This window comes from Ornithorhynchus anatinus, chromosome 9 (assembly GCF_004115215.2).
Source record: "Ornithorhynchus anatinus isolate Pmale09 chromosome 9, mOrnAna1.pri.v4, whole genome shotgun sequence".
Taxonomy (NCBI): domain Eukaryota; kingdom Metazoa; phylum Chordata; class Mammalia; order Monotremata; family Ornithorhynchidae; genus Ornithorhynchus; species Ornithorhynchus anatinus.
The window spans coordinates 46,168,390-46,456,747 of NC_041736.1; the positions used below are offsets into that span (position 1 = coordinate 46,168,390).

Here is a 288,358-nt window from a genome sequence, read left to right on the forward strand (position 1 = left end):
AGGATCAATTGCAACACGCATCCATGGAATGCAATATTACTCCTTGTAGGGAGTGGATCCCAGTAGACAAACTGGCAGCCCTGGTGCTCTGCCCGGGCCTCCGTCTGAGGGAGATTTATCACTGCCGACTACTGCGGCCCAGGCTGTTCCTGTTTCTCAAATAAAATAGAGGGCATTTGAAAAATTACTTTTTTGTGGCAATCCTGATTAGAATCTGCAATCTTCTTTAAAATGGCCGCTTTTTAAAGGAGAAAATAATTTGTAGCCACGTTTGGGTCATGTAAAATGGTGTCCTCTTAAAACACTAAGTGCCTCTGAATTAGGATTGTTGGACAGCAGCCTCAGACGTTCCACAGTTCTTTCAATCAATGGCACTTATTGACTTCAAGAACCGCATAGTCACAGGAGCTAACTGTGAGCTAAAGAAAAGAAAAGATCTGTTTCTTGTGACTGTAGAAGACGCTCTCTAACCTTACATCAGCACCATCATCTGCCCGAGCCCTTGGGCTCTCTTTCTCTAGGCTCCTCATAAATCACAAACAAGGTTAAGATCTTGAGGGATAATGTAGATTAGGCACAGTTTTAGGACCAGAGGTCATTGCAAGATCCACTAGCAAACCACTCAAGGAAAATTGTTCCTCAAAACAATGCCCTGTTTCCAGAATCAAATCAGTGCTATTTGCTGGGTGCTTACTATGTGTCAAGCACTGCAGTAACTGTTTAGGAGAGTACGGGAGAGGTAGAAGACATGCTCTCTGCCTTCGAGAAATTTACAATCTAGGCAGTAGGGCAGCCTGGTCTAGTGAAAGAGCATGGGGCTGGGAGTCAGGAGATCTGGGGTTCTAGTCCTTCTGTGTGACTTTGGGCAAGTCACTTTAACTTCTCAGGGCTTCAATTTCCTGCTCTGTAAAGTGAGGATAAAATACTGGTTCTCCCTGCCCCCCCAGACAGTGAGCCTCATGGGGGACAGGGACTGTGTCTAATCTAATTTCTTGCATCTATCCCACCACTTAGCACAATGTTTGACACCTAACATTTGCCTATTCCAAATATTCCCAAACTATCGATTTAGGTCTCCGACAAGACCTGAGAGACTCCAGGGGTGAGAAAAATTTGAGAGAGGAGAAATTTATAAATACAAGAGGTGGATGAATACATAAATGAAAGTTAGAAAATGGATTTTAATAATGATAGTGAAAGCGTCCCAGTAAGAGCAGATGAGCCCCCCAGTTCTGAGGATACAATGATTGTTCTTTCCAGCTGGAGAGGGATATATTCTTCTAAATACAGCCAGAATGTTGCTTTGGAAGGACATAAAACCTTGATTCAATTTACAAATTGCAAGCATAAATGTGAATTAATGCTCTAAGAATTCATGTGACAAAAAATTGGATTTGAAAGCCAAAGGAAGTTAGATAATTGTCTTTCCTGAATGCTCTGAGTTCTGGAGGTTAGATTTAGAGACAAAGTGTTTTGTGGGTATATGGCTGTGAATTTCTAAAGCCATGGCAGCGACTGCCCTTCACAAACACTTAGACCCTGGAAGTTTGTTTCTATTATTTTCAGTTTTCAACTTTTGAGCTCACATCCCCCTTCAATTTACAGCTTCTCCTCCATAAACAAAAGCCAACTGTTCTATGTATACTGGAGTTGTTCCTGTTGCTTTCACCATAGACCAAGTTCTCTTGAAATGAGCCATTCACGATGACTATCATTTAGTGCCAGCAGAAAGACATCATAAAATAAGATCAGGGAAAAGTATCCTAAAAATGCATCCGCAATTAAAACACACCAACAGCCTAGAATCCTTTGGGCAGTGTTACAATTTTTAGGCATTTTTTTCCTCTCCAGAAAACCACCCAAGCAGTATTTCAGCCTGAAGTGTCACCATAGATTTACCTACCACAGCTCTGCCCACTACACCCCTGCGACTTCTGTGTAGCACAAAATAATTTGAAGTACACTTTAAAATGCTTAATATTCACCACACTCTCAGCCCACAGTACTTAGGCACATATCCATAATTTGTTTAAATATCTGTCTCCCCCTTTAGACACAATCTCTCCACGGACAGGGATTACGTCTGCCAACTTTGTTGTGTTCAACTTTCCCAAGTGCTTAGCAGAGTACTTGGCACATGGCTAGTGCTCAATAAATACCATTGATTGGTTGATGTCTAAAATTCTGCTACAATTTAAATAGCTAACTCTTATGGTACTTTGTTAAGTGCTTACTATGTGCCAGGCACTGTGGTAAACTGAGGTAGAGACAAGTTAATCAGGTAGAAGACAGTCCATGTCCCACTTGGGGCTCACAGTTTTAATCCCCATTTGACAGATGAGGTAAAGGAGGTTCAGAGAAGTGAAGTGATCTGCCCAAGGTCACGCAGCAGACTGGTGGCAGAGCCAGGATTAGAAGCAAAAATAGGCAGCAATGGCGAGAACAATAACTAAAAACCAAGCACCCAAGAATGCCTCAGATCTGGGAGTTAGAACCACATGGGTGAGTCTCAAAGTCCCTCTAGTCAGGCATTCCCCACTGAAACCGGCTGGTAAGAATAACAGCCTGGTCAGCTCCACCCAACTCCACAGTGGACTCCGGGCCTCTCCTTTCCGTGTCACTTTAAGGCAGTTCTGGCCCAGTAGTCAATCTCACCTTTCCTTTCGCAGAGAAATGTTTCTCACATTCAGTGCAGCTACATCCTTCGAACTAGTGAAGGACACCCCATTACTCTAATTTGCTTACACTGTTGAAATACTTTCTAAAGCAACCACAATACTTAAAATTGAGGACCACCGCAATTTTCACAATTCCTTCCATTCCTCCCTTCAAATCCTGGAGGAGGATTCTTCCGTGATGAAATTCCAAAGACTCTTCTGAACCGTTGTATGGTTTTACAGTGTTTGCAAGGGGAATTTTTTTGGCATAATAAAGAAAAGTCCATATCAGCATATACGAGCAGATTTTGTGGTATATCAAAACTTTTTGAAATAGTTGAAATAAAAAATACAGTGAAAAATACATGCAGTACAGAGGAATCTATCTCACTGGAGTCTACAGCAGAGGAAAATCAGGCTCCTTTGGAAAAAGCAAACTTCAGACATGGCTTTCCCCTTCAGAAACAGGCAGCATCTCTGCATGGACAGTCATAGATAGTAAGAACTGGAGTAGTAAAAAAAAAAAAGTTGTTCCTCATAGATTCTCAGTCCTTGTCAGAATTTCTAGATACACCAATTGGTCATTTAGGATTTCCTTTATTTAGTCTTTGTTTGAGTCACCCTTCATTTATTTCCCTACCTCCTATTTCCAATGGAAATGTGCTTGAATTTCTATTCAACTGTCAGTGAGGGGCAGGTCAACCTTGACAGCTGAATTATAGAGTCGGGGGGCACTGGAGTCCCAGTGTTCCCTGTGCTCTGGACTGCTTAATGATTCCCAGTAAACCACTCTCTCAATTGGTCATGTTTCTTAATTTTTAAAACACAACTTACCATAGTGACCTTATTCCAAAGGTTTGGGGGTGGCCCTCTAAATCAATAGGATTATTGAGTACTTACTATGTGCAGAGCACTGTACTAAGCACTTGGGAAAATATGATACAACAGAGTTGGTAGATGCGATCCCTGTCCACAAGACACTTATAATCTTTGACTTCTACCACCAACGATTGCCAGGCACTTAGCAAATGTTAAGTATGCCCATTATTTCATGACTAATAAAGATAAAGCTACAAGACTTGGTGGTAGTCATTTTTCTATTTTACTTTCACTGGGATAGGATGAAAATATGCTCAGGGTAAATTTGTGACTGAACATTCAAAATGGAGTCTCTCTTTCTAAAGCATCAATGACCCATGTTTTTTGGATTATCGCTTGGCACCAAAACCTTGTATGGCTCACCAAACAGTATCTTCAAACTTTCAAAATCCCAAGAGCTCAGGTAAGCACAAGTCCTTGGGAATCAGCATGGCCTAGTGGAAAGAGCACAGGCCTGAGGGTCAGAAGGACCTGAGTTCTAATCCCGGCTCTGCCACATGTCTGCTGTGTGCCCTCAGGCAAGTCAATTACTTCTCCGGGCCTCAATTACCTCATCTGTAAAATGGGGGTTAAGACTGTGAGCCTCATGTAGGACATGGACTGTGTCCAACCTCATACCTCCGCAGGGCTTAGTACAGTGCCCGGCACAAAGTAAGGGCTTAACAAATACCACTTTAAAAAAGACCTAAATGAACTATTATGCTTAGGAATCAAATTAATCACATTAGAGGAGAACGATCAACACTTTAGTGTATCATTTCCTTTAATAAAATAAACTACCTTTTTTTACTGATGGTGTTTGTTGGCGCTATTATTTTGAAAAAATTCTTATGGTTGTAACAGAATAAACATACATTCTGCTGCAGACTGACCTTTGTCTAGAAATCTGATATACAGAACCCCCTACTTGGTCTCCTGCTTTCATTGAAGTGAGTTCTTTCAGTTAGGCAGTTAGAAATCTTTCATTGGATCTTAACCAGTGATAAATAGCAGCTAATCATTTCCAAAGAGAAGACAGGAGGAAAATCAACCTCTTCTCTAATATAGAAACCATTACAAACTAGACCAAAATGGTTCAAGAGAAGCAGAATAGCCTAGGGGAAGGATCCCAGGCCTGGGAGTCAGAGGAACCAGGTTCTAATCCCAGCTCCATCACTTACCTGCTTTGTGACTTTGGGCAAGTCAGTTAACTGCTCTGTGCCTCAGTTACCTAATCTGTAAACTGGGGATTGAGACTGTGAGCCCCTCATGGGACAGGGACTGTGTCCAACCCGATTTTCTTGTAGCCACCGGAGTGCTTAACACAGTGCCTGGCACATAGTAAGTGCTTAAATGCCACTATTATTATTAACTGCAAGGGTCAGGGCAGTCTAGTCCAAAGAACTGGGTGGGTTGGGGGCAGTGGGGAGCTAATGGCATCTCTCCACAGTTCCAAATATTCCCAAACTAGCTCGACTTAGGTCCCCAACAAGGCCTGAGAGTCTCCAATCAGGGATGAGAAAAATCAAAATAGTCATTTTCTAGCCTATTAGCCCTTTTAAGCCTACCCATCTCCGGTGAAAAATCCCCACCCCTCCTTTCACCACCATCTCAAAATGAAAAGTCGGCACCTGTTTACATGAGCTGGAGGACTCTTAGGTAAATGAGCAGCTTTTCACAAGTGCAGAAGAAACACTCTTTCCTCATTCTCGTTTCAGTAAATGCAGGAGAAAGCCTAACAAAGAGAATTCAGGTAATTCATTCTTCCCAGGGGTAGTTGCTGTATTACAAACAGTGAAGGTGAAAAGAACACACACTTTGTGTCTCCAAAGCTAGGTAAGAATACAGCCATTCAGGGTCCAACAATACTGCTTCCTTTGTTATGAAATAGAGCTTTGCCTCTTGGTGGGCGACAACATCGTTAAATTATGATTCCAAAACCTGGATTTAACAAATTTCATTAACGCTTGTAGCAAAACTGTAGCTCAATAAGTTAGAGCAAAGGATTCAGAAAATTGTTTGGGTTTTTTTGTTTTTTTGCCTGGTTTCAGTTTTCACGGATTTTTGTCCCCCTGAGTTTTGAGTTGGAAGAAACCCAAATACTTAAAGCCAGGGAACTTGGTCCCCTATGACCCACCTGGCATCATTTCAGGGAAGCGATAACAAGCCCGATCCCACCTGCCCTTCTTCTACCACCACCAAAATCAAGAGTGTGAGGGGGAGTCTCCTTCAGAATATTGCCACTTCCACTGATAGCCTTTATCCCTTGTCTCCATCTAAGGACTCTCCCCACGGAGGCCAAAGTCACAGAGTTTGGGTTTAATCAATTCCTGTGACCCAGGGGCCATTGCCATTCCAGTCATTAATTCTAGTGCCCCCTCAAGCCTCTGTTGGCAGCAGTGATTCGGAAGAACCAAATGAAGCTAACAGATGACTTCTGAGGAAGTCACTGTAGTTTGTCGTTGGGTCAAAAATAGCCACAATACTACTAGTTAGCAAATTATAATATCTAAACAATATCCCTGACTCATCTCTCTTGTTTTTAGGGAATTTTTAATTCCATAATTGGAGAAAAGAATCAGAAATTAACTCTTGGGAGTTGTTGTGCCATTTGAAAGCATAAACAATAGTAATCATGGTATTTGTTAAGGACTTATAGGTGCCAAGCATTGTGCTATGCACCTAGGTGGATATGACTCAATCAGATCCAAACATTCCTTGGCCCACTGGGGGGGCTCACCATTTAAGGGAAAAGGAGAACAGGAATTTAATCCCATTTTACAGATGAGGAAACCGAGGCACAGAGACGTCAAGTGGCTTGCCTAAAAGCCACACAGTGGACAAGTGACGGAACTGAGATTAGAACCCAGGTTTTCAACTCCCAGGCTGGTGTTTTTTCTACTAGATCATGCTGCTTCACCATGCAACGAAGGATTAGTTCTTCAGCAGAGCACCTGCAGCCTGTTCTTCCTCTGCCACCACGGACGGCTTAGTTCATCCAGGACAGGAGGAGGTGAATCCCCTCTTCTGTGTGCCATGTGCTCATCTTGGTTCTACAGCAGAGTGTGGCACACAAAGTGATACATTCTGGTGGCCTGAGCAATAATCCCCATTCACTGCAGCCCCCTGGATAGCCAGCAGGCCTGAGGGGGTACAGCACACAACTTGCAGACTATCTCCAGCAGATATGAAGTTCTCTACCAGCATTTCCAACCTCAATTTCTGCCTCTTAAACCCTGCCTCGATGCCCCTCAAAGCTTCCCACCACTTGGCACTAAACCAATGCCCAGTAGGATTTCCAAAGTCCAGGAAATTGTCTTCCCAAAAAAAGCCAGCCCCGGACGAGACCATCCACAGAGTAACCACTGGCCAGGCAATCAGTGAGTCAATAGCATTTAGCGTCTATTAAGCACCTACTGGGTGCAGGTACTGGGAACCACCTGTCCAAAATGTGTGGCAGGGTACAGTAGAGGGAAAGGCACCATCTCTGCCCTCAGTGAGCTTACAGTCTTACAGAAGAATCAGGCATGACGTCACTTACAGTTAGGAGGAAAAAGTCCTTTAATCATCGAGTTGACGTGTATGAGAACTTTACAGGAGGCTGTGAACATCTTCACAAGGAGGTGTTGCAAAAGTGCAGAGAATGAGACATGGGGAGAAGGAAAATTACTTGGGAAAAGCCTCTGGAAGAGGTGGGTTTCCCCAGGGGCTTTGAAGCAAGGGAGAGCTGAGGTCTGAAACTGTTGGGTTCAAACAATTGTGGCATTCTGGGCGTTGATCCCAGCTGTGCTATTTACTCAAATGACAATTCTTTCATCCTCCCTCAGCTTCCCCCCGATTCCACTTCGTCGTGCAATGTTGGCAACGATTCTTTCCACCAGATTCAGCAATCTTCAATTCAGGAAATCTCGCAGTGTGGCAGTCGGATGTATTAAGTCAGGAGAAATTATAAATATATTTACTCAGAGCCAGTGGGAGGGGAGGTGATTCCTTTGGGCTGTACCTGGCTCCCGGCCACTGCGCCTACCAGATTAATTGTATTAATTTCTCCTGGGAATGCAGGCCAAATAATACCCGAGTGGAAAGAGTTAACGTTCCTCCGAAGGGTCAAACGTCCTCTCAGGAACAATGTACATGTGACCAGTGTCTATAACACTAAAATCACTCAATGTTTGGACTGCTACGTGCAGAGCACTGTACTAAATGCTCGGGAGACTACAATACAACAGAATTTGCAGGCATGTTAAGGGCCTTAAAAAAGGCTTTTCCAACACAGAGAATTATTTCTAGTGTTGTCTGGCAAGATGTTTAAAGAATCAGGGTATTATCTTGTTTGGAAGGAGTCAGCAGCATTAAGGCAGGTTTGACATCTACAGTGGCCATTTAGCTCTTTTCCTATTACTCTTTATGTATCTTGTGATTTTAATGGGTTTAATACTTAATGATAAAAATCAGTGCAGTCACATTTAATATGGGCAAGAGTCAGCCTGTGTCATGCAAACTATGATCTAATTTGACAGTTTTAGCCCAAATAAATTTTAAAACAAGAAAAAGGGCACTTCGAATGAACCTGTCATTGAGCCAATAACTGTAAATCTACACCAAGCTTAAGAATACTTTTAATAGCTAAATTGCCAAAAAAAGTGAAAAAAGACTAGCCTTCAACACGAACCTTCAAAGACAAATGTAATTCAGAGTCAATTTTACTGCCAAAACATTAATTATTTTCCCTACAAAAGCGTTTTCCTCAGAAAGTCATTTGCAAAAGGCAAAACTGGGTGAGTTTTCCAGCAAGGAGAGAATCCTTTGCCTATTAACCTTATTTTAGTTACCTACTGACCTATTAAAAGGTATACCCCAAAAAAAGGAAGAAAGAAGAAACTGTAGCATTGTATTCTTAACTCATGTATCTTTTCTTGCCATCTTGCATTCAATTTCAGTGTAATATGAACAGACCTATCCTTTTACAAAAGCTGCCCTCTTCCCACCAGACTTGTTTGTTATTTTATGTGTTTCTGCATCATTTGCAGAGTTTGCTTTGATCTACATTCCTCCTGGATGTGTGGTTTCCTTTACAGCTACCAAAAGGAAAACTGTTTTGTTTGAAAATTTGCTTATTTTGAAACTCTGTTGCTTAAAGCACCTATTTTTATCAAGATGAGCCGAACCCAGTGTTTGCAACCCTTTAACATCCCTACCTCTTCCTTACGGAGGGGCAACTTTGAAATGATACAAGTTGCCTTCATGAATTCCGAATATTTCTTTGACGGAGCTTAATGGAAACTCAAGATAGAGTGTACACCTTACCAAAATCGATGCTTTATGCGTTTTAGGTTGTTCGGAGATTTTATCTTAAAAGCAGTAGGGAGAGGGAGCTACAATGTCCACTAAACATTCAAAATTTTGCTCTTATTTTTCACATCTGAAAAATACCATCTGGATTGTGATTCCAGATCAGAATTCATATTTGAGAGGTGAGTTGGAGTCATGTTCTCTTCTCAGTTCAGTCAGAGCACCAACACCAAAATTGAATGTGCAATTCTGGCCCATAAATTCTAGACCAGACCAATGGTCTGCACCATGTTTTTCTGATACCGGAGATTCACAAGTTAAAAAAAAACAACAAAAAAACCTCACGTCTCATCCAGAATATTAAAAACATGAGCCATTTTGATACTCTTTGTATCGATAGGCAACACAAATGTACACAAACCAAGATATACTGATAGACAAAACATAGCTCATAAATAGATGAACAAAGACCCCCTGACTCGTGGGGTGGAATGGAGAGAGGAAAGAGACAGGATATATTCTACAGCAACCTTGGAACAACTCTGACTGGGAAACAGGATGCTTATACGAGGACATTACAGGACTCAGCCCCCCAAGACGGCAGGGGACAGGACCTGCTCTTTGATGGGCAGCCGGAGTAAACCTGGGAAACCACTTAGGCAAACAATAAGCAGGACTGGAAAAGAATAGTAGTGATGTGTCTGTTTTTAATAGACTCCCGCTTTCAAATCGTACCTTTGTGTTACATCCTTCCAAGGTGCACTAAATAAGCCATGGCAGAGTCAAAGCCCAAGATGATCTGTTTGCAAGTATTTTTGATTCAGTAACCATCTAGCACAGCTCCAACTTCCAGAAAGATGCTGACATGAAACCCAGAAGTATCTACTGTGGTTCTATAATCTGACAAAAGTTATTTTTCCATGTTGAGCAAAGAAAACAAGTATTTTTTCTTCCAAGTTACAAATGGAAGAGTGTTTCCATTGTAAAATACATAGAACAACCAAAGAGATTGTTCCTATATTAGAAAAAGAATAAATTGAACGTGAGTAAGATTTTATCTCAAGCAAATTTCCCTATGGAAGGTTTGGATTTTCAGAGCTAGTCATCCCTAAAGATGACAACATAAAAAAAGTCAAGATTTCAATAGTTGATTGAAAGAACAAGTCTTAATCAAAGTCCCAGTTTCAAACAAAATCTTATGATCCTTTGAGAGTAGCACAATGTAAACCTGAACAATTTGTGCTATTTTGAATTACAGCCCACTTCATACCACCTGGATTCAGGATACACCAGTAGGCACCCTTTTGATATGTCCCACGGTAAGTGTTCAGTAAGTATCATTGAATGATATAAGATATAAAGAAGTGACTATAAGCTGGGATGGGCTGGGATGATGACTACCAGCTCTGTTGCATTATACTCTCCCAAGTGCTTAGTTCAGTGCTCTGCACACAGTAAGCTCTCTAAAACGATTGATTTCCTTTAGTAGAGTTGTAGTACTCTCAAGCAATTGTATTTACTGAGCACTTACTGTGTGCCGAGCACTGTACTAAGAACTTAGGAGAGTACAATATGTCAGCTTTGTCACTGTGGGCAAGTCATTTCACTTCCTCTGTGCTTCAGTTCCCTCATCTGTAAAATGGGCATGAAGACTGTGAGCCTCACGTGGGACCTCATTCCCCTGTATCTACCCCGGCGCTTAGAACAGTGCTCTGCACGAAGTAAGCGCTTAACAAATACCAACATTATTATTACAATACTCTAAATACTCAATGCTTTGCTTTTAAATGAGTTCTTAAATAGAGTCTATTGTTCATCACTATAACTTTTGTCTACTTTAATATGGTTCCTTCTGCCTCGCTAACAATAAAATAATTTCACACAGTCTATTTTAGGGCATCCTCACTTTAGACGGTCCTCACTTTAAAAGTGTAACTACATTGATCATCAACAAAGGTATTAAGTCTTGTAGTAAAGGGAAAGAGGTATTGGGTAACTCCAGCTAAAACGAGACAGCAAATTCTTAGAAATGCATTTCCCCACAAATATATGGAGCTGTCCTTCATTTGCAGAAGTGAGTTTCCATGAGGGTATCCTGTCCAGGTATGTAACTGTGACTGAAAAGACTGCTGCTTTAGCTACAGTCCTTTCCTAGCTCTGTCGCCCATACCGATAGTTCCCTGTTATATTGATGCATTTGCAATTTACTATGTCAACTTCACCATCACCAGCCTGAATTAGCACAGATCTGATCCTCAAGAATAACCTAAATGAAACAGAAAAAAAGAACACGGTCTTTCTAGTTTAGGAAAAGAAAATTCACTCTCCAGAAACATCAGGAGGTACTGGCAAGTACAGCTCACAGATTCATCCAAAAAGGATGTGAGATATTTAGGGCAGAAAAACAAGTCTGGATCACCATCACCAGAGAGATGTCACCTTATAAGTAAAAGAAGTTGCGTGGGCCTACCTTATTTTGCTTGGCAGCACTTCTTTTCCCATAGAACATGAAGAAGTGGGAAGGGTGTGGAAAGTTGGAAGCTGCAGAGCTGAGGTCACTTAACCATCAAGACTAATGATTAAAAAAAAACACTGGTGAAAGGGAGATCAGCTGGAGAGGCAAAGAATCATTGTGATTATTAATGTAACTCAGTAGGTACTCAATAAATGCCAATCAATATCAATCAATAGAATGTACTGAGGATTTATTGCGAGCACAGCACTGTTGTAACTTCTTGAGAGAATGTAAAAGAAATTAGTGTGCATGAACCTTATCCTTCAGGAGCTTACAATCTTGATTAATTACCATAATGAATATTTATTAAAATCAAATATAGTTTATATAATAATCAACTGAAAGATTCAAAACTAAAATCCACACCCCCAAGCTGTATACAGCTTCCACAACTAGCCAGAGTAGCCTTGCATAAGTGACCTCAGCAACACAGAGTTCTGTTTGCTAGACTTATCCCAGAAACAGCTTCCTCTGTAGTACCACCTCTTTATCTAAGTTCATGGTTAGAAGACAGCTGGAACACCTGCTAAGGATTTGAATGAGCTCATTTGAACAAACTTGTTGCACTAACCTCAAAACCATGATTTTAACCATTTAACTGTTCCCCCTTGAGTTGTGGATAGTTAGTATTTACGCTAGGAAAGAAATAGGGTGTGGCCACATAGAACCATCGTGGGATGCCAGAATTCTGGGTCCCTGATCCACATTTCTAGACCGTTTTGTAAGCCCTCCTCCGTAGTACTCCTTGCCCCTACACTTATATCCATATCTTTCATTTACCTGTAATTTATTTTAGTGTCTGTCTCCCCCACTAGTTTGTAAGCTCCTCGAGGTAGGGATGGCGTCTGTTCATTATTGTAGCTATAATTGCAGTATTTGCTCAGCAGAGAGTGTAGTGAAGAGGAATCGATATAAGGACACTGGGCACAATCCTTGTTCCAACACGGGGCTCAGTCTAAGGAGGAGGAAGAACATGTACTTATCCTCATTTTACAGATGAAGGAACTGAGGCACAGAGAAGGTAAGTGACTTGTCCAAGGTCTCACAGCAGACAAGTGACAGGACCAGAATTAGAATCTAGGTCTTGTGATTCCCAGGTCCATGCTCTTTCCACTTGGTCACATTTTGTACTCTCCCAAGTGCTTAGTACAATGGTCTGTACAAAGTAAGCACTTAGATATTATTGAAGTCATTTAGTTACTTGTTTACAAACAAGGTAAACTTGTTTGCAGATCAGGATGTCTTTTGAGTCTCAGTTAAAGTATATTCTTATATTAGTAATAATGACCATTCTACCCCCTCTACTGATCTTCCCGATCAGCTAATCAATGCTGCCGTTGTTTTTTAACTACTAGTCTATGATGGTTAACTGGTCTTCAGTTGTGCAGTTTCTAATTACCTCTTTCCTATTATGCTCCCACTTCTTCATGCCCTACTAGAATGCTCCCAAGTAGATGTAAGTGGACTAGCTAGTACCAAAGAGCTTCTTTAGTTTTCCTATATATTCCCCAACATATCTCTCCTATACCCCTTGCTCTATCCTCCTCCTCATTTGTCATGGTTCTCACCACCTCCTCCTGTACATCCTTACTGGTCTTTGTCACTGTCTCCTCTCCATTAGACAGTAAATTCCTTGAAGACGAGAAAGGTGCCCTACTTCTTCTGATGTCCCCGGAGCAGCTAGCTCAGGATATACTGCCATTACTGGTGATCATGATGCTTCTCCTTCTAGCTCTGATTGATCTTTTTTCTAGTTCTTTCCAGAGTTCCTTAGTCTTCACCCTCTAATCCCACTTCCTCAGATAGACGATCCACTCCCCTGGCTTCATGCACCAACTATCATCTTGTCAGTAGAGGCTGTCTCCAAAGAAGCTGAGATGACAGAGTAGCTGCTTTGAAGGAACCGAGACTCATCTGTCATTTTTTGACAGGAAACTCCCTAATGAAGCTTAAGAAAGAATTTTATGTTAAGACAGATGGCAAAATTGAGGCTCAAACTAGGTGAAATACACAGGGTGTCAAATCTGGTTTTTGTTTTTTTATCGAGACTGAAAAACATAATTTGGCAAAGTGGGAGAAAGATATGGAATCTTTTTTTCTGGTGTTTAAAGATTTAGATAAAACTACACAAAAAAGTATGTAACCCTTAACAAAATAGGCCAAAGTTGAAGGCTAGTTGATTTTTCTATCTGCAGTACTATCACAGATTGGATGATAGGTTATTAGAAACCCCTGAATGTGAAAATTCTTGGGTAGAAAGGTCCAGGTAAAATCTTTGTGATTCTGCAGCTGATCCCATATCTCCCTTTCCCCAAAGGCTCTCACATCTTCCCCTGCTCCTACTATAACTTCCTGTCATTGCTCCCTCCTCCCACTACCCCATCATTTAATGAAGTTTTTCACCTACTTTTCTACACATTACACCTTAATAAATGATACCCAGTTATGATAAAGTTTGCAAAGTAGTGTGAGGGGAGGAGACAGAGATTTTTCAACTGGATTAAATGATTTGAAAAAGCTTGCAGGTTTTTGATGGGGGCTGTGCTTGGAAGGCTGCAGCAGCTGCTCAGAGTTGAGAATAAAGGATTTGCTGGAGCTTTGTGACTGGGTATCTGTTGTGGATTGATCTGAGAGACTTTTTTTTATCCTGTTTGGGGGAGGCGAGGGAAAGAGTTTCTTTTCAAAGTCATATTATCTGGTAACAAAGACTGACCCAGGACAAGTAGCGTCTTGGGGATTGTGCACTTGCTGGGGGAATTGGGCTCAAAGCTGCTGCCTGTTGCAAGAAGCAGGCACAGAGCGCTCAACAGATGGGTCTAGAGACCAGGAGGGAGTGGGTGGGTGAACACCACCCCCTCCACCCTGCCCAACCCTGCCCCTAGCCTCACCCACCCTCTCTGCCCCAAATCTTCTCCCTTGTGGTTTGTGCTCCCTAGCATAGATGCTTCGGGTAGATCTTCACAGCAAAGAAACAGTAGGGGAGAAGGGAGATGTCTGTAAATTAGTTCATCCACTGGTAGCAAGAAAAGAACAAAAAAAATTCATCTACAATGTGTTTGGGAGCACTTTTCCAGACAGAAGAAACCTGTGAAGAAGGGGTTTACTACATGCTAAAGCCTTCTTGATGGCCCCTGCGCCCCCAATATTTCTTTCCATTAAAGGGAAGGAGGTTGGAAGGGGTAATTTCTCTTTCCCCTGAAGGGTAGGAGGTTGGAGTGGATGGCTTCCCACCCCATCCTCCTGCCTCCTAACTTTGGCAGAGAGGGTCTGCTTCTTCTCTGCCTCTTGCTATTCATGTGTTCTTGCGGGGAAAGGGTACTGAGCTCTCAGATCTTGAAAAGCCACAGTTGGCCCTGAGAGAGCCATCATCTACTATGACTGATCACATCTTCACTGGAAGCCTCTCAGAATGGGAAAATTGGGAGGAAAGACTCATAGATTTGGGAGTGGTAGGCTCAGTGTGCTTCTGGATCTCACGTGCTTTAAGCAGGCTACGCTTTGACCTCAAGGGCAACTGGGGAGAAGAATCTTCAATCATTTCGTCCGTGTTCCCTGTCCAGTTTTGTTGCTATTGGACAGTAGGAGACAATCAGTCTAAGTTTATTTGTGTCCCTGATTCCCTCCTTCTCCCCCCATACATACCCCTGGCATTAGTATCCCTCTCCTTTTTTTTCTACAGTTTTTTCCTCCCTCCTTCCTGGGCCTCTTTGTTCACCAGGGGCAAAGTCTCAACACTGCCTTGCAATAAGTTCACCAGCCCATAAAAGAGTTTTTATCAGCTTGCTCCCTCAAACAAGATGTGCAGAAGGGGTCCTTTTTAATACCAGATAGAGCTGTCCCTTTGAGTTCAAAGATGATACCACTGGCTCTTGAATTAATGTATGCAAATGTGACTGATAAAAACAATGCAAATCCAAACTATCCCTTTCATGCATTGCATATGTAAGGATTGACCCTTGCTGTCCTGCTATAAATGCTACATACCATGTCTAGCACCTTTTTTAGTCCTACGGAGGTCCGCATCCTACACTGGGGGAAACAATCTAAGAAGAAAGGAAACTAGGTATTTTAGCCCCATTTAAAAGATGATGAAACTGAGGCACAGAGAAGTTAAGTGACTTGCCCAAGATCACACAGCAGGATGGAACCAGATCTCAGAACTGGAACTCCCGATTCCTAGTTCTGGGTTCTTTGCACTAAACCAGCTCTTCTCCTCTTGCTCCACACACTCCTTGAGCTTCACCTTTCATTACCTTCATATTCATATTGCTCAAACATGGGCAAGAGTCTTCACTGTAATTTCTACTATAGGGAATGGTTTCCCTGCCTCTCACTGCCTTCTTTCACTTTTCAAAAAATGCTGAATATTTTCATGAATTTACTTATCCCTATTAAATTCTTTGAAAGGTGTTCTTAAAATATCTAATTCTTCTATGTATAATTTTTTTTTTACTTTGCAATCCTCATTCCTCATACATGTGTCCTTTTTGGTTTTCAAATAGCATAACTTGTTAATATTGTCCTTTCTTAATATGCCATATAGTTCAGACCCCGTAGATTCCACCTATAGCATCTGGTATTTTAAGTAAAGCCTCAATCTTGTCCATTACCTTAAAAAAAAATCTGGCAAATCTAACTGGAACAAGCCAGAGACCGCAGAAGAAGCCTTATCCTGATCGCTCTGGAGTAGGTAGAAGTTTGAATAGGCTTAAAGGAGAAGATAGAGGAAGTGGAGGAGAATGTTCATTTTTCAGTCTCACTGGAGTAGAGAGGTAGTGGGAGGTGGGGAAGTAGGAGATTTCCAGACCTGAACTGAGGAGTCTAACGCAACCCACAAAAACAAACATGAACCCCTAGAAACTCTGAACCTGCCTGAAAAGGCAAAGGGAAGAATCTGGAAGCAGTGAAGCCAAGAGTCGGTGCTCCAGTTTACATTTAAACTTCTTCAGTTTTAGCACACTGAATTTCTCAGCCCCTTCAGTGGCATGGAACTGTATTTTTTATCCATCTGGGCTTTCCTTCCCCTATCCCTTCACCAAAGGGCCCTCTCTTTCTAGATATGGCAGACTTGTTCATTTTATTTTTTTTTAAGAATCACAGGAAGGTAGTGGAGCTTCAATGCTGAACTGGTAGTTTTGTATTTACTGCAAAATGCTGAATGGCCCTGGAAGTGTCATTTCCATTTAGGCGATGAAAAGTCTTGCGGGAGTTCAGTCACACTTGGCAATTACAGAAATTAGCTGGCGAAGTTTAGATCAGTCAGCTGTGCAAACGGGCTCATCTAGTGGAACGTGTGGAGGCAGAACGTATATCAGCCCGTCATGGAATCAAACAGGCACCATCAGCTTTTCAGAATTGGCATCTGACCCCGTCACACTTGCCCATCTGGAAGGGGTCAACGCCGAGATAATAAGAGTGAAACAAAATATTGCTGAGGCTCTTTTTTAGATGTTAATTTGAGCAAAACACGCCCACAGTTAAGGGATGTTGTACATTGCTCACAAAGACTAGACTAGGAAAAGGAGCGCTCAATCCTAAGGAGAGAGAGCTGAGTTTCGATAAAGAGCTGCATTGTTATCCACTAGTTTTCTGAAGCATTGGGAAATCACAGATGATATTTCCTGATTTAAATCAAAGGAGCAAAAAAAACAAAAACAGCAAAGGTGATTTAAGCCCAAATCAAGTGGATAAACTGGATCTGTACCTTCTCTCCTTTTTTTTTCATCAGACTGTCTTTTCTAGGTTATTGAAAAATGTGAGTTCATTTCCCCTAGTATAGAATTCAGCTCTAATCTTCATATTGTCTAATTCTATCAGGATAGCAAAAACAAAAAGAAAGAAAATGTGAACTTCAAAACAACAGGTCAAAGAAATTTAAACAAATGCCAAATTATGGCTGAGAATTCAGGAAATTCAGTGTTCTAGTTTTCAAGGAAAATTAATTCAGTCCCCTTGTGCCTATGAAGGGAAGCTTTTTTTTTTTATTACTAGATCAACTGAATTTATGCTTCGGTATATAAATTTGTGGCCTAGTTATGGTTGCTGTGGGAGCCATAACTTAGAATGTCCCGACTTTTTATGTCTAATATCTTGGCCATCTATATTTTCTATTGAATGTGGGGGGGATGGTGGAGGAAAAAAGAAAGCAAGGTGCCATTCCAACTGCTCTTCTGCACATCCTGGGCTGTCCGGCTGGGGCTGTGCCTCTGTGGTTCTCTGATGAGACGCGGGCCAGCAACAGATGGGCTCTCAAATCATTTAAACGTCTCCTGGCCTAATTTAAACGAGAGAGAGGGAAGAGGTCATTATTGCATCAGTTTGCTCAATGGTGCTGCCAAGGTGCAACAAGTCCAAGCAGTCTCTTTTTCTCTTTTAAAATTCAGAAGTCCTCCTAGCCTGTCAGCTCCATGGTCTGCACTTCCCCAAAGCTGGCAATAGTTCAGAAAAGAAGAAATGGTGGCCCAAGGCATGACATTAATGTTATTGTTATTATAAATAATATTAAGTTATGACTGTGGGCCAAACTCTCTACTAAGTGCTAGGGTAGATGCAAGATGATTGGGTCAGGCACAGTCCCTGTACCACACGGGGCTCACGGACTAAACTGGAGAGCAAGTATTGAATCCCCATTTTACAGATGAGGAAACTGAGGCACAGTTAAGCGACTTGTCCAAGGTCACATAGCAGACTTTCCAACTGGCCTTTCTGCTTAACCTATCCCCTCTCGATCAATCCCTGCCCACAGTGAACTTAGGGTTTAGACACTCTCTATCACTCTTCCCTTCATTCCTCATTTCTAGAACAAGAGATCAAAACTGGAGGGATAAAGGGAGAGAGCTACTATCGCTCTATAATATCCACAGATTTTCGCTCCGTAAGCACATCTCTCATATAGCTATAAATGTCCTTGGCCTATATCACTGTGTCTTGCCCAACCAAGGCTGTTGACCCAGCAAGGTTCCCTGGACTTTAAGGGAGTTGTGCCGGGATGGTGGAGTCCGACTCATTTTCCCCATGCCAAGAGGGAGACCACGGTGGGTGGGCGTTGAGAACAACTAAATGAATGGTCAAGCATGGTTTTCGACAACCGAAAGAATCTGTGTGCAATCCAGGGATGGGCAAGGGAACCAGTTAGGTAGTACAATGGAGGTCCAGGGGGCTCCACATTCTGGATCTGGGAGGGGTGTGGAATCTGGATTTATCCAGAGTCATAATGAATATAAGTGAGAGAGGATTCCATTCCCTCCAAAAATCTGTCCTTCTGGAATGAAATGTACTTTTTCTTTCCTAGCAGAGGCAACTCTGTAGACTGGCAATAGAGCCCCGCAGAGCATTTATCACCTAAATAGCTCCATGCCTAGGGCACCTCTGGACTGGATTGAAAATCGTTAAATACGTGAAGGCACCTGTGAGCCCCAATCGAAAGCATTTAAAATACCGTTACTGGGCCCGGCTTCGCATCAAGTGCTCCAGTGTCAGCTGGGGTTTGAGAGTGATGGTAGTTTTTGTCTACCTCGCCGAGGGGAGGACGGCCGAGAAGTTAGGAAGGAGGGTGTGTGAGGGGACTAAGGGATACGCTCCGGCCACCGGCCTAGGAGTAGTTAGCTCAGCGTTGGCCAAAAAGGAGCAAATTTCCCTCATTAAAACTACTTGGGAAACTTGGATGGTAATAGAGTACATTTAAAGAGAGGATAGAATTGCGACTGGGATAAAAGCAATTCCTAGCCACTCACCACATGAAGCAGCTAAGCATTTGCTCCCAGACATGTTAAAAAGAGACTTTCCAGAATACTAATGACGAGTTAATTGCCAAATGCCAAACTACCAGGATCAGAGGGGCAACTGGGCATATACTTAAGTGATCTTAAACATCAGATTTAGTAGCGAGCCTCTCCGGTTACAGATCACTAATTACCTCTCCAAACACACAACATAATAAGGATAATAATGATAATATCTACTATTAATGTAGCATATTTCTTCTGAGGAACTCAATCTCATACATGTTATAACCTGCTTAGAAGTCTTAACCACACAGGAATCTCATAACACCTTAATGGGTCTTCGAGTGGCAAATACGTATGCATTTTAGTAGCGTAGGTGGCAGATACCTTAGCTAGTGTGTTTCCCCCACCACAAAAGTCCCCCCCCAGATAACCCTCCCAGCTATACCGTGAGCACAGAAGTTATTTTTACATTTCCGATACCTCGGAAGACTGTTGCTTCCTCCTGCTCTCGCCCATTCGAGTCTCATTTCCCTTCACCTACCTCGACAGAACCCACGCAAGGTTTTCAAAGATAGGCAGTGTCTATTCGGACTGGATAAGGTATCTCTCAAACGTCAGACACCACCAGGGAAGGGCGATGATGCCTTTAAATGCTAACTCTCAGGAGGGAGATATGAAAGATCAAGGGGGAGGGAAGAAGGAATCGAGCTGCTCTTGAAGAAGTCTTGCCCTGAAATACACGTCTTTAGTGGGAATGGATTTGCTCAGAAACAACCCCAAGTATTGAACCCTACAGTCTTGGGGGGCAGGGAATGAGCATTCCTCCTTTTCCCCATCGATGAAATTTGGCTTTACTGCATATAGAAAAAAACACTAAGCACTGGGGAGCATACAAGAGTTATTAGACATAACCCCCGCCCTGAGGGAGCTTCCTGTCTTGGGGAGAAGCTGTAGGGGGTGGTGAGAGACATTAAAATAAGACAAAAGAAAACCCGCAACTGACATATTTATTGTGAGAAACGTTACAAAAAGCCTTATTGAAAGTGAGAGATGAGCACCTAAAGGCTACAGAATCAGCGCATCCTAGAGGATGGAGCAAAAGCCTGGGAGTCGGAAGGACCTGGATTCTCATCCCGCTACGCCACTTGTCTGCTCTGTGACCTCGGGCAAGTTACCTCATGTCTCTGTGCCTCGGTTACCTCTTCTGTAAAATGGGGTAAGACCGTGAGCCCCATGTGGAACAGGGACCGTGTCCAACCTGATTAGTTTGGAGCTGCCTCGGTGCTTAGCACAGCCCCTGGCCCATAGTAAGCGCTCAATAATAATAATAATGGTATATGTTAAGCACTTACTATGTGCCGGGCACTCTACTAAGCGCTGGAGTAGATACAAGTAAAGCAGGTTAGACTTAGTCTAATCTGTAGAAGCAGCATGGTATAGTGGATAGAGCACGGGCCTGGGAGTCAGAAGGTCACGGGTTCTAATCCCGCCTCTGGCAATTGCCTGCTGTGGGACCTGGGGCAACTCCCTTCACTTGTCCCTGCCTCAGTTACCTAATCTGCAAAACGGGGATTGAGACTGTGAGACCATGTGGGGCAGGGACTGTGTCCAAGTCCAACACTGACAGCGTTTAGTACAGTGCCTGACAGTAATAGCTTAACAAATACCACAAACTATAATGGGAAACAGCGTGGCTCGGGGGAAAGAGCCTGGGCTTCGGAGTCAGAGGTCATGAGTTCGACTCCCGGCCTGCCGCTTGTCAGCTGTGTGACGGTGGGCAAGTCACTTCATTTCTCTGTGCCTCAGTTACCTCATCTGTAAAATGGGGATTAACTGTGCGCCTCACGTGGGACAACCTGATTCCCCTGTATCTACCCCAGCGCTTAGAACAGTGCTCTGCACATAGTAAGCGCTTAACAAATACCAACATTCTTCTTCTTATTATTATTGTTGTAATGATCATAGTCCCTGGCCCCGCATAGGGCTCACAGTCTTAATCCCCATTTGACAGAAGAGGTCACTTGGATTCAGAGAAGTGAAGTGACTTGCCCAAGGTCACACAAGTACCAATACGAGGGAGAGAAACAGACGATCCTCAAGGTCCAGGGAGCCTTTAAGGTGGCCAAGAGCTCGAACTGCGGAATGAGCTCTGATTCTCATCCCGGCTCCCGGTTCTAGTCCCGGCTCGGCCGCCCGTCTGCTGGGTGACCTTGGGCGAGTCGCTTAACTTCTCTGTGCCGCGGTTACCTCTTCTGTAAAAAAAATGGGGACAGTGAACGCCCCAGGTGGGACAACCTGATTAGGTTGTACCTATCCCAGCGCTTAGGAAAGTGCTGGGCACCTAGTAAGCGCTCAACAGCGGTGTGGCTCAGTGGAAAGATCCCGGGTTTGGGAGGCAGAGGTCACGGGTTCTAATCGCGGCTCCGCCACCTGTCAGCCGTGTGACCGTGGGCAAGTCACTTCACTTCTCTGGGACTCAGTGACCTCATCTGTAAAATGGGGATGAAGACTGTGAGCCCCACGTGGCACAACCTGATCACCTTGTATCCCCCCAACAGCGCTCAGAACGGTGCTTCGCACACGGTAAGCGCTTAACAAACACCATCGTTATTATCATTATTAACGAATACCATCATTATCGAGCGGCGGTTTGGGGCGTCGGGGGAGGCCACCTGCAGGTGCAGTGGGGTGGACCGGGGGCGGCCTCCCAGCCCGACATTCATTCGGTCATTCGATAGTACTTACTGAGCGCTTACTATGTTCAGAACACTGTACTAAGCGCTTGGAATGTACAATTCCGCAACAGAGAGAGACAATCCCTGCCCAACGACGGGTCCCCGGTCTAAACCGGGGAGGCGGCGTGGCTCAGTGGAAAGAGCCCGGGCTTGGGAGTCAGAGGTCACGGGTTCGAATCCCCGCTCTGCCGCTTGTCAGCCGTGTGGCTGTGGGCGAGGCACTTCACTTCTCTGGGCCTCAGTTCCTTCATCCGGAGAATGGGGATGAAGACCGGGAGCCTCGCGTGGGACAATCTCCAGCGCTTACAACGGTTTACTCAGGAAGCGCTTAACAAATACCCACGTTATTATTATTAAAGACAAAATAACATCATCGAGATGAATCGAGCGGAGGCTCCACCGCCCCGGCCTGGCTCGTCCCGCCACGGGCCGGGGAGAGGCGACTGGCGGAGCCCGGGACGAGGAGGAGGAGGAGGAGGAGGAGGAGGAAGAAGAAGAGGAGGAGGAGGAAAAGGAGGAGGAGAATGAGGAGGAGGAGGAGGAGCAGGCCTGCGACCCGCCCGCCTCCCCTGCGGGGGCCGAAGGGAGCGCCACGCCGTTGAGACTGTGAGCCCGTCGTTGTGCAGGGATGGTCTCCTTCTGTGGCCGAATTGTCCATCCCAAGCGCTTAGTACAGTGCCCTGCACACAGTAACCGCTCTCTTCCCCTCTTCCAAGCCCTCCTGAGAGCTCGCCTCCTCCAGGAGGCCTTCCCGGACTGAGCCCCCCCCACCCCACCCTCCGCTCTTCCCCCTTCCCCTCCCCTCCGCGCTGTGCTCCTCTGTATATATTATCGGTCACCCTATTTATTTTCTTAATGAGGTGTACATCTCCTTCATTCTATTTATCTTGATGATGTTGTCTTGTTTTTGTTCTGTTTGGCTTTGCTGTCCGTCTCCCCGGTCGAGGCTGTGAGCCCGTCGTGGGGCAGGGACGGTCTCTATCTGTTGCCGAATTGTACACTCCAAGCGCTTAGTCCAGTGCTCTGCACACGGTAAGCGCTCTCTTCCAAGCCCTCCTGAGAGCTCACCTCCTCCAGGAGGCCTTCCCGGACTGAACCCTCCCTTTCCCTCTGCTCCCCCTCCCCTTCGCCCCCCCCCCCAACCTCTGCTCTTCCCCCTTCCCCTCATCTCTACAGGTTATTGATTACCCTGTTTATTTTGTTAATGAGGTGTACATCACCTTGATCCTATTTATCTTGATGTTGTCTTGGTTTGGTTTTGTTCTGTTTTGCCGTCCGTCTCCCCCGTGGAGACCGCGGGCCCGTCAGTGGGCAGGGATGGTCTCTCTCTGTTGCCGAACTGTCCACTGCCAGCGCTTAGCACAGTGCTGTGCACATAGTAAGCGCTCGAGAATGAATGAATGACCACGTGGTGGATTTCACATCGGCATGTGTGTGTGTGTGTGTGTTGGGTCTTTGCCGAACACAGCAGGGCATTTTTAACTCGCGTGGTCCCGCTCAGCTCTCCCTTTAGCGTGGCTCAGTGGAAAGAGCCCGGTCTTAGGAGTCAGAGGTCGTGGGTTCGAATCCCGCCCCCGGCAGCGGGGTGACCTGGGGCCAGTCACGTCACTTCTCGCTGCCTCAGTGACCTCATCTGGAAAACGGGGGTGAAGACCGTGAGCCTCTCGTGGGACAACTCCCCCCGGCGCTCAGAACAGTGCTGGGCATATAGTAAGCGCTTAACAAGTACCTTCGTGCAGCCGCGGCAGGCCGGTCCTGGGCAGGGTCGGTTAGACTGTGAGCCCCTCATCGGGCAGGGACGGTCTCTATCTGTTGCCGCATTGTCCATTCCAAGCGCTTAGTACAGTGCTCTGCACATAGGAAGCGCTCCGTAAATACTATTGAATGAATGAACATAGGAAGCGCTTAACGAAAACCTTCGTGCGGCCGCGGCAGGCCGGTCCTGGGGAGTGTCAGACTGCGAGCCCGTCACTGGGCAGGGGTGGTCTCTATCTGTTGCTGCATGATCCAAGCGCTTAGTACAGTGCTCTGCACAGAGTGAGCGCTCCGTAGGTACTACCGAATGAATGCTGTCTTGTTCAGTTTGGCTCTGCTGTCTCCCCCATTGAGACTAAGAGCCCGTCACTGGGCAGGAATGGTCTCATCGGTTGCCGCATGATCCAAGCGCTTAGTACAGTGCTCTGCGCCGCGTGGCTCAGTGGAAAAGAGCCTGGGCTTCGGAGTCAGAGGTCATGAGTTCGACTCCCGGCTCTGCCCCTTGTCAGCTGTGTGACTGGGGGCGAGTCACTTCACTTCTCTGGGCCTCAGTTCTACTCATCTGGAAAATGGGGAATAAACGGCGAGCCTCACGTGGGGCGACCTGATGACCCTGCATTCCTTCATTCAGTAGTATTTATTGAGCGCTTACTATGTGCAGAGCGCTTGAAGCAGCGTGGCTCAGTGGAAAGAGCATGGGCCTTGGAGTCAGAGGTCATGAGTTCGAATTCCGGCTCCGCCACTTGTCAGCTGTGTGACTGTGGGCAAGTCACTTCACTGTGCCTCAGTTCCCTCATCTGTAAAATGGGGATGAAGACTGTGAGCCCCACGTGGGACAACCTGATTCCCCTGTGTCTACCCCAGTGCTTAGCGAACAGTGCTCTGCACATAGTAAGCGCTTAACAAAGACCAACATTATTATTATTATTATTAACGAGTCGGCAACAGATAGAGACGGTCCCTGCGTGGCTCAGTGGAAAGAGCTTGGGCTTGGGAGCCAGAGATCATGGGTTCGAATCCCGGTTCTGCCCCTTGTCAGCTGGGTGACCATGGGCAAGTCACTTCTCTGGGCCTCAGTTCCCTCATCTGTAAAATGGGGATTCACTGTGCCCCTCAAGTGGGACGACCTGATCCCCCTGTATCTACCCCAGCGCTTAGAACAGTGCTCTGCACCTAGGAAGCGCTTAACAAAGACCAACATTATTATTATTACGGTCTAATCGGGGGGAGACGGACGAGAACGACGGCAATAACTAGAGTCGAGGGGAAGAGCATCTCGCGAAAACAATGCATCTCCCCCAGCGCTTAGAACATTCGGAAGCATTTATTGAGCGCTGACTAGGTGCAGAGCACTGTACTAAGCGCTTGGAATGAACAAGTCGGCCACTCTGCACTTAAGAAGCGCTTAACCAATATCAACATTAGCATGAGTAAGCGTTGCACAGACAGGACGGAGCGAATGAGTGACTGTCCGGTCCTTGAGGGACGGGTCTCCTACCTGGGCCCGGCCCGCGGCGCAGGCAGGAGGGAAGGGGCGGGGCCGGGGCCGGGGCCCCGCCCCCCTCATGAATATTAATAAGGGCGCATGCGCCGCTCGCCGTCTCCCTCCTGTTGCGGCGGGCAAGAGGTAGCCGCTCGCTCACTCGGCTCCCAGACGGGCTGTCGGGGTCCTTCTCCGTGGGAGCGGGCGGGCGGGCGGGCCGCGGGCTTTTGTGCTACCTGCCACCGCTGCTTTTTCTCTCCTTCCTTTCCCTCCTCCCCCCCCCCCCCCTTTTCCCCGCAGCCGACCTGAAAGGGAAGAAAAGGCTGCGGATCATCATCATCATAAAAAAAAAAAAAAAAGAAAGAGGAGAAAGGCGGGGGGGGGGGAGCAGCAGAAGAAATCAGAATAATAAAAGGAGGCTGGGCTCTTTTGCATTCAGGACCCGGGCGCTCTTGAAAAGGCTTTTGAAAAGTGGTGTTGTTTTCCAGTCGTGCATGCTCCAATCGGCGGAGTATATCAGAGCCGGGACGCGGCCACCGCAGCAGCAGCCTTCAGTGTCTCCCCGACCGGCAGGACAGGCTACGGGAAGGCGATGCTTTTACCGAGGACGCGCACCCGGATTGAGTCCTCTCTGAGCCTGATCATTGCTTTATTATGCTTGCGGGTCAAGGTACGTTCCTCTCTTCTGGCCTTCGGGGCTCCGGACCGGGTTTCCTTTCCCATCCGAACCCCCCCCCCCCCAAGTCTCCCTCTCTTTTGAAAGGAGTGGTTTCCCCGGGGGTTGGGGGGGGGGGGAATAACTCCCTGCACCTTGGACTTCTCCCATCGTGGCCTCTGCCTTTTCGCTTCGCCCCTCTGAGGAACCTCGTGTTTGTGACTGCTGCATCTCTTCCCTCTGGGTGCCCTTCCCTCCTTTGCCTCCTTCCCCGGATCCGCTTCCCCGGTTCTGCATGGCCCTTTGACTCGAGCGAGGAAAACCGGCCTGGTGTCTCCGCGGTGCGTCCTTTGATTGCTTCGATTTTTTCCTTTCCCGGTGGCCTGCCGGCCGATGAAGTCTAGGTTTGATAAGGGACCCCCGGCCTCTCTGATCTTTTCCGCCTCTAGCTCGGTGAAAGCTGTTGCTTCGATCGCGTTTCCTTCGGCCCCTGCCGGTTGTCGCATTTCTCGGGCACTCTGAGGACTTGGGGTTCTTCGGATCTCGGGAAGTCAGTGTGACCAAAGTGTAGTGTGAACTCTTTCGCCTTGGGTGTCTTATCCCTCCGGGAGTGGCGCCGCTTTTATTTGTGTCTTTCTCTCGAGAAAAGCAGGGGATAACTTTTGTTCCGGTACTTTCTCTCTTTCTGGGGACTTAACAGGTGTATTTAGCCGCCGGACAGTTCGAATTGGAGATCTTATCCATGCAAAACCTGAACGGGGAATTGCAGAACGGGAATTGCTGCGATGGCTCCCGCAATCCAGGGGATAGGAAATGCACCAGAGACGAATGTGACACCTACTTTAAAGTTTGCTTGAAGGAGTATCAGTCCCGGGTTACCGCCGGGGGTTCTTGCAGTTTCGGATCCGGATCTACGCCTGTCATCGGAGGGAATACATTTAATTTGAAATTGAGCCGGAGTAGCGAAAGATACCGGATTGTGCTCCCTTTCAGTTTCGCCTGGCCGGTGAGTTCCAGCTCTGCTCTAACTTGGCTTTTTCTAAAGCGGGGTGTTTAAAGGACTGGCCCCGTGAGTGTCTGCTCTCGTGTGTGTATATGTGCGTGTGTGCAGGCGTGTGGGCATGGGTGTACACGCACCTTTGGGGAATTTGAGGGCGTGGAGAAGCCCCCGGGAGGATAGCGAGACCCCCCCCCCCAGCTCCCTGCAAAATGGGGCGGCGGATTGAGGGGTGGGGGGGGGGGATGATGCGGGTTTGTGAGTCCGGTCCTGGCCATGCAGAGTCGGCGAGCATATGTGGTTTGCGGAAAATCTCCCGCATCAATTATGCAGGAGGGACGTACCGGACCGATTTTCAAGTGTCAGGCACATTAGAGTCTGGAATAAGGGCCCTCCCTTGGGAAGGAGAAGGTCAGGAGTTCAGTTTTAGATGTGGAAGGGGTTTTTTTTTTGGTGTGTTTTTTTTTTTAACCAATTAAATCGGGTGCACGAGCGAAGGGAAAGTGCAGTTCTCGCATGTGAACTCAATCCAAATTGGCATCCTCCCGCTTCCCGTGAGCGGGTGGGGTGTGTCCTCTCCCAAGGGCGGGCCGGGCTGTGAGTGTGGGTGTGGGATGCAAAAGGAGGCAGTCCACGGTTTCCTTCGAAGAGAGTCGTGCGGGGCCGAGATTTGTGTCCGTGACCCCGGGAATCTTGCCGTGTTTTTCGGCCGTCCTCCCCCGAGCTCAGCAGCCCGAGCGTTCCCTGCCTTTCCCCCCCCCTCGGCCCCTGCCCCTCTCCTCCCTCTCCGCGGTGGCCCTCCGGCTGCATTTCCAGCGGTTCCCGGGCTCCTCGGAACAGCTGTGTTTGCAAACTCCCCGCCCGCCGAGGACAGACCGTGGGGCAGGAGGTGGAGCCCGGGACCATGTGCTCCCGGCCCCGCCGCCGCCGCCGGGCCCGGGGAAGTGGCCCGGCCCCGAGGGAGTAGGAGGGGTCAGCAGAGGAAAGGAGATACAGCCTGCCCGGCTGCTCCCTCCCTTCCTCCTCCCCCCGCTTTTCCTTTTCCTTTTTCTTTCAAGTGAAGGCACTTGCATTAACGGGAGTAGGGGGAGGCTTCCACCCACGACCTCTGCCCCCTCTCCTCGGTACAGGTTGTCCATGCATCCCGTTCCTTAGCGTTAAAAAAAAAAAATCCCTTCTCTGCAAGGTTGGGGAAGTGGGTGGCTGGCTTTTTTTATTATTATCAATAGGGATGATCATCGGGACCTCAACCTCTTGGGGAACGAGGGGGAGGCTGGGGTTGTAGGCCCGCCCTTCCGAGTTTCCTCTACCCCTTTTCCTTTCCCTTCCCAGAGTGGGAGATGGGATTGAGGGCCGGTGTGGAGATTGGCCTCTGCTGCCTCCTACCCGCCGTCTTCGGGCTGTCACAGCCAGTCATCGCCCCAAAACCAGGAGCCGGGGTGGAGGGGAAGAAGAGGAAGGTGGGGCCTGGCGCGCCTGGAAAGGGATTGGATAGGAAATCAAGTCCCTAGTTTCAGGAGACGACATTGCAGAATGTAGCCAACAAGTGGAACGGGTGGCTGGAAGTATAAATTCCCGTGTGTGTCCCCTTCACTGTTACCGAGTACACCGTCAGAGGGATAATGTTGGCATCTGTTAAGCGCTTACTACGTGCAGAGCACAGTTCTGAGCGCTGGGGTGGACACAAGGGTGAGCAGGTTGTCCCACGTGAGGCTCACAGTCTTCCTCCCCATTTTACAGATGAGGGGACGGAGGCACGGGGAAGTGAAGTGACTGGCCCACAGTCACACAGCTGGCAAGTGGCAGAGCCGGGATAGAGGTTTACAAAAATCTGCCTCCTATTAGGCTCTGCCGGGGTAGTCCGGCTACCGTTGTGGGATTTGACGTTTTCCGAAAGGGTAGATTCCCCCGACGTGCCTTTAGGTTTTGAACGCGTTACTCAGACGAGCCATTAAGTTACGTTAAACGGGAACGTAGCCCTTTGGCGACTTCCGTAGAAGAATGCCTTGTCGAGGACACCGTTTTGAGGAGGGTGGAAGGACTCGTTAGCTGAGAGGATTGGCTTTAAAAGTCCTGTTGCAAAACTGATTAGTTGTCTCCTACGAGGCGAGACTAGCGATGTCTGTTGTACCGAAAATTTAGAGACGCCAACCTTGGCGGAATGCATCGGAAATCGAGAACGGTGGACTGAAGTGTCTTCTCCCGACCCTTCCGTGGCATCTCGTCTGAACTGTCCGTCTGTCGTCAGAGGAGAAAATTTGATTTTTCAAGGCGTAGAGTGAATGACAGAATTCTGTACTTTAACTTATTCTCCCTGATGTGGTCCATATGTCAGGAATATCTACCAGCCCTCGGTCCATTAATTGGCCGGATGGACCAGAATTTTTTTGCTAAATTGTAAATCCATTTTCATTTGTCTAATTTTTGAAACTTGCTCTTCTCAAGTTGACTCACTTTAAACCTTAATAGGTCAGAAACTAAATGTGATACATACTGCAACTTGGTAATATCGAACGGTACTATCTCTGTGCATCTGTGCTTAGCCCTCTGTTTGAGTGAAGGCTTTGCTTCGACATTCCTGCCTTAGAATTAGGAGCAGGAAAAAGCCCTGTTGCCTTGACTACTTTTTTGACATCTTTTTTTCCCATGCCAAACTATTTCCATATGCCTCTTGTTACAGATGGCTCTAAGGCATTACCATTTTGTCTAAATCTTCCAGGCACTGGGTTACACTTGAGAGCACCTAAGTAGTGTCTGGTCATTTGGTGGTTTAACCATTTAAGTAGATGTCATAAGTTGCGGCATTTAATTATTTTTTTTTCCAGCAAGTCACACAATTCACCATTTTGTAGATTTTTGATGTCCCTGGTGAGTAATGGGTGTGGAGATGGTGGGTTGTAAATTCATTTAAGTGATTTGGAGGTTTGAATAAGTTGCTAGGAAACAGGGCAGCAGACCAACACAAGGAAAGGAGTGCACCCAGAAACCTGCACCTGCAAAAGCAGCAGAAGGAAATAGAATAAACTAATTGCATTTCTAACAAGTGACATAGTGAGTCAGATATTTGGATACTTCTCCTCCATATCCTCTAAGTCTCAATGCAGGTTATACTTGCAGCATAAAAATACTCTTAAATTTAAATAAGCTAACAAAAAACCTAGCCAAATGCAATCTGCCAAAAACACCTTGCCTGGACTTGGCATGTATATATACCTTTAGGAGTACGGACTGACAGCAGGCACGCTGACGTACTTTATTTAATACAGTACATGTCCACTAAAATCTAATGGGAATGATTTAGCAAAGTTATTTATATGCGTGATAGAGAATCCTCTTTCATTTTATTGGCGTAAGGGGAAAAGATAGAGACAAGATTGAAGAAAATGACTTATTCAGGGTAAAATTTGGCTGTATCTCTGTTTATGTAGACATCTCTTGAGAGCGATGTTTGGGTCATTCGGCCCAGGAGCATGGAGCAGGTCAAAGTTGGCAGTCTCTCGTATGCATAGATCCCATTTCAAATGGCTTGTTCTGAGCAATTAAATCGTGGCCCCTGCAGTCATTTTTAATGTAGCCCTAATCGCAGACAGACCTCAACTGCTTTTAGGTTGAATCTTAAAGAAAATTTTCTTGTCCTTCCCTTATTCCCCTTTCCCACCCACCTTGGGGCTAAGAAGGCTCCAACTAACTGGCTGTCTTCATCAGCTTACTGGTGCTTCTGGAGATCTAAAAGAAGCTTTTAAGGCTGGCATTGGTGGTGGTAATTATCCTAATACATTTTTAATAAGCATCCACTAGCTAGGGTTCAAAGCTGCTTTTGGAGGTGTGGTTTCATTTTAGTGATTTATTTCCAAATGACAATTCCTAAATTGCTAATCTTTTTGCCTGATTGCATGTATGGACTCTAACCTCCTGAAAAATACCACCTAGGCACTACAGTCCCCAATATGTTGATTATGGTTTTCAGAGTAGCAAATTTAACATCACTTCCTTAAACAGTTGTTTCACTGAAACTGACAGCACTTTTGAAAATCTGTGAAAATTATGAATCCGAGGAGAAATTAGAGAAAGCCTGTGAATGTGTCAAAATCCTGTTAGGCGGGTACAACTTTAACTGGATTCAGTATACGAACATTGGAATGTGTTACGTTATTTCTCATCTTGCTAAATCACTTCCTCTTCTCCCTCCTCTGTCCGGAGCGCAGTTGCTTGATATAAGCCATTATTCAAAGTGAAGTGCCTGTGCTAAAGGATCTTCTGGAATGTATTAGTAACTAAGTCAAACTTTTTACAGGAATTAAGAGTAATGTCTCAATTTGATACCCCAATCAGTTCTACCTTATCCTTCCAGCCATTAAGAACTGGATCATTCTTCAAATCTAAACCCATTTTATTACCACTTAATTGGCATACTATGTATGTGCAGTAATATCACTGTTTCCCATAACACTTGTTCAGATGCCTTTCCGCTTTCCCAACGGATTAAAAAGGGGCTTCCATTCGAAAGCTGATGGATGTGCTGCATTGTTTTAAATCCTTTTCTTGAAACACAGGGAAGTTTGGCTTATTTTTTTTCTTAAAAAAAAACAAAACACCTCACTGGAGCGGGATCTCTCGGATCGTACCCTTCCCAACTTCATCCAAGGGAATAAGCGATGACATTGTGATAGCAAAACTTCCCAGGTTCTTTAGAAGGGCCCGTTTTAAGAAACGCTGTCAAACCAAAGGGTACTAATACCTTTAGAGGCAGCCAAAGCTTCTAATAAAGGGGTTTTCCTCAAACTACTTTATGAATGGGTTTTAGAAAAATCATCTACAGATGATGGCAGGTTGACGTTACCGCCATTTCAAATGGTGGATCTGGAATAAGAAAATATACGGGTAAATAGAATGTGCTACCCATGTCTGTCTTAACCCCAAGTTTCTCATCGCTTCGACTGTTGGGAAGACTGTGAGGATGCATCTGAATTTGAAGTTGTGCAATTTCTGTCCTTGCCCCTTCTTCTTGTCTTAAGTAGAGAATGATAAGAAAGCCATGTAGTCAGAAGTAATGTTCCTTGGCCTTCTAGTTGAAGGCAAAGATGCTTTGGGACAAAAAATGTAGTCATGTTGCTTATTTCCATTTTAACAGCAAGGAACTCATGGTCCTTGTTTTTATAGGATAAATTACAGCCATTACTAGTGTAGGGTATTTAGATGAAATACAAAAATGTAGCTAGAAGTGGTTGAAGAGGTTTGTAAATAGTCAAACATTCAGAGCCTTTTACCAGCTCAACCCAGTTCTCATGCACTTTAAGGCCTCTTGTTCAGGCTTGCTCCGTGTGAACCTGACTGTTGTGCTTGGCTGGCTACTAGGTATTCTCTCTATTAACCTTGCCACCCTTTTGTAACTGGCGCATTTAATTATCAGTGGGATGGCTTTACACAGGTAGGAGTAATGACAGAAGCAGTGGGTAATCATCTTTTTGCGAGGATTCTAAGACTGGGCATTTGGGCCTCTTAGCCCCTCTCTGGTGAGAAATGGGAGTTTCTGTGAGAAAAATCACCTTGTAACCAGGTATAGCATTATTGAACTGTCATGCACCCCACGGCTGAAATCACTTCCAGAAACTAAGTTCTGATAAAATTGGGATGTTAAGATTATTTTTTTCTCTCTTTCACCGCCACCCCCCCTCCCCTGACACACACACACATGCATCACACACATAGACCCCCAAAAGCATTGTTAAATTAATGCATGCTAGTTTGGCGATAGAAAACATTGTAGTCTGGCCACCCAGACAGAAACGGTGACGGCTAATATTAACCAAGAACAATAGTGTGGCCATACTGACTGCAGTGAGGATTATAGAACATAATGGGGCCTATCCAAAAATAATGCCAATACAGGACAAGCAACAGGAAGCAGCAGTAGACTCAGCAGAGCTCGGCTCCCAGACAAACCGAGGACTTACTGCACACAATGGTAACTCCAGCACATTATGTATTCACAGGATGCTCGTTATTCCAACAGGCTTGCCAGATCAGAGTTCTGCCTAGTTTATCGGATGCTGCTTGTACATAGTTTGAGGAATAGCGGAACTTTTGTGTCCTTCATCACTGGTAGGAGAGGGACAGCTGTAGCACAGAAGAGTTCTTGACTTTAGTTTCTGGTTTGGCCACTGCTCTTGAGAGGAAAATGTTCCTGACAGCTGCTAATACAATTACATTTGTTTTTACATCCCCTTCTTAATGTGGCAGTGAAGTGATTGCCACTCAGAGGTGCCAAAGAAAGTGTAACTTTGCACGTTGACATGCAAAAGAGCATTAGCTCTCACAGTGCCAAATAGTGGCACATAGTGGAGAAAAATTGGGATGTGTGCTGCAGGAAGTGATTACATAACCGTGAAGGCATGGCATTGGATATTATGGAAGGGCTTTGGAGAACCAAGTGCAGTTTTACGTGGTGAAACTTTTAGTTTTCCTTGGGAGGATTACGGTAGAAATCAGCCACTTCCCCTCTAGCAAAGTGGTGGATTCCCATTCTTGGAAACTCCTCTTCTGTTCCACCTTGGAATTCTACACTGGAGTGTCAAAATTTGGCACTTAGCAGCTTCATGGTCACTTGTCACCAATTCCCTTCAGCTGGTTGTCCACTAGTGTTATATAATAATGTTAATAGCGGTGTTTAAGGCTTACCGTGTTCTAAACATGATACTAAGCGCTGAGTGGTGTACAGGATAATCAGATCAGATAGTCCCTGGCCTCCTTGGAGTTCAGAGCCTAAGGGGGAGGTAGAAAAGGAATTTAGTCCCCCTTTTACAGATGAGGAAACAGGTACAGGAAAGTGACTTGCCCAAGGTCACTCAGGCAGGTGGTGGAACTGGGGATTAGAACTCAGGTCCATGTACTTTCCACTAGGCCACGCTGCATGCTCACCTCTGTACTCCTTGAATTTAAGCTTTTTCTCACGATAATCACTCGTATTAGCTTGGTGGATTTGTTCTCACAGCTAACCACCCTAGCTCTGCCTTTAGGGTGCTGTTACTGGATAATCTAAAAAAGGTCATACAGCACCATTATCCTTTTATTGATTTTTTTTTTCAGATGAAGAGGGAAATAAGCTTGAGAGCAGAGGGGATGGTGGCTATTAAGCACCAACAACACGCTTGAGGAAGGTCAGAGCAGGCTTTGAGGACTTTCTCTTGTTAGTCTTGGCATTGATTACATTAGCTGTCCCACTTTTTTTTTTAAAGTAGTCTCATTAAGAAATTCTTTACTCTGTATGCTTTTCAAAACTCTTAGTGGCTAATGTGTTGTAGCGGTGTATTGCTTACACTGCTGCCCAAGTTGTGTCCCTATTGTCATGGCTCAGTTAGGAAATTTTGTGTGGATAGAGTAGTAGGTTTCATGATTAGGGCTGGAGTATTTATTAAACAGTTAAGGTTTGATGTCCCCTTTCAAGTCAGCTTTTTTCTCCCTCAAATCTGACTCCTGGTCAAGATTGGATTTACAGTGTCTAATTGGGTGTGACTTTATCATAGTTGACTGCTGATTTGTGTCCAGGGCCTTGCTCTGATGGAATAAGGTGCGTGATTTGGAATTTCTGTGTCTGGATGTGTATTCAGAGATGTGCAGAGGTCAGCGGTGGGCCTGGGAAAAATTAAACTTACTCAGCGTTAGCATTCATTCCTAAGGTATCTTAATTGGTGATCTATAGTGTGAGGTTGAAGGGGGAGGGTGAGAACACTTAGGGAGAGCATAGGTTATTCAGAGATTAATTTATGCCAGGGTAGCCAGTGGACTTTGGAAGAGATTTATTTTTTTTCAACTTTATCCTCTAACCATAATCCCAAGTGGCATTGTTGGGGCAAATACCGAGGTTCACTGGGATAGATACAAGTTATTCAGGTTGGACCCAGTCCCTGCCCCACATGGGGCTCACAGTCTAAATACGTGGGAGTAGTCGAGTATGAGGTTTAATAGAATTATTGGATATCCTCCTGATGAAGAAGAACCTTGCTTGGGTGAAGTTTTTTTCTTTTTTAAATCATTATTTACGACTAAGTTACTTAGTGAAAGAAAATGTGAAGAGTTGCCAGCTGTTGAAAATTGATCAGAAGGGTCTGTAAAGAGATGCTAATGCTCTAAGGGTTTTGGCGTTCACTTTCCCTCAGGGAGGGGCTGTGTTAGTAAACAACCGAAGAACTGACCAGGGTTTTTGTTTTGTTTTGCTCTGACGCATTTAGTAGACAACTTGGTCTTCCAAACGGTTAGACAAGAGTGAAAGGAAGCATCTTTGAGCATTAATAGAAGCACAGTGATCTTGCCTGATTCCTCTTGGTGCTGTTCCTAGGTATTATGTTTTTAGGGCTTGCACAAGTCTGTCAAAACTCTCGGTATCAGTGTATTTAATCGAAGGATTAATTACAACATTATTGTTGAAGTGAAGGTAAAGGACACAACCGTATACACTGCCAGCAAACGACATGCCTAATTATAGTCAAAGTGATTTGTGCTTGCTGCCTTTTACGTAGAAGACTTCTCCTCAATTCAACAGTAGAAGCATTGAAATCTAGTTGATACTATCCAAGGGAAGAGTCCTATAATTTATAGGAAATCCCAGGAAATTTAAGAGGCTTTAAATAAGGTGTAACTTTCTCTAATAAAATATTAACAACAACAACAATGAGTCGTGACTGATAGCCGCTGCAAAGGAGGCTGGGCCTCTGCCTGAACTTGCCCAGCTTTGCTTACTTTCCTAAGCATTTTCCCACAGTTATCAGTGAACGAAATGGAATCCGACTCTGCTTTGAATATGAAACATATTTAGGCCATTTTCCAAGACTGGGTCGATCATAAAATAGATCTTCATTCAGAGACTACATGCTGTGTCAAGTCGTGAGAAATAAGTTTTGCGTTGACTTTTGGAGCAAGCTTTATGCCTACACCTTGCAGGTGTTTACTTTTCTTTCTAACCACTGTTTGTTTCTGGTAACATAATATTTAATCTCTGTATGCCACTCTTACAAATGGATTGATATCTAACAGTGGCAAAACAAGTATGTGTAAAACAAATAAGCTAGATGAACTTGTAAATTTCTTGCCTTTCTCCCCTCCCCGCCCCCAACTTCCACCATACCAAGACAGAAGAGAAGTTTGTTTAAGCCTGGAGTTTGGGGACTCTGACCTCATCCTCGAATTACAGGCAGAAGTTTGACCAGACCCAAAACAGTGGAAATTTGCTAATGGTTGGGGGGATTTAGCGGGAGGTCGAGACTGAAAATGAAAGGTGATTTCAATATAATAGCTGGCACTTCTCCAGTTTGAGGGAGTGTGTTTAATTGGTGGATGCTTATGATTATTACTGGAATGTTAGATCTCCGTGGCAGATAACCTGGTCTCTGAATGTTGCCGATAGGTGTTTAATTGCTTTTCCCTCCTTGACCCTCTCCTTTCCCCTCCCCGCCAGCTCTCCCCCTTACCCATGGCCAGATCTCAAACGTTATTTTACAAAGTCTCTCTTTTCCTCCATCCCCTCCCTCCACTGCTCTGAGATTCATCAGTCCTTTCCTCTAGTTACCTGATACTTGTGGGAGCAGTGATGGTCTAGAACAGACAAAGCTTTCAAAGGGGTGCTGAAAGGGACCGAGGGGGGATGGGGGGGGACTCTCTAGAGATTTCCCCGGTCCAGGTTCAGCGAGCAGTGTAATCTTAGTCATGCCCCTTACTTTTTGCAGTATTTTGGGGAGTGTTTTGTCTTTGTTTTGTGTTTGTGTTTTGTTTTGTATTTTGCTTATGTGGAATAAATGATGTGTGTGCTGTCTTCTACACTGGTGTTCAGCATGTTTGCAAAAATATTTCAAGTGTCAGGGGTGACATTTCCTGGTTTAAGCCCATGAGATGCATTAGCGATGACAGCGATGAGCCCGTGAAGGTGAAAGGTCCCCGTTAAATCAGCCTGGATAAGGTAGCTTAAGGGGTTATAAGAGTTTGTCCTGAGTAAAATCTGTAGTGTAGTTTAAACTTAGACACAATACAAACCATTGAATGCTCTTTTCAGGTTTGATTTATGCTTATAAGGGACCTTTGGTTGTTTAAGAAGGTTTAGGGAGCTGGGCCCAATTGAATTACTAAACTATTCCTTGTCTGTTTTACAGAGATCCTACACTTTGCTTGTGGAGGCTTGGGATTACAGTAATGACACCAGCAGTAAGTATTTTATCACTGAACATCCTGCTGTAAACACCTTAGGAATTTTTCCTATAAACCTGATGGCTTGTCTGACGCTGCCTCTAAGAAGATGCAAATTGTCCTAAATCCAGAGCAGAAGTCTCCCAAACCTAGGGCAGGAAGGATTCTTTCCTTGTGATAACTGCACCCTCTGCTCACAAATTGCCCAGAAGTGCATCGTCTTCTCATCCTCCCCCCACTCCCCCTTCCTCTCCCATATGTGATCATCTTTTCCTATACTTTCCTTCCCTCTGCCACCCCCTCAGTTGGTTTATAGGAGGTGATCCACTTTCTCTCAGCGGGTTGAATTTTATTTTGGTACAAGCTGTGTTTTTTCATTGATAAAAGTGATTTGCTGGCTTTGCCCTGAGATGATTTGTTCCTCTAAGGGAGTGTAACTTTGAACAGATCCTACCTTTTTATGGTTTCAAAATATTGGATCTGGCTCTTATGGTACGTCCTGCTTTTTGAATACGTCCGCATCAATTTAAATGGACATTGGCATCTCTCGTCAACCCTGCCACATGGGCCAGGGCTCTTCTGGCAGTGGCAAATGATATTCATTCAGGCGTATTTATTGAGTACTTACTATGTGCAGAGCACTGTACTAAGCGCTTGGAATGTACAGTTCCGCAACAGATAGAGACAATCCCTGCCCAGTGCTCACAAGGTGATCCTCAACTCTCATTCTCTTAGACTTTCTGCCCCGTGTTGGGGTGGACTGTGTCCAGTCCGGCTATCTGGTGGGTGGCACGGTACTTGACCACAAAGTAACTGCTTAACAGATACCATAATTAATAATGTTGGTATTTGTTAAGCGCTTACTATGTGCAGAGCACTGTTTTAAGCGCTGGGGTAGATACAGGGTAATCAGGTTATCCCACGTGGGGCTCACAGTCTTAATCCCCATTTTACAGTTGAGGGAACTGAGGCACAGAGAAGTTAAGTGACTTGCCCACAGTCACACAGCTGACAAGCGGCGGAACCGGGATTCGAACCCATGACCTCGGACTTCCCAAGCCCGTGCTCTTTTCACTGAGCCAATAATAGTAATATTCAATCCATCGACCAGTGATAATTATTGAGCAATTGTGTGCGGAGCACTGTACTAAGTGCTTGAGAGAGTACAGTACAACAGGGTTGGTAGTCACGTTCCTTCCATGTACTGAGCTTCCAGTCTAGAGGGGGAGATTCATGTTAATATAAATAAATGATTTATAATGCATACTTTGAAGGTATGTCCAGAAGTGCTGAGAAGCTGAGGGTGGGGTGAATATTCATTTGGGATATTGGAAAAGAAAGCCTACACCTTTTCACAGAAACTGAGTTTCACAGTGAAACACTTCTTTATTTTCACTGGAAGATTTAGTCTAGAGCTGGACCAGAAATTATTATTTTGTCTCGTGTGCCTTCAAATGGGTAAAAGGCTGGTTTTCGATTGTCACATCATCCTTTTAGATCAATATTGTTGTCCATTTCAGAGAGGAGAGAAACTATTCCTAAATTAGTCCCTTTCTTGATGATAGTATAGTGAAAAGTTTCTTAATAGACCTGTGGTGTTAACCAGAATAATTGTACACAGTCATCCTCGAGGCACTCCTGTCCCCAAACGGCATGTGGTCTCGCAGTTTTCTTTTCTGAATGCCCTCCATTTCTCTCTTCATTACTTACGTCATTCTCCTTTCAATATCCCTGCTGGTAATCGGGCACTTTAAAGCCATTTTTTCAGTTTTGGCTTAGATTTCAGCATATTGTATTCAGTACAGGGCTCTGTACATAGTAAGCGCTCAAATACCATTGATGGCTGCTTTGTTCAGTTCCAGATTAATTGCTAATCCAGAAATGAGTGCTATTCCAAAGCTAGTCATAATCATGATTCTGCAATTATCATTATTATCTGTCTGTTATACTCTGCACATAATAAGCACTCAAGTACCACGTATTGAGCACTTACTGTGTGCAGAGCACAGAACTATGCTCTTGGGAGAGTACAGTATAACAGAGTTGATAGACACATTCCATGCCCACAACAAACTTACAGTCTAGAGGGCGAGCTTATTTAAGTGCTTATTTTAGTACCAAGCATTGTACTAAAAACTGGGGTAGATTTTAGACAGTCAGGGCAGAGAGAGATTCTGTCCCATGTGAGGCTCACAGTGAAGATAGAAGGGAGTAGGATTTAATCTCCATTTTACAGCTGAGGAAACTAAGGTACTGAGAAGTTAAATGACATGACATGCAGACAAGTGACAGAGCTAGGATTGGAATCAAAGTCTTCTGACTCCCAGGCCTGTTCTCTTTCCATTAAGCCACTCTGCTGCTTAGTCCATGTTAACTTTCGTTTTTTTCAGATCCTACTTAGATAGCCTCTGTTTAGTACAAGGTAATGTAAACCTGGAAAATGACAGGCTTGAACTTTTTGTTTTAGTATAAAGAAAGTCTCCGGTCAGATGTTGAGGTTTTCCCTTCACAGAGGCACTTTTGGGCTCTTTCCCCATTAACTAGTTTGAAGATGGGTGTAAATGGGAGAGGGTTGAGAGAAGGTCGGGGTAACAAGCCTGCCTTAGTTATGAAAATGTTTTCCTGTGGCTAATGGCCAGCCCTGATTAGGGTCACTTGTAGGGTCCCCACTAGGAGTTGCGTGCGGAACTACAGTATTGTGACTAGATGTGAAAGTATCTAAAAATCTAAAAATGAATCACTTCAAAGCACAGCCTGCCTTGAGAATGGGGTTCAGGCCAACATACTAGAATTTTGGGCCGCTGACAAAAGACTCTCTTTTAGGACATTTACAATGAAGTGAAAGATGTGGGGACTAATCACATGCTCTGCAAGATTTTGCCATTTGATAGCGTATCTTCTTTGAAAAGAACTTAATGCGTCATCTCCATTAGGCCAAGTAGTTGTGTCCCATTATGGGGTATACTGGTGGAGAGTAATACTTTCTGAGTAATCAGAGGAATCCGTTCAACTTCTGCCCTTACGGAGCTGAGAAGATACCCTGTTATGTGCAGGTCTTGAAGTTAATTACACCTGTGAAAACTTTGTGGTATGCACTGGGGAAATGTATATAGCATAGTCCTGGACTCGAGGGGGGCAGTCAACGCAAAAGGGGGACGGACACACACAGTTGGAAGGCAGTAGTCATGGGCAAACACAGCAGAAGTAGTAAATCAACGAGGTTGGCACAGCCATCCATAGTTAAGCAGTCACAGATATTTCACTGATTTGACAATTGATCAGGCAGCTCCTTCCCCCTTCTGGTGGCCTGGCTTCCCCCTTGCTCGAGGGAGATGTCTGTCATTACTGAACTGCCCCCAAACTGATCCCCAAAATTGAAAATGGGGAATGTGATGGTAAGAGAACCCTGCTCTCTAATAAACCTCTTGTTAATAACCGAGAAGTTGATAGCATTGTCTCTTTTTTTTTTTCTTGTTTTTCTTGCCTTTTCTACCATGTTGTGTTGGTAATTGAAACTGTACTCTAAAGCTCAGGGCATGGAGTGGCCTTTTTTCCTCCTTTTTTAAACAAATATACTTCTTTGTCAGAGTGCAGTCAACTTGGTTTGGTTAACTGCCTTTAGTGCTATAGTAAGGCAGACATACACCCAATCTGGGTATAAATGTGAATTGGGGCTGTAACTCTTGAGTAATTGCTCTTCAGAACAGGTTAGCGCTCTGATCTAAGGGATCCTGCGGGTCTTGGTGGATTGAGTACTATCCTTATCCTGTGAGTAGAGGCTAAACCAACCCCTCCCCATCCCTCCACCCCCGAAGATTCGTAGGAATGCATTTAGAAAAGATGTTTGAGCAGATGGCCTATGGGTTTTAACGAGAAGCAGCATGGCTTAGTTGAAAGGGCCCAGGCCTGGGTTTCAGGGGACCTGGGTTCTAATGCCGCTTCTGTTACTTGCCAGCTGTATGACCCTGGGTAAGTTAGCCAACCTCTCTAGGCCTCAGTTTCTTCATCTGCAAAATGGAGATTCAGTTCCTTTTCTCCCTCCAGAACTGTATATGACCTAATTATCTTGGATCTACCCCAGACCTTAGTGCAGTGCTTGGCACAAAATAAGCATTTGACAAATGTTGTTATTATTGTCCAAAGACCTGTTTCAATGAAGGTTCCAAAGGAGTTTTATTTCATATGCAAATGTATGAGGATATATAAGACTGTTTTAAAGCTTAAACCTGTTGGCATATTTCCTCCCTGCCTTCCCCGCCATACCCCCCCTTTCTTTTTTTTCCAGGGTTAGGGTTTAGTATATGGAACAGTCCAGTCTCTTACTTTTTTTTCCCCCTGGGCCCAGTCTGCAAGGCTATTTTGGATGTTTTACGATAAATCTTCCATTTGCAGTCAAGGACTGCTAGCAGCAGGTCGTAAGGCAGTGTCAAATTGTTTTCAGTCACAAGGCCTAGACTACGAAGCAAAATACCACAGGATATATACAACGTCCAAGCCTGATGGGAGATATTATTTCAGGCCATAACTTACACAGATGTAGGTTTCCAAACTTTACTCGCATAATAGTTCAGATATGAGAATGTCTAATCTAAACTGAGTGCTTTTTGTTACAGAAGAGAGGGGGATCTAGAATGAGGGTATAAAATCCCTTGAGCTATTTGCATAGACCTGTTCGCTGACATTAAAGTCCCATTAAGGCTTCAGGCCTTACATCTAAAGTGAGAAATTTGCGCAGTATTTACAGGTTTAAATAGAGTAAGATCATGTGTCTGAACCGAATGCCAAATGTCACTGGCTTCCTCCTGAAGCCTGTTAGTTTTGTTTATACCTGCCTATCAAAAGCTGTAGTCTTTTGGCAGTGTCTACCGAGCTTATATGTTCCCTTATTAGGATATTGAATGGCCCGAGGCCCGTAACGTAATGTAATAGACCACTGCACTTACTAATTGAACCTGCAGAGTAAAAACACAGTTTTAATAAACTGACATTTTTGTCATTCTTTGAGTTGTTTATTTGCACACTTAGGATTTGAGGTAGTAAAAAGTTGTCCGCAGGCTGTTTTGTTTTCTGGCCCTTTAGGGAGGGTGAGTCGCTAGGTTGGTAGGCGTGCAGCATCTTCTGGCCGCATTCTTGTTAATGAAGCCCAGAATGGGAAGCAGACATGCAGCGTAGTAGGTAGGGACAACCAAGAAGGGGGAGACCTGAATCCACATCAACCAGCTGCATGACCACAGTCAGCTGGCACGATGCCTGTGGAACTATGCAAATGAACACTGGCCCAGGCCTGGATAGCATTAGGCTGAAGGGCTGCAAACTTTTGCAACCAAAGCGTCGTGTTTTACTTATTTGCCGTTATTTGCACCATTGCTGTGATTTGGGATACATGGGATATGTGGGTGACCAACTGATGGAGTCTTGCAAGATTTTGGCCAGGGGGCAGGGGTGTATGTAAGTGTATTAAAAAAAATCACATTTTCCACCAGGATTTTCTTATCCCAGTCATGCCAGCTCTACAGTCACTAGTCACCCTGTCTATTTGGTTTTGAATTATTTATCCACCCGAATGCATTCTCTAACATTGTACTGTATTGGAACAGATAAAGGATTATCATAATAATAATGGTATTTAAGTGCTTATTATGTGCCAGGCACTGTACTAAGCACTGGGGTGGATGCAAACAGATCGGGTTGAGCACAGTCACTGTCCTGCATGGTGCTCACAGTCTTAATCCCCATTTTCCAGTTGAGGTAACTGAGGCACAGGCAAGTTAAGCGACTTGGCCAAGGCCACACTGCATTCAAGTGGTGGATCTGGGACTGGAACCCGTGACCTTCTGGCTCCCAGGGCCGTTCTCTATCCACTACTCCATGCTGCTTCCCAGATTGGACAGTCCCTAAGCCAACTATGACTTTGGGTTTTTTTTTGCTTTTTAGCCACTGTATATTTTTTAGGTCTTGTTTGGGTCAGTTTGTTTTTGCTGTAGACTATAACTCCTCGAGAGCAGAGCCTTGAGTCTTAAACTACCTGGGTGTGTTCCCAACTCGTGTAGTTCAGTCACACACAGTAAATAGTCTTTGATTGTACATTGATGGCCCTTAAACATCTTGAGTAAATTATGCCCTCTTCTCTTCTGCATTCTCTTCAACTGAGAACTAATGAAAGAATAGCAGAAAAGGGCTTAGAGTACCCTAAGAAGAAATACTAGTATTTTGTTGTTGTTCCTTTAGTGGTATTAAGCACTTATTATGTGCCAGGCACTGTACTAAGTGCTGAGGTAGGTAGATGCAAGATAATCAGGTTAGGCAGAGTCCATGTCCCACTTGGGGCTCACAGTCTTAATCCTCATGTGATAGATGAGATAGCTGAGGCTGAGTAGCTCAATGACTCGCCTAAGGTGACACAGCAGACGAGTCGCGGAGGTGGTTTTTAGAACCCAGGTCCTCTGACACCCAGGCCTGTGGTCTTTCTACTAAACCACACTGCTTCTCCGTAATGCAGAGTTGGCAGTGTTGTGAAACTTGGGTTTGAGGGAGATTCATGTTGTAGCGCCCACCTAGTCCCCTATATACCCGCAAACCATTTCTTCCAACATAGGCACTGTATGCAAACAGCTTTGTTGGACGATCAGCCCTTCCTTCCCTAACTGAGTTCCAGCCAAAACACATAATGAAAGCACGTGTTATTTTAAAGGAGTCTTCCTCTGCCTCAGTGAAGCTGGCTCCCAGATTTGCCAGTTGGAATGATTTTGCCTGTAATTAGTGCAAAGATGAATAACACTTTAACTTGTTTTTCAGATCCAGACAGCATCATTGAGAAAGCATCTCACTCTGGCATGATCAATCCCAGCCGTCAGTGGCAGACGCTGAAGCAGAACACGGGCATTGCCCACTTTGAGTACCAGATTCGAGTGACTTGCGACGAACACTACTATGGCTTCGGTTGTAACAAATTTTGTCGTCCAAGAGATGACTTCTTTGGACACTATGCCTGTGATCAAAATGGCAACAAAACATGCATGGAAGGCTGGATGGGGCCTGAATGCAATAAAGGTATGTGACGTTCTAGCTCGGTCTGTTGAGGTGTTCATGCATTTAAATTGTAAAGTGGAGTCTGTAAAAATGTCCTTTTCCTTGGTGAGGTGACTGTTTAATTCTGCTCTGGCTTGCAGTTCCATCCTTGCTCCAGTTGGTATCTAGTGGTTGTGTCATAGCCTGTGTTTGAATGGATTGATTGACTATCCGTCATCATTGAATTACTCTCCCCTGGCTTGAGCTAGTTAGCCTCCAAAGTGTAGATTTTTCCCTCTGCCATTAAGTACAGAAACTTTTGGTTCATACTCTTTTTGTCCTGGTATATTTCATGATTTATAAGTTGCTAGAGGGAGAAGCCTGTCATTTGCGTTATCCAGTCTGGACTGACGATATTATAAGTTTATGGATCTGCACTTTAATTCTGGCGTACTTTAGTGAGTAATTCAGATTACTCATCCATAGAAAAACTACACATAAACCTTAATGAAGCCTGAGTGTTTAGCATAGTAATTAGATGCATTGTGAGTGGAGAAAAATGCGAAGGAAACCGATTCATTTTTCTAAAAGATGAATGGAGGGGAAAAAAGAAGTCTTTACTGGTTCTACTCTGTTCAGAACACCAAGCTTCCCCAGACACAGAGCACAGAAGTTGGCCTGCTGCACGTCGATATACATGTGTGTGTGTGTATATATGTACATATATATATATATATATATATATATATATATATATGTATGTATATATATTTTTAACACCAGTAAACTGGATTGTGCGGAGTTTTGAATTTGAGTCTTTAGTCTTGGGGCAGTTGCACGCTTACTTACGTGGTGGTAAAAACAGGGAAAAGAAGGGCCCAAATAACCAATTCTAAAGAACATGGAAAAAGCCTTCTTAAACTTTTCCTGTTTTCAAATATTAAAACGTGGGCCTGTTATTGATTTCTACTTTTAGAATTACAATGTTGAAAGAGAAATTGTTTTCTTCTAAGATTCCAAAAATACATAATAGTGCTATCTTCAGAAATAGCCATTCTTAGGAGTTTGAGTTGTAGCAAAGATTTACTATGCCTAGATCCCACTTTAGAAGGTGTCCCCTCGGTGAATTGGGGACAGGTAAATATAACCAAGAATCCGGTGTGTACCTGGTAGGTTCTTGGGGAAATGGGGAGGAGGCAGAGAGAGAGTTGACAAGTGACCAGATGGCTGTTGGATTTTGGGGTGGGGCTGTTGAGCTGCTGTCTGGTTGCCAGGATTTTTGAAGCCTAAACCTTATTTATCCTCCCCTCCCCTCTGCCTGTCTCATGCTGTCACCTCCCATGATCGGTTTGGCGAGAATTCCATATCCCATCTTAACTTCTTGAAATTTGAAGGGGAAAAAATCATCCCTATTTTTATGGTTACTGTAAATTGGGCTTGAGGTTCAAGATTTTAGCTGAACTAATAGACATACTGTTTTGAGGGACCTTTTACCATACTTCCTTTCTGGTAGACTTGATAGGAGACTTTTTAAATCTTGGATTTTGGAGGATTACTGTGCCAGTGGGAGATTAAAGACATTCCCACGACTGTGTTGGTGCAAGATCAGACAGCATGCTGATATTTTCTTTCCTCTCTTTATTTCTACAGCTATTTGTCGGCAGGGCTGTAGTCCCAAGCATGGTTCCTGCAAAAGCCCAGGAGAGTGCAGGTAATGACAAAACTATTTTAATTCTCTTTAGCAGAGTATCTTCATCTCTGTTGCCCTGTGGAAAAACTGGATACATTTTCAAAAATGGGCATCTTAAAGTGCTTATTAAATCATACCGGTTGTCTGACGAAACTCAAATACTCCCTTACGCTCTTGAAAAACTGGAAAAACTGTTGATTGACTATTGACCAATTTCATCTGGGAAACTTGGGAACTGTTTTTTGTTTTTGTTTTGTTGTTGTTATTTAAAAAGATTGTGGTTCCTTGGAGTGTTTCAGAAATTGTCTCCCATCCAGTGTGCTCTATCTCCTGCCCTCCCCTCCCCCTATTTTTCCCATCAATAGGCAAAAGTCAAGCATTCTTTAGAATGGGATTAGTAAAATCTCTTAGTTCCCTTGCTGTTGTGAGCCAAGCTGAGTGCTGAGAGGTTAATAGCTGGGATGGAATCTTGTCAGAAGAGGCTGATGAATGCAGAATTTTGCTGCTGTGCTTTGAAGTTTAGTCCATCCTGGCCAAGAAACAATGAAAAGCAGAACTTAGACATACCTAAACAATTTAACGATTACATTTTTGGACCTCCTTGAATTATACATTACATTGGTCTGCATCTTTGGGGGCAGTAGTCCCTCCTTTCCCCCAAGCTAGTGGTGTCTTAGAGCATATTTTGGCCTCTTTAAAATCCATAAAAACATACAGGAATGTGTAGCCTTATTGGGTCTGGAACTCATACAACTGGAGCTAGGCTGGAATGACTCGTTGACCGCTGGTGGTACCTAGTTTCTATGGCCGTAAAGGGGTGCAAGTGCCCTAAAAATTGGGCAGGGTGAAGGAAGGTGACGGAATGGGGAGAGACGTACGTGAATGGCAGTTTGGCCTCGTAGCTCTCTTGTCTGGAATTAAATGTAGCCAGATGACAACCATGCTTTTTGTCATCACCCCAGTCTAGAGGCCAGTCAGGTTTTAGACCATGTTGGGTCTAGGAGGCTCAGACTGACTCGGGGGTATCTCTGGACTCTAGACGGTAGACTAGACTATGAGCTCCTTGTGGAACAGGGACCGTATCTACCATCTCTGTTGTATCATAGTGTCCCGAGCGCTTAGTACTGAGCTCAGTAAGTGCGATCGATCGACCAAGGCTGCAGTTGGAGGAGGAGATCACACTTGGTTCTAGAACACCGGTGACCCCCAGGTTAGACCTGCAAGTGACCGGTCTCTGGAGAGGATGAGGGAGGGGCCCGTTTTGGTTGAGGACTGAGATGGGATGGACCATCCTCCAGTTAAACAGCCATTTTTCTTGCTGCGGTCACGTCTGTTCTCATTTTGTCCCAAATGCCTCTGTTTAGAGGAAGGAGCTGGGGCATATTTAATGGCATAGTGCACTTGGGAATTATGCAGTCAAAGCCAAATGAGAAGAAAGAATGTGTGTACTCTTTAGAAAGGCTTGTGCACACGTAGTAAAAGAAAACCCTTATCAACCAGCAGGCAAATTTTTATTTTGCTGGGAGACTGAAGGAGTGGCGCTTCTAATGTTTAACTGCATTGGTGCCAGGCAGTTCTAATGTTTAACTGCACTGCTGTCAGCTGTTTAGCTGAAATACACCTACATTAAGTTTTCTAATTAATAGCCTCCTAGAGTAAATCGGACCTGAAGTATCATTAATGGATCTGAACTGGGCCAGATGCTGAGATGTGTATCGGTGGAGGCGAACAATGATTTGTGCCTCTGTCATCAGAATAAACATGCCTTGTAGGGGTTGCTGTCTCCCAGCCAGAACAACAGGCTTTGTTTCCAGATTTTAGGCCTTTCTCTTTCTAAGTCTCACCTCCCACTCACTGCCCAGACATGCACTGGTGCTCTTATTTACTTAAGGTGCAACTTTCCCACACTTCATTTGCATAGTTTTAGAATCTAAGCCTGCTTTAGCCCCCGAGTTCAAAAGAAAAAAATTCTGGGTAAATAAGTCTCTTTCTCTGTCCACTCTAGAAATACTTTAATGGCAATTTACTTTAAATTGTCACTTGGCTTCTGTATTATAAACTCCTTTCACATGAGCTTTCCTTGTTGTTCCCAAACAGGCTCAAAATATCCTCTCTTCCTTGGTGAAAGTGATTACTTTCTTGAAAGCAAGTCTGCCAATAATATCAACTTTGCTTGTGAATCACCATATAAGCAGAGTAACTTCAATTTCTCATGAGAAACTTGAGCATATGTATTATTAAACCGGGATGACTTTGTGGACTCCTGTTTTGGGTTTTGTATTTTTATTTGTTTTCTTTTGAAGTCAGCCAGCCGCTTCTGGCTCCTTTTGTTGTACTTCAGGATGGATTCTTATTAATTAAGGAATGAAGTCAGGTCGTCAACTGCCTTTTTTAATTGTGTTTTATTAGCCACAGTGAAGATGTGCAATGATTGGTTCTTTTACTTGGCAGAAGAATGTTGGTGTTTCAAAGTTAGTTTGATCTTGCTTTCTCTTTAAACAGGTCGGTCTAAAAGCAGAAGCATTATTCGAACAGATTTTTTTCCAGCTCTGGTGTCCTCAGACTCCTTTACCTCCCCCCAGTGACTTGTGTTTTTCTAGCTTTGTTCCTTTAAAAGATAAATGAATATTCAGAGTGGCATTCTTCTTCACATAGACTAGACCAGAACAGAATTGGTTCTCATGGGCTCTGAACAGTACACTGCTGGTGGTGGTTTGTTTTTTAAAATTAATTAGGAAGTGGTTGGTCAACCAAGATTCTCAGATGGAGGGTTAAATTTATCATAGCTCTGGGTGATTAGCTATTAGCTAGATCCCTATAGTTTCCCATGACAGGGATTTGCTGGTCCAAGAACAGCTTTTTGAAAACTGAAAGCCTAACTGACTTCTACCCAAGGGTTTATTTTCATAACTTAGTGACAGCTTAAAGGGTAATTGCTGCTGATCACTTACTCCCAGGCCATTAATGAAATATTTTAGAAGAGCCTCTGTTGCCCACTCTACCTTCTCCCCCCGTAGTATGTACTGCTCCCCCTCCCGTAGTCCTTTGCTTTTTCCATTACACATTCTTGCTGACTTTTTCCACTTGATTTCCTTTTTCTTTTTCCCCCTCGCTCTTTCCCCCTCACTTCTCTCTCTCTCTCTCGCTCACTCTCGCTCCCTTTCTCCCCTCCTCTCTCACTCTCGCTCCCTTTCTCCCCTCCTCTTCCCCCCCACCCTCGTCCTCCACTTACTGGTCCTCCCCTCCACTTCTTTGGAAAAGGTTAAGATTTCAAGTGCAGTGAAACATGAGGGGGGAGAAGAGTTTCATATCCCTTTCCCTCCCCAGGTGCGGGCTTGTTTTTTTGTGTTTTTGTTTAGGATCAAAGAAGCCATTTGGCCTAGATAGATTCAGATTAACAATGCATTTATAAAGGAAACTGAATTCCTTCTCTAACACCAGATAAACCTAACTGACCTTTCTTTGGCAAAGTGAGAAACTCTTCTTAAAAAAAAAAAAAATCAATATGAATAGCAACAGGTCGAGTCTATATTTCTCTTTTTCATAGATAAAGTTAGGATTCTTTAAAAATGCTGATCACGTCATCCTTTGCAAAAGTGTTTGGGAGAGGGTCCCCGGGGAGAAGTGGCAAACAGAATATCAAAATCAGCAAAATCTCCTCTTCTTAACTTGTACTGGGACAGCTACGTGCTTTTGTATTTTTTGGTGCTGTTTCCTTTTTTTGTATATAGACTTAGTGCTTTAGGCTTAAATGCTGTAAATCTCATGCTCATGAGTGTATTTTTCACAGAACAGTTGTTTTCTCAATCTCCCCCCACCCCTGCCACCACCACCACCACTGCCTTCAATTTATAGTCCATTCTGACAGAGTGCAGAGATTGAGTTATACTGCACACCCACCCTCTGTCTCGTTTGTGTGAGCCTAAGAATAGAGTAGTATTGTGCTCACAGGCTCCATGCTGGGTTCTCCTTGAACAGTTATTCTTTTGTGAGAAGTCTGGCTTTCAGAGGGGCCATGGCAAAAACTGTTTGTTTATAAGGAATCACCAAACAAATCCCCAATATCACCTTCTTTAAAACCCTGGGTTTCTGAACATCCAAATGACTACAGTAATTTTGAGGTCTCTCTCTCCCCTTCTCTCTCCCTCCATTCATCACTCCCCTTCCATGTCTCTTTCTCACTCATTCTCTCATTCAACCCCATTTTGGTCTATTTTCCAGGTGTCAGTATGGATGGCAAGGCCAATACTGCGATAAGTGCATTCCGCACCCAGGATGTGTCCATGGCACTTGCAATGAACCATGGCAATGCCTCTGTGAAACCAACTGGGGTGGTCAACTCTGTGACAAAGGTATGCTAATCTGACAGATAGCCAAGGGTAAAATTTGAATGTTAATGTTGGTGGCCTTGATTGTAGAAGAAGCAGCCAGCCATGTGGCAGGAGTTATGTTTATTTAGTTTTAGCACTAGCACTGCTGCTCTCCACCCAGTTAAAATGCTCCCAACTGAGGTTTAACGTGGTTTTAACTCTGTTGTGCCCTTAGTTTAATTATTTTTAAAAAGGGAGCTGCAAACCAGGTGAAGACTCATGAGAGTCTCCTGAATCCTGTTTTGTTATTGTTGTTGTTCCTTTTGGTAGATCTCAACTACTGTGGGACTCATCAGCCTTGTCTGAATGGGGGAACCTGCAGCAACACTGGTCCTGACAAATACCAGTGTTCCTGCCCCGAGGGATACTCAGGATCCAAGTGTGAAATTGGTAAGTGCTTTGAACCTCACCCAGAAGCCATTTAACTTTTTAAATTACATCTCCCATTACTTGAAGGACTCCCTTGAATAGGACTGTGCAGGGCACAGAACACCTATGTCCTAAACGAGGCAGATTTGCCCCTCGTGTTTGGTAGACAAGCAGAGGCCATTGGGACTGTTCACCGTAGCCTAAGCCCTGCCAGCACTCCAGAATGAAGTTTCGATATGTGCTTTTTCCATGTTGTTCATAGGTTGAGGCGATTGACTCTGTCTGAACTTTAAGCTCCCTGTGGGCAGGGAACGTGTCTACCATCTCTGTGTTGCTATACTCTCCCTAGTGCTTAGAGTGCTGGGCACACAGTAGCTCGATAAATGTGATTGAATGTGGGTCAGACCACTTGCCCGGCAACTGGAACTCTCACTCTTCTATCATGATACGTCAGACAAACCAGCTTAAGGAGAAAGATGATTTCCCAGGAGCCAAAAGTATGAAACTAAGCTGCTGAGAGAAGCAGTGGTGGTGGTTCGGTGGTGACCGAGGCCTGTTTTGAGCGGGAAGCATTCATTAGGTAGTCCCAGGGACTCTCTCAAAGTTCTGCAAATTTGATATTTCCCCGTTTTGGTTCCGTTCAGCGGAACACGCTTGTCTTTCTGATCCCTGTCACAATGGAGGAAGCTGCCTCGAGACATCCATGGGATTTGAATGTGGCTGCCCTCCGGGATGGAGTGGACCAACCTGCACCTTGAGTAAGATGTTTTTTGTATTTTGTTTTTCCATTCTTTGGGGAGAATGATCACTTCTTGAAATGAAATGGGGAGAGGGTGCAGGCGGGAGTAGTTAAGAGTAGGCCAGGAGGATTCTTACGCTCACAGTAGGCTCACCTCCCTTCCAACTTGATTAGATTTATAAAAATGAGAGTAATGAATAGAGGCGTTCCCAGAAAGGTAAGTTTTTATGGGCAGGAAACATGTCTACCAACTCTGTTGTATTCCCCTAAGCACTCTGTACACAGTAAGCGCTCAATAAATGATTGATTGCACACAGTGCATGCTCAGATACCATTGATAAAGAGCAAATACAGTGAGAGTTACCTTGAATATTTTTGGCAGAGGGAACTGAACCACAGGGAAGTTAAGTGACTTGCCCGAGCTCACACGGCAGTCAGGTAGCAGATCTGGGATTAGAACCCAGGTCCCCTGGCTCCCAGACCCATGCTCTTTCCACTAGGCCACACCAGGGACTAGGTCTTGCTGGGTACCACCCAAGTAGCAGGAGAGAACGAATGAGATGTAGACTGCTTTAAGAGGGTTGAAGAGGCCTTGTTTGAACTAAATTAGTTGTTGGGGCAAGGAGCTACAGCCCCTGGGAAGCAAGTCCCTAAGAATCCAGTTAATTCATGCTAAGATTCTTACACCCTGAGCTGGTGGCAGTTCTCAAAACTAAAGCAAATTCCCTGTCTGGACTAATGATATTAATCTGTTTTAACTTTTGAGAGTTGAATAGTTGGTTGTAAATAGCATGGCTAGTCTTTTTAAGTGTACTCTTATTTTGTGCTAGTTATATTGGCCACCGTCTTCCCAATCTTATTTTACATTTTTAAGTATTTTATTTTTTCCATTTTGGCAGACATTGACGATTGCTCCCCAAATCACTGTGGGCATGGAGGAACCTGCCAGGATCTGGTGAATGGATTTAAATGTATTTGTCCCCCTCAGTGGACTGGCAAAACATGCCAGCTAGGTAAGGAGATTCTTTTCAACTAATTCTTTGAAAATATTTGCTTAGGTGATTTCAAAGCAGTTCAGAACAGAGTGGGGTTTTATATAGCTTAGGCCAGTGTTTTATTTTACTGTTATTAGTAGTAATTTATAATCAAGCCTGTAGCAGGCCTGGTTTAGGTACTTAAATTGAAAATAACTTTGCCCTGTGGGAAAATCCTCTGCTCTCTTCAGCCACGTCAACTCCCCCAGACCAAGGCGTTTTTTTTTCTGCTGAGTTCCAAAATGTGGGTGATCCTTATGAAGAATGAGCTGTCTGCATTCTTCCCGCCACTCTTAAATCCCAGCAACTAGGCTGCCGTGCGACTCAGAAATGCCTGATGGCTTCTTTTACTCTTCCGTTCATTTCCTTGGAGTTCTTAATGAGTGGCTGGACAGTTATCAATGAATTAGTGACCACAGTGCATTGTTAATTAGAGAATGGGGTGCAGGGGGAAAGCACTTTGGTGACTAAAGTTCAAGGTGGAATAAAAGGTAATTGGTCTCTTAATCCACTCTGCCAAGATTCACTCATTTTTTTTCCCCTGTCATTTTTAATGAACAACCACATTTGGGGGAAAAATGAGGCAGCTATTTTTTTTGTAACTTAGAAATCCCTACGTCTAAACTTAGCTATTCAATTTTCTTTCAGATGCGAATGAATGTGAGGCTAAGCCTTGCGTAAATGCCAACTCCTGTAGGAACTTGATTGGAAGCTACTATTGTGACTGCGTTCCTGGCTGGATGGGCCAGAATTGTGATATAAGTAAGAAACTTTATCATTATCATTCTCTTGACTTGGTAGACTGTTGTTAAAACCACTTTTTGGTCACGGCTTGAAAACCTCAAGTGGCGAAGGAAAATCCTTAGCAGCTGATGTTTTTAGAAAGGGAGTAGTCATTCTAGAATGAAAATATACAATTTTATCAAACTCATTAGTTTGTAACATGGTCATATTCTGATAAGATGACTAAAACAATGATGTGAAGTTTCGCTAAGTCTACTGGAAGAATTGCCTAGGGTTCCCACCCATTATAATAGCCTTATCTAAAGGAAAGCATGCAGGAAATCTCGACAAAAGCTTTATCTATCTTGAGCTGTTGAGACATTTGAACTCTTTGCCATCTAATTAAAAGGGAATGCATATGTGGATTAATAAAATACTGATTTATAAATTGTTGGGTTTTTTGGTTTTCTTCGTAGATATAAATGACTGTCTTGGGCAGTGTCAGAATGGTGCTTCCTGTCGGGTAAGTGGTTTTAAATGTCCAAACGGAAACAATTGCATGTAATGGTGTTGTCTTAGTCTAAACAATGGTTGTTAAGTATTTATTTCTGAAGCTCAAAGTACCTGAAATCAAGGAAACCTTGCCTCTGCTCCAAAATTCATGAAGAGTGAATTTTGTTGATGGTTTCACATTTCTCTGACCCATGTTGACAGAATGCAAATATAAAAACGTCTGCAAATATTGATACACCTAGTGTAAAGTAGAACTGAATTTCAGGGATTTAGTGACTTGGTGCAATAGTAAAAATTGTCCACAGAACAGATGGGGTACTTGAAAAATGTCTTTTCTTTCTCTCTCACAGGATTTGGTTAATGGTTATCGCTGTATCTGTCCACCTGGCTATGCAGGAGATCACTGTGAGAAAGACATCAATGAATGCGCGAGCAACCCTTGCTTGAATGAGGGTCACTGCCATGATGAAATCAATGGATTCCAATGTCTGTGTCCTGCTGGTTTCTCGGGAAACCTCTGTCAGGTGAGCAATGGTGAAATACAAACCCTAGATATCTGGGTTCTTACCAGCAAAGCCTTTTCTTCCCCCTTTCACCCTTGAGATTTTTACACCAAATACCTCAGCCTCACTGAAGCATACTAAAGTCTTATCCGCCAGGGGAGTGCTTGGTGGCGGAGTCCGTGGGTGTTGGAAGATGATTTTAGTTAACATGCTTTCGATCTGTTTAAACTGGCTGTGTGTTTACTGCTCACCTTCAGTGACTGTTTTATATCTTGACCCCGTCTGCCTAAGACATTGGAAACACAACTGTACAGTATGCGTTATGTACAGTTAATAGAGGCAGCTAGATAAAAAGGTCAGATTCCACAGCGTCTGCTGTCTGCAGCAGCGCAAAGAGAAATAATAAAACCTTTGTTTCACTTGGACACTTTTTTTCTCCCCCTCTTTCCTGATTCTCTCCCTTCCCCCTCTTCCTTTCCATCCCCAACAGTTGGACATAGATTATTGTCAACCCAATCCCTGTCAGAATGGAGCCCGGTGCTTTAATCACGCTAGCGATTACTTCTGCAAGTGCCCTGATGACTACGAAGGAAAGAACTGTTCGCACTTGAAAGATCATTGTCGGACGACACCTTGTGAGGGTAGGTGTGGGAAGGGGCGTCCCGAAGTCCAGCTCTCTTTTGGGGGGACCCACAGCCCTTTACTCCTCTGATACGTGTAGATGTCCTTGATCAAATGTCCAGACCTTGGGACACGCTTCCTACACAATACAGCTTGCCTTGAGAAACATTTGGGGAAGTTAGCTTTTGAGAACAGGCTCCTTGGCCTAGTAACTATAGACTTTCTGCATAAGGTATTTTTGCAAATAGTTGCTCTTCTATGATGTGGAGTAAAAAGCTGTTATCCCTTTTTCGTCACCTGGATATCTCCTCGGGGAAGGGGTGGGGCTTACTTCAAATGTAAACTCAAACTATTTTTTAATCAGTTGTAAGGCTGTCTTAGCCGAATGTGTGTTTCTTGGAAGAGTTAAGGAATAAGCACCTCCAAAGTAAAGGGAATCATATTTGGTAGTGGTGAAAGGAAAAAAGAGCCTGAAACACAAATATCAGTGGAGGCCTTAGGTAAGCGGCTCCACCTCCTCCCTCTGAGAGAGAGAGAGAGAGAGACATTCTCTCTGTTTCGCTGTTTCCTTGGTGGCTATAAACACTATTTAAAAAAAAAATCAAGCAACTTAGGGTTGTCATAAATTCATTTCAGCCAGGTTTGGTGGAGGAGCATATGGTTGAAGCTTAGAAGGATTCCACAGATGTGCAGAAGCATAGTTTTTGCCACCATGTAAAGTATGTGTGGGTCTGGAATTGTGGTCATTCCTAATTGCTCTAACTTTGAAGTAATATAAGCCCATCTGAGAAAGAGAAGGCAAACTAAAATGGTGGGGGATGGAATAATTGCCATATATAAAGCAGCTGAAAAAAATTAGGACTCTTCGGTTTAGGAACACAGGACTCTTTCCTAAATCCCATCATTCCAGAACTTTGGAAGGTTGAGGGTGGGAGATCCAAAGTGACAAAACAAGGCCCTGCTTCCCCCAGCAGGTAGTACATGAATACAATTCAGTTGTGGCTGTTGAAAAATGTCAACAGGTACGGGAAGGTTGGGTTTATTCCTGCTTGGTAACAAGCTCCTTAGGGCAAAAACCCTAGCTGGGAGGATGGATATTAAGGAGGAGTACTTTTAACTCTTCTTTCACATCTCTCTTAATGCCAAATTTGAGATAGACTAAACGATTGGACTGTTGGTGGAACCCTGGGCGGCAGTTCTTGTAATGTCAAATTGGCAAGTTAGCAGTGCACGAAGAAGAGAGTTGAATTCATTTGGTACCTCACTGTTGTCGCTGGCTCAATTTAGAGCCCATTGAATATATTTTAAGCCAGCATCATTCCCCTTGAATGTCCTTTATCTAATGGAATGCCTTTACCCTGGTGATCTAAGAACAGAAATAGGGGCAAGTGAAAAATACAATATTTTTGTCCAGTTGTAGTCCTTATTCAGTGGTCTCAAAGAAATTAACCCTAGTGCTAGATTTATCTTTTTGGAGAAATAGATCTTGAGTTTTTGATTTGTGTCTCCTGTAGTAATTGACAGTTGTACAGTTGCTATGGCATCTAATGACACGCCAGAAGGGGTGCGATATATTTCTTCAAATGTTTGCGGTCCCCATGGAAAGTGTAAAAGTCAAACGGGAGGCAAATTCACCTGTGAATGTAACAAAGGCTTCACTGGAACCTACTGCCATGAAAGTAAGAAAAAAAATTTTTGTGTTTTTTTTTTTGTTTTGTTTTTTCCTTTCCCCCGGGGCACAAAATTTAGCAGGTGGGTTTTTTTAAGTGGTCTCAGAAGATCAGGTGTTTCTAGGAGTTTTCTAAAATCTCATCTAACATGGCTATATTAGCTATGTTAGATGAATCTTCAGTTTGTGACTAGAAATAGAGTGGAAGAACTGTTTCTGTTTTTAAACAACCTTTTAATGCTGTCTAGAAGAACAAAATACTTTTGACTCTCGGGATGTTAGTGCAGTGGCTAAGGGAAGGTGCACTGTGCTTTAGTCAGTCACTGTGGTATTTGAGTTCCTCATGTGTGCAGAGCACTGTGCTCAGCACTTAGGAGAGTACAATAGATTCCAGCTTTCAAGGAGCATCACTGGCAAGAGTGGAAAGGAAATACACTGGATTAAAATTGAAGGTTATTTCTTCATTTTTCTGCAGATATTAATGATTGTGAAAGCAATCCCTGTAAAAATGGTGGCACTTGCATCGATGGAGTCAATTCTTATACATGTATCTGCAGTGATGGATGGGAGGGGTCATACTGTGAAACCAGTAAGTAAACTTCTTTGTAATCCCTCCTAATTCCTTCCACACTTTTTCTCCCCTCTTATTCCTTGCCTCTGCGCACGCGCACACACATATACACAACCCAACCCCCGCCCCCTGTAATCTCGCTTACATTCATTCCTGCTGACCACAGCAAGAGAAAAACGGTTGCTTCTTGCAGAATTTTAAACTCTACAATTAGGAAGATAAATAGCCTCTCTTCCAAAGTAGCGGACACTTTCCTCTGTTTCAATTTCATTTTAGCTTGAGGTCCCAAAGAATATTACTGACTTGTTGAATTAAAGAGAGTTGAGGGATATTTATTTTAAAACACCCAAACATCAGTAGTAGTATTAATATATCAGGGATGCCAGTCCATTGTTGGGACTTTGAAGCAGCGTGGCTTAGTGGAAAGAGCACGGGTCTGGGAGTCAGAGGACCTGGGTTCTAACCCTGGCTCTGCCACTTGTCTGCTGTATGACCATGGGCAAGTCACTTTTGTGCCTCAGTTACCTCATCTGTAAAATGGGGTTTGAGACGGTGAACCCCATGCGGGGCGTGGACTATGTCCAACTTGATTCATTTGCATCTAACCCAGGAATTAGTACAGTGACTGGTACATATTGAGTGTTTAACAAATATCTTATTAAAAAAAGAAATAAAGAAAGAACTTTGGGTTGAAAACAGGACTATAATGTGCATGGATAAAGCCAGCTTGGCTCTTAAACTGTCTTTTAAAGTTTTGGAAAACATTTTCAGGTCAATTTCTCCTCTCTAATTGTAGATATTAATGACTGCAGTAAAAACCCTTGCCACAATGGAGGTACGTGCCGAGACTTGGTCAACGACTTTTACTGTGAATGTAAGAATGGGTGGAAAGGAAAGACCTGCCACTCCCGTAAGTTGCAGCTTTTTCCAAATGAGTCTGACCTCTGTTATAAACTGCTTCGACTTGCCAAACCCCACGAGGTCGGAACTAATGCTAGCTTGCTTCTCCCTAGGAGATAGCCAGTGCGACGAGGCGACCTGCAATAACGGAGGAACTTGCTATGACGAAGTGGATTCCTTCAGATGCATGTGTTCGGCTGGCTGGGAGGGAACCACTTGCAACATAGGTAAACTCTGCTCCCCCTGACCAAGGTACCTCTGAAGCAGTAGGTACCCAGCGTGCCAGAGTGTCCAATTACCCCTTTCCCCGTCAGTCAACATCTCTCGCCGTCAACCTCTTCCCTCCTACGTGGAACTCCCTCTCTCTTCCCATCCGTTAGGCTGCCACTCTCCCCATCATCAAAGCCCTGCTAAAAATCACATCTCCTCCGGGAAGCCTTCCCCGAGTCCCTGTCATCTCCCCACTCTATTTCCCCCATGATTGCATCACGTATGCACTCAATCCCCGCACCTCACCAGCATTATTTTACGTATCTTTTACTCAGTTGCTCTCTCTACCTGAAATTTATTTTAGTGTCGGTGTTTCTCTTTCTCCACTCTTGCAGTGTAAGTTCCTTGATGGCTGAAATCATTCCTACTTTCTTTACTGTAATCTCTCAAGTGCTGAGTACAGTTTCCTGCACCGAGTAAAGGTTGAATAAGTACTCTTGGTGGGTGGATTTAAAATTCAGTTCCTGTTTTTTTCCTCTTGCAGCAAGGAACAGTAGCTGCTTGCCTAACCCCTGTCACAACGGGGGCACCTGTGTGGTCAATGGCGATTCTTTTACTTGTGTCTGCAAAGAAGGCTGGGAAGGACCGACCTGCACTCAGAGTGAGTATCTTTTTTGATTTGCACTTTTCCAGAATGCTGCCTGATGAGAATATTAGCTCATCCTGCCGCCTTCAGTGGCTCCAAATTGGAACCAGAAGGGAATACTGTTTGATGTCCGCTTTAACATCACCTGGATCCTTGTGTTAATGACTTTATATGATACAGTCTTGACCTGGGCATGAGAAAGTTACAAATGAGATAAATGGAGACAGATGTAGTTTGGGGTTTTCCGACATTCTTTTAGACCCACAGCCTGTCTGCTTCCATTCCCTCCGTCCCATTTGTTTCTGTACCAGAATCCCTTGCTGTGTACATGTGTCCCACGGCGGACTTAACAACGGGTGGGGGCAGAAATCTGGTTTCAATTTAGGAGAGGACTTAAGTGTATTTCGCTAATGTTAACTAACTACTACTTATCGCTTGGGCATTGTGGAAATTAGTGATGTTTTTTTTTTCCCCCCAACTCATATGAATACTCCTCTGTCAGAGGCATCCCTGAACTAAATTGTTGTGATTTTGTTCTTTGCAGATACTAATGACTGCAGTCCTCATCCTTGGTAAGCATGTGAACTTTTGTGTGTGTGTGTGTGTGTGTGCACGTATGACCGTAGTAGACTGCTTGGTGGGTCACTTTCATGTACCACTATTAGCCAGATATTGGTTGTTAAGGAGCCTCTTTCCTTGCCTTTAGTTACAATAGTGGCACTTGTGTGGATGGAGACAACTGGTATCGATGTGAATGTGCCCCTGGCTTTGCTGGCCCGGACTGCAGGATAAGTAAGTATTACAACTTAATGCCAGTTGACTTAATTTGCACCAAGCGAGAAAGCTCACCGCCACAGCTTCTTCCCAGCAAATCAGATCTGTAAATTGGAGGGGGGGGGGGGGTGTAAATTGGAGGCGGGGGTGGGGAGAGAGATTTTGGGGGGAGGGAGAGGCGGGGGTTCCCCTCAGTTGAGATTATCCATCTCTATAAAACATACAATTTAAGTTCAGAGCCACCTCCAACATGATACTGACCTATGAAAACTTGTGGGTAATGATCTAATGCCTGCAGCCGGATTAAGAGGCCTCAGAGCCTGCTCCTCCCAGTTAGCATTTGTTTCATGTGCTACACAATAGTCTTTGAGGGGGAAGAGTGCCAGCTGAAGGTCGTGTCGATTAATCCACACACACAGACCCTGCGGTGTTGTGTGTACTTCCCTGTAATTACTATTAAATTATAGGTAAGAGGACACTAACTTTAATAACGTCCATGAAAACCAATTTCGGTTCTTCGCAGCACTGAGAAAACTAGAGGGGGTTAATTGTCAGATCAAAGTGCACTGCATTGTGTTTTCTGTTACTTTAAACATAGTTAAATTGCACCGCTCGCCTTGCAACAGGGATAACTTTACCACCTGACCAAACACAGTGAATTTCTCCATTTTGTGAAATAGTTCTGTGTGTTAATTGATTTCCTTTCTCGTAGATATCAATGAATGTCAGTCTTCACCGTGTGCTTTTGGAGCAACTTGTGTGGACGAAATCAACGGCTATCGGTGTATCTGCCCTCCTGGTCACAGCGGTCCGAAATGCCAAGAAGGTACGTCGCTGGCTACTTTTCAAGTGGTCAGATATGCCGGTTCCATTTTGCGTGCTGAAAGCGGTGTCCATTTGTAAATGGTTGGCATTCTGTGGGGTGGGTTGTAGACATACCACAAGCTCAAGTGGTTTGAGTAACCCACACTGTAAATGTTTACATAAATGTTTCTCACCTTTTAGTAACAGGGAGACCATGCTTAACCGCTGGAAAAGTGATGCCAGATGGGGCAAAATGGGATGAGGATTGCAATGCCTGTCAGTGTTTGAATGGAAAAGTTGCCTGCTCCAAGGTATAACGCGCGAGCACTGGGAAAATATTTCTGCCTGGTTTAGGAAAAGGCCTATTTTTAAATGTCTTTTTCTTTTCTTTTTCTTTTTTCTTTTTCTTTTCTTTCCTTTTTTCTTCCTTTCTTCCTTCCTTCCTTAGGTCTGGTGTGGCCCAAGGCCTTGTCTGGTCCGTAGCATAGGTCAGAGCGAGTGCCCTGTTGGATCAAGCTGTATTCCCATCAAGGATGCCCAGTGCTTTGTCCGGCCCTGCACCGGCGTGGGTGAATGTCGATCTTCCAATCCTCAACCAGTGAAGACCAAATGTAATTCCGACTCATATTACCAGGACAACTGTGCTAACATCACATTCACCTTCAACAAAGAGATGATGTCACCAGTAAGTATATAGACTTTGCTTCAAATTAAATGATTTAAAACTGATTAACTAGACATTACAAGGACTGGAATTAACATAGAGCTGTGCGGCTTTATTTCATCGTGGGGAGAACTAGTATGCCTGGGCTTGTTTTAAGAAGGAGAGTTTAAGTGGTATTTCTGATCGGAACATCATGAAGGCAGTGTAAAGCCTTTACTTTTTGCTTCCAGGGCCTTTCCACAGAGCACATTTGCAGTGAACTGAGGAATTTGAATATTTTAAAGAATGTTTCTGCTGAATATTCCATATACATCTCCTGCGAGCCTTCACGTTCAGCAAACAATGAAATCCACGTGGCCATTGTAAGTACAATCCGTAGGCATTTCCTCTGATGCAGTTAATAGGATTATGTGTGTACAGCTGATTTTTTTGACGATGGTGCCACCAAGATTTTTATCCACACGTACATTTAAACACTGTCTTGCCACACTAATGTACTCGATCTCTTACTGTCTCCGGGGCCACGGTCCTGATCACAACCGTATCTGTAGAAAGTATCAATCGCAGTGGTATTTTGAGAGCCTGTACTGAGCGCTTGTGGGAGTTCAGTGTAGTAGAGTTGGTAGGCAGGATTCCTGCCCTCAAAAACCTTACGTTTAGTGAGACTAACTGGATTTTTTTTTTAGGGTATTTGTTCAGCATTTGACACATACCTAGTATGCACTTTTCTAAACTCTGGGGTAGAAACAAGTGAATTAGGTTGGACACGGTCACTGTCCTATATGAAGCTCACAGTTTAAGTAGGAGGGAGGAAAGAGCTGAGGCACTGAGAAGTTCAGTGACTTGCCCGAGGTCACACAGCAAGCCTTTGACAAAGCCAGGATTAGAATCCAGGTCCTGTAACTCCCAGGCCTGTGCTCTTTCCACTAGGCCATGGGGCTTCAAACCGATGCACTCTTGAAGCCTCATCCGGTTAAAATAAAACCCGGGTGCTCTTCAGATGTCAAAACCTGAAAGATTGTTGCCTAAACCGAATCCTGTGTGAATGTTCTCACGGTGTCTGGGTCTTACGGTTCTCCTCCTCCTTCCAGTCTGCCGAAGACACCGGGGAAGATGGGAACCCAGTCAAAGACATCACAGATAAAATTATCGACCTCGTAAGCAAAAGGGATGGAAACAACACTCTCATTGCTGCAGTGGCAGAAGTCCGAGTGCAGAGACGACCGATGAAGAGTAAAACCGGTAGGTCCGGTGAGCGCAGGGCTGAAGGCTGCCTCTCCAATTGGAGGCGAATGAACTTAAGATCCCCTGTGGAATTCGTTGCGCCACATGTTCCGCCCTTACGGCACACCCTGCCTCCTGAGGCAATGTGGGATTGTCCCGAACGAGGCCTTTTGGAGGCCTCACGTAAGGGAAATGAAATTGAGTAGTCGGTCGTGGTGGTGCCCACACCGTAGCTCAGTGCCCTGTGGCAACATTTGGGGCGGTCGTTGGGAAGAAGAAAACGGGGGCTTGCAAAGGCCCAGATTGAGCCCTTTAACCCTGTGACTCGGCAGGGGGATGGGGTTCTGGAGGAGCAGGGTGAGGAAACAGCTGAGCCCTTGGTTCTGACCCACTGTCGGTTCCGACCCGTTGTCCTCTAACCCACCCCGGTTCAGTAAATTTAAGTTTGGGGTTTTGCTGCGGTGGGCGGGGCCCGAGGGAAGGCCGCTTGGGAGCCGGACCCCTCCGCCCCCCTCTCGAGAGGCCGTTCTTCCGGCCGGAGGTGGGGCACAGAGCCGTGGGGGGTAGAGGGGGCGGCCTGCCCTGTAGCTGCCCACCCTGACCCTCTCCTGTGGACGGCGGTTGAGCCGAACCCGGCCCCCGGTTGCCGAGCGCCAGATAGCCTTCGTTCGAACCGTGTCCTTGTGGAAAGGGTACCTCACGGTACCCGCCTTCGGCACTGGGGGTATACGGGAGGACTGAGGAGGCGCTGTCCCACGGAGGGTGATTGGTCTCGTGCCTGTCTTTCAGATTTCCTGGTACCATTACTGAGCTCCGTTTTAACCGTGGCTTGGGTCTGCTGCTTGGTGACCGCCTTTTACTGGTGCATCCGGAAACGCCGAAAGCAGAGCAGCCACACCCGCTCGGCCTCGGAAGACAACACCACCAACAACGTGCGGGAGCAGCTGAACCAGATCAAAAACCCCATCGAGAAGCACGGCGCCAACGCCGTCCCCATCAAAGATTACGAGAACAAAAATTCCAAAATTGCCAAAATAAGGACACACAACTCCGAAGTCGAGGAGGACGATATGGACAAGCACCAGCAGAAGGCCCGATTCGCTAAGCAGCCGGCGTACACGCTGGTAGACAGAGATGAAAAGCCCCCCAACGGCACGCCCCCCAAACACCCCCATTGGACAAATAAACAGGACAACAGAGACTTAGAAAGTGCCCAGAGCCTCAATCGAATGGAATACATTGTATAGCAGACGGCGGGGGCTGCCGGTCAGAGCCCTCTTTGAATATCATTCAAATAAGGCACTCGGAGCTTGTAGTTCTTCAACTGTTGTGTAATATTTGAGTCTGAGGCGATTATTTACTTAGAATCCCTGTGTTAATTTAAGTTTTGACAAGCTGGCTTACACTGGCAATGATAGTTGCTGTGGTTGGCTGGGATACCGAGTGCTGCATTTCACATCTATGCAAAACTAGTCAAAAGTGCCCTAATGTAAATTCAGCTGCAGCTGATACGTCGTGGAAACATTTCCTGAGATATTACGTAGCCTTATTTGCTCCTCTAGCTTCCACTTCTGCCAGATCTCCCGATTTGTTCAGTCTTAGAATAATACCTTTTTATTTATATTTATTGAATTTGAGTTTTTGTGTATATCGGTTTTATGGTGACGTACAACTAGTTCTGTATTTGAAAGTGCCTTTGCAGCTCAGAACCACAGCAACTATCACAAATAAGTTTATTATTTATTTTTTTTATTGTATTTTTGTTGGGGGAGGGCGGGCGGGCGGGGGGGGCTCGATGTCAGCAGTTGCTGGTAAAATGAAGAATTTAAGAGGAAAAATGTGTCAAAAGTAGAAGTTTTGTATAGTTATGTAAATAATTCTTTTTTATTAATCACTGTGTATATTTGATTTATTAACTTAATAATCAAGAGCCTTAAATATCATTCCTTTTTATTTATATGTATGTGTTTAGAGTTGAAGGTTTTTGATAGCATCGTAAGCGTATGGCTTTATTTTTTTGAATTTATTTCCGTGTTACATGTTGCCTATATGCCAAAATTAAGGTGTTCTAAAAATAGTTTATTTTTAACAATAGGATGGGCTTTCATGCCCTGATACTGGTTGTGTTTTTTGGTTTTTTGTTTTTTGGTTGTTGTTTTTTTTTTGTACGATGTCAAACGTTTGAAACACCTTCTATAGTATCACTTTAAGACTATTTGTAAGTACTGACTGAGGCAGTTTAGAGAATTAGACTAGAATGGTTTTTTTTTCGGGGTGGGGGGGGAGGGCTGCTTTAGACTTGAAAGAAAAGTGACAGGCAGATAATCTGCTCCAAAGCAGTTTAAGGGAACAAATTGAGCTATGACTTTATGTAGCTGAAACGTGAGTGGTTGCATATAATAAAAAAAAAAAATCAAATTAGTGCGTGAAGTTGGAAGCACAGCAATCTTATTTTGTAAATTCTGATTTCTTTTCACCATGACTATGTAATACTGAACCACTTATAGATTTGATTTTTTTTTTGTAATCTACTGCATTTAGGGAGTATTCGAATAAGCTAGTTGAATACTTGAACAGTAGAATATCCAGTAAGATCACTGTTTAGATTTGCCATAGATTACACTGCCCGCCTTAACAAGTGAGGAAATCAAAGTGCTATTACAATGTTTAAGATCAAAAAGGCTTATAAACAGAGTAGTCTCATTGGATAACCAATGAGATCATGAAGATACCTTGTATTGTGATATTAGTGTTATATGAACATGAAAATGCATCTTTGATGTGTTGTTCCTGGCAATAAATTTTGAAAAGTAATATTTATTAAATTTTTTGTATGAAAACATGGAACCTTGTGGAGTCTTTGAGCTTCTGAGCACATCTGGTAGCCTATGGCCACTAGGGCTTGGTCACCCGGCTCCTTGGGCAGCCTAGGGGAAGATTGTTGGAAGAACGGTGATGGTTTCCTTGTCCCCTGAGAGTTCAGTAGGTTTCACATCCAACCCCGAAAGGAGAAGTAACATGGCCTAGTGGAAACAGCACCTGAATTTTAACCCCAGCTCTGCCTCTTGTCTGCTGTGTGGCCTTGGGCAAGTGAAGTCCTTTCGGTCATTCGTCTGCTGGGTGACCTTGGGTGTGAGTCGCTTTTCTGTGCCTCCGTTTCCTCATCTGTAATATAGTTTAAACACCTTACCCTCTTAGACTGTGGGCTCCATGTTGGGATAGGGACTGTCCAGTGTAATTGATGTGCAACTATCCCAGCACTTAATAAAGTGTGCGTCACATCGTAAGAGCTCATATACACTTACTATTATTTTCATGTTAGCTCCTAACCCGAAGGAACCACTTGGTGAGAATGATGCCGTAATTCTAGGATTGGATTGTGTAGTTATAGTGTAGGAAAGAATTGTCAGTGGCAACTGAGGAATTCCCAATTCTGTAAGTAATAGTTGTATCAGTAAGTGCTTACTCTGGGCCGAGCACTGAAAAGTGGGTGAGACTGAGCTGAGTCCATCTGGGAAGGATTTTTTTTTTTGTTCCACTTTTCATGTTATTTGAATTCACGTTGATGCTGTCTTCCTAAAACGCAGGCAGGCTCGGTAGCAGTTTCCAATTGGATGGGAAGGAGCACAGGCCTGGGTGTTACAGGACCTGGGTTCTAATCCCGGTTCTGCCACTTGGCTGACGGTGTGATTTTAGGCAAGTCTTTTAACTTCTCTGTGCCTCAGTTTCCCTCATCGGTAACATAAGGATTAAGATTGAGTCCCACAAGGGAGATGGACAGTGTCCAACCTGGTTATCTTATATCTACCTCAGTGTGTAGTACACTGCCTGGCACATGGTAAGTGCTTAACAAGTACCTTTGGAAAAAAAACAACTCTAGGATCTGGAGCTGTTCTTCATCACTGAGAATGTAGGCATTGATCCGCGGTGGCCAAGTGGTAAGGCGTCGGTCTCGTAAAGTGAAGATCGCGGGTTCGAACCCCATCCGTGCCTGCGGCCTCGGGGGTCCCGCCCGCCTCCCCTCACACCCGTCACGGGGTGGGGGGGGCCTTTGTCATTAGGGAAGCAGCGTGGCTCAGTGCAAAGTGCCCCGGGCTTGGGAGTCAGAAGTCACGGGTTTGAATCCTGGCTCTGCCACTTGGCAGCTGTGTGACTGTGGGCAAGTCACTTAACTTCTCCGTGCCTCAGTTACCTCATCTGTAAAATGGGGATTAATTGTGAGCCTCACGTGGGACAACCTGATGACCCTGTCTCTACCCCAGCGCTTCTACAGTGCTCTGCACAGAGTAAGCGCTTAACAAATACCAACATTATTATTAACTATAATACTCCACGATTATCTCACCACCATTTTCCCAGAAAGCTGCTTCTAGAAGGCAAGGGAACTCCTTCGGGTCCTGTGCTGCCGAGTCAGGAGTCCTGCACGGCGTGGGCTCTGGTCACTCAGCCCTTCCATCTTCTCCCATCAAGGCGTTCTTAGGGACAGGCAGGCTCCTCTACCGATCGAGACCCAAGTCCGGCCCTTTAAGGGCTCTGATTGGTCTCCTGGAGCATCATGCCCCTTGGCCATCATCAGAGTAAGGGAGAAAACTGCTGCCATTACTACAGCAAGCGTGTGGAGCCAGAGTGCAACGGTCCCAAGGTATAGAAGATGGACCGATGACTGACGTAAGCACAAGATGTAGAGAAGCGCCGTGGCCTAGTGGGGAGAGCACGGCCTGGGAGTCAGAAGGATCTGAGTCTTAATCCTCGCTCTCCACTTTCCGCTGTGTGACCTTGGGCAGGTCACTTCTCTGGACGTCAGTTCCCTCATTTATAAAACCGGGATTAAGACTGTCCGCCGCACATGGGACAAGGAATTTGTCTAGCCCGATTAGCTTGTAACTACTCCGGTGCTTACAGTGCCTGGCACATAGTAAGCACTTCAATACCACAATTATTATTACTTCCAAACTCCGCCCAGCAGACGTTTCTCAGCCCCCTGGAGTCCTTCCTCAGCTGGGGAGAGGCAAAACAATCAGATGGGAACTGCTATATCTGCCATCTCATTGTTCTTTACCTTCTGTCTGGGGATTTAAATGTTAATGAAGCTCAATAATCCCTTGAATTTTATACCTAGGATCTCTCTTGTGACCAGCTCAAGCTTCACTGTAAAGAACTGCTTTTTGTCCATTTGCTCAGAGACTCTTTCCAGGAATTGTATTTTCATCAGTGACTCGCATTCGAGAATAGAAAGAAATGAATCAGTCTTAGCATTCAGCAGAAATGTGCCATCCATTCTCTTTGGATGCAGGTATCGAATCAGTCTCCTGTCCTGAAATGGAGGTGAACACTGCTCCAATGTGGGTCTCTCTCTTCCCTCTTTAGCCAACCTTAGAAGGATTTGCTTCTGGTGATTTTGGATGAAATTCTGTAATGATGGGACTAAAGCAGCACCTTGCAGCTCTAGTTGTGTTTTTAACAGTCAATCAGCCTTAATGAGTTGCTTTCATGCCTCACTGTGGCCTACCTAGACCCTGAGTCTCTTCCCCATTCCCCTTTCCCTACTACTCAGGTGGCAAAGAATATCCTGAAGGGACAAGCCTGCGAACTGCAAAATGCTGTCAGCATGCTGTGATTATGGTATATCCACCCCTGTGTTTAGTACAGTACCTGGCACATAGTAAGCACTTAAATACCACAATTATTAATACTAGAAATGAATCCCATGACTGCCCAGAAGTGGAAAGTTATATGGTATTTTGTTCTCGCACTGGTGTCCCAACTCTACTTTCATTAAACATAAACCCCATGTGGGTAGGTCAGAAAAGCTGGATAAAGGGACAAGAACTATGTTTTATCTAGTGGATTTGTAGCTACAACAGGACTTAGCCCAGTGTTTGGTACGTAGTATTTAATGATAATATCATTATTATCATTGTCAATATTACTATTGCCAGCACACACAGATGCAGGTGAAATTACACGCCTAGGCTGGGCAAGCAATATGTCTTAAAGATATCACACGGACCATTTTATGGAAGTCTTCCCAGACCGGGGGCTAGGGGGTGGGGGGGGTCCTCTAGATTTTAACTCACTGTGGGCAGGGATTGTATCTGTTCTACATTTATATTGTTTTCTCCCAAGCGCTTAGTACGATGCTCTGCACAAAGTAAGTCCTCAATAAACACGATTGACTGACTTGACCCTCACCACCTCCAGAGTTCCCTTCCCAGATTCTTTGGAAACAGGCATTGCTTTGGCTTGGGGGAGGGAGGTTGGCCATGTAAACGTACCAGCCATAGCAGCTTGTGCCAGCCGTGGGACAGATGAGCTGACAGCTGGAGCTGGACAAAAGGCCATCCTAAAAGCACATTGAAAGGATACGTGAACGAACGGAAACCGTTTTCAGACAGTCCCTTGGCTGATGCATTGTACCACAAAATGCCGATATAGCCCCCCTTTTCCATACCAGGCGAAGGGAGAAGAAGAGAAACTGTACTGACTCCAAATAATTCTCAGATAACCCATTCTGACAGCCGAGGGAGCAGGCCAGAGATGGAGACTTTCAGAAATGTGAGAGCAACTCCCTAGTTGGAGATGACTTGGAATAGGGTAAAGGGCATGAAACCGGGTTTCCACAGAGCGCGGACCATTCCTATCTGGCTCGGGCCTGGGAATGTGAAAGTTCACAAGGCGAGATGCCTTTGCCGTTGAGGGATACGTTTTTGTTGGTTTTTTGGGGGGGGGGTTAAATGACTAGTGACATTTTAGCCTAGTGATGTTGACGCCGACGCTCCTGCCAAATTGTATTAGTTTTAATTAATGTGTGAGACCCTAAAGGGAGAGCTGAAACCCCTAGTTCCTCCACCACTTGTTTTTACAAATGAGATGACCATGACAGTACCTGGTGTCCTGGCTCCAACTAAGGGTGTTCCATACCTCTTGCATAGTCTACTTCTAAAGAAAGTTATTTACTGAGAGAAGGGGCGTGGCTTAGTGGAAAGTGCACGGGCTTCAGGGTCAGAGGTCATGGTCTCTAATCCTGACTCTGCCGCTTGTCAGCTGTGTGACTTTGGGCAAGACACTTCACTTCGCTGTGCCTCAGTTATCTCATCTGTAAAATGGGGATGAAGACTGTGAGCCCACAAGGGACAATCTGATCACCTTGTATCCCTCCCAGCGCTTAGAACAGTGCTTTGAACATAGTAAGCCCTTAACAAATGCCATCATATATATTTACCTTCTCCAGGAAATAAGCCTACCTTCTCTCTCTGACGTCCCACACGCAGCTTACGCGGCCAAGGTTGAGAAGGAAGCCGAAGTCACCTCTCGACAAGGGGCAGAAACTTTTGCAGGATCCTGGATCGCAGAGCGTCAATGCATCAGAAAGATTAAATTCCTAAATGAGAAGAAATGAATCTAGTGGAAAGAGCACAGGCCTGAGAACCAAGGGACCTGGTTTCTAATCCTAGTTCTGCCACTTTTCTGCTAAACTGCAAGCTCACTGTGGACAGGAAATATGTCTTTGTTGTTATATTGTATTGTCCCAAGCTCTTAGTACAGTGCTTCACACACAGCGCTCAATAAATATAAACGAATGAATGAATGCTCTGTAACTCTGAGCAAGTCACATCTTCTCTGGGCCTCAGTTTCCTCATCTGTAAAATGGATATTCAATACCTATTTTCTCTCCCTTTTAGACTGTGGGCCCCTTGTGGGACATAGACTGTGTCTGACCTGATTATCTTGTATCTATTCTAGCGCTTACTAGAGGGCTTGGCACATAGTAAGCACTTAACGAATGACACAATTATTATTATTACTACGGAACAAGCCGCACCAGTGTTAATGAGTCTCCTGACCAAAAGCAATTACTGCTTTCCCCTGGCCAAAATAGACCCAATCACTGATCTGCGTGGCGGTCTGTCCAGAAAGGCTCTTTCTAACTAGAGGGTTTCATACTAACTCTGAAGCAAAAGGCAGGCCTCCAGTTTAGCCCATTCTCAGTTCATATTAACTCACATTTTCAATTAGTTTTTTAATTAAAACAGAGGCTCAAGGGCAGCCATGATAGCCCAGTTGACTTTTCTGCGATCAAAGGGTCTATCTCCTTCCTGCCACGGTGGTTTTAGAAGCAGAGTAACCGATATCATTTTTGCCAAGATCTCCACAAGCCATTCCTTTTACCCCATTGGACCCAGGAGATCAGTGGCCCGGGAGGACACACAAGCAAACTGGTTATGGGAAGCCTCCTGCAGCTGATGTGTATTTTTTCTTTGTCAACTGTGACTCATCCTCAAATTGGAACAGAAATCTATTTCCTGAGATTCTGTTTTAAAAAGATAGTTTGCAAAAACAATGAAATTCTTTTTCTCTTTCCACCCCAAGAGTGACTGAGAGGCCCCAACTTGGTGGTGACCCCCTCGAGTGCCTTAAAGCAATAGGTAGTTCAACTCGCTTTCAACGGACAGAAACCTCCAAATTTCTTATTCGGGGGTTTTATCGCTTGAGGTCTCAGAAGCCCCCAAATGGCATTTCGAAATCCAGAAAGCTGCCATGTTGCATCATCTCCATCTATTAAAAATAACGAACTTCCTTTTGTGAGCAATTGCTTCCAAATGGTGATTAAATTAAAAGTAAAAAGCAAAGGGACGGGACGACTTGTAAATTTGCAGCAATACAGTTGCCTAGCATCCAGAAGGGAAAGTAACCCCGCTTGAGGCCTAAACAACGGATGGCAGCTCTCTGAAATCCTGTCAAAAGGGCGAGTCTAACTTTGCTTTGGCTATTTATTCCAGAATTACCTGCTCTTGCATGCAAGGCCCAAGTTTTCTGGCTTGCAGGGAGTTTCTTTCAAGTTCAAGTGAGTGTTTTACAAGTCTCAAATTATGTATTATTACGTTCGAGTTCGGTGTTAATCTGTGATGCACAGGCTAGGAGAATTTTCCCGGGGATGGACGGGGACCCTCAAAGAATCGGCGACAGAGAGTCTCCCGGGGATCAGTACTGTTAATAGTAACTCCCCTCAACAGCAGGCACCCCCTCGGGGTGGTCCTGGGGTTCGGGCACCTCCCAAATGGTGAGGGATGATCTTTGTGTGGTCCTCGTTCTCTGAATATTTTGTTTTTGGATAAAGATGAGCCATTTCATTCTCTGTTGCTCTCTCTTGGAAACCCAGAAGTTAAAAACTTTAAACTTGTCTCTTCCAGCTTTTGGTCTGCTTCCTGCCTTAGGCAATGCTAAAAAATTGGCTTCAGAATGATCAAGTGGCTTCCTTCAACACTGGTGTAAAAAGGTTCATAAGAATGAACAGACCGTGGACTACTGGAAAGAGCACAGCACTGGGAGTCAGGAGACCCGGGTTCTAATTCCCACTCTGCCACTTGCCCGCTGTGTGACTTCGGACAGGTCATTTAACTTCCCTGGGCCTCGGATTCCTCCTCTGTAGATTGGGAATTCAATACCTGCTCTTCCCCTTCCCTTAGACTCGTGCGACAGAGACGACGTCTGATCTGATTATGCTATATCTACCCCAGCGTTTAGCACATGGAAAGCACTTAACGAATACCACCGCTATTATTATCCGTATTAACTAACGGAGGCAGGTAGATTTCTCTCTGAAACCCCATTTCCTTTGGATCTGGCAGGAAAACCATACCCTATGGTTGCAGTAATTTTAAAATAAAAGCCCTTCCCACTGCCAAATTTATAAGGGGAGAAAAGGTGTTTTCCACACCAATGGTCAGATAAGTCCCTATCTTTTGGCTGCTTTCTGCTTTTATCCTTCCTACTTGGTTACCATCTCAGAAAACTATAGAAATACTTGCAGGAAGCAGTGTGAGGGAAGAAGGAAATCAAAAGCTCCTGAGCCTTCCTCCTCACCATATACAAAGAGTGAAAGTCCTTTTTGGAGCTGCCCTTTATTTAAAGCCTGAGCCGTAATTGTGATGGGACTTGTCTTGGTGTCAGGCAAACACAAATGTAATTACGTGTAATCGCGCATTCCTTAACCACTTTGCCTTTGCAGCTCCCTTTTGGAGTAGGTTACTCCCAGGTTATCGGTGAACAAATCGCAGGAGCATTTAAGAGTACTAAAAACTAAATTGCTTAAATATGATGAACTTAACCACTTCCAGCGTGAGGCCACATCCAGGCAGTAGAACCGCTCTTTAATTGCCTGTTTGTTTGTGGGAGTCCTGCCTCTCACTAAGCTTTCACACCTCATGCTGCTTGACTAGCCCTATCAGTTAAATCATCTTTAACCAGCTAATCGACTCAGGAAAGGCCAGAGTTAATGTTACGCAAAAGTTTCCGACCAGCTGAGGCACCCATGATGGATTCCTTGGAAAAACTCCATCCTAGAGAGTGAAATAGAACCACTTCCCTTGCAGAACATTTATTACCAGATACCCTCACGGGGGCTTTCTCTGTTTAGTTTTACTGACATTTTCAAAGTATGAATTCAGGGCACAAAAGCTGCAGATGGGAAACAGAAGACATTGTTAGGAGAGGGGCGGGGGTGCAGAGAAAATGGGAAACACTGACTGCGGAGGAAAGGAAAATCCACTAGAGGAAGAAAAGAGCCAGCCCCCCCACCCGCCCCCCGCCAAAAAAGGAAGCTTTTTCTCGGTTTCTGCCGTAGGAATGCACCTAAGGAGCAAGTTTGCTATTGCTGTTCGGCTGAACGAGTCAAAAGTCCGTAGTTACAGACAGATTACTGCAGTCAGAAGAAAGAGTCACCTTGTATTCTCTAGAGAAAATCTGGCAACAACAAGGAATGACATCTTTCTCCCCTTTAGCAATAGAGGAGAGTCAGAGAAGGCAAAAGGAGGAGGAAAAACAAGAGCCTCACCAAGCAGTTTTCTTATTGCTCGCTGAATAAATTCTATGACCCTTGTGAAAGATTAAAAAGTCAGAACTACGTGCTGTGCGACAGGATAAATTTCAATAATTTCACCAATAAGGTCACAAAACCATTCCACCTTGCTTTCTTCAAACAAGTTGAGTTCTCTGAAATACGGCAACGGCACTAAACTTCCAATTGTAGCCCCTTTCCTTTTCAGGGATGAGCAGAAGATTTTGGTCCTTTTAAGATTAATGCGTTGTTGAATTCATCACGTGAGGCAAAAAAGACACTAACAAAAGTAGTCGGTTCTGAACGTCGTACGTTAGGCGTATCCTGGAACAACTGATTTTAAGTTCTCTCAAAGTCTTACAAGGTGAAAATAAAATAGCTTAGTCCTATGAAACAGTGACTTCCAGGGGTTCTTTTTTGTTTGGCCACTGCTCTACAGAAAAGCCGTTTTGGTTTGGCCCCTCTCCTCTTCACTTTCCCCCTTTGTGAAGCAAGGGTAATATTTGAGCTCTCTCACCCCAACAAGGTTTTGTAAGGATTTAGACTAGAATGTTTAAAGGGCAGCTTGGGGTTTCTCCAATAAAGACATTGACTCAGACTGGATGGTCTTCTAACCAGTGACAAAGATTGTGGCCACAGACAACTTCCTCCCTGACTCCCTAGGGCAAAGCAGCCATTTTCAGTCTGGGAGGGAGTGGTGACTTGGGTCAGACCACATCTTATTGTTTAGAGAGAAGCAGTAAGACCTACTGGAAAGAGCACAGGCCTGGGAGACATGAGACTCCACCACCCTGTCACTTGCCTCCCGTGCGACCTATAGCAAGTCACTTAACTGGGCTTCAGTCTACTCCTCTGTAAAATGGGTACTACATACCTATTCTTCCTCCCCCTTCAAACTGTAAGTCCCACGTGGGTGAGGGGCTGTGTCTGACCCGATTAACTTGTATCTCTCTAGGTGCTTAGTACGGTGCTTGACAAGCACATTGTCAGCACTTAAATACCACAATTAGGTGGTTTTAAGTCTTATTATTATTATTTTGAGATTCCCAGAGCTCAGCCCTGTCAACCCGAGGACCGAGTCCTACGCTTCTAGTTCCAAGACCAGAAGGATCCTGACAAGAGTCAACATCTCCCAGCTCTTCTGGTCTTTTCACTTGCCCTGCCATGTTTGGATGGCTGGGATTTAGAACTCCCATCGCTCGCTCCCTGGACAAGTTAAGGCCTGAACCAGAACGCTCTGAAACACTCTAGTTTTCCTCTCTACTTTGCCATGCCCTATACATTAGTCTATTCCCCAAACCCTGCTCATATCTGCTGTCTGGGCCAGGCAGGAAAGCCCAGCCAGTGGGAGGTAAGTTTTCTTTTGCCCCTGAGGCTATTAGAGTCAGTAAGTGTGTATGTGCATACGCACGCACGCCCGTCCGCACGCCCGTGTGTGTATACGTCCGTGTATGTGTACATGTTCGCTCGTGTATAGAGTTGCCCTTCGGGTTTGAAGATGATGCTGCTGTCAGAGATGATGTTGCTGCCAGAGATGGCATCTGTGTGTGTGAATGTCAAGCTTTCTTCATCGTGTGCCCGGGAAAATATAGCAGGGCACATTTCTGTCCCCATGTCTTTAGAATTGAGCACTGCATCCCGGCATGGTCTAGTGGATAGAGCATGGGCCTGGGAGTCGAAAGGACCTGGGTTCTAATCCTGGCTCTGCCACTTGTCTGCCATGTGATCTTGAGCAAGTCACTTAACTTCTCTGGTTACTTCATCTGTAAAATGGGGATGAAGACCGTGAGCCCCATGTGGGACCTGATTAGCTTGTATCTACCCCAGTGCTTAGCACAGTGCCTGGCACATAGTAGGTGCTTAACAAATACCATAAAAAAGGGGTAGAATTTCTTGTTTATCAATCAATCAATCAACCATATTTATCAAGTGCTTATCACATGCAGAGCACTGTACTAAACACTTGGGAGAGTACAGCACAGCAACTAACAGACACCTTCCCCACCCACAACGAGCTTACGGACTAGTTTCTATTTTATGTTTATGTTTTTTTCTTAGGCTTTTCTACTGCTTTTACCGAAAACCAAAGCTTAAAGATGACCTCCAACTTTTCCAAAAGTCAACCTGAGCATGGAAAGATATAATAATGAACATAATTATCCTGAATTTTGAAGTGGGCACAAGTTCAGCTCTGCAGGCTCGCACAGAGCCAAGCTATTGTAAACACTGAAAGAACTCCATGTTCTTGGGATTGGCACCTCTGGCCAACAAACTCCATATGCCTAGGGAAGGAGAAAGCTGAGGGTGAGTAGGGCAACTGCCCAGGCCTCAGGCTAGCAGAGGAATCAGCGGTGGCAGGAAGCCTCCTTTTGCTACGGAGTCATGTTGCCCCTCTGGGCCACTCGATCCGGGGCTGGGGGGTGGTCCTGAGTAGTCCAGGATTTGCAGGGAAGTAGTAATGTCCCGGGGCTGCTGAGTGGAGAAAGCAGCGGGAGGGAGAAAACCTGAGCCACTGCAGGGGGTCCTTCCTAATCCAACACAGCTCCCCTGCTGCTGCTTCCAGATTTTGCTCCAGCCTGCAGGACCCAGGGAGACTGCTCTCCAGTTCCACCCTGGGATCGGGAAAGACCACGTGCTGCTGCTGCCACGGTCTGCCTCGGCTTCCCACCTTGGCTAGGAGCACTGGCTTCTGCAGCCATTTCAGTCCTGACCAGCAGCAACCTCCTAACAGAGCCATCCGGAACATGTAGCTGAAATCACCGGACTCCGAATACCTGACGCCATGATGACCGACACTGTCCTAGAACCAAGTGGGGCCACTCAGAGCATGTAGCTGAAATCACCGACTCTAGAGCGCACGATACCGCGATGACCCAGCGCTGTCCTAAGCTCCCTCCACATGCCCCAAGGGACATTCATTCATTCAATTCTATTTATTTAGCACTTACTGGGTGCAGAGCACTGCACTAAGCATTTGGGAAAGTATAAAACAATAAACACACACATTCCTTGCCCACAACAAGCTTACAGTCTAGAGCTTCCCATCTACAGCCTTCAGAGTTGAACTTGTCCACTTACATTCTACAGTCTGAGTGATTCTGGTGTGCCTTCAATTTCTAGACAGCTCTGTTCCACACACAAGAAAGTTGTCTTAGAATCCATTACCGCCTATAAGAAACAGAAGAACAAAATCAGACCCCGCTGGCAATTTCCTGAAGGGAGAGGAAATTGGGGCAGCTGGGTGTAAATGTATACCAGTTTGGAAAAAGGTATATTTCTATTTGTTAGATGATCACTAAAAGGAGAAAAAAGAAAAAAAAAAGGCGTCACATTTGCTAAAATGTTTGGATCTGACAGAGTAGGTTTGCCCAGATGGATATTCCCACTGCCCTCGGATAACGGGTGCGATATTTAGAAAGCTGCCAGTCGTAGAATCTTATTGCCCGCTCTGAATGGGCACTTTCCTCTTGGGAGCAGCTTGGGAATACTTTCCCAGCTGCTAAAGTCTTCCTCTTCCCAGGCGGAGAGCCACTCTGCTCTTTATGGTCATCAGGCTCATGAGAATGACACTTGGGAAAGCTTTGCCAGGGAAGAATTTTAAAGGGAATGTAAAAACCAAATATGTTTTCCTATTTAATAAGCTCTATTCACTGGAGTCTCATTAAGGGAAGACTCCTCCTTCTTCTTCTCCTCCTCTGCCTTCTTCTCCTCCTCCTCCTCCTCCCACCCCCCCTCCTCCTACTGGGAAAAGTCACAAAACCCATGGTTGTTTCCCAAATTCTGCCTGGAGGTCATTCTAATTTACTGTACTACCTCTTTCCTCTGACAGCAGCGATATATGAGGTTGGCTTAAATTCTCCTCAATATCAACAGTGAGGTTGGAAAGAAGCTCTCATAGTTCTTGGTATTGGGTGGTGAGGGTTTTAAGAAAAGTCATTCAGAGCCTCTGGGACCACAAAAGCCAACACATAACCTCTCTCTGTCCAGTGTGAAGAGGACTCGGCCTTGCTATCCGGGAGTTGTAGTGGGGAAGGGTTAAGGGATGTGGGAGGAGGGGAAATGAAGGGAGAGGAGGTGGAGGGGGAGACAGAGAGAGAGAGAGCAAGAGAGAGAGGTGGAGACAGGAGTTGTTCGGAAAAGTGGACTGAAAAAAAAATAGCCAGTGAGAGAGCGTGGGAGACTGAGAACTCATTTACAAAAGCTCTTCTGCCCTCAAGCAAGTCAAGCTCCCTGCTGAGGAGCTGGGTTTTTTTCCTTCCTTTTTAGTCTTGTGTGCTGGACTGACCTTTCCCCTGGATAGGTCAGCCTGCTGTTCCCCCAGCATACATACACATGGCCTTCTGGGATTTGAAGACTTCAGAAGCCTGCAGAGATTTTCTTCTGGATCAGTTCCTGAGAGAAAACCTGAAACAAATGTCATGTCAGCTAATAACCTAGGCACTTTCTAAAAAAAAAAAAAATCTGCAGGTTACAATCAAAGCTCTTTTTTTCCTGTAGATTTCTAGTCAAGCTTTATATCACATTTTAAAGATAAAGGAATAGTCTCTCTTCATAGGTACTTTGTGGGGATTTGAAATTCTCTAGGTTTTTTTTTTTTTAAGAAACTCAATCCAAAATCTTGACTTGCCAAATACTGTGCTGAGTTTCAATAACCAACTACAGATATTCATGATTGAGGATAAAGAACAAACTGCAAAGGTTTATATAGAAATTTCAGATAATTACACGGTTGCATTTAAAATTTCACTCATTAAAATAAGAATAAATCTCTCCCCTTGTAATGAGAGGTTTAGTTCATATTTCCTGCATAAATTGGGTCTGATAGAACAGACTTAAACAGAGACAGGGATTAGGAAAAAAAAAAAGGACTTTTCATGTAACTGAATTATACTTCCTGTGCATCTTTCTCCTGTGCCCTCTCCCCTCCCTCCCACAAAGGGAGGCCCACTTCTTTGATTTGCCTAATGCAAATTTTCTTTCAAAGAACTCAAAGTTTTTAACAAATTCTTTTTCATTAACTCCTCGAGCCAATATTAATTTGAATTTTACAGCTGAAGAAAGTAAGGCACAGGTAGGTGATGAAATAAATTGCTACCTCCTTGGCTCAGCAGTAATACTACTGTTATTACTACTACTAATAATAATAATTATTATTGTCTTATCTGTTAAGACTTACCACATGCCAAGCACTGTACTCAGCACTAGGGTGAATAGAAGTTAATCAAGTCACTCGCAGAGTAAGAAGGAGGGAGAAGAGGTATTTAAACCCAATGTTGAGGAAACAGGCACAGAGAAGTTACGTGACTCGCCCAAGCTCACACAGCAGAGGCAAGTGGCAGAGTCAAGATTAGAACCCAAGCCCTTTGACTCCCAGGCTCACACTCCTTCCACTAGGCCTTGCTGACTCTATACTTCTGAAGAAAGAAAGAATGGACTCTTCTGAGTCTCTAGACTTGTGCCTGCCAATTTGACCCTTGTGAATTAACAAATAGGCAAATTATGAAGCACCTTTGCTTTTCACTTATTTCTTCACAAAATCTAGTGGTGCTCACAAGCCGCTTAGGGAAGGGATATTTCATTCACAGAGTTGCAATTTCAATATATTGATGTCTGTTTACTTGTTTCGATGTGAATATATATCTATAATTCTATTTATTTATATTGATGCCTGTTTACTTGTTTTGATGTCTGCCTTCCCCCTCTAGACTGTGAGCCTGGTATGGGCAGGGATTGTCTCTATTGCTGAATTGTACTTCCCAAGTGCTTAGTACAGTGCTCTGCACACAGTAAGCACTCAATAAATACGACTGAATGAATTGAATGGATGAATCCTCAATTCTAAAATGAAATGTTCCCGAGGGAGTCATATAGGTAGGATTATTATAGTGAGATGAGACCTATTTTTAATCGAATAAAGTGCATGCAGTTGTGTTCCACTTCCCTAAAAGAGGTCTCAGTGCAAATTCTGCTTAAGGTAATGCTAAGAAACAAAACATGCTTTTCCCTACTCTCACTCAGATCACACAAAGATTATTTCACATAGGCATATCCATTATTTCACATAGGCATATCTTAGTATCTCTTAAAATGAATGCTGGAGTCTCTTAAGAAGCAGAGAATCTCCACTGGCTAATTGCTACAAAACTTAGAAATGAGACATTTTATAATAAAACACATCCCCTTCAACTTAAGGAACTATTAAACATTTCTTATAGAGACTTTGGGCAAACCCAAAACTGAAATGTGAAGCAAACAGTTCAATAAGAAAAGTACTTTCTCTTTCAGGGAAGTTCCAGGGTTCATTTACTATTTTGATTGAAACACTGCTTCAAGATAAGAACAACTTCAAGTCAATTTGACTTTTTTAAACACAAAAAAATCCAGTTTCTGTCACATTCTCTGTGTCTCAGTTATCTCATCTGTAAAATAGGGATTAAGACTGTGAGCCCCATGTGGGACAACCTGATTACCTTGTATCTACCTCAGCACTTAGAACAGTGCTTGGCATATAGTAAGCACTCAACAAATACCATATTATGGCCAGTAGTATTTCAGTTATCACATCCGAAGCAGGTCTCTTTCCACATTTCAATTTTCCATGAATGCAAAGAGTCAAACTAGAGCAGAGGTCTTCATGGCAATTACTACGGCACGATATTTGGCTTTATAATCTGATTTTAGAGATATTATCATAACACAGTGGGGAGAGATCATACTGCACTTGATAAACTCATTTTTATCCCCTCCTAACTCTAGTCAAAAAGCAAATTTTGTTTTAAAGTAAAATGAAACAATGTTCAAAACGGAAATTCACCTGAAATCAAATGGTGATGCGTGGTAATAGAATGAAACATAATAAAGCTTACTAGAACATGTCTAAATACAGCAGTAAGTGCTTCCAGACAATTATGGATAATGATTTCATTTATTCAAGTCTCCCTCTGTAAAACTATATGTTGACATTTATTTGTAAATGTTTTCTATCTTGTTAAATTAAGATAGAAACTAAATTAGAGGGAGTCTGCTTCAGATTTCACTGAGCATTTAATTATACCTTGAATCATAATATGTGATGATACATATGCGGTCAGATTTCTGAACTTCAATAATTGGTTGAATTAATTGCATTTTACAACTTTTAATTTATTTTGTATGAAAGCAGGCTTTAGACTATTTAAGAAAATGAAATAATCTCAAATTTGATTCTCTGCTTGCTCAAACATGCTAGAGTTCATCAGAGTTTTAGTAACAAGGAATGAATTCTCTTGCCTTGATGAATGAGGCATAAGCACCTCCACAAAACTGGAAACAAGAAATTAAAGTGATTTCTATACTCAAGTCAATACATGTTGGATCAAGGGTTATTATCTATCAGAAAGTTTCTGATTAATTCACAAGTGCTGTAATTTAGAGTTTTGTGCTGGAACTAGCCATTCACAACTGAAGTGAAATATCCAAATATTTGTGTATCTAAAATACACAGGACCACTGTTCTCACGGAAGTACCGATAAACCTGATCTTAAAAACAAAATTCAGAAAAAACCTTCACTTTTAATGTATCTTGGGTCCTCCCCACTTTCACTGCGCCACCTCAGTTCCCAAAAGTACCACAGTCCCTCATAAGTAAATAGGATCCATAAACAAGTTCACAATCTGGCCACAAGTATACAGAGTACAATGATTTTATTCCTTAAATATGTACGCTAATGCTTTCCATTCAAAAATAGACTCTATTTCCATTAGAGCCCCAACACCAAAGAGGAGAAATAAATAGTCCTTTTAATTTTTTTACACTAAAAATTGAACTTATGATTTTCCAAATACCCTTTTATTTTAAATGGATGAAAATTTAAATATTTAATCATCCACAAATAATTTTCCAAACACGGTATCCCCACCCTCAAATGGGATACAGTAAAAGTATTTAGAAGATACTTCACTTTGACTAAGAAATTTAACTATGAGAAAACTACAGATAAGGGATATTTTTCCCAATAATATTAAAAAAAATACATTGACATTAGAAAGCACAAATTAATCTGGAGTTTTTGTGAACTGTAATATTAAAAAGTTGCTTAATATAATTATAAATTCTAGTTGAATTACCTCAAAATTACCTCAAAACTTCACTGTGACCCTGCATCTCCTTATATCATTTAGCGCAAAGTAGCTGGGAACATTTGTTTTAATTGTCCTAGAATTATGACAATCCTAAAATCTTTGTTATCCTCAGATTTTTCAGAAGTTGACTAATGGAGTGTCAACATACATCACTCCTATATTATCCTTAATTTGAGACTAAAAGACGTTTCACCAATAGACGCTAAACACAGTTTTATAACTCCACAAGCAAAATAGTTTTCTATTGTAAACCACACAACAAATAGTTCAAATGACCACTCATTCAATGTCTTTAAAAAACAAACTATCTATATAAATTTCAGACATCTGGAGAGTATGCTTAGAGGCAAAATTCCTTAAACACATGTAATAATTGGCACTTTTATCTACATCACCCTCAAGTTTCAAATCCACTGCACGTGTGGGTGGTGGGAAGGAGTAAATTACTGCCCTGGTGTCAATATGGTAGCTGGGGGAGATTTTTTTCCTACAAATATAATAAATATTCAACATGCATCAAGTTTTCCTTAGAAGTAATCACCAGAAATATGTCTAAATATTGCTTTTATTTATAAACCTTGCTTGTTTCATTGGCTGCTTGAGAACTTTGTATCAGCTCCACCCTCTTTAATAAACACACACACACACACAAATAACCCAAATGTTCTCCAGTGGCTCTGGTTTAAGGGTTTACTCTCCCCTGTGAGTTGGATAATGTAACAATTACATTGGCGTTGTCTCCTCTTTCATTGACTTCCAGGTTACTTAGTATTTCCCAACATAAATAGGATCATGAATTCAGGATCAGGGTGATCAAATGGGTTTAAACTTTTTTGATCTACTTCTTTCCAAATGACACACCAAACATTTACTCCGCTTCAATCCCTGCAGCTTTAAGAGTATGAAAAAGTGCTTCTGGGAGTAGGAGAAGGTAGAGAGATATTCTTCCATCTACTCCTCCAATCAATCAGTGGTATTTATTGAGCACTTACTGTGTGTACAGCACTGTACTAAGTGCATAGGGGAGTACAACAGAATTGGTAGACATGTTCCCTGCTCACAAGCAGCTTACCATCTAGAGGGGGACACAGAAAATACAATTTACAGAGATGTATCTAATGCTGTGGGGCTGAAGGTGAGGTGATTATCAAGTCCTTAATGGGTCCAGATCTAGGTGCATAGGCAGCACAGAAGGGAGAGAGCAGCATGGCCTCAGGGAAAGAACACAGCCTTGGGAGTCAGAGAACCTGGATTCTAATCCTCACCCTGCAACTTATCTGCTGTGTGACCTTAACTTCTTTTAACCTCAGTTAGCTCATCTGTAAAATGGGAATTAAGACTATGTGAGTCCCACGTGGAACATGGACTGTGCTGACCTGAAAATCTTCTATCTGCCCCAGCGCTTACTACAGTGCTGGTGCATAGTAAGCTCTTAACAACTACCATAAAAATTTTTTTAAAAAAGAGAGTGGATAGGGAAAATGAGGGCTTAGTTGAGGAAGACCTCTTGGAGGAGATGTAATTTTAATAGGGTTTTAAAGATGAGGCAAGTGGTGGTTTATCATATATGGAGGGGCAAGGAGTTCTAGGCCAGGGGTGAATGTAGGCAAGGGGTTGTTAGCGACGTAGATGAGACTGAGGTACAGTGAGGAGATTGGCATTAGAGTGCAGGCTGGGTTGGAGCAGGAAATCAGTGAGGTAAGGTAGGAGGGGGTGAGCTGATTGAGTGCTCTAAAGCCAGTGAAAAGGAGTTTCTGTTTCATGTGGAGGTGGGAGTGGGGAGATGAGGACTGAACTTTTTTTAGAAAAATGACCTGGACGGCAGAGTAAAGTTAAAATTTGAGTAGAGAGAGACAGGAGGCAGGCAGGTCAGCAAGGAGGCTGATGCAGTAGACAAGACAGGATAGGATAAATGCTGGCATTAACATGGTCAGCAGTTTGGATGGAGAGGAAAGGGCGGATTTTAGAAATGCTGTGAAGGTTGAACCGACAGGATTTGGTGACAGATTGAATATATGGGTTGAATAATAATAATAATAATGTTGGTATTTGTTAAGCGCTTACTATGTGCCAAGCACTGTTCTAAGCGCTGGAGTAGACACAGGGGAATCAGGTTGTCCCACGTGGGGCTCACAGTCTGCATCCCCATTTTACAGATGAGGTAACTGAGGCACCGAAAAGTTAAGCGACTTGCCCAAAGTCACACAGCTGACAAGTGACCGAGCCGGGATTCGAACTCATGACCTCTGACTCCAAAGCCCGTGCTCTTTCCACTGAGCCACGCTGCTTCTCTATGAGAGAATGAGAGAGATGAATCCAGGATAATGCCAAGGTTATGGGCTCGTGAGACAGGGAGGATAGTGGGGTCATTTACGGAGATAGGAAAGACATGCATGGAGAGGACAGAGTTCAGTTGGGAAGATGAATTCTGTTTTGGATATTTTAAGTTCGAGGTGTCTGCAGGACAGTCGAGTAGCGAGGTCCTGAAGGCAGGAGGAAATCTGACACTGCAGAGGAGGGAGAGAGATCAGGGCTGGAGAGGTAGATTTGGGAATCATCTGCATAGAGATGATAATAGAAGCCATGGGAATGATTGGGTTGTCCAAGGGAGTGGGTGTAGCTGGAGAATAGAAGAGGTCCCAGAACTGAACCTTGAGGGACTCCCTCAGTTAGAAGATGAGATGCAGAGGAGGAGCTGTGAAAAAGACAGAGCTTGCCAGAGATATAGGAGGAGAACTAGAAAAGACAGTGTCAGCAAAGCCAAGATTAGATTTTTCCAAGAGAATATGGTGGTCCACAGTGTCGAAAGCAGATGAGAGGTCAAGGAGGATTAGAACGGAGTAGAGGCTGTTGGAAGGAAGAAGTCATTAGAGAGAGCAGTTTCCGTGGAGTGAAGGCGGCGGAAGCCAGACTGGACCGGGGAGAGGAGAGAGTTGGAGGAGAGGAAGTGGAAGTAGCGGTGTAGACAATCAGACCATACTACTTCTCATACGTACTCCAGATTTGAGGAGAGAATCACTCCTGACATACAGTGGCTTCCAAGGCAACGGTGCCTGTCCTGCCACAAACGGGAGTAGTTGGAAGGTGAGGGTAGCAGCTAACTCTCTGTTCCCAGCAGAGTCCGACAGAAGTACAACCTTAACCTGTCCTTAAAATGAACACTTTTATGGGCAATAGCAGAGGAACATTGTATAGCATCCCTGAACTGCTGAATTTAACTAGACGGAAATCTGCCTGACCCGCATCCCTCCGCTGAAAAGCAATCTTTGTAACAGATGGCCCCAAATATACATTTTGAATGTTATGAACTTAAAATATACGCTATGCAGTCTTAGGGAATGGCATAATAATAGAATGCAGGTCCCCTAGGCAGAATGCATTCTATTATTATTATCATTAGCAACAATAACATTATTATTATTATTATTGTGTTTGTTAAGTGCTTGGCCTAGTGGATAGAGCACCGGCCTGGGAGTCAGAAGTTCCTGGGTTCTAATCCTACCTTTGCCACTTGTCTGCTGGGTGACCTTGGACAAGTCACTTAACTTCTCTGGGCCTCAGTTACCTCATATGTAAAATGGGGATTAAGACTGTGAGCCCTATGCGGGGCAAGGACTCTGTCCAACCTGAATAACCTGTATCTACCCCAGTGTTTAGGACAGTGCCTGGCACATAGTAAGCATTTAGCATAAAAACATGCTTACTATGTGCCAAACACTGAACTAAGCACTGGGGCCCATACAGATTAATCAGGTTGGACACAGTCCCTATTCCACAAGGGACTCACAGTTTAAATATGATGGGGAACAAATATTGAATCCCCATTTTACAGATGAAGAAATTGAGACACAGAAATAAGTGACTTGCTCGAGGTCTCAAAGCAGGCAAGTGGCAGAGTAGGAATTAGAACCCAGGTCCTCCGACTCCGCAGTCCATGGTCTTTCCACTAGGGCACACAGCTTCTCAAGCATGCCAACTATATGTTGGGAGCTCAGAATTCAGCTACAAATGAAACATTGAGATCTTCCCTAGGCCCAAAACCTCTGATTTTAAATGGGATTATGGTAAAACCCAGCATCCCCTAATGCCAAGGGGGCAGCAACTGATGACCCTGCAGGTGGAGCCCTGCTAAAGACTGTGGCAGCAGCAAAGAATGCCACGACCATTTGAGCCTTCCTCCAAACTTTCCTTGAGGTTTTGGGGGAAGGAACTGGTGATAGGTTAAAGGCAGAAAATAGTTGCCATTTTGCGGTCATAGGAACATCCTTTTCCCCATATTTTAAACTGATTGGAGGCAGAGTGGTTCATCAAAGTCAGGAAAGCGGGTGTTAACTCCAGATAGTGATACCACAACTTCAGCCAGGGCCTTGGTTATGCTACTGCCCTTGTCTTGATTTTTCAGAAGGCCAAACTGCCCAACGAAATGGAAACCAGGAGAATGGGGGAAAGGTTGGGAGGTAATTCTCAGTTCTGCCATAATGTGCTTTCACTGAACCTTTGGACTAAATCATAGAGAATGAGGGCACGTTTGCCTAACAACATGGACCTGTGTGGAAAAGGCACACTGAGATGCTGGAAAAGTGAGCATAAGAGTGTACGGTTTCCGCTCGACTGTAAACTCTCTCTAGTCTGTAGGTTCGTGGGCAAGGGAACATGTCTACCAACTCTGTTATAATGAACTCTCCCAAGCACTTAGTACAGTACTCTGCACCCAATAAGCACTCAATCAATAATACCGATTGGAGATTAATAATACTCAATATCAATAATGACCGATTAGAGATTTGCAAGAACCCAACCCCAGCGGTATAGAAATGGGCTTACCAAAGCGGGTGGTCTCTGGTCTTCTTCAGCTAAGAGCTCTAGAATCCTTACTCTAAAGTTGCTCCGGTGACACTAGAGACTAGTACCTCTGTCAATCAACAGCATGTACGGAGCATCAACTGTGTAAACAGTACTGTACTAAGTGCTCGGGTAAGTACAAGAGACTAAGTAGACATGACTCTGCCCTTAAGGAGTTTACATAATGTTCACATGTCAACTGACATAAATTCAGATGTGTCTGACAATCATTTGGTTACTTTATTAAATGCCTTTCACAACTGGGTTAGTCATGGAGACAAACAATTAAGATGCTGATTTTAATTTTCCACTACTTGAACAATTTACTGAAGAACATTATGGATACAGCTGTCAGAAATACCTTGGTCTTCATACAGCACTTAACTGTGCCACACATTAAGACTCTTTAACCCTCTTTAGTCTTAATTTTCTGGGCCTCTTTTGGGCTTCTTCTTCCCTTTTTGGATGAGTTGTTCTGAAGGGCAGCAGTCCATTTCTAAAGGAGTGAATTTGGGCATTATGGCTAATTTTTCAGGGTCTGAAGCTGGGCTGGATTGATGTGTTTGCTCTTGATTATTTTTCACAAAAAGATGTCTCAAGGGGAGTTTTCCCAAAGCTTGTAATTCTCCATCTGACATGACTTTTGCCAAGTTCTTGCTTCAAAAACAACACAGGATTTGACAACTCCAAAGCTGGCATGTAGGATTCAGTGTTATTCTCTTTTACCGCTTCCCGTCCTGACACTAATTGATCCTTTCCAAAAGACGCTTTCTTGCGATGGTCGAGGTTTCCCTCGGAACCACGTCTCTTTCGTTTGCATGGAGTTTGAGTCGGTTTTTGACTCTGTTTTGGACTTGGTGATGCTGACTCACAGCTACAAGGAGGGTTTCTGCTCAGAAGTCTTGTCTTTAACTGCTCCCCCGAATGAGGTTTTTGCTGGCGGCTTGCACCTTCTGGCTGTGTCTGATTAACATTTTCCAAATCTTTGTCAGGAAGCTCCAAGTTGCTCTCAGCTGTATTTATGCCATTTTTCGGTTGTCCTGTACTCCTACAATTTGCTTCAGACTCAAGACCAGGAGACGCTTGACATTCAGCCTTCCTGCTCTATGTCTAGGAGTTGAATGAGCCAAGATATGTGTTCATGGGATTTTTGTTGGTTTGAGGTTTGCTTATGGTACAGTTCTTTGTTTCAGTCCTCTTCACCCTAAAACAAAACAGGATTTTTAAAACGGTAAAATAGATGAAGGCATGGTTCTTCACAGTTTGCTCCATACCTGTCACAAATTCTTGATCAGACTATTAAGCCATTTCTAGATCTGGAAAAAGTATCGCTGTGTTAAAATCACAACCATTATGTTGTCGCACTAACCATCTGATTTTCCACTGCACTAAGGGAATCCTGTTTATTAATGACTGCGGTATGAGAGAGTTCAAGTTTTATTCCAAAAGGCAGAACTAGATTCATTACAGATGTGAAGGGTCAATATTGCCTAAGCATGGTATATTGAATTTCTTTCAGGACTAACTGCCTAAAACGTGTAATACATATATATATATATATATAACATGGACTGTACACACACACACACACACACACACACACAATTTCTATTCTCTAGTATAGAATGTTTTTCTGGAATTTTTCCCAGGACATTTCAAGGTATTACTTAAATTTAATCACCACTCAGCTGATATCAAGCCTTTTCATCAACTTTTCGGGGGAAGAACTGAGGTAATATAACTCGAAATGACTTAGAAGAATTTCCAAAAAGCATTAAAGGAAAGAAAGTAAAATCATAGGAGCCACGGTAGAGTGTCAATATATAAACACCTTTTCGACAGAACATGTTTCATACAATGTAAACTTCTCAGAGGCTATAAAATTAACTCTAAGTGGCAGTTCAGAAGCTGCGCTTGTAGGCTTTAAAAAACAAACATGTTGACTTGAGCATCATATTTTGCAGGCTTGTGAATGGCAAGAAATTTTTCAAACCACCAAAACTCAAAAAATCACAGCTGCAATATTTATCTTGGCTTATGAGTCGTCTGGAATATATTTTTTTTGTTCTTTCTATTGCTATCTGGAGCATTGGGATTATAAAAGATATATTCATATAGAAACAGTCTTCCAAAAGGACTCGTATTTAAGTTTTTCAAATAGGACTAGTGTAACCCTTTGTGCAGTATGAAGCAAAGCGAATAACAATGCCACCCAGCACTTTTTATCTTCAAAGAGTCTGACAAACAATAATTAATTAATTCTTGCAACACCCCTGTGAAGTAAGTACTATTTCCCTTTAATGGAAAGAGAGGAGAGAGGGAACAAGAGGGAGAAGAGAGAGAACAAGGGTGGGGGGGAGGGAGAGAGAGCAAGTGAGCATGTGTGCAACCAAAGCACAGGAAAGAAGAGCTGAGTGACTTAGCTCACGGCCAAAGATGCCAGAACTAGAATTCCCACTCAGTTTTCAGACCACTGGCCACTTCATTTCCTGTGGTAGACTACATATTATGGACATACTTAGCAGCAATTCACTCCCCCGTGTTCCCTTCCGAAAAAGAAAAAAGTGAACCTACATTTCTTTTAGGGTTGCCTGCCTGTGCTGTGCAATAGGAGGAAGCTGATTCTCTGCAGACTCAGCAAAATAATCAGATATCCCACTGGAAGGCTTTTCTTTCTACTCCATGAGAAAACAAAGACTTTAAAAGTAACCTATTAAACTGAGCATCATCCAAAAGAAGCTTGGTTTTTTTTAAATGCCCTGGTGCACAGATTCCCCCCACCCTGCAAAAGAGACACAACGAAGCAGTTTAGCATAACATTTTTTCAGTGTTCTACCTAGGACTCCTTAGTCAGTCTGCTCTTCTCGCAGATTCCCCCTGCACATATTTCATACGTTAATATATCCCACAAACAAACAAGAATGTAATGTAAAGGATGTAGATTCCAAACCATCTGAGGAAACTGTTGGCGAAGAGCTGACATCTCTGTGGCTTAAACTGTGACAAATGCCAGGAATCTCTGCAGCAGACAGCAGTGTGTATTTTCAGTGTTTTTTTTCTTCTGCAGAGACTTAGTGGCGCAGTGGTCTATACCCTTAGTCTCTGAAGAATGCTCTACATTTTCCTACTGACAAAGATGCAAAAAGTATCTCTTGGTACATTTTATAGGACGGTAAGGGTTAAAACAATACTAGCATTTTTAAAGAGAGGGGCTTGTGATCCTTGGCTACTACAGAGCCAATTGGGAATTCCTTTAGTCTCTAACTAAGAGTAGCACCTAATTTTCTTTAATAAAAGGAGGATAAACAATTTTAAGACATGGCACTGCTGTTTATTCCACTGACCTGCACAAACATTTTACGTTTGGCTTTGTGCTGCCAAATACAAACGACACATTTCCTGTGACAAAAATTCTGTACCTTGAAGTGATTGCTTTTTGTTTTGGGTTTTTTTTTCGGTCATTTGATTATCATAGGGAATTGCTTTGGGAAAGAATTTTACATGGATGTTGGGCTTGGAGTTGTCTTCAAACAAACACGGAGCCAACTAAAGTGCTTGGTTAAAAAAAAAAGGCAATAGCATAACAGGCTGGATTAGATTGGACAGATGTTGTGTATGTTTCTCCTCCTCTGCCCACTTGTCTTTACTGCAGACAGATGCTGTCAGTTATCACAAACCGCCAGGATGGCCACATTCACTTGTAAAAACCGTCCAGAGATCAGAGCCAGTTTGGAGGCCTCAAGCAGCGGAGGACATCTGCACCACTCCAGAGATCTGTTTCAGCTCTGGTCCAAGGGGACGAGAGAGGGGAGATGGGGAGGTCTTTGAGGGCCTGGAGAAGGTCCTTCAACTTGGCCTCAACTGTTCCTGCTCAATGTTCCAGTCTGGACTAGCGATCTCCACTTTTACTGCCCACGTTCCTTGACCTCCAAATCTCACGGCCGACTGGTTTGGCACCGCTGCAGACTGCTGTGACCCGGCCAGTATTTCTCTCATCGCCAAATCCTTCCCTTGGCCCCAGGGCAGAGATCTGGCCTAGAGGGCCCATCTGGGGGCCGGATGGGCTCCTGGACCACCTCAGCGTTCTTGCTGGAGGGGCACCTGGAGTCCTTCATTGGACCTTCACTATTTCCAGCCAAGCCAGGGATTTAGGGCTGTTGAAACTGGTCACCAAGGCTTCTGTCCTGTCTGATTTGGTTCTTAAAAACAGGGCCATTGAGAGAAAAGGGTTAAGGCCCTGAAAAAAGAAAGATTTATATGTGAAACACTTCTGAACATGCCCTGTAAGTAGAGTAGATTTTCCCTTAGAGCCACACCCTGTAAGTGCTGTATTTTCAGAGCTGAACAATTAACATAAGGGGTATGAGTCAGTCTTTGAACGACTCTGTGGGAACCACAGAGCCTTTTGCTATTAGGAATGATGTAAATTCCCTAAGGCTGGAAGAAGTCCACAATAGAAGGCAGAAGAGTCATAAATAACAACAATTGACACCGCATACAACATCTATGACATTACACCATTATTGGTGACACTTTCTTTATATTCCACATTAGGCTCAATCATTTACTTCATATTGTTTTATTAGAAACCGTAGGCTTTGAAACATCATTTATTTCCTATGGGAACTTGAAGCCTCATTTAATCTGCTCTCATCCCACATTTCGGAGGCAGAAAAACAATGAAAAAAATTGTTCTAAGTATTAAAAGGAAAGCAGAGAAATAGGGACACTATGGCTGAGGAAAATGTCCGAACACTGCCAAACCTGTGACTTATTGTTAAAAAAAAAACAAAAAAACCCACCAGAGTGGGGCAGGCTGCAGGGGAGGTGGGGTCTCCCGCTAACAAATTAAAACCACATTTCTTGGCAAATTGTTCAAGACAGACATATTTACATTTGTATAGAGACTGGGTGGGCAAAAAAAAGATTAGAATGCTTCTCTAAGCCCTTGAACTGTCAAGTCTCATTACAAATCTTTTATTCTTACATTTCTAGGTTCAATTCACTCCTTTTTGTCATTAAATCTCAGCCTAGAGGGCCTCCCAGATTGGGTTGAGAGAGATGTCATTACCTGTGAACGCGGTTTTCAAAGGTTCTGAACAGGGAACACAGCCCTGAGTTATAGGGCAACTAGCACCTGGCATCAAAAGCCAATTCACAACTCGATTAGTTAAGACTTATCTTGAGGCAAAACTATTAGGCGGTGCATCACGCATGCCTCCCAGGTTATAAATACCACATCCGTTTGCATAACCATAGTTTTTCCTATCTGGGTCTGATGAGAAGAAAACAACTTCCTAAAGGAGAGTGGATAAGTGCTGGGTATTACCGATATATAAGACTTAAAGAATGCACACCTTCAAGTGAGTTTATCTATTTATGATGTTGAACTTTCACAGATTTGTGGGGCTAAGTTTTTAAAAAAGAGGTAAATACTCAGAAAATGGCCACTGCTTAGGATAGGCTTGCTCCCCACCTTCTTCTATCCTCTAATACAATGCTCTGCATATAGTAAGTGCTCAAATAAATAGGACTGATTGATTGATTGGAGCAGCTTTGAATGGATTTGCCCTGGTCTACAGAGTCCTAGCCCAGCTGGCCTTGAAGTTAGATCAGGTCTTCTGAAAATCTGGCATGGTTTGAGCTGATAGGGAGGGTCACTAATGCTCCCCCACCCTCATTTCAAGTTGGGTTAAGGCTAGTAGGGAAGGGGTATGACCAGCTGGTGGCCTAGATGTGCCAACAGGTGGGAAGGAGGACGAGCGGTTGAGTTTAAACCAGCACAGGAGCCCCAGCGGCTCATGGAGGCCATTATGACTGCATAAACTCTTTCTACCTGATTACTTATAACTACCCCGGTGCTTAGAACAGTGCTCAGCACATAGTAAGCACTTAACAAGTACTATAATTATTATTATTATGTGACAGCAGCACTGCAAGGGTAGCCTGGACCCAATCAATCAAATAATGGCATTTATTGAGCACCTACTGTGGGCATCCACTTTATTTTCTCATTCCTCTCCAGCCTCGGGGCGGAGGCAAGCAAACTGAGTTAAAAACTTGGGTATTTTTCCTGAAAACTGAAGCTAGGGAAATAGCAGAAGAATTAAACACTAAGAATCACTCAGAACGGCCTTACATTTTCCTTTCGTTGGTTTGGTTGGTCCTTCCTGGGGAAGGACTTGAAAGTTAATGATAAGTCCCATAAATTTAAATTTTCTGTCTTCAGATATTAAGTTTGGAAAGGACCAAGAAGTCTGAGGCCCAGAAAATGCCATGAAAAATATCAAAAGAGTATTTAAACGAGTACACACGTGATATTCAGGATTTTTGCCCTAAGATAAAATACTTTAAAGAAGATTTTTGGACGACCGAGTTATAAACCACCTGATCCAAAATGGTAAATTTTCAATTATGTAACATTTTGTAAATATACATTAATAGTAAAAGTTGTGCACGTAATATGGCCTTAGATAAATATGAAAGGGATTGTGCACATGTGGATTGATTTTAAGAGTACATATTACAATTTAATATATCATAATGTATATACAATAACTATATATTAAAATAGGATATGTTAACCTATGTACTTGAAATCAGATGTTCATAAATTACAAGTAGCATAAAAATGCTGGCCAAATATTCCAAACACTATGTGTAAGGCAAATTTTAGAAGAGTAATGATAGATATAATTATAGATAAGTTAGTTCACCATCATCATCCTCATCATCATCTATGGTATTTACTGTGTGCAGAGCACTTTACTAGTGCTTGGGAAGGTACAATACAACAGAGTTGACAGACACAGTCACTGTACGCAGTATGAAACTAAAGTGCACTAAATCAGTCAATCAATAAATTCAACAGCTACTTTTTGCAGAGCACTGTACTAAATATTTGGGAGAATAAACGATCGATGTCCTCAAAAGTTTATGGTCTGTCGGGGACGGGTAGGCACTTAAATGCATTACAGAGATGTGTTTAGTGCAGTGCTCTGCCCATAGTAAGTGCTCAATGAATTCCATTGGTTCACTGATTACAAATAGAGAGAGCAAGAGAGTAAGTAGCACAGAAATGCTACTGTGTGACTATGGGCAAGTCACTTAACTTCTCTGTGCCTCAGTTACCTCATCTGTAAAATGGGGATTAAGACTGTGAGCCTCATGTGGGACAACCTGATTACCCTGTGTCTACCCCAGCGCTTAGAACAGTGCTCTGCACAGAGTAAGTGCTTAACAAATACCAACATTATTATTATTATTACTCTGGTTTTAGTAACATATGTGTTTAGGTGGTACAGAAGGGCTAATGTGGCAATTGAGGACTGTAAACTGGGTAGATTAGAGATTCCTATGGGAAAACCTCCTGGAGGAGATATGATCTCAGAAGGGCTTTGAAGATGGAGAAAGTGATGGTCTATTGGATAAGAAGCGGAAGAGAGCTCCAGGTAGGAGGAGGGAGAGAGTGAGCAAGCATTCCATGGTGGGAGAGATGAGAACAAATTACAGTAAATAGGTTGGCTCGAGAGGATTGAAAAGTGCTAGCTGGGTGGGAGAAAAGAGTGAATAAGTAAGAGGGAGAGAGATGACTGAACATGTGAAACCCAATGACCAGGAAGTTATATTTGACTCAGGGAGGAATGGGTCACCATTCGAAGATCCAGGCAGAAGAGTGAAGTATTGACTGGAGAGGGGAGAGACTGGAGACAGTTGTCAGGATAGGACATTACAAGGGCCAAAACCAAATGGGAGCTATTTGGGTGGAGAGGAAGGGAACTCTGGAAATGTTGTGGATAACTGACAGGATTTAGTGACAGAGGTTGTGAGCAGGGAATGTGTCTGTTATATTGTAGTAATAATAATAATAACAATCATCATCATCACTGTATTTGTTAAGTACTTACTACGTGCCAAGCACTGTCCTAAAAGCTGGGATGGATACAAGCAGATCGGGTTGGACACATTCTCTCTCCCATGAGGGGCTTGCAGTCTCAATCTCCATTTTACAGATGAGAGAACTGAGGCACAGAGAAGTGAAGTGACTTGCCCAAGGTCTCACAGCAGGCATGTGGGGGATCTGGGATTAGAACCTATGACCTTCTGACTTCCAGGACTGTGCTCTATCCACTCTACCTTGCTGCTCCCCAAGTGCTTAGAACAGTGCTCCACACTCAGCGCTCAATAAATATGATTAATTGATTGACTGTCAGGGTTGAAAGATGGGGTCTATCATCTTTACTGTACTCTCTCAAGCGCTACCACTGATTAAGTGAAGAGGGAGAGGAGTCAAGGATAATGCCACGATTGTGGGATTGAGAGACTGGGTGGATGGTGGCATTGTCAACTGAGGTACGACTTGATTTACAGAGCTATCAAGACTGGAATAAAGGATCAAGGTCTTACCTTCAGTTTTAATTTGCTGTCAAACTCATGAAAATGTTTTAATATACAAAATGATTATTTTCAGAAGGATACATCTTCCCATATAAATGCATCCTAGCCAATTTCGCAATCGTGGGGTTGGAAGAAGACAGGAAAGAGTTTTAGCGAATTTTAGCCTAAAAGCAAAGTAATTGAAGAGGCTGAGAGAGTCACGGTCAAAATGGGCAAGGCCAGAGTCTGAACTCTAGAGTAGGGTTAGAGTGGGTGGGAGGTACCGGAACCTCACTCACCCATGGGAAGGGGATTCTGAGTCAGCCTGCTGCCTTCCATCTTTTACCCACTTTAGGGAAGCGGTTGCACCTCCTTCTCCCACAGGGAAGGAGTTAGTGGAAAGCATCTTGGCTGCTAGTGTACTTGGAATTGTCGAGGAGGAGGTTAGCTGGGTGGTCTGCAGTTAGTTTCGCTTTCCCTCCTAATTTCCTTGAAGCTTGATTTTTATGTACCATTCCGAGCTTGTAATTTGTCTGCATCACTTATTAGCTGGGTCACTTTAGCAAGTCAAAGACGTCCTCTGTGCCTGTTTCGGAATAGGCAAAATGAAAATAATACCTGTCCTTGGGTACGGCTGAGGGCTCGTGGAGATAATTTTCAAGAAAGGGTTTTAAGCTCTCGAAAGGAAAATGTAAAAAATTATGATGTTGGGAGTGCTGACTGCAGAAGAATATGAGAAAGCCTGTCACTAACGGTATTTAAGTCACCCTCATTCAGGAAAGCGTGTCTTGCCATTTTCTTCCCTTTTCAAATCCAGTTTCTCACTAAGTGTGGCCTATATATTGTTCCCAAAGTCACCAAGGTCCTCACTAGACTACCTATGTAATCTAGAGTTATATTATGCATACAAAGTGAGCCTCCATTCAGAATGTAGTCAACGTAAAATCTAGGTAAAAAGATTGTCCTATTTTTGTTAACATGGTTTATCCTCAATGGCAGCTTCACATTTACTTGAAACATTACTGTTGCACCTTAGAGATGTATGGTTCTCTATCACAGATTCAAATAAATCTGTCCCAGGAAATGTCCAACCTTTAAAAGAAGGTATACTTCTTTTAGTATTTAAAGCTTTAAAGTATAACTTCTTTAAGCAAAGAACAATTTAAAGCAAAAAACCCCCCAAAATTAAAAAAAGTAAGTGCATTGTAGCCTTCGTAACCCACCCATAAATTTTAATATAATACTCGTTTCATAGCAAGTGAACAATGACTCAGACATTGTAAATTAACAGTACAATTTATTTCCTACATACTACCCCTTTTGAAGTGTGAAAAAAGTAACTTTGTAAGTAAGGACCCCACTTTAAGAAGTTAATTCTTTAGAAATACTTCTGTTAATCTTTGAAAGTTAGGTTTACCTGAAAAGTTATTTCCTTTTTATTCACTATTGCCTTCTTCTGAAATGGATGTCAGGAGCAAAAAATTACATTGCCAAACCCCCAAAAAGTGACTCTCCTCAATGATCTCTATCTAATTTCACTACAAATTTTGTATTAGTAAAAAGGAACTGGAAAATAAAGATTTAAATTTTGGTGCCCATAAATGCCCCTCTCAGGGTCGCCCCTGGAGAGTTTCCAGTACTCTACCAGTTTTGGCAACGGGAGGGAGAGTCAAGCAGAGGCCTACCCATTCCATTCCTAGCATGGGCAGTGGCTAATGAGTGGAAGGCAATCTGTTACAAGTTAAAACTCACCCATGCTGGGCAGCAGCAGCATGGGAGAGAGTCGAGGGTGGAGACTCGAGTTTATTGCACGGAAGGAGGCAATGATAAATCACTTCCGTGTTTTTACCGAGAAAACCCTATGGATACATTACCAGAACGATTGCTGATGGAGAACAGGGCATTCAGGGAGAGATGTGTCCGTGGTGTCGCTATGGGTCAGAAAGACAAGACCCTTAAATGAGTTTGAAAAAAAATGTAACTCATCATTTAGTTCACTTTAAGAACCAAATCTACAGTGAAAACCTTAATTCAAACAAATATGCTACACAGTCTATTAGTAGCAATGAGTTTTCCTAATATCTAAAGGGGCTTATCAGTGAATAAAGGTAGCCTTCATTATTTAGAAGAGCATCTAACAATTTTAAGTTACCATAGGAGTTAGTGGAAAGAGAGTAATTCACATCCTACTCATTGCTTTGATTTTTCTCCTGATGTTTGACTTCCCAACCCAGAGGACACTTTACAGTTTCTGTACAGACTGAACAGACTGCGCTAATGACAGACTTAATGAACAAGCTCAAGGTAATTATTTTTTGCTCTAAATGGATTTATAACTGTTAACTGTTATCTTTCACACTTCTCCTTCCTACTTCCTCCACTAGATTCTAGCTTCAGAATGATTTCACTATCAGTGAAAGATTTATTGCCAGCTCACACCGTTCACAAGCCTTCCACCCATTTCCACTTCCACTTGTCTTAGGTGTTTCCAATTTTCCACTCTAAGCTCTCCAAAACTTATCTTTCAGAAAATGTTACCAGTTGGCAAAGAAAACTTACTCTGTAGTAGCTATGTTATTCCAAATCCCTAGATTGTGCAAATTTGTACAGTATTTGAACGCCAACCAGTTGAGACCACTCAGAAACTTGATGAAATTTGAAGATGTAAAACAATCTCCCAAAATGGAATGAAAGTCAGTAAAATAATAACACTTTCCCTGGTAATTTCAGGTTGCTAAATGTAGTAGTCCCTTATCTTTACAATGCAGAAAATTGCACTCTGTTTCTTGGACTTTCTAGTCTTTAATACTGAGCCTAGCACACCTTGGATGTTTAATAAATCCTAGCTACTGACGATGCTGAAATGCTATCACTTATAGGAAACTAAGTGTAACTTCTTTACTTTTAACCAGACTTCCATGGTTTTGACCCAGGAGTTTAGCTGATTTGTTTTCCAGTCCCAATGAGCTGTAAGAACTAAAGTAGACAAAAGTTACTACTGTAACTTCACTATTGTTTATCAAATATGTACATACATCTTGATTCCGATTTCTCACATACAAACTGGTAGAACAGTCCATGAGTTCTATACATTTAATCTGCTTTAGAATATTATTCAATCTGTTTCAGTCTACTTGGCAGGGGTTTTTTTTCCCTAATAATCCTCCTAGTTTGATGATGCTAAAACAAAGATTTGGCTCTATGCGATTTGGAAAATCTGCAGCAATTTGATCGCAGCTTTCACATTTCTGTGACACCTCAACTCTCCAACACAGAAACACTGAAAACACATATTTTCAATATATAAAAAATGCAGAGACAACATTAATTTAAATGCTTTTTAACTTTTCACCTCTTGAGCAAGAAGCTACAAGCTTTACTAGGCTAACATCTAAAAATCAAGAATTTAAGACTACTTTGATCATTTGGAATAAGAGGTTTTTTGATAAATGACAAGTATACTGCTAACATTTCTGAGACTGAAAGTTGTAGCATTTACTTTTAGATGTAAATAAAGAAGGTGGAAAACGGGACAATTGTGAAAACAGTTTAAGTTAAACATACGGTGTACCTAATGTGCTGCATCTGCCGCTTGTCAGCTGTGTGACTTGGGGCAAGTCACATCACTTCTCTGGGCCTCAGCTACCTCATCTGCAAAATGGGGATGAAGACTGTGAGCCCCATGTGGGACAACCTGATCACCTCGTATTCCCCCAGTGCTTAGAACAGTGCTTGGCACATACACAGTAAGCGCTTAAATGCCCCCATTATTATATGGAGAAACTTTAGTCGGCTGAGGTTTCTCCACAAGCACTGCTATCCTATGATTTGGCACTTTGTAAGCAAAGTAATAGAAAGAAACTATACAGCTGTCAAGAAAATATTCTTCAACTTACTTCCTCCTATTCAACAAAATAGATGGGAAATAATTGGGGTAGAGGGGCGGGTGGGGGAGACCAAGGGCTACCTAGGTACCTAGTAATTCTCACTGAACCTCGAGCTGGTCTATCTCGCTGCTGACCTCTCGCCCACATCCTACCTCTGGCCCGGAACGCCTTCCCTCCTCATATCAAATAATTGCTCCTCCTCACTTCAAAGCCTTAATGAAGGCACATCTCCTCCAAGAAGTCTTCTCTGGCCAAGCCGTCCTCTTCTCTTCTCCCACTCCCTTCTGCACTGCCCTGACTCGCTCTCTTCATTCATCCTCCCTCCCAACCCCACAGCACATTGGTAAATATCTGTAATTTATTCATTTATTTATATTGAAGTCTATCTCCCCTTCCAGATTGTGAGGTCGTTGTGGACAGGGAATGTGGCTGCTGTTGTACTGTACTCTCTGAAGCACTTAGTACAGTGTTTTGCACACAGCAAATGCTCAATAAATACTACTGAATGAATGAATGAACCTAGTAGGAAATCAAAATGTCAGCCTGGAAACTGGTAAGAAAAATGCAATGATTCACTTCGCAATAACTGTCTTTAATCGTTCCCAAACTACACTTTACCATTTCCACGTGTCTAATATTTGGCCCCTTGCCTGAATGCTACTGTCTCACAGAAAATCTCTCTGCAGCACTGTCACTGAGTGGACAAGAGAAACAGAGACAGTGTGAGGACCAGGTCTTGGGATTGCTGTGAAGGGGGACGATCTGGACAATAGTATTAGTTTTTCTCTTCCCTGCAAACTAAAGAAGAGAAATAGTACTCTTGACAGACCCCAGTCTGGAACAGCAGTCTTTTGTACGTCCATCTTTAGGAACTGGGGAGCTGAATGCAGCTGGTTCCCTTTTCTGTGAGTTGAAAGATTTTACTGGCATTAGTAATCCAGATTTCTTGACATATTGTCTGTCACACACTGAGAGACTTTAGAGAGAGAGAGGGAGAGCGAGAAAGAGAATGCTATTCAAGCCTCTAGACATCACTCATAACACTAGTAAATTACACAGGTTGTTTCTCAGGTAACTCCAATACTCCCAAAGGACTAGAGCAGCAGAGTGGTAGTGAAGCGAACAGACAGGAAAATAATGCACTATTTCATCAAATGATAATTTTCCATCTCCTCCCTTTCCAGCAAAACATGCAGTAGAGTAGGTATAATATGGACATGCGTTGGGTTCTACAGTTTTGGAGAACACCATTGCAAAACAATACAAGTTTTCACAGTTTCCAAGCAGCTTAAGAAAAACTGCTGCCTATCTTTTTAATCTTCAACACCCTGAAAAATTCTACTCCCAAGATCCTAAGTCTTGAGGCAATACCTCAAAACATTAGAAAGAAAGGGTCGGAACTAACTAAGGGTCTGACAGATCTCTTTGGCCAGATGGAAAATTTTAAATTATCAAGAGGAGGAGGAGGACTCTCTATTGATCCTTGAATAGCTTAAACAGACAGATTCTCCATAGATTGAATATCAATGAGGATAAAGCACCGAGGCACTTCTGTTGGAAGCCTTTGTGTCATTGGCTTGATGGGCAATTTGAGTGGGAGGGTGATTTACATGACCTCTTTCTTTTGTTGCTTCTAGGGACAACAAGCTTAAGAAAGTGGTATTCTGGAAGACTGTTCTGTGGGGTGGGGGTTGAGGTGAAAAGGGGGTGTATTAGGTTTAGTTTATTGAATGGATTGGGCTGGGTTTAGGAAAGGCCTTTATTACAGGGATGGAGGCGTATTCTGTTGTTGAGACTTGTTAATAAATTCCTCTCTTTGTGTGTACGCGTATTTATATGTGTGCATGTGCACATGCATACATCACCTTGGAAACGGGAAAATCTTGGGAGTTGGTGCCCCAGTGAATACCTAACAAGTAAAACTAACAAAGGCAAAAAAGAGCATTTCCCCCAATTTTTTTTAAACCATGTAACTACATGGTGTGGCGAAAGGCTCACTCAGAAGTACCACTTAAAATCTCCAGGATATATTAGCGATAGAGTGATTTTAATCCATTATTTAGAGGGGAAAAGAGGGTGGGGGAGGGAGATACTTTCAGATATTAAAACGAAACAGGGTGATTTCGGCTAACTGATATTTGCAGCTATCTCAGGAATTATCAGACAGAAGATGCCTGGGTCCCATTCGAGGATGGAGTTGGAGGGGTGCAAGCGGGTCTCTATACCCAAAATCTAATGCACAACATGATCCAATCATCCCCTCTTTTCTCCGTGGCCTTCGGACCTGAGTTTGCAGCAGGAAAAAATGACCCTGATGAACTCTGAGAGTGCATGCTTGGGTACCTTACTGACCTCTGATCCTAATCCTGGTTCAGAAGTTGCAAACAAATTTTCCCATTCCTTGAAAGTCTGAACCCGAATTGAGGCAGTTATTCTAACTTTTCTCATCTAGGGGTCCGGGAGCAGGGAAAGGAGAGAACGTAATAATTTCACAACCAGAAAATATTTGGATATAAGGTATCTGAAAGAATTAAATATGTGCTGACATGACTGGGACAATGTTTACATATACTATGTATGTATACAATTAGTTAACTTAGATGATACGCCTATAACAAAGCAATACTATCAGACCTTACAAATGAGAAACTGAGAGTAATATATTAAAGCGTTATGCCTTAGGCCACAAAAGATGTCAGTGGTTCAAAATGAGAAAAAGTAATCCCTATTGCTAGGATAATATGATATGCCTTTAAGAGTAAAGCTCCAGAAGCAGGTAGGAAGCTCAGTAGTAGAGGACAGAAAACTGCATAGTCACAAGAGCAGATAAAACAGCAAGAAAGTGGCTCATTTAAAAATACACAATTCCCATAAAGAAGTTACTTATTGTTTAAGAAAACCTGCAGTGACTGGTTTCCTTTCCAGTGTTGACTAATTTCACTATCACCTCTGGCATCCTCCTGACTGTTGAGCTGAATTTGCAAAAATGTTTTTTTTAGAAGTTCACTGGAAAGAACATTAGTTCCATTAGCTCTATTGTGCTAACATGTTTTTAAAAAATCTTGAAAATAAAATTTTATATTATATTAGAGATCTAATTACTCTTTCTAATTAATGCCTGATAGTACAGGGGAAAGAACAAATTTCCCTGATTAGCATTAAATCACTGGGCAAATTGATTCTCACCTGAGATAGTAAAGCCCGGTGTCTGATAATAATAATAATAATGTTGGTATTTGTTAAGCGCTTACTTTGTGTAGAGCACTGTTCTAAGCGCTAGGGTAGACACAGGGGAATCAGGTTGTCCCACATGGGGCTCACAGTCTTACTTCCCATTTTCCAGATGAGGTAACTGAGGCCCAGAGAAGTGAAGTGACTTGCCCACAGTCACACAGCTGACAAGGGGCAGAGCCGGGATTCGAACCCATGACCTCTGATTCCAAAGCCCGTGCTCTTTCCACTGAGCCACGCTGCTTCTCCAACGTCTGACGGTGTTTCTAGTTCTTATAAAATGAGCCTATTGCTCCTATTCCTGGCTGCTGGGGGGGGGCACAGCAAAGCAATCCCCAGAAATGTTGAGGGAAAGGCAAGGACTTTCCTCTGCTCCCTTGTTAGTTCTTGGGTCTGTACCCCTTAAGCACTTGGGTCTGTAGTTCTTTAGCACTTTGATTTTCAGTCCAGCCCCCAGCATATTTGTTCATTTCCATCTGCAATTTATTTTAATGTCTATAAGCTCCTTGTGGGCTGGGATCGTGACTCTCTCCTCTATTATATGGTACCCTCCCCCCTCTAATCCCACAGACAACCATTCTTCCCAGGTTCAAAGCCTTACTGAAGTCACATCTCCTCCAAGAGGCCTTCCCAGACTAAGCCCCAATTTTCCTCATCTCCCACTCCCTTCTGTGTTGCCCTGACTTGCTCCCTTTGCTCTTCCCCCCTCCCAGCCCCAAAGCACTTTTGTGCATATCTGTAATTTTATTTATCCCTTTGCTCTTTCCCAGCACGACCCAAAGCACTTATGTATATATCTGTAATTTTATTTATTTGTATCGTTGTCTATCTCCCACACTCTAGACTGAGCTCACTGTGGGCAGGGAATGTCGCTGTTTAGTGCTGCATTGTACTTTCCCAAGCACCCAGTACAGTGCTCTGCACACAGTAAGCACTCAAAAAATATGATTGAATGAATGCTCTCCCAAGTGCTTATTACAGTATTTGCTACACAGGAAGTATTCCATAAATATCACTGATTGATTGATTCTCAACCTGAAGCAAGCTTCCACTAAAAATAAATGTCCAGGGGAAAACCTTTCCACCTTCATAGTTGCACCGACTGGTCGCCTCTGCAGAATGCAGTTACACAGTCATTGGACACATCCATAAACCACTTTGTGGACTACTGGGTGTTCGCCACATGCATCTACGCCGGCTAGGAGACGTATGCAGGGAGCAAAGGGAAAGAGGGGAAATGCATTTACTCCTCCCTACTCAACCTACCCTCTTCATCTCCACTATGTAAGTTTATGGAAGAATCTCCCTCCAAGAACTGTCATAAGTTCTAAGCGGGGTAAAGCTGTATCCCGAAGTAGTTTAAGAGAGTCAACAAAGTTCCGAACTTTCATGTCTTCGACTGGCCAGAGCCTCGTTTAGTCCAGGGTCCTCACACATGCACACAAACTGTCTTCCTCTCTACTCTGTATGCTCCTTATGGTCAGGGTTTGTGTCGGCTAATTCTGTTGTATTGTACTCTCCCAAGTGCTTAGTACAGTACTCCCCCCTCAGTGAGCACTCAATAAATAAGAATGATTGAAACTCTTTATCTCTTTCCTACCTCCTCCTTTTCTATTCCTCCCTGCCTACCTCCGCAATGATTCTCTCCCACCTTTTCTTTTTAAACAAACATTCCAGTCTGCTTGCCACTTGTTTTTAAAGTGTTTAAGTATGTCAGTCATGAAATAAGCTCTTGCTTTTTAGAGCACGGATAACCCTAAAAGTAGTAATTTGCAGGTTTCGTAAATCCCCTTTTATAACATTTTCTGAAAAAACAAAGGGAAGATACATTTCAAAACGCTAGTCACATTAGTAAATTAAGATGAGACATTATAAAGGGTAAACATTTAGGTCAGGAACATTATGAATTTATTTTCCTATATTGTTTCATCCAAACAGAAATGATTCAATCAATTATCAACTTCAATGATATTGAGCACTTACTATGTACACAGCACTGTATTAAGTGCTTAGGAGACTACAATACAACAGAGTTACAGATACGTTCCCTGCCCACAGTAGAAATATACCCAGATGTGGGAAATTAAAAAAAAGGAAAAAAAATCCCATCATCTAGAAAACACCCCACTGGGAAAAGCGCTAGTGTACATAATATAGTCAGCAAATCACTCTGGAATAAAATTCAAAAGCACTGATCCCAGAAAAGGCTTTAAGTGGAAATGCGTCGATATCAATTCATTTCAATGAACTTCTAACCAAGTTTTAAATCATCATCAATAAGAAAACAGATTTTAATATTCAGTGTTAGTAAGGCCTTGGCTCTCTCTCTCACACATTAGTCTTGACTCAGGTACATCACTCTGGGGAATTAGAAACCATGTTGATAACAAAACAAACGAAACTAAGACAAAATTTTCCATTTTGCGAAACTTCATATAAGCAACAAAAATAGGATGAACATTTCAAATCTTGGAGGTTTACAGGGAAACTTTTTTCTATTCACTCAGTAGTTAGTCTTATTTTATCCACAATACTCTTTCATACATACCAGGGTTTTACTTTTACTTGCCAAAAGACTGGAATTGGATTCAAGTTGGTTTACACAAACCACGAATCTGTCTGGGAATACACACAGCTCTACAAAAGACAAGGAAAATAAAGTCACTCTAAAGTAAACAATGTATGAATACTTAAAATAGAAACTTTTTTTAATCAAAGCAATCTCCATTTCTGAAATGCACAATGTCTCTCTTCTCTTCACTCTGACACAACCCTCCCCCTCCTTTTATCCCTTGCTATCAATAGGGCAGGGCAAGATTGAAACTCTAGAGGATAGAGAGGCTGCAAATTAGTCCACCTGAGCCCCTGGCCCAATATATCACATGAAACCCCAAGACATACCCTTTGTATTTCTTCCTTTGTGTGATTTCAATCTTTTTCCGCTTGTACAAAACAATCGTATTTATTTAAACTTCTTCATCCATCAGAAATAAAGAACAATGTGTGATGGGTGAAAAACGTAGCTTGTATTTGAAAATGGGAATCTTAAAATTTTTACCAGTTACCTCCTTGATTGTTTTTCACCTCTTTCATCTTTTATCTGAACCACACCATGAAAAAATGAAACTGTAATTAATCTGGAATCTAGTGAGTCAATTGTTAAAGATTTAATGTTAAAGAAAGGGGATGGTCATTGTTTAGTAACCATGCAATCTATAATTTCAGGCTGCTGCTTAAAATGAAACGTCCCATTTTGTTGCAAACAGCACAGAAATTCTAAGATATAATTTTCAAATACCATTTAAAATCTTTCAGATATTTTTACAGTACACCATGATGAAAGCTGAACTGAAAACTGATCAATGTAGAGCATTATTTTGAATATATTGTTTCAAATGAGATAAGAGAACTGACGTTTTTATATGATAAAACCTGTATCATATCTTATCTACCCCGGCATTCAGTACACTGCTTGGCACATAGTAAGTGCTTAATGCTACAATTATTATTTTATTAAAACCACTCCTAGGCCAACCACTGAGATGATAATTCCTATGCAATAATTTTTAAACAGAGCTAACGGAATACACTAATGTCTACATCTAGTCATGAGGCATTTAATAATTCATATTTCACAGATGTAAATGTGTTAAAATATTTATTCATGCAATGTGTTTTTTGTATTTATGTAATTTAGTGATACAATTTTTAGGATTTTTTTTCCACTGGAGAATAACTATCAAACCGCTAATACAGCACAGAGAGATGTTTGACGTGGACACATTTACAAAGAATATTAATTTGTCAGACTTTGAACGCTGTGACCAACGAAACATTGAGCACAGATGGCAAAGCTAATGAGAACTACTCGGTAGAAGCTATTAAATGCAGAATGATTTCAACTTAGATGTCATTCCATTTGGTCTAATAAATGTAAGCCAGAGGCTCCAAAGAGAATATTTCCAGATGAGAAAATATAGTGATCGCAAGATATTAAAATTTTTTCACTCATTGTTCAAGTGGATTACTTAGGTAAGTAGCATTATTATCCCCTTTTAACCAATACGCCTTGCCCTTGTGTCACACTGTACTTTAATCTCAAAGCAACATCTAAGAGGGAAGGAAGCAGAAAGGGTCAAAGGCTAAAATTTTAGAGTTAGCATTAAAATGTTACTTGATCTTAGGAAAGTCATTTCCTTTGCATATACACACTTTCTCATTTGTTAAGTCTGGTGGAAGACCGCCTGTGTTAGAAGGAGCTCTATAATCAATCAATAATATTTATTGCATATCTATCGCATGCAGAGCACTGTATTACTACTACTTATCATAATAATAACTGTGGTATTTATCACGCGCTTGATTAGACTGTAAGTCCGTCAAACGGCAGGGACTGTCTCTATCTGTTGCCGACTTGTTCATCCCAAGCGCTTAGTACAGTGCTCTGCACATAGTAAGCGCTCAATAAATACTATTGAATGAATGAATGAATGAAACACTGTAACGAGTGCTGGGGTAGATACAAGATCATCAGGTTGGGCAGAGTCTCTGCCCCACATGAAGCTCACCATCTACATAGAAGGGGAAGCAGGTATCACATCTCTATTTTATAGATGAGAAAATTGAGGAATGGAGAAATTAAGTGACCTTTCTAAAGTCACACGGTAAGCAAGAGGCCGATCTGAGATTAAAACTCAGGTGCTCTGGCTCCCAGACCTGGACTTCAACATCTACACTCTGCTGCTTCTCAGTTTCTGAGCACTTGGGAAATACAAAGGAATTAGAAGCCAAAATCCCAGCCCTCAAAGAGGTTACAGTCTAGCTTTGGAGGTGGAACAAGTGAAAAAAAAAATTTCGTTTTTTCAAATGCTTCTGCCCAAAAGACCATATTGTACCTTGATTGATTAGTATGGAATTTATTATTTGGTTTTAAATTTAAGTAAATATTTCTGGGTCAATATAGTCCCATGTTTTTGCACATAGTCCCCTTGTTCAATACAGATTTCATTGTTTTTTGGAAAAAAAAATGGATAAGGTTGATACCAGTATAAAAGGCAATCTTATAACAAATACTTGTTAATTTTGTAATTTATATTGAGGCTAGCTAATTCTGCATTTATGTTGCCCTGCCACGTGAAGAACATGGTGGCATCCATAAAGGAAATAATTTAAAATGACAGTATCAAAATTAAGTGGAAAAATTAGTTTTGTAAAAATAAAACCCCCTGCAAATCATGAAAGCTAAAGCTGATTTCATGTAAATCAATGAGCCTTTTTCACGAATTTGCTTGTATCACACTACTGATGTTAAAAGATATTCAAGCAATAATGCAGTGATTCACAGTAAACCTCTTGTGATTCACTGTCGAGATTCAGGGAAATGCTGAGACTCATCAGTTAAGTAAAATTTGGTGTGGCCAAGCAGATCACCCTGAGGCAGACCGTAAACATGATGAAAATGAGAAAAAAAAGCTACAAAAGTTTGGAAATATTCTTAAATAACTCTTCCACTAAATGCAGGCTCTGAAAGAAATACTGATTCCTCGAAAATCTGTCTTTCTCTTGAAAATAGTATTTAGGCAAAATACACTGTTACCAGAGGAACAAATTGCTACTTACCACGATTCTGTTTCCCGACAATGCAGCGAAGGTGAACTCCTCTTTTGAGGAAGTAAGCTGTAATCTGAAAACCATATCCTGCAAAATTAAACACAGCACATTATGGCTAAAGAATATCACCGGAGGAGAGGAAATGAACCGAAGGCAGCAAGCACCTTGTGGGCAGGGATCTTGTTTATTGCTGAATTCTACTTTCCAAGCACTTAGTACAGTGCTCTGCACTCAGTAAGCGCTCAATAAATAGGACTAAATGAACGAATGAATGAATCCTGTTAATCAACTCTATTGTACTGTACTCTCCCTAGCATTTAATACCATGCTCTGCACACAGTAAATGCTCCATAAAAACCAGTTTGATTAATCGTTTGATATATCAATGGTCAGACTAGGAACTAGGGAGTTAGGAAGCTTCACTGTTCAAAATGGGATGACCAATGAGGTATCACTGAACATTACTTTAGACTGTAAGCTCGGTTTCTGGGGGTCAGTTAGTGGTATTTGTTAAGCGCTTATTGTGCCAGGCACAACACTAATCTTGTTGTGCGCAGGGAACTCTGTTGTATTGTACTTTCCCAGGTGTTTAGTACAGAGCTCTGCACATAGCACTCAAAACCACTGATCGATTGATTGATTGATATTAATTACACCACTGATATTGAAGGGAGAACTAAACTTTTGCATACTGGTGAGCTGACAAGCAGATTGAACACAGAGCTACAGTCTGACAAACGGCTTGAAGAAAACCAAGGCTATGTATTAGCCTATACTAGGGAGATGCTACCAACACCAAAGACTTTTACATCAACCTTACAGAATTTAATGCTGTCATCATATTCTGCTATGGAGCCATTGCCTTCCCACGTAATGACCAATAATCATTTGTATCTATGTTGTTCATCTTGCTCCCGCCGAGTGTTTACGATTTGCGTCGGACAATCTTCCCCATTATATTTTAAGATCCAGGAGGGCAGGGATCAGGTCTTTCACTTTTATTGAACTCTCCCAAGTGACTAGCAACAGTAAATCTATACACTGTACGCCCTGAATATACACTATTGCATAAATTATTTAAATGAATACAGACACAGAACCACCAACAATGATGTCAAACAATGTTTTTCTCAAAAGACACTAGTAATAGTGTTAATGTTTATTAAGTGTAATGCACTGTACCAAGCACTAATCGCTTGAGGAAGCAGCATGGCCTAGTGGATAGAGCATGGGCCTGGAAGTCAAGTGACCGGGGTGATAATCCCAGCTCTGCCACTTGTCTGCTGTGTGACCTCAAACAAGTCATTTACTTCTCTGTGCCTCAGTTACCTCATCTGTAAAATCGGGATTGAGTCTGTGAGCCCCACATGGGACAGGGACTGTGTCCAACCCCATTTGCTTATATGCACCCCAGAGCTTAATACAGTGCCTGGCACATAGTAAGCACTTAACAAATACCATTATTAACAAGAATCTGTTAGGGAATATATCAGGTGAAATATCAAGAATAAATACATATACAGTTGACTGCATATAGGACTAAGAGTATGAGCTGGGGAATGAAAGATAAACATTAAGATGGAGAAACATTAAGATGGAGAAACCTGGTGAAAGGTTTCGAAGTCAAATTTAAGGATTTCGTCTTTGATGCCGAAGATGATGGGCAGCCATTAGAGATTTTTGAGGAGTGGAGAAAGACGTGTGCTGAGTGATATTTCAGGAAAATGATTCAAGCAGCAGCCCGAAGGACAAAATGAAAAGGAGGGAGGTTGGAGTCACGTAGATCAGTGAGAAAGTCGATACAGTAATCATGACTGTATTATGTCAAGAGTTTCAACCAAGATGGTGGAGAGGATGGGGCGAATCCAGAAGATGGAGGCAGTTCAGCCAATGTTTTGGAAGAAGAATCTGCAGGATTGAGCAGATTTGTGAGCTGAATGTGAGATGTGAGCTGAAAAACAAGTAATCAGTGTCGCGAGCTTCTGGGACAGCGAAGATGGTGGAGTTATAGATAGTGACGGGAAAGTTTGGGAGGAAGATGAGATGGTCAGTTTGGAGCCTGTTGAGGTTGAGGCATTGGCAGTCCATCTAAGTGCAGATACAAAAGGAGGCAAAAGGAAATGCAAAGCTGAATAGGGGAAGATAGGTTGGGTGTAGAGAGTATAAGAAGCATGGCCTAAGTAGAAGCAGTGTGACCTAGCAGAAAGAGAATGGGTGTGGAAGTCAGAAGACTTGGATTCTACCACATCTCCTATATGAATAAACTTCTTTGTGCCTCAGTTCTTTCATCTATAAAATAGAGATTAAGGCTGTGGAACATGGATTGGGTCAAACCTGATTATCTTGTTATCTACCTCAGTGCTCAGTACAAGTGCTTGGAACATAGTAAGCGCTTAACAAATACCATTAAAAAAACCCAGTAAAATATCATTTAAAGATAGCAGTAAAATAGGGGACTGTCAGAAAGCAGCATAAAATCTCCCCTGCTGTGTGGCAATGAGGTGAGAGAGCAACCTTTCTCCAGGAGCAAAGGACTCCGGATTGGGACTCCTTGATTAGAAAATGATGACATTTCATGGGATCAATATGTCAGTGCTGAAATTGGAGTCGGTCATCTGTACACCTTCAACTCGGTGACATCCAAGTATATGGAGAGAATTTGAAGTCAGTAGCAAATTTTCAATATGAAAATTTCTTTTGCATATCAATACATATCTGAGGTATCTATTTATAATAATGATAATATTTGTTAAGCACTTACACACTGTATGATGCATATGTACATATATATACATATATTTCTGTTAACAAGTAACCTGCTTTTAAAGAGGATCTCTGCAAAGGGAAGACTGTCCCTTTCCAGGCATTTACAGTGGGCATTATGCATTTAAAATGAATTCTTAACCAAACAGATAATAAGTGAGCAACAAAATTTTAATACCTATGGACAATGGTAGAAGTTTGTCATAACATACAATGATTTAGAGCTGATTGGCTAGCATTACACTATTAGCATGAAAATGATTAGTGAAAGAACAAATCTGTGTCTCAGTATAAACACTAGTCGGTCCTTGAGAACAAAAGCTCTTCTTTATCCACCATACAATGGAAATGCAAGCTCACAATCACTGTCTTACCCATATTCTACAGTTACAATACCAGGGCTGACTCAGAAGTGCCTTTTCCACAACTTGATCAGACCTTAGGTGTCACTAAATTGTCATGTCTCTTGGCAATGTGAGCATTTAATCCAATTCCTGTATTTTTTTTTCAATGTTTTTAAGACCTGCTTCACCCTGGAAAATGGATTTAGCTTTAATTTTCAGCAGACGCTCTAAGAGAATCCAGGATTCTTCTTATGAGCCATTTCTCACACAAACACATCATTAGCTGGAAATATATACTTACTCAGATCAGAGATAGAATTGGAATGATGAGAATGCCAATTTGCCTCGCCAAACCTGGGTCAGATGGTAGAGATCTGGGAACACAGTTCAGTGTGGACCACAAAACTTAGGTACCTGTCTGTAATTTATTTTAATGCCTGTCTCCTCACTCTAGACTGTAAGCTCCTTGTGGGCAAGGAATGTATCTGTCAACTTTGTAGTACTGTAATCTCCCAAGTGCTCTAGACTTGGCCTTCCTCAACTAAGACCTCATTTCCTCTTCTGCCACTCTCTTCCGTGTTGCCCTTATATTTGGATTTGTACCTTTTACTCACTCCTTTCTCAGCTCCACAATACTTATGTACAGCGTGGCTCAGTGGAAAGAGCCTGGGCTTCGGAGTCAGTGGTCATGGGTTCGACTCCCGGCTCTGCCACTTGTCAGCTGTGTGACTGTGGGCATGTCACTTCACTTCTCTGTGCCTCAGTTCCCTCATCTGTAAAATGGGGATTAACTGTGAACCTCACGTGGGACAACCTGATTACCCTGTATCTCCCCCAGCGCTTAGAACAGTGCTCTGCACATAGTAAGCGCTTAACAAATACCAACATTATTATTATGTACATATGCACAATGTCTTTATATTAATATCTGGCTCCCTCTCTAGACCATAAGCTTATTGTGGGCAGAGAACACGTCCACCAACTCTGTTATACTATACTTTCTCAAGTGCTTAGTACAGTGCTCTGCACACAATTAAGTGCTCAATAATTATAATGGTTAATAAATACCACTGACTGAATAATTAATGCAAAGATGCAGAGTGGAAATTTCAGAGCTCCCCCATCCTGGAACATATCTGCTGAAAGAAGCCTGGAGATCCAAATTTTCACTATATTTTATAAACGATTTTTCCTTCGGTACGGAGTTTGCCACCTCTAAGCATGAATCACATTTAAGCACTTTCTCACAAATCAATCCAAGGAAAGAATATCTCAATTCCTTTCAGGAGCAGCATGTGTTTATGTTTTTATAAAGCTTCCCCGCTATGAAATCTCACATATCTTGTAGAGTATAATTTTCAGGTGTTTCCATTCTTGCTTTTAAAATTTTAATGGGAAATTTCCTATACAACTAATTGCTTTGTAGAAAATAACCTGGCAGGTTTAGATTTAGCACAAAAAAATACAGAGTCTGTAATTATGTTGGTAAATAGTACTCTGTGCCATTTTACTAGATATCTTTTCTTCCTTGGGAAGACTACCTTGATACTTGACTTCTCTCAGAAAGCAAGTCAAGATGTGACAAGTTAATAAAACACTTTAAAATGATGAACACCTTGTAGAGAATTTGGAGACGGTCCATCAACTTTATTAACTGCATATTTAAAGAATATGATTAAAGGAAATGATTGTTAGCTATTTCCACTCTGGCATTCACTACCCTTCCAACATACCATAGGGGAGGTTAGCCAGATCAAAGATTACAGACTTGGTGCCCTACGTAAACAAACTGTCACAGGAATGAGTACAGTCCTTTCAGTCAGTAAGTCGGGCACTGAAAAATGCACAAGAAGATTCTGACATTCTCCAAATTTACAGAAGTGAAAGATAATTCTTCCTAAATAAACACCTACAACATTTTGAATTTTTTCTTTATCATGTGATTTCATTCTGATTAAAATGCCAAACAAAATATATAATTCTGCAAATCTACATTTGCCATAAAATAAATATTTCATTCCTGAGGTAATTTTAAGACTGGAAGTGATTTCTACATCTGTTTATGTGCCTGCTGCTCTGGTATTTTGTAAGAGTCTTTAATGATTTTGGCCTGACAGCCATAAATATGGGATAAAAATGGATTTTTGAAGCATCGATATAGAATGTGTTCACCAAAGTATGGAACAAAATGTTACTGACATCTATGTGGACACATGTGCACATATATCTATTGTCTTTTCAATCCTCTGTTAGGACAATGCATTTGAATGTATGTTTATGTAACAAAGATTCAGTTTCTCAAATGTAATGAGGTTTTGAGATGCTATTAGATGAAGTTTAATTACGGACAAGTGATGCATGCAATCTCCCCCTTATTAAATTTCATTGAAAGATGCTTTATTTCTGGGAGGATACAGGGAGATTCAAACTGGAACTGTAATTGCTATAAGGAGCTCAAAAGGCAACGTCACTTGCATGACACCTGAGATCTTCATTTATGTGATAAATATATACAATTTTATGGAATTTATAAAATATATATGCATATAAATAAAATATATACCCACATTCTGCAGCGAAAAAATGGCTTCAAACCAAATACTGGAAATCTTCATTTATGTGATTATATATAATATGTACGTGTATGTGTCTGTTTTGTATATGTGTGGTTTATGTGTGATTTATATCTTTTTTAATGGTACCCGTTAAGCACTTACTCAGAACTGGCATAGATACAAGCTAATCAGTTTGAACACAGTCCACGTCCCATGTAGGGTTCACAGACTTAATCCCCATTTGATGGATGAAATAACTGAGGCACTGAGAAGTTAAGCGATTTGCCAAAAATCCCACAGCAGACAAGTGCTGGAGCTGGGATAGAACCCAGGTCCTCTGATTCCCAGGGCCATGCTCTTTCCACTAGGCCAAGCTGTGATATCCATCTGGTCTGCTCTTACTCTCTAGCTTCACCATTCCTTTTGTTAATAAAAGAAAAACTATTATTACCAAATGCCAAATATGGTTCATATAACACCTGTAGGTGCTCTGGGTACTGATGCGATATGATGTGAATTACTTATTGATGAATATGACGTAAAATCCAATGATTATTTTGTGTGATTTCACTCGGCAGTTACATTCTGATATTATAAAAAGTTATGTGCAGTTAGTGCTCACCAAAGGGATGAGCTGAAAGTGAGTACCCCTCACTTACCCACATATAAAACAATCAGTAATAAAGAAAACATCCCCCTATCCCTCTCCCGGCACTGTGCTTCAACCTCATTTAAAGAAACCTGCTCCAGAGCAATAGGGTAACTGAGGTTCTACGGTGCCCACGGGTTATTTGATGTTTAAGTTGGAGTTCTCCAAACTGCAACTCCAGAGGCTAATAAGAGTCTGGAATACTTCTAGTAGCCTTCCTCTTCTGCAATCTTTGCATACTTCCCTCCACCTTGCTGAACACTTTTGGTACAAAACAACCGATCTAATGTTAGTAGCGAGTGGAGAAGGAATGAAGAGAAAAATCAGGAAATGACCAAGGGAAGCCATGATACATTTTAACTTGGAAAGCGCCTGAGAGAGCAGCTCCCTCTATTCTGGCCTGTGTAGATAACATGACAGGCAGACATAATGATAGCCCAGGTCCACCTATTTTCTCACTTGAATGTGACCCAAGGAGAACTCTAGCTTAAACGAATGCCTTTTAGGTGAGGCTAAAGTACCAAGGACTTGGTGAAACAGAAAATTTTACACTTAACAATTGGACTCCCACATTTCTAAACCCGCATCTTTAAACCTCCGCAGAAGTATCCTCTGAAAACGTTTTATTTAGGAAGATCAGCCAGTTTCAACAAGACCACATTATTGACCATCAACTTATAATTTAGAAGAAATACAGTCACAAGGATTTTTCTTCTGCTTTGCTCTTCCCACAGAGGGAACACCCACATTCTGAAATGAAAAAAAAAAATATGGCTTCACACCAAATGTGCCTTCTTCTTATTTGCTAAAGAGTTCAAGAAGTCGTCTTTCAGGTCCAATGGAAAGGGCAAAGGGAAGAGAAGGAATAGCAAGATTCAGTGGATAAAGAACCATCTATCCTAATAAAGATTTTCTTTGAAATCTTAAATCGTGCATTCCAAATGACTCTATTAGTGTTCCAAAGAGTTCAGGAACAGAAACCCTAGAAAACAAAATGTGATTTGAACAAATTCAATTCAAAAAAGAGTGCCGTTCAGTTTTAAGTAGTAATGCTCTTTGGTGAGTAATGCGTTTTGGAGGAGTGGTAATTTGCTCTGGTTGTTATATTTCACAGTCCCAGGATACTGAGAGGAAATATCAGACACTCAATTTTGACTGTAAAACTATCCAGCATCACTTGTTTTCCAGAGGACTTACAGCCAAGTTGACTTGAGCTTCCTCAGGGCTGCCAAGAAGAGTCTGTGGTACAGTGTACGAGTGGAAAGCCCTCTCCCACGGCTATTAAAGACCATTCATCTGGGAGCCTGGGAAAATGCCTCTGAGCTGCTGAGCTATCTGGAGTAGCCTGGCAGGTGTTCGCTTCCCAGCAAGTTCTGGCACCTGCATGACTCAGCTGCTGAATCCAGCAAAAGTCTTCTCCAAAACCACAAGGCAGGTCCAAGGAGGCCCCCAAATATTTGTGCATCTGAGACTTCCTTATCAGGCTAGCCTTTTTTAAAACTGCATCTTTCTAAATAACTAATTTATCTTCCCGGTGGCCATTTGAGAGGGCAGACAGGGCTCTGTTGATTTAAACGTCTCCTTTCGTTGACAGACTACCATATTTTAAATTCTGAAAGGGCATGAGAGTTTACACGCGATTTAACTGAAAACCCAACCCATACACAATTTGCAGATGTTGAGGAGCGTATCAAATAGGCAAGCTCTTAATTTAAAGACGCTTTGATTTTTAGCAAGAATAAATTTGTTCACAGACTAAATTACTCTCGCAAATGTATTTAAAAGGATATTCTTAAATCCTTTCCCTTCTTTGGCGACAGCACAGTTGACCTAATCTAGTGGTGTTCTACAGTTGCAAAACAGGAAATGGGATATTTTTATTTCATGTTCATTTTTTCCTCCTCTATTCTACAGGGTGGAGGAGGAGGCATTGGGGAAACTTCAAAACTGGTCATTTCATTGTTTGGGGGACTTTGGGATTTTTTAGAAGAGACACTTGGAGTTTTCCATGTTTAAAAAACAAATTTGTAGAGACCGTTTGGCAGGCCGAATTCAAAAATATCCTTGGACATTGCTGCTTATGGGAATAAGCATTTCTGGCAGATTGGGAGATAGTTCACTTAGAAAGAATGAAGTTCAAACCTTTTGTGAATCGTTTACTTCCCAGCACAATCATAGGCTGAAATTCATGAATGTCAGAGTTGAGTCCATCCTACCATTTGAATCTGCTCAAAATTTCAGTCATGAATGCAGCATCTGTTCTTTTTCTTATACTGCCTCTTTAAAACGTTTTTTCTGCCCTCACGGAGTGTGACTGCCCTGGTTTTTGTTCATCAACAGTGGCTATGTGGAAATACATTCTCCTCACAAGTCTTTGTGCAGCAGAGTTGGTGGCTCTAAGGGTGGGCCCAGTGCAGGTGGCTAGCTTACAGGACCATCTGATGTTAAGTGTAACTTGTAAGTAGTCCTGATGAAACTGCTAAAATGATGCTGGATATGCTTTTTGTGGTATTTCCAAGTCTCACAGTTGCCCAACCCTCTTCATTTCCGGCTAAGAAAGAGTCAAAAATCTTCTTTGGTACAGGATCCTAAGTGGCACAGCACCAGCCTCTTGCAGAAATTCTTGCACCCGGCCTTTATCCCGTACTTTAAGCTCATTTTTCCTTGTTCTATTTTAGTGAAGGTAGAAAACATCTGGACACTACCCTGTACACCTGAAGGCAGTTACTAAGCTGCTTCTCAGCTTTCTCATCTCCACAGAAATCTCAGGTCTTTAACCCTCTCTTATTCAGATCTATCTCATCGTTGTGAACCTTCTCTTGTGAGCCTTCTTCAAGCCCTTTTTTAAATGGGAATCCCATTACTATAACCCAATACATTAGTAAAACTAAGCTAAGTGTAAAGGGAAGATTACCTCATGAATTTAACTTTGCACATTTCTATTTGTACTTTGCAGGATCGTGCTTGTTTTCTTAAGAAGTCCACTACCTTGCTGATTCATGGTTCATTATGGTCATAATAATAATAATAAAGGTTTTTTTTAAGCACTTTCTAGGTGCTAAGCACTGTTCTAAGGGCTGGGGTAGATACAAGGTAATCAGGTTCTCCCACTTGGGCTCACAGTCTTAATCCCCATTTTACAGATGAGGTAACTGAGGCATAGAGAAGTTAAGTGACTTGCCCAAAGTCACACAACTGACAAGTAGTAGATTCAGGATTAGATCCCACGTCCTCTGACTCCCAAGCCCATGTTCTTTCCACTAAGCCACACTGCTTCTTACAGAGGTTCTTAGCTTCAATTTCTACTAAGCCACACTGCTTTTTATAGAGGTTCTTACCTTCAATTTCAGTTATCAGCAGTTTTCCCTCTCTTTTTTTCATGGTATTTGTTAAGTGCTTACAATGTGTCTTTTCATTACCCTCCATTTATTTGGGAACTTTTCTTTAAAGTGTTTTGCTCTTATTGAAGTGGAGCTATATAGTCTTCTACCTTTCAATAGTCACTGTCTTATTCCAACATTCAAGTCACTAAATGAAACTAACACCAGACAAGGGAAGAATGGATATGAAACACACTTATATATCTCCATTTAAACAATGAGTCAACAACAAGAATTCTAATTTCATCTGCATAATTGCTCTCCGGTCTAAATAAGCATAGCAAACTCACGCAAATGGATGGGTGACAATAGAATAAATGCACTTCTCCAGGGGATACTTTAAAAAGCTATAGATTCATTATTAATTGACAATGATTAAAGTAATATATGTCTTGTAAAATTATTAATAATGATGGTATTTGTTAAGCACTTTCTATGTGCCAGGCACTGTTCTAAGCGCTGGGGTAGTCGCAAGATAATCGGGTTGGACAAAGTCCTTGTCCCACATAGGGCTTACAGTCTTAATCCCTATTTTACAAATAAGGGAACCGAGGCACAGAGAAGTCAAGTGACTTGGCCCAGGTCACACAGCAGACAAGTGGTGGAGTCGGGATTAGAACCCATGATCTTCTGACGCCCAGGCTCGTGCTCTATCCACTAGGCCATGTTGCTTCTCTAACCCAATGTATGAGTATTAAAGAAAATGCAATTGGTGAATAGAAATATTTTTACTGAATATTTGCAGTTAGAGTGAACAGGGCTTTCAGGGAAATAGCCCAAGCCTGGGGGAGGAGAGGAAAAGCAAAGAAAGAGAGAAAAGGCTAGAGGAGCATATACTAGTAAAAGCAACAAACTCACAGAAAGAGATGCCTCCCAACAAAAGAAATCCTATATTGACACACAGACACAAATCTTAACTAGATAATCTTCCCCTTAGGACAGCTGGTCAGAAGGAAAGGTACAAACGCACATGCACACACACACACATATATAAACGCACGGGCACAAAGGTCCTGGAACTCTCCCCATGACCACACTCTCCTGCCAGCCGTCGACTTGGGCTTCGTGGACTAGAAGGGCTGCTGTTTCTGTGAGGGGCATCTCAGCTGTGGGGGGGGGATAATAATAATGTTGGTATTTGTTAAGCGCTTACTATGTACAGAGCACTGTTCTAAGCGCTGGGGTAGATACAGGGGAATCAGGTTGTCCCCCGTGGGGCTCAGAGTTCATCCCCATTTTACAGATGAGGTAACTGAGGCCCAGAGAAGTGAAGTGACTTGCCCACAGTCACACAGCTGACAAGGGGCAGAGCGGGGATTCGAACCCATGACCTCTGACTCCCAAGCCCGGGCTCTTTCCACTGAGCCATGCTGCTTCTCTAAGGATGTGTGCAGAGTTGTCCCACGAATGCCTTGAAAACCCCCCAACGAACAGCTTTCGGCAGAAATAGCAGTGGCCCTCCAGTTCTGTCTGCCACAGGACCAAATCATCTGCTGGAACCAATGCTTCCACACTTATTTCAGGGTGAGGAGAAGAAGATTTTTAATGCCGGAACTACCGCACCGGCAAGGAGCCCTGCTACCTGGGCCTATGTCAAATAGCAGAGTGTGGATGCTTTTTACTTTCACCTAACATATGGAATCTACAGGGCTATCGACATAAAGTTTTCAATTCAGCACCTCCTGCAAGAACTTTGTTCAAATCAACGGGGCTTATCAAATGGATGAGGGCATAGGGGTGTCTGCTGCCACTGAGGTCTCAGGGACTTTAGTTCTGCATCTGCTCACTGCACCCATTTCCCCACCAGCAGTCTTGCAGTGTATTCTGTGGGCACAGGGGGTGATTGGGTGAGAGTGTGGATGGTTCAGCACGTGCCATCACCACTACTGCACGAACAACTCAACTGCACGGGCTGCTCTCTTACCCAGTGGTGCCTGAGCAATTCTCTTCTCGATGGAAGAGATGTTCACCAATTTGCAGATGCAGTCTCACCCTAAGCGGTTTCATTTTCAAACTGAAGGACAAGGCTACGATTAATTCAGATCACATTTTAGCCAGTCAAAATGTTTTATTTTTTTGAGGTGACCCGCTTTTGACCTTAATTAGGGATTCAGCCCTTAATAAGATATTAAGTTTAACACTATTATAGTCAGTAATTGAAAATGCGGCATGAGCAGTAGTTTCAGGACTATTTGCTCCTGGGAGACTAGACTAGAATTTTATAAGAGAAGCAGCGTGGCTCAGTGGAAGGAGCACGGGCTTGGGAGTCAGAGGTCATGGGTTCGAATCCCTGCTATGCCACTTGTCAGCTGTGTGACTTTGGGCAGGTCACTTCACTTCTCTGTGCCTCAGTTACCTCATCTGTAAAATGGGGATTAACTGTGAGCCCCACAGGGGACAACCTGATTACCCTGTATCTACCCCCAGAGCTTAGAGTAGTGCTCTGCACATAGTAAGCGCTTAACAAATACCAACATTATTATTTTTATGACTTTTAGACATGCCAAATGGAATGCCCTGCGAAGTAGCACTTGAGACCATACCTTGAAACTCGACTGCTTCCTCCTAATTATAATTTATTTTAGCGCGTCTCTTATTTTGTCTTAGTACGGCACTTAGTACTAAGCACTTAGTACATCGCTCTGCACAGAGAAAGTGCTCAATAAATACTACTGACTGAGACAATGGGATCAACAGCAAAACTTCCTCAGGGTTGAGCAAATTTACATATCCAGACTTTAAAATCTTCCAAAGAGCTCTAATATGAGGTTCTAGCCACTTCTGGCCTCCGCTTAGACCTCATTCCTGGCTAATCACAAGTCATCCACGCCTCCTCAGCCTGACTTCCTTTCAGCCCCTGGTAATTTACAGATGGCATCAAAAGCATGTGGCATTTTTTTTTCCTTCTCCAGGACAAAGAAGTGAGCACTTAGTACAGTGCTCTGCACACAGTACACACTCAATAAATACGATTGAATGAATGGGAAAGAGAGAGGCATATATACGTGATTGCAGCTCAGTTGCTTCAAGGATTGGGTACGGAAGCAGTTTTCTAGCTTGGCCGGCGTGCACAAACAGACCAGAAGAAGATCCAGTTTTTATGGGGTCAGAAAAGTGAGGTTTTTCTGATGGTGACTTATTTTTCTGAGACAAGTATCTGTACACTCACAAGTTTACTCAATGGAAGTTTCTTTCCACTTCGGGGGAGCGGGGGAGTCTGTAAGAGTTGATACCATTGAGTCAAGAGTGACACATTTATCATCTCCCTCGAGACCTTAAAAGTATGTAAAATACTGTTTTAAAATAAGCTCTTGAATATAACTGTGGTTCATGTTTGGTATATTTTTATAGTTAGATCACATACGAGGAAAAAGAACAGAGAAATAATAAAATAGGTTAAGGCTTACTACCAAGTTGTTAAGCTTTTAAAGAGCTCAAAATAAACATTTTCTCTTGAGAAAGTTTGGTGGAGGGCTTGGTACCATATTTTTTTCAAAATATAAAATACACACCCAGATTTTTACTGGGGAAAAGACCAATTTGTCTTATCACCGAGTATACATGATATGTAAAAATGAGCGCTTCTAAATTGGTGCAGGGATTTTGAATATCTGATGGTGGATTCAGGATGCTTGAACACAGCCAGATCCTCCCATGAGCAGAAAACTTGCATGGAGTGTCCTAGGCAGGGGAATAGAGGAAAAAAGAACCTCATCTTCCTTGGCAAAGGTATGTACACTCTACTTGGGAAACTGTCCTCTGTTTCTGAGAAGCAGAAGCAATCCACTTCACTGCAGTACACCAACCCACTCTGACAGCACAACTGTGGATGAGTGACAGAGGAAACTGGCATATTAACACCATTGCCAGCTGCTTCTGCTACTCTCTAGCTAAAGCACACAGGACTAGGAGAACATGGGCCAGAAGGAAAGAGGATGGGGCCCTGGGGGCTAGAACGAATAGGAGAATTGCAAAACTGGAAGATCAGAACACTCCTGAGTGTGGATAGAGTTAGGTTCTATCCTCAGAAAAGGAAGACCTGTTCTCCAAAACCCAAGGTATAATCAAAGTTTACTTTGGCTCACAATGGTCAGTAGGCATTGTTAAAGGTCCAATCTTATATGGATCCCAAAGGCCCCCCTGCAGATTAATGGAGATTAAAGAAATCCATTCTGTTCAAAGGGGTTCAGTACTAGGTCTAGAATCAAGTCTTTGTCATGCTTAATTTTAGTTCTTAAATTGTGGATTTTATCTCTGGAGGTGCTGTCCTTGTTAACAGTAATACTTGAAGAAAAGAGATAACAGAACCGATTACCTCCTCATTAACCCTATTGTATTGCGGTAATTTGACACACCCTTTTTTCTCTCGAAGAAGTGCAAAATTTCAAGAAGACTGTTAGCAGTGGAATCGAACTGGGCAAGGAGGAAAAGGCTCAAGGAGGAAAAGGCTCGAGATAGATGCAAGAAAGAACAGTAGAGAAAAAGAAAAAAGTTTCGAACATAATATTTCTATTAAGTTTCAGAGTAAAGCACTTCCACTAACCTCAGACAAAAATGACACAGTAGAAAGGAAACCTAACAGAGTAGTTTGTCAGCCACAGAGACACCCTGTTTGGGTGGGATTTCTCCTAATCCTTTGGAAAACAGATATAGAATTCCAAGTGACATACTGGGAATTTGGGCCTGGAAAAAACGATGAAATGCATGAGGAATAAGTGCAGGATGATACACTTTGGGAGGAAAAACACAACACGGACACGAGATGGGGAAAAATCTGGCTAGACACAAGTACAGCAAAAAAAGACTTGCTTTCAGAAACTGAGCAGAGACTAAGAGCCTGTAATGCAATGCTGTTTTGGGATGTAAAGAGAATTACAGAGGGAGGATGAAATCGAGAGAGAGGAAGAAAGAAAAGGAGGAGGGGGAAGAAAAGGAGGAAAGAAAGAGGGAGATGGGTGGGTGAGGATGGAAGTGTGAATATCAGGGTCGCTAACGGTGAATTTTACCCATGGGTAGAATAGCCCGAAGAGGCCAATACGTACCTGATGATCCCTATCTGCTGTGCATGAAAACAATCGCCTGCTAGTTTGCTGTTTTGCAGTATCTGGCCCTGGTTTCCATTTTGCAGATAAGAACAGCAGATAAGGCCATCGGGGGTCACTTGCTTTTAAAGGATTTTACTCTTCATTCAATCATATTCATTGAGCGCTTACTGTGTGCAGAGCACTGCACTTAAAGAATCCCACCACCATCACAGATCGTTTGTGTTTTCTTTTCCAGTATCTAACCATATCTATATATCCAGTCTTCTATAGCCAGCAACGTACACTGTGCAATGGCTGGCTGAGTTAGGATGTAGATGTCAATCAATCAATCGTATTTATAGAGTGGAGTTAGCATGCACAGAGCACTATACTAAGTGCTTGGGAGAGTACAATACAACAAAATTAGCGGGCCTGTTCTCTGCCCATTTTCTGGACAGATGGATGTCGTGCTTTCACCTGCCTGTGTGCCGCTGTTGAATGGGGCACTCACACCTGCTGTTCAAATTACTGGAGTCTTCGTGACACTGAATGGGAGGAATCAGTAAATGCTTGGTGACAGATGGATTAGGGAAAAAGAGGTTTTATAAAAATCAGGAAAATTGAGGAAAAGCATTTTCTATCTCATTAAGTTGGAATTTGGCAAGTCTCACCTCACCAAGTTTCCTCTTCTGGACTGTATTAATAGAAAAGCAAAGAAAACCCCGAAGAATAATAATAATGGTATCTGTTAAGTGCTTACTATGTGCCAAACACTGTTGTAAGTGCTGGGGTAGATACAAGGTTATCAGATTGTCCCACGTGGGGCTCACAGCCTTAATCCCCTTTTTACAGATGAGGGAATTGACGCAGAGAGAAGTGAAGTGGCTTGCCCAAGGTCACAGAGCAGAGACTTGGCAGAACTGGGATTACAACCCACGTCCTCTGACTCCCAAGCGCATGCTCTTTCCACTAAGCCACTCTGCTTCTCAGAATACAGAATTCTCAGAATACATGCAAATATACATACACACATATACACACACACACACACACACACACACACGGCTGTATCAACTTAGGCATTAGAGAAGCAGTGTGGGTTCGAAATCCAGTTCTGCCACTTGTCTGCTGCGTGACCTTGGGCAAGTCACTTAACTTTTCTGGGCCTCAATTACCTAATCTGTAAAATGGGGATTAAGACTATGAGACCCCTGTGGGACAGGGACAGTGTGCAACTTGATTATCTTGTATCTATTTTTTTAATTGCATTTTTTATGGTATTAGTATTAGTTAAGCACTTACTATGTGCCTGGGACTGTACACTCTAAGTGCGTAACAAATACCATAAAAAAAAATAGGCATGTGGTCACAAGGGAGAAGTCATCCTACCACGATTCTCTGCACTGCACTCAGATCTTTAAGCACTCAGTACAGTACTCTGTACACGTCAAGTGCTGTGTGCTCAATAAATACCACTGATTGATATTTACCTAAAGGAATATGCCCAGTTTTGATCACCCCACTTTAAAAAAAGATTTAAAGAACCTGGAGAGGGTCCAGAGAATGATGACAAAAACAATTACAAGACTGGAAAATAGGTGGTCTTACGAGGAAAATTACAGCAATTGGAAGTTGTCTAACTTAGAGAAGGATACGTTTTGCCAAAAACTTTCTTAAAACACATGAAGGGTTTTTACTGGGGTTGAGGGGCGGGGGTGCAGACCAGTTACTCTGCCTCCTGTGAAGACTGCACAGACAGAAATGGGCCTAAATTAAAGTGGTCAAGATTTTTGTTGGGCAGGGGGAAAAACGTGTTTTTCTTGGGGAGACAGAATACTGGAATGAGCTTGAAAGGAGATGGGAAGCCTCCATCTGGGAGATCTGTAAAGAAAGAATAGATAGCCATCTGTTTTGGAAATTTCAACTGGTGTGAAGCATGGGATTGGACCAAGTGGCTCCTTTAGATCCTTTCCAGCTCTATGATTCTTTGACTGCAATATTTCAATAAAGTTTCTCTCCACGTGGGTAGGAGACATTCAAAAAATATGCGAAGACTGCAATCAAGATTTGCAAGGCCTAGATGCCTGAATGAAATAGCATGAGAAGAAGAGAGGTATGCTGCTTTGAAGATGATGAATGGAACGAGTCTGGATATCTCTTTCTGAGTGGTGCATAATATGTATTCTGTTTATATCAAACAGCAAAAATGCACTTTTTGTAGGAAAAAGTGATTAGATCAAGGCCTCCAGACCAGGCATTTAAATCAAATCCACCTGTAAGTGGCTAACCTAATGGGCCCCCAAACGAGCATATGTTCAACACTGCAGAATCAAATCCACATTTGCCATATGTATAAGTGGCACACGTTCAGTAAAAACCACACCGTCCTTTGAAAATACGGCTTTTTAGGTGTGGATCTAGTTCTCAGTTGACACAGCTTGTATTCAAGAAACAAGGAAGGACTAAAAGCTAGACCGTTTCTGAGCAGGGCTGGCTTCAGACACTGGCTGAGAGAGCTCTGTGTGTGTGTATCTGGGGGTTGGGGGAAGGGAGGGGGCGGGGGGAAGCCCCTGGCTCTCTCAAAAGTAGCCATGCCGCGGCCCTTTTCTCAAAGATGGCGGCAGAAAGAAAAGCGATCTGTCATCGAGACACAAGTCAGGGCCTCGGTGCCAAGCCGCCTCAGTCAGAGGGGCAGCTGAGAGAACGACACTGAAATGCTATTCTGCAAAATGCTGTGTACCGATCGATCGGTCGTATTTATTGAGCGCTTACTGTGTGCAGTCACTTGTACTGGGTCGCTTGGGAGAGTACAACAGAGCGATATAAAAGGCAAATTCCTTGCCCGCAGTGAGTTCACAGTCTAGAGGGACGTCGTTATGTTGGGTTTCTGTGCACCGGGACGGGGTAGCATCAAGCGCCATGTTGGGGGTGGCCATTTTGATCCCGCCTATCAGCGGCCGAATATCTGATATCAGCCCCGTCTGTGAGAATCTCAAAGCCCCACTAAAACTCCAATCCTTCCTTCATACTCCTCAAACCCACCTTTGGCTCACAGTCTTCCTGAGGTGGATTCTAACTCCTTGCTGCCGTCGGTCAGCTTCCAGTTGAGCTTCCCTGCCCCTCAGTCCCAGCTCTGCCCTGCTGACATCACCCAGGGCTAACAGTTCTATCCGAACTGGGTGGGTGGCTCAGAAAGGGGGAAGCGAGCAGTGACGGGAGGGGCGAATACCCAGGCATCTATTCGCCAACCGGCCCTCTGCCCACGTTCTCCCTCTGAACTGGAACTCCCTTCCCCATCGTTTATCACAGACCATTACTCTCCCCACCTACAAAGCCTTACTAAAATCAAATCTCTCTCAAGAGGCTTTCACCAGCTAAGCCCTTATTCCCCTTACCCTCTCTTCTGTGTCACCTATACCTTTGGATCTGTACACTTCAAGCACTTGATATTTATCCCACCATCCCAGTACTTATGCACATATCCATAATTATTTCAATGCCTTTCTCCCTCACTACCCTGTAAGCTCGTTGTGGTTCAGGGCTCTCCCAAGCACTTAGTAATAATAATAATGTTGGTATTTGTTAAGCGCTTACTATGTGCCGAGCACTGTTCTAAGCGCTGGGGTGGATACAGGGTAATCAGGTTGTCCCATTTGAGGCTCACAGTTAATCCCCATTTTACAGATGAGGTAACTGAGGCACCGAGAAGTTAAGTGACTCGCCCAAAGTCACACAGCTGACAAGTGGCCGAGCCGGGATTCGAACCCATGACCTCTGACTCCAAAGCCCGTGCTGTTTCCACTGAGCCACGCTGCTTCTCTGTACAGTGCTCTGAGTTCAGTACAGTGCTCTGAGTTCAGCAAGTGCTCAATAAATAGCATCGATTGATTGGTTGAGTCCTACCGACTCCTTCAGTGGGCCGCACGCAGCCCTGTGAGGTTCTGTGCAGTTTGCAGGCCAATTGGCAGCATCGGCGAGGCAGGAGGGGAAGGATCCGGTTTAAGTTCCGTCCGTCCGTTCTGCCAGAGGCCAGCTTCCAGTCCAGGATCAAGGGGCTGCAGCTGCTGCAGTTGCTCCTCTCCGCAGTGTCCTGAGTCTTAGGGCTGCTCTATAATCACTCCTCCCCGGGGTGGAACCTCTGGAGAGCACGGAGCTGATCTGCCTGGCAGAACGGGGCAGGGACACTCTCTGCTCCATCCATTGTCAGTTGGTTCTGCTCTGCTGCCCAGAGATAGAGAGAGATAGAGAGAGAGAGAGAGAGAGAGAGAGAGAGAGTGTGTGTGTGTGTGTGTGTGTGTGTGTGTGAGTTTTTCTGTTTGTGTCCAACCATGTATTTGCTGCCAGTCTTTACGACTCTCTCCTCCTATTCAGTCTCACCTTGTCTCCAGATGTCCGTCTACCTGTGTGTGTGTGGGTGTGTGTGAGTGTGAGAGAGATCTTCTGTTGTCTGTGTCCATAATGGATTTGTCTGCTTGCCTTTATGACCCTCTCCAATTCCGTCTCACCTTCAGTCTGACTACCAGATGTCTGTCTACCTGACCCCTCAAAACCGCCAGCTCACTGTGGGCAGGGAAGGTGTCTGTAATACTGTTGTGCTGTACTCCTTCAAACGCTCAGTTCAGTGCTCTGCACAAAGTAAGCGCTCAGTAAATATGATGGATGGATTCCTGAGTTTCCGATTCTACCTCCCGTTCTGTCCACTACTCCTTCGGACTCTCCAGGTTTAATCTCGGCCCGCTGTCACCACCCCCCAGAAGCCCCGACCCGTCGCGCTGGATCCGAAAAAAAATAATGAAGATCGTTCTCACCGATTTCATTTGCTTTCGTTCCACGACATAATGTGACCATGTCAAATACTTCTACACAAGTTCTAATCTGCAGCTTCCGAAGGAAGGCTTTTATAGGACAGCCGAGCTATACATGGGATCTCTTCGCGGAATTCTTCCTAAGAAAGCATAACAGCGTGATGGGTCCAAACCCCTTCTCCCACCCACCAGGTCGGCCAGGTTTGGTGGGGGGATGCAGCGAGAGAGGATACGCATTACCTCCCTTCCTCTGCAAGGGAAACAGCTTGATATAGGGACCGCTCTAGTCATACAATCCCCGGTGTGCTGTGCTCAAAGGGAGTGTGGCAGGCTATGCTGGCGGCCTGACAGGCAATTCCCCCCAGTCAGGGAGCAGCTGCCAGTATATTCCCAGACAAGGGCTTGTCTGTGCCTCTTTTGAAGGGAGGCAGGGAAGTTGTTCTGTCAGCGGTTCGTGGGCCGCCAGCAGCTGGGGAACAAGAGGGGGCTCCGTAAGGGGTGGAAGGAGGTTTTTCCTCCCCTTTGTGCTCGGGACATGTACAAGAGAGGGAACTGAAGTCACGTCAGAAAGGAAAGCGCTCGGGAGGGGGTGGGGAGAGGGACGGTGCAGGGGTCTCAGGTTGGGGACAGAGTGGGAAGGGGCAGGGATGAGAAAAAAGTGCCTAAGCCCCAAAGTATATAATAATAATAGTATTTAAGTTCTTACTATGTGCCAAATACTGTACTAAGCACTGGAAGTAGATACAAGATAATTAGGTCCCACGTGGAATTCACAGTCTAAGGAAGGGGGAGAACAGGTATTGAATCCCCATGGCACAGATGAGGAAACTGAGGAACAGAGAAATGAAGTGACTTGCCCCAGGTCATAGAGCAGGAAAACGCTACCATCAGATCTTCTCTCTCCCCTTTTACCCTTCCCTCTCACCCTTGGCTCAAACTGCTGTCAATGCCTCCTGCTCGGCTTCTGTGTTTCTCCCGCTACAGGCTATATGATGATGATGATCTCTTCTCCTTTGCTGCAACCACGTTAACTGTTCCCACCCTGTGACTTGAAAATTCTACCACTGGGATTTCCCAGAATGTCCCGTGCGGAGTATACATTTCATTTCCTCTTCAAGGCACTCCTCCATTTCACCCCTGCCTACATCTCCTCTCTCATCACCTCCCACTCCCTTACTTGTTCCCTTTGATCTGCTCAAGCTCATCTCCCACTGCCTGCTTCACTCTCTCCTCCCCCTCTAGTCTCCGGGCACTCTTCCACACTGCTACCTACCATGACGACAACAGTCTCTCCGAAACCATCTTATAACAATCTCTTTCTCTTTTTGAAATTCCTCTTCAAAACTGACTTCTGGAGAGACTTTCCTGGAATTCTTAAAGATGATGTAACATTACCTTTGCTAGGTATTCAAAGACCACTGTCTTCTTCATTTTTCATAAAAGCATTTTACCTGTCAGATTTAGACTTCATCTCCTGTACCTGTATCTGTTGCTGTTCCACACGATGCTGAACCTATTAATAGGACTCCCAAGAGGCAGCAAGAACAAGTAAAGAAAGTTTGCTTGAGATGATGATAAGCTGGGGACTAGAGTGCAAAACTTTTTTTATAGTAATTGACTGTGGAGCGGGATGGGTTCGAGGACTCTAGATCGGTGGTAGAGCCAACTGGCTGGTTCTACCACTAATAAAATGATAATTGTGATATTCGTTAAACACCTACCGGGAGCCAAGCACCGTTCACTAAGGGAACGGCAGATACAAGATCATCGGTCACAGACAGAACCCGTCTCCCATGGGGCTCACAGTCCAACTACGAGGGAGAGCAGGTCCTGAATCCCCATTTTACAGATCTGGAAACTGAGGCACTGAAAAGTTTAGTGACAGCAGATAAGTGGTGGAGTTAGATTTAGAACCCAGGTCCTCTGACTCTCAGGTCACTGCACTTTCCACTAGGCATGCTGCTGGAAAGAATTCTTTTCAGACAAGAGTTGGCTATATATGCCAATCTCAGTGTAAAGTATCCTTATTTTCAGTCTGGGTCATAAGTTCAGTGTTTGTGTTATTGTAAAAACCAATACACCTGATTAACACCCTGATTTTTCATTCTTTTAGATGTTGTCCCTTTGCCAAGAAACCATTTTCCCTGTCCAGCTAGATCCTTTCTACCAACTCTATTGTACTCTTTCAGGCATTTGGTCAGCACTCGGTGAGTTCCACTGATCGGTCTTCTGAAAGAAATTGGATGTTTCTGGCACAGTGTGAAATTATTTGATTTACACCCCAAGTCTTACAAATTTGTTTATGGAACAAAACAACCGGGACTCTCTGAATTCAGCTAATAATCTTTACGTTCAGCATCTTTAGCATATTATCTCTCCTTTAAAATTCTGTGTTCGACTCCCGGTTAAAACAGATTTCTACAGTTGACCGTGACTTTTTGCTTTTCTTAGTTTCTGCAGAAAAATGAAAGAGTTCTACTAAAATAATGGGAAAAAATGTTTTGCAACTAAGTGGAGAGTAAGTCTTAATATTATATCATTTGTCAGAAACTGAAGAAGATTTTGACATCTACAGTTGCGGTTCAAATGATAACGAAAATGGCACTGACAAGTTACACCAACTGCACTTTAGTTGAATTTGGACATTCATTTACTAAATGCACCTACTGGATCCACTGACTGACTGGGCTATAAAATGTTCTATGGTTAGCCTATTTCAAAATTTCAGTAACTCATTTTAAGGCACCGATTATAGCAACTCTTCTGAGTTCCTTCAATTTGAATTTCAAATACTTTTCAAAAGGGAGTGAAGAAAAGGTTTGGGAAGCAGTATGGTCTAGTGGAACGAGCACAGGCCTGGGAGTTAGAAATCCTAGATTCTAATCCCGGCTCGGCCACTTAACAGTAATAATAATAATAATAATGGCATTTGTTAAGCTCTTACTATGTGCAGAGCACTGTTCTAGGCACTGGGGTAGATACAGGGTAATCAGGTTGTCCCATGTGAAGCTCACAGTCTTCATCCCCATTTTACAGATGAGGTCACTGAGGCACAGAGAAGTGAAGCGACTTGCTCACAGTCACACAGCTGACAAGTGGCAGAGCCGGGATTTGAACCCATGACCTCTGACTCCCAAGCCTATGCTCTTTCCACTGAGCTGCTTCCCAACACTTAACGTCTCTGTGCCTCAATTGCCTCATGATGAAATGGGGATTAAATCCTCCACCCTCTGATTTAGACTACAAGCCACATGGAGGACAGGAACTCTACCCAAAATGATCATCTTCTCTCTACCCCAGTACTTAGTATAATGCTTGGCACATAGTAAATGCTTAACCAGCACCATAAAAAATATTGCTAAGGGAGCAATTGTAAAAAAAAAAATAACAAAATGTCACTTCAAAATGCTGGTATTTTTTAACTTCTTTTCTGCCAAATAGTGCATCTGTTCTAGAAAGTTAATATCTCATTGAAATGTAATAAAGAAACTCAGAACAATGTTATTCTAAAAATGTGCTCCAGAAACATCACATATTTTAAAAACTTGCCTCAAAAAAAATTATTCAGAAGTTGGCTCATTCTGCCTGTATCTTGCAATTAAAGTTTTGCTGAATGCCTCAAAAATGCAATCCATGTAGGAGAATCTTTAAACATATCATCCTTATAAATAATTTTGGATGGCTGTTTTCATCTTTAGGGAAATCATTTCAGCTCAATGTTTCTAAGAACACAGAGCACTGAAATTGCATAAAAAAGACTTTCTCACAGTTGGGAGAGAGCAAAACACCACCTCTCGGAAACCAGACTGCTAGAAGGTCAAAACATTACACTTCCAGGTCAGGCTTCTGGTTGCAATTAAGTAAAATTCCTGCAAGTATTTCTAAGGAAATGATTTTCCTTTTTTGCCCTTTTTTCAGTCCTTGCAACCACAACACTTTTGCTTTCTTTAGGAACATTTTATTCAGGCATGCATAAAGAGCTAATGACCTAACTTTACCATTTAATTAAAAAAAAATAAACTCAAATTTTCCAAGAATTAAGAGTCTTTATATTTATCTTCTGAAGAATTTAGGGAAACCTGAACAATTCCCACATTAGATCACTTTTCAAAGAGGATTCACAAATGGGTCTGTCTTTTGAACAGTTTATCCAATAGATTTCATTTTTTATGGCCAAATCACACATGAATTTACACTTGGCATGTTAATGTGTTTCAGCAAAGTACAACAGCACCAGTTGCCAAAGAGATGTCTTAAGTGACATGCAATCGTAAGTGTCCTAAGGGTTTTCAATTCTAGAGAAGCAGCGGGGCCTAATGGATAAAGCAGGGGCCTGGGAGTCAGATGGACCTGGGTTCCAATCCCGGCTCCGCCCCTTGTCTGCTGTGTGACCTTGGGCAAGTCACTTAACTTCTTTCTGCCTCAGTTACCTCTTCTGTAAAATTCATTCAATCGTATTTATTCAGCGCTGTTCGCAGAGCACTGAATAGCACTTGGGGGAGCACACTATAGCAATAAATAGACACATTCCCTGCCCACAACAAGCTTACAGTCTAGAGGGGGAAACAGACATTAATATAAAAAAATAAAATACAGATATGTACATAAGTACTGTAGGGCTGGGAGCAGGGATGAATAAAGGGAGCAAGTCAGGGTGACACGAAAGGGAGTAGGAGAAGAGGAAAGAGGGGTTTAGTCAGGGAAGGCCTCTTGGAGATGTGCCTTCAATAAGGCTTTGAAGGGGGGAAGAGTAATTGTCTGTCAGATTTGAGGAGGAAGGGTGTTCTAGGCCAGAGGAAGAATGAGGGCAAGGGGTTGGCAGGGGATTAAGCCCATGAGCCCCATATGGGACACAGACTGTGACCAACCTGATTAGCTTGTATCTGCCCCACCACTAAGTACAGTGCCTGGCACATAGTAAGCACTTCACAAATACCATAAAAAAAAACACACTCCCTTCTTACCAAAACGATTTAATTTATGGAGACGGCTGAACATCGACCGAGTTTCTGGTCTGTTCACATTACCATAAATGTCCTGTAATTATCTGCATTTGAATAAAGGTATGATTTTAAAAGAAAAAGAATTTTATATAAGGGAAAAGAGACTAGTGGATTGTCTGACCTCCTGTTATGTGTAATGGATGAAATGCCGAGTCGGAGGAATTAACTATGTAAAATAATGGGCGCTTTTTATTAGCATTCTGAATATAGTCAGAAAAAAGTCTGTTAAGTTACAGGGTAAGCATAGCTCAGAAGTACAGTCACTATATAGAGAATATTACATCTTGGTTAGAGACTATTTGCTTCTCCTCTTCATGAACAATAAACTTCGTTTCTTAAACTTAAGGAAATCCCCTTCAAAATCATTATGCGGAAAACTCGAATGCAGGATTTTTCATTGCAATTTTACCGTATTTTCTTGCGATGATTTGTAGCAGTGATGCTAAATAAAAAACCCAGAATTTTTATATTGTAATGGGCTAACAAATCATTCGTGGTTTTATTCCATTACCTATCAAATCATTTACATAATTAATGCTCATGAAAAAATGATATGCAATTAACTGAACTGATAGTGGGGCCCATCCTGCCATGCATAAATATAAATGAGAACAACCCTCTGGTGGAAGGATTGGTAAAGTTTGGAGTAGTGGGATGGAGGGAAATCAGAAGAGGAATCCCCTTAGAGTTGTCTGCTCTCTTCTGGGCCTCTCTTGGCTCGGTTGCTTAGAGAGAGAGAGCCACCCAGGCAAACATCTCAGGTGCCTAAGGCTAACTGTGTTTTCATATACCTCCATTAAAAAGAGACAGAGAGAGTGAGAGTGAGGAGCTTCTAGCTTCCTTTTGCTGGCTCTTCTGACTCCCTAACTGTGGATGCACTTTGAGGTTCAATGCTGGGTCCCCTTTTCTTCTCAAAGAACGTTACTACAAAATACTCTTTCCAAAAGAGGAATGGAGGGAGGGACAGAGAAAGAGAGAGAGAGAGCACAAGAATGTAGTCTTTTGTTTTTGAATATGTCACTACTCATGGTGAGGACCTATCCACATTCGCAAGTGTAACTAAAAAGGTCAATGTCAGATTGACACACTTTCCTACCGCCCCTCATTTTTCACAAAACCTGTGTTCTTCAAGAGCAATTCCTCTCCTGATTGCTTGCCACCTGACTTCTGTCTGCTAGACTGATCTACCAATGGCATACTGCTTTGCTGTAATGCTTAAGGCTGGGGTTCACCATGTTTTTAAATTAGCTTTTCCACCTACAGAGTTTGAAAGGGAATCTCCTTTCAGAGTCCCATAAAGCAGTTCATTCATTCATTCATTAAATCGTATGTATTGAGCGCTTACTGTGTGCACAGCACTCTACTAAGCACTTGAAAAGTACAATTCAGCAACAAAGAGGGACAATCCCTGGCCACAACGGGCTCCCAGTCGCTTGGGTATGCCAATGTCATCCATTCTCATATCTCATCCAGGGGAGCTGCTTCGGTGCTAGTGAGCCGACTACATTCCCCCCTTCTAGCCTGTGAGCTCATTATTGGGTAAGGGTTGTCTCCATTTGTTGCCAAACTGTACTTTCCAAGGTCTTAGTACGATGCTCTGCACACAGTAAGCGCTCAATAAATGTGATTGAATGAAAAAAAGAGAAAAATGTACTCATCTGGATGCCAATCTCAGCGATGATGCACCTCTATTCCTTAATAAAAATAGGGAGACAGAGGCTCTAGCAAAATAAAAGTCATACTTTTCATGCACCTCGTAGCTGTCAAGTACCTTACTGTTCCCTTTCCAACCAGGGTGTCCCTGGATGTTAGCGAGAAGCAAAGGAAGCCTGACATCTCTATAGACAGACGGCTTCCTGTCTGTGTTCGTTTGCCCATTTCAACTAAGTCCTGATCTGCAGCAGGTGTGGGACGCTAAATAGTGTATAAAATCATTACAGCTACCTCCACCAGCAGCTGAGCATTTAAGGATCTCACTACCATTACGGCAGTCACTAGAAAATGCAGAATTATGGGCTATCGTGGACCCAACGAGGCACAGTTACCTCTTCAAAGTCCTGTAGTTGCTCCTGGGATGAAATGGGCGCAAAACATCTGAAGAAAGGAAACTAAGTGCCGGGGTATATAGTTCCTATTATATCCTGGCACTATACGCAATACCTATGGGAAAAGACACCACAGCTTCCCTAATTACCTGCAATCCTGAAACCACAAGAGAGGTCATCACCTCACAGGCCTTCACCAAGGCTTAGTTTAAAGGCTCTGCCAAGGGAAATGCTACCCCTCTAGGGTCCCACCGCCCCCCACCCCTCCTCCTCCCCCACGACACTCCCCTCCCCTCCCCACACTAAGCATGGCAGCCAAATCAATAGAGAGAACACATACCCAAGGGTTGTTCATTCCCAGTGCCCAGGAACAACCACCACTTCAACAACAGGTTAACGCACGCTTCGGCAGGGGAAGACCTCCCTTCTCCCTCATGGCCTGAAATTGAATAGAAATCTAAGACTCCCAGATGGAAGATGGGATCAGAAAGTAGATGGTTCGCAAGACGTGGGTGTACTCTGGCTAGAGATACAAACCAGACGGAGCCTCTATTTTTTTTTCATTTTATAGTATTTGTTAAGCGCTTACTATGCGCCGGGCACTGTACTAAGCTTTGGGGTGGATACAAGATAATCGGGTTGGAAACGGTCCATTTCCTACATAGCGCTCACAGATCTAATCCCCATTTTACAGATGATCTGAGACACAGAGAAGTCAAGCGACTTGTCCAAGGTCACAGAGCAGACGAATGCCAGAGCCGGCATTAGAACCCATGTCCTCGGACTCCCAGGCCCGTGCTTTTTCCACTAGGCCATGCTGGTAATCTACTTGAGGAAAGGTCCATCCTTGTCTCCCAGCAAATCAGGGTTGCAGGGCAGAAACCTTCTTTTAGGAATACCTACAGTCACTGTGTAAAGGGGAGAAGGCAATTGAGCAACTGGAACAACTTTTCACAAAACAACCTTTCCAATCAACATACAACGGCAAAGCTCCTCCCAGCATCTAAGAGGATAGATAGAGTACAGGTTGTTTTCACATTCTAGTTCCAGGGTACACAAAAGCTTGGGAAAGGAAAGTTCAGAGGTAAATGTGAACAAGCCCAAGCAAACTCAAAGGCAGTGAAATTACATTGCATCATTTTAAAAGCTCTAATAGAATTTGCATTGTAATTAGAAACCAGGCAACGGCAGGCTAGACTTTGTTTTACAAGGGAGCAAAATTCCCAATGCCTTTCTGCAGTTTTGCATCCTCTAGCTTACGGATAAGATAAAATCCCAGATTCAGAGAGCTAGTTCTGATAAAACACACTTTGATTCATACAAGAAGTCGTCCATGTGGTTCATATTGATACATATAGCTCTTTCATGTGGCGGACAAAACCTTTAACCATTTTATATTAGAAAATTGAAAACAAACTCCCCTGTCTACTCTAGCCTAGCCTTCCCACCCACAAACTCTTCCAGAGACTTAAGAAGAAAAAGAAATATGCCTTGCACCTCAGCAACCCTGGGGGTTTCCATATTTAGTGATTCAATCCAAATTAAAACATAAAAATGTTTTGGTTTCTTTAATTGAAAGCAAATGAATATTTAGAAAACACAGTTTTCTCAAATCTTTCTAACAGATTCAACTAAAGGATGTCCATCTCTAAGGCTTGTAATTTACCATTCCTAGAAAATCCAAGCTCCTATCCAGCGCTTAGTACGGTGCCGGGCACAGAGTAAGCGCTTAACAAATACCATAGTTATTATTAAAACTCCTTAACTGGATTTTAGTTTTGAAGATGATTCTAGCAACGGTGAAATTTTACGCCATGTAAGTAGGTTTGGCTACCAAAAAACCCCAAACAAACCCAAGAGTGAAAATTCTTCCGGCACAATGCAAATGTAGAAATCAATCACTCAATCGTATTTGAGTGCTCGCTGTATGAAGAGCACTATACTAAGCGCTTGGGGAAATAAAATGTAACAGTTGGCAGATACGTTCCCTGCCCACAAAGAGCTTACAGTCTAGAGGGGGAAACAGACATTAATATAAATTATGGATATGTAGGAGAGTAAATGGCTCAGTGGAAAGAGCACGGGCTTGGGAGTCAGAGGTCATGGGTTCAAATCTCGGCTCTGCCACTTGTCAGCTGTGTGACTTTGGGCAAGTCACTTAACTTCTCTGTGCCTCAGTTACCTCATCTGTAAAAGGGGGATTAAGATTGTGAGCTTTATGTGGGACAACCTGATTACCCTGTATACCTCAGCGCTTAGAAGAGTGCTCTGCACATAGTAAGCGCTTAACAAATACCAACATTAGCAGCGTGGCTCACTGGAAAGAGCACGGGCTTTGGAGTCAGAGGTCATGGGTTCGAACCCCGGCTCTACCACTTGTCAGCTGTGTGACTTTGGGCAAGTCACTTAACTTCTCGGTGCCTCAGTTACCTCATCTGGAAAATGGGAATTAAGACTGTGAGCCCCACGTGGGACAACCTGATTCCCCTGTGTCTACCCCAGCGCTTAGAACAGTGCTCGACACATAGTAAGCGCTTAACAAATACCAACATTATTATTATTATTATTATTATAAGTTACTCTTTGCAAATCATTTACATTTGTGGCCACTTGTGCTTGGTGGTGCTTTCTGTTTGGCCCACGGCATCACATTCTTCCCCAAATCCTAGCTCTAAAATCATCACCTTATTCCTGACTGTTCTATGCCAGGCAACTCTGTGTTGCCTGTTGCTGTATTGTTTCCTAGCAGTTCACAGGTTGTTCCAGGCTGTGCTTTATTATGTCCTCATTTCTTTCGAATCCTCAATTCCTTTCCCCAAACAGCAGTTTGAATATCCTATCGTTATCAGTTTCCCTCACACCTGCCCACCAAAGGTGTGATGCAACGCACACTGTTTCAATGCCGGTGGACTGGCAGTGTTCCAAGATCTCCCTGTCCGTGAATCTTCCTTGTCATGGAGCAGTGACACCGATGGAATTGCTAAAGAAGCGTGATGCGGCCTCCGTGATAGGTCCGGGGCACGACGTCGCTGGCCACGAAACACAGTGACTGCTCTGGAGACTTGCGACTCCGTCTCCGGCTTGACATTTCGTTGTCACCAAACACAGTCGGTCGCTCAAGCGTTACTCTGGCTTTGCTGAATCAGTTTGCTATTCTTTAACAATCCTTGCACCCTAGGACAACATGCTGACTAAGTGGCAGAACTGAAACTATTACCACATCAAGACAAAAGGTCATTAGAGTACTAAGCAATATCAATTGATTTCTTTTCTCTCAAGATTCTTTGTGCAACAAACTCCTAAATGCTTTGAGATTATTAAAGGAGTTGATGTTGCCAAAGTTATTTAAGTGAAATAGGTAAGAAGAAAGTAGACTCACATATGATATGTCTTATAATCAAATGACTGGGATTCAAAGAGTGTTAAGGACAAACTGCATTCTCAGAGAGATAAGCCAACTCAACAACAATGATGAAATTTCTACCCAAACAATTCCCACCCAGGGCCTTAGAGCGGATGAGGAAAAGTCAATCAATCAGTGGTATTTACCGAGTGCTTATTATGTGCAGGGCGCTGTATTAAGCAGTTGGGAGAATGGCAAATACAATTCTATTTATTTGCCATTGTTTTTAGGAGATGTTCATCCCCTTGACTCTATTTATTGCTATTGTTCTTGTCTGTCCGTCTCCCCCGATTAGACTGTAAGTCCGTCAAAGGGCAGGGACTGTCTCTATCTGTTGCCGACTTGTACATTCCAAGCGCTTAGTACAGTGCTCTGCACATAGTAAGCGCTCAATAAATACTATTGAATGAAGGAATGAATGAACAACGGAATTAGATAACACGCTTCCTGACCAAAACAAACTTCATTCATTCAATCATATTTATTGAGCGCTTACTGTGTGCAGAGCACTCTACTAAGCGCTTGGGAGAGAACAAAAACTCCTCACTCTAGGCGTCAAGGCTCTACATCACCTGGCCCCTTCCTACCTCTCCTCCCTTTCTCTCTTTCTACCGCCCACCCCGCACGCTCCGCTCTTCCGCCGCCCACCTCCGCACCGTCCCTCGGTCTCGCCCGTCCCGCCGTCGCCCCCCGGGCCACGTCCTCCAGCGGTCCCGGAACGCCCTCCCTCCTCACCTCCGCCAAACTCATTCTCTTCCCCTCTTCAAAACCCTATTTAAAACTCACCTCCTCCAAGAGGCCTTCCCAGCCTGAGCTCCCCTTCTCCCTCTACTCCCTCTACCGCCCCCCTTCACCTCTCCGCAGCTTAACCCTCTTTTCCCCCCATCTCCCTCTGCTCCTCCCCCTCTCCCTTCCCATCCCCTCAGCACTGTACTCGTCTGCTCGACTGTATATATTTTCATTACCCTATTTTGTTAATGAAATGTACATCGCCTCGATTCTATTTAGTTGCCATTGTTCTTACGAGATGTTCTTCCCCTCGACTCTATTTATTGCCATCGTTCTCGTCCGTCCGTCTCCCCCGATTAGACCGTAAGCCCGTCAAACGGCAGCAGACGGTCTCTATCTGTTGCCGACTTGTTCATTCCAAGCGCTTAGTACAGTGCTCTGCACATAGTAAGCGCTCAATAAATACTATTGAATGAATGAATGAATGAACAATAAACAGACACTACCCACAGCGAGCTTACAGTCTAGAAGCTTACAGTCTAGACAGGGAGAAGCCCAGAGTTAAAGGTGGCCCAAAGTCTACCCGCTCTCACTTACGCGTTCTTGTATGTCCTTTCCTGCCTGGCACGCTTAGAAGGTTGCTTACAGAGCACTGTGGCACTGGGGCAAGAGCTCAGAGCGGGAGATGCTGGGAAAAATGCTGACACTTCCCTCCTCCCTGCTAGCGGGGCTCCCATTCACAGGACCTGCTTAAGGAGCTCAACTTAAACCTACACAACTGCTTCAAGACAAAACAGTCCATTTGAAAAGACTATCCACTCCCCTTCCTCTTTCAGGCCTAAACCACACGAAACAACAAACAGCGGCCTAATTTACCAAACAAAACTACCCCATTCAGAAGCTCTTTGCCTTTAACCTTAGCTAGTTTGCTCGATGTCTTCTCTCAAGACCTCTTCACGAATTATAAATACAATTAAGTCCCCTTGAAAACCACAATTTTCCACTACACTGGATGAGTTGAACCCAGCTCATCTGTAACTGTAAAATAAAAAGTCAAAGAAGTTGACGGATTGTATCTGTCAAACTGATAATCCCGGCTAATCACTACAATGAAAAATAGAGTAATAATAGTAATTATGGCATTTGTTAAGTGCTTACTACGCGCCAGGCACCGTACTAAGCACTAGGGTGGATACAAGCAAATTGGGTTGGACACAGTCCCTGTCCCATGTGGGGCTCGCGGCCTCAATCCCCATTTTACAGATGAGGTAACTGAGGCACAGAGAAGTAAAGTGTCATCCATACAAGGTCTCATGGGAGACAAGAGGCAGAGCTGGGATTAGAACCCATGACCTTCTAAATATTATTGAGCCCCTTCGACCAAGGCCTAAGGTCGCTGGCGGGTAGTTAAGTAGGGCACTTGGAAGTCTGCTCAGGCCGAGGGAGGGCAAAATACAGTTTTTGAGGTAGATGTGGCTTGCCACTGATTCATTCTGGTTCCTGAAAAGTGGGGCCCTCCAAGGCACCTATTTTGTCAAGAGTCTAGGGGACTGAAGCCCGCAGGGGTTAATGGCTCAGGACACCACTGCTCGGGGACTCGAAGAAGGTTCGGAAGAGGCTGGGAGCGCCGCCAGCAGGCTGAAGGTCACTGGGAACAGTGGCAGACAGAAATAAAGGCACTTTTGCCACGCCAACTTCTCAAACTTCTGCTCCTGAGCACGCTAGCCAGGAGAAGCCTGACCAACAATGGGAGAGGTACTGCTTTTTTCAGAACCCGGCACCTCTCCTGTTACAGCTTGGCAGCACTCATTTAAGCACCCTCCCTTCCTTCCCCACCGATCCCCAGCCCAAAAAACCACAGACCCCTGATTTACTTACTTCACTGCTGCCTACATCGCGTATACGCTTCAACAGTCCAATACATTACCCTCTAGTGGCTAGAAGAAGTGAAGACTAATAATACCGTTGGTATTTGTTAAGCGCTTACTATGTGCAGAGCACTGTTCTAAGCGCTGGGGGAGATACAGGGGTGTCAGGTTGTCCCACGTGAGCCTCACAGTTAATCCCCATTTTACAGAAGAGGGAACTGAAGTACAGAGAAGTTAAGTGACGCGCCCACAGCCACACAGCTGCCAAGCGGCAGAGCCGGGAGTCGAACCCATGACCTCTGACTCCGAAGCCCAGGCTCTTTCCACTGAGCCACGCTGCAGAGTGCCTAAGACTGCCATGAGAAAATAGGGATTGACGTTTCTCAGAATGCGAGAGAACATTAAATGCAAGAAGACGAACGAGGATAGGATTTTATACATGACTTCATTCAATTCAGAAAAATGCCTGGCAGTTTTTATGGGGAAGATCTGCATTCGAAGACGAGAAGCCTTTACTTTCAAATGCATTTTAAAGTGGAGAAAATACCATCCACAGTGTGCTGTGAAAACTAACAAAAGCAAAACAAACATCATGCACGCAAATTTTCACATAAGATAGAGAACTGTTCACAATAAAGCTTATGTCTGATATGTCTGAAGCACAAGAGAAAGCTTTCTTTGGCAGGTACTTCACTTCAAACATTTGGGAAGGGAGGGGAAAGTTGCTCAGACAGAGAAAGACTAGGAAGAGCTTGCTTATTTTGGCTATTCTCTTCCATTTTTTTTTTTTTAACATTCTCTGAACTCTCTCTCTCTCTCCTCTTGTTGTGTGAACACCCACAGATTTCCTAACATGGTGGTAATGTGTGTCCCTCAAGAGAATTACTGTGTGGGTGTCAAGTAAAAGAAAGGAAGCCTGAGACATCCATACTTAAATCTCACACAGGACACCTTGGGTAGCACAAAAACAAAGCTGAATATACAGCAACAAACTTTAATGCTACAGGAAAAAAGTTAACCTTAGTGGAAAAGTCAAATGGAAATCTGGTTTCCTATCTGTTCGCAGTGAAAATAAATTTCTTTTCGGGCATTTTCCAGAGGAATGGGTTTTATGGCCATTACTTACAAGGGAAGATTAGAGAGGACAGAAGGATAGGATGTTAAATAACTAATTCATTATTCTTCACTTCTGCTATAATTTATAGTATTTAGATCAACAAATGATGGAATTTATCCAGGGCTCAGGATGCCATTTGTTAACCGTCTTTAGGTCTAAAGTCATAAATACTCCCACGCTGTTTTGTGGCCGGTAGGAATTTTATGTATTTTGGGTGTGCCGTGGGTGGGTTGCTTCTTATTAAGATGCTACGGTTGACATTCCAGACAAAGTCACCTGGACGATACCCAATGAAAAATGGATGGAAAGTCTGTGAGACCAGCTCGACCCAGAAAAATAATAATAATAATAGTAACAGATGTGTCATTTGTTAAGTGCTTACTGTGTGCCAGGCACTGTACTAAGCACTACTGTAGATGCAAGATAAGCAGGTCAGACACAGTCCCTTGTCCCATATGGTCTCACCATCTAAGTAGGCAGGAAAAAACCTCATGCGGGACAATCACTCAATCGACGGTATTTACTGAGCACTTACCGTGCACAGAGGACTGTACTAAACACCTAGAAGAGAACGATACAATAGAGAAGCAGTATGGCTCAGTGGAAAGACCCCGGACTTGGGAGTCAGAGGTCATGGGATCGAATCCCGGCTCCGCCACTTGTCAGCTGTGTGACTTTGGGCAAGTCACTTCACTTCTCTGGGCCTCAGTTACCTCATCTGTAAAATGGGGATGAAACAACTGTGAGCCCAATGAGGGACAACCTGATCACCTTGTATCCCCCAGCGATTAGAACAGTGCTTTGCACATAGTAAGCGCTTAACAAATACCAACATTATTATACGTACCCTGCTGCAAAAACATGAAGTGTATGTGTGAATGTGAAATATCCAAAATTGTCCCCAAATATTAACAAGTCTGCCTTGCTCAGCCCCCCCCCCCCAGACTGTGAGCTAGTTATAAGCAGGGATTGTCACTGTTTATTGTTGTATTGTATTTTCCCAAGCACTTAGTACAGTGCTCTGCAATAGAGAAGCAGCGTGGCGCAGTGGAAAGAGCACGGGCTTTGGAGTCAGGGCTCATGAGTTCGAATCCCAGCTCTGCCACTTGTCAGCTGTGTGACTGTGGGCAAGTCACTTAACTTCTCTGTGCCTCAGTTCCCTCATCTGTAAAATGGGGATTAAGACTGTGAGCCCCACGTGGGACAACCTGATTCCCCTGTGTTTACCCCAGCGCTTAGAACAGTGCTCTGCACATAGTAAGCGCTTAACAAATACCAACATTATTATTATTATTATTATTATTAAATGGTAAGTGCTTAATTAATTCGATTGTGAAAACAGAAATGCTAAGAAGTGTTGCAATTATTCATTCATTCAATCATACTTACTGAGCACTTAAATGGGTGCAAAGGACTGTATTAAGTGCTTGGAATTGCAATGAGTATAGCCCACTGACCACTGAGGGGAAAGATTTTATAAAGATCTATTTATTGCTATTGTTCTTGTCTGTCCGTCTCCCCCGATTAGACCGTAAGCCCGTCAAAGGGCAGGAACTGTCTCTATCTGTTACCGATTTGTCCATTCCAAGCGCTTAGTACAGTGCTCTGCACATAGTAAGCGCTCAATAAATACTACTGAATGAATCTAGAGCAACAGGGGTCAAAATACAACTCACGGTCCACTGAGTGACTCATTTCAGTCGGTGGTGGAAGCGGTTCCCAGCTGGCTTTGAGCCTGCTGGGACCGTGACCACTGCAAACTGCACACATAAACAGCGTGGCTTAGTGGAAACAGCGCAGGCCTGGGAGTCAGAGGATGTGGGTTTTAATCCTGGCTCTGCCATTTGTCTGCTGTGTGACTTTGGGCAGGCCACTTAACTTCTCTGTGCCTCAGTTACCTCATCTGTAAAACGGGGGTGAAGACTGGGAGCCCCATGTGGGACAACCTGATTACCTCGCATCTACCCTAGGGCTTAGAACAGTGCTTGGCACATAGTAAGGGCTTAACAAATACCATTATTACTATCATTATTATTACAAAATAGCTGCTAGACATAGTGCTTGGGTTTTCACCTGCACCAGTCAGTCGGTAGCATTTATCGAGCGCATACTCAATGCTTAGATCATCTACTTAGATCATCATACTCAATACTACTTAGAGAAGCAGCGTGGCTCAGTGGAAAGAACCCGGGTTTAGGAATCAGAGGTCATGGGTTCTAATCCCGGCTCTGCCACCTGTCAGCTGTGTGACTCTGGGCAAGGCCCTTAACTTTTCGGTGCTTCAGTTACCTCATCTGTAAAATGAGACTGTGAGCCTCACGTGGGACAACCTGATTACCCTGTATCTACCCCAGTGCTTAGAACAGTGCTCGGCACATAGTAAGCGCTTAACAATTACCAACGTTATTATTATTATCATATTATACTGTATGCAGAGCACTGTACTAAGCGCTTGAGTACAATGTAACAATGATAGAAATAATAATAATAATATTTAAGTGCTTATTATGTGCCAGGCACTGTTTGAAGTGTTGCGGTAGATACAAGCTAAACAGGTTGGACACAGTCCCTGTCCCACATAGGGTTCACAATCTTAATCCCCATTTTACAGCTAAGGGAACTGAGGCACGGAGACGTAAAGGTCACACGGCAGACAAGTCCTTCTGACTCCCAGGCTCATGCTCCACCCCCTAGGCCATGCTGCTTCTATACACATCGACAGCCACCCAGAGGCAGGTAAGATTTGTCGGGGATGGATGACGGACAGCTGTTTCTGCCTCTTAACCCTCTCCTTTCACTGGTTTTTAACTGTAACTGCCCGAGAGGATGGTGCTTGGAAAATTCTTCCAATAACTGCCAGCCCGTAATCTAGATCAGCAATTATCAACCTTTTGGGGTGGAAGGGACAAACCATCTGAAGTCTTTGAGCACTTGGTTCACAAGCAGCCTTAGAGTATACGCCTCCCCACGTGATATGTGACATCATACACAAGGCAATGTGATGACATCACTGCACCACGCTTTATAGCAACAGCTGTTCCTAGCAACAGCTGTAGTGCTAGTCGGGTTGGGCAAAGGAAGAAGAGAAACAGAGTGGAAAGGAAAAGGGGGGAAGAGGAGGAAAGAGAAGTAGGAAAGGAGAAGAAGGGGAAGGGGGAAAGGGAAAACTAGGGAAGGGAGTGTAAATATGCTATGGTCAGTTTTGGTTCCTACCCAAAGCTCGCCAAAGATGAGCGGGAAGAAGGGAAGGAAGGAGGAGGGAAGAAGGGAGAGGGAGGCGGGAGTTTGTGGGTCAGGCCTAGTTGGCCTGCTTGGCCTGTGGGGCCCATTAGAGAAAGAACAGAAACTAGACGAGGTAGAGACATGGAGGGCTGATAAGAGAGGGACAAGAAATGGGAGAGACAGTAAGAGAGAGAGAGAACAAACTTATATTGGTTTCTTTTTCTTTTTCTATTGTTGCTTAACTGCTCTCGGACCTCATGCCTGTGATAAGTATCCATGGCATCTGCACAGGGCCTAAACTTGCTCCCTTTCCTGGATCATTCCATATGGGACCGTGAGTGGTGTCCTTCCCTGCCCGTTCTGGATAAACCACTTTGGTACCACCACTGCTGGCTGTGGATGGGTGGGCTGTGTGAGCGGAAGAAGCGCAGCATGAGGAGTTGTGGCTCAGTGAAGTACGGGAACCACCATCTTGGCTCTCTCAGCTCCTTTCTAGCTCACGGGACTGGGGCGGCCCAGCGACTTCCTGCCCAGCATTCTTCATAGCTCCTTGCTGAGGAAGCAAAGCTAAAGGCTAATAGCTGTGCCGAGACTCTGAGTGGACATGAGTCACATCTGATTGAAAGATCAATCATATTCATTTATTGAGCACTGACTGTGAACAAAGCACTGTACTAAACGCTTGCGAGAGAAGCAGCGTGGCTCAGTGGAAAGAGTCCGGGCTTGGGAGTCAGAGGTCATGGATTCAAATCCCAGCTCTGCCACTTGTCAGCTGGGTGACTGTGGGCAAGTCACTTCACTTCTCTGGGCCTCAGTTTCCTCATCTGTAAAAGGGGGATTAACTGTGAGCCTCAGGTGGGGCAACCTGATTACCCTGTATCTACCCCAGTGCTTAGAACAGTGCTCTGCACATAGTAAGCGCTTCACAGATACCAACATTATTATTAATATAACAGAGTTGGTAGACTCATTCCCTGCCCTCGATGAGCTCAAAGTCTAGAAGGGGATCAGATATAAATGATCTGAGGATAAGTACATGAGTGCTGTGGAGCTGAGGTGGTGGGGGGTGAATAAAGGAGGAAATCTGGGTGACACAGAAGGAAGCAGAAGAGAGGAAATGAGGGCTTAGCCAGGGAAGGCCTCTTGAAGGAGATGTGCCTTCAATAAGACTTGGAAGGTGCGGAGAGCGTCTGTCTGTCGGATATGAGCGGAGAGGGCATTCCAGGCAATAAGTAGGATGTGGGTGTGAGATCGGAGGAGAGATAGGAGAGATCGAGGTACAGGGAGTAGGTTGGCATTAGAGGAGCGAAGTGTGAGGGGCTGGGTTGTAATAGGAGAGCAGCCAAGTGAGGTAGGAAGTGGGTAAGGTGATCGAATGCTTTAAAGCCACTGGTGAGGGAGTTTCTATTCCTGAGTCCTGATCTATTTGGACTCATCTCAACAGTGCTAATGTCTGACAAGCTACTTGTCATGGACGTTTCAGTACACACATAGGCACGGAGTGTTAAAATGTTGGGGCAAATCATCTGGAGTCCTTACTGCAATGGGTTCCTCCTGCTCAATCAATCAATCCTTTGGATTTATTGAGCACTTACTATGATCACTGTACTAAGAGCTTGGGAGAGTACAATACAACAGAATTAGTAGACGTGCTACACGTTAGCTGGTAATAATAATAATCGATGATTGTACCTCTCTCTCCCACACCCTGGAAGTTCCCAAAGTGTGGGGGAAAAGGCCAGAGCCCAGTCCTGCCCTTTGCCCCATTCCATCTGGGAAGAAGAACCGGTGTCCCACAGGCTTTCAAATACTTCATATGTCAGATATAAGCTTTGGGGTCCTGGGTTGGCAGAGAACTCCTTTGTGATCAGAACGTGCTGCTTGGACAAATGTCATACCCCACTTAGTGCTATCAATTAGTTTCAAAAAAACAGGGCTTTAAGCTGAAGGGCACTGTGAGCTCCTGGTGGGCTGGGACTGTCACTTTATTACAGTACATTATTGCCGTATAATTCCCAAGAGTTTAGTACAGTGCTCTGCACACAGTAGGGGCTTAATATATACGACTGAAGTATGGGTTAAAAAAACTAATACAGTAATTACCATTTAGTTGTATGATAAAATAGCAGTGAGCTAAGCACCAATAAAAGATTTTAAGTCTGATTTTATATGTACAGAAATGTATAAAGAGAATTTAATTTTCAAAGTGTTCTCTTTAAAATCCTAGTCAACAGAAAGGCACTTTGTGCTAACAGATCCGACCATTATCTATGCTAATTAGACCCATTGTCATTCTATAATGCTTAACCAATTTAACTTTAATCGTTTTACTGTTAGCCAAAATATTTGAAAGGGAGGGAAGTGCTTAAACCAAGTTAAACTTTGCGGTATTGTCTCAAAGTGAGAATGCAAAAGATAGCAATAATACTAGTGTTAAAATTCAGCCGAGAGTGGCACAGTGAGTAAGCCTGTATTTGAATTGTTTCTGAATTTAGAGTTCTGTTAGTGCATATTCTTATGGACCTTTTGTCCTTTTCTTGAGAGTTGGATTTTATTTTTATGTGTGTCATCTTCTACTAATTTAGATAATGAGTTCCTTAACAGAAGGGACTGTGTCCATTAATTTTCATTGTATTTTCCCAAGTGCCTAGTATACGGTCCTGCACATTGAAATGCATTTAATAAATAATTTATGAAAATACTACTATCGCTCAGCAGAATGAAAATCAGATCTGAAACTTGACTTTCATTGACCTTCTTGATTCAGTTTTCTATTCCTTTGTCCATCACTGTTTAGTTAGACAATAAATCTCTTAAAGACCAGAATTTTGTGACAGTCACCAGCTTTGTGTTCTTGATTTAAAAACAAAAACAAAAAACTGACAATTTCATTAAGGTTTCCTTTGTATAGGCTAGTATGAAACCTCAGTGTTTTTCAGGTGTATTCTCGGATTATAATCCCTTGACAACTGGGAAACCACTCATAATCATCTGTACGAGGATTCAGAAAAGAGCTATCAGCCTAAAAATGTGCAAATGCTCCTGGATGACAGTTTCAAGGACTTTTGAGATCATCTTAGATGGATACAGCATGCTCAAAAAAGGCTGAATAACATGGTTTTGAAGCAACGTGACTAAATGGAAGGAACATGGCCCTGGGAGACAGAGAATCTGGGTTCTATCTTACTTCTGCCACTTAGCTGCTGTGTGACCTTGGACAAGTCACAACTTCTGTGTGCCTTAGTTTTGTGCCTCATCTGTAAAATGAGGATTCAATATCTCTTCTCTTTCTTTCCTAGATTGTGAGCCCCAGATAGGAAACATACTGTGTCTGACTGGGTTATCTTCTATCTATTCTAGTTCTTAGTACATATTTGACACATACTATGCATTTAATAAATACCACCGACATTATCTTTTTTTTTTATTTTCATGGTATTTCCTACTATGTGCCAGTAACTGTTCTAACTGCTGGGGTAGACGCAAGCTAAACAGGTTGGATACAGTCTCTGTCTCACATGGGACTCGCATTCTTAATCTCCATTTTACAGATGAGGTAACTGAGGCACAGAGAAGTCAAGTAACTTGCTCAAGGTCACACAATGGACAAGTGGCGGAGTCACGATTAGAACCCAGGTCCTTAGGGCTCCTAGGGCTGGGGCTCCCCCACTCCTTTTAGACTGTGAGCCCGTTGTTGGGTGGGGATTGCCTCTGTTGCCAAATTGTACATTCTAAGTGCTTAGTACAGTGCTCTGCACACGGTAAGCGCTCAATAAATTCAACTGAATGAATATATATGTAGATATACACATATATTCAGTCTTGCAAGGTGTTGAAATTTTTTCCCATGTAAAGAAATTAGTTATTTCAAATACAGACCTTTGAAGATCTAAATCGCAGTTAGGCCACTTGAAGGAAATGAAGTGTACTTTCCACTTCTAAAAAGGTACTTTCTGCCAATTTCTTTACTTGCAACTGCCACCAGTTTTTCAAAGAAATGGGCACATGCTAAATATCTTCAAATATTTTACAACTTAAAATTGCCTGCTAATTAAGGTAGTATAAACACTCCCTATAATCATTTACTGTCACGGAAGCTCCTTGATCGTAACTATGCTTGCCACCCTCCTGAAAGATAATGGTAATAGCAAATGCTCTCGGTAATCATGTGATTATACTGCATCTCTACTCAGCAGTTTTTTTTGTCAACTATTTTTCCATCATATATCGTATTTACTCGCACAGTTGCTTCCACGGCATAATTGCCCCATCTCGATTATTGAGAAATTAAAAGATTATAACTGTATAATCCTATAATCGTAAGCAGCGATGGCTACCCACACGGAGGAGGAGGAGGGTGAGAATGCAGTAATACAGTAAGGGAGGGAGGGTTAAATCATTGAGATTGCTGTGGGCTTGGAAAGGAGGAGGAGACAACATGGCAGAGGGAGGTTAATTAATTAGGACCGTAGGCTGGGGAGGAGGAGCAGAAGGGTGAAACTGGGACAGTGCAACAGGGGGATGAAATGTTTAGTTCACTGAATGCCTACTGTATGCAGCATGTGGGACAGAGCAATAGAAGTAAGAGACGGTTTTCCTCTTACTTTTTCCCTTCTTGCTAAGTTTAATTCTTACATGACTTGCATAACTCCACAGAAACCACCCTCTCAGAGGTCACAAATGATCTCTTTCTTGCCAAATCCAATGGCCCACTCCATCCTAAACCTCCGTGACCTCTCAGCTCCCATCTGCACTGTCGACCATAGCCTTCTCCTGGAAACATTATCCGACCTCGGCTTCACTGACACTGTCCTCTCCTGGTTCTCCTCCTATTTCTCTGGTCACTCATTCTCAGTCTCTTATGGGCTCCTCCTCTGCTTCCCATCCTCGAACTGTGGTTATCCCTGCAAATTCAGTTCTGGGTCCCCTTCTGGTCTCCCCTCTGTTCTCCATCTACACCCATGGAGATTGATTCCCATGGCTTCGACTACCACCTTTATGCAGATGATTCCCAAATCCATACCTCCAGCCCTTCTCTCTCTCCCTCTCTGCAGTCTCACATTCCCTCCTGCCCTCAAGACATCTCTACTTAGATGTCCCGCTGACACCTCAAACTTAACACGTCCAAAACAGAACTCTTTAGCTTCCCACCCAAACCCTGTCCTCCCCCGATTTTCCCATCACTGTGGACACCAACCTTCCTCTCAAGCCCGTAAACTTGGCGTGAGCCATGATCTCATTCAATCCATATAGTCAATCTATCACTAAATTCTGTTGATTCAACCTTCACGACCGCTCAAATCTGCCCTTTCCTCTCCATCCAAACTACCACATTAATCCAAGGATTTATCCTATCCACCTTGATTACTCTATCAGCCTCCTTGCTAACTTCCCTGCCTTCTGTCGCCCCCCCCACCCCAGTCCATACTGCACAGATTATTATTCTACAGAAATGTTCACTCCATGTTTACCCACTCTTAAGAACTTCCAGTGGTTGCCCATCCACCTTCGAATCAAACAGGAATTCCTTACCATTGACTTTGAAGCACTCAATCACCTCAGCCCCTCCTACCTCCCCTCACTGTTCTCCTATTACAACCCAGCCCGCACACTTCACTCTTCTAATGCCAACGTATTCACCGTACCTTGATCTCGTCTATCTCACCGCCCACCTCTCACCCACGTCCTACCTCTGGCCTGATTCCCTCCCACTTCCTATCCGACAATTACTCTCCCCACGTTCAAAGCCTTAGCGGAGGTACGTGTTCTCCAAGAGGCCTTCTCTGACTTAGCCCTCATTTCCTCTTTTCCCACTCCCTTCTGCATCACTCTGATTTGCTCTTTTTATTCACCCCTCCCTCAGCCCCACAGCACTTATGTACATATCAATAATTTCTTTATTTATATTAGTATCTCTCTCCTCCTTTAGAACTGTAAGCTTGTTGTGGGCAGGGGATGTGTCTACAAACTCTGTTATATTGTACTTTCCCAAGTGTTTAGTACAGTCCTTGGCACACAGGAAGTACTCAATAAATATGACTGATAGATGCAAAAATGTGGGGCGAGTATACAAATAAATACAGTTTCTAGGGAATCCGCCCTGAAATCCTACTCCTTTGTTTTTGTTTAGAAATTCCACTAAATGCGCTCTAACAGTAAACTCGTAACTAGTTCATCCAGGAAAAATGAGGTTTTGTAGTTGAACACCGACGCATACCATATCAGTAAGCAGCTAGAAAAGAAAAACAGCTATCCAATCTCAAACAAATGAGATGCCATCCACTCTAAATTTTCAGTACCTTTATCCAGAATTACCAATACTTTATAGTAACGGACAGGGAACAAAGGATGCAAATTCAAATCCAGAGAGGAAAACAAGTATGACCTTATACTTAATGGTTTTGCTACCGCTTTGGAATAAAGCATTCAAGTAAACTGCCAAAACAGCTGAGGAAGAGGTGTGGTAAAAAAATTCTTAGTGAGGACTATATAGTACTAAAAAAACAGTAAAAGGATCTCTTCATTTTTATTGTGAAATTAGTTTTCAGTGGTGGTATGAATATATGCTATAAAAGTTAGCCATGCTGTTAGGTCTCATCTTCTGGGGCAAATGGAACTCATCCCTTGCAATATAATTCACCTATGGAAATCCATCTCACAGTAAACGTAGAGCAGCAGTTTTATCGTACAGTTATAAAGGGTTTAATGCTCTAATTAAGCATTTCTAATCAGAACTACAGCTACGTTTCTTTAGTCCAAGGTGACAGAGAGACACCACGCTATTCTACTACAACCCAGCCCGTGCACTTTGCTCCTCTAATGCCAACCTACTCGCTGTACCTTGATTTCATCTAGCTCGCCGCCAACTTCTCGCCCACATCTTGCCTCTGGCCTGGAATGCCCTCCCTTTCCATATCCGACAGACAATTACTCTCCCCACCTTCAAAGCTTTACTGAAGGCACATCTCCTCCAAGAGGCCTTCCCTAAGCCCTCATTTCCTCTTTTCCCACTCCCTTCTGTGTCGTCCTGACTTGCTCTATTCACCACCCTTCCCCTCCGCACCACAGTGGATATGTACATGGCCATAACTTATTTATTTAATGTCTGTCTCCCCCTCTAGACTGTAAGTTCACTGTGAGCAGGGACTGTGTGTGTTATATCGCTGTGTTGTACTCTTCCAAGCGCTTAGTACAGTGCCCTGCACATAGTAAGCACACAATAAATATAATTGAAACATGATCTATGAAGTGCAGATACTATCCAGATAAGTACTTTGCTGTTTCCTGCAGCATGTACCTGGTAACTTTTTGCCTAAAGGAACTCTTGCTAAATGCCTCCTTTTAGACTGTGAGCCCCCAATGGGCCAAAGTAGCATCTAAGTTTGCACATCATAAGGGCTTAATAAAAGTCAAATCAAAATTATTAAATTATGAATGAATGTAGAGACAAAAAGCTGTAAATTTTCAATGATACACTTGGTTTCACATACTCACATCATTGCAAAATAGAAACACAGAAACTAAATTATTTCTACCACATTTTTAAGTAATGCTTTTTTTTGACGGTTGATGACCGCTGTGGCCCTTAAAGCCTAATCAGAAGAAGAGGATCTCAAGATAATTAATATAAATAGGAGAAAAATCTTGAACCAGTGAGGCTTCACTAAAGCAAATACAGCTATTCAGTTTCAGCGGTCCCCACACACATGAAATAGGGAGGCAAAAGAATGTCTAGTTGGAGTATGTGGGCCGGAAGCTGAATGGTGCTTGCTATCTTCTCACTTCTCCTTTGGGTTGCTGCAGTTCTGAGTAAAACCCCCTCACTTCCCTCCCAGCTCCAGTGCTGAATTCATTCTCTCTCAATCAATCAATGGTTATCATTGAGCTCTTACTCTGTACGTAACATCAACAGCAAGAGGGGCACTAAGTGGACATGCAGAGATGTGGGTTCGAATTTCATGGTAAAGAACACGGAAGTCAAAAAGCACTGCCACCTTTCCCAGCAACCGTATGCTTTGCATGATACTCTTTCCTTTGGAGAAGCTGTCAAATGGTCACATACCAGGAGAGAAAACAGCAAATATGGGTAACTCTTTTGTGTAACACATTAGGTAATAGCTCAATAATCTAGGTCGGACCCTTAATTACATATCTCATGTTTTAAAATCTCAAAAGTCACAAAATGAACATCGTTGACCCTTTCTAATCCTTTACCTATACGTCTGAACAGTTGCCTTCTTGAAAAGGGATAAATGAGTCTAGCTGGATCTTTACAATCATAGTTGTTTTAAGGAGCAACTCAAAAACAAGACAAAAAGAAACATTCCAAACCAAAAGATATTTTCTGTAAGAACTAAAGGAGGTTGGCACAAAATAAGATCAATCAATCAATCAATGGCACTTAAAGAGTGCTTACTGTGTGTAGAGCACTCTACTAAGCGCTTGGGAGAGGAAAATTCAAAAGATTTGGTAACTGAGGAATTTACAGTCTGGATGGGGAGATCTGATGCCCGGTTCAGGAACATTAACACAAATGGCACAACACATGACAGAAACCAAAGATCTAAAATCAAGCACTAAAACAACTTATTCAGAGATGAACTTCGGTCTATTCCTCCCCTTCCTTTGGGAACATCATTAATTGTACTGAAAGTCTCTTTAGGCTTTTAAAAATACACAGACTCTTGTATGTCTGGAATGGTTTCAGTGAAGCCCTACCTGAAGGCAGAGAAATGTCCTTGATGACCTCGCAAGATACCTTCCAGCTATTTGACTGCTATTTTATTCATAATAACCTCTCTTTTCTGAGAGGAAAAATAAGGATTAGGAAAAAAGATTTAAGCCTAACCACAGGAGTAACTTTAAACATGAAATCGGACCCTCAAAACCCTATGATCATGATATTATCCAACGATTCTAAAATTTGGACTTAATTCATCACCACTGTGTTCCAAATTATCTTCAGTTAAAAGAGGAAATCCCAAAAGGAACTTTTTTTTATGTATGAAAAGTAGTTTTGGATGCTCCTGCGCAAGCCACGGTCCCTTCACAATCCACTCATGTTTTCTAATGTCCCATGTTCTTTGAAGTTGTTGGAAGATAGGGAAGTGGAAAAAAGAAGCAAAGAATGAGGATCTGATCCAGGACCAAGAGTGAATATGAAAATTTAACTCCAAAATATATCAAAATATAACAGGACAATAGAAATTGATCCCCTGTGGGGCAATACCCTTAACCTTGGAGGCATTAGGAAAAGCGGCATCATGTAGTGGATAGAACATGGGCCTGGGAGTCTGAAGGTAAAGAATTCTAATCCTGACTCTGCCACTTGCCTGCTGTGTGACCTTGGGCAAGTCACTTCACTTCTCTGTGCCTCAGTTACCTCATCTGTAAAATGGGGAATAAGTCTGTGAGCCCCATGTGGGACAAGGACTCTGTTCAACCTGTTAGCCTTGCATCTACACCAGTCCAACAGCAGTGTTTGACATTTTATTATCAAGCATTCTTTGATTATTCGCAATGCATCTCTTGGCCAGATTGCAAGGTATAGATCGCAGGTAGGGTTAAAAACTACGTGGCTCAGTGGAAAGAGCACGGGTTTTGGAGTCAGAGGTCATGAGTTCGAATCCCAGCTCTGCCACTTGGCAGCTGTGTGACTGTGGGCAAGTCACTTCGCTTCTCTGGGCCTCAGTTACTTCATCTGTAAAATGGGGATTAAGACTGTGAGCCCAGCGTGCGGCAACCTGATTCCCCTGTGTCTACCCCAGTGCTTAGAACAGTGCTCTGCACATAGGAAGCGCTTAACGAATACCAACATTATTATTTTTATTACTATTATAAGTAATGTGCTGGCACAGGGAAGAAATGGAGCTGTCATCTTGGCTCCATTTAGGCCCCTCCACCCAGTGCCACCAGGTGGGTGGACTAGAAGTGGGGGTCAGTCCTGCCCCGAGAGTTATGGAGGCCCTCCCTTTCGTGCATGGACCAGAGACCCCTGACCTTCAAGGAGGTGCTCCCTTAATCCAGGAGGCACTCAGGCATGGGGGCCCCAGGACATATGTCCCTTGCATTCTTATTGAACCAGCCTGGATCTGGGGGACTTTATTATTAAAAAGAAAATGAAAATCATTGAAGCAGATACCTTTAGGTCATTTTCTTGAACTTAAGTATGCAAATAGTGATACAGTACATTTTTTTGTGTGCAACCAAAGTTTTAGATTTATTGGGTGATTTTATGACTACAGAACCACACACTGCGTGTTATCAATGCTGCATCACTGTATAAAATATCAATCTGGCTTCACGGTGTAACACCGTAGGAAACTGTTGATTTGATTGCAAACAGTAAAACCTGTCTATCAGAAGCATAACTTGCTTGGGGAATCATGAGAGTTATCATTCAGCGGGTCTTGCCCACTTTAGTTTTTAAAAATAAAATCTCTTCCAAAGCTATAAATTTCTCTTTACCTTTTAAGGCATTTTTAAATGGTACTTGTTAAGTGCTTATTAAGTGCCAAGCCCTGTACTAAGGGCTGAGGTAGATACCAGCTACTCGGGGTGGACAGAGTCCCTGTCCCACCTGGGGCTCATAGTCTAAATTGAAAGGAAGATGAATTAATCCCATTTTACAGACTGGCAAACAGAGGCATAGAGAATTTAAGTAATTTGCCCAAAGTGTCACACAGCAGACAAGTGTCATTTGGCATAGAAAATACATCACTAGGATACAACATGTAATCCAGTCATGAGTATAACTGTCTTCCCTACAGACCAAAGTTTCCTTTTATTTATCCAACATAAAAATACATTTCTACCTACCTTTTAAGGACAAGGGATTGGATCGGGTAAATTCTGGGGGTTTTGACAGGCTGTGCTTTTTCCGACCATCCAAGTAAGCCTTAACTCTTGCATCAATGGTTTCTTTTAGAAGCACACATATTTCCTGAAATAAACGTAATCAACACAATGTATTCTAAAAAGGTAATGTGGCGATTTAAGTACAGGTAATCATTAGTTTTCTTAGAATATGGACATTGAAATGAGACAACACAAAAGAGTGGGTAAAGCTCAAGACAAAATAATCATAATAGCAAAGTCCTCTTCCAGTCGTCGTTTCTAATTCGCCCCATAATTCGGGGCAAGCCAAATTTTTTCTGTATGAGTTGGAGCTGTTGTAAATGAAGGGCAATTAATAATAATTGCTACATACCTCACAGGACAGTTATGAGAAGCATTGCCACCGTATACTTCAAGGAAATAGACAAAGGTTTAGCAACAAGTTAAATTCTAACTTCTTGGTATGGTTTCATAGAATGAAATAAGAAACAGTAAAATATTATAATATGGAAAGGAGTATTTATTGTCAAAGGGAGATTTAAGAACAGAACTGGAAATTAGTATTCTGCTGACAGAACTTTTTGAACTTCATTTTATTAACTTGCAAAAAAAGGGTGTTAATTTACCTTGCAGAAGAATTTTGAGTTTAGTCTTTCTAGCCATCTTGAAGAGAAGTGACCCACTACTGGACAAGAGTAGCTTTATTATGACAGTTGTGAGTCAATATAGTTTCACCAAATCTATAAGTAAATTCCTTAATCTATGGATTAATCCATAAATGTTCTATTCTGTAACTTCCTGTTAACATACAGCATATGGGCCAGTCCAAAGGGATGGATCAACAGAATATGCCTTACTTTTTGTTACTGCTATTTTTATTATTAACTGAATATTAATTAAACATATTGCTATATAATATAATGAAATAATATTTGTGAAGTGCTTACTCTGTGTCAAGAACAAACAGATCAGACATAATCTATGTCCCACATGGGCCTCACGGTCTAAAGGAGAAAGGAAGAATAGGTATTTTATCTACATTGTACAGAAGAGGAAACTGAGGAATTAGGAAATTTAGTGACTTGCCCAAGGTCCCAATTTCAGTGACACTGCATTCAACTATCCCATGAAGGAAATGTAATCTAACGAGAGAAAAATACTGTCTAGAAACCCCTTCAACAGATAATTTTGGTTGCTTTCCAGAAGACACATCACGGAAGGCTAAAAGTTAACTGGAGTACATTAAACACGTTTTTTAGGTTGCTCTCTTGGAAACCTAAATAAGATAAAAAAACAATTCTGAAAGCAGCTATAACCCAGCACATATCTCTTGAAGAAAATGTTCCCTCCCTCTATCTTCTCCAAGAAGACCCTTGGAGATTAATTCATGCTATACCTTAAGCAAAAAATTACTCTTTTAAAAACTTAATTCCTTGATAAAGTATATGTACTGGTTTTTATTTTTAAATTTCAGTTTACCACGCAAATATCTGCTGCTTTGTGGAACACAGAGACCAATTTCCATTTCAGATTTTTGGCATTGTTCAGACAGCAGAAAAATAGCCATGCCTCATTCTGTTGTTTTAACAATTAAATAATTTTGTTTCACATGCAGAGTTCAACTATGACTGAGCTAGAAACTATGTGAAACAGATACACGAAAACAAGGACTGTTAAAATATGGTCATAAATTCCCTATATGGCTAGGTCTAAAAATAACACATTAAAAATAAGTCAGTATCCCATGAACACAAACTTTCTCCTTTGAGTTAAGGGGATTTCCTTTAATGACTCAAGTTTTCAAGTGAGGGTTATGCCATGTATGAGATATCCATTCTTCAGTTTAATGCGTTACTCATCTGAACACCCTCTTTGCAGCTTGAAGAAAGATTTCCAACAAAAACTCAGGTGGGGTGGGGTGTGTGGGGGGCAGTAAAGAAAGAGAAAATTGCCAGTGTACCTTCAGTAAAACGAAGACTTAATGTCAACTTTCTTAAGTGGAATTTTTGTTTTCAATTGGCTGACCATAAAAATTGCTCAAAATGATCTCAATATAAGTATACTCAAAATAAAAGCTTAAATTAATTCCTCTGTCAAAAACTGTCAGAAAACCAAACATCAAATGCCATATTTTTATTTATCTTCTCCTATTCCTTTGATTGAGATGAATGCAAAATCATTTTCAATACAAATAAAGAGGTTTGAGGAATGATTTGCAAAGAAACAAACATGGTGATGTATTTTTAGCCAGAGTCTCTGAGCTTGCCTGAACCTCATGCCTCACAGCATGATCCAAACATGCGATTCTGGCAAAATGAAACACACCCTTTTGTGCACTAGTATCTTTGCTAAATCACACTCCAATTTCCTGAAATGCCTGCTTCCCCTTTGGGCGGCCACGGGAATCAAGGTTCGACTGTACCAAGCCCCATCAGATAAGTAGTGGTTATATTGGCTATAAATTTGGTCTAAGTGATGATTGATGCACTTATCAATAGTCATATTTTTAAAAAAATCTTCTAGATCACTCTGCCTCATTTGCAAAGCTAAATCACACAAGAAGAGTCTGCCTTAGGGAAAAAGAGCATGAGTGTAGACCTAGTAAGCCCCAGCACACCACCCGACGCCCAAGAGCCAAACCTTTCAGCTGGGATTTGGGGGAACCTCATGAACTCTTTCAAGTCAAATCACGTTTGGTGACCGGAAGCAGTCATTCATTAAATGATACCCTGGGAGCCCCAAAATAAGTCCTGAGTGTTAGGCTGTGCAAACAGAAGGAGCCTAATATATGGCCCTTGTTGATGGAAGTCTAGGATCATGTAAAAATGCGAGGGCAAGGTCAGCTGAGACTCACTTCCCCTGGAGAGCAGAGAGAGAAGCACAGTGGCTTAGTGGATAGAGAACAGATCTGTAAGTCAGAAGGACCTGGGTTCTACTCCCGGCTCTGCCATGTGTCTGCTGTGTGACCTTGGGCAAGTCACTTAACTTCACTGCGCCTCTGTTATCTCATCTGTAAAAAATGGGAATTAAGAGTATGGACTTGTACCTACCCCGGCACTTGGAACAGTGCTTGGCACATAGTAAGTGCTTAACAAGTATTATAATTATTTGCTATAACTGAATTTTCCAGGACATGGTCTCTACTTGGGGAAGCCCCACCGTTGGTCACCAGTCCTGGGAAGGGACATCATGGTCCCTTGAGTGCTCAGCATGTTCTTTATTCTTCCCTTACAAGACAACACTTTGGGAAATAGGAAACCCAAGAGGGGAGGGCCAGAAGGCTCCACTTCTCCCTGTGATCACGGAACGGTATTCTTCCATATTTAGAGGATAGGCTAAAATCAAAAATAATGTGGGTGTGACTTACTTTCCTCCTTACCATATGCAAGTAGTCAGGCTCCTACTTGGTGCAGTACACTGAAGTAGGCATTGGGAGAAATTACGAAAGAAAAATATGCCCAAGTCTTATCCTCATGGAGTTTATAGTCCAAAGGTGACCCAACTGAGGTTCACAAGCCTCACGTGCCTGTTCTTCACAAGCTGTGAGAGCGTTCATCATTTATTATTTCTTTTCAGCAGGCTGCAGGGGTTGCTGACTGTTAGGGTTCAGTTTTTTGGCAGCGGCAGCAGTGCCCACACCCATTTGGTCCAGAGGAAGGGGGGTGCACCCAGCCCCCACCTTCCCAGCTGAATCCCTCACAGCTGCCACTCCTCTAAGTAAGTGCTATTGATCGATTGATATCGGAGGGGAGGATTCTGGCCAAAATGCCCCATAACTAACAGGGGGAGGGGGAGAGACAGAGCACGAAAGTGTGTGTGTACATCTAAGTGTGATGAAGAGAAATGTGAGGGACTAAAGCGAAAGCACTAGACCAAAACCCCAACACTCTGCCTTTCGAAAATTAAAAAGGCTTCGAGGGTAAGACATTCAACATTAGCAAAGTGCGGATCCCCAGACCAGGTCAGGTTTCCACCGTTCTCTTTAACAGCCTCTCGCTTTGGGTAGACAAGCAAAGAGAAGAGAGGAAAATTTTCCTGGCCAAACTTAATATGACTGGAAATTCTTATCCTATCTGCCTCAGTCTCAGAGTATGGAGATGATATAAAACACATCTCAGGGGCAACGGTTCCAGAGGAGTTCTTCTGTAAGGTATTACCCACATCATTTTCATCTTAACAGTGAAAACAGGATCTGATCAGATCAGTAGCATCCAACCCTTTCCCAAGCAGACCCAGGCTTTTTGAAGTCTAAATGTTTTGCTGTACCTCCTTCTCATGGTCCGAAAACCAGCTGGTGTCTTTATTTGAGCCTTGAGGCAAAATATGAAGATCCACAAGGACAGCAAATTTCCCACACTGAAAAACATGAAAGGGAAAACGGTAAAGTGTGTGATACTCAAATCCAGCAGATAATTTAAAAAGCCATCTCAAATTACCATGAGCTTATGACTCAGTGACAACAGATGTCATTACCCTCTGATAATTGTGTTATGGGTCGAGGATGCAAATTCTTTATTGGGAACCTTTTTTTCATAATTCACCATAATCCCATAGATTATTATACACACTAAAAAGAAATGTATCCTGGACAATATTCCTTCCAGTGGTCATCATCTTGCACAGCTATCTACCAAATACATTTAATTTTTTGTTTTAATTTGTAATTTTCTATACATAAAAGGGGGGAAAAAGCAATAGGGATAGACCAATTATATATATCATTTTACTGCTGCATAGCTCAGAGTACTTTTTTAATGATCTTTACCTACAAAGATTCGTGTCATTAACACAGAGATGGATACCGCACTGAATTCTGTCCCCAACGTAGCATTCTACTCAGTGTACAGCTAAACAGACAACTGGAAACTCCCAAAACAGCAAGTCTTATGGAAAACTGCAAACATAATGTGGAGTCAGTGGGACATCAAACCTCACCCCAAGATGAAGTGCATCATTAGCAACATCGTGAAACCTGAAGAATAGCTACAAACTTGAAGTCAAAAGCCTTATTGAAGGTACATCTCCTCCGAGAGGACTTCCCGCTTTTCCTCATCTCCCACTCCCTCCTGTGCTGCCCTGACTTGCTCCCTTTGCTCTTTCCCCTTCCCAGCCCCACAGCACTTAGGTACAGCTATGTAATTTTACTTATTTGTATTGATGCCTGTCTCCCCACTTCTAGGCTGTAAGCTCGTTGTGGACAGGAAATGTCACTGTTTATTGCTGAATCGTACTTTCCCAACCGCTTAGTACAGTGCTCTGCACATAGTAAGTGCTCAATAAATACGATCGAATGAATGAAGCACTGGGAATTTGCTCAAGTTTTTGAACTACTAATGTGATGCTTTTTTCATTAGACTGCAGGTATCCAGGAGTTGAGGACAAAGCCTTTTGACCATGTCATGGGAAATTTAAGCATGGTATGTCATGGGACGTGGACAGCTGCGTGCTCTAGTGGAAAGTACACAGGACTGGGATTTAGGAGTTCTGGGTTCTAATCCACTTGTCTGCTAGATGGCCCTGGGAAAATCAATTAATGTTTCTAGGGCTCAGATTCCTTATCTGTGAAAAAGGAGAAACAATTCCCTTTTTCCCCTCTCCCTTAGATTTGAGCCCCACGTGGGACAGAGACGGTGCCCGATCTGCTCATATTGCATCTACCCTAGTGCTTAGTATAGGGCTTGACGCTTAGTAAGCACTTAACAAATACCACTAAGAAAGAAAGAATTAAGCAGGAAATTGCTTTACTAGCACCTGGTGAGGGGCAATGAACTGGTATACTGCCCAGGAATACCACAAAACTCTTGACTGTGCAGTTCTATTTTTCTAGTAAAACAAGTTTACTGTGGGTACTTAAACTAAAATGAAAAGACGATTTAGGATTCCAGATTTATAATATTGTATACTAAGTCAGCCCCTCCCGTGAGGTCAGACAGGTGGCGAGTAATTGGCAACTCCAATTATTCAATTGGTTCCTAACCCATGTGTCATGATACACCAGTGTGATCTGGCAACCTCCCAGACGTGTCTGGCACTCCTGGGAGCGGGTTTGATTTTTATCATGCGTGCCTAGACGAATTGCTCGCAAGCAGTGCGAGCCTAGGACCTTCCTCTTTCCTAAGCGTCTTCATGACCTGAGCAGTGCCCTGTGACCATCTCCTCCTCCCTTCTACTACTCCCCAAATTCCCATGGACTTGCGGCAAGTATAGGCAAGGAGAGAGGAAAGAGAGTCAAGAGAAGAGCCTATAAGAAAACAGGTGGGTGGGAAACACTGCTCTAGCTTTCCATCCTTTTCACATCCTCCCTTCCAAAAATTCCAAACCTAGATTCTTCTTTGGAATATTATGAAAATAAACTTTCCTAAGTTGCCAACAAATTGGAATAGAATTGGTGTAAATATGATTGAAATGAATTAGTTAAAACAGCAACTTTTGTTTTCTAGGTAGGCTACCTATGCCAACAGAAGCTTTCTTCTCTTTCTTTCTATCAATGGAATTTATTGAGCACTTAGTGTGTGCAGAGCACTGTAGTAAGTGCTTAGGAGTGTACAATACCATAGAGTTGGTAGACATGTTCCCTGCCTACGGTGAGCTTATAGTCTAGATTGACACTAACATAAATAATTTATAACTATGTAGATAGGTACATATATATATTACTATTGTGGGGTTCAAAATGAATCTCTCTTAAAAACATATCTTGAGCGCTAAATTTAAGAACAAAAGAAATCACATTACTGTGATAGGCCAATGGTCCATCCAGTTCAGTTTTCTGTGCCTGATAAAAGTAACAAAAGATTCTCAGAGGAATAGGGTGATGGTTGCACATCTAACTTCCTTGTAGTTGGTAACAAGCTTAATCTTTTTCTCTAATAAGCCAGTCTTGCTTTGAAATCACAATACAGTAAACACAAATCTTCCAGAGCTGAAGTATCTCAGTATTTCTTCCTCCTCCTTTTCTCTTTTCATCTACCTTTCAGAAGTGCTGTTTACTAGGAAAGCATATTCTTGTGCTGGTTTTTTTCCTTTGAAACATCTGTCTGGGTCTTTGCCCCTTTCTCCCTCTTCGGTTCCTTTCTTTGTGTGAGAGTCATGTCTTAATATTTCCTCACGACAAACACCCAGCCACCCCCTATTTCAACATCAAAAAAGGTGTGTAGAGATGTCAGTTAAAAAAGGGAAAGGTAAAGGGAGGCATCATTAGTTGGGCAATACACAAAGATGGGAGATAAGTGACACATGGATAAAGATGTGGGGAAAGGAGAATGGAGAGATTAATTCTTCCATTTGAAGTGTCAGAAATTCTAAGGGTGGTGTTGAAATCCAGAGTGACTGTGTTTCAGAGCAATACAATATGGTTCACTGTGCTTCATGTTCAGAGATGATGCTATTGATGCATACATTCAATGTAGTGAGAGGACTTGGGCAAACCAACAATTCCTTCCAATGCAATCATTCTCTCAGGGAGCTCATCTGCTCACATGAAGCTATCACCTCTTGGTAGATGACTCCCAAATCTGTCTCTTCAGGCCTGATCTCTCACCTGTCCCACATTTCCCCTTGTCTCCAGGGACCCTTGGATGTCCCACTGGTAACTCAACCTGAGTACACTTAAATCAGAACAAGTCATCCTTTCCCCTTAAACACACTCCTCCTAACTTTTCCACCTCAGTTGATAACAACACTATTCTCTCTGACCCAGAAGCCAGGATCCTCAGTGTCCTCCTTAAATCCTCACTGTCCTTCTACTCTCCCCATCTACTGCTAAATCCTGCTGATTCTTTCAACAAAACATCTCCCACACCTGCCCAAATGAGGCTCCCAGTCTAAGTAGGAGAGAGTATGATTTAATCCCCATTTTACAAATGAGACAATTTTACAGATGAGGTAACTGAGGCACAGGGAAGTTACATGACTTCCCCAAGGTCACACAGCAGACAAGTGGCAGTGATTTTGGTTGGTGATTTTGTTCTTCCCTAAACACTATGCAAACAAGATGATAATGATGAAAGAATTAGATGTAAATCTGTAGCACTTCCAAGTTTTGTAATTTTAGAAGGCATTTCTCTGTATTATTATTATTGTTATTAATATTAATTAAGCACTTAATGGGGAAAGTAGTGTACTAAACATTGGGTGACTACTTGAAAATCAATTAAGGCACTGACTCTAGTCTACAGGAGGCTCATACTTTAAACAAGGAAGGGCAGACACATAGAACAATGACGATCCAATCAAAATGAAAGAAGAAAAAGTTCAACAACTCAAGAGTATCAAAAGTGAGCTATGTAGATCATTAGCAGTTCCAAAATATCACACAGTTGGAACATGATATGCTGAGGTGGGGAAAGAAGAAAGAATGGAAAAACTCTAAGAATTTAGCACACTTTTTATAGATTCCTAAAGCCAAAAATTAGAAAACACAGTAAACAGTATACAGTGCATACAAAACCAATGACACCCTTTTCCTCACCCAAGTGCTTGGAAGAATCTTTAGTTTCTCTATTATACTAAGTGCCAAAGAGTTGGTTCTTAACCATTTCTAGAAAGTATGGCCTTTATTATACACTGTCAAAACAGAGGGAGAAGGGCAATAACTAAAGAACTATTAGTTCCTGTGATGCAACTTTCAAATACCTCCTATATTCAAGGGCAGTAAGCCCGGGAAGAGACTGTCAAACACGCTCTCTATGTCTTTTAGCCTACGCTGCATTTAAGGGTACTCAACAGTCTGGTTGGCAACTGAAATCTAGAGCGATTTCAAGGATATTTGTTGTCTTGCTGGTCTCTAAAGGGAAACACGTTCCTACAGCTCTAGTTTTTCTGGTTACCAGGTATGCAGGGCGTGGAGCTATTTGTCTGAGGTGAAAAGGGACAATGGAACGTTTCTCTTCCTTATCTTTTACGTTAGTTATGTGATATGACTGGAGGGTAAGGATGTACAAGTCTCCAAACTCTTATTTACTTTTCTCATTAGTTTCAGTTCTATGGTTAGAAAACGGTTGCAAGTGGGCCAGAAAAAGGAGAAGAAATCAAGGAGCAAATGAGCAGAGCAGGACTGAAAATGTCCATTAAAATAGCTGACAAGAGGAAGTGAGTCCATGAAACATGTGAGATTTCTTCACCCAACTGTCATGACATCTCACCACAGGTGCCAACTTTTCTTTTACAGCAAGGAGGCAACAGGGTGGTTTCTTTTACAGCGAGGAAGAGGAGTGGTGGGGTCGTGGTCAGGGTCCAGAGAAACAGTAGGCCAAAATGCCACCATTTTGAGTCTTTTCAGCTTGAAATGGAAGCTCTCTGGTCCTGTCAAGAGACCTGGAATCAGCAAGTCTAGGAATTCAGTTCATAAAGCTGTGGGGGCCAGCCCTTCTAATGCCCTGCGCCAGGGTGGGCATGTGTGTTGATGGAACCTATGCATCCCCATGACAAATATTTTTCACACCTAATGCTGGTGTGAAAGATGGATCAGATTCTTCCTAGGCAGGTTCCGGAATGGGAATATGAGCACTGCTGGGAATGATGCCAATATTCTTAGGGAGATATACAGGCCTTGACCTACCCACCCATCAAACTGGTTGGGATGGTACCAAATATAAATAAATACAAGTGCCTTTTGGCCTTGAAGATGATCCTTTTGATGATGCTATTTTAATTGGTGGGGAAAGGAGGGATGATACTAGAGGCCTAAAATCCCACTGTACTATCAATCACTATGTAGGAGAAAGAAGAGGAGGAAAAGGAGTTGGAGTCCTTCTTTAGTTCTCAAAAGACAAGAGTTGATTGGCTTTACTTCAACATTTTCCTGCACAATTGATATTTATTAAATTTGAAGTCATTCTCCACTACTAGGTCCTGGGAGCTTATTTCTTTACCAACTGCCATCAACATCATTTAATGAGAGCCCAAAGCTCAAGGGCCAGAGAGGGATAAACTTAGTACAGTGCTCTTCACACAGTAAGAGCTCAACAAGTACAACTGATTGATTCATTGGCAGCTTGAGACTGTGCTTTGAGTTGCTCTGAGGCTGTCATTTCTGACAGCACTGTCTTGGGGTCTTCGGTCCTCTTCAATCCTCTTCCATTTTAGGGGCTGGCTCGATGTATAGGGTGCACAATCGGGAACAACAGATTAGGTGCCTGAAATGGTAGACCTGCAGTGGCACAGCTTGGAGTCTCAGTTGGGAACATAAGAGCTGAGATTACTACTACTAGAAACACACAAACACACATACACACATATCTCTCTCTCTCTCTCAAAGGAATGATGGGTAGTTCAGCAGAAGTGGTACAGGCCACGCAGATCACTGCAAAATCCCTCTTTCCCGGATCACGACAGCAGCCCAGTGTTCATTGGTTTCAGGGGCTCAGGTGTGATTCTCCTGAGGTCCATGAATGCCTCAAGAGGGTCGTGGCTAGACGCCCCCCAATCCAGTGTAATGCCTAAAGAGAGGCCTTTGAAATATCTGGACTTTAAGAGGAGGATGGGGAGCCAAGCGAGGATGAACTTCTGGAACCCATGCCCTGAGATCCAGGACTGCATATGTGGGGAGGAGCTGAGACGTTAAACCGCTGACTCTGCCCGATGTTCGCACGCTCGGTCCAGCATTAGGGTGGGAGGGAACTCTTTTAGAACTCTACGCTGGACCTCAACTTGGAGATGACAGCGACGGAAAACCACTGCCAGGGTTGGGATTACTTTTAAGTCAAAAAATGGAACTACTGGGGAAAAGTCCAGATGAAAGTAATGGTATTTAATAAGCCCTTACTGGGCGCGCAGCACAATATTAGGCACTGGAAAAAAGTACTTGGATGAGAATTAGACAAAGTCCTTGACCCTTAAGGGGTTCACAGTGTAAGAGTTAAGAGGGTGAGGGCTTGGTGAGTGATGCATGCCAACACAGTGTGGCCTACTGGATAAAGCATTGGTCTGGGAGTCAGGAGGATCTGGCTGCTAATCCTGGCTCTGCTACTTGTCTGCTGGGTGACCTTGGGCATGTCGTTCAACTACTCTGTGCCTCGGTTACCTCATCTGTAAAATAATAATAATAATGGTATTTGTTAAATGTTTAACTATGTTCCAGGCACTGTACTAAGCACTGGGGTGGATACAAGCATATTGGGTTAGACACAGTCCCTGTCCCATATGGGGCTCACAGTCCCAATCCCCACTCTATAGATGAGGTAACTGAGGCCCAGAGAAATGAAGTGACTTGCGTAAGGTCACACAGCAGACAAGTGGCAGAGGCGGGATTAGAACCCATGGCCTTCTGACTCCCAGGCCCTTGCTCTATCCACTACACCATGCTGCTTCTCTAAAATGGGCGATAACACTGTGAGCCCCATGTGGGACATGGACTGTGTCCAACCTGACTAGCTCGTATCTACCCCCTGGGCTTAGTACGGTGCCTGGCACATAGCAAATCCTTAACAAATACCATAAAAAATTCAGAAAGGTGAATCAATAAAAAGCTGAAAAACAACATAAAGAGACAAGGGCAAGAATAAAAATAATGTAGCAACCGCATAACACTGTAGCCAAAGGAGTCCTCTGGGGCCAGACGGAGTCTAGTGGTCACTCTAGCCTCAGGCACAACCATGCCACCCCACCCCAAAGTTTGAAAAGTTCAGAAGACCTCACACTGACTCCTCACTGGGGTGATGGGGCCCAGTGACCCAGGGAAATGGTGGCTGCGGGGTAACGCTCAGGCAGGGCGTCTTTACCTCTGATATCAGGCCTTATGCTGCTGCTTGTCTCCACCTTGCCATGGTGGGGTCAGCAGGATCGGGAGTAAAGAACCTCAGCGAGAGTCTCAAAGGGGCAGAGCAAACAACCGTTCACCTTCTGGCCATTAAATATGCCACATATATTTTCCAACGGTTTTAAAGGTGATCCAGGATAATTCTAGTTCTAGGTTTTAAATTAATGACAATGGTAATAATAATAATAATTGTGGTATTTGTTAAGCGCTTACTATGTGCCAGGCATTGTTCTAAGCATAGGGATGGACACAAGCACATTGGGATGGACACAGCCCCTGTCCCACATGGGTCTCACAAACTTAATCCCCATGTTACAGATGAGGTAACTGAGGCACAGAGAAGTGAAATAACTCACCCAAGGTCACACAGTGGACACCTGCCTGAGCCTGATTGGAACCCATAACCTTCTGACTCCCAGGCCCGTGTTCTAGTCATTAAGACACGCTGCTTCTTGATATGTGAATGATGTGTAAAAACACCAAGTTAAAAAGGAAAAACGAAGACTCCCCTCTCATGGGTATGAGCAAATATACAGGTACACACATACACATACCGTAATGAAATGAAAGGTAGCCTAGCAGAAAATGTTAAGCAGAACGGTTAACTTTTTTAAATACCCTAGTCCTTCTAACGTGTTCACAGGTCGAGATAGATAACATCACTGAGAAAACAGAGATGGAACAACAGCCAACACTGATATCTCGTTGAAAATATCACAAAGGCCAAGTGGGGAAGAGCACTAATGGAAATGGTCCTGCCAACTAGACCTGGCATGTAAAAAACAGAAGAGAGAGATGACAAAATAACGCTGGTTTGGGGACAGCATTTATTAGAGTATTGAGACCATAAAAAGCTCTTGGTGCTAACCAACTTCTTCAACTTGAATTAGAGAGAATCTAATTAATGGAAGTTTCATTTTAAGCTCCACAACATATAAAATTAGCTCCACCTTTCAATAATTTCCACCTATGCAACTGGAGAATTTTGACAGGAAAAAAAGACAGTTATGTACATGAAATGGCTACAACCACATCAAAGGAGTGCTAGCCATATTCTGAAAATTCCCCTGAAAATGCCCCCAAAAAGACCATCAGCAAAGATTTTCTGGGGAATATCCAGGTTTGGAGCACAGGGAGATTCCTTTTGTGAAGACTGAGGTCAGCTCTACTTGAGAGGCTGTTTTATGTAAAAGAGGGCACTGGATTTTTTGAATTACCATTTAAAACCCAGAATGCCTGGACAATTACTAGGCTTCTCTGGAACTTCTAAACACACAGTTATGGGAACTGAGGTTAGTTTGGTTAATAAACCAAACCATCAATCAATAGCATTTCATGGTCTAGTGGAAAGAGCACGGGCCAGGTAGTCTGAGGACCTGGTTTCTAACCCTGGCTCCACCACCGGTCTGCTGTGAACTATGGGCAAGTCACTTCTCCACGCCTCAGTTTTTTAATCTTTAAAATGGGAATTCAATACCTATTTTCCCTCCTACTTGGACTGTGAGCCCCACGTGGGACAGGGACTGCATCTGACCTGATTAGCCTGTATCTCCTCCAGAGAAACAATAACTACAACTGCTTCCCATGATCTGCAAACTCAATATTCTTTGGTTGTCTGAGGTTTAATTATTGGAATTAGCCTTGGTGGCATGTATGTAGACTTCTCGGGATTTTACAGGAAGTAGAGGGGAGAGAGAATTTGAAGATGGGAGACCTGCCCAGTGTGAGATAAATAACAATAACTGATTTGGGAAGAATAAGAGAGTGAAACTGAAAAACTAATAACTTTAGGGAATATCAAATGAAAAGTGTTAAATATTTTGAGGGGATTCCCATTATTTGTGAAAACCTAGAAGTTTACACCCAGAAGTATATTGGTCAAGGGAAATAACAGGGACAAATCTTAAGAGTTAGATCAAAGGAATTGAGCCAAGAATATTTTCGCTCTCTTATAAATAGGAAATGGAGCAATGAAAAGTCCAATTGGAGGTTAGAGAATTAATCGATTTAAGTGTCCTTCCAAGTCTTAATTCCCAGAAAGGGAGCGATCTTAATTTTCGGCCAAAACAGAAAATGTTTAATCTAAGATCAAGTTCTTGAAATGTTTGTTCTCGCTCTGAGTCACTCTTGTCCCCATGAGACGGCCAAAGGCTTACATTTTCTTGTGAATTTCCCCTCTCGTTTCACTCCACCTTGATTTGCCCAGGAACACAGCCAAATGAATATATAGGTCACCGATAGGCAGACTGAACAACGGGGAATGCCACACAATAAGATAGGATAAATAGGGAATTTTGAATCACATCACACCTGAAGAAAACAGAAATCCAAAGTGCAATTTTAGGGGAAGGACTTGGGAGTGGATTTCTCTCCCCATTCCTGCTTACGGGAAATAGCACTGAAGTGGCAAACCGGTCATAGGACTTCTTTAAAGCCATCTCTAGTTTTCTTTTCTAAGAGCATCTTCTTCAAAGAATGCCCAAAGAAGGAATTTCCTGGAATGAGACACAGAAGATAGAAACTCTTCGGAACCAAAGGTCATTTATTAAGAATATATTATCGGGGCGGGGGGAAGGGTAGCAGGTTGCATTCTTAGAAAACCTGCACCACGGTACTCACTGTGTCCGTTGTTGCATTCATGGATGCAAAATCACTTCTCTTGACACTATGTGCACTTAACCGTTTCCCAATTCCCTAACAATGTCTGGGGACATTGAGAAGCAGTGGGGCCTAGTGGAAAGAGCCTGAGCCTGGGAGTTAGAAGAACTGAGTTCTAATCCCAGCTCTGCCGAATACTTTTGTGTGACCCTGGGCAAGTCACTTAACTTCTCCATGTCTCAGTTTACTTATCTGCAAAATGGGTATTCAATACCTGTTCTCCCTCCTACTTAGACTGAAGGCTCCAGGTGGGGCCGGGACTGTATCCGATCTGATTATCTTGTATCTAATCTACTCCAGCTCTTAGGAAAGTGCTGGATATATAGAAAGTGCTTAACAAATGTTATTATTATTATCATCATGCAATGGAAGCAATATATTTGGGTCTCTGTCCTCCAGGAATTTACAATCTAAAGGTAGTGGAAGGCAAAATTAATACGGAAACTCTATTAAGTAGGTGTGTTAACTATTCAAGTCACTAGATAACCATTAAACAAACTAGGATGCTGAAGTAAAATATCAGTAAATGAAAATGATCGAAAATCAAGCATTTTGTAAGTGTGCTTGCGGTGAAGATTTAGATCGTTACGATCTCAAATCGTGATCTAACCGTGCATAACCAAACCACAGTGTTTTGTATATCTAATGCACGTTTATCTTAAGTATATACTATCTAAAACACCAAATGTGCATGCACCAAAATTATTATTTAGAGCTTACACTGGTAAGTAAGGGTATAGAACACAATATACACCAAAGTATATTCTGGCTAGGCATTTTGCAGGTATTACTGCTGCAGTATAGTAGAAGTTCCTCTACTGCTATGCACACACAAAAAAATCTACATTCTATACATCTAATATATGTAAATGTACAAAATACCCTCACATGATATCTTAATGGACCAAAATAAGCATCTCTTTACGTTTCTAATATACCCAGGAGGGGCTTGGGACCAGAAGAAAGAGTTCTTAATTGGCCAAATTTTTCAGGTCCCAGCCAGTGCAGGCACTCCCTGGCCAGGAGCACTGAAAAATTTGGGCTGTGGTCCACCTAAACGCTAATTAATTTAAAAAAAATAATCTTGTATGGCGGGATTGCCTTTTAAATAGGTTAGAGCCCCTCTAATAACTTCTAAATGCCGTTTAAGTATGTAAGAAGTATCTTAAGAAACACTCGACAGGGTCCTAGTTTGAGATGAGCAGACGGTCATCTCGGGTACCCACTGCCGATGTCAGCTCCAAGCTACCAAAGTTGCTAACTGTCCACTGCACTGTAGTGGAAGCCACCACTTCTACTGCCTGGCGGTTTCTCAGCCTCACAAATGACCGTCTCAGCTCTGCTGGGGTTTTCTGTCCGGCCATGCAGAGCTCTAATAAAAGAGACTTGAATCTGTGAAGCTACTATGGCTTTAAAAGAACCAACATGCCAACGTACGAGTCAATCGACCAATGATATTCACTGGGTGCTCTCTGTGTACAGAGCGCTATACTGAGCGCTATACTAAAGCAGATGGTCACCGTCCTCAAAGGTGAAGGGAGGGGTTTCAAATATGAATTTAGAAGCTGGAGCAACCGTATCCGACTTCTTTTGCAACCGCGTTCATCTGCCCCACCGACCGGGAGGATGGGCGGACCTATCTATCGATCTTCATTCCCGTTATTTAATGGAAAACTCCACATCGCCTCTGGAAGGTTTTGGGGGAAGATTAGAGCACCCATATTAGCCAACTTGTGACGGTAACCATTTCCCAAATTTGGTTTCCAGCCACAGAAATGACTACTGTAATATTAACCGAATTGTGTTTTAAACATCAAAAATCAACACAGCCTTGTCATGATCATTTTCATGTGTTCCTATTACTAATTTTCAATAGTATATGCTGCAGCTTTGATTCGAGACACCCTTTTCAGTCTTTTAATACCAGTCAGATGTCTGTGCTCTATTTCGAGAGATGTCCAGAGTAAAGTTTTGGGAAAACATTGGGGCTGGTTACATTAAACATGGTTTTAACACTACATGCTGGGGGGAGACCTTCCAAATTTAAATTTGTTTAAATCTGTTACCAAGAAATAGTAACCTATCCTTACCGAATAGGGATTGTTTATGCAGAGTTTTCAATGTTCTGGGCCCTGATGCTTTAGAGATATCGGAGACTAGAATTTGATTAAAACCATATTTCTCGTTCTTTTCTATCATTATCAACGATGTATTTACACACATGCTGGTTAATGAAACAGAGCCAGACTGGCTTGTGTTCTGAAACAGGGAGATGGGAACAGGAGGCCGAATCTGCCAGAGAGAGGGGGGAGAGTGAAAAATGAGAGGAGCGTTTCTTAAGATACTTCTTACATGCAAAACTGTAAATACGACTGAGAAAGTCACACGGCTTCCCAGTTTAAGGGTATATATTACCACCGAGAGAGCCTTAATATTCCTTTCATTATGTGATCTATGCCATCTGTAGAAAGAAAGAAAGGAGAGGGAGAGGGAGAGGGAGAGGGAGAGGGAGAGGGAGAGGGAGAGGGAGAGGGAGAGGGAGAGGGAGAGGGAAGGAGAGAGAGAGAGAGAAAGAGAGAGAGAGAGAGAGAGAAAGGAAGGGAGGAAGAGAGAAAGAGAGGAAGAGAGGAAAGAGAGAGAGAGAGAGAAAGAGAGAAAGAGAGAGAGAGAAAGAGAGAAAGAGAGAAAGAGAGAAAGAGAGAGAGAGAGAGAGAAAGAGAGAAAGAGAGAGAGAAAGAAAGAGAGAGAGAGAGAGAGAGAGAGAGAGAGAAAGAGAGAAAGAGAGAAAGAGAGAAAGAGAGAAAGAAAGAAAGGACAGACAGACCTCCAGGGCTCTTGTTCTTTGCTTGGCTTCATGGATTTGCAGATTTAGCTACCGGCCAGAAGGGGGCAACAATGGCTTAACTGGCATTAGATGAAAAAGCCCCACTGATACCTGGGGTAGAATGAGCGGAACGTGCGGCCGAACGCGACCGACATTGTGAAATCGGTCTGCAGAGCTGCTGTGTTCAAAGCATCACTCGCTGAAAGAATATGGCGCTTTGATCTGCTTTTCAAAAGGCTGTCTCTCCTTCTCTCGTTAGTCCTCCGAAAAGTCAAGAATTAACAGATGGCTGGAATATCAAACTACTTGAATAGTGTCAGCCGACGACCCGGGCCCATTTTCCAAGTTCTCATGAAGTGGGAGTTGACTTCAGCAGGCCCTTGAAGCCTCCTAGCAGAGTGAAAAGTTACCGGGTTCCTCGGAGAACTAGAAATCAATTAAACTACATCCAAGTCCCAAACCTAACCTGCTTTAAGAAGCCGGATCCGCCAGGGAAGGTTTACTGCCATTAGTCCGTTCGCAGCGTTACTTTTTTTCCCAGCTTATTTTCAAAGGAGCGGTCAAAATAATTTATCCCAATCTCTGTATCTCAATGCCTCCTTGATATGCGTTTGATGTTTACTTGCAAGCTGGGAAAAAAAGTGTCTGATTCCTCCGCATCCTCACTTTGTGGCCGTAGACGTTCGAATCGTCTACGATACCTTACGTGTTAGCTTACGGTAACGCTGCGAACGGACTATCTTGTTCCACTGAGCACCGGAGCGATCATTCAATATTCATGTTCTGACCAGATATCCTGATGGGTTCAAAACTACAGATCATCGCAAAAGAACACTATGTCATTCTTAAAAACGGCCAAAGACTTAACAGTGCTGCACAGAACTAATCCGGCAAACCTAATGTCTTAAACAGTATGAACTGCTAACGTTTAAAGATGCAAGGAAGGAGGTTGTTCCTTTAAGGACGCGTCTCGGAATCACTTAGAAGGGGAATTAATTCAAAGATAGAGCACTTTGCTCTTTTTAATTAGCCAATTATCAATAAGAACTTCATAACGTGGTTTCACGGTTGGCACCGTTGAGCAGTTGGAGACATAAGTCTGAAGAGAAATGGTGTTTCAGATCCAGCTCTCTCCTTCCATAGCTGCTCTTCGAACCGGCTGCATCAGACTTGCACTCTTTGTTCCTTCTAAAATAACCTTCCTCCTGTGCCTCACTCTCAGTGCTCCAGCCTCTGATCCCTCACTCACACCCTTACCTCTTCCTGTGCTCTCTCCCCTTCAAATCCACGGGACAGCAATTCTCCCCAGCTTCAGAGCCCTCCCTCTTGAGGAAGCATCCCACGACTGCCTCGGTCCGTTGGCCACCGTTAGTATTCCTACTACGACCCGCCCCGCACACTTGGCTCCTCTGGCACCGTCTTCCTCACTGTGCCTCGATCTCATCTATCTTGCCACTGACCCCTCTCCTACATCCTCCCTCTGGCTTGGAACTCTCTCCCCTTCCATATACAACAAACCACCACTCTCCCCATCTTGAAAGCCTTATTAAAAAATCACATCTTCTCCAAGAGATCTTCCCCATCTCCATTCTCCTACTCCCTCTCCCATCTACATTCTCTAAGCACTTAGATCTCCGTATTTACCCCACCCTAAGCCTCACAGCACTTAAGTACATATCTGGAATTTAATTATTTATATTGATTTGTTTTCCCCTTCTGTACTGTAAGCTCCTCACGAGCAGGGAACAGGTCTACCAACTCTACTGCATCGCACTCTCGCAAAAACACTCAGCACAGTCCTCTGTGCACAGTAAGTGCTCAATAAATACCACCGATCGACTGGTCAAAAGCACTCCGGTTCTTTTTTTACTCCACAGTAACGGGAGGACACTGTAATTTGCCTTTCTTCATCTGTGTTCCACAGTGAAACGAAGTTCTCCCTCCACCATAAAACCACTATTAAAGCAGATTGTAAAAAAGAAGATGTTTGTGTTTCAGTAATAGCCTGCCATACTGCTGTCACACATTATTTCATTTTGCAGCAAGACAGTCGCTTCTCAGAAGAAGGCTCGATTCGGTTCTAATTAAAACCGGTTTTTAAGTGCATTTCCCAGTTTTAACATGGTGACAAAGACTTCTTTACCATGTGAGCCTTCAAGGGAACCTACAGAGCAAAATGGGTGCAATTTGCTTCTAATTTACTCCTTTTCCTAAGCTCTTAAAATATTGTTTCATTATTACCCACTGGTGATCGTTTTCTTTCAGCCTCTGATGAGGTCAACTGCACCAAACAAAGAATGATGTCACGATGACCACTTCAGAGCATTTCAAAGGCTCTAAAACACAAAACACCAATAGTAATGTTGTTACTGGCATTTCAAATGAAAAAACAGCCTTGGGAAAGAAGAAATACAAAGCCTATTTTCTGTTGTGTCTATACCATAATGTTAAGATACTGTCAAATGAACAAGTCTAAAAACTAGGGTCACACTGTACCCTTAAAGTCTCCCAAACAAGAAACGGTATCTTCAAGATCTATGTGTCACCCATTGAGATAATTAACTCTTTCAGGATAAAGACAACAGGCATCTTCTTATATTAATCTAACACGGTAGAAGGGAAACTACTTAAAATAGAATTTCCTAGAAATGAAAGCACCAGATGACAACTTTTAATTTTGAACAGGCTGGGGGAATGCGGAGATGGGAATCCCAAAGGGTGAGGCTCCATCTTGGTACAGGAGGCCATGAGGCCAGGACAAGGGAGGAGGTAGTACACAGGATCAGAGCGGGGAAACTCAGACACAAACAGGGAACGTAGGGAGGACCAGGCAGAAGGTCCCTTCCGGCCTTCGGTCGGAGGATCCGTTCTGGCCTTCCTTTTCACCCTCCCAAGCTACCCCCGAGGCTGCTTGGCTGAGCCTGAAGGAGGTGCCCATTTGGTTCCCAGAGACCTGCGGCCTCTGGGCCTGGCCGAGGATGAGAGAAGCCTCTGGATGCTCCCAGAACCCAGCAGGGTGAAAGAGACCTAAAGCTCATGATTTTGCCCGTCTGTGCCAATCCCATGGAAAAGATGCTCTCCCCCGGACTTCATTGCTTCTGAAGAACACGCAGTCCTGGCAACTGCTAAAAAATTGAAAGGCTTCCCAATCTCATTTACAGTTCATTTTTATCATCTTCTTTCCAATAGGAATCGACAAAACTCTCCGTTCTGTTCTACAATAAATGTGAGCATTGGTTAGGTGGCAGAAACTGCAACAAAGGGAATGAGCATCTTCATGTGGCCAACTCATGCTCGTCTGCTCCCAGTTCTGTAGGTGGAAGCTTTGCAGCCTACACATGGAAAAGTGCCAAAAGGAGGAAGCTTAAAACAATTGCCAAACTGAGTCTTCCCTCGGGGCAGAGACGCCAAATAACTGCCCAATCTCGTAAAATTGCCCTGGCATGGGAAATACCATGTCTTGGCCTGAGTCAAACTCTATCCAGATGGACTGGAACTGAAGGGAACATTTGTGCATGACAATACATTTGAGAAGAGTTCTCTATAGTTACCCACAATTTGTGAGTTCCTCCCTTCTTTCTAAAATCCGATTCTGACACAATTCTGCTCCAAGAAAAGGGCAGATGACAGATCACCATCGCTGTTCAGCAACCCATTAATTTTCTTTTTATCCTCTTCCATGACCATAGGGATGCGAGACAAAGAAGATTAATGTGGGTCATATTCTCAACTTTAAAAATTCTATTTATATATTGCAATACTGGGAGAAAACCAGGTACATACAGCACGGCTTTCTTCAACGTGCTTTCTTGGGCTCGTTATGGGCAGGGAACGTTTCTGCTAATTCTGTTATAGTGTACTCTCCCAAGCACTTAGTATAGTGTTCTGCACATAGTAAGCGCTCCTTAAATACCCCCGAGTGATTGATTGATTGAACCCTTAAGACAACAAACATCTTCAAATATGTTGAAAAGTAAGGGAAATTTTGACACAAAAATCCAGCGGATTTTGGATCCCTTTGAATCCTCCACAGTTAAGGGATCACTGAAGAGTTTAGAATTCAGTGACCAATACTGGTAGAATAAATGTGATTACCACTCAAGATCTGAATGAAACAAGAATGTTATTTCAAGCCCATGCATGGGACTGATCAAAGAATGTGTCTCTGGGAGGCGGTTTGAAAGCATTTCCTGCAGAACGTGACTAGGCCCAATGATAGAATTTGCAGAGTTCAGGGTGACTGTGTTTATACCTCCAGTATACCAAAGCACCACCCCTCTTTTTAAACAAACCCACCTGAAATGCTCAGACTGGGGATCCGTACAGCAGAACTGCTGAGAGAATGCTGAAATAAATATCTAACATCTGAAGGGGCGCTGCACAAGAGTCTTGTCAAGTGCAGAGTATCTGGCCAAAGCCAGACTGTTGGAACTCTAGCTCTATATGATCTCAAAATAATGCAGCTAGTTCTAAGGGGTCTGTCTGGTTCCATAATAAAACCTCAAGGGAATAAAAAAAATCTGTATGTAGCTCTGCCAAAGAAGTTTAACTTTCATGAGCCCTTCAACTTATAAGAGGTCTCAGGAAACTTATATACTCATGAGCATCACACCAAATACGAAAAAAAAAAAAGAATGGGATGCAAGGAGAGGAGAAGAAGTGGATCTGTGGGAGTTACAACCCCAGCTGGTATAATTAAACCTCACCAGAGATTCTGATAGGTCCAATTTACATTCTTAATTTACTTTATTTTAGAAACAAGGTTTATCAAGTCATTTTCAGACAGAAATACAAATTTAGACTACTTCCACTTTGAATTATCCTCGTTCAGATGAAAAAAAACACCCTTTCTAATTAACTATAAAACTTAATTTTCTGCCCTCTCATAAACTGACTGGTTGAGAGACATATATAGAGAATATCAGAAAGGATCAAAATGGAGGGACGATAGGAACAAGCTCGTTGGGTAGGTTTATTGTTATATTGCACTCTCTCACGAGCTTAGTACGGTGCTCTGCGCACAGTAAGCGTTCAATAAATGTGATTGAATGAATGAAGACCAATCAGTAGGTCAAAGAGGCACAGGCTTCAGATCATGTACTACAGACACTGAGGACAGAAGTTATTTTTTACTGAAAACAAATCACTACTATAAGCAGTAGAGTGAAAAGATCATTTTGTGAGCAAATAATAATAATAACAACTGTGGTACTTGTTAAGCACTTACTATATGCCAAGCACTATTCTAAGCGCTGGCTTCATAATAATAATGTTGGTATTTGTTAAGTGTTTACTATGTGCAGAGCACTGTTCTAAGCGCTGGGGTAGATAGAGGGTAATCAGGTTGCCCACGTGAGGCTCACAGTTAATCCCCATTTTACAGATGAGGTAACTACTGAGGCATAGAGAAGTTAAGTGACTTGCCTACAGTCACACAGCTGACAAGTGGCAGAGCCGGGAGTCGAACCCATGACCTCTGACTCCCAAGCCCAGGCTCTTTCCGCTGAGCCATGCTGCAAGTTATTCAGGTTGGACACAGTCCCTGTCCTTGCATAGGGCTCACAGTCTTAATCCCCATATTACAGATGAGGCAACTGAAGTCCAGAGAAGTGAAGTCACTTGCCTAAGGTCACACAGCAGACATGTGGCAGACCTGGAATTAGAACCCATGATCTTCTGACTCCCCAGCCCGTGCTCTAGCTACTAAACCAGGCTGTTTCTCAATCTAAAATACACAAAATTGTGAGTGGACAGAAGAAAAGCAAAGCCATCAAAACGGCCCAAAACAACAACAACAAAAACCAGATGAATGAAAATGCTCCCTTATGCTAGTGCAGCACCGTGCATTCTAGAGGATCATTATATAGTATGTGAATGACTCCTATCCATCTCTAAAACAAAAAGTTTCCTCTTGGAGAGGATACAGGAGCACCATTAAACAAGACCTTAGGGCAGGAAGTGAAGGATCTCATATTTAACAAAGTGTGAGTGAAGTCTGGGTAGAGCAGAACACTGAAGTCGACAGCTAGTCTTGCTAAAGATTTGGGGAATAGTCTTTCATGTTCCAAACACTTATTTCATGCATAATGAAAAAAAGAGGTGCAACCTACAGCAAAATGGGCCTTAATATCTCATTGGTTTGTGAATTTCAGTGATCCTAGTGAACTACCATTCTCTCTCCTAATAAATGTTGCCACCTATTTCCAAGAGGGTTTTAGGAAACCTGTTTACCAACTCTTTTAAATTGTACTTTCCCAAGTACTTAGTACTCTGCGCACAGAGAGTGCTCAATAAATACCAGGGATTGATGGATTAGGAGGTTGCTCAGAGAACCATCATAAAGAACCAAATGTCTTATTTGCTATTGTTTCAATGAGATGTTCATCCCTTTGATTCTATTTATTGCTATTGTTCTTGTCTGTCCGTCTCCCCCGATTAGACTGTAAGTCCGTCAAAGGGCAGGGACTGTCTCTATCTGTTGCCGACTTGTTCATTCCAAGCGCTTAGTACAGTGCTCTGCACATAGTAAGCACTCAATAAATACTATTGAATGAATGAATGTGCATAGCTTGAAACTGAACAATAAAACACCATCTCCAGTCATAACTCAGGTTAACCGATCAGGTACCAAATTGAAAGATAACGTTTGGCAAGTGGAAGAGGTAAAACAAAGGTGATGTTCTTTTTCAAAAGTTTTCTGGCAGTTAGGTGTTGCCAGCTTCTGATGCCTAGGCTAAATCTCTTTAAGGAAAGCTACTCAAATGGGAAAAAAAACGGTAATTAGGTTCTTTGTTTTACACAGTCTAAAATGACTGGTTTGGTGAAAAAGCAGGTCCTGATCTGGGAAATAAAAAACACAATGTATCTTAGCACATCTAAAAAAAAAATGATGATAACTTGAAAGCAATTCAAAAACCTGTTGCACATTTAAATCTTCAAAGACAGTGTTTTTATATTTCCAGTAGATTGAATTACCAATTAAAAATATATTTTCCAAGATTATGTTTGCAAATGCTGAGTAGTCAGAGGAAAATAAAATCAGGAAAACCCAGAATCCATGAAGAATATGAGTTTGCTTTAAATGGCACATGGCATTAATAATAAGCACATCTAAACTGTTGTTCTGATAAGAGTGATGCACACTTTATAAATCTGGAGTATTTCAGTAGATTTTACTGTGGATTAACATTTTATGTATAAAATTATTCCAAACAAATAAATTTAGTTTATGTACAATCTGCTTTTTAAAACCATATACTTTCACCTTTATTTCTTTAAAGGAGTCATTTGTTCTTTAAAATACTTAAGAGTTTTGTTATGGGGAACAAAAACCAAAATGAAACTTATTTTCTAACCCTTGTCAGGAAATAATAACAATAATGATAATATTGGTATTTGTTAAGCGCTTGCTATGTGCAGAGCACTGTTCTAAGCGCTGGGGTAGATACAGGGTAATCCGGTTGTCCCACGTGAGGCTCACAGTTAATCCCCATTTTACAGATGAGGGAACTGAGGCACAAAGAAGTTAAGTGACTTGCCCAGAGTCACACAGCTGACAAGTGGCAGAGATGGGATTTGAACTCATGACCTCTGACTCCCAAGTCCAGGCTCTTTCCACTAAGGCACGCTGCTTCCAGCTTTTCAACATGATTTAAACCAAAAAGAAAACGATGATTCACCCCAAAACTGTAATACATACGAGGTACCTTACACTCAGTGTTAATGCACTAATGCCATTTTTGCTAAAAATAAATTTTAGTGTGGTCATTCATTAATGATGTCTTTTGGATTTTTAATAATAAGAAAATCCAATAGTGAAGGAACTTTTAGCTCCTTTATTTACAGTTAACACTAGCTCTATTTTTTAAAAAAAAGGATGTGCAAAAATCTACCTAAAGGTTAAAACAGAAAGCTGAGAATCAGTAAACCTAATTTCTAGTTCAAATTCAACCACGAGAAGCAGGTTGTCAAGTTTCTGTGCTTCAATTTACCCACTTGTAATTTAACAGCAACGACCCCCACCTACCTCACTGAGATTGGATGAGGCACTCTTACTCTGTATTCTTAAGGTGGTTTGAAATCCTGGAATTCAAGGAACGGTTCAAGGAACAAGACTATTACCACATTCATTGCTGCTGGATCCACTCTAGTGACGGCCACAGATTTTTAAGACATTCCTATTGGCAGTTGTTTCCAATCGGCTCCGTGTTACCCAACGATTCCTCACCACACATTTTACAAGACTTCCATCAATTTCTTCATGCTGCACGACTGTTTCCTCAGAAGGCTCCACTCGCCGCCGGTCTATCGTTACAAATATCGGGGGCATCGAAACTGACCAAAAGTTGCTTCCACCTCATCCAAAGACAAAGCTACGGAAGCTTGCAGTTCGGGCCACTGAGCGTGCAGGAATTCACTCAAAATATGGAGTGAACCTCTTTGTTCAGGGCACGAAAGGAATAATAACGGTATTGTTCAAGTGCTTACTATGTGCCAGGCTCTGTTCTAAGCACTGGAAAGGACCAACACCAAGATGGTGCTTAAACTGTTGTGTTCAGACACAGCTCGAGTGGCCTCATTAAAAGGTTAGAGCCCTATTGCTCTCACATCAGTTGTCCTGATATAAACTGAAGCAGTATTTCCAGTGTAGTGTCTGCTTCCCTTGCACTGTCCTTCAAAATACCTCATAAGCAAACAGTAAATATAAACAACGTGTCTAGTACAAGCGTGTAGACTCAAAAAGACAACTTCACTAAGTCAAACTGACGTTCCCAAGAATGAAATTAATATCGGATCTGTGAGACACGAAAGGTTTTAGGATTGTTAAGCAATCCTCCAAGACAGTCAACATGAAAAGTTTTAAAAACAGAGAACCCAAAAGAATTCTCCGGAGGAAAAATGATAGTACAAACTGGTATCCCGTCCCAATCAAAGCAGATTCTCATAACTCATGATTCATTTTAGCTATGAGTGAAAAAAATCTATTTCTAATCCGGGAGGAATTAATTATTGGCACATTACTTTTTAAGACTATGCTATTTCTCCATGCGCTGGATACAGCTCTGGTCTACATCAGTTGCAATTCCCAAATGTATTTTCCCCTCTCCTTATCTGCCGCCCAGCTTCTCCCTGTCAAGGTCTGTTTTTTGCAGGAAAGGAAGCTATGGCAAAGACGAGGGGTATCGCTCGCCATCTCTTTGCCCTTCGGCACAGCTATCAGGTATTGGGATTTATCGGCCACATTAGCAGAGATCTTACAAAAAGCACATCCCCTTTTGTGTAATATACTTGGTGGTTGCTCAAACAATAACCAGTAACAGATGTTTGAGGGAGAGAAAATGGACTGCTTAAAAAGAACTTTAGTAATTCCGATGATGCTTCCCAAGATTTCAAGCCTTAACACTTAATTTATAACTTTCATCAAGGTCATATACATTTCTTCTTGTATTTATTTCAGATTCCAACTAAACTAACCCATTTGGTTCATCATGTTTTAAGTTTCACTCTGACCTAAAAAGATGATCTCGCTTCTAAATTGCACTCATTTAATATGGCTAGAAGAGAGATACGAAAAGGCACCTCAGGGAAAGCAAGCTTTATTTGACTTGTGTATTCGATAGCGCTTTGACCTTATTAAATCCAATGACATAATTGCTAGCCACTTTAAGTTTAAAACAATAACCGTCTATATATGTGTTCTGTAAGTAACAACAAAAACATTAAACAATTCCATCCTGACAGTGAATGGTGATAACAGTCTTCTACAATCTCCCTCCTATGTTTTCTTTGTTAGTGCTGAAAAATAATTAGCAAGTTGATCATGTGTCCTCCAAAAGATTAAAGGAAATTTGTCTATTCCTTAATAAACATGTTAACTCTTGAGGACTGAACTTTTGGGGTACTACTGCGTCTCGTTTCCTTCCAAAAGGAGAGACACTCTTTTACTGTAATTCTTATGCATGCATTCAGAATGTACTCTGCATGCATTCAGAATCCCCCCACCAGAAGAATTGTTTTGCACACTCGATGGGTGTATTTCCTGTCACGAATACAAACAACCCAACAATGGAAACTCATGTTTATGGGCTCTATTGCCCTGTGAATGTTTGGTTTACAATAAAGTAGAAAAATGGGTCTATGAACCATCTTCCTAATAGAGATCATATTACTTAAAAGTTTTCCTTCCTTTTAGCATGGGGGCAATGTGGAATTGTGGTTTAGGAAAAGGGTGTTTAGGTTAACAAAACATAAAGACTACACAAAACTCCCCAAGGTCACCCAAACAATGAACCCTGCTCTAAAAAATCATTGCAAATATTCTGGGTTTCACAATTTAACAATAAAGCCCATATTTATCACCAGTGATAAATGATTTCAAGTTCTATTACTAAAATGTAATGAACAGATGTGATTTATTTGCATTGTGAATTTTCTTTTTCTCCTACAAACTAATTATTTTCTTGCCAAATACTAGGGAAGCTGAGGTTTCTAAAATGCTTAATTTGTACCTGTTCTGACTTATGAGTTTTGATTTCATTTCATTTATATAAGGAGCCAAGAGCTTTAAGAAGCATGCCATAACTAAATATAGAGTAAAACCAGTAATTATATTACTCTATTTTGTGTGTGCAAAATACCTTTCTTCCTGAGGTTCCAAAGAATCTCTCCTCTTCAATTATAACTGTCTCTTTTCCCTGTTTAGCAGGTTCTCAAAAAATAGCTGCTGCTTAGTTAAATCCTAGGTGATTTAAATTCACTTCTTCTGAAACGCACTTACAAATTAATTTGAGCAATATACCAGGATGAAAAGCAGTTGTAAAATGGAGAGAGAATATTACGATTGCATGTTCACACACAAATTTGAATATTCTTCAAGTTATTTCCAGTAATAGGTGACGCTTTTAATGGTAACCCTTTAAAAAGCTCAAAAGTCTTAAGTATCTGAATGTGAAAGAAACGTTAGGAATTAGAAAAAAGTATTCTTTCAATTGTTTCTTTATCTGAATAAGAATTTTGCTAATTTGTAGGACTATGAAATTTCTAAACTTTTTTAATGCCTCTATGAATTTATCCTGATACCTATTCTTTTTGCCCATTTTACAAATAATTTTTTCATTTAAAGTTACAAATTTAAACACATAACTTGGGCATTGAAAAATACATCCTCACACCTCATGGCAAATACATAGCATTATGTTTGGAATTATATGCTAGATGTAGCAATGCGTTAGAAAAAGGGTGATTTAAATGACTATGAGAAACTTAATTTATGCAAGCATTGACTTGAATAAGCAAATCTGCGGTATTAATTTAGATTTTTACATCTGGCGCATTAAAGTGAACTGAAAAATAGAACACATGAGGAAAAGAGACTAGCCAAGAAACATCTTAACAGAATAGACAAAGAGGTTCTGGGGGGAAATTAGGCAAACAGGAAACATCCTTTTATTTGTCTTCAAGCCAAAATGAACTTAGCGAATGATCTTGATGCAATTCTGACAGTTTGGAAAGGTACTGAATGTAATAAACTCCAATGGGCACATATGTAAGACAATTCTCTTCCCCATCCCTTAACGTTAGGTGGAAATTAAGTAACTAAATTTGAGGGTACCTTTCTTAGCACTTTTCCCCAAGTGGTTTCTTTCTAAATGCCCAAGAGACGAATGACTGCCCCAATTCTATATATCTATTTGGTCAGGGGTCATTGCTTTTGGAAGCTGATCAAGAGAATATCGTCTCATGAACAATGAGAATTGTGGAGAATTATTCTAGAAGTTTTCTTTTTGGCTCTGACTTTATCTGAAGAAAATGACTCCCTTTCGAAAGCACATCCAATTCGGCCAAGCTGTTAGGTCCACTAATTCTTCAAGAGATTGAGAAAGAAGTAAAGTTGTCAGAGCAATAAAACAGATACAACTAAAAAAGTCTATTTCAACTACCAGTGTTTGGAACTATAATGAGGCGGAAGAATCTACCAGTCCAGAGCTAGGGGCAAGGTCGGAGAATCAGTGGTCTGGAACCTGTACCCCACTGAATCATGGGGAAAATTTAAAATTAAAAATTTTAATTTTAATAAGCTTTTAAATATTGATTTGCAGTATTTTTGTCCTCAAATAATGCTGCATTTTTGCAGACCCAGCTTGACCCTAGATTTAAGACTACCTCACCAAATATTGGCTAGTATTCTTATTTAGAGAGAAGCAGCGTGGCACAGTGGAAAGAGCCCGAGCTTGGGAGTCAGATTTCATGGGTTCGAATCCCGGCTCTAACGCTTGCCAGCTGTGTGACTTAGGGCAAGTCACTTAACTTCTCTGTGCCTCAGTTACATCATCTGTAAAATGGGGATTAAAACTGTGAGCGCCACGTGGGACAACCTGATCACCTTGTATCCCCCAGTGCTTAGAACAGTGCTTTGCACATAGTAAGCGCTTAACAAATACCACCATTTTTTTTATTTGGGGAAAAAAAATCACTCTTTCCTCCTTTGACCTTTCCCCACATTTCAATCAATCCAGTGATCAATCATATTTATTAAGCACTCACTACGTAGACCACTGTACTAAGCACTTGGGAGAGGAAAATGCAGCCGGGTTTGTAGGCGTATCCCCTGCCCCACAAGTTGTTCACAATCAAAGAGGGGGAGACAGACATTAAAATAAACCATGGCTATGTATTCAACTGCTGTGGAGATGAGGGTGAGGTGAATATCAAGTGTTTAAATGGTCCAAATTCAAGGGCCTGGGCGATGCAGAAGGGAGAGGGAGTTGGGGAAATATGGGCTTAGCTGGAGATAGTCTCTTGGAGGGGATGTGATTTTAATAAGGTTTGAAAAGTGGGAGAGAGTGACAGTCTGACAGATCTGAAAGGGGAGGGAGTTCTAGGCCATAGGTGAGAATATGGGTAAGGGATATGTGGCAAGATAAGAAGGTGAGAAGCAGCGAGGTATAGTGGAAAGTGGAAGGGCTTGGGAGTCAGGGGTCATGGGTCTAATCCCGGCTCCGTCGTTTATCCCTACCTTTCAGCTTACATTTTCACATCTGTAATGTTATTCTCTGCATGAACTGTTCATCTTGAAGGTAGACTGAAGGAGATAAAGGGAAGGATGATTTCAAACAAGCCCAATGGGGAAAGAGGAGGCGGCAAGAGGGGAAAATAGTCTAATGAAAATCTGTAGAGGGGCATGAGGGATTTGCTACTGTTATTGGTCCAAATACTCCATGAGCATTTGGGAGACACAGATGGGAAGAAAATGTATCATCCCTTCTGGAGTACTTGACCAAATAGAAATGCTTTGCGCTCCTCGGATAAATGATAATGAATAGCCTAGCTGTGGGCCACTTGGGGCAATTTCCAGGATTGGGGCAGTTGTTTGCATTTCCAGCCATTTTTCTTAGTGACCTGCTAAAGACCTGTGCTCCCTTTACAGTCTCTCTCTCTCTCTCTCTCTCTCTCTCTCTCTCAATATATACTTGTATTGGTTAAGCACTTCCTAGGTGTCAAACACTGTTCTGATAACTGGGCTCTTATCTTATGCTACTGAGTCATGTCCAACCCATAGCGATGCCATGGACACATCTCTCCCAAAATGCCCTACTTCCATCTGCAATCATTCTAGTAGTTTATCCATAGAGTTTTCATAGTAAAAATATGGAAGTGGTCTACCATTGCTTCCTTCCGTGCCGCAAACCTGATCTCCACCCTCGACCCTCTCCCATGCCACTGCTGCCCAGCACAAATGAGTTTTGACTTGTAGCAGATTGCCTTCTTCTCACTAGCCACTGCCCAAGCTAGGAATGGAATGGATATGCCTCTGCTTGACTCTCCCTCCCGTAGTTGAAACCGGTAAAGTATTGGAAACTCTCCAGGGGCGACCCTCAAAGGGGCTCACGGGGGTAGATACGACTTATGTCGGACATAGACCCTGTCCCACATGGGGCTAACAGTCTAAGTAGGAGGGAAAATAGGTATCTAACCCCCATTTTACAGTGGAGGAAACTGAGGTACAGAGAAGTTAAGTGATTTGGCCAAGGTCATATTGCAAGCAACTGGAAGATCAGGATTAGAACCCAGGTCCTCTGACTCTCAGGCCACACTCTTTCCACTAGGCAATGCTGCTTCTCTATATGTGTGTCCTGCGCACAGAGTGGGAGCTAAACACACTTCTAGATCCGCTGAAGATTTAAAAATAATCTCAAGAATCAACCTCCTAAACAGACCATTTTAGAAATGTGCCATTCTTCAGTTTCAGGCCCACTTCAAGATACAACCAGGTTATGTTCCTTGCAAACGTGGTTGTATTGTGAATAGCTGCACTGTGGAGTTGGCTTCCCCTAGTTTCACATGTTAAAAATTAGGATTTATTCCAGAACCTCAGGAAAAGTATTATGAAATTGCTTTATGTGCTAAATACTACAGTGATAAGCATCATTAACTATTGTTTATTAAAGTAATTCAAAGCATAACTGATAATATTAAATAAATGTGGAATTGTAATATGATTGAGCATCTTTGCAGTGGGCTGCAGAAGTAGAAACTGTTTGTTTAGCCCACGGCTGTAATTTTTCAACTGGCGTGAAGAACCTGTCCAGCTGTGAACTGCAATCTTTTTCTTTCCTCCTTACAGTATCTTATAGTAGGCTAACTTCCTCTGATCCCCTCAAATCTCCTTTACTCCTCTCTCCAATAAGGTCTTCTTCAATCATATTTATAAATTCATCCACTTTCTTGTAGAAAACACAACTTTATCACCTATTTCAGCATCTTGCAATGATCTTTAGGATTGTCAAAGTTTGATGAAGTCCTCATGGGACAGTGATTCTTCTGAACGAGATGTAGTTAATTCATTGACACTTATATCATCTATTTCTTAAATGACCTGTCTCACCAGTTCAACGTTTTTTGGTTATCTTCAATAGTATTTATTTATTGAGCGCTTACTATGTGAAGAGCACTGTACTAAGCGCTTGGAATGAACAAATAGGCAACAGATAGAGACAGTCCCTGCGTCTTTGACTACAGTCTAATCGGGGGAGACGGACAGACGAGAACAATGGCAATAAATAGAGTCAAGGGGAAGAACATCTCATAAAAACAATGGCAACTAAATAGAATCAGGGTGACGTACATCTCATTAAACAAAATAAACAAAATGAATAGGGTGATGAAGATTTATACAGTCGAGTGGACGAGTACGGTGCTGAGGGGGTGGGAGGGGAGAGGGGGAGGAGGAGAGGGAAGGGGGGAGAAGAGGGTTTAGCTGCGGAGAGGTGAAGGGGGGGTAGAGGGAGCAGAGGGAAAAAGGGGGGAGCTCAGTCTGGGAAGGCCTCTTGGACGAGATGAGTTTTAAGTAGGGATTTGAAGAGGGGAAGAGAATTAGCCGGGCGGAGGTGAGGAGGGAGGGCGTTCCGGGACCGCGGGAGGACGTGGCCCAGGGGTCGACGGCGGGATGGGCGAGACCGAGGGACGGCGAGGAGGTGGGCGGCAGAGGAGCGGAGCGTGCGGGGTGGGCGGTAGAAAGAGAGAAGGGAGGAGAGGTAGGAAGGGGTCCTCACGCTCTATGCAGAAACTCACTCTATGATCCACTCACTGTTGCTATCCTAACCGCAGCCTGGGGCAGATGGGACAGGTAGGGATTTACTTACCTGTAACAGACCACCTGAATAGGAGGGCCAATTGGGCTTATGCCCGGGATAATGCATCCAACAACCCAGGGTGAATCTTTTTTGAATAGCCTTTGTTAAGTGCTTACCATACGCCAGGGACTGTACTTAGCGCTGGGCTAGGTACAAGGTTGTCAGCTTAGACACAGTCCCCGGTCCCAACGTGAGGCTCACGGTCTCAATCCTCATTTAACAGATGAGGGAACTGAGGCACAGAGAAGCAAAGTGACTTGCCCAAGGTCACACAGAAGAGAAGTAGCAGAGCCGGGATTAGAATGCGGGTCCTTCTGACTCAGGGTGGTGGTAGGGTGGAGTGGCTGTAACCCAGGGTAAGGCATCAAACACCACAAGATAGCATCCCATTGTGGTTACATCATGAGGTGACCTGTATCCCTGGGGAAATAAATAATTTAGAGACTTCATCACGAGCAGTATCATTGCAGAAGACGAAAGAGAGGTTTACAGTCTGAGAGAGGCTGGAGAGCAAAACTCGGCCTCTGATCCCACTGACCGGGGGACAAAACCACTGGAAAAAGAGAAAACAGAAACAGCATGGCCTAGCGGATAGAGCACGGGCCTGGGAGTCAGAAGGACCTGGGTTCCAATCCTGCCTCCAACACTCGTCTTTTCTGCGACCTCGGGCAAGCCGCTTCACTTCTCTGTGCCCTAAATTCCCTCATCTGTAAAACGGAGATGAAGACTGTGAGCCTCATGTGGGACGTGGACTGTGTCCAACCTGATTACCTTGTATCTACTCCAGCACTTAGAACAGTGTCCAGCACTTAGTAAGGATTTAAGAAATTCCACAGGAAAAAAAATCAAAACCCTGCTATCCTCCCACTGTGCCAGCCTGGGCCTTTGCTCCGGGAATACTCTGCGCCCTCCTAACCTCCTTGACGGCGGGGATCCTGCCTACCGGCTCTGTTGTATTGTACCCATTAAGCGCTCAGTAAATATCATCAATTGACTGTGTGACCTGGGAAGCAAGGCCATGAGTTTCCTATCGATCCTTTTAATCACTGCACTTGCTGGCTTCTGAGCTTTGCCTTTCATGTTCATTTTATATTTCTACTGTTTTTATCTTTCCTTGGGTGATGATCCATTCTTGCGTTTCTCTTAGCTCAGGAGCTCCTGGAGGGCCAGGGTCCTGTTAAATTATCAACTGGGGATTTTTCAGTACTTTGCACCTAGAAGGCACGTACATTAATACCATCACAACAGTACTCATATACACATAAGTTCAAGTTTGTTGTGGGCAGGGAATGTGTCTGTTGCGCTGAACTCGCCCAAGCGCTTATTACAGAGTGCCTGCACAAAGTAAGCACTCAATAAATACAATCGATTGACTCTTTCCTCAAGAGGCTCAGAGTGCTATGAAGATATAATTTAATTCATCTTTTCAGTGGTCCTGTGAGAGCAGGTATTCAGCCCAAATGACAAATAGGGAAAGAAAGAGAGGCAAAGAGGAATTAAGGGTTTTGCTCAATGCTGCAGTGAATATTCCAGACCTTCACCAACTGGAAAACTTTACCTCTCCATATCATAACTACCAGACAGTAAAAAGATGGACATCAACTTCCATTTGTTCCCCCGCAGAAACACACTCCAACTTCCATCTGCACCAACATTATCTGCATAATGAGTGAATCATAACCTAAATAACTGTGTCTAACCCTATGGGGTAAGATGCAAAAAAGTTGGTGAGTAATAATTATGCCGATTAACATTTTGCTTGGCCAAATAGTTAAATTCCACATTCTCAATATATTGATTGATTTGTCACCACCTGATCTAATTTATGATGGAACTAGTAACAGAACAGCAACAGCCCAAGGCTATATCTAATCTTCCTAAAATGGAGGAGGTTGCCTGCCACTTTGAAGGATGTTCAGCCTGTAGGACTACAGGTTTCAACAAGGGATGCTTCATGCTGATCTAATCAGGCAGATAAGAGATTGCATAATTGGCCCTGTAGTCTCAGGTGGTTGTCAGGCTATATGGAGAGATAAAGAGGGCGCACAGGCAAAATTGGCTCACAGGTGATCCATTAGTTCCTCCTAAATTACTTATACTCATACTAAATCCAAAATAAGGTAGAGCTGCAAATCAATAATAATGATGGTATTTATTAAGCACCTACTATCTGCCAGCCACTGCATTAAGCACTGGGAAAGCTTAAACTCCCATGTGAAAAACCAAGGGAATGCCATCGACTATGAACTGGGTGTTTAATGAGAGCAACATACTATGAACTTTAAAAAAAGTGCATTTTTTTTCAGAGTGGTTTGTCTGGACACCTCAGTAATATGTACTTTTGTAATATCTGCTATTGTTAATATTCAAGCCATATTATCTGTTTCCCTGCAGCCAAAAACCTCTAGATATTGGTATTTCTCCGCCGGTACGAGAGCCGTTGTGGCCAACCGATCCCACCCTATCCCCAGGGAACCCCTTTATCCATTAGGAGTTGTCTATCCATAATAGTTCCTTCTGGGCAATAAAGAGCTGAGAGTCAAGTTAAATGAATGCCCTCCTTTACTTCTCCAAAGAAAAACACCACTAATCAGTCAATCCATCAGTGGTATTTATTTGGAGCTTACTATATAAAACACTTGGAAGAGTACAATACAGAGTCAGTACACACATTCCCTACCCACAGAGAGCTTACAGTCTAGGGGAGGAGACAGGCATTAAAAAAATTATGGACATGTACAAAAGTGCTGTGGGGATGTGGGGGATGTGAATAAAGGGCACAGAATTAAGTGCAAGGATGATGGAGAAGAGAGTTGGGGAAGGCCTTTTCGAGAGGATGTGATTTTAGTAAGGCTTTGAAGGTGGGGAGAATGGTGGTATGTCAGATTACCTTGTCTCTACCCCAGCGCTTAGAAAAGTGCTCAGCACATAGTAAGCACTTAACCAATACTGTCATTATTATTATTATATGAAACGGGAGGGAGTTCAGGCCAGGGGAAGGAGGTGGGCAAGGGACTGGCTGTGAGATAGATGGGAAAGAGTACTGATCTCACTTAACGACAGTTTTCTGGGCCGGTTACGGCCTCCGATTCCTGAATTTAAGCACCGGTACTCACGAACGATGTCCACGGTGAGTGCTTAATAAATTCATTCCTACTACTTCTACTCTCAATCCTCCCTCTGGCTAACAGCCTTCTACATCAATCAAACAATGGTATTTACTGAGTGCTTACTCTGTGTGGAACACTTTACGAAGCACTTGAAAGAGTACAGTAGAATAAGTAGACTTGACTCTTGCCTTGATGGACTTCCTAATTATCCAGCTGTGGATAACCAGCTGAATATAAATCCCCCTCCTATAATTTCCCCAGCAGTAGCTTTTATTTAGCCTCTACTCTGCCCAGAGAACATACAAAATAAGAGCAAAATGCATGGGTCTCTGACTTGGATGAATAATCGAATCTATTATCCACGAATTTGTCTAAACACTTCTTAAAGTGTGAAATTTTTATAAGAATTTCAGGGTGAAAAGCAGAAGCCCTCAGCTTCCTCTGTACAATATCCAGATCACTAACAAACCAATGTTGGGATAGACTGTAGCCCCCCAAACCACAAACCCCTCATGGGACCTTCTACCTCTATGCTATTTCAACACAGATTTCACCATGAGATTTTTCTACCTTGAATTTACAAGCTGAAGTCACACTATCTTATGCTTGGCTACCCAAAGTAGTATAAACATAGTAAAAGTGGCAATAATAATTGCATTTGTTAAGCACTTACTATGTGCCAGGCACTGTACTAAATACCGGGGTAGATCAAGGTGATTGGGTTGGACACAGACCCTGTCCAACACGGCTCTCACAGTCTTAATCCATTCTGTACAGATGAGGTGAGGCACAGAGAAGTGACACGACTTGACCAAGATCACACAGCAGATAGATGGCAGAGTCGGAATTAGAACACAGGTCCTTCTGACTCCCAGGCCCGTGCACTATCCACTAGGCCATGCTGCTTTTCTGGTACAGTGGTAGTAAAGAAGGCATTTATGGAACACATACTGGGTACAACATACTGTCCTCAATGCTTAGGAAGGTACAGTAGAAACATGAGACACATTCCCCGGCTACCGGGACTTTTCACTCCGATGGGGGAGACAGATAGAGAAAATAGTCAAAAGTAAGTTATGAGAGTAAATTGATTGCTCCAACCAAAATTGCAACTTCCTCCTTTCCCCAAATCTAAAAGACCACAACCTTTCCCAAAGTCAAAGTCCTCTACTCTGTTTGTAAATATTTTTATGTCTTCTAAGCAATCCAAGCTATGTTACAAATAGACTAGCCAAGAGCACGCCCTTTAGAAAACCTCAGTGTATAAGCAAGGGTGTATGACATTATTATTGATTTGCAGCTTTGAGTATGCTACTCAGATTCGTTTAGTAAACACACCAGAGGGAAGGGGATTTAATGGATAACACATCTTTCAGGTGAGATATAAAACTGAGATTCCCAACTACAACTGATGGTTCAAGTTCGTAGTTTAAATCTGGAGCTTTTACCCATAAGCAGGCCAAAATTCCAACTTGGGTGATGACAGTCTACTTGCCTAAATGGTTCTAAAAATATAAACCCCCAAAAAGGCCACTGTTTCTTCACCCTTTATTTATTGTATTAGTTAAGTGCTTACGATGTGCCAGGGACTGTTCTAAGCTAATCAGGTTGAACACAGCCTGTGCCCCACATGGGGCTCACAGTCTTAATACCCATTTTACAGATGAGGTACACTGAGGTGAAGTGAAATGACTTGTCCACGGTCTCACACATTAGGCAAATGATGGAGCCAGGATTAGAACCCAGGTACTTCTGTCTCCCAGGCTTGTGATCTATCCACTAGACCACACTGCTTCCCTGTACTACTTCCCAGCAGTATTTCAATGGTAGGTGAGGCTGTTCTTTTGATCAGTCAATAGATCACTCCTGTCCTACTCCACCAATGGCAAATTGGGTATATTAAATCATGATTATAAGGATACACAGTCTTTCTTCAAGATTATCAGGAAGACTTTTCAAGAAGGTAGTTTTTTTTCCTTTCTCCTATTAAGGAGCTCTAGTCAACAAAAAACATTTATCATTTAAACTTGCAGAAGGATAATGCAAAAATAATTATTTCACCTACCTATCCAAAGATACGATGCCAATTTCAGTGTGCCACTGGTGCCCAAATTTCAACCGTAACCAAAGCGGTTTCACATTTTATATATTACAAGAAGCTATCTAGGCTTACTACTTACAGCCAGAAAAATGTTGACACAGTTGCACACCGAGTTTTAACATGCTGATCATGTTAAAATAGTGCACAAGAAATATTTTCCACTTTGTAAAGAGCCAGACTGTTTACATGCTTAAGTGGCCAGAGACTTTGCTGTCTGCGTGTGTGGTCTTAACATTTCAGTATCATAACCCTGAATATAAAGTGGAAAAGCATGCAACAAGCTGGTATAAGAAGTTCCAAGCAAAACTGTGAAGCAAGCATGTTCCGATGCAAATATTTTTAAATGTACACATAAACTAAAAAGACTTCTTGATAAATTCAATTTCAGTAGATTCATGAGAAAAAATAGGCATCTTTGGGGTCATATTTTGCTTTCCTTTAAAGTTCTACTTTTTTTAAGTTCTTACAGCAACAAGAATCACAGGTTATGATCAACTTGGAGACAAGCACCAAAAACCTCCAGAACCAAGAAATGTTTGTGGCTGCACAGTTTGGCCAACACTAATGAATGATGATAAATATTACAGATGTAATTATGCTGAATGAAGCATAAACTATAGGCCCAGAGTCAGGTTGCATAAAAGAGCCATGAAATGGTTACCAAACAAGGAAACATCAGTGAATAAATTCAAGAGGCATTATATCAATTCAGCCCAATGGCTTAATGGAAGCATTGCAAAACACCACAGGGGATTCAGCCTTGGGAGTGGCTTCAGGTTCATCTCTAGGCCAACTGAACCAGTAGGCTTCTTCTCTCAGGGTACTCCATTTTCAGAGTAGCACTGAGCTTTGCATTCAATTAGTTACTCTTCTAGATAAAGAGAGGAACAGAAAACTTAACCTGGCTACACTACAGAAGAGAAGAAAGGCACAGCAGAAAGAAATAAAAATGACCCATGTATACTAATTTGAGTCTCATGCATTCCTGGGACCTTCTATTAAAGGACACAAAACAGTTATTTTCTAAGTCCTAGGCTGCATTTATCATTCCATCATGTCCCAAAATGCTTCACATTAGGCCTGGTGGTTCTCACATTTTTAATAGAGTTTTTTTCTGTCTGTAAGGTCTCAGCACATTGTGTCTTACGAAAAAAAAAAAGATTTAAAAAGCTTCATGTTGCAGCATGAAATGACATTTCCCATTCTACTGCCAAATACTGCATGCAAAATGTAATTCTCAGTTGACTGGGTAAGCAGAAAAAGAAACGGTCCTTCTTTAAATAATTTTGCCAGTGTTATTTTTTCCTCTGCACTTTTCATTAGACTTCTCCATGGCTATAGATCAGGCTATTTTTCTCAGTTACTATGACAACAGAGGAAATAAATGGGCTTCAAACTAGTTTGGTTGATGAATCCAAAGCAATTCCTTCTACTTAATTCCAAATGACCATGTAAAATAGGCCCTCCTACTGCGGAGAATCAGCCTTCTTTCATTTAACTACAGTCTACATTGAAAGTGTCATCAGAACATAAGCAAAACCATTCTGGGTCAGACCAATGGCCTACCCACCTGGCATCTGGTCTCGGACAATGATGATTATAGAAGAGACAGAGAAGTTGCATGGCCTAGTGGAAAGAGCACAGGCCTGGAAGTCAGAGGACCTGGGTTCTAATCCCAGTTCCGCTTTAAACCTATTGTGTGACTCTGTGCAAGTTGCTTAACTTCTCTGTACCTCAGTTACCTCATCAGTAAAATGGAGATTAGGACTGTGAGCCCTCTGTGGGATCGGGACTGTGACCAACCTGATTACCCTGTACTTACTCCAGTGCTTTGGCCCATGTAATAAACAAAACAAAACAAAAAAGTACAGCACTTCTTAAAAAAAAAAACCCTCTGAGCACTTTAAAAATCAATTGGTCATATTTATTGAGTGCTTAGTGTATATACACATATGCACTGTACTAAGCATGTGGGAGAGAAGCCACCTGGCCCAATGGAAAAGTCTGGATCCAGGAGTCAGAGACCCTGGGTTCTAATCCCAGCTCTGCTATGTGTGTGTGACTCTGGGCATGTCACTTAACTTCTCTGTGCCTCAGTTCCCTCATCTGCAAAACTGGGATCCAATACTCGTTCTCCCTCCTTCTTAGATTGTGAGTCCCATGTGGGAAATGATTAACTACCTCAGCACTTAGTACAATGCTTGACACTTAATAAACATTTAAGTAGCACAATTATTATTACTATTACTATGCAATGGAGTTGGTAGACACAATCCCTGCCCACAGAGAGCTACTTTATTTTTGTAAGCATCTGAGGGTACTTACACCTGTAAGAAAAAAACTGGAAGATGCTGGGTGGGGGACAGGGAGGGGGGAACCACTATAGGTGAAGGGATCAATCTGACTCTGTATCTAATTAGCAACTATAACCTAATCAGCTCTGAAAGAGGCCGGGTTCTCTGGAGGATAGGGTAAAAAGTGGAGGGAGAAGAGGGTAAGAAGCAGTAGTGTTGCTTTGTAGCTAAAGCATGGGACTGGAAGTCAGAAGATCCGTGTTCTAGCCACTTGCTTGCTCTGAGACTTGGGACAAATCACTTCACTGGGCCTGTTTCCTCATCCATAAAATGTGGGTTCAATACCTGTTCTTCTTCCTTCTTAGCCTGAAGCCCATGTGGATCATTTGATTACCTTGTATGTACCCCAGAATTTTCCACAGTGCTTAGCACACAGCAGAGCTTAATAAATATCGTTATTATTATGATTATTAAGAGAAGAGAGAGCAGAGGATTAGAGGAGGAGAGGAACAGAACTGAGGGGGTGGCGGGGAGAGAAGATTAAATGGCCAGGGAGAAGAAATGAAGCTTCACTTCGTCTTACATGAAGGTGAGCAAAGTTTCTGAGAAAGCAAGGCTGCACATGCATCTCGGTGAATGTATCTGCTTGTAGGGTGATGGTCTACAAGGTAATCAGTAGGAGTGTAGGGGCATTTGGGGCTTCTTGAGCACATCTGCCCAACATTCTTTGCCCTCCACCCCACCCTGGCCCTTCCAGAGCTCAAACCGCCTCTCTAATACAAGAATAAAAAAAACAACACAGAGGAGGAGGAGGAGGGTGTGGAGCCAGGAGGGAATGCACCCCCCTACACACACACACACACACATCGAGACCAAAATTCCATCTCACCCTCTTCCTTCACCACGCCCCTCCCTTCTCCTATACTCCCATACATCACGATGACTTTTTTCAGCCAAGAATATCTCATGGCTGCCTAAGACGCCTCTGGGCAAGATCCAAAATGGAAATTTAATCCTCTAGTGTTTTGGATCACAGAACTATTGAGATAGTGTTCTCTTTCTCCCACCCACTGGATGAACCATCTTGGATCTCATAGAGGGCTTCTCTGAGCTAGGTATAGAAATTCAAAGCGATAAGATGCCTTGGAAAATTGTATCTGTGACCATTCATTCATTCATTCAATAGTATTTACTGACCTCTTACCATGTGCAGAGCACTGTACTAAGCGCTAGACCAGAGAGGAGATCTAAGAAAACACCGTAATTTTGATTTTTGCAGAAACATGGGAAAGGAGCACCTATTCATCTCAAATCTAGAGTCACTGCAGACACCAAAATGCTATTAATTTTGCACAGAGAAGTAATAATATTAATTAATAATTATGGTATTTGTTAAGCACTGTGTGCCAAGGACTGTTCTAAGCACTGGGGTGGAAACAAGGTAATCAGGTTGTCCCACATGGGACTCATAATCTTAATCCCCATTTTACAGATGAAGTAACTGAGGCACAGAGCAGTTAAGTGGCTTGCCCAAGGTCACACAGCAGGCAAGTAGCAGAGCTGGGATTAGAACCCACGTCCTCTGACTCTCAAGCCCGAGTTCTTTCCGCTAAGCCCCGCTGCTTCTCGTAGCCTTTTAAAGGTCAACCAGGATCACCAGAGGGTGGCCCTCCGTTCCTGAATCCCCCCCAAAGCTCTACTGAAACAGCTGCAGGTGTTCTCCCTGTCTCTGCATCATCTCCGTAGAAGCAGGGAAACAGACCCTGGCTCGGTGTGACGACTTCTGCCAACCGTACTTCGCGAGTGGAATAAAAACAGGAGGGGCTAGAAGAAGGGCTTAAATTACAGCAAGAGAAAGTTCCTAGACATAAGGAAGAAGAGCTTAACTGCAAGAGTGACTGAGCACCAGGAGAGACTGTAGAATTCCCTTTCCCGGAAATCCTTTTTTAAAAACAAGAGAATCAAATGACCTCTGCAGGTTCCTTCCACCTCGGATCTATTTTTCTGAATATTTCCTTCTTCACCGAGGTGAGGTGAGTTTTCCCTTCTGTCTCTGCACTCCTGCCCTCCAAGAGACATGGTGGCACTACAACCAGGCAATAACATACTTTTTGTACTATGCACTAGACTGCCCAGTCAGAGATAGAAAACCCTAAACCAGCCCCTGTTTTCCCTTAGGGAAAACAAGTGAGGGGAATAGAAAAGGGACAAGTATTTCTTCTTCCTTTAGCCTTTGAGATCAGAACTGTGGTGGAACCTGGTACCTGCTTATCCCTGCTTTTGACCATATCACAACTCCAAGCCTGAATTATAAAAAAGGGCACTGTTTAAGAGTAGAGATTTCGACAGGACTAAAAATTGAAGATGGCACCTAGTATCTCTCCTTGGGGCTTCTTGAGTATCATCACCTCAGGCAAAACCTAAGAAATGCCCTTTTCTAAAAATAGGCACCTACCTGGGACAGCACATTTTTTAGGAAATGGAGATTACTTACATATGTGTTCTCAGAAGGAGTGTGTGGTCTAGTCAGCTCATCAATTAGATGATCCCTTCTGGGAATGCTTGAGGACTTGGGACTGCAAAGAACTTCAGGTCTGGCTTGCCAAGAGATTTGGGGCCCGCCCAGGTGAGTCTGGGCCCCTCCTCCCATCCCCCAGGGAATCTGGGTAGGTCAGCCTTCCTTTCCCAGTTTCTACACAGAGCGGGAGGTAGTGCTGTTCTGGGAAAAATACATGCTTGATATAAAGGTAGGTAACAAAATGGCACAGTGGATAGAGCAGGGGCCTGGGAGTCACAAGGTCATGGGTTCTAATCCTGGCTCTGCCACTATTCTGCCGTGTGGCCCTGGACAAGTCACTTCACTTCTCTGTGCCTCATTTACCTCATCTGTAAAATGGGGATTGAGACTGTGACTCCAAATGGGACAGGGACTGGGTCCCAACCAATTTGCTCGTATCCACCCCAGCGCTTAGCACGGTGCCTGGCACATACTATGCGCTTAACAAATAACACAATTATTATTATTATCAGCCTCCCCAGCAGGAAAAGCCAATGGGAAGTGATGTGATGAGCTGACGAGACTACACACCTCTAGAGAACCAGGTTGTCGGTGTTTCTCTAATAGGTTTCATCCGCTCATCATGAGGTAATCGATATAGCTTAATGGAACCACTGAGGCTCTGAGCAGAGTAAATGGGAAAAAAATGAGCGTCTGAGGAAAAGTTCCATGGAATGACTCTGCACATGTTTTTTTATTGGCACACTGGGAAGGCCGGGGCCTGAGGTGGCCCACCCCTGATCTGATAATCAACTCAGGCACCACCATTAACATGGCAGAATTCCAATGTCAGTGAGCAACAAGAGGTGCCTGTTGGGAGATAAACTATTTAATGCTATAAAACCAAGTCCAACTCTGTTATAGCCCAACTCTCTAATACTTTACTCTCCCAAGTGTTTAGTATAGTGCTCCGCACACAGAAAGCACACAAAAAATATGACTGATTGATCAACAGTCACTTCCTCTGATGGATAGGTTTTGTTCGGCCTAGGTAAGAGCTCAGGGCTCTTCAAGTGTTGGGATTATAGTGCAATGCTCTTCTATTATTCCCAGGCATAAAGTGCTTGATTAAGTCCTCCGTACACAGTAGGAGTAGGCTCCCGATGAATCAAAACTCACTCTGCCAGCGGCACCGTCATCACCTCCATCTCGGCCTCACCCTCCCCTGGCCACCTTCTCCGCTGCCTGGCACCGGGCGGCAGGGCCGGGGAGCGGACGTGCTCGCCTGCTCGGCGTGCCGTTGCCCGCTGCTGCCATTCCTGCCCACGCCGCCCAGAATGGGGGCTGCTATTGGCCCCTCTAGTTTTTTGTGATGAGAAGTTCTTCGGGAACGCAAGGAAACTGACTGACTGAGAAATCTGATTGATATGTTGGTGGTTTTCAGGTCACTGTGTTTTTCACATTTCAAAGGGGATAGCAAATAGGGTGTCAGCACTGATCATCTGTCAAGTTCCTTAAAGTGAATCTCTTCTCTCCTCCTTTTGATCAGTTTTTACCCAAGTAAAAGCCATGTCTCTATTTCCTCCTTAAAGGGGCCTCACTTAAGGACTATGTTATTTTGAAAATTCTGTGCATTTTACCTTAGGTTTAAAAATGGTCTAAAATCCCACTGTTGCCTCCCATCGCTGAAGAGGAGCCTGAGTTGAATGGATTTCTATTTCTTCCGACTACCCATGAAAGTTTCATCATACACTATAAATAGGTTATAGTTCACTATAAATAGGTGGCACTGTGTTCTGAAACTATTTACATAAGCCAGGTTTTTTTCCTTTTTTTTTTTTTAAAAAAAAAGAGCAATAAATTGATCATCACCTTAACAACCTCTATTCAAGTAGGATCTTTCTTCAGTCAGATACAGTTGCCCAATGAGCTCAGAGAAGTCATCACTGAGGGTAAAGTTCACCTAAGGGTGTGTGCGTGTGTGTATGTGTGCAACGGAAAAGGCCAATTTTGTGGGACCCAAAGGTACAAATGTGATAATCGATGATAAAGTTCAACCACTGCTCACCATGGGCAGGGAACGTGCCTACCAATTCTGCTATATTTAAGCGCCCAAACACTTAGTACAATTCTCTGTATACAATAAGCCCTCAATAAATACAACTGATTGAGTGATCGATTGATCATCAGCAACATTTACTGACGGCCTATCATCTACCAAACATTATACAATGGCTTGGGAGAATACTACAGAGTTAGAAGACATGATCCCTGCACTCAAGACCTTATAGTCTAGTGGGATAAACAGACACTTAAAAAATTACAAAACGGAGAGTACTAGAGAGTATGAGATATGTACGTAACTGCTGTGGGGTTATGGAAACTGACTTGCTTAGATGGGGAGGTAGGGTCAAAATGGCAGTTGTGAGATGAAAAGTGAGAAGATTGAGTTTACTAGGGGAAAGAACTCCGGGAGATGTGATTTCAGGAGGCATTAATGGATGAGCCTCAGTCCCGAGGCTTGAGGACCGAGAACCTGTGTGCAGAATTTGCCCTCTCTTATCCCTACCGGTCATGGTCCTAAAGGGGCACAGAGTGCACTAAATGAATAGATGGGCAGGGACGCAGCACGTTGTAAAGTGCCCTCAGCGGTGTTTGCCATGCAGGTCCCATCTATGGCCAAAGTGTCCTTAGCACAGTGTCAAGATTGGCTCTCATCAGTCGGTTTTATTTACTGAACACCAGCTGTGTCCAGAGAGCTGAACTAAGTGCCTGGAATAAGCAGCATGGCATAGTGGATGGAGCATAGGCTTGGAAGTCCGAAAGACATGGGTTCTAATCCCAGATCCTCCACTTGTCTGCTGTGTAGCCTTGGACAAGTCTCTTCACTTTTCTGTGCCTCAGTTATCTCATCTATAAAATGGGGATTGAGACTGGGAGCAGGGGACTGTGTCTAACCCGATTTGCTTGTATCCACCCCAGTGTTTAGTACAGTGCCCAGCACATAGTAAATACCAGAATTATTATTATTACAGATCCAAAAGGCACAGTCCCTGCCTTCAAGAGGCTTGCAGTCTACTGTATACGAAGCACAGTACTAAGCGCGTGGGAGAGTGCAATACAGGAGAGTTAGTTGCGCTTGGGTCTACACCCTTTAAGCACTTGATATTCACCCCACCTCATCTCCACAGCACTCAGATACATACCTGTAATTTATGTGTATTAATGTGTGTCTCCCTCTCTAGACTGTAAGCTGCTCAAGGGCAGCAACCAGCTTTGTTGTATTCTCCCAAGTGCTTATTACAGTGCTCTGCACACAATAAGGGCTCAATAAATCCCACTGATTGGTTGATAAACCAGCAGATGGCTGCCTTAGTAGCTGCTGTAGTCTTCTCCACCCTCTTTAGGATTTTTGCTGGATGTGTCCAGCTCACAGAACGCTCTAAGTAGCTTCTGCTCAGAAACTTTCATCGTCATGATGGCTCCAGTAGACAGAACGGGGACTAAAATCCAGGTCTCCTGATTTCCAGAGCAGCGGTCTTTCCCCTGGACCCCCAGCAGGGTTTGTTCAGCTGTACAGTCAGGAAAGAATAGATGCCAATCTAGATTTACCAAAGTGATTACGTAACTTCAAATCTTTACATTTTTCAAGTGCCTTGGAAATCCGATCTCAGGTATAATTTTCCCTATTTGCAAAATGCTACCCTGCCCATAAATGTTTTATAGTTTCAGAGAGTGTTGGCCCAAAAATGCCTTCAGTTCTAACATCTACAAATGAATCACCTGTATGGATTATGATGAAAACCACACCTAGGAAAACTAGGATCACTATGAAGTGGGGAAAAAAAAAAGAATCTGCTTCACATAAAACTTTAATCCTTGTTGAACCTGAAATGGGTTATTTTGGTTTTGTAGCAGGGGTGATGGACTTCTTTGACTCTGGGACCCCCAATTTTACTACTTGCATAGCTGTTTAACTTATGTCTAGTCTGCACGTTGTTTCTTCAACTTAACACTTAAATTATGTATTTTTTTTCCTTTCCCCTTCTCCAGTCCTGTACCCGTGCCCATGGAGGAAACAAGTCTTGCAAAGGTGGAGCTTGCCAATTTACCCCACAATTACCCAGACACCCTTCTGAGTCTCCTAAACTCTGCTTTCCTTACCTTCTCTCTCTCTCTCAACTCTTTATTCTTTTGGGGGCATTTCCCCAACATAAGGAACCCAACATAAGGGACCTAGATGAAGGAGAGAGCCTCAGAAAAGGGGGTGGTGAGGGCCGAGAGGATCGAGAAAAATTAAAACCAAAAATTACCTAAAACAGATGGGTAAGCGATCCAATTTGCTTGTATCTACCCCAGTGCTTAATACAGTGCCTGACACATGGTAAGTGCTTAACAAATACAGCAATTATTATTATATAATTGATATATTGGAAGGGTCAGCTTTCCTAACCACCTGCTGTTAAGAATAAACTCATTAATATGAAGATCTGCAACTAAAGCCACATGAATCTCTGGGGAACTCTTAAGGGGTTCAGCCAATGTGAAGAGAGGAGAATTAATAACGATAATTATACTATTTGTAAAGCACTTACTGTGTACTAGGCACTGTGCTAAGCACTGGAATTTTGGTGGGTCCACCAAGAAACAGCGATGGTGGTGAGATTCCATCATCGCTATCCACTATTACTGGCTCCCTCACTGGCCCTGGAGCCTAGGGTATTTGTGATAAGAGGAGCTGATTGCGAGCAGGGTAGAGACAAAAAAGAGTAGGGATAGGGAAGTAAAAAGAAGCAGAGTATCTAGTTCAGGAGTGATGGGTAGAGACTCCGGGCTCAGAGCAATGGCACGGAGTAGAGCTGGGTGATGGTACACACCGGAATTAGATGAGGCAGGGGTAAATCAGAGGAGAACAGGGTGTGCGGGTGAAGGACCTGGGTTCTGATCTCAACTCTGCCACTTATCTGCTGGGTGACCTCAGGCAAATCACTTAACTTCTCTGTGCCTCAGTTACCTCATTTGTAAAACAGGGATTAAGACTGTGAGCCCCATGTGGAACAGCGACTGCACCAAACCTGATCAGCTTGTATCTACAGTGCTTAGAACAGTGCTTGACACATAGTAAGCACTTAACAAATGCCACCATTAATCGCCAGAGTCATGATAGGGAAGAACAGTAGTAGTGGATCACCACCAGGCAAAATTTGGGGACGAAGAGCAGTAGCAGTGGCCAAAAGAGGCCCAAGTCTAGAGATCATTGAGCCTGGATGGGGAAATGCCCCAAAGTCCTCCTATATGAAATCCATCTCCACATAAAACATTTAGAGAACTCTCCTTAATAAAACCTGCATATAATGAGTCAATTTGGGGATCACCAGGCCAAAAAGGGATGGAGAATGGGGTCTGAAATACTATAATCCACCATAGGAAAGGTACAATAAGCCTAAAACAAATGACCTGTTTTCTTTGGTGAATCTACTCCCAATGTAGACATGCTATCACTTGCAGAATGCGTCAGCTTAAATGTGAGACATCCTTGCCCAATACTCTAGCAAACGGGAAGTACAATTCCCTTAATGACTTCAAAGTAAAAGGAGAGAAAACAGGAACTGAAAAATATGCTTTAAAAAATATAAATTACAAGCCACAGTTACATTGAGAAATACACCAAGAATGATTTTTCGGAAAAATGAGTTGACATTTTAGTGCCTTACTCATTTAGCCTTTAGTACCCTCTTTTGTTGTTATTTAACACTTGCAGTGGGTTCCCAGTAGCGTAGATACTATACAGATTAATTGCAAGATGTGATTGTGACTCACAAAGGGCTTAAATCCTTAAATAGGCCAAGGGAAAGGTATAAATAGGCAAAAACACCCTGAACAGAGATGATACTGTTCCACTGCATCACTTACATCTTCTAGTAAGGTGATTCCTCTCCTTTGCCCAATAACATTAGGTGGTGTTTATTTATTTATGTATATAAATGTCTGTCTCCCCCTCTACCTGTAAGCTCACTGTGGGCAGGGAATGCATCTGTATTCTTATCTTATTATTATTCTGTACTTATTATTACACTGTACTTTCCCAAGAGCTTAGTACAGTGCTTTGCACAGGGTAAGTGACTAATAAATATGACTGAATGAATGACCCTCCAAATTATTGCCAATCCTCCCCAGGGTGCTCCTCAGATTAGCAACACAAGGTAGCCACGGTGCTCACCCACAGTGAGGCTTCTCAAGGGCGACAGTATCTTTTAGGAACCATGGATTTCCCACAGAGCACTGTGTTCCTTTCTGTGAATGGACGGTGAAGCAGTATATTGGTCAAACAGGGGAAGGAGGCAGGAGATGACATGGCTCATTCTTCCAATTCAGTTTCCTCCTGGCAGTGTATTTGCAGGTCACACTGCAGACAAATGGCAGAGCCAGGACTAGAATCCTGGTCCTTCTGACTTCTTTCCACTCGGCCACGCTGCTTCTATTTCATTCAGATAACAGGAGCTTTGTTTTTTTGCCATTATTAAAATTTTTTTTAAATGTCCAAAGGAATGGACTTTCGCACTCTAAATGGCTCAGTTATCATTTGCTACCCTGTCTAAATATGCTTGTATCTCACATTAAATCTACTATATACAAAGGTCTCAGGAGTCCATCCAGAATACCATCATTACCGGCCTATTCAAGTATTATATTAAAAAGAATCAGGAACTGATTTAAATGCCCCTTCTTCAAACCCACAAATGCCCTTCCCATTAAAGCCTTCAGAATCCTGGTCTTTCCTTGGCCTTGGATAATTACAAACTGCTTTACTGTCTCACAGCAAATATGTTATTTCATTTTGAAAATTCGTCTGAATAAATCAGTGTGGTATTGGACAAAAGTCCATAATACTTCTGCTTTTTTTGTACGGTATTTGTTAAGCAGTTACTATGGGCCAGGCACTATACTGGGGTAGATACAACGTAATCAGGGTGGATACGGTTCATGTCTTAATCCCCATTTTACAGATGAGGTTACTGAGGCACAGAAAAATGACTTGCCCAAGGTCACACTGCAGACAAATGGCAGAGCCAGGACTAGAATCTTGGTCCTTATGACTCCTAGACCTGTCTTCTTTCCACTTGGCCACGCAGCTTCTATTTCATTCAGATAACAGGAGCTTTGTTTTTTTTCCATTATTAAAATTTTTTTTAAATGTCCAAAGGAATGGACTTTCACACTCTAAATGAAAGTAATTTATTGTAAATCCACTGTATGTCAGATGCAAGACAGCTGCAGCTATAGTGAGAAAAGCTTCATTTTGAATGACACAGAAAAAAATTTTCTACCTGAATCATCTGAAAAGGGATCACTTTGGCATAATTACGAAATTTTTAAACAGTCAAATGACAGTGTATGAAATATATTATTGCATTTTTCATTTGATTAGTAAAAAGCAAAGTATTTTTTTTTTTAAAGTGGTATTTGCTAAGCACTTACTATACACACCAGGCAAATACCAACATTATTATTATTAGTGTACTACAGGACGGGGTAGATACAAGATAATGAGGTTGGACACAGTCGATGTCCTGCATGGGGCTCATAGTCTTAATGCCCATTTTACAGATGAGGTGACTGGGGTACAGAGACATTAAGTGACTTGCCCAAGGTCACACAGAATGCAAGTGTCAGGTACAGGACTGTAACCCAGGTCCTTTGACTCTTTGGCCCATGCTCTTTCTACTAAGCCATAAGCTTCTTCTAGATTGTTTATACAAAGCTGTAGTGTGTGGCGGGGGAGGATGGCCCGCGGGAGGTCGTCTTCTTTGGGAGAGGGGGTTGAACACTAAAAAGTTTTCTTTCAAGACTCAAAATCAAGTGTTTGTGTTTGGTTTTAACATTCCTGGGAAAGCAATAGCTGAGTATTTGGAATGGACAATTTGATTTCAGGGAATATTAAAGTGGACAAAATGTTCATTGGCTTCTTTAATCACTCCATTACATTGCTTTGAAAACAGACAGTAGCCTAAGGTAACATTTCTGTCAGACAAATAGTCCATTAAGATGTAAGAAATGCCATTACTGGCTCAGACCAATGGTCCATCCAACTGAGTATTCTGTCTCCAACAGTGGCAAGAAGATGCTTGGAGGAACAATTTGAAAGCTGAATGGGATAACCACAACCAGAGATGGCAGAAGATTTCAGGACACTATGCAGCAAAACTTAAATGACCTGGCAAAAACCAAGAGCAGATGTGGATTACATGTGCTGTTAATGTGGCATACAACAATTAAAAAAATGGGTGACTGTCCTGAAGTAGAAGCCTTGGCAAGATCATGACACTAAGAGGGAAATACCAAAACAGTGCCAGACCTGTAGCTAATCAATACAAAAGCTCAGCAAGGGGCAATCTTAAAAAACAGGCCATGTGGAAGGAATTGTTTATCATGAATCAGTCTTACCAGTCACATTCTCTCTCGCTCTCTCTCTCTCTCACATACACACATACGGAAAATTCACTTTCATTTGCACCGCCTTTGATCCTAATGCAGTTATGTTAATGGATATATCTAAACATAAATAAATCAATCATCCAATGCATGGATAACAGGAAAGAGGTGACATTCCCTCCCTCACAACAATGGAGTTTCCCCCTTCCTGGAATGCCTTCCCCCTTCAGATCCATTAAATCACGTCTTCCCTCAAAGCCCTTCTAAAAAGTGACATCCTCCAGTAGCTGATTAATCTCCCCAAGTTCCTGGTCATTCCATTCCATTAGCCAAACCAGCACTCAAATATTTAGCTATCTATTTATTCCCTTGAGTCAAATATTTATATCTACTTTTTTCACTTTTAACTATGGTATATTTACCAATTTTTGTCTACTGTTGCCCCTATTTAATTATAATCAACTTTAAGGACAGGGATTGGTGTCCTATTGCTGTATGCTTCCCAAATGCCTAGGACAGTTCTCTACATACAATATATCCTATTTTTACTATTACTACCCTAGATTGTAAACTCATCTATAGAATGTAAGCTCGTTATGGGCAGGGAATGTGCCTGCTAATTCTATGATATTGTACCCTTCCAAGCACTTAGTTCAGTGTTCTGCACTTAGTTTAGTGGTTAGTAAATATGATTGATTGATTTTAATTCTAAGGCTAATCACTGTCCACCTTAACATATGTCCTAAGTTGTTCTATTTAATATAATTAACTTTTCCCTCTACACTCCTAATTTTGCCACTTTTAACCCATTTTACTCCATGAATTTATCCAAATCCCTCTTGAATCCATTGACATTTTTAGCTTGCACTAATTTCTGTGGTAACAAATTCCATATGTGCCTCAAGTCTGTGTGAGGAAAATACTGTGGATTATTGTTTTAAATACAGAAGAAGAACTTTATTACGCTGTTTGGAATATTGGTTAATCACGTCCCCCAAAAGGATCACAACACTTAATAATCAGACTACCCAAAAAATGACTGACTTGTAGACATAGTATTTACATAACACACTTGCTTCAGAGAGAATCAAGTAACTGATTTTAGCAGATGATTATTAGAGAATGTCTTTGGCAAATTTGCACTAGAATGGTTCTTGGCATCCCAAACTGCTGAAACATAACTTTGTTACCATACATACATAAATCACCGTTAAAACAATTTTGTGTGTTTCATGATCTGGATCACTTCTAATAAAGCACTATTTTAACCACTTAATGAGGTTTTTTGTCTTTTAATTAGAGGTTGATCTTGTTCTTTCAATCAATCAACAGTATTCTGGCCTGTGTGCGCAGCACTCCACTAAGCACTTGGGAGAGTTCTTCCCTAACCTCAAGATTTCATAAACTTTCAAGTAACCCTGATTGAGTGTTTTGGGATGGGTTGGCTTGAAAAAAAAAAGCATGGGGAAGAGTTTCTTGCTATACTTTTCTACTCAGAGACATAATTTGGTGGGATATGATATAGTCACCTCAGAGACATACATATATGTCCAACCAAATCTGACATTCCAGCTAAACGCAACAGATATATATATATATATCACATCACAAAATGCAACAGATATGTATATCACATCACGTGACTTCCACCAAGATCTAAGATGAAGCAATCAACAATTAATGGGTCCTGGAGGGATTCTTTCCCCACCCCAGTTGGAGTCAGTTTGTAAAGATTTCACTAGACCCCCACGGAGACTACCAAAGAAATTCCTGAAATGAAATGGCAAATTAATTTAGGAATAGAAAATGTAGCTGTTGATGAGTTAACTGCATCTTATTTAAGCAGATTTGACCTCCAACAAAGACTTGGTTGACTTTCAACATTCTAATCCATCACTGCAAGATGGCTAGACAAATGAAGAAGTTATAGCCGCTCCATACCATCCAAAATATTGGGATTAAAAACTTTTCCAACCAATCCATCATCCATTCTCAAGAGAGCAGAGGATTGGAAGAAACTCTCATGGAAGATGCTCAAAGCTGCTCAGAGGGGTTCCAAATGAATTACCCTACTACAAGGTGCTTTAAGAATAGAAGTAGGCTGCTGTTGTGCAACCTATACTGGAAAGATTCTTGACTAAAGTTGAGAAACCACTACAAAGTCAAAAGAACCAGCTTCCAACGACTGTGGTACTTTTTTAAGTGCAAACTATATGCCAAGCACTGTACTAAGCACTGGGGTAAATACACAGTAATCAGGTCAGGCAGGGTCCCTGTCTCATGAGGGGTTGACTGTTTAAGCAGGGGGGAGAAGAGTTATCCAATCCCCATTTTACAGATGAGGAAACAGGCACGGAGAAGTGAAATGACTTGCCAAAGGTCACACAGCAGGCGAGTGGCAGAGCTGGGATTAGAATCCAGGTCCTCTGATGCCCAGGCCTGTGCTCTTTCCACTAGGCCAAGCTGCTTCTACTTCTGCAGCCCCCTGCGGCCTCATAATCATATTAAACTTCTCGTTTAGTTAATACTCTGATGGTTTGTTTGGATTATTTGAATAAAGATTAAAAATAGTTTACTGATGTTTGTCATTACAGTATACAACATATAGAGGAGTTTCATACTGACTTCCCAGAGGTCTTGGAATGGATCCTAAGTTATAACATGCAATGTCATGGGAAAACATACCCTACAATCCAACCATTCCCACTACAACCACAATTTTCAAGGAACATAACTCAGTTGTGTTCGGTTTGTATGGCAAGGCATGATTAGAAAATACATTTTAATTCGATTAAACTTTCTTGAGATGCTGTGGATTCACTTAAACAGATTGTCTTAAAAAGTTGAACTACTTCACAGTGAAACAATCCGGCAAATGAGGTCAAATTTCACAATATCAAGGCTAGGAGAGGAGAAACATGTATTTTTGGTATTTGTTAAGCGCTTACTATGTGCCAAGCACTGTTCTAAGCACTGGGGTAGACACAGGGGAATCAGGATGTCCCACGGGGGGCTCACAGTCTTAATTCCCATTTTACAGATGAGGTAACTGAGGCACAGAGAAGTTCAGTGACTTGCCCACAGTCACACAACTGACAAGGGGCAGAGCTGGGATTCAAACTCATGACCTCTGACTCCAAAGCCCGTGCTCTTTCCACTGAGCCTCGCTGCTTCATTAAAATAGAGCTCAAGTTAACTGAAAATTAAAAATCACTTATAGGTCACAATTAGTGGAATTATTATCACTGAGATACTGAATGAACAATGTGTTGTCAAAACAAAAAATCAGTAAAAACACTAAATGGAACACTAGATAGCCATATTTCTAGGCATTCTTTTGCTGAATATAACTCTTGATTCACCCTGCCCTCCAGAATTGGAGAAGCAAGAGTTTGAGGAACTTCAACCTCAGCATTTAATGTAGACTGACCTATTCTTCTTTTCAAGGTGAGAGAAGAAGTTTTTCGGGGGTCCCATAGGATAGCCAGCTTCCCATGTCAAGAATACATGACACCAACCCTGAGGAAAGGTGAGGCTTGTGTTACTCAAAAACAGGTAATTAGGCTCCCTGTTTCAATGGGCCTTTCCAAGAAAATGGGGTAAGGCAATGAAAAATGCAACAATCTTGCATACTTGGGAATTCTGGCAATCCTACCCATAATAGGTATCAGTCTTCTCCTCAGAGACAGCTGAGTTAGGGGAGAGTCCTCCACAACGCCAGACTGAATAAAAAGGCTTTAAAAAAATGACATCTCAAAATATTGTACATGAAGTAGATCCCATAAAAGATTAGGACTTAGATACTTGACATATAAGGAAGAGAAATTTTAGGACAATCCAGGGACAGGAGGTGGGGGGTGATGGAAGGAGAGGAGGTTCAGGAAATATAAAAGGCACAAGTCTGAGAATACGGCTATAACACCTCATGAATGGTCACAAAATCTTCACAAAGAAATATTATAAAATGGTATCTAATTTTCAATTGTATATGTCAAGATTAATCAACTCTTCTTTTAAAAGCCGGCACCGGGCTTCAGATTAGTGGAGAAGAAGTACAGAAAACACCTCATTATCTGCTTATCCTAGTAAGTAATCTGGCAACAGTCCATGCATGGGAAAAGCTACACATTCAGGATAAATTGCTATTTGCCTGACTTTCTAAAGGGCTGGAGGTAAGATTTAAACATTGGAAAGAATATAAAAGATAAACCTCAAAGTACAAGACATTCCAGGTTGTACTTTTGTGGGGAATTAACTACAAGGAAATCCCCTCGTTAACTCAGACTGTAAAACATAGGGATATTTGCCACTTGATGATAATAGTAGTAGTACTAGTAGTCATTTTAATGGTATTTATTGACCACCTGTTGAATGCTATGCAATGTACTAAGCACTCAGGGAGATACAACGGAAGCCCAAGACACATTCCCTGGACAGAAGGAGCTTACACTTCAACTCTTGACCTTTTCTTCGATCAACTATGTCTGATAATTCATATAAAGAATTCTGCTCTGGAATATTTTTAAAAAATAATCACAGTTCAGGAGTTCCTTGTCCAGTTAGAGGTATAGAATGGCCTTTTGCTTTCTACTTGTCCCTGTTCTCCATTTGGCTAATTCACTGCCATAACTGGTCCTCTGCTGAAAGGTGGTCCAAGGAAAGAAACACGGGTAGAAAAATTGACTCAATTAATTTTGGCCCATCTCCCTTCACTGTCTTTTGCCATTCCAGACCTACCATCTTCAAGCTTCAAATAGTGTTCCACTGTCCTGATGCTGGGGACTTGGTGAACAAAATTCTGTGTCCATCTTACATGGTTTTGTGGACTCCCGGTGCCCTCTCAATCTTTGTCTCTCCATACTGTGCCATCCTAACCTTTTCGGTTTACCCAGACAAAAGTCTTATTTCTGCTTTTCTTCTCTGAACTCTCCCTAGCTCTATTAGGTCCTTCTTAAAATGAAGCGACTAAAATGTCATAGTACCCCTACTGAAAACACACCACAATTTTATATAGTGGTCCAACTATGGCTTTTTAAAAATTTTCTATTTCTTTCTTGAGATGTCCATCATTTTGCTGGTCTTTTTGGTTGCTTCATACACTGAATCAATGATCTGAAGCACATCAAAAAGGTCTCTGAAATCTCTTTCCTGACTAGCCACTGACTGCTCCAAGCCCATCACTGTGTACCAAAGCTGTAATTTGGATTCTTTTCCCTTTGGTACATTACTTAACACTTGCTGTCACTGACGTTCACCTGCCACTTGTCTAGCCACGCACTTGGCTAGATAGGTTCATCCCTTCACCACAGCCTGTCACCATCTGGAAGATGTCTGTAATCTGCAAACTTGCAAACTGTGCGCACGTTCTGCCAGACTACTCATGAAAATGTTAAAATGTACCTGGTCCTAGGCAGGGCCAGATTAAAAAAAAACAAAAACTCCACATGGGCCCCAGGACTATTTAAAGCTTGAGGGAACCCCACAAGATACATGGCATCATCAGATCATATTGCTCGTGCCCCATCCCTCCTGCCTCTTCATCCTAAAGCCACAGAGTCTTTCCATCGACATCTGCTTCCTTTTCCTCCACTGAAAGAAGGGAATGGGCAGCCAAGTTTCCCCACCCATATCATAAATAAGACCCAAACTTCCTCCAAACGTACTGACAGCCAACCCTGCTGGCAAAAGCCAAGTCTGTCCCGGCCACCCCCACCCTACCCTAAAAAGATCTGACCACAACCTAGGGTGGGCACAAAAGGCAGAGGGGGTCCCACAGTCACGCATCATCAGCTGGTTCCAGGACATGCAACCTCCTTCCTCAAGCCGTCCAACTCCTGCCTGCCCCACTGGGGCAAACCCAGGGACAGAGCAGCATCCCCTTTAAGAGACAGCCGTGCCAGCCCCAAGCCTGGGGCATACGGCAACTGCCAGATCCGGGTTTGCCTTATCCCCAGACCAGGTTTGCCTGGGCGGAAGGGGGAGATGGTAGCACCTGGGACCAGAGCCAAGCTGCGAGGGTACGGCCTACACGGCCTCCTCCCGCCGCTCCAGACAAATGGAAAATGGGCAGCATCAGCGGGAGCAAGGGAAGGGCCAGCGTCAGGGACGGCAGGTCAACTCTGGTGCCACACTCCCCCTTCTGATGTTGCACATCCACAGCACGCATTTTGGAGAGGAATGGTTCAGATTGATCTTCCTAATGTACTAAGTGGTGAGAATCTGTCTGGACAGGAGAAGCCCCTCCTACCTTTCCATTGGCCTGGGACTGAACCCCTAAAGCCCCTAGCATCAATGCCAAAGGCCGCCCCACTAGTTACAATTCTCCAGCCCCAAAGTGGCTGCTTATACCAACTCATTTTTCTATCTTCGATCCACTTTGCTACCCTTAACAGAGCATTTCCTTCTTTCCAGGATTACTCAGGTCTGTTTAAAAAATTCTAGTTAAGAAACTTTTGCAAAGACCTTTAGAAAACTCTTCATTTGTTTCCCCTGGTTGAACCCCCAAAGAACTCTAGAAGATCAATGAGGCATGACTTCCCCTTAAAGTTCTAAAATTAGTGCTTGGAGCATGTGCATGCTTCTCCTGTTTCCTCCTCTGTTCCTCTCTGTTCCCTGCTGAGGAGGAAGGTTTCGTGCATGCTTCCAGATTGCAAGGGGTGCAATGGCATCTGGGGCCTACAAAAATAGCCGAAGTGACTCAGCAAACTACTTATGGCCCTCAGGCCCACGGCTTGACCAAACCAGTCCGCTTCACAACTATTGTACCTCAGAGAAGACACTTCGAAAGAAAAAGGGCCCATCGTAGTGTCATTAGTGGGCAGCACTATTGAGCGACTTCTGTGTACAGTTTCACTCACTGTACTAAAGTACTGGGGGAAAGCAATCAAGAGTATTTATTGAGCGCTTACCGCGTGCAGAGCCCTTTAGTAAGGGGTTGGGAAAGTACATTATAATAGGGCTGGCAGATGCAATCTCTGCCCTCAAAGAGCTTACAGTCTACAGGGAGAAACAAACATTGAAATAAATAATATTTATACAAGGTAATGTGAATCAAATAAAGTATACTAACATTAGTGCTCTGGGTCTGGAGTGAGTATCAAAGTGCTTTACGGGTGCTTAAGACAGGATCCCCACCCTTAAGGAGTTTACAGGGCAATGAGGAAGAAAATACATTCCATTATTGCTACCTTAATCAGTCAAATGACAGAAAAGTGTGAGAGAAAATATGAATAATAAACATATAGAGGGATAAATAAATCAACAACATGAGTATGAAGTGAATCGATAAATAATCTCCAGTAACAGCTACTGCTCCAATAGATTCAGTCAAGTCAGCAAGCATTTATTAACTTTAGAGCTGTCACTGAGGGTGCTCAGCCCCACTAAGTGTTCTACAAGGAATTTCTCTAAATGGCCTTATTTTTTAGCAGTATTCTATATCTATGAAATCAAGTTAACTGAAGGTTAAAGATACAAAACAGAGTAAGTATGGAAAATTTGTTTTTCTTCCAATGGGGGATTGCCTACTGTGGAAAAATTGGAAAAATCCCAACTTACAAACCGTATTTCAGGATCATTATAGAGGTTTGATGACTCACTTTTGTTACTGCCACTGAGTTTGAAAATTACTTAATTTAAAATACTCCCATGATTCTTATACTAAAGAGCTGAGTAATGTGGACGTTACAAAAGACGTAGTACTCAAGATAATTTTAGCTTCCATCTACAAAACATTTCCAGTCTTCGATCCAAAGAGGCGATGGCCGCTAAATAATGCACCGTCATGCCTTATGTGTAACGGAAGAGTGGGAGGAAATCAACTTGTGAGAAGAGTCAAAAAACATCAGAATTGATGCCGCGGAGTAATTCAATCAGGAGATCTCTGAAAATTCTTCTGCTGGTAAAGGTAACTTTTAGTCTCTAGATTATTCAACCCAGACAATGTACTAGAATACACAACACATCTTTGAAGAGCTTGGTTTCCTTCAACTGAAGTGTAGATATAATGTTAACTCCAAAGAGAATTTGCAAATTCATACATGGTTATGAAACATTACAGTTCACTTGGCATAGTTTAACCCCAAGTACGTGTGGCAGAATTGAAATAGTAACAGCAAACCCTCTCAACATTAGACCTCATTCTCCATTTTTTCAATGGCATTTGTTAAAGTCTCATTATGTGCCAGGCAAGGTACTAAACGCTGGGGTGGATGCAAGCTAATCAGGTTGGGTTCAGTCCATGTCCCACATGGGGCTCACAGTCTAACTCCCCATTTTACAGAGGCAAAGAGAACCTAAGTAATTTCTACAGGGTCACACAGCAGACAAGTGGCGGAGCTGAGATTAGAACCCAGTTCCTTCGGACTCCCAGCCTACCTGTTCTTCTTCATTTGACCTACCCTCTGTGACAAAGATGGCACTAAAGACAATGAGGGCTTATCCACGCGAACAGAAACAAAGCATAGCCTAGTGGATAGAGCAAGGGGCTGGGAGTCAGGGTTCTAATCCCAGCTGCACCACCTGTCTGCTGTGGGACCCTGGGCAAGTCATTTAACTTCTCTGGGCCTCAATTACCTTATCTATAAAATGAGGATCAAGACTGTGAGCCCAGCATGGTTCAGTGGAAAGAGCCCGGGCTTGGGAGTCAGAAGTCACGGGTTCTAATCCCAGCTCCGCCACTTGTCAGCTGTGTAACTGGGCAATTTGCTTAACTTCTCTGTGCCTCAGTTCCCTCATCTGTAAAATGGGGATTAAGATTGTGAGCCCCACATGGGACAACCTGATTTCCTCATACCCCCTCCAGCACTTAGAACAGTGCTTGGCACATAGTAAGCACGTAACAAATATCATCATTATTATTATTATTTGGGACATGGATTGTGTCCAACTTGGTTAGCTCGTATCTACTCCAGAGCTTAGTAGAGTGCCTGGCACATAGTAAGCACTTAACAAATACCATTTTTAAAAAACTCAACTAATTAAAAGAACAACAATGAATAGTATACAATTAATAGTAGTTAGAGTACCTGCTCTGTGCTATTAAACTAAGCATTCAGGAGAATACAGTAGGATCAGTAGGCCTGATCCCTGCCCTCGAGGAGTTTACAACCTAGCAGTAGACACAGGCAATAACAGAAATTACATAAAAGAACATAATAGACCTACAGAGATATGTACATGAGTACTACAGGGTGTTTGCTATAGGCACTTACATGTTCAGGTGGTGCTCAAGTGGGAGTTGTGGATATGAGGTGGGAAATTAAAAATCAACTGAGGAAGGCCTGGTGAGGAAAGGCTTTGAAGATGTAGAGAGGAGTGGCCTGCCCGAGGTGAGGAGGAAGAGAATTCCAGACAGGAGGGAGGGTGTGAGCAAGGGGTTGGTGGGGAGGGAGATGAGAGTAGAAAGTGAGTAGATCAGTCTGAGTGGATCAAAGTGCGTGAGCTAGGGTGTGGTGGAAGAAAAGAACTATCCACAACCCCATTCTATGCTGGATGCTTGTAAAAATTGTCCTCTGTCGCACCAGTGGGCTTGCCACTTGCACACCTGATTGTGTTTGCAAATCTGTCTCAGTTTCCCAACGTTCCCAACTCCTCGACTCACGGGAAACGATTTCTTTTCCCAAAGAAGGTTCTCGTCGGTCCGCAACTGTTTCCTCTCCCAAATCTGGTCCTAAAACATTTTTGAGACTGTTTGCTTTAATGTCTTTAAAGCCTTTGTGCTATCTGCCCAACCTATTTTCATGCCTCATTTCAGAATCCTGCCATCATCCACTCTTCTTGCATATTTGCCTAGAAAAGCTATGTTGCAGTGAATGATCGTTTCAATTTTGATGAACTGAACAGAGTTTAGAATCGCATTACTGGACAGTTTGTCTTTCAACTGAGTTTGAGGCTTGCAAGTGGCACAATTTATGTGTCTTTTGGAAGGTAGGTCCTGGAGCTTTGGTGTTTCTGTTGCTGGCTTGGTATATAGCATCTCAGGGAAGAGTCCATCTAAGTACATGCTAGTACTTGCAGTAGGGGCTCCTTTCTCAATAAATGCCCCTATGATGCTTCCATAAAGGATCTTCAATGTCTTTTCATTCTTTAAGCACTTAGGCACTGGTTTGGATGTCTTTTTTTTGAGTAAATGGGCTTTACTGTTGCAGCAGATTTCAACTTTCTCTGAAGACCCCATCTTTTCATGTTTCCAAATAAATTTCCTCGTACCCTCCCATTCCTTGCTGAAGGGATACTGTGGTCCTCATCAGTAATGGAAGGGAACCAGGGTGCCTATTTGAAACGAGCACCACTGAACAATAGAAACCATTCCTTAAAATGAACAAAGAGAGGAAATAAAATAGGGGAAGCCACAGCAAAGAGATGAGCCTTCTACCTTCAGTCCCTAAATCAATTCCAGTCTCAATTTTTAGAGGCTAAAATATTCTCACACTGTTAGTCAGGGAAGGATGAGTGGTAACAGATAGGGCTGAAGTGGAGACCCTTCTATTTCCAAGTGTGAGACTGGGATGAGGAGGGAGAAAAAGGAGAAAGAAAACACAAGCTCTGAGGAGCAGAATTCTTTTACTTCTACTATGCCACTGCAACAGGCTCTGAGCAAAGAAACTGCTAAGTGCTCAGCAGGTGAGGACACAGCCAAAGTAGAAATACTTTTGCGAGCTGCTCAACTTCACGTGGCCCACGTGAATAACACTGGTCAACTGGGATTTTCCAGATCCTGGGGGCTTCTAGGGAGACAGCCCCGATGCCGGTGTCAAATTTGTTTTGATCCACCCCCCTCTCGGTTAAAGAGTGCAATGCTGACATTAACTGACATCCTCATCGAATTCTCCATAAGGGCCAATGGAAGATTAAACTGCTTTTCCTTCACCAGAGTTCACAGTTCCGGCATATTAGAAAACAGCAGATGGGAGTAGAAAAGAGAGCCGTCAAGACCGCATGCTTTCTTTGCTGTTAGACTTTTCTTTTTTAGGGGGGAGGAGGGTGGTCAAAGGCCTCCTGCAAAGTCTGCCAACTGGCCCCATCTACAAGTACTAAATCACGGACCCCTCTCAATCCAGAATGCCCTTCCTTTTTTGGTGAACCAGGATCCTTATTTGACCACAACTTTAAAAAAAAAAACAAAACAAACCCATGCATGGACAAAACAAAGGAAGTTAATGAATGAAAAAAGAATGGGGAAAAAATAGCTCTTAACAGCAACCTGGGACTCATTATATTGCTTTAAGGACCCCTGCCATATCACAAATTGTCATGTATTTGCATAGCTGTACGACACAAATCCTAAACACTCTTTATAAGAACACCGTCCTTGGGAATTGAGCATTTTCTGGATGCGGTGGGGATAATGTGAATCAGTCATCCATTTAAACAACGAGTTTACTCATTACTCATTAACTCATTACTGATTTTTAAAAATATCATTTTGGCTCCAACGGATTTTCCATCAGGAAAAGACAAATCTTATAACTTTGGCATCTTCTGTTATAAATGTATATTTCAACAGAATTGTGAAACAAGCTATTTCATTAAAAATCTTGCCAGACAGGCTGATATCTATTAGGGACATTTCACTCGAAGTCCCCAACATAAGGAAAATCTTTCATTTCATCTGTAATGTACTCTTAAAATGCAGAAAGCAAGAGGAGATTATAGTAATGAGGTTTGTAATTACTTATTTCAGATAAACATCTCTCTAGAGGTCTGTTTTTCCCCATTTACAGACATCTTAAATTTGATGAGGAAAACATTTTCTTCTACGAGAAGAAATCCTCATTAAAATTTATTACTTAGTCTTGGAGTTACATCTTTAAAAAAAGAGTCCACACTTGTAGAACGTGCATCTCCTCACTTTCTCTGCCCTCTTAATTTCACTACATCCACCCACATATGGTTTTAATTATTTAACATAGTAGTAAAAGTCACCCATTTTTCCCTTCCGAGAGTAGTCACGGTCCAAAGGCAAAGCACTATCCACATACCAAATAAGCCAAACTGAAATATTAACTGTACCACACTGCATTTTTCTTTCTCATTTTTTTATTGCACAAGTTACTGGAAATGTCATGTAAGTCAGCTTTTTCAAGGCCAAGTACTATTTCTTTTAATAACTGATTTGAAAAAAAAAAACCCAAACTCAAACTTACGGTGTCTCAACACACGATGTAAAATTTTAAACCCCGAATTAGACACATTAGTTGATCATAATGGAAATACAGTCCTATAATTTGGGGGTAACAATCCCTTTGCCTAACTTGGCATCTTCGACAAGTACTTCACTACTATACTTTTGTGGTATAGTAAAACTTCACAGAATACAACTTCAGAAGACATAAATTTACACATATTTTCCAAACATGAAAAATCTATGGTAGCTTATCCCGATAAGACCAGGTTTGACATGCCATATTCACATTAAACTCTAAAAGAGGGCAATCTAGGGAAAAGGTTTTACTAAGGGGAAAAGGCCCAAAAGACAGAAAAAGAAAATCGGCCACAATGGCTGTAAGGTTTTTTTTTTTTCATTTTTGAGCTAGCTCCTACAATAGTCAAGGTGGTTGGGGCTGTAAAGTTTCAAGTAATAAGAGAAAAATGAAAGAGAGAAAGATGTGTATAATAAATCCTTTACATTTAAGAGGAAAGCTCAAAGAAGACTTGGGGAGGCTCCCAGTTTTGGCTGGTACTCTAAGAGACAAGACTTAATAAATGTCATTAATACTATTCCCACCACTACTATTATTAATTATAATAATGGTATTTGTTAAGTGCTTACTATGTGCCAGGCACTCTACTAAACTCTGGAGTGGTTATAAGCAAATCGGGTTGGATACAATCCCTAGTCCCATGAGGGGCTCACAGTCTCAAACCCCATTTTAGAGATTGGGTAACTGAGAAGTGAAGTGCCTTGCCCAAGGTCACCCGGTAGAAACGCGGTGGAGCTGAGATTAGAACCGATGACCTCCGACTCCCAGGCCTGGGCTCTATCCACTACACCCCACTGGTTCTAGGTGATGCACGGCATGGGCAACTGTGACGGGAAAGTTAGGTAGAGAAGATTTGGGAGAGAAGTTGAGGACATAATGACTTCGAGGACCAACTGGACATTCATGTAGTGATATCCCGGAGACCAGAGGAAATGCGAGACTGCTGAGGAGAGAGGCAAGTGTTAGCGAGGTACATCTGGGAGTCATCCTCATAGAGATTATAATATCAGTGTAGTCTTCCGTTAAATAGATCTGAGATCTGGGAATCCATAAATGCTTCTCTTACTTCTTGGTCCATGGTACTATTTAAGGGCTGAACTGCACAAGCAGCAAAGTCTTTTTGTACCTATGGTAACCATGAAGGGATGGAAGTGGAAGAGCAGTGTGCTAGTCTGTTTTATGTGCACAAATAGCCTGCACATGCCAATCACAGATTCTGGGGGTCCTTTCCTCTCCCCAAAACTTCGGGACAGAAGGATCACCTTGGGGCTGCGGGAGTAGCCAGCACACACACAATGGCCCCAAACCACTGACCTTGTCTCAGATGCTCTAAGATGGAGACCCAGATACTTTGAAAACAACAGCAATGGGTCCTGGTGGAAAGAGAACAGGACTGGGAGTCGGAGGATCTGAGTTCTAAACCCGGCTCTATCACTTGTCTGCTGTGGGACCTTGGGCAGGTCACTTCACTTCTCCAAGCCTGGGTTCCCTCGTCAGCAAAATGGAGATTCAATACCTGCCCTCCCTTCTACTTTGACTGCAAGCCCATGTGTAACCTGATTATCTTGAATCTACCCCAGAGCTTAATATGGTGCTTGGTGTATAGTAAATGCTTAATAAATGCCACTGTTATTATTATCAATAATCTTTAATGGGCTTAAATAGAAAAAAACACTTACAAATGCAGACACCATCTGTGAAGAGATATGTTCCCGAGAGTATACTCAGTTCTTCCATGTCACATGCTTTCACTCTGCATTTTGGGTAGATCACTGCTGGGAAATTAGGAAATGTCCTTTTGACAACATGTGTCTGTCTGGATAGAATGTGATGAGATGTCGGAAGTGGCCGTGGTCATTTCCCACGATGCCAGTGACAGCTGGGTGACTATACCACGAGTTTCCGTAATGGGGGCTTTGGCAAGAATGTAATCCCCAGGCTACAGAGTCTGCATACGAAGATATCATATCTTTCGCACACCGTTGCGTTACCACAGGTGAATTCTGTTATTCAGCCCACCAAACAGCGGTTTACCACTGGCTTTACTGATTGAAACTCTGGGGACTCTTAATCTAGGTTGGTTCGACCTAGCAGGAGTAGAGCAAGAAGGACAAGAGAGAGCAATGGAAACCCAAAGGCAGGGATGGGGTAGGCAGAAGAATACTGCACCGTGCAGAATGACCGGGAGTGAGGAGAAGAGGACCTTGCTTCCAGGGCTGCTCAGAGAAAAACCTCATTATTTATTTATTTTTGGTAGCATCCCAGCTCTGCCATTTACCTGCAGGGTACCCTCGGACAACTCAATAATTATAATAATACTGGTTATATGTTAAGCGCTTACTATGTGCCCAGCACTGTTCAAAGCACTGGGGTAGATACAAGGTAAATAGGTTGTCCCACGTGGGACTCAGTTTTCACCCCCATTTTACAGATGAGGTCACTGAGGCACAGAGAAGTGAAGCGACTCGCCCAAGGTCACACAACAGAAGAGTGGCGGAGCCAGGACTAGAATCCACGTCCTCTGACACTCAAGCCCGTGCTCCTTCCACTAAGCCACACTGCTTCTCTTAACTTCTCTGGGCCTCAGTTTCCTTATCGGTTAAATGAAGACGAAATTCTTGTTCTCTCTCTTACTTAGACCAGGAGCCATACGTGGATGGGAACTGTTGCCGACCTGATTATCTCGTATCCACCCCGGTACAGTGCTTGACATGTAATAATACCACAGTTATTGGTATTATTAGCACCTCTGTGAGACAGTAGGAGAAAAACCCATTCTCTGGACAGAAATTCAAATCTATATTATAGCTTTTAAGATCATTAGACTTAAGTACCACATCTTCTAAATGAATGGCTCTTAGGAAGAGAGAGGAATCTCCCTTTCAATGGTCTCAAAACTTTTAACCAGATTCCAGTGAAATCTATAACCTCACTAATTACGTTAACCCCGGCATCAATTTAAGCGAAGCTTTCTGCATTCACTTTGCAGGTTTTAGTAGTATTGAAATGAAGTCACCGCTTCCTCCCTTTTTAGGGGGTGCTACCTCGTGCTGAGAAATACTACGAAAGAGCCGCAGTATAAATGTTATTAGATCTTTGTTAGAATGGTGAATGGCAATTTAACGTCATTAGGACCATCAGGCAACTGGACACGCATTTACGATATAATGGCAGCTTTATAAAGGGAAGCAAAATAGATCTCAGGGCATCTGTTTTGGGGGTATTCTTCACTTGTTCACAATGCACTGAACTACGAAAACAAGCTATTAGCAATTGCTTCTCAACCATAGGACAAACCCGCCCTCTCCTGGAACTATCCAACTATTGCAAAACAATCTAGGTAACTAAAATTCTTCATCGGTACTCGAATATCCTTTGTGCCCTCCAATTTTTGGTTCATAGCACTTATTCTGCTCCACAGTCAGGTCATTCGGAACAAGAGTTTCAAATTTTGTTGGGAAATAAGAGATTGATTGTTTGTGTTGACGTGAATGAAATGGACCGACCCTAAAATTTCTAAAATCATTAGCTTGGAATGACCGTTCTAGACGTGGAGCAAACACTCACTGTGCGCTTGCATTTTTTCTGTTATCTTAATGAAGAACTGCTGAGAAAATCCTTGGAACTGTTTTGTAAGGAAGAAACAGAAGCAACAATTATGATCGTGGCTCAGTGGAAAGAGCCCAGGCTTGGGAGTCAGAGGTCATGGGTTCGAAGCCCGGCTCTGCCACTTGGCAGCTGTGTGACTGTGGGCAAGTCACTTAACTTCTCTGGGTCTCAGTTACCTCATCTGTAAAATGGGGATTAAGACTGTGAGCCCCATGTGGGACAACCTGATTACCCTGTATGTACCCCAGTGCTTAGAACAGTGCTCTGCACATAGTAAGCGCTTAACAAATACCAACATTATTATATTAGTATCAACAATGAGCACAGAAATAATCTATATGTATATATATATTTTTATATCTTTTCTTCATTTACAAAGATGATGCTATGGACAGTTAGATCCTATCCAGCAATTCAAGTATGGCTGGAAAGATCGATTCATGTCCAAACTCCTTTCTCTTTGTTTACATGTGAAGATTCCTTATTTCCCTAACTCAGAGACCGGTAGGAAAGACATGTAAAAGTAAAACGTGCAGTTCTTAACCACAAGAAGTTTACAATCTGATGGAAGACAGGAGACATAAAGAGGCAGATATTCCATAGTTGAGAGTGAAAAAGTGATACAAATAATTGATAAAATGAATAAATGAATAAGACGTAATCAGATAAATAGGAGTATTTAAAGTATGAATGGGTTAAATTCAATGGGCAATAATTCAGATAATGAAGGTTAATCACAAACCGTCCCTACAAAAGGCTGTAAATCGGTCACTTGCGGCAACATCAAGGGTTTGATAAATACGCTCATTTTTGCTCTCTGGGACTGAACCTTTGGTCAGAAGGACAGAGGCAAGTTGCTCATGAGGGGAAAAGCCATTTCAGTTTGACATAGCACCCTACTTGATGATCACTGACATTTCACAGCAATTAACTATTGGCGAGAAGACCCAACAGGTTAAGCTTCCATGGCAAAGAATCATCTGAGTGTTAAGTAAAACCATCACAATTGGTCTTCTGTGCTCTTGAGACAGGATGTTCATCTCCTAGATGCTGCTTCCTTCCCATCCCCCCACCCAGGTTTCAACATGCAGTGTTGAAAGGTGACGGACAAGGAATTGGAAAAACCGAGAATTGAGGGTAGGAGGGGCAGTTGATATGGAAGCCACAGTTTTCCATCTATGGCTCCTTCCACTTTCCATCCACTGATACCTGCTTCAGCAAGACACTGGGAGATCACACATATAGGATTCAGATTTATTTAGCAGAGATCCACAATTCACAGGATTAGTCTAAACATATATTTTTATTTTACTATACCTTTTATCCTATAAGTACATAAGGGTGGCCAGTAATAATAATTATGGTATTTTTTAAGAGCTTACCATGTGCCAAGCACTGTTCTAAGTGCTGGGGTAGATACAAGGTAACCCAGTTGTCCCACATGAGGTTCACAGTCTTAATTCCCATTTTACAGATGAGGTAACTAAGGCACAGAGAAGTTAAGTGGCTTGCCCAAGATCACATAGCAGACGTGTCAGACCCAGGATTAGAACCCATGACCTGCTAACTCCCAGGGCTACACTCTATCCACTGTGCCAAACAGATGGAACTTTCTCACCTGTTCCTTGGGGGAAAGTCAGATCACTGGCATTCCCTTCCTACTCAGTCAAGCACTTCAGATACAATGACATGCTACCTGTACTCACATATCTTACAATCTAACGGTAGAGAAAGACACTGAAATAAAATATAGAGAGGACAAAGTATTAAAGTATTCAGGATATATACATAAGTGCTATGGTGGGGGATTGTGAGTGTCTCAGTTCTTAGGTGGCACAGAAGGGAAGAAAGGTAGTTGGGGAGATAAAGAGGATGACTGGATATGAATTTGGGAAGGCTTCCTGATGGAAATGTGGTTTGGGAATAGTTGCTATCATAAAAACTCTCCCAGGCCCCTGGAAACACAGATTCTGCTTTCACACTTTCAAAACCCTAAGCAGAGAGCCTGGGAGGTTTTTTTGGTTTGGATTTTAAAAACAAAAACAAAAAACAAAATCATGGACACAAAGACATCAAGACGTGTGGCACCAAATCTCTCTCAGACAGGGGACAGACCAACTGAAAACCAGACAAATGGCCAATTTAGAGTGCATTATCACTACTTTTAGTAAAGTTCAGGAGCTCCAATACTACCTATATGTTCATTTTTTAATGATAATGTTACAGTGGTACTTATTAAGCATTTATTATGGGCTAAGTGCTACGATAGCTTCACGGACACGAGCTCCAACTTAATCCTTGTCCCCAACTGGGGTCATAATCTATCTTTTTCCCATTTTACAGAAGAAGATACTGAGTCTGAGGATGGTGAAGTGACTTGTCCAAAGTCACACAGTAGGTCAGTTCAGGGGCTGGGACGCAAACCCTGGTCTCCTGTCTCCTAGTCTTTCCACTCTACTTTCATGGGATTTTTTTTTTTACCTCCAAAGCAGCCAAAGCACTCTACAAATATTAATTAATTTACAGAGTCTCAGAATGGCCCAGAGGGAGGCTAGTAGCAACCTGACTTCACAGATTGACAAACTTTGGCAGAGTGGAGTTATGGGACTTCGGAGCCAGAAAGAGCACCTGACTTGAGCCTACCATTCTAATTTCTTTACTGTGATTCACTGTGAATTAGCAGCATGAGCTTTTTTCTGTGTGGGGAAAGTAAAATTATCAGAAAGATCTCTCCTCTTTTTGTGGTCATTCTAAGCAACTGCCAAGACGAGTTAGGAGAAGGCACTCAAAGAGGTTGCAAGTTGAGAACTAAAGGAAATCCACGCCACAAAATTAAATCCTGCAGTTGGAATAAAAGTGATGTGGGGCAGAGGGAGGGAAGGCAGGCAGAGAAAGGGGAGAATAAAGCCAAAGTAGCTGAGAAAAGAGGATTTAAGGGACATTATAAATAAAATTCCTTTCTTCTACCTCAGAGCAATTGTAAAAATTAAGAATTCTGAAACAGCACCTAAGTCTCTCAACCATAAATTCCAAGCCGCAAAAGATCTACAACTGTCATTAACTAAATAAATAACATGTGAGAGGTCACTGAAGCAAGAATTCAGCAGCCTGCAGACTGGAGAGGTTGAGATGAAGGAGGAATGGGTTCATCACCATTGGCTCTCTGTCCCTGTGTCAGAATAGTCAGAGCCACAGATTCCCGAAACCTGACCAGCCAGACACTGTTTTTTACATATAAGTCAGCCTGTCACCAAGCCAATATCTACAATATTCCTGGGCTTCCACAACCCAGACATTCATGAATCTTTGCTAATTAATCAAGCTTTTAAAATGCAAATCTTCCCACCCACGGAAGAAAAAAGGAGGAAACTTTTTAGCCAAGAGAATTCTTGGAATGGACCTTTTCAATAGCACAGTTGTTTTGATCAAGCAAAACTTTGCGCAATGCTTAACTAATCCAAGAATAAAGTTGCAAACAGACAGACACAAGGATTCAAGATAAGAGATGGGGCACTTTCACATGCAACTGTTTAATAAGAAACATAGTTAAATATTTAAATGAACACAAAATTCAAATTGCTTGCCAGAGTGAAGATTCTTAGCTAAATCATAGGACTTTGTCATATACATCCTGAAAGGATCAATATATCTACCTTCAGAGGGCTTTATCTTTCATACTTAATTTTTCACATTTAAGTTCTCTATGGTTGTCCTTTTAAATAAAAATAAAAAATAAAAAACTACCACTTGCATGTTACAAAGAAAACAACAAAATGTGTTACCAAGAAATTTTGTGGAATCTCCTTTTCTGATTCTAGTCCGACCTAGATGCAAGCTGATGAACCAGATAAGCAGTTCGCAACTAATGTGTTCCACACTTTTTCAGACAGTAATCACACTGGGGAGGTGTCCAAGGGACAATTCCTTTGATGTCAATGTTTTGTGTGGGTATGTACACTCCTCAGGTATACATCCCAGTATGTTCAGTCCAATCAAAGATGGGATACAAGAAAACAACCACCACATATAAGAAGCAGTTTGTGGGCACACGCAAAACTTGCCCCATATTTCCCACTCCGCAAATCCCACTCCCACCCACCCTGCTATGCTGCTTCCCTGGGCTCCAGACAAGGTTGTGCGAGCAATGCAAAAACTTTGGAAGCACTGGACTAGATCGACCACCTTTGGGAAAATAAAAAGCAGTTATTCACAAATAAGATGGCTAACAAGAAAAAGTAAGAATGCTGAGCTCAAACTCCTTAACAGGTATTGCTCAATATTACTTAATCTGTTCCCCTTTAATATATACCCATGCACTAGGATCTCATTTCAAGGCTATACTTGAATATAAATAATGCCACCTTTAACTGATATAGCACTTTTGTTTTCCAAAGAGTTTTCACATCAATGATCTCATTTGTTCTTACAACATCCCTTTGAGATAGGGAGAGGCAAGTATTATTATCCCCATTTGCCAACGAGGAAACTGAAGTACTCCTAGCATAAGTGATTTCCCCAAGGTTGCCAGTGGATTTGGGGCAGATCAAAGATTAAAATCCAAGTTTTAACAGCTCCTTCCATTTTGCCACACAGTATTTACTTTGCCACCCGGGATTTACAGCTGTTACAACATCCTTTTCCACCATCTGCTTTTGAGCAGATTCAAAAAGATTCAAAATATGTTAATATCACAAATGAAAAATGCAATTTGAAAATTTTTTTCTTCAGCACCATGGCAACATGAGATTAATAAAGGAATAACATTATAAGGAAAAACACAAAATACTAACAGAATCAGAGGTTCTGTGAGTAGGTTACAGAGTGATTTAGGTTCCATTTTGTTTTTTCTCTTGATTTCCTACATCCTCAGGCACACTCACATAGATTCACTTATACACACAGACATGCACGTAACACATTCACAACAAAATGATACACACATTCAGTCTTGCACCTCACACAGGCATGTACACAGATCCATATTTCACAGGAAAAGAGGCTACAGTAAATTCCTTTCACAACCCCAAATTCTGAGGCTGCAGACTCAGCCAGAAGAATCGTAAGGTCAAAGGCGCAAGTTACTCTCTTGTTCCTTGGGGCTCAGTGGGAGTACACTAAAAATGAGCAGATCCATCCCCATAGCCAAAAGCATTTTACAGCTCTTACCTTTACAACAAACTTGTTGGATGACATGACTATTGATTTCAGAGTAATTCAGACCTGTAACATAGCAAAAAACATACAATTAGTTCCATTATTCTCTCTGATATTTACACAAAATTGAGCTGAACCCTTCTTTTTAGCTCTTCTTTGCATATATTACAGGAGGGGAGCTAAGTGAACTATGAAACTTAAGTCCAGCTGTGTAAAAGTTGCCTTCATTTCATTTTCAACCTTCACAAATCTCCTCATTCAATAGTCCACAATGAAGACCCTGTAGTAAGCTTTATCAATGGACAATTTTGAGTGTTCAATAAATGTCAGTTTACTAAATTATCATCTGTCTAGAATGTCCAAAGGTTTTTACAGTAAATGTTTCCAGTTTTCATAAGGAGAAATCAAAACAAGGAGAAGGACGATTGTGAAAAACATCACTAAGCAGATTAGAAGCAGCTATAGAAAATGATCACATAACTCATTATTCATTTAGAGAAAGTTGGAAAGCAACTTTGGAATCTTCTCATACATAATTCATAACCTGTTTCCAGAGACCCGGGCTTTTCAGCCTACCAGATATCTTAATCAAGAATTGTGCATCATGATGCAAGCAGAACTGGAAGAAGTTTGTTTGATTATCTTATGAATAAATCTGCAATTTTCCTACGGAAATACAAAAGGCTTTGCCAAGTCAAGTCATGGAAAGGTGAGGAGCATATCTCTTAGATTCAGAGTTCAGAGAAGAGTTTGGATGGAGAATTATTTCTCCTCCCTTCAGGATCATAAATTACTAGAGAATGGAAATGAGAGGAAAAGATAAAACTAAATCTTTGCATTGTCTGACCTACCACTTTCTCTACTTGGCAGAAACCAGTTTTCCTTCAGCCACTGCGAAAGACAACTTGAGGCCAGAGCTTCTCTTAGTATTATCCTAACAAGAGTGAGAGTGATCAATCAGTCGTACTTACTGAACACTTACTATGTGAAGAGCACCGTATCAGCTGTTTAGCAGAGTACAACAAAGGTGGTAAGCATAGGAAAGAACACCCCTAGCACTAGAAGACAAGTTGAAACATATGGCCTGATGCATACAGCCCTCACTGAGACTGTATTTTAACACATATCTTTTAATGTGACCTTTGTGTTTGAAAACAATACTAACAAAGGTGAGATTTCATCTGTGGGCGGTAGTGGCCAAGAAGATGGTCTCTTCCACACTAAACACTCTTTTAAGATTCTAGGACATCTTTCTTCGTTGCGTGCCCAACTGAGTTTATCAGTGTATTTCTCAATAGGACTTCTCACATTTAGCTGAGTGTGGCAGCGACACGCTAAGGGTTGGAGTTTCTGCTCTTTGCTACAATTTAGGAATCAAATAAAATAGGTGGGGATAGAGACCGAAGCATCTTCTATATGAACTTGAAATGACCGGGCAGGGATGCATCGTAAGTTCCACGGAATCAGGGAACACACTTATCAACTCTGTTGTATTATTCTTTCCCGAGCATTTACTACAGTGCTCTGAACACAGTAAGTGTTCAATAAATATGACTGGTTGCCATTGTCTTTTGATTTCAATTTACTGTTAAATTCTGCCTGTACTCCCTACACATATTTCCTGATTCCACCGCTTCCTCTCCACCCAAAGGGCTACCACCCTGGTGCCTTTCATGTCATGAATGGGTTCTTTTATCAGCCTCCTCTTTGGTCTCACTTCCCATTTAATCCGTATTCCATGCTGCTGCCTGGACCATCTTCTTGGAATGGTACCTGGGGCCTAACTCTCCATCCCAAGCAAACCTTTAATTTCAAGGCTCTCCATCGTATCTCCTTCTAACATATTTGTACCACTACCTGTAAAATCCTTGTTCTTCCTCCTGCTCTAATTGTTTCCAAAAAATATATATATTTTTTTCTGCCTTTCCCCCATTTTTATACTGTAAACTCCTTGAGGTCAGGGAACATTTTATCACTTCTTTTGTACTTTCCCAAATACTTAATACACAGCTTTGCCCTCAAAAAATGCTCACTGACTGACAAATGATACTTAGGCCACACTAATGTGCTACAGAAAATCGCAGTGTTATTATTTTTGGAAACATACCCAACCAAAAGATTAAAAATTTGCGTAGAAATAAATGGGGTATGGTTAGAGTTATGACTATTCTGAACTTAAGAAAAACACCCTCTTTTTTTGGTAAAACAGTATATTTATTACTTTTCATTTTTTTAAAAGAAAGATATCCTTTGAAATTCCCTATAGCCTCTTCCTATCATTAAGAGACAAATGAACTTTTTAAAAACCTCTCTCTTCCAAGCATTTACTACAATGTTTTGCCCTCAATGGACACTCAATAAATGTCACTAATTACTTAAAAAGCCACTTTTGAACATCCTCAAAATCGTTCTCTATCTTAGTACTGCTCTGCTTTTGACATATATTTTTACATATATTTTAGAGAAGTAGCATGGCCTAGTGGAAAGAGCACAGGCCTAGAAGTCAGCAGGTCCTGGGTTCTAATCCCACTTCTGCCAGTTGTCTTCTGTGTGACCTTGTCCAAGTCATTTCACTTCTCTGGGCCTCAGTTACCTCCTCTGTAAAATGGGGATTGAGACTGTGAGCCCCATGAGGTTCTGGGACTGTATCCAACCCAATCTGCTTGCATCTACCCCAGCGATTAGTACAGTGCCTGGCACCTAGTAAGTGCTTAAAAAATACCACAATATTTATTAGTAAGTCTTGCTAACTTATATATCAGTTCCTTTGGCACTGTTTCAATCATTCAGTTCTTCAGAATGCCACAAATTCAACAGGCAAAGATTTTAATTTCCATTAAATATTTCAGGAATGTATTTTTCAGTGGGCCGGTCATTTGTTCCAACATTAAAATGCATTTTCATGACTCCATTTAATTTTTGCTGGTCTATCTCCTCGATCTCACTTTTTCTGACCAGAAACTATTCTTGTTTGTTACTAAAAGGACAGTTGCTCACTTTGTGAACATTTTGAAAACAATGGAGCAAAAAGAACACAAAATTCTTACGAAAATAAATTGGGAAAAATAGCCTAAGACTTTCAATGATATCATAATCACCCTGCCATTTACTACAAAGTTCAGATAAGCTTTAAAAAATAAAAGTCAATGACCTACTAGATTATTGCGTGGGAAAATGGCAATGCACAGCAAAAGTACAAATCCCTTGTTTTTGAGTCTCACCTTCAAGTTAACCATTGATTTTCAAAGAATGAAATAACTAGAAATTAAGTTTAGGCTCATCTCCCTCAGCTTTGAATATATATAATAAAAATATACAGGTAAGACTGTAGGACTTCTTTCTATTCACAGATCTTTCATTCTGAGTTCTCAGAATTAGAAAATAATAAAATGTCAACTGACTTAGAGCTTCCAGAAGAAAAGAGTAAAACGGAGTATCCAGGATGCATTTGTTTCTTTCTCTGCTTTTCAAAAGTGGGCCGATAGAAGCAAACTGAGAAGAATTGTACTCACTTCAAAAATACTCAACTAGGCAAAGCCTGAAATGGCAATTTGGTCACGAAAATCTCAGTATTTTACCATCAATATGCATACTGTGCTTTTTAAAAACAAATTTTATGCATACAGGTGTTTATGAAGCTTAGATCAGTAAAAGTAGAGCTTTGGCATTTTGCAGGGAAATAGGGATTATAGGGCAAAAATGATGCCCTAACTTGTAAATTAAGGCACTGAAAAAGTAGTCAAGTAATTTGGGGTCTTTAGCCAGATGAGACCCTGAATTAAAGCCTGTACCAAAAATAGATAAAATATTACTTTCTACTTACCCACTTCACAGGACAATTATGAGAATTTAATTGGAACATCTTTAAGCTTAATTGGGCACCTCTGAAAATAAACCATAGCTTATTACTAAGTATAGAATATTTTATAATCAACTTTCCCTTTGAGAAAAGATGCAAAACACATTCTTGATGAATGTCACAGTGAAACTCACACTGTTTAATAAGGTTGCAATCTTAAAACCCAGGTCTTGGGAAACCAGCTAACGCATCAACTGCTCCTGCATGTGAGGACCAAGCAGCAAAAACAAAAAAAATTGAACTTTGAAACTTCCTGAAGATTACAACAAGCTGCTTGATATTTTGTTTACCATTACAAAGAGTCCATTTATGAAGTATTAAGTGACGAATTGCAAGTTCTGTACTGTAATACCAACAGAGCACCAATTTCCTATGGGAGAAGCAGCAATTTTATAGCAACACAAACCTGAAGTTGTCCCTTCAATCTATTTACAAATACTGGGTTTGAAATCATTTTGTGAATGGCTTAATAACCCAATATTTCATTGTCTAATGGATGGTTTCCTTAATATGGAAGAGTTACTGTTCCCTAGCTGTAAAAACAACATGGAAATAAGAGTGAAAAGATTTATGGCACCTTAAAAGTAGTAGAGGCAAACATGTAAAAGAAATCCTTCTAAAACGACAGGGCGTGCACTTTTGCATTTCAAAACCATAGTGGGTATTACTTGTAAAACTTTCAATCAGAGAATCAAAAAGGGCAAAAGGAGAGGTCTAAACACGACCAAGTTTTACTGTAACCACATCCTGAAGTTTCACCATACCATATATTAGAGGCTCCAGTCTCACCACAATTATATTTTGCAATCCAAGCCATCTACAGGTGTTTAGGAAGTGCATATTACATAGCAACATGAAACTCAATGAAATGAAACTCCTGAATCTTCCTGCCCTGTTATACTGCATTAGCTTTAACAAGTGTTTTTTGAAAAGAGCAATTATCAAGAAACGTGGTAAAAAAACAGAATACTTTTTCACATGCCCATCTTACTCATATAGAATAATGAGCAATTTTATAACATTTTATTTTGCTCCACTTGATTCAAAACTTCAGTGTGTGAAAAATCTAAAAGCAATGTTATTTAGTTTATAAGGAAATTTTCTCCAGCTAATTCAAAAACAAAAAGGAAAACTAGGCATGTTTTTACTTCACAACATCCCTTTCAGGTAGGCGCAATAAAAATTCTATTATACAGAATGCACGAGACTGCAACCAATCTGGCTATACTGGAGAGGCTGGAAAATTTAACTTTTCTATCTTTATTAAAACTTAACTATCACCTGTAACTAAAATGCCATAAAATTGAAGGACCATAAAATAGTATAATATTTAATTTCCTATGCATTTTATTTGGAGAAAAAGAGCTCTAGCATTAGCAGAATTTCTTGAGAGTCTATTTTATGCTTAGCATTATTCTCGGTTCCATATGGAATTACCCTGTCTTGCATGGGTTTTTCATTCTAAAGGAGAAGATTGTATATGTAGTTGTCACTCGCTGCGGGCAGGGAACTTATCTACCAACTCTATCATACTGTACTCTCCCAAGTGCTTAGCTGAGTGCTCCGCACAAAGTAAGCGCTCAATACAATTGTTTGATTCATATTCGTGAGTGCGTGAAAAGGCCAATGTGGGATCCACAGTCCCGGTCACACTGGGCGCAGAAAAAGAATTTCCCTTGTATTGTTTTTTTTGAAGGAATCCTAACAGACTCAATTTACCTAATTTTAAGTGTCAGGAACCTAAGCGATGCCTGTCTACTTGTTTTGTTTTGTTGTCTGTCTCCCCACTTCCAGAGTGTGAGCCCATTGTTGGGTAGGGATTTTCTCTCTTTGTTGCCAAATAGTACCTTCCAAGAACTTAGTACAGTGCTGGGCACACAGTAAGCGCTCAATAAATACAACTGAATGAATGGAAATCACTTCTGCCCACTTCTACAGTGGTGGCAGCACACTGGGGTGCCCAACCTTTTGCTGCCGAACCAGGCTGTCAAGATGGCAACACATCATAGTGATCCAGGGTAGTACATAAGGTTGGGGCTAAATAATGATGACGTGGAGGAGACCACCGTGGCTACTGAGGCGGCCCAGATCGTCTGAGAGTATGGTTGCAGTGACCTCTAAGTTCTCCCACCAGTGAACAGCCGGGACCACGGCTGAGCAGCCAACTCGGTCCTCACCATCATGGCTCAGGACGAAGGGACCCAAGAAACTATTAATTTAGCCAAAGGCAAGATAGTTGTGGCCATGGGTTAATGAGTGTGGCCACGTGTTAACGAGAGCTTATGAGCCACCTGCCGACGGGGCCAGTGGCCAAAGGCAATGCTCCCCATTCCTGGTCAATCCAGAGGTTTTCCCATCCCACATCTGGGTAGGCAGCCCTGTTTCCTCTCCACCACCCCATGTGAAGCAGGTTAGGAGCAATATTAGAAAAAGGGTTGAGGACGGGGGCAGAGTCGGTACCGGGTAGCCACCGCTCTAGCTACTTCTCCAGGATCTCGCCTCTTCCTGGTTCGTTTTCCAACCCTCTCCAGTTCAGTGCCCTATCTTCACTGGTCTCCCCGCCGGTTGGGAGTTTCCCAGCAGAGAGGGAGTAGGAGAGGCCTGTGCAGAGTCAGGGGTGTGGAAGGGTCAAGAATGGGGAGGGGGACGGAAGGAGAAGCAAAAACCATCTCGAGAAAAAAGGCTTTGTAGTTTAAAATATGAAAAGATGCAGAACTGAAAGCTAAAGAAACTTGCCTCTGGCCACATTGCAAATCAGAAAAAAAAAGAGGCAGTACTTGATTCCCAAACCATAACCTTAGTCCAAATTATATAACAGTACATTTGAATCATTTTCAAAGCTAAAATGAGCAAAGATGTAGCAGGGTCAGCTATTATGATGGCAAGCGAAAAGCCTTTGAGAAAGATTCTGATCTCTGACACCTCTAAACTCACAGAGCCAAAACATTTTTCAACTAAAAAGATTTGGACCAATTAGTCCTTGTACAGAAGGCTCCACCCAGAGGAAAACGGAGCACTGCAGGAAGCCTGCTTGGTGAATCACGGGGTTTTCTTCTGAATTAACATTGATCTCTGCCCCAGAGCAGAGATTAGGCTCACCTTGTAACAAATGAAAAGGAAAGTTTATACACAAGCTTCTGGCACTGCCGTTCTAACATGAGGAGACATGCGAGTTGGGATGTGCGGGGGTTTTGTTTCCAATGAAAATGGGGTACCAAAATGAAGAATACATTAGAACGTACATAGTTTGTAAAGACGTTTCGGTCCGGTTGGATGATATTGACAACAAAATTAGTTGGCAGATTTCTTTGGCAAGTTAAATATTTCATGTGCTAAGCAGAACCACAAAACTGGAAAATGCCAACTCGTACTAGAGTATTATGGTGCACTGCTAGTTATTTGGTGTTGTGTATTTCCTACGTGTACGGGTTTCATCTGCAACCCTTCAATATAGACGGTTGAAGTTTGGTTGCGATTAGTAGGTTAAAAATAGCAGCATGACAAATATCTTTCAGGCAAAGATTATATATTTAATTGATTCTACCCAAAGAAGTAATGAGCAGGGTAAGTTCTAAGTACAGCTTGTTTTTAATTATTACTCCCCCTTCCAAAAAAAAAAGACAACTAGGGTTTTTTTAAAGAATACAAAATTGGCAGCTGAGATAGAAGAAACACAAAAACATTTTAAGTGAATAAATTCACGTTTCTAGTATTGGTTTACCTTAGGAAAGGTAGCCTGTTTGTTCTAAGTGATAGGGTTCTCACATTTTTTTCTGTGAAAAACCATTCTTGGCAATGCACTCACGGCACCTCTCATCTGATTTTAATGCCTAATTTCTCCTAGGCTCCCAGCCACTGTTTAGCCATACTCTACTTCCTTCATCAGGCTCCTTCTCTTCCCCCAAGTTAATGACTTAATGATCTACTTTCCCCCCCTCCCTCTTTCTCCTTCCTTATTCTAGTTTTTGATCACTCACTTTCTGGTAGCGTGTGCTACTCTGGGGCTGGCCAGAGCATATCACAATTTAGGGAAATCAGTACTAAAGGTTGAAGGGACTGTTCTTGCCGTCTTGGGTGTCTCAGTGAGTCTTCGGGGAAGTCGTCTTCGCTCCCATCCCAGCTTCTTCATCTGTAGGGTGTGCCCTTGCCTCCCATAGAGCAATACGGGGAAGATTTTTTTGAGCTGCCTAAAAAATAATTTGGTTTCCCTGAAATGTACAAACCGTATAAATCCATTTTTTTAATGTTAACCAAGAAAATGATTTATCCCCTCTGTTTGACATTGGAATCTTTTTTCCAGTGTATTGTAATCTCCCAACTGCCTAGTACAGTGGGCTGTACACAGTAAATGTTCAGTAAATATCACTGATTGATTGTAGTCTTGCATTAAAAATAATAATAATAATGTTGGTATTTGTTAAGCGCTTACCATGTGCCGAGCACTGTTCTAAGCGCTGGGGTAGCCACAGGGGAATCAGGTTGTCCCACGTGGGGCTCACAGTTTTCATCCCCATTTTACAGATGAGGGAACTGAGGCACCGAGAAGTTAAGTGACTCGCCCACAGTCACACAGCTGACAGGTGGCCGAGCTGGGATTCGAACCCATGATCTCTGACTCCAAAGCCCAGGCTCTTTCCACTGAACCACGCTGCTTCTCATTAGAAAGTGAAGATGTGCAGCGCTGAAATAGCTTAGTGCATTTGCAGCCCCTCAGTTATCTCTTGTTTGCAGTAGCCTGAGGACAACATGGGGGACTCCAAGCACTCAGCTTCTCCAAGCCCCGCTTCAAGAGGAGCCACGGTTCATCATCTTCTTTCCCATTCAAGCTCCCACCCATCCTTTGCCTTCTATTTACAAAGAACTGAGTAGGTAAGGACCCGTCAGGTCCTTCAAAGCAGATTGTTCATGTATGTCTCCCCTGCCAGACTGTATGATGTGTTTATAGGCCTATAATTCTATTTATCTATTTTGATGCTATTGATGCCTGTCTTCATTTTTTGTTTTGGTGTCTGTCTCCCCCTTAGACTGGGAGCCTGTTGTTGGGTAGGGATTATCTCTATCTGTTGCCAAACTGTACTTTCCAAGTGCTTCTTACAGTGCTCTGCACACAGTAAGCACTCAATAAATACGATCGAATGAATGAATGAGTGAAAACGATCCTCGAAGCCAGGGATCAATTAATGATCTCATGCCACTGATTAAAAAAAGCATAAATAACAAAGGGATCCAACACTTACAGCCCTTGCAATATCTTGCAATATCTTGTCACTTAAACAATGGATTTGTCCTGTCGCTGTGTGACCCTAGGCAAACCACTTAACTTCTCTGTGCCTCAGTTTACTCATCTGTAAAATGGGGAGTCGATGCCTGTTTTCCCTCCTACTTTGACTGTGAGCCCAATGTGAAGCGGGGACTATTCCTGATCCGATTAACTTATATCTACCCCAGCTCAGTGCTTGACACATAAGAAACACTCAATTCAGAAATAATAATAACGATTTTACAAAAATGGGATGCTCTTTTCTTCAGGTTGAAGTACAAAATACCCAGAGCCTGACCTTGCTCTCTCTCTGTTAACCCAGCAAGAATAGTTACTAGTTACCGGAAACCCCTGTGCAAAAGCAAGAATTTCTGATCAATCCTCATCCTGCCACTCCTATAAGTAGCAGCAGGTCAGGGAAAAGATCTGTTCCATGAGGTTCAAAGCAGCGACCTATATAGGTACCAAATTTCCATCTGCACACACAGACTATACACCCATCCTGACCCATAAAACGAAACTCTCACTATCCGACTCGCAACTCTAGGGATCCAAATACCACGTATCCCACCGGAAAGCAGGTCTCTGGGGCAGGATGACTACAACAGCCGCCTAGGTATCCAACCCAATCCATTCCTTCTCGCTTGGAATCTCAGATCGACTTTAGAACAGATCCATCTGGATGTGGGTACCTAAATGTTGGGATGCAAGTCTCTAGTTCACTGAGGAGAAGCAGGGAGTATAGGTGCCAACTTCAATAAGACAAGGCGGGGCCACCGCCCCTGTGGGTTCATGCTTTTTCAGCTTGACTCCAGAGGCTCCAATAAGACCTAAGATTCCAAACAGTGCTGAAAGAGAGCTTACGTTGGTTTTCCAAGCAGGGCAGAAAAGACTGAGCCTGCCTTCCTGCCAATCCACGGGCGGGACCAGTTCCCTTGCCTCCCAAAATCCCACCTCTTTTTTGTTCCCTCATTTAAGAAACAGTTAGGATGTATGGGAGAGGGGCTAGGAGAGAGTTGGCCTCTGAAAGCTTTTGGCTGGAAAAGCAAAATGGTGGGAAATGACCTAGCCGCTCCCCAGCTTTCTTACCAGCTGCTTCACCACCACTCTGCTTTTTTCTACACCTGATCCAACCACATTGACCAAAGCTGTGGAGCATTCAGTCCCTTCCCCCACTTTACAGTATCACAATTCCTCTAGTCTCCAGGTCTTCTCCATATGGCCGGCCCACCGGTACTTCGAAGTCAACATGTCCGAGAAGCAGCATGGACTAGTGGATAGAGCACCAGCCTGGAAGTCTGAAGGACGTGGGTTATAATCCCAACTTCGCCTCTCGTCTGTTGTGTGACCTTAGGTCAGGAACTTAACTTCTCTGTGCCTCAGTTCCCTCATCTGTAAAACTGGGATTAAGACTGTGAGCCCCATGGGGGGACAACCTGATTACCTTGTATCTATCCCACTGCTTAGAACAGTGCTTGGCACATAGTAGGCATTTAACAAATACCATAATTATTATTACATCATGGTGAGACTACTATATCACCATCTCACTCCAGTCTACACTCCATGCAACTGCCTCAATCCCCAAACACCACTTGTACACATCTTGCCACACCTCAAAAACCTCGAATGGATACTTACCTCTCTGTTTCAAACAAAAACTCTTTACCAGAGACATCAAGGCTTCAAACATTTTTTGCACCTCACATATTGGCATTCCTCACACGCTACTCTTTAATTCACACTCATTCCAGGCTCACCTCCTGAACATCAGTCTCAAACCACTTACCTCCAAGCCCCAACATCTTCCCTGGCCTGTAACAATCACCACCCAAATCCAGAACATCTGTAGCCCTCCCCAACTTTGAAGCCCTCTTAAAACTCCATTAGACTGTAAATTCCTTTCAGGAGAGAAATCATGTATGCCAACTTGCCAACTCTACTGTATTATACTTTCCCACGAGCTTGAGACAATACTCTGCACACAGTAGACTAACTGGTCCACTACTTCTAAAGGCATTTTCTCGTTAATGTCAATTAATCATAGTTTTAAGCACTTACTGTGTGCAGCACACTGTACTAAGCACTAAGGAGAGTACAATACAACAATAAACCGACACATTCCCTGCCCACAACAAGCTTACCCCGAGTTGTTTCCATCTATCAGCTACTCCTAGTATTTAGGCATTTATACCCTTCCTCAGGACTTTTGCCTATGTTTATTTCAATGATATGAACAATTACTTTTTCTGCTATTTCTGTACATATTTTCCCTATCTGTGATTTATTTTAATGTCTCCCTCCCTCTGGGGACTGTAAACTCCTTGCGGGTAAGGATGGCGTCTACCAACCCTATTGTACTGTACTTTCCTAAACAGTGCAATGTTCTGCACACAGTAAGCACTTAATAAAGACAATTGATTTCATCCTGGAAAACTTACTCTATTACCTAATTCTTGTTCTCCTGACTTCTCCCACTATTTGTAACTAATCTGTATTTCTCCATCCCTCATTAGTTGTAAACTCCCATGTTCTTTGCTCATGTGGTTTGCTTCTCCACTTATCTCTCTGGTCATAATTCTCACTACATGCCCTGTGGCTGCCCTCCTTACTTTTGTCTATAATAATAACATTAATTATGTTACTTGTTACACTTACTATATGCCAGGCACCATACTAAGTGCTAGGGTGGATACAAGCAAAGCTGGGTGTAAAGAGACCCCGTCCCCTATAGGGCTCACAGTCCTAACCCCCATTTTACAGAAGAGGCACAGAGACGTTAAGTGCCTGGCCCAAGGTAGCACAGCAGACAAGAGGAGGAGCGACATTAGAACCCATGGATCATTCTCGGTCTCCTACGCTGGAGCCTCCTCCCCCTCCCATCCTTTAACTGTTGGAGTTCCTCAAGGGTCAGTTCTTGACCCTCTTCTGTTCTCCATTTACACTCACTCCCTCGGTGAACTCATCCGCTCTCACGGCTTTGACTACCATCTCTACGCAGATGACACGCGGATCTACAGCTCCGCCCCTGTCCTCTCCCCCTCCCTTCGGGCTCGCATCTCCTCCTGCCTCCGGGACGTCTCCACCTGGATGTCGGCCCGCCACCTAAAACTCAACATGAGCGAGACTGAGCTCCTCATCTTCCCTCCCAAGCCCGGTCCGCTCCCAGACTTCTCCGTCACCGTGGATGGCACGACCATCCTTCCCGTCCCGCAGGCCCGCAATCTCGGTGTCATCCTTGACTCGTCCCTCTCGTTCACCCCACACATCCTATCCGTTACCAAGACCTGCCGGTTTCACCTCTACGATATCGCCAAGATCCGCCCTTTCCTCTCCACCCAGACGGCTACCTTACTATTACGGGCTCTCGTTATATCCCGGCTAGACTACTGTGTCAGCCTTCTCTCTGACCTCCCTTCCTCCTCTCTCGCCCCGCTCCGGTCTATTCTTCACTCCGCTGCCAGGCTCATCTTCCCGCAGAAACGATCTGGGCATGTCACTCCCCTTCTTAAACAACTCCAGTGGTTGCCTATCGACCTCCGCTCCAAACAAAAACTCCTCACTCTAGGCTTCGAGGCTCTCCATCACCTTGCCCCTTCCTATCTCTCCTCCCTTCTCTCTTTCCACCGCCCACCCCGCACGCTCCGCTCCTCCGCCGCCCACCTCCTCGCCGTCCCTCGGTCTCGCCTATCCCGCCGTCGACCCCTGGGTCACGTCCTCCCGCGGTCCCGGAACGCCCTCCCTCCTCACCTCCGCCAAACTGATTCTCTTTCCCTCTTCAAAACCTTACTTAAAAATCACCTCCTCCAAGAGGCCTTCCCAGACTGAGCTCCTCTTCCCCCTCTACTCCCTCTGCCATCCCCCCTTTACCTCTCCGCAGCTAAAGCCTCATTTTCCCCTTTTCCCTCCGCTCCTCCACCTCTCCCTTCCCATCCCCACAGCACTGTACTCGTCCGCTCAACTGTATATATTTTCGTTACCCTATTTATTTTGTTAATGAATTGTACATCGCCTCGATTCTATTTAGTTGCCATCGGTTTTTACGAGATGTTCTTCCCCTTGACGCTGTTTAGTGCCATTGTTCTCGTCTGTCCGTCTCCCCCGATTAGACTGTAAGCCCGTCAAACGGCAGGGACTGTCTCTATCTGTTGCCGACTTGTTCATCCCAAGCGCTTAGTACAGTGCTCTGCACATAGTAAGCGCTCAATAAATAAATACTATTGAATAACTCCCAGGCCCGGGCTCTATATCCATTACACCATGCTGCTTCCCTGTCTACTTCTGACACTTTTCTGACATGCTCTCCTGGCTTAGAACAGTGCTTGGCACATAGTAAATGCTTAACACGTGGGACAACCTGATGGCCCTGTATCTACCCCAGAGCTTAGAACAGTGCTCTGCACATAGTAAGCCCTTAACAAATACCAACATTATTATTAACAAATACCATTATTATTATTATCTGCAATTCTGCAATTGGGAAGCAGCGTGGCCTAGTGAAAAGAGCATGGGCTTTGGAGTCAGAGGTCATGAGTTCGACTCCCGGCTTTACAACTTGTCAGCTGTGTGACTGCGGGCAAGTCACTTCACTTCTCTGTGCCTCAGTTCCCTCATCTGTAAAATGGGGATTAACTGTGAGCCTCACGTGGGACAACCTGATCACCCTGTATTCACCCCGGCGCTTAGAACAGTGCTCGGCACAGAGTAAGTGCTTAATAAACACCATAATTAATTAATTCGGGATTCCCTTTCTTCCTATTTGAAGGCACCATTCGCTAATGTGGTTCCTTTTCACTGCATTCAACAAGTTTAACTCAAAAAAAGTCTCTTCTGCCTGATGCAACATGATCAGAGGGGGTGGCAGAATTTTGCTCATCCTATAATAATGTTGGTATTTGTTAAGTGCTTACTATGTGCAGAGCACTGTTCTAAGCGCTGGGGTACAATCAGGTTGTCCCACATGAGGCTCACAGTCTTCATCCCCATTTTCCAGATGAGGGACCTGAGGCACAGAGAAGTGAAGTGGCTCACCCACAGTCACACAGCTGCCAAGTGGCAAACCCGGAATTCGAACCCATGACCTCTGACTCCCAAGCCCAGGCTCTTTCCACTGAGCCATGCTGCTAGCCCGTCGTTGGGTATGGATCATCTCTCTCTGTTGCCGAACTTTACTTTCATTTAATCTTATTTATTGAGTGCTTACTGTGTGCAGAGCACTGGGCTGAGCGCTTGGCGTGTACATTTCAGCCACAGAGACAATCCCTGCCCGACAACGGGCTCACTCTCCAAGCGCTCAGCCAGGAGTCGAACTCATGACCTCTGACTTCGAAGCCCAGGCTCTTTCCACGCTGCTTCTCAGAATCAGGGTGATGTACATCTCATTAACAAAATAAATAGGGCAATGAAGATATATACAGTTGAGGCTGTATATATACAGGCTATTCAATACCTGTTCATGAGTCCCAAGTGACTTTGGGCAAGTCACTTAACTTCTCGATGCCTCAGTTACCTCATCTGTAAAATGGGGATTAAGACTGTGAGCCTCACGGGGGACAACCTGATTACCCTGTATCTACCCCAGCGCTTAGAACAGTGCTCTGCACGTAGTAGAGAAGCACTGTGGTTCAGTGGAAAGAGCACGTGTTTGGGAGTCGGAGGTCATGAGTTCGAATCCCGGCTCTGCCACTTGTCAGCTGGGTGACTGTGGGCAAGTCACTTCACTTCTCTGGGCCTCAGTTCCCTCATCTGGAAAATGGGGATTAACTGGGAGCCCCAGGTGGGACAATCTGATTCCCCTGTATCTCCCCCAGCGCTTAGAACAGTGCTCTGCACATAGTAAGCGCTTAACAAATACCAACGTTATTATTAAACGCTTGACAAATACCAACATTATTGTTATTATTATCCTGTAAGCCTGTCAAAGGGCAGGGACTATCTCTATCTGTTGCCGACTTGTCCATTCCAAGCGCTTAGTACAGTGCTCTGCACATAGTAAGCGCTCAATAAATACTGTTGAATTGAATGAAATGGTACCACTCACACACACGTGCGCTCCCCAGATAGGAAAAGGGGATCCACTAATAGAAGGGACGCGCTGCACCATGCAGAGCTGAACCCCTAAAAACTTTTTAATGCCCTTTTCACTGACACTTTATTCCGCCCTTGGGTGCTGTGATGGAATTAAAGAAAAAGAAACCTGATGTCCAGGTTCTCCGCTCGTTCCTCGCGACCTCTGTGTTTCGGACTGAATCGCCCCTCCCAGGACCAGCCCGCCGTCCCGGCCCCGAGCTGAGCCTCTGCCCCTAACCAAGATGGCGCCCTCGACGACCCCGGGAGGCCCCATTTGAAGCCTCTGCCTGAATCTAAGATGGCGGAGAAACGTGAGCGGGTTTTTTAATATATAAGCAAGGTCCTAGAGTGAGAAGAGTTCGGGAGCGAAGCCGGAAGGGAAGGGAGAAGCTGCTGTGGGACTCTTTCTCCCCACACCTAAGATGGCGATTAAGGCGCGGTGCTCGGCCCTCATCAAAGATGGCGGACACAGACTCGGGCCCTGATGGGCTACTCCGGCCCTGATTGGTTGGAACCGAACACCACGTGATGGCCGGTTGCAATAATAATAAATAATAATAATAATGTTGGTATTTGTTAAGCGCTTACTATGTACAGAGCACTGTTCTAAGCGCTGGGATAGATACACGTAATTAGGTTGTCCCACATGAGGCTCACAGTCTTCATCCCGATTTTACAGATGAGGGAACTGAGACCCAGAGAAGTGAAGTGACTTGCCCAGAGTCACACAGCTAAGGGGCAGAGCTGGATTCGAACCCATGACCTCTGACTCCCAAGCCTGTGCTCTTTCCACTGAACCACCCTGCTTCATTAATAATAACAATAATAATAATGTTGGTATTTGTTAAGCACTTACTACCTGCAGAGCACTGTTCTAAGCGCTGGGGTAGATACAGGGGAATGAGGTTGTTCCAGGTGAGGCTCACAGTCTTCATCCCCATTTTCCAGCTGAGGGAACTGAGGCCCAGAAAAGTGAAGTGACTTGCCCACAGTCACCCAGCTGCCAAGGGGCAGAGTCGGGATTCGAACCCATGACCTCTGACTCCCAACGCCGGGCTCTTTCCACTGAGCCACGCTGCTTCTCAATCATGGTGTTGGTATTTGTTAAGTGCTTACTATGTGCCGGGTACTGTTCTAAGCGCTGGGGGAGATAGAGAAGCAGCGTGGCTCAGTGGAAAGAACCCGGGCTTGGCAGTCAGAGGTCATGGGTTCTAATTCTGCTTCCGCCTCCTGTCAGCTGTGGGACTGTGGGCAAGTCACAGCTTCTCTGGGCCTCAGTTCCCTCATCTGGAAAATGGGGATGAAGACTGTGAGCCTCACCTGGGACAACCTCATTCCCCTGTATCTTCCCCAGCGCTTAGAACAGTGCTTTGCACATAGTAAGCGTTTAACAAATACCAACATTATTATTATTATTATTAATGTGCACATCCCCTTGATTCTATTTATGGTGATAATGTCTTGTTTTTGTTTCGTCCTGTTTGGCTCTGCCGTCCGTCTCCCCCGATTAAACTGTGAGCCCGTCACTGGGCAGGATGGTCTCTCTCAGGTGCCGAATTGTCCGTTCCAAGCGCTTAGTCCAGTTTCTCTGCACATAGTAAGCGCTCCATAAATACTATTGAATGAGGCAGGGATTGTCTCTCTCAGTTGCCGATTTGTCCGTTCCAAGCGCTTAGTCCAGTGCTCTGCACCTAGTAAGCGCTCCATAAATACTATTGAATGAGGCAGGGAATGTCTCTCTCAGTTGCCGATTTGTCCATTCCAAGCGCTTAGTACAGTGCTCTGCACATAGTGAGCGCTCCATAAATACTATTGAAAGAATGAATGAATTTGTCCCTTCCAAGCGTTTAGTACAGTCCTCTGCACATAGTAAGCGCTCCATAAACACGATTGAATGAATGAATGAATTTGTCCCTTCCAAGCGTTTAGTACAGCCCTCTGCACATAGTAAGCGCTCCATAAACACGATTGAATGAATGAATTTGTCCCTTCCAAGCGTTTAGTACAGCGCTCTGCACATAGTAAGCGCTCCATAAACACGATTGAATGAATGAATGAATTTGTCCCTTCCAAGCGTTTACTACAGCGCTCTGCACATAGTAAGCGCTCCATAAACACGATTGAATGAATGAATTTGTCCCTTCCAAGCGTTTAGTACGGCCCCTGGCACATAGTAAGCGCTCCATAAACCCTATCGAAGACTGTAAGCCCGTCAAACGGCAGGGACTGTCTCTCTCTGTTGCCGACTTGTTCATTCCAAGCGCTCAGTCCAGTGCCCTGCACCTAGTAAACGCTCAATCCATACTATTGAATGAATGGATGAATGAATGAATGGTTCCCCCCCCCTCCAAGCTACCTCCAAAACCCGGATCGCGGATCCGCAGTCGGACTGGCTGGGGGCACTGGGCATGCGCAGTGCGGACGGAGGCAGGGCGCCGTTCGGGGCCTGGAGGCTGCAGCCGAGGAGGAGGAGGAGGAGGAGGAAAAGAAGAAGGAGGAAGAAGAAGAAGTCGAGGCTCAGCAGCCGGTGATCGCTGCAACCGGGACATTCCCCAGACCCTCCTGCGACTTTCGATTTAATCTTTCTCGGATCTGTGCAAGGAGGAATCAAGAATCTCCCCTCCCCCTCCCCCCCCGCCCGCATTGTCCTCCTCCCCAGGTCAGTGCAACCTTAGGCCGCTTGACCTTGCGTGTGAGTGCACGGGCCTGGAAAACCATCAGGTGTCTTCTTCTAAAGAGCCCCAACGTGTAGCAGCTGGAAAAGAGGGAAAGAAAGAGTGAAGGGGATGGGGGGGAAGGGGGGTGCGGTGGGGGCTCAGCGGAAAGAGCCCGGGCTTTGGAGTCCGAGGTCATGGGTTCGAATGTGCGTGGCTCAGTGGGAAGAGCACGGGCTTTGGAGTCAGGGCTCATGAGTTCGAGTCCCAGCTCTGCCGCTTGTCGGCTGTGTGACTGTGGGCCAGTCACTTCACTTCTCTGGGCCTCGGTTCCCTCATCTGTAAAATGGGGATTAAGACTGTGAGCCCCACGTGGGACAACCTGATTCCCCTGTGTCTGCCCCAGCGCTTAGGACAGTGCTCTGCACATAGTAAGCGCTTAACAAATACCAACATTATTATTATTATTATTAAAATGGGGATGAAGACTGTGAGCCCCACGTGGGACAACCTGATTCCCCTATGTCTACCCCAGCGCTTAGAACAGCGCTCGGCACATAGTAAGCGCTTAACAAATACCAACATTATTATTATTATTATGTGCAGAGCGCTGTTCTAAGCGCTGGGGGAGATACAGGGGAATCGGGTTGTCCCACGTGAGGCTCACAGTTAATCCCCATTTTACAGATGAGGTAACAGGCACAGAGAAGTGAAGTGACTTGCCCACAGTCACACAGCTGATAATTAATCAGCTGACAATTAAAGATTGCAGCAGGACTATGTTTCCTGCTCACTTAGGTCGTGGTGGTGGTAATAGTAATAATAATGGTATTTAAGTGCTCACTATGGGCCAAACACTGTTTTAAGCGCTGGGGTAGATACAAGGTAATCAGGTTGTCCCACGTGGGGCTCACAGTCTTCATCCCCATTTTACAGATGAGGGAACTGAGGCACAGAGAAGTGAAGTGACTGGCCCCAGGTCACACAGCCGACAAGTGGCGGAGCAGGGATTAGAACCCACGACGTCTGATTCGTAAGCCTGGGCTTTTTCCACTGAGCCACGCTGCTTCTCATAGTAGTAGTAAAGATACTTATTGAGCGCCCAGAATGCAGTGCCCCACAGTACGAGCACTCGGGAAAGTAAAACAGAAGATTGAGACCCGTTCGTTATCAATCAGTGGCATTCATTGAGCGCTTACTGTGTGTCTACAGCACTGTCCTAAACGCTTGGGAGAGTGTAGTATCACAGAGTTGGTAGACATGTTCCCTGTCCACGACAAACTTAGAGTCTAGAGAGGGATTACAGGCATTAATTTAAATAAATTATGGAAGTGTACCTAAAGAGCGGTAGGGCTGAGGGAGAGGGGTGAATAAAGAGTGAAATTCCAAGGACAGAGGTGACACAGAAGGGAGTGAGTGTAGGTCACAAGTACCTTACACTCTAACGGGAAACACGTGAAAATAAAAATAGGTTAATTATACTGAAAAATTGATCGTGCATACGCATGAGTGCCGGCCGAGGGAATAAATAAATATGTGACAGAGGCAGCCGATGGGTCGATAGGTTGAATTTTGGGGAGTTAGAGAAGGTTTGTTGGAGGAGGTGGGATTTGATGAGGGTTTTGAAGGGGAAGAGAGCTGTGGTGTGTTGAGTGCTGTAGTATGGAACCCTGCACCCAGTAGATGCTCGGTAAGTACCGCTGATGGATTGTTGAATAAGCTGGGAGAGAATTCCAGTTTGGAACAGCATGAGCCAGGGGACCAAGGCTGGAGAGTAACAGTTGAAGAGCGCTGATCTGTTGGGGAGAGTCTCGAAGTGGATCGTGTGGTATTTTTGCTTGATGTGGAGGGAAATGGCCACGCCGTTCGTGGGTTTTGAGATGTAAAATGAGTAAAGCATCAAGAAGATGAAGCCTGCGTACACAAGGTGTAGCTCAGATTGGAGGAAATAGAAACTGGAGGCCGAGAGAACATAGTATCACTTGGCATTCGTGTATTGCTGTTTTTACTGTGTCAGAGGACCTGGGCTCTAATTCTGGCTCTGCAAATTGCTTCCTGTGTGATCTTGGGCTAGTCACTTAACTTCTCTGTGCCTCAGTTTCTCTAACTGTCAAATGGGGATTCAATACCTGTTCTCCCTCCTACTTAGACTGGGAACCCTTTGAGAGCCAGGGACTATGTCCAACCTAACTAACTTAGAGCAGTGCTTGACACATACTATGCAACTAAAAAAATACCGTAATAATAATAAGCCAAGTGTCCGTCACTCTGGCTGAAGCACTTACCTTACCCAGCTTGACCGATACTGTATCGGCCTCTTCGCTGGTCTCTCGGCCTCCAGCCTCTCCTCTCTCCAGTCTATCTTTATTCTGTTGCTAGAATTTCTAAAATGTCATTCTGCATACATCTATCCTTTCCTCAAAAACCTCCGATGACTACCGTTGCCCTTGGCATCAAGCAGAACTCCTGACCATTGGCTTTCGAGCACTCCACTAACACACCCTCATACCAATCCACTCTTATCCAAATACACCCAAACTTTCACTCTTTATTCTCTTAAATTCACCTCGCTGTGCCTCATTCTGGCCTCTCCCCCAACTCACACCCTTTCTCCTCCCTTTTCTGTTACATCCATCAGATCACAGGAACGTGTGTATTTATTGTTGTACTGTACTTTCCCAAGTGCTTAGTACAGTGCTGTGCGCACAGTAAGTGCTCAATAAATACGATCGAATGAGTGAATCACAGCTCTCCTCATCTCTATAGCCTTTCTGAAATCCTATCACCTCTAGGAGACTCTCTGATTTTTCTGCTCTCTGAATCACATTCTTAGATTTAAATTTCCTAGAGGGCAACGACTGTGTCTTCCAACTCGGTTATATTCTTCCAAGCACTTAGCACAGTGTTCTGCACACAGTAAGAGTTCAATTAATCAACTATTCATTGACTGATCATTTCAGCCCTTTTGCAACATTCTCCTTGCACTTTCGAATGCGGAGTTTTGCATACCCCGAGCGCTTTTTCCTGTTTGTAAATTCTTTTACGTGCATCTCTCATAAGATTTTAATGCTCCTTGTGGGCAGGGATTGTGACTTCTGTTGTACTTCCAACTGCCTAGTTTACTGTTCTGCACACAGAAGACACTCAGTAAATGCGGTTGATTGATTGACGCCCTGGCGTACATGTACGGTGATGCATGACACTAATCCTGATACTGGCTATTGCCTAATCCTGATCCTGGCTATTGCTGTGTTTTTGTAATGCCAAACCTTTTACAATAGAAGCTGATCTAATAGCAAAGTCCTTTTACAGGGGCCACTGAACAGCTTTTAATCAGTAACAATTTACTGTTGCTTATGCAGGGAGCAACGTTGAGATAACTGGCGTCCCATCTCATCACCAAGCCTAAGAGCCTCCCTTCTGTGGAATTCACTGGTCTCGAAACAGAAGGTTCGTTAATCACCGTATCATAAGGCAAGTAGGAACTTTGAGCCTCTCTGCCTTCCTAGACCAGAGCGCACACAAATCATTCAAAAAGATATTTTTTTTCCTCATCCCTGAAAGTCTCAGGGGAGAATCCGCAGCTAAATCAAAGACTTTATATGCCAAGAGCTACTACCGTTGAAGCCATTCTGTTTCTCACTTAACCCCTTTGGACATGATGATGGAGCGATAGCCGCCTTAGCATCTGTACAAAATCCTTTCTTGTATGAACTTCACACAGGTTAAGAACATCCTTATCCTTTAGCCTTTCCATTGTAATATACTTTTCCAAGTACTTAATACAGTGCTCTGTACACTTTAAGTGCTCACTTAATATCATTGGTGGATTGGTTTGAACTAATTCAGTTTGCTGTATCATTTTTTAGTACTGTCTTCTTGACTCTTCCCCCACCTCCAAGTTCTCCACATGTTACTGGTCCCAAGCTGAATATAGTGCTGGAATAAAGGCATGAGCAATTTTGAATACAGTGGACAGATTCATCTGTAGTCTTATGCTCAATGCTTATGCCGACTTGTTCATTCCAAGCGCTTAGTACAGTGCTCTGCACATAGTAAGCGCTCAATAAATACTGCTGAATGAATGAATGAAAGGTGCATCTGAATCTGTTCATTTACCTCTATCAATAGACCTGCTCAGTTCAAAGGAATGGAATAATTATAGCATGTAAATAAAACACTCTTTTTTTTTTTTAAAGAAAGTTTCCTATCCTTACACTGTAATTTCCTGGCATGTATAGTAATTAATGCCCCTCTTCTAAGATTCTTAAACCGAGGTTATTTTTTAAGTGATGCTTTTTAAGTGTGCCAAATCAAACATCCTGCTACCTTTTAGATTTTGTATTTTGTTGTGTTAATTAGAAGTTTGGCATCCTTGGGTTTGAGAAACTCTAGTTATAGTTTGTTTTGTGTGGTTACCAAAAGTAATTTTGGAGATATTATTTAAAACTATTAACTTTTTACATAGGTACAGTAGATGCCAAAGTACTATGAGTCTTAAAACCATTTGGAGAGACTACAAAGTTCTGATTGTTATGGTGCCTTCTATTGGGCTGATACATTTAGGGTGGCATAGCATCAAGAACAGTCCAATTTTTCAAATACCAAACAAGGACACGATTCCGGAACCTGCGATTGTGACCCATGTGATGCAGCAGGAAGCTTCAAAAAAAGGAAAGTAGAAAAACGGGCAACATCATAAAGGTAGGTGCCTGGTTTAGACTAAATGACCGGAAAATGAGAGCCTCTGGGTTTCAGAAATCGCACGAATTTCCTGAAGAAAAACATTGTACCCGAGCGATCAATGTTTTGAACATTAAGCCCAGGAAGTACTTGTCTGTTAGCTATAGTCCCTAATGTTCTTGTGGGCAGAGGGAACGTATCTACCAACTTTATTGTACTCTCCCAAGTGCTTAGTACAGTGCTCTTCACTTATTAAGCGTTCAATAAATACGATTGGTTGATCGATAGGTCCGTCTTTGTCTCCTCTTTTTGCAATTGGGAATCTTGAAACAGGGAGAGGTTCACTTTGCCCAATGGCTGTGTCTGCAAGAGGAAGGTAGGTTTTAATGAAAGGAAAATTCATGTAGAAAAATCGGGGGTGTTTTGCCTGACTCTGTCAGGGACCAATCTAAAATAGTGAGGACTCTCCCGGACAGACAAGAGTGGCATTTGGCGCCAGACAGACCTCGATAGTGAGGCTTCCCGTACTCTCGCCCTGCCAGTCATAATAATAATAATAATGTTGGTATTTGTTAAGCGCTTACTATGTGCAGAGCACTGTTCTAAGCACTGGGGTAGACACAGGGGAATCAGGTTGTCCCACGTGGGGCTCACAGTCTTCATCCCCATTTTACAGATGAGGTAACTGAGGCACAGAGAAGTGAAGTGACTTGCCCAGTCATGTTTCCTGTGGGAACATTGGGCGCAGGGAGGTCAGAACGCAGCTCATTACTAAGTGCACACCGGGTGGTTTTGTTTAGAAGACCAACCCATTTATGGTCTAGGTGACTGCACAGCTTAGTGCTCAGACCAGGGGCCTCAGTGCCATAAGCCAGGAGGAGCTGTGCCCAGTAGTGCCACAGTCTTCTCGCCCACCTCAGCCAGCTGGTTTTTCAGGATTCCTTTTGCAAGGGGCTCCACCTTGCCAGAGTCCCTCGGTGTTTCTTTGTTTTGAAGCCATCACTGTGCGTGCCCCCAGTGGGCAGAGCCACCAACTTGCTCCCCTAATTCCCTGACTTGTGCTCTTCTCACTAGACCAACAGCAAGAATACAAAGCCACGTATTATTGACCTTACTTAGCGTGTCACCTCCTGGCCTGTCTCGGATTTGGCAGCACTGGCCGCGGGTACCAATGGGAGATCGAAGGGATAAGTGAACGAAAGATGAGAAATGAAGCAGCATTATATAGTGGAGAGAGCATGAGTCTTGGGAGTCATAGGGACCTGGGTGCTAATTCTGACTCTGTCACTTGTCTGCGGTGTGACCTTGGGCAAGTCGCTTAACTTTTCTCTGCTTCAGTCACCTCATCCGTAAAATGGGGATTAAGACTGTGAGCCTCAGGTGGGACAGGGACTGTGTCCAACCTGATTAGCTTTCCACTAGGCCACACTGTTTCTTTGTCTTTTATCCACCCGTTCATACTTATTCTGGGGTCCTACACATCCATTTTTGCCCCTCTGCTTACCCTACTGTGTGACCTCCCGGTCCAGTTTTCCCAGTGCCTTGGTAGCTAACCAGGTTGGATGGAACTCTTTCCAATGATTAAAAGAACCATTTAATGCAGCATTACACGCATTGCGCCTACACTGCCGCAGTGTGCTGTACAGGTCGGGGTCTGAAAGAAGTGATGCATAACTTACTAAGGAGAAATAAACTTGGGCATTGGGAAAATTGGTCCCAATGGTGATGGCCTAAAATAGTTAATGCCCTCAAAAAGTTGTTGGAAGCTAAAAAGTAGTCTCCTTAAAATAGGACTTTCCTTGCTAACTCCGGAGCATCAATCAGGTCTTTTCATTTTTCTAACTTGATTTACTAAATACATGGCTCAATCACTTTTGACAGAATTTACAAGTGTAATGAAGCTCATGTTTTATTTCCACATCTTTGTGTTTTTGATGTCTTTGAATGTGAGATCAGAAAGATTATGAGATCAAAGATCAAGCCAGATCCTATGGCTTGTGTGCCACCTAACCCACTCTCGGCACTTTACAGCTATTATTAGTTGAAGATTTTAAGCACGTGGCGCTGGAAGAACCTCAGAATTGAAATTCAGGATTCATTCATTCAATTGTATTTATTGAGCGCTTACTGTGTGCAGACCACTGTACTACGTGCTTGGAAAGTACATGTGTTATTTATGTACATATGTAAGTGCAGGTTGCCTATTAGCGAGTTCTCAGAAGGAGGGAAGATATCCATTTTTCCAGATCGCTCCTGGGAGGGAGTTGGGTAAATGCACTCACTCCTTAGATCTCTCAAGTGAAGATTAATATTACGGGCAGCACGTATAAGTTCATCAGATCCAAGTTCATCACCTTTTTTTTTAAAGAGAATCAGAATGATAAAAAAAAGTTCTTAATTTGTGTGAAACTTTAAAAAGCTGTACTAACCTATTTGTTTTTGTTTTTCATTATAGATAGAATTTTGATTCTTTTGCATCAAAAGAAATGAGGAAAAGCAGTTGGTTAAGAAGAAACTGGCTCCTTGTGGCTGGGTTATCTTTCATAGGGGTCCATCTTGGTACATATATTATACAGATAACAGCCAAAAATTCTGCTAAATCTGTGTTAGAAACTAAAAAAAAGAGCATTCAAGAATGAAGCGATCCAATTCTCTAAGTCGCCCATAGTAAGATGTGCCAGGCTTTTCAAAACCTGAACCTGTCTAACCGCATGGGTCCGTGATGCCATATTGTAATTTGGGTTCCTGAAAAGTGACTGTATTTAAGAACTTGTGTTACAATGCAATAAATCCAAGAGTTCGATGAACAAAATAAAAATTGTGTCTTTACAACTTGTAGATTGAAATAAGATGTCTCGCCTAGAAGCAAAAAAGCCTTCATTGTGCACCAGCGTACAGCTCACTAAAGACGTGGTTAGTCAGTCTCTGGCTGTACTAAGAGGAATTGTAGCATCTTGTTATGGCCCCTGTGGGCGACTGAAGCAACTTCACAATGGCGTTGGAGGGTGTGTCTGTACAACTTCTCAGTCCTCTGCCATACTGGGTAGTCTTTCTGTCACCCACCCGGTACTAAAGATCCTCACCGCCTCGGTGCAGAATCATTTAACCCGCTTCAGTGACTGTGGCTTATTTACAGCCATTCTTTGCTGCAACCTGATTGAGCGTTGTCAGAAAGTAAACTTAGCTCCCCGAACTGTCACTGAAGCAAATAAACATCTTTTGAGCCTCTGCGTGGAGTACCTCAGATCTGAGGTCTGTGCCTGCCGAATCCCGGTAGACTTTAGCAGAACGAGAACTCTGCTTCAGTTGGTGCGTAGTATATTAACAAGTAAGCCGGCCTGCATGCTGACCGTAAGAGAAGTAGATCATATCGGGGCGTTGATTCTGAGAGCCTTTTTGCTTACTGTTCCGCAAAACGCTGAAGGTCGTGCTATCTTGGGGAAGAGTATAATTGTACCTTTAAAGGGTCACAGAGTTATGGATTCTACTGTATTACCTGGACTGCTTATTGAAATGCCAGAATTTCTGTCGATGAAGACGCTTCCTGACAGAACGTTACCCGGGCGTACCCATACGATGGCACTCTTCTGTGTTTCCATGGCCGGAGACCTTTCTGATGTTGGAGAAGGAACTGTGGTGATCAGTTGTGATGTTTCCCTGGAAACTGCAGCCCTGGATCAATTGCTTATCTTAGGGAAACAGCTGATCGATGACCAAGTAGATCTCGTGGTGTGCCAGAAAGTTATCCACCCGTCTTTGAAACAGTACCTCAATCAGCATCGTGTCATTGCCGTAGACAGAGTTGGACTGGCTTTGATGGAGCCATTGGCTCAAATGACAGGTAATAATCTTAGTTTTTCACGGTCAGTGGTACACACATTAAATACAAAGGACAACTGCATATAATGTCAATCAGTGGTATTGAGCACTCTGTGTGTGGTGAGCACTGAACTGAGCACTTTGGAGAGTACAAGAGAGTCTGTAGACATATCCCTTGAGGACATGTTTACAGTATGTAATCTCAGATTACCTCAGCATCCTTATTGTTTTATAATTTCTTCTAAGCCAACAGCTATTTACGTCATGTTTGGTGGACATGGCTCTTTGGTAAAATGCAGGAGATCCCACTCGACAACATAAGACAGTCTTTGAATAGTTCCTTTTCAGCTTCATTTAAATGATTCAGACTAGCTGGGTCAGAACATTTTGTGTTGAATGTAGAAATTAATTCCAAATGATAGCAAAATAAAAGATTGGTGCAATTCAGCCTTCCGGTATACCGAAGAACAGGCTGAAGCATATAATGGAGAAGCTCTTCACCCGGTATGACAAAATGTTCCAGTGCACTCTTAAAGGCGTTCGTAGAAAATAAGGTGTAATGACATTGCGCCTTCTGAATCGTTGAGTCAATAGCAGATAGGATGTTGGGTTGTAGAGTCTCATATTTTTCACAGGTTTAGAAAAAAAAAATGTACTAGTCTAAAAGGGCATGAACGAAATGAGAGTGGGTGTGTTGTGTTGCTGTCTTCCACTCTCGTTTCCTTCAACCCAAGATCTCTATCCTAGTCCTTTTTCCGTGATTCCTTATTCCCGTCATCCTCCATCAGCACTTCCTGGGAGTGGAAATATACCTGGGCCTTACCGTTTGGGGTGGAAGAGGAATTTCCAACTTGACACCCCAGGGTTTAGAAGCCGCAGAAATAGACTCGAGGCAGAAGTCAGTAGTGGTCCAAGCCATCCTGGCCAGGAGCACAGAAGGCCACCAGGCAAAATGCACAAACAGCATGGGCTAGTGCAAAGATCACGGGCCCTGGGAGTCAGAAGACCCGGGTTCTAATCACGGCTCTGCCAGTTGCTCGCTGTGTGACCTTGGGCAAGTTATTTAACTTCTCCATGCCTGGAAGACTCATGCGGGACAGGGACTGTGTCCAACCTAATTAACTTGTATCTCACCCCAGTAGATACAGAACAGTATTTGACACAAAGTAAGTTTTTAACAAATACCATTAAAAAGTATATAATGTTCAGATTGCCCTTTAGTATTCCCTCAGAGAAAGGGGTTTCTGTGTGTTTCCTCTCTTTCCTTTTGAGCTCTTATAATTTTATGGCCTTAAACCAATTCGACTTACAGGAGCTAAAGCTTTGCAGCATTTTCTGCAAAAGGGGCTGTTAGAATGTTTTCCTCTTCTGTGCCTTTTTCCCAAAATAACCTGTGGTTGAATTTAAATTTGGCTTGTCAGTCCATATCTAGTCATGTTGCACCATAGTGTCTCTTGGGCTCTGTTAGATATATAAAAGCTATGTCTTGGTGAATTTTTTGTCTTCCAGTCAGGCTGTGCTAGTTTTAATTGTAGCAGGTGAAAGATTATAGTCCCATATTGAATGGATCATAGAAAAGATGGGTCTTACAATAATCCCATCTCTAATTCTTAAAGCAGTTTTCTTATTTGTCAAAACTATTATAATTTGTTAAATTCTAATATGGTTTCCTGAAGCTATAACATCCCTTTGCCTTCATTTCTGCGAGGGAGATAAACAAACTGCCTTATTTACTGGATTTAAAGAAGAATCTTAGATGAATTCAGTACATTTATCTGGAAATTAGGACTTTGAAATTAAAAAGTCAAAGATCAGAGGTTGATGATGATATATTCTGTGAGGGCTGGAAAGAATAGGGACAGACATGATGCTATGCTGTTAGCTTTTCATTATCTGTGCCCTTGTCCAGAAAGGAGCATTTGGATATTAGGATGAGTTATAGATGTTATAGATTTTTATGGCTTTGTCCAATTTGTATCTCCCATAGTTTTCAAATCTGAAAAATTGCAATTTATTTTGTTTTCTTAAATATTCATTGTCCCTGCAGACCTAAAGTGATTTAAAAAATCTATCCAATTTTGTCATGTTTAGTTTATACTTACTGTTTTTTTCCGGGGCATTCCCCTTCTCTGTAAAGTCTGAAGTTTCCTTCCATCCCTGTCACTAGTAGTCAGTTCTTGTTATATCTAGTGTGTCTTCTTTCTGTGGAACCTGATAGAGCATTGCACCTCATGGGCACTCAGTAAGTATCATTATTATTGCTTCTAATCTAAAACACATATTCTAACTGATATCTAGATTAAAAAGGTTGCCTTCAGAGTTGCCCACTTCCCAAGAGCAATGGCTCTCCTGGCTTTATGAGCTAGAATTCCTGACTCACTCATCTGGGTTCTCTGATAAAACCTGTGAGAGTTGTTGTGCTTATTATCCTTTTATTTGTTAAATGCTTACTATAGATCTAGCAAGTTAATCAGATCAGATACAATCCCTGTCCCACATAGGGCTCACAGTCTAAGGGGGAGGGAGAAAGGGTATTAAATCCCTATTTTAAAGATGAGGAAACTGAGGCACAGAGAAGCTAAGGACTTGCCCAAGGTCACATAGTGGGCAACTGGTAGTGCCAGGATTTGAATCCAGGTCTTCTGACACCAAGGCCCATAATAATAATAATAATGTTGGTATTTGTTAAGCGCTTACCATGTGCAGAGCACTGTTCTAAGCGCTTGGGTAGATACAGGGAAATCAGGTTGTCCCACGTGAGGCTCACAGTTAATCCCCATTTTACAGATGAGGTAACTGAGGCACCGAGAAGTTAAGTGACTTGCCCACAGTCACACAGCTGACAAGTGGCAGAGCCGGGATTCTAACCCATGACCTCTGACTCCAAAGCCCGGGCTCTTTCCACTAAGCCACGCTGCTTCTCATGTTCTTTTCACATTATTGTCAAGGCTGAAAAGATTCCAATGTGGATAGTTTCTTGAAGCTGGTCACCTACCAGCGCTTTCCCCCTTTAAATCCCTCACCCCGTTTTGCATCCCTGTTCAGAATGAAGAGTCAGGATCTATGGTTGCTTCACCTTGTCTAGGTGTGACAACACTTATGGTGTAGTGGAAAGAGCACGGTCCTGGGAGTCAGAAGGTTGTGGTTTTTCATCCTTGCTCTGCCACTTGTCTGCTGTGTGACCTTAGGCAAGTCACTTCACTTCTCTGTGCCTGTTACCTCATCTGTAAAATGGGGATTGAGACTGTGAACCCACGTGGGACAGGGACTGTGTCCACCCTGGCGCTTAATAAAGTTCCTGGCACATCATAATTATAGTATTCATTAAGCACTTACCATGTGCCAGGCACTATCCTAATGCCAGTAAATACCGTAATTATTATTATTACATAACTGGGGTGTCGAATGGTAATTTAGCCATCTGCAAGCCCTTGAATCAGAAAAAAAGAGAAGTCAGAATAAAACCACAAATTGATCATTTTACCTCAAATTACTTTAAGAAAACTGGAAAGATACATGCCCTGTCAGGATCCAGAAAGGGACCACATAACTCCAGGTGCACTCTCAAGCCTCCTAATTGAAGGCAGAGCTGCATTTCACCACTGCTAGGTAATTTTGATGGCTCTATCCGCCTGGGCCCAAACCACCAACCTATAATGAACTCAAACCTTGGGCAGGCTTCAGGATCCCAGTGGCTTCGTTAAAGACTCAAATCTGGTTTGATTCTGGCCTTGGGACTGCAGTCGTCGTCCCCCCCCCCCCCCCCCCCCCCGATCCGAGCTAGGCTAGCTCCTTTTTTCGGGTACCTCCATGGGACAGTGACATTTCTGGAGCCTACAGGGTTTCCAACGCGTTATAACTGGCTTTGTATTGATTTAGAGCCATCAACACCCAAGTCTTAATCGGACGCAGAATGGCTTAATGGAAAGATCGTGGGCCTGGGAGTCAGAGGATTTTAGTTTTAACTCTTACTATATATGTGGGCTTGGGCAAGTCACTTCACTTCTGGGTGCCTCAGTTTCCTTGTCTGTAAAAAGGGGAGAAAATACCAGTTCTCCATCCTATTTAGACTGCGTCTGACGTGACTGCCTTGTATCTTCCTTAGGCTTAGAACGGTACTTGATACATAGGTGCTTAAGAAATATGAAATTTATTATTATTGTGTATCCTCTGGGACAATCAATAGTATTTCACTCAGTTGTATTTACTGAGCCCTTACTGTGTGCAGAGCACTACTAAGCGCTTGGAGTGTTTGCTGTGTGCAAAGCACAGTACTAAATGTTTGGGAGAGTATAACAGGAAAAAGACAAGGTCCTTGCCCTCAAGGAGTCAAAACTACTTGGAAGTTTCCTGGGACTGCTCCATGTACATGGGATCTGTACTAGAAGGTACGGAGAAGCAGTGTATCCTAGTGGATAGAGCGTGGGCCTGGGAATCTGTTGCCGAATTGTACATTCCAAGCGCTTAGTACAGTGCTCTGCGCATAGTAAGCGCTCAATAAATACTGTTGAATGAATGAATGAATCAGAAGGACCTGTGTTCTAATCCCAGCTCTGCCACTTGTCCGCTGTGTGACTTTGGACAAGTCACTTATATCGTCTTTACCTCAGTTTCCTCATGTGTAAAATGGGGATTAATCAATTAATCAGTGGTATTTATTGAGTGCTTCCTATGGGTAGAGTACTTTAGCTAAGTGCTTGGGAAAGTACAATGCAACGGAATTAATAGATCTTTTCCCTGTGCATAACGAGGTTAGAGTATCAAGGGGATGACTCGCACTAAGATTGTATCCAACCTGATTAGCTTGCAAGAATAATAAAGATGGTATTTGTTAAGGACTATGTGCCGTAGTAAGCACTGGGGTGGATACAGGCAAATCGGGTTGGACACAGTCCCTGTCCCGTGTGGGGCTTACAGTCTCAAACCCCATTTTACAGATGAGGTAACTGAGGCACAGAGAATAATAAGTGACTTGCCCAAGATGACACAGAAGACAAGGCAGATCTGGGATTAGAACCCGTGACCTTCTGACTCCCAGGTCTGTGCCCTATCCACTACGCCATGCTGCTTCTCTGGGAAGCGGCGCTTAGTACAGCTCCTGGCACATAGTAAGTGCTTAACAAATACCATAAAAAAAATGGGTACCGGACCGGCAACGGTAGCTTGTTTTGGGACCCCTGGGATGTCCCAGTCCTAGCCTTGCTGCGTGAGCAGCAGCTGACCAACCAATCGCATATTTGCTGACCAGAATAGCCAGTTATCGTGGAACCAAAGGTTGGGACAGTCACTGCAGTGCAGCACATCAGCTTGCCACCCGGCCCTGCGTTTTACTGAGCCCAACGGTCACTGGGGTCATTGCCAAGTTTCTAGACTGTTTTCCTTTCCTTGAATTGATTGACGGCAGTTCTAGCTTTGGTTAAGTGAAAAATGTATCCCTTGTTTTCTCATTTTCCCTGAAAAATAGATTCCTTGTTTTCTAATTTTCACTGCCTTATTGTTTCCAACTTCACTCATAGAATTTTCACTTACATTCTCCCTTGTGTACTTAAAAGCACATTGAAATACTTTAACTATGTAGATTAAGGAAACACTGAAGACTGTTCAATGTTCAGAAATGTCTAGTTTCTAGTTCTGAGTTCTCTCTGGCCTCTGTTTTGTTCTTATTTTATCCTCTATCCTGCATGGTTATATTAGGTAATTAAATCAGTATCTCTGACAGGGCCGTGTGTTTTTAAGAGCATTCTGATTAAGTTTAATAGCAGTTTTGTCTCCAAAGTGCCATGAAGTTAAGAAAAGGGGGGAATTAAATGGAAGGGATGGTGGAAAATATTTTGCTTTTTATTGGGAAATGTCCTCCAATTTGAATTTAATGTTTATTTTTGATTGCCCACTGCATACAGCTCAGACAGTTTCCTAGCATTAAGCTGTTTTTTCTTTATATTTTAAGGATTTTTTTTAATACATCTTTTAAATTTTTATTTTGTAGAGTCAGAAACCTTTGAAGCTATAAAAAGTACTGAAATATTAAACATAACTAAAAGATTTCATTTCTGATTTTAGGTGCACAGCCTATCGGCTCCCTAGATTCTGTGTCTCCTACTGGTTATGGAAATGTGAAGGATCTCTGCTTTGCAAATTTTGGTTCCAAACACTTCTTGCATCTAATTCCAAATGATGACACTGTCTGCAGTTTGATACTCTGCAATAGAAATGAAACTGCGTGGGAGGAGCTGAAGGTAGGTAATAGAACGTCCCGGTTGGGCAAAACTCAGCAAAATTTAGGTGTGATGAGTTGGGGTGGGAAGAGGGAGTCTCTGGAGCGGGCCAGAGTTGGCCTTCTGTTGTTTCAGTTTGTTGGAACCAGACTCTTCCCAGCCATAAGCGTCTCCTCTTTGGCAAGTCCCCGGTTGTTTTCGCAAGAAGTCTGTAGCGCAACAAAGAATTCTTCATTATTCTTCACTCCCAGCAGGATAGCTGGCGACAGTGGGAGCAGAAGTGCTTTCCCAGGATACGGCCCACAGCTGTCCCCGATTTCGCCAGGCATTTCCAAAACGTGTGGTTCTAAGACTCGGCCGGATCCTGGACGGCATTGCTTGGAATACATAACCCGTGGTCCCTAGCCCGCACCGTCATTTCCTCAGTGCTGTTACATTTGCCCCGTCTTTGACACGCAGCCTGTTTCAGCTGTAGCTACAGTGAATGATCCTCAATCAATCAATCGGTCGTATTCATTGAGGGTCTGTGCAATGCACTGTATAAAATACTTGGGAGATTACATTATAACAAGGTTGCTAGTCACTTTCCTTCCCCACAGTGAGCTTGTAGTCTAGATACCAAGTATCCTTATTTTGATTTCCATTTCATTCCATTTCATTTCATTTTCATTTCCTGATTTTCTCAACAGGAAACTGAGTTTGCTGGTTTTTTCATTCATCTAGTCAGTACTGCTGCAGTTAGCATTCTTCCTAGCCCATGTGCCTCGTAGTATAGATGTGGGCGCTTACAGCCTATAGGAATCCGTTTCAGAAAGATTCTTCACCAAAAGGCATTTGACATTTCTTGCTCTCTACAGTATTTCAGTGTCCGCAGAATTTCAGTTACATCCACATTTTGTGTCACACTGAGCACAGATGTACTTGGCGTAGATTTAAAATGTGCTTTTGGGGGGACATGCTCTTTGCTTTGAAAGCACACGGGTTTTTCTTTTCTGAGTTGTGTTAGGTTCTGACATTTACGAACGTGTCTCTTTCAGCTCGCTTGTCAGACGGCACAACATGTCTTACAACTAACTATCAAGCAGCCTTTGGCTTTGTTAGGAGGTGGCTGTACTGAAACTCACTTGGCCACCTTTATAAGGCATAAGGTACGTGCTGCATTTGAAACTGTATATTGAGATCAGGAGTGTGTAAATTTCTTTTCTTGGAGGGCCAGATAAGAGCTACAAACACAGGCTGAGGGCAAAACTGAGTCCAAACATTTACCTCCAGGTAATGGGGCGGGTGAGAGAGTACATTGGTTTTACCCTTAAATTAGCACCCACCTATAGGTGCCACCTTTCAGCGTGGCTCAGTGGAAAGAGCCCGGGCTTGGGAGTCAGAGGTCATGGGTTCGAGTCCCAGCTCTGCTACTTGTCAGCTGTATGATTGTGGACAAGTCACTTAACTTCTCTGTGCCTCAGTTACCTCATCTGTAAAATGGGGATGAAGACTGTGAGCCTCACGTGGGACAACCTGATTACCCTGTATCTACCCCAGCGCTTAGAACAGTGCTCTGCACATAGTAAGCGCTTAACAAATGCCAACATTATTATTATTTTGAGCACGTGGGTGACAAGGGGCCAAGAATTTTAGGAGCGATGAAGTCTGGGAGGGAATAGACTCCAAAGACGTAAATGATCTCCAGACTGTAAGCTCATAATAATAATTATTATTATAGTGTTTAAGTGCTTACTATGTGCCAGATACTGTACTAAGCCGGGGAGTGGATACAAGCAAATTGGGTTGGACGCAGCCTCAATCCCCATTTTGCAGATGAGGTAACTGAGGCACAGAGAAGTAAAGTGACTCGCCCAAGGTCACACGGAAGACAAGAGGCAGAGCTGGGATTAGAACCCATGACCTTCTGACTCCCAGGCCTGCGCTCTATCCACTATGCCAAGCTGCTTCTCATGGACAGGGAAGGAGCGTGCCTCCCAACTTGGATATATTGTACTCTCCCAAGGGCTTGGTACAGTGCTCTGCACACAGTAAGCGCTCAGTAAATACAATTTATAGTCTAGGGGGATGCCATTTTGGGTCTTTTTAGCTTTAACTGGGAACTCTCAGACCTTTTTAGGGGCTTGGGTTGAACAAGTCTAGGGGGTTAGAGCTGAAATAGCTGTGGGACTGACTATCCCCATCACCTCTGAGGTGGTGAATTTCCATGTGACCAATTGTGTGACCAGTTTGACCACTTGTACTCTTCTTGTTCAAAGTCAGAATGCTGCAAAAATTTTAAGGGACTAAAAGTAACATTGCCAAAAGCTCCACCTCCATTCCTCATCCTCCCTCTCTTGGCCATTACTCCCTCTGGTCTGGTGGATTGAAAGGGGAAAGGGAGTTGTAAGTAATAGCAGGCTCAAGAGGCCAGGTATTCTCTGGGTGAAAAATTGTCATATGTCCTTTATTCGGGAATTCTTTAATCACTTGATACCACCTAGAGAAGATCAGCTTTGAAAAAATTAAAGAAATTTTTGTAAAGTATATCTAGGTACAAAATTAATACCTCTACCTACCCCACTGAATAGAATGTAAGCTCCCTGTGGGCAGAGAATGTCTCCTCTTTGTTCCGTACTTTCCAAGGGCTTTGTACAGTTAATTGCATCCAGTGAGTGCTCAGTAAATGCTTCCTCTACTACTGCTAGGGAAAAATTAGTATTTTTTCAAAAGTGCTCAGCCTCTGTTGCATGTTGCCCAACTAGTACAGAACTCTGCACACAAAAGGTGCTCAGTAAATGCTCCAGATGATGATATTGATTTATATGAAGCTTATATAATCACCAAATCATTTTTTTATTATCTGCTAACCCAGGTTTTTATCTGCTGTGATTTCACTCTACAGAGCCGCAGTGTGCCTGACAGCATTCTCGAAGTCAGTGGCTGTTCTCGGACAGAATATCAGTTAGTTGCCGATGCTTTTTGCAGTTCCCTGGAGTCTGTCGCTCGTGCTCTGGAGCACGATGAGGGTGAAATTCTCACCGACGTAGAGTATGGACACTGTTGGTCTGTTCAACCGGGTTCTCCAACTAATGTCGATTGGGCAGAGTTGGTTTCCAGATGTGGTTGTGGAATATACAGTAACCGGGAAAAACTCAACTGGCGCAACTTACGTAGTCCTTCTCATCCTCTCATACCTCCACCAGACTGTCATAGCCAGCAGGCTTTAGACTCCGTCGACCAACTGACTTTGGACTGCTTTGTTGCAAAGCTTAGTGGTCTTCAAGTCGCTGTGGAAACAGCCAGTCTGATTTTGGATCTTGCCTATGTCATTGAAGATAAAAATTGATATTTATTTCTGAATTTTTTAAATTAAAAAATATCGGTTATACTTAGTCACACCTAACAGCCTAATTTTGCATTCCTTTTTATGTAGAGACTACATGAACTTAAAGTTCTGTCTATTTCCCAGCACTTAATACGATGCCTGCATACAGGAGGTTCTCAGTAAAAACCATTGATTGATTTATCAGGAACAGAAGATTGGGCCTTAGGTGGGTAGAAGTGTCAACTAGAACAGACTATGAATATCTGACAATTCTTGTTAAATGTGGTTTAGGAACCATATGCTTTGTTTTCGATCTGCACAGATGTAACTTGAATTTGTTTATTGGGGGGATTTATTTTTCTAAGAGCGTGAAATAGTAGAGGAAAGGTTTGTTTCACCGTATGCTGTGGGGATATTTTCTGTTCATCAGAAATTATTAAAGCATTTAAAGTATAAATTTGCATTCAGAATTACCCCAAGCCCCTATTAAAGGCTGTTCAATTTAAACAGTATTCAACTTCTTCACATAAGGAAAAAAATGAGGTACCACAGCTGTGTCTGTGACCAGCACCAGGACCAGATCTTTCCCCATCCCTTCCCCCAACTTAGGTATTTCTTCATGGTTAGACTGGCTTTTTGGAAAATCTGTCAAATGGGTGGACAAGGAGAAAAGAGTAGCTTGTGTAGCAGCAAAAAGTGAGAGGCTCTGAATAAAGACAAAAAAAAAAAAGACTTGGAATTTGGAGACAGAGAAGGAAAAGTGACTGTGGGAGACTGGCATAGAAACAGAAAGGATATTGAGATAGGGTTTTCCAAAAGGACTTCATAAGAAAGCGTGGAAAAAGAAGGTACAAAAATAGAGATGACTATAAAATGGTAGGGAAGCTTAATTCTGGTTCACTCAGCAGGAAAAGGAGCTCTAATTACGGGCTTGTTCTTGAAGCAGAAGCACTGATGTTTCACAAAGAATTTTAAGCAAGAGGAGTTGGACTGCTCAGTGATTGCTAGATGGACTAAATGATATGGTGGGCTTCAGCTGACTAGCAGTCAGGAGAAATCCTCAGTTCCAGTTGCTGGGTTAAACTCGAAAGACACATTTTTGTAACTGTGGAAATTGACAGTTTGACTAAAGATGATGAAACCAGGCTGAAATTCAAGATGCTTTTTTCCAAAACTTTAATGAACCCAGGAGGAAATTTTGGCTCCAGGCTCCAGATATTCACCTGCAGCAATGCATCTTGTCATCCCATGCCTCCCTTACTGTCAAATGAGAAATTGACCAAGCCCTAGAGGTTTCCTGAAAATCGTTCCAGAGCTGTACCTGTGTACTCTCAGAATCCAAAAGGGGGTTGGATGTATACTATATACATATTTTATATATAAAATATATTCTATATTTTAAAATGGTTTTTAAATAATTTGTCGAGTGGAAAAGTTGTGGAACGAAAGAACTGCCCCCAAAACCAATTTTTGTTCTCAATTGGGCACCTTCTCATTGTAATGAGGATTAACTACAAGGTGAAAACAAAAATGTGGCAACTCTCAAACACCCTATAGGTCAGGGTATTTTATAGATACTAAGGAGAAAGTATTGGTGTCATTTGTTACAGTCAATTCTAGAAGTCTATGAAAACAGAGAAACACTATTTGAATGCAGGAGAAAATCAGCCTTAAAGATGTTGTGATGAAACTGGGGCGGGAATTCCATTTGCCACTACTGCACATCCCTTTCAAAAAGGATTCTGGAAGAATCCATCACAGAAGAAGTAAGCAAAGGGATGAAATGATAATCAGTGGTATTTATGAAGTGTTTACTGTGTGCAGAGCACAGTACTAAGTGCTTGCGAGAGCACAGTACCACGGAGTTAGTAGCGCGTCCTCTGACCGCATTGAACTTTCGATCTCGAGGGTGTGTACCATTCTGGTATCTAAAGATGGAAACCCTAAAGCCAGGGAAAATACACTTTTAAAATGAAAACACAAAATCTTTCTATACTTTGTTAATTGCTCTCCTTAGGGATGCTTTCCCCGTTAGCACTTCACCCTGTTTCACTGAACTCATCAGTGCCCTTGTTAGCTTAGGCAATCAAAATTCTATGCCCTTCTAAGGGCCCGAGAAATATGAAGATGGAAGAACATTGACTGCCGTTCTCCTCATTGGGCACACCAGAAGGACTATCAGGAGCTGTGGAAGGAAAGCAGGTGCCCTTCACCATCTTCTTCATTCTTCCCCGTGCCTAGGCTTTTGTCTACTTGGAGCAGAGAATCAGCCTCCAGGAAGCCAACCTTGCCACCCACATTTCTCCACTCAAGCCCGCATCTCCAATTTTCTTGAGGGGGACCTGAATAGCCAGCAGTATACTCCCGAAACATAATCAGGCTGGAGCCCATGCCTGCTAACCCAGATATATCCGTTTATTGTTATAATGTACTCTCCCAAGCGCTTAGTACATTGCTTTGCACACAGTAAGCGCTCAGTAAATACGATGGAATGCATGAAACTAAACCCACATCTTCCTCACTCTGGGTGTGCAGGGCCTCAGTGTAGATTCCCCAACTCCCAGCTCAGTGGGTAAAAGCATTCTTTCACCTCATAGTAGCCTGCAAAGTGAGTGAGTGCTTTGACTGGGGACATCTTTACGTCGTTTTGATTGAATCGGGAAATAAATCTAACTTAAATGATGGAAATCTTGGTTCTTTGGGCAAATGAAGCCGGTAGGCTGGATATTTAAAGTTATTAGTGTTTAAAAGATTTTTGTTGGACATGTTTAAGAAGTTGTTTTGGCATTCTATACCATAAGTTAACTCAGTTATTCTTGTGACTGAATCTGTCTTCCTATCTGGGATTTTATAATGTTCTTTTTCTGTTTTTTGGATTATAGGCAAGAATGTAAGTATTAGGACTCTGTGTAACTATTTCAAAACATGTAATTAAACCTAGGACATTTGGTGGTATGTTTTTTGCCCCAGAATTTGTATTTGGTCAGGACTTTTATTTGCTCATGTGCTTCTCCTCATTCTGCAGGCACATTCTCAGAGCAGTCTTTACCCTAAGGCCTAAATTTGAGAAGCCCATCTCTGTTCAGCATCAGGCTCAGGGAGTAGAAACACAGAAACTCAATAGTTTTCAGAAGGATTCGTTAGGGAGCCTAGTTAAAGCAGCAGCAGAACCACTGCAAAACTCTGGATAGGTCTTGGGTCCCCCTGTACCACAGCGGCACTTGACAAACCAATTACCAATCAATCAGTAGTTTTTACTGAGCATCTATCCGAGCAGAGCACTGAATAAAAGGCATAGAAAAGTACAATAGACAAAAGCATGATCCCTGCCCACAAGACGTCTATAATAATCTAACTGGGGCAACAGCCACAAAATAATTTATCTGTGCCTCAGTTTCCTCATCTGTAAAATGGGGATTAAATCCTACTCCCTCTTAGACTGTGAGCCCTATGTGAGGCAGGGACCTTGTCCAACCTGGTTAATCTACCCCGGCACTTAATTATAATGATGGTATTTGTTAAGTGCCTTACCAGTACTAAGTGCTGGAGTGGATACAAGCAAATCAAGTTGGACACAGGCCCTGTCACATGTGGGGCTCACAGTCTCAGCCCCCATTTTACAGATGAGGGAACTGAGGCACAGAGAAGTGAAGTGACTTGCACAAGGACACACAGCAGACAAGTGGTAGAGTCTGGATTAGAACTGCTCGGAGAAGCAGCGTGGTTCAGTGGAAAGAGCACGGGCTTTGGAGTCAGGGCTCATGAGTTCGAATCGCAGCTCTGCCACTTGTCGGCTGTGTGACTGTGGACAAGTCACTTAACTTCTCTGTGCCTCAGTTCCCTCATCTGTAAAATGGGGATTAAGACTGTGAGCCCCACGTGGGACAACCTGATTCCCTATGTCTACCCCAGCGCTTAGAACAGTGCTCGGCACATAGTAAGCGCTTAACAAATACCAACATTATTATTATTATTAACTCATGACCTGACTCTCAGTAGTTAGTGCTGCTTCTCTAGTAATAATAATGTTGGTATTTGTTAAGCGCTTACTATGTGCAGAGCACTGTTCTAAGCACTGGGGGAGATACAGGTCGTCCCACGTGAGGCTCACAGTTAATCCCCATTTTACAGATGAGGTAACTGAGGCACAGAGCAGTTAAATGACTCGCCCACAGTCACACAGCTGACAAGTGGCGGAGCCGGGAGTCAAACTCATGACCTCTGACTCCGAAGCCCAGGCTCTTACCACGGAGCCACGCTGCTCTAGTACAATACTTGGCACACAGTAAGTCCTTAACAAATATCGCACAGACAAAATTACAATATCTCCCTTAATCAATTCTCACTCTTCTTCAGGAATGCTTTCTCCATGAATGTTCGGGGGAGACCACAACAGAACCACTTCCCACCCATCAGCTGTCTACCCCTGTCTAACTACCTTGTTCCTCCAGTCTCTCCCCGTGACCCTTACAAATGGGATCTCTGTCTCTGTCAGTCTCTATCTTTTATGGCTGGAAGAGAGGGCTAGAGAAGCTGTAAAGGGTGGGTTGGCTCAGTGGAAAGAGCCTGGACTTCGGAGTCAGAGGTCATGGGTTCGACTCCCGGCTCTGCCGCTTGTCAGCTGTGACTGTGGGCAAGTCACTTAACTTCTCTGCCTCAGTTACCTCATCTGTAAAATGGGGATTAACTGTGAGCCTCACGTGGGACGACCTGTATCTCCCCCAGTGCTTAGAACAGTGCTCTGCATATAGTAAGCGCTTAACAAATACCAAAATTATTATTGTACTAACCAAATCATCAGATTAGCTGTAAATTGGTCGCCCCAGGTCTCTTCTAAACACAGGCCTCCATACCCAAATCTCAGCAAGTTCACCAACTCCCGGCTCGGCCATTTGTCAGCTGTGTGACTTTGGGCAAGTCACTTAACTTCTCGGTCCCTCAGTTACCTCATCTGTAAAATGGGGATTAAGACTGTGAGCCCCACGTGGGACAACCTGATTCCCCTGTGTCTACCCCAGCGCTTAGAACAGTGCTCGGCACATAGTAAGCGCTTAAATACCAACATTGCTATCATTATTATTATTGTTCCCAGACTCACTCAGGCCCCTCCCCTTTCATTCATTCAATAGTATTTATTGAGCGTTTACTATGTGCAGAGCACTGTACTAAGCGCTTGGAATGTACAATTCGGCAACAGAGATGATCGCTGCCCAATAACGGGTCCTTCCCCTGCATCCTTTCTGGACTCTTCCTGGCAGCCCCCATTTCATTCATTCAATAGTATTTATTGAGCGCTTATTATGTGCAGAGCACTGTACTAAGCGCTTGGAATGGACAAATCGGCAACAGAGAGAGACAGTCCCCGCCCTTTGACGGGCTCCCAAGGGCTGGCAGAAGAATCCCCAGCTGTTCAACAGGTAGTTGGTGCCATCGATCACTCAGGAACTAATTACTCCACTTCCCTGAATTTTTCTGGGAAAAATGAGATGTGAAGGATGAAAATCCATCTCACCTGTCTCTCCGCTGACATCTTGTCCACATCCTGCTCCTTGTCTGGAACGCCCTCCCTCCTTCTATCCAACAAACAATGTCTCTCTCCACTTCAAAGACTTACTGAAGGCACATCTCCTCCAAGAGGACTTCCCTAACTAATCCCTCCTTTCCTCTTCTCCCATGCCCCTCTGCATCGCCCGCACTTGCTCCATTTACTCACCACTACACCCCTGCCTCGCCCCACAGCACTTACGAACACATCTGTAATTTATTTATATTAATGTCTGTCTCCTCTAGGCTGTAAGCTCCTTGTGGGAGGGAACGTGTCTGTTTATTGTTGAATTGTACTCCCCCAAGCACTTAGTACAGTGCTCTGCACACAGTAAGCTCTTAATAAACATGTCTCACTGCCTGACTGTTCTTTTTGTGGTAAGAATTTCAGAGTCTTGGATCGATTCTAAGACTGTACTTTGGGATTGAAGTTTGAACGGGAATGTTTGCACACAGAATCATTTGTTGCTTCAGTCGATGTTCTTGTAGAAACAGGCAAGCCGGGAGCCTTCAGAATAATTAAGCCCAATCAGGCTTTATATCTGAAAGGACACAAAGAATCCTAGAATTGCTCCAGATAATGATGAGTCTGTAATGTCTACGCATAGCATTTTGCTCCTGGAAAATAACAGCTTGCCATCCGAACCCAACAATGTAAAGTTTAACGAGGGCTGCTCTTAAAATAAACTTTGCTTTTATTTTCAGTGGAGTGGAACCAGTTACATGTATCTTGCTTTTACAATTGCTTTAAAAATGAATCTTTATAAAGGTACTCTGGACAATCAATGAGTGGATTCAATCTACGCTTTACTAGACTGATCTTCTTTGTTAAGAAACAAAATGCCACTCAGATCTCTGGGAATCATTTGTCCTCTTGAAAACATGTGGTTGCAGTAGCAATTCAAGGCAAGGCAAGGCAAGGCTTCTGTAATAGCTGAATGTGGCAGGGTTGTATAGATAACGTTGCTTTTAATTTTCTTTGGGCCAAATATTGGCATTTTCAAACCCGAGGCAATTTATTTACTTGTGGGCCGTCACAGAGACCTTTTACAAGGTTAGAAGGTAATTTCACTAATTGGGCAGCCGTCAAAGATTTTAAGATTCAATCTTGGTTAAAATAGTAAGGAAGGCTCTCTTAGTTTTTGCCTACCAGGAATTAGAAGGGGTTTGGAGGGAATCTGGGGATTTCAAATCCTAATACCCTATTAACAAAAAAAGCCAAAACCCCCAGTGAACCAACTATGTGAATACACTGCAAGTAATTCCCCCATTTTATGTTAAGATGTGATGTTTTGGGGAATCTGACACTAAAAGATCAGCTTTATCAAATTTATGGTGGCGCTGCAGGGGTTGGGGAGAACAAGGAAAGGACACAGCGTGGCTCAGTGGAAAGAGCCTGGGCTTCGGAGTCAGAGGTCATGAGTTCGACTCCCGGCTTTGCCACTTGTCAGCTGTGTGACTGCGGGCAAGTCACTTCACTTCTCTATGCCTCAGTTCCCTCATCTGTAAAATGGGGATTAACTGTGAGCCTCACGTGGGATGACCTGATTACCCTGTATCTACCCCAGCGCTTAGAACAGTGCTCTGCACATAATAAGCGCTTAACAAATACCAACGTTATTAAACTTGCACACGGGACAACAGAAACTCACAGAACTGCCTGTCTACTTGTTTTGTTGCCTGTCTCCCCCTTCTAGACTGTGAGCCCGTTGTTGGATAGGGATTGTCTCTATCTGTTGCCAAATTGTACTTTCCAAGCACTTAGTACAGTGCTCCGCACACAGTAAGCGCTCAATAAATACGATTGAATGAACTGTATAAACCCGCAAGAGACAACTGAAGAGAGTTGTTTGGCTTTTTAGGTAGTCCACCCACCCACTTGAGTTCAAGGATGGTGTTGACGAAGCACCTACCCTACAGAAGCTGGGTCCAGACCATTGATTCCCCACAGAGACCAGAAGTGGGAAAGAGCTGTGCCACAGCTCCAGCTGAGTTCAAGCACCTTTTCACTGAGGAGGGGCAGGTGGGGATGCCCAGTTAATTAATGACCTTACCCCCATGGCTACCATTCTGTGGGCGCAATGGCTACCTTCATCAGCCCCAGAGTGGCATCCCCTGGAGCATACATTTAGGTCACAGCAGAAAGGGTTAGAGGTCATTCACCCAGTTTTCCTGAAACACAGGATGTATTCTCGCAGGACTCCAGCAAATCCTGGAATCATGTTGTAGTACCACAGGCCTGGCACTCCATACATATGCCCAACCATTTCTTTCAGCACTGCCTTGCGTTACGAAAGTTCTCTAATTGTGCTTTCATGTTGTAGCCAAAATACACAGTGAAAACATGCGTTCTGGCAGGACTGAGGGTATTCCAAACACAAGCAAAGTATAGGAAAGCACTTAATGGCAGTCATTATTTAAACTAACATTCATTTAGAAAAAAAATACCAAATGTACTTGCTTCTTTACGGCAGAAGCAGCCTCCTTTCAATCAAATGAGAAAGGAATTTGCAGCTCAATTAAAAGTAGATTTTTAAAGCCAAGTTTTTTGAAGTGTTAAAAAAAAATCAACTTTGGGTTTCCACTCAGATTATGTATGGCGATCATGATTGGCGACTCTGCCAGATTGACAGTGGTGGGGAAGGATTTCATATCAATCAATCTGTGGTAATTATTGGGCTCTTAGGTGCAGAGCACTTTAATAATAATAAATGTAGTATTTACATGCTTACTCTGTACCAGGCACTGTATTAAGCTCTGGGGTGGATACGAGTAAATCGGGTTGGACATGGAGGTCACAGATTCAATCCCCATTTTACCGATGAGGTAACTGAGGCCCAGAGAAGTGAAATGACTTTTTCCAAGGTCACACAGCAGAGATGTGGCAGAGCAGGAATTAGAACCCAGGACATTCTGACTCCCAGGCCCGTGCTCTATCCACTTGACCATGCTGCTTTTCATGTACTAACCACTTAGAACAATATGATACAATACAGTACAGCAGAATTAGTGAACTCCTTTCCTGCCCATAATGAGCTTACAAGCTAACAGGACCTCATCTGCCCTTATTTCTGATGTTCCGTTAAACTAAATTCTATCATGTCATAATCAAGATTAAAAACTGCTTTTCCCATGGTCCATCTTTCTGCAGTTTTAGTTGTTTCAGCTAGCAGGCAGTAAGTAACTTTGAATAAAAAATTATGTGGTGAAAAAGCTCTCTCTATAATCCTGTCTACTGGCAGACAGCTTTTGTTTCTTCGCTGCCTGCCTATCGGAGGGACTGTGGTAAGGGGGGCAGTGTTGATAGTGGCTGGAAAAGATTCACGTGCAGTCTGTGAAGCAGCAGTGTGCTGGCATCAGAATTCTCCGGGCAGGCTGCGATAGGGAACGGTCATATCGGATTCCAAATCATCAGTTCTTCTGGAAGAGAGCAACCCCTATCAATGGTTAGCTTTGCCTCCTGCAAATTCTGGTTGAAAATGGATTTTTCAACTGAAAAATTCCTCTCTGAAAAAGCAGACATAGTGAATATCAGATTTTGGTTTATTTAATTGTAGGTGAATAGTAACCTAATAAAGTGTATCTTCATATTCTTAACAGTGGTATGGCTGCCTTCTGTTGCAGTGGCATCCTCTACAGATTTTAAGGAAAATCAATATATGCTAAGTCAACCCACTCAACATGTCAACCATTTTAGAGTGCATCTGAGTGCCAGTTCGATCCTGCAAGATTGTAAACTCCTTGTGGGTAGGGATCAAGTCTACTAACTCTATTTTATGTACTTTCCTAAGCAGTTAGTACAGTGCTCTGAAAATTATTCAATTAATCCATGATATTTATTGAACACTTACTGGGTACAGTCTAAGGGAGGGAGAGACCAAGTATTTTATCTTCATTTTAAATATGAGGTAACCGAGGCACAGACTTGCCCAAGGTCACACAACAGATAAGTAACAGCATGGAAAAGCAGCATGGCCTAGTGGAAAGAGCCTGAGCCTGGGAGTCAGAGGGCCTCGGTTCTTATCCCGGCTCCCCCACTTGTTGCTGTGTGACCTTGGGCAAGTCACCTAACTTCTCTTTGCTTCAGTTTCCTTGTCTGTATAGTGGGGATTAAGACTGAGTCCTAAGTGGGACAGGGACTATGTCCAACCCCACTTTCTTCTATCTATCCCAGGGCTCAGTACAGTGCTTGGCACATAGAAGTACTAAGCAAATACGGTAGGACCAAAGTCGTGGAGGCAGAATTAGAACCCAGGTCCCTTGACCCCCAGACCTGTGCTGTTTCCACTAGGCCTTGCTGCTTCTAAAACATTCCAGAGTGTGGCCACTGAGTGACAGATGGGGGCTGATAATAGGAACAAGCAATTGACCAGGAAGGACTGTGAGGTCGTGGTGGGTTAGGGATTGTCACTATCTGTTGCCGAATTGTACTTTCCAAGCTCTTAGTACAGTGCTCTGCACACAGTAAGGGCTCAATAAATACGATTGAATGGACGAATGAAAGAGCAGAAGCTGCAAGAGCAGGTGAGAAGGATGCACTAAAGCTTGTCTGTTCCCTTCTGTCAGTAGGCTCAGTAGAAGTGATTATCATTTTTCCCTCATGAGCAGCTTGGTCTGTGAATATATCAGTCAGGACTGAAAGTAAAACAAAAAGCATTTCTAACTGGAAAAGTGAAAAGTGGGTATTGCCCAGGCTTTGGGGGAGTGGGCACGGGAGCAATTTGCCACCAGGATCGCAGCCTGTCAACAAAGGTAAAAGAGTGAAACTGCCACCTAGTTTCCACTTCCCATCCCCTGGAGGCTCCTGCCAACTTCTGGCTCCAGCTGTCAGTGACCAAGAGACAATAGGGGGATGTGGACACTTTCCCCCTACGGTTGAAGCATTTCCATGGGTCTTCTACCAAAGTTGAGTTCTGGTTTACTTCCAGCATTGACTTCTGAGCTCATCTATCACCGGAGATGTGAGGAAATGTATGGAGAGGAGATGGAAAAGGGGTGGGTTCTGGCAAGGAGGAGGGTTTCCACGTGTACTCAAGTGAAACGTTAAGGATGCATGGGACAGCTTCTAAAAGAGGTGGCAAACCCCTGCCTCATGTCAGTGGATTTCAGGCAAATCCAAGAATCTTGCTGATGATATTTCTATTCTAAATTTCTTGGAACCTGGCAAGGTATCTTACAACAACTGAAACGGTCTCGCAAACGGGAACACCATTATTTAGAGTTCTTGAGCACTGAAGAAAAACCAGTTATTTAATGTGATACCCTAAATTAAACCCAAATTAATCCCGATACACAGGCCCTCTTTTCATTGTGTGTTTATTTTATCCTTCCAGAGGAGTCCCGTCCATTGCCAAATTTGACAAACCAGCTCACCACTTACCATGACATTAGAGTTGTGGGAAAATTTCCCTGTTTATCGGTTTTTCTACCACAAAAATGCATAAAACATGTTTACCGAGTTTTAACCATTGTTTTGCCTATTCAAATTTACCACATCTTTACCAAACAGGTCTTATAGAGTGGAGCAGTGTCTGTCATTTTGCAGCAATGCCCTCTGATGCTCACCCTGGCAAGTATAATAATTGGGAACAAAGAGAAAGGGAGGTTTATATGCCTTGGGCATTTTGAGGACGTGGGTAGTCTCAGAAATACTCAGAGAGATAACAGAGCTGCAGAGAAGCCCACTTTCATTTTGAATATGGCAGCAAAGAGGATTGAGCAAAGTGAATGAGCCACTTCACACCAGTGAATTAGCTACCACTTTTAATCCCAGTGATAATGTCTGCTTTGTGGGGGCAATTTTATTTGGTTTCTCTTTTTGCCACCTACCACCTCCTATTGCCCTCTCCCTTTTGCTTGCGAAGCAGCATCGCCTATGGAAAGAGCACGGGCTCGACAGCCAGAGAACTTTAATCCCGGCTCCACCATTTACTTCCTGTGTGACCATGTCAGTTCACTTAACTTCTCTGAGTCGCAGTTACCTCATCCAATCAAAGGGATTAAGATTGGGAGCCCCATGGGGGACATGAACTGTCCAACCTAATTACCTCAGTGCTTAGCACATAATAAGTGCTTAACAGATACCATTTCCCCTTCTACCCTGTAAACTCCTTGTGAGCAGGGAACTGTCACACACTCTGTTACAGTGTACTCTCCCAATCGCTTAGTTCAGTGCTCGTCAAATAGTAAGTGCTCAAAAAATATGACTGATTGCTTTCTCCTTTTACCTCTGTTTTTCTTTATCCTTTTCTTTTTGTTTCTATTTTGTTCCCCCAAATCCCCTGACAGGCCTGTTTTGTCTATGCCTTGCTGCCTATGCTTAGATGTTCCAGGTGCTGAAGTCCTGGCCAGAGCTATTTTGGCCTGCTTCAGCTTGGGTGATGGGATTTCTCACAAATTTCAGTCCCCTTTTCTCTCCCCTACACAGGGCGGTTGGAACTCAACCCGACACTTGTGAGACATACCATGCTTCAGCCAATCAGTGGTATTTACTGTGTGTGAAGCAATGTATTAAGCACTTAGCACTGCTCCTGGCCAAGTCCTGGCCCTTATCAGCTCTCTGTTACCCATTTCTGCAGAGGACCAAGCAGATTTAGAGTTGGAGCTGCCCACCTATCCCGCCAGGACATGAAGCAAGGTCAACTTTATTCAACCTTGTCCTTGATCCCTAGCTTCCAGCCCCAAAATTAGGACTGACCTCAGAGCTGTGGTGGCTTCTCTACCCTAGTCTGGCTGGCCCAGACACTCAGGTAGCCACTCTGTCAGTCCACTGGGGGAGAATTGGGGACAGAGTCCTACCAGAAAATATTTAGTCTCCTCCAGGACTTGGAGCTGAAGTCAAAAGGCTGAAGGGGAAGTAGTTAACACATGTCACCTGAAACTACATTTCCCAGCCAACTGACAATGGGAGTTAATTAAGCTGGGCAGAGTCTTTTAAATTCAAGAGAGGTAGCCTTCTTTTCCTTTTTTTTTTTTTTGTCTTGTTGCTAAGACTTCCTGCTCATCAAGGATTCTTTCTGTCTGCTGTTTGTGAGTACATATTTTCAGAACTTGGTGGATTTAGGAAATGTGTTAAGCTTCTGGTTAAGCTTCTTGCCATTCTTTTTCAGCACGTTAAATTCACCATTGGTGACTCAGTTGCTGGTGCTTAGTACAGTGCCTGACCCACAGGGAGTGCTTCACAAGTACCACAATTTAGTAAATGTCTAAGTATTAGTATTTAGGATATGTCTGAGGGAAACAGGATGTTTTTCCTAGATTCCTTTCTCAGTAATCATGAGAGACTATTTTTTACTAAATGTTACATGATTAATCCCTAGTCCCTTCACAACCACTAATAATAATAATTATGGTATTTGTTAAGCACTTAATATGTGCCAAGCACTATTCTAAACACTGGGGTTTATACAAGTTAATTAACTTTGAGACTGTCTTTGCCCCAAATGGGGCTCTCACTCTTTATCCCTATTTTATAGATAAGGTAATTGAGGCCCAGAGAAGTTAAGTGATTTTCCCAAGGTCATACAGAGGACAAATGGCAGAGTCAGGATTAGAAACTAGGTTCTTCTGATTCCTAGGTCCATGCTCTATCCAGTAGCAAATTGTGACTTGAATAGCTTGTATATGTGGAGTGAAGAGGATGAGGACCAAGGAAAAGAATGGAAATTTAAAGAAGAGAGTAAAGGGGCAAGAAGAAGTTCCATTTCATTACATTTCTGTGCACCAAAGAAAATGGATGAATAGCCCAGTGATATCATAATCTTTAGGCTTACTGCTTCAAATGATACACCCCAGAGCCAAAAGTCCTTAAGGGTGTTTGTTGTTGTTAGTTTTCCACTTCATATTCAATGTTTCTGGGGTTCCTAATAATGCAAAGACCTTGTGGGAGAGCCATTCTTTAACAAGTAATTTCCTTTCAGGATAGGTGTATATGGAATTTATTGGAAAATTGTTCTAAAGTTACATCAACCAAGAAACACCATCAGAGTCCTTTTTTGAATCGGGTGCAGTGAAGAACAAGAACAGTAGCCTGATGTGTCAAAGTAAAAATTCAGATTTGTTAATTTACAAAACAGATGGTGATGAAATATGAATCCTGCAGTTTTAATATTAGAAACTTTTTCTTCCTCACTAAATGCTAAATTAATTTCTGCAGGATGCTTTCTTTTTGTTCAAATCCACCCACTATAAAAGCACTCAAATGGCTGGCCTTCCAATGTGTGCATCTCTAAGTATATGACAGGGTTTTTAAATATCAAAAGTAAAATGCTGTAGACACAGCTCAACCACTTGATGGAAAAGGCATGGAAAACTCTGGAGCATTGATTCAGGGTACTTCAAATGATTCTGAAGTTCTTGGAACCTCCAAACATTCTATTATTTGGTCCATGGTAAATGACTGGTGGATGTTAGAGTTGGAAAGGGATTCACTGCTTTCAGATTTGGAACAGTTCTGGCTGAGAGACAGCCTTGAATTTAGGATAGACCCTCCCATGGAGCAGGTGTGTGTTTAGGGTCTGTGTGCAAATATAATCAAAACACTGAATTATAAAGCACAGCATTAAATCCCATTTTGGCCCTCTGGATTTCAATATTGCCTTATCTGTGGGTCAATGAGACATTAAAAAAGAGCTCTACTTCTGGCAAATGTTCATGAGCACGTTTTCCCACTGGGAGTCAGCATCTGCCAGGTTAAGCTCCCCTTCAAACAAGACTCTGATATCTGCCTAAAAAGAAAACCTCTTAAGTCTTGCGATAAACAGTTTTTTCATTTCTTTCATTTTTACCATGACTATTCCAAGCCAAGTTTCTCCCTCCCCATTTTTGGTGTGGTTGTTGCATCTGTGCCTTTTTTTTAGTTAACCACAGAAGGGTCCTGAGTTTAGCTGCTGTAAGTGGTCTCTATTATCTCCTCTCTTTCTCTCCTGCTTTGGTTCGTCTTGCATCAGAAGCCTGCCAGAAGAGCAGCCAGACGTGGAAGGCATTTGCAGAGAGGGGGCACCAGTGTAAGACTGGCCTAGGGAGCATATAAACAGAAGCATATTTAACTTTGAAAGCATTTATAAATCACAAAGGTTGACTTGAATTTTATCCAGCACCCCAAGGGGAGAGAGAGAGAGAGAGAGAGAGAGAGAAGTCAATGGCAGATAATTATCCAAAGGCAAACATTTAAATAATTATGTGAGATCATTTTCAGAATGAAAAGTGTTTCCTGACCTATTTGCCCATCCCAAACTGGACTCTAATAATTGCTAGAAGTTTCTCTTCTTTCAGTGAAACCTATAATGAAGATTTACCACACGAAGTGCTGAGATGTTTTTTTTTTTTTAACTATAGGGAAGACATTCCAAATTGAAGTGTACAGAACTTTGAACAATTCAGTAATGCAGAGGATGGCTCAAATCTGGTGTGTTGAGAAAATGACTCACTAAGGAGCAAATTTTGGGATATGGCTTCAGTTCATTATCCTTAAATTCCGGGTTTTAAAATATAAGGATCATCTGCACTGTATCCTTTTAATGTATGAAATTTTTTTACCTTAAACACATTTTTTGCACATTTAATTAATCCAATAAATCATTATATGGCAGAGTCAGTAACAGCTAGAACTTTGACTTTTCTGGCCTTGCTGATTTACAAATATTCCAAAGCCTACCAGAGAAGAGAGAGAGAGCAGATAATAATAGTAATAATGATAATAATGTTGGCATTTGTTAAGCACTTACTAGGTGCAGAGCACTGCTCTAAGCGCTGGAGTAGATACAGGGGAATGAGGTTGTCCCACACGAGGCTCACAGTCTTCATCCCCATTTTACAGATGAGGGAACTGAGGCACAGAGAAGTGAAGTGACTTGCCCACAGTCACACAGCTGACAAGGGGCAGAGTCAGACTTCGAACCCATGACTCTGACTCCCAAGCCCGGGCTTTTTCCACTGAGCCACACTGAGATGTTTGGATGAAGTCGGAAATTACAATAAAGTAAAATTCCTCTTCTGTGGGAGTTGGCTGTATATTCATGAAGCTTCTTATAGTATTCAGGCCTAGAATTTGGCTGTAAAAGCTTCCTTGGGTATGTTCAGACCTTCATCTCAATTGTAAGCTGACCTATGTGAGAATGGCCCAAAACTTGGTGACAGACACAATAACCCCATTTGAATTTATTAAAGATACCAGTATTGAGCTCTGTAGAGGAGAAGTGTGGCCTAATGGAGAAAGCACAGACCTGGGAGCCACAGGTCTTGGGTTCTAATTGCAGCTCTGCCACATGACTACTGTGTGACCTTGGGCAATCCACTTAACTTCTCTGTGCCTCAATTACCTCATCTGTAAAATTTGGAATTTCATACCTATTTCCTCTCCTACTTAAACTGTGAGCCCTGTGTGGGACAGGGAGAGTCTGACCTGATTATATTGTATCTGCCCAGTGCTTAGAATAGTGCGTAACCCTAGTGCTTAACCCAGAGTAAGTGCTGAACAAATGTTATTGTCATTGTTGTTGTCATCGGTTTGGGGCCCAAGCAAAGCTCTGAGGGAGGATAGAGCCTGAAATGCCAAGAAGTGTGTGATGATCATATGTAGCTGCCTTGCAGTTTCAAAGATGAGTCTTCTGATGGTGTGTTGGTGTCATTGAAAAGATCCTACGTATAGCTGAGACTCAGAGAAGTGAAGTGACTTGTCCAAGGGCACACAGCAGGTGAGTGGAGGATCTGGGATTAGAACCCATGACCTTCTGATGCCCAGGCCTGTGTTCTATCCACTACACCATGCTAAGCATCCCTAAATGCCATAGATTAAGGAAGGGTGAACAAGTAATTTAGTGCCACTTGGAATAGGGTCTGGGTCTAACCTGATTGTCTTTATTCTACCCCAGTGTTTAGCACAGGCCTTGGCTCATAGTAAACACTTAATGAATAACATTATCATTCTGTTTCTACAGTCAGATCTTCCCTTTTTTATTCATGATGGCAGTTTTTGGTGGTGACTTTGACATTCCGTGCCACTTTCATGTTCCACATATTAAGAAGGTCATAACTGAAGTGTCTAGTGATAAACTGCAATTTTGTTTTTTTTTAAAAAACAACCTTCAAACAGTCATTTTTTCTGGCCTATTAAATAAGGATCCTTTGGGTCTGGGTGGACCTAACTAAAATCACTTTTCAAATAGCTTCTTTAATTCATCACTGTATAGTCGGTGGAAAGCATTCAGTGTTAAAAGCAGCGGAAACTGAGGAAAGGTAAATGATTGGCTCCAACACACCCACTTCCTTGCCTGTGGAGCAGGAACTCGAAAGCAGGTTTTCTAATTCTCAGTCCATTGATGAGACCATTAGATGGCAGTGCTTCCTAGAATCAGATCCCTTTTTATTTTCATCGAATGTCTCATGAATTCACGTCACGGAGATACTCTTCTTCCTAGTTGCCTTCCTTGAATAAGCAAAAGCACACGCTAATCAATCGTATTTATCGAACACTTACTGTGTGCAGAGCACTGTACTAAGCCCTTGGGGGAGTATAGTAGAACAGAGTTGGTAAGTCTGTTCCCTGCCCAGTGATTTAAAGAGATCTCAGAACACCTGGTTCTGTAATCAATTCGGATGATGGAGTCTCTTCAGGAGCAACAGACAAGGCTTGGTCTTGACACTGAGCTTGTTGTGGGCAGGGAACGTCGACTAACTCTGATGTAGTATACTCTCCCAAGTGCTTAGTCCTGCGCTCTGCATACAGTAAGTGCTCAGTAAATACCATTGATGAGGAGACCACGAACCTGCCCAGACGAATTGAGAGGTGCCAGTCACACTCCCATCCCTGCCAATCATCTTCCTGCAGGGTTGTGGAGTGCACCAAGCAAATAGGGGGGTAAGGGGGTGGCATTCATTCAGTCCTATTTATTGAGCGCTTACTGTGTCCAGAGCACTGTACTAAGAGCTTGGCAAAGTAAAATGGTACGATAAACAGGTACATTCCCGGCACGCTGCAAAGTGCAATTTTCATCCAAGTTAGCTAGCCTCACGCAGAGCAGAAAATAACATACATCTCCTGACTTTTAGAGCAGTGCTCTTTTTTCTTTCCACTGGCCCAACAGCAGGGTTATGATTAACATTAGAGCCATTATGATTTGCTTTCACTCCATCATGGATGATGACTGTGCTACTAGTGGATTTATCACTCTCAGCATGACTTACAGCATGACTCAAAGTAAGGTGTTTTACACTAAGGAATCACGCCCTGCCAGCCACCCCCTCATGTTCTAAAAGAGCCGGAATCAAGACAACTGATTTATGTTCGAGTGCAATCTCTGGCTTCCTAAGTAAGTGCTGCTAGGATCTAGTGACGTAGTCGGTGCTCGTTTAGTAGAGTACCACGGCAGGTCAGCTGTGGCAAAGAGGGAACTATTGTAACCACTGTGGCTGAGGGTTCCATCCTATCAACCTGATAGAAACCCTCCAAAATGCAGTAACCCTGGCAAAATCACAACGTATGATAGTGTTGTGGGACAATGTGGAGACAGTGGGTGATTTGGGCTGAGAGAAAGGAATGTCCCTTACCAAAATAAGTGTTGATTGTGAGGCACTCTTACACACCAGGGTAGATAAAGGATAAATCGGACACAGTCCCTGTCCCACATGAGGACTCACCGGTGTGGGGAGAGAGAGAACAGGTATTTAATCCCCATTTTATAGATGAAGAAACTGAAGCATAGAAAAATGTAGATGACAAAGTTGGGGTTAGCACCCAGGCTTCCTGACTCCTGGGCCTGTGCTCTTTCCACTAGGCCATGATTCATTCAATAGTATTTATTGAGCGCTTACTATGTGCAAACCACTGTACTAAGCGCTTGGAATGTATAAATCGGTAACAGATAGAGACAGTCCCTCCCCTTTGACGGGCTTACAGTCTAGTCAGGGGAGTCAGACAAGAACAATGGCAATAAATAGAATCGAGGGGAAGAACATCTCATTAAAATGATAGCAAATAAATAGAAGCAGGGTGATGTACATCTCATTAACAAAATGAATAGGGTAATGAAGATATATACAGTTGAGCAGACGAGTACCGTGCTGATGGGATGGGAGAGGGGGAGGAGCAGAGGGAAAGGGGGGAGAAGAGGGTTTAGCTGCGGAGAGGTGAAGGGGGGGCAGAGGGAGCAGAGGGAAAAGGGGAGCTCAGTGTGGGAAGGCCTCCTGGAGGAGGTGAGCTTTAAGTAAGGTTTTGAAGAGGGGAAGAGAATGAGTTTGGCGGAGGTGAGGAGGGAGGGTGTTCCGGGACCGCGGGAGGACATGGCCCAGGGGTCGTCATCGGGATAGGCGAGAATGGGGGACGGTGAGGAGGTGGGCGGCAGAGGAGCGGAGCGTGCGGGGTGGGCAGTAGAAAGAGAGAAGGGAGGAGAGGTAGGAAGGGGCAAGGTGATGGAGAGCCTTGAAGCTGCTTCTCATATGAAAAGTTTTACTCAAAAAAGTATCCTCCTGGGTTAGAAACCACTTTTTTTCACAAAACAATTTCTGGTAAGGATTCTCTGGCCATGGTTTTGGCAGAGAGGAATAGATCAGGAAGCAAGAGTGGTGATAATAATGATAGTATTTGTTAAGCACTTTGTGCAAAACACTGTTCTAAGCGCTGGGGGGATACAAGGTGATCAGGTTGTCCCACGTGGGGCTCACAGTCTTAATCCCCATTTTACAGATGAGGTAACTGAGACACCGAGAAGTGAAGTGACCTGCCCAAAGTCACACAGCTGACAAGTGGCAGAGCCGGGATTGGAACCCATGATCTCTGACTCCCAAGCCCTTGCTCTTTCCACTGAGCCATGCCGCTTCTGATATTAGTTTACCAATTATTAGTACAAAGGCTTTTGTAAAAATAAAATTAAAACGCTAGTAGTCTTTCAACTTCTCAGAATTTTTAAGAATATTAATCATTAAATATTGAAACTACCTCAAAAGTCTATTGTTGTTACTATGGTATTTTCTAAGCACTTTCTAAATGTCAAGCATTAGGAAAGGTATAAGATAATCAGAATGAATATAATACCTGATCCACAAAGCGCTCATAGTCTAAAAAGGCAGAGTAGGATTTAACCCTTATTTTACAGATGAGGGAACTAAGTCACTTGGAAATTAAGTGATGTGCTCAAGGAGACACAGCAGATGAGTGGCGCATGTAATTATTTAGATTATCCACATCTGATTATTTTGAATTTACCACAGCACTTCACTCAGTGCTTAGCACATAATAAAAGCTCAATAAATGCCTCAACTCACCAATTGAGAGCCTTTTTCCAACCTGTTTTTCCTTCTAGTTATTCCCTGAGATAGATGAGTCACTGTCTTCCTTTCTCACCAAGAGCAGATCAGATGGAGACAAGCTTCCATCCCTAACATTTGATCAATTTCTTTTCTTTAGCATTTCTATTTGGATTGTGGTAGGGTGCTTTGAGTGAGTGGAAGGCAGAGTGAAGCCTTGCTTAAGGGCCTGATTTTTTTTTTCTTTAAACTCCCTATGAGGCAACCACCAAGTAAGTTAGCCTCATTCATCCCACTCCAGTTCCACCCCAAAACTGATGTTTCTTTAATAAACAGAGAAGCACTGTGGCCTACTGGATAGAGCACGGGCCTGCAAGTCAGAAAGACCTGGATTCTAATCCTGGCTCTGCCACTTGCTTACAGTGTGACCTTGGGCAAGGCACTTAACTTCTCTGTGCCTCAGTTACATCATCTGTAAAATGGGGATTGACTGTGAGCCCCATGTGGGACATGGACTGTGTCCAACCTCATTAACTTGCATCTACCCCAGAGCTTAGTTCAGCTCCTGGCAGATGGTAAGTGCATAATAACCGTTAATAAATAATATCACCTATATTCCTTATTCTTCTCCAGTGCTATTTTGCTGCCAGTTTTATTGGTGTCCTTGAAAGCTGAGGTGTCCGAGACTGAGGGCTGAGAACATCCCAGTTAGAGGAAGGAAATAAGTGACCTGTGGTGACTCTTCATTATGTCACACTACTGCATAAGAAGCTAAAATTGCTTTTCTTGACCCACCCCTCAACGTTACTCTGCTAGATCATATTAAATTTTTCATCTACTGTCACTCCTGAACCTCTTCAAATAGCAACTTCCCAAAATCTCCTTCCCAGTAAACATCATTATTTCGGTTCACTTTTCCTCCAGCCATTTACTAACAGTGGGTTTATTAGGACCCTTGGATGGATTAAGAATCTATCGATTATACAGTATCTGTGACTCCTCTCATCCACAGTCCAAAACTACCAATGGGGAGGTGATTCTGGAAAAGAATTTCCACTTGGACAAGTGAGTTCTGACCACATCCCCCACTCAGATCTGTCTTGTTAGCCTAATGGTTTCTAGTGGTGATCGGTGTTTGGGCTGTAAATTCTGGTCGATTATTCAGTTAAGGGAAATGGCATAAGTGCTACGAGTAAATGGCTTATTAACCAGCAGTATAAAAATCAATATGTCATTATATTCATAAATGTATTTTGGGTTAAAATACAGCATTAACTTTAAGATAGAATTTCAGCTTTTTTAAATGAAAGTAATATCAGGCTTTTGAGCCTATGTGACCGAGAAAGAACTTATAGTAAAATATTTCAAAACGCAAACCTGAGCAGCTACGGGTTATAGTATTCTGGTTACAAAAATAAACACTCCAGGAGTTTGAGCCCCAGCTGCTTCATAAAAGAAGTGGTCAGTTAATTCATTCATTTCTCTCTCTCTCTCTCTCTCTCTCTCTCTAGGTCTCTTTTTTAAACAAACTAGACAGCCTGTGAAGTCACAGTGGTAGGTTCGTAATCTGGTTTCTTAGTAAATGAATGCTTACTGTGTGCAGAGCCCTGCAGTAAGCCCTAGGATGAATACAAAACAAATACACTCAGCCATGGTTCCTGTGTCATGCAGGACTTGGCATTCAGGTGGGGAGGACATGATTAGAAGAGTCAAATAAATGATAGATAAGCCACAGGCAACCGGAAGCATTTAAAATGGAAAGATCAATAACAAAGGGCACAACTGGATAGATCAATAGGCAAACAGTCCTTGGAGGTGACTTCTCTGCTCAGAACAAGGTCCTTGCCTTCAGACTACTGCAGCCTCCAGAACGCTGCTAGAGAAGCAGCGTGGCTCAGTGGAAAGAGCATGGGCTTTGGAGTCATGGCTCATGAGTTCGAATCCCAGCTCTGCCACTTGTCAGCTGTGTGACTGTGGGCAAGTCACTTAACTTCTCTGGGCCTCAGTTCCCTCATCTGTAAAATGGGGATGAAGACTGTGAGCCCCACGTGGGACAACCTGATTCCCCTGTGTCTACCCCAGCGCTTAGAACAGTGCTCGGCACATAGTAAGCGCTTAACAAATACCAACATTATTATTATTATTATTAACTCTTGACATCTCTAAGCAGCATGGCCTAGAGGCAAGAGCATGGGCTTAGGAGTCAGAAGGTCATGGGTTCTAATCCTGACTCTGCCACATGTCTGCTGGGTGACCTTGGGAAGTCACCACACTACTTCTGTGCCTCAGTTACAGATGAGAAATCTGAGGTATGCAGAAGTTAAGCGACTTGCCTAATGTCACCCTGCAGGGAAGTGGCAGAGCTGGGATTTGAACCCAGGTCCTCTGACTTCTGGGCCTTTATTCTTTCACCTAAGCTACACTGCTGCTCTTGTTGTACTCCCTCTGCAGTGCAGCCATTCCTATAGAAAGATGGCCCTCAGGTATGTGGTCAGCCTCTCCCATTCCTCACTATTACGGTGGAATAAACCTGAGCAATAAAGCAGAGGGGAAAGGAAAAAAAACCCTCAGTTCACTGAGGAAACCAAGTTAAATTGACTGGCCTTGTAAGCAGTACTGTATTGGTGATGAAAATGGTTATGAATTCCAACGGGTTATCCTTTTTGCTCATAGCAGAAATCAAAGGCAAAAGCTTCTGGGTTGGCAGTGTAGGAAGGAAGAAGGTGAAAAATAGCTTTGGGGAAAAGATAAGGAGATCTGAACGGTGTGGGATTGTGAGGAGGGTCAGGGCATTACTGACAGAAAGGAAGTTTGTGGAGGCTAGGTACAATATTAGGAGAGGATTTCTCCTAAGAAAAATAAGAAGGTCTGGATTTCACATCTGAGAAGTAGGTTAATTATTCCTAAATCTGATTCTTTCTCCAAACCAGTTTAGAGCTGGATTTTTTTTTCCTCTTAATTCTCATGTGCTAATAGAGCTACAAGCAGGTGGGCTGCAAGTCTTGGCATGTACTCATAAGCTCTGCTTCTGATGCCTTTGGGACTGCTTTAAGACTTCTGTAGGCTCTTGTCTTTTTGTTTCTCCCCCTCTCGTCTTTCCTTCTTTCAAAATATCTCTTTTTTCCCCCTGAGCTTTGTGTGTGTTTCGAAGGGGAGTTGAGGGAGGGGTGCAATCCTATAGGACTCTAACTTGGACCTTTTGACTGAAGGTGGTTCCAACACCAAGAATGCTATGGGAAAGGCAAATAATATAATTGCACTGGTTAAATATGCATTTATTTCAGAAAGATTTTTCAGGAGAAAATTTGGGTTTCCTTAAATCAGCCCAATGCAAGCCTCACACTTAGCCTACCTAATGGTCAGGGGTGGCTTCAGGACCATCTGAGGCACAGAACCAGAACCTGTTTGGCTGTCATCCTCCAGTGATGTTCTAATGTCACAGGACATCATTACACTGTACTGCTATATGGCAAAGTGAGGACTTTCTGGGGCCAAGCTCTCAAATCCTGATCAGGGTCTGGCTGCCTCCAGACCTCACCGAGGGAGGGGTCAGTCAGTCATATTTATTGAGCATTCATTGTGTGCAGAGAGCACTGTACTAATCTCTTGGGAGAGTACAATATAACAGACACATTCCCTGCCCACAATAAGCTTTCTGTCCAGACATAAATATAAAATGATTTATTATATAATTAAAGATATGTACGTAAATCCTATGGGACCGGAGGGGGCGGAGGGAGGACGGGGATGAATATCAAATGTCCACAGCATTTGCTAGTAAATGAAGCAGCCAGACACATGATTGGAATACGTAGATGTGTGCGCATTGATTGTGTGAGTTGGTGTCCTTTAAATTGCGTTTCCCACAGACTGTTTTGGTGTTCTTTTAAATATTTTAAGTAGTTTGGATAGATGGAAAGATGGGCTTAGTGGAAGGAGCATGGGACTGGGAGTCCGAAGACTGAGTTTTAATTCCAGTACCTCCACCTGCCTCTTGCGTCATTTTGGACAAGGCACGTTACTTCTCTGTGACTCCAGTTTCCTTATCTGTCAACAAAATGAGGATAAGATGTCTATCCTAACTGCTTATATTAATTTAACTCAGTGCTTAGCACAGTGCTTGCCACAAGTATTATGCTTACTACTCCTATTATTATTAATAGCTAGAGCCAGATTGCTGAATAGATAGAGAAATACATGCTGGCCTCTTAGGCTCACCTTCCTCTTAAAACACTGATAAGAATTAACTCTGTTTCAAGCACTGCACAACTGGAAAAATTGGACCAAAGTGTAGCAGGCTTCTTTTGGGCAGGGGGGTTGGAGTTTTTTTGTTTTTATTTTGTTTTTGTTCTTTTGAGCAGGTACTCTGAGCTAGGTGTCTTCATCTCAAATATTCTCAATCAGCTGATCCACTTGGAATTGCAGTGAGTAGTACCTTTGGTTATCAGATGCATCTTCAGTTAGGATAGTTCTAATATGCTGGTTTAATGTTGTCTTAGTTCTCATTCAAGGCAGCTAGTAACTTTCAGTGGGCGTGAGTGAATGCTTGAGCAGCTTTATGCCTCTGACAAACTGATTTAAGTTATGTGTAAGAGATTTTAAAAAATGCATTATGTCTGAACTTAATAGTGTCAGGGTGAGAAATCACTGAATTTTTGCTACTTGGGGAAGAATATCTTGCAGTCTTCTCCTCCAAGGCTTAATTCTTCATCCCTCAATGCACATAGATCTTAAAATGCTCCTTCTGCAAAATATGCCCTGTGCACATCAACAAAATGGATAGAGCTCATATATGTGATGTTGCCCAGAAGGATTCACTGCAGTTTCTCCTGAAAGGCAGAAATAACTTGGTAAAAGAATGAAAAACAGAAGCACTCTTTTTATAATTACTTTTGCCCGTATCATGATATATGCTATATTTACATCATTCCCAAATTCAATTTTACTTGTCATTAAATAGGGCAGGAAACATCTTCCAGTATTGCACTCTCCATTTCCATGATTATAATTCTAAAATTTAAATGAATTTGTTTGCGAAACAGGTTTTTCCACCTATGCCCGCCCTTTTCATCCCTGATATAGGCCCAATTTTACAGGGGTATATAATGTAGAATTTCAAGTCATCATGTGTGATATTCCTTAACAAGCAGTTATAAAATAGTGAGATTGAATTTTCTGCCCCTTGGACTTTGAAATCTTCACCTCTCTACATCCAGGTTTTTGCTATGTACCTGTGTACTCACCACCATCCATAACATTTGTAAATAGCTCTTGCCAACCCTGTTTTTTTAGCACAAACTCATACATATCTATGCTTCCTTCTTTCTACTATTTGTAAATCACCTAATGTTTGTCTCTCCCAACAGATCATAAGCTACTTGAGGGCAGAGAGCATGTTTGTTGACTCTTTGTGTATAAAAGAGTAATCTGCACACAGGTGTTCAGTAAATGATTAGTAGTCTCATAGTAAATGATGGTTTCACGTTAGACTCTAAAGCAAAATGTGTCAAAATTGAGAGTTTCCAGATCCTGTTTAAATGGATGCTGAATCATCTGCAGAGACAGGCATAACAGGATCAAGATGATTTGCTTGGTTACGCAAATTGTCAAACTCTCTAAGCAGATAATGGAGCTTGGCCACACAGTATAAATTTGTTTTAGGAGTTGGTCATTTCTTTGTTCAGGTACATGATATAAAAAGTCATCCAGTTGGTCCTCAGTTTCCTCTTGTATCTATCACCAAGCTTATTGGGGTGAAACTCAGTGCTTTATTAACATCTCTGCATTTCTTTGGCCTGCAGCAAGATGGTATTTATCTGCTTTTGGAAGTTATGAGGTAGAATAGTGTGTTTGATTATATTGTTTAATAGCAGCAGACTTCAGAGATGGCAAGAATTGGCATCTTGC

The 288,358-nt window shown here is 42.9% G+C and overlaps 3 protein-coding genes and 1 non-coding gene across 6 annotated transcripts; 3 read left to right on the forward strand and 1 right to left on the reverse strand.

Moving 5' to 3' along the window:
- Positions 1-25,402: 25,402 nt before the first annotated feature.
- Positions 25,403-63,181, forward strand: JAG1 (jagged canonical Notch ligand 1). Its single transcript, XM_001514860.6, has 26 exons — positions 25,403-25,692; positions 26,378-26,683; positions 36,814-36,865; positions 43,643-43,897; positions 45,506-45,566; positions 49,767-49,897; positions 50,186-50,305; positions 50,929-51,042; positions 51,923-52,036; positions 52,706-52,819; positions 53,257-53,303; positions 53,644-53,817; positions 54,287-54,437; positions 55,932-56,096; positions 56,562-56,675; positions 57,454-57,567; positions 57,671-57,784; positions 58,312-58,428; positions 58,958-58,985; positions 59,120-59,205; positions 59,900-60,013; positions 60,193-60,302; positions 60,440-60,676; positions 60,886-61,017; positions 61,747-61,897; positions 62,669-63,181. Exons 1-26 carry the CDS (start codon positions 25,615-25,617, stop codon positions 63,124-63,126), a joined length of 3,657 nt encoding a protein of 1,218 aa, XP_001514910.2. The 5' UTR covers positions 25,403-25,614; the 3' UTR covers positions 63,127-63,181.
- Positions 63,182-75,096: 11,915 nt separating this feature from the next.
- LOC100084389 (SLX4 interacting protein) lies at positions 75,097-242,233 on the reverse strand. Its single transcript, XM_039913006.1, is given in 12 exon segments — positions 75,097-75,516; positions 75,882-75,884; positions 77,047-77,160; positions 85,187-85,249; positions 86,317-86,884; positions 88,255-88,355; positions 103,723-103,811; positions 106,794-106,871; positions 154,510-154,633; positions 158,794-158,883; positions 226,813-226,866; positions 242,116-242,233. Coding segments are annotated over 11 exon segments (1,677 nt in total). The 5' UTR covers positions 226,840-226,866; positions 242,116-242,233.
- LOC114814467 lies at positions 95,661-95,798 on the forward strand. The gene has a single exon (XR_003762260.1). It is a non-coding gene; the product is annotated as a small nucleolar RNA SNORA7 (small nucleolar RNA).
- Positions 242,234-244,393: 2,160 nt separating the features above from the next.
- Positions 244,394-265,638, forward strand: MKKS (McKusick-Kaufman syndrome). 3 transcript variants are annotated; one of them, XM_029071824.2, is made up of 7 exons: positions 244,394-244,647; positions 248,005-248,092; positions 249,111-249,346; positions 251,781-253,166; positions 259,205-259,380; positions 260,397-260,507; positions 262,244-265,638. In XM_029071824.2, exons 4-7 carry the CDS (start codon positions 252,176-252,178, stop codon positions 262,685-262,687), a joined length of 1,722 nt encoding a protein of 573 aa, XP_028927657.1. In that variant the 5' UTR covers positions 244,394-244,647; positions 248,005-248,092; positions 249,111-249,346; positions 251,781-252,175; the 3' UTR covers positions 262,688-265,638. The 3 variants fall into 3 exon arrangements, with proteins under 3 accessions (XP_028927657.1, XP_028927658.1, XP_039768989.1); XM_029071825.2 differs by having other exon boundaries at positions 249,209-249,346; XM_039913055.1 differs by lacking the exon at positions 244,394-244,647 and adding an exon at positions 245,658-245,675.
- Positions 265,639-288,358: the final 22,720 nt, after the last annotated feature.

Bases quoted from the DNA above. Each gene is read 5' to 3' on its own strand.
- JAG1 (XM_001514860.6), top strand. From the start codon at position 25,615: ATGCTTTTACCGAGGACGCGCACCCGGATTGAGTCCTCTCTGAGCCTG. The intron at 45,567-49,766 runs GTAATGACAAAA...TCTATTTTCCAG, and splicing joins AAAAGCCCAGGAGAGTGCAG to GTGTCAGTATGGATGGCAAG. The intron at 51,043-51,922 runs GTAAGATGTTTT...CCATTTTGGCAG, and splicing joins TGGACCAACCTGCACCTTGA to ACATTGACGATTGCTCCCCA.
- MKKS (XM_029071824.2), top strand. From the start codon at position 252,176: ATGTCTCGCCTAGAAGCAAAAAAGCCTTCATTGTGCACCAGCGTACAG. The intron at 253,167-259,204 runs GTAATAATCTTA...TTCTGATTTTAG, and splicing joins GCCATTGGCTCAAATGACAG to GTGCACAGCCTATCGGCTCC. The intron at 260,508-262,243 runs GTACGTGCTGCA...TTCACTCTACAG, and splicing joins CCACCTTTATAAGGCATAAG to AGCCGCAGTGTGCCTGACAG.